The 267,447-nt window shown below is 38.1% G+C and overlaps 18 protein-coding genes across 34 annotated transcripts in view; 9 read left to right on the top strand and 9 right to left on the bottom strand.

Annotated features, from left to right (window-relative positions):
- Positions 1-4,321: 4,321 nt before the first annotated feature.
- Positions 4,322-11,848, bottom strand: tal1 (T-cell acute lymphocytic leukemia 1). Its single transcript, XM_026928780.3, has 4 exons — positions 11,771-11,848; positions 9,176-9,777; positions 7,996-8,087; positions 4,322-5,875 (listed from the first exon to the last, which is right to left on the bottom strand). Exons 2-4 carry the CDS (start codon positions 9,667-9,669, stop codon positions 5,439-5,441), a joined length of 1,023 nt encoding a protein of 340 aa, XP_026784581.3. The 5' UTR covers positions 9,670-9,777; positions 11,771-11,848; the 3' UTR covers positions 4,322-5,438.
- A 23,685-nt stretch (positions 11,849-35,533) lies between these two features.
- ier5 (immediate early response 5) lies at positions 35,534-37,385 on the bottom strand. Its single transcript, XM_026917034.3, has one exon. It carries the CDS (start codon positions 36,976-36,978, stop codon positions 36,208-36,210), a length of 771 nt encoding a protein of 256 aa, XP_026772835.1. The 5' UTR covers positions 36,979-37,385; the 3' UTR covers positions 35,534-36,207.
- A 3,921-nt stretch (positions 37,386-41,306) lies between these two features.
- stx6 (syntaxin 6) lies at positions 41,307-54,326 on the top strand. Its single transcript, XM_026918461.3, has 8 exons — positions 41,307-41,520; positions 43,199-43,368; positions 43,470-43,564; positions 43,880-43,942; positions 44,084-44,212; positions 45,039-45,145; positions 46,289-46,383; positions 49,549-54,326. The coding sequence occupies exons 1-8, from the start codon at positions 41,486-41,488 to the stop codon at positions 49,623-49,625; spliced, it is 771 nt and encodes a 256-aa protein (XP_026774262.1). The 5' UTR covers positions 41,307-41,485; the 3' UTR covers positions 49,626-54,326.
- Positions 54,327-58,355: 4,029 nt separating this feature from the next.
- Positions 58,356-86,929, bottom strand: si:dkey-121a11.3 (uncharacterized protein KIAA1614). 3 transcript variants are annotated; one of them, XM_026920060.3, is made up of 10 exons: positions 85,147-86,927; positions 80,747-81,673; positions 76,829-76,892; positions 76,021-76,161; positions 69,115-70,304; positions 66,875-67,001; positions 65,075-65,327; positions 64,514-64,638; positions 61,154-61,326; positions 58,356-60,733 (listed from the first exon to the last, which is right to left on the bottom strand). In XM_026920060.3, the coding sequence occupies exons 2-10, from the start codon at positions 81,636-81,638 to the stop codon at positions 60,540-60,542; spliced, it is 3,159 nt and encodes a 1,052-aa protein (XP_026775861.3). In that variant the 5' UTR covers positions 81,639-81,673; positions 85,147-86,927; the 3' UTR covers positions 58,356-60,539. The 3 variants fall into 3 exon arrangements, 2 of the variants coding, with proteins under 2 accessions (XP_026775861.3, XP_053093938.1); XR_008302618.1 differs by lacking the exon at positions 58,356-60,733 and adding an exon at positions 61,562-61,735 and having other exon boundaries at positions 61,219-61,326; positions 85,147-86,929; XM_053237963.1 differs by lacking the exon at positions 58,356-60,733 and having other exon boundaries at positions 61,184-61,735; positions 85,147-86,929.
- Positions 86,930-88,408: 1,479 nt separating this feature from the next.
- plekhb2 (pleckstrin homology domain containing, family B (evectins) member 2) lies at positions 88,409-93,452 on the top strand. Of its 2 annotated transcripts, none has more exons than XM_026930377.3 (8): positions 88,409-88,542; positions 88,783-88,838; positions 89,537-89,689; positions 89,802-89,904; positions 90,155-90,194; positions 90,409-90,495; positions 90,738-90,816; positions 91,359-93,452. In XM_026930377.3, exons 2-8 carry the CDS (start codon positions 88,802-88,804, stop codon positions 91,493-91,495), a joined length of 636 nt encoding a protein of 211 aa, XP_026786178.1. In that variant the 5' UTR covers positions 88,409-88,542; positions 88,783-88,801; the 3' UTR covers positions 91,496-93,452. The 2 variants fall into 2 exon arrangements, with proteins under 2 accessions (XP_026786178.1, XP_026786168.1); XM_026930367.3 differs by having other exon boundaries at positions 88,412-88,542; positions 90,738-90,858.
- Positions 93,453-95,871: 2,419 nt separating this feature from the next.
- LOC113527219 (vacuolar protein sorting-associated protein 4B) lies at positions 95,872-107,695 on the bottom strand. Its single transcript, XM_053238088.1, has 11 exons — positions 107,428-107,695; positions 106,034-106,145; positions 105,220-105,364; positions 105,076-105,134; positions 104,767-104,886; positions 100,995-101,151; positions 100,624-100,770; positions 100,423-100,506; positions 99,547-99,766; positions 98,556-98,696; positions 95,872-97,331 (listed from the first exon to the last, which is right to left on the bottom strand). The coding sequence occupies exons 1-11, from the start codon at positions 107,446-107,448 to the stop codon at positions 97,230-97,232; spliced, it is 1,308 nt and encodes a 435-aa protein (XP_053094063.1). The 5' UTR covers positions 107,449-107,695; the 3' UTR covers positions 95,872-97,229.
- A 454-nt stretch (positions 107,696-108,149) lies between these two features.
- ankrd29 (ankyrin repeat domain 29) lies at positions 108,150-118,195 on the bottom strand. 2 transcript variants are annotated; one of them, XM_026927929.3, is made up of 10 exons: positions 117,976-118,195; positions 116,067-116,177; positions 115,855-115,953; positions 114,836-114,934; positions 113,448-113,546; positions 112,807-112,905; positions 112,536-112,634; positions 111,278-111,373; positions 110,987-111,085; positions 108,150-109,032 (listed from the first exon to the last, which is right to left on the bottom strand). In XM_026927929.3, exons 1-10 carry the CDS (start codon positions 117,985-117,987, stop codon positions 108,949-108,951), a joined length of 897 nt encoding a protein of 298 aa, XP_026783730.3. In that variant the 5' UTR covers positions 117,988-118,195; the 3' UTR covers positions 108,150-108,948. The 2 variants fall into 2 exon arrangements, with proteins under 2 accessions (XP_026783730.3, XP_053094064.1); XM_053238089.1 differs by lacking the exon at positions 117,976-118,195 and having other exon boundaries at positions 116,067-116,192.
- Positions 118,196-120,341: 2,146 nt separating this feature from the next.
- On the top strand, positions 120,342-126,559 carry cts12 (cathepsin 12). The gene is made up of 8 exons (XM_026927907.3): positions 120,342-120,407; positions 121,330-121,487; positions 121,727-121,849; positions 123,072-123,236; positions 123,449-123,670; positions 124,130-124,298; positions 125,452-125,557; positions 126,379-126,559. Exons 1-8 carry the CDS (start codon positions 120,401-120,403, stop codon positions 126,476-126,478), a joined length of 1,050 nt encoding a protein of 349 aa, XP_026783708.3. The 5' UTR covers positions 120,342-120,400; the 3' UTR covers positions 126,479-126,559.
- A 1,654-nt stretch (positions 126,560-128,213) lies between these two features.
- lama3 (laminin, alpha 3) lies at positions 128,214-156,906 on the top strand. The gene is made up of 38 exons (XM_026936319.3): positions 128,214-128,571; positions 129,666-129,779; positions 130,193-130,311; positions 130,543-130,623; positions 131,578-131,672; positions 131,782-131,826; positions 132,691-132,842; positions 132,948-133,058; positions 135,561-135,672; positions 135,909-136,076; positions 136,674-136,870; positions 136,964-137,080; positions 137,259-137,413; positions 137,495-137,636; positions 137,741-137,840; positions 138,433-138,549; positions 138,637-138,807; positions 139,150-139,301; positions 139,756-139,950; positions 140,560-140,708; positions 140,829-140,991; positions 141,106-141,233; positions 141,329-141,464; positions 142,254-142,358; positions 143,865-144,007; positions 148,481-148,595; positions 149,246-149,386; positions 149,548-149,678; positions 149,802-149,936; positions 150,908-151,061; positions 151,811-151,908; positions 152,802-152,982; positions 153,793-153,948; positions 154,068-154,233; positions 154,614-154,744; positions 155,327-155,420; positions 155,945-156,064; positions 156,301-156,906. The coding sequence occupies exons 1-38, from the start codon at positions 128,392-128,394 to the stop codon at positions 156,441-156,443; spliced, it is 5,112 nt and encodes a 1,703-aa protein (XP_026792120.3). The 5' UTR covers positions 128,214-128,391; the 3' UTR covers positions 156,444-156,906.
- LOC113540185 (uncharacterized) lies at positions 144,279-146,374 on the bottom strand. 2 transcript variants are annotated; one of them, XM_034308502.2, is made up of 2 exons: positions 145,813-146,374; positions 144,279-145,245 (listed from the first exon to the last, which is right to left on the bottom strand). In XM_034308502.2, exons 1-2 carry the CDS (start codon positions 146,021-146,023, stop codon positions 144,836-144,838), a joined length of 621 nt encoding a protein of 206 aa, XP_034164393.2. In that variant the 5' UTR covers positions 146,024-146,374; the 3' UTR covers positions 144,279-144,835. The 2 variants fall into 2 exon arrangements, with proteins under 2 accessions (XP_034164393.2, XP_026792325.3); XM_026936524.3 differs by having other exon boundaries at positions 144,288-145,251; positions 145,813-146,368.
- Positions 156,907-159,161: 2,255 nt separating the features above from the next.
- ttc39c (tetratricopeptide repeat domain 39C) lies at positions 159,162-180,778 on the top strand. The gene is made up of 14 exons (XM_026941582.3): positions 159,162-159,773; positions 161,285-161,333; positions 166,199-166,327; positions 166,543-166,657; positions 168,163-168,508; positions 168,767-168,935; positions 173,887-173,980; positions 174,081-174,188; positions 175,754-175,863; positions 175,960-176,083; positions 176,975-177,072; positions 177,315-177,419; positions 177,905-177,943; positions 180,087-180,778. The coding sequence occupies exons 1-14, from the start codon at positions 159,613-159,615 to the stop codon at positions 180,174-180,176; spliced, it is 1,737 nt and encodes a 578-aa protein (XP_026797383.1). The 5' UTR covers positions 159,162-159,612; the 3' UTR covers positions 180,177-180,778.
- A 5,649-nt stretch (positions 180,779-186,427) lies between these two features.
- LOC113534236 (cyclin-dependent kinase 12) lies at positions 186,428-190,751 on the top strand. Of its 3 annotated transcripts, none has more exons than XM_026926909.3 (8): positions 186,428-186,699; positions 187,656-187,709; positions 187,855-187,968; positions 188,518-188,643; positions 189,295-189,492; positions 189,608-189,652; positions 189,746-190,090; positions 190,196-190,751. In XM_026926909.3, exons 1-8 carry the CDS (start codon positions 186,534-186,536, stop codon positions 190,558-190,560), a joined length of 1,413 nt encoding a protein of 470 aa, XP_026782710.3. In that variant the 5' UTR covers positions 186,428-186,533; the 3' UTR covers positions 190,561-190,751. The 3 variants fall into 3 exon arrangements, with proteins under 3 accessions (XP_026782710.3, XP_026782703.3, XP_026782716.3); XM_026926902.3 differs by having other exon boundaries at positions 188,515-188,643; XM_026926915.3 differs by lacking the exon at positions 187,855-187,968 and having other exon boundaries at positions 188,515-188,643.
- A 9,573-nt stretch (positions 190,752-200,324) lies between these two features.
- Positions 200,325-210,753, top strand: tnfaip8l1 (tumor necrosis factor, alpha-induced protein 8-like 1). 2 transcript variants are annotated; one of them, XM_026922917.3, is made up of 2 exons: positions 200,325-200,639; positions 208,429-210,753. In XM_026922917.3, the coding sequence occupies exon 2, from the start codon at positions 208,434-208,436 to the stop codon at positions 208,992-208,994; it is 561 nt and encodes a 186-aa protein (XP_026778718.1). In that variant the 5' UTR covers positions 200,325-200,639; positions 208,429-208,433; the 3' UTR covers positions 208,995-210,753. The 2 variants fall into 2 exon arrangements, with proteins under 2 accessions (XP_026778718.1, XP_026778710.1); XM_026922909.3 differs by lacking the exon at positions 200,325-200,639 and adding an exon at positions 200,657-203,564.
- LOC113532209 (uncharacterized) lies at positions 209,003-220,780 on the top strand. Of its 2 annotated transcripts, XR_008302714.1 has the most exons (3): positions 209,003-215,617; positions 216,197-216,754; positions 217,702-220,780. XR_008302714.1 is itself a non-coding variant. In XM_053238166.1 (2 exons), exons 1-2 carry the CDS (start codon positions 214,724-214,726, stop codon positions 216,674-216,676), a joined length of 1,374 nt encoding a protein of 457 aa, XP_053094141.1. In that variant the 5' UTR covers positions 209,003-214,723; the 3' UTR covers positions 216,677-220,780. The 2 variants fall into 2 exon arrangements, 1 of the variants encoding a protein (XP_053094141.1); XM_053238166.1 differs by having other exon boundaries at positions 216,197-220,780.
- mydgf (myeloid-derived growth factor) lies at positions 220,088-226,356 on the bottom strand. The gene is made up of 6 exons (XM_026923484.3): positions 226,113-226,356; positions 225,034-225,084; positions 224,034-224,095; positions 223,580-223,661; positions 221,654-221,726; positions 220,088-220,517 (listed from the first exon to the last, which is right to left on the bottom strand). Exons 1-6 carry the CDS (start codon positions 226,269-226,271, stop codon positions 220,438-220,440), a joined length of 507 nt encoding a protein of 168 aa, XP_026779285.1. The 5' UTR covers positions 226,272-226,356; the 3' UTR covers positions 220,088-220,437.
- Positions 226,357-230,169: 3,813 nt separating this feature from the next.
- Positions 230,170-234,577, bottom strand: mibp (muscle-specific beta 1 integrin binding protein). 2 transcript variants are annotated; one of them, XM_026930928.3, is made up of 8 exons: positions 234,416-234,577; positions 233,540-233,630; positions 233,084-233,132; positions 232,725-232,899; positions 232,298-232,369; positions 231,804-231,910; positions 231,624-231,709; positions 230,170-230,482 (listed from the first exon to the last, which is right to left on the bottom strand). In XM_026930928.3, exons 1-7 carry the CDS (start codon positions 234,439-234,441, stop codon positions 231,624-231,626), a joined length of 606 nt encoding a protein of 201 aa, XP_026786729.1. In that variant the 5' UTR covers positions 234,442-234,577; the 3' UTR covers positions 230,170-230,482. The 2 variants fall into 2 exon arrangements, with proteins under 2 accessions (XP_026786729.1, XP_053094322.1); XM_053238347.1 differs by lacking the exon at positions 233,084-233,132 and having other exon boundaries at positions 234,416-234,542.
- Positions 234,578-237,935: 3,358 nt separating this feature from the next.
- Positions 237,936-244,753, bottom strand: atcaya (ATCAY kinesin light chain interacting caytaxin a). The gene is made up of 11 exons (XM_026917247.3): positions 244,515-244,753; positions 243,724-243,782; positions 243,371-243,607; positions 243,059-243,223; positions 242,860-242,962; positions 241,867-241,998; positions 241,168-241,254; positions 240,679-240,777; positions 239,415-239,450; positions 239,252-239,311; positions 237,936-238,653 (listed from the first exon to the last, which is right to left on the bottom strand). Exons 2-11 carry the CDS (start codon positions 243,758-243,760, stop codon positions 238,602-238,604), a joined length of 1,008 nt encoding a protein of 335 aa, XP_026773048.1. The 5' UTR covers positions 243,761-243,782; positions 244,515-244,753; the 3' UTR covers positions 237,936-238,601.
- Positions 244,754-248,169: 3,416 nt separating this feature from the next.
- zfr2 (zinc finger RNA binding protein 2) overlaps positions 248,170-267,447 on the top strand; it is a 22,959-nt gene continuing 3,681 nt past the window's right edge. For 4 of the 7 annotated variants that reach the window (XM_026917229.3, XM_026917172.3, XM_026917190.3 and 1 more), the window contains exons 1-14: positions 248,170-248,325; positions 250,742-250,982; positions 252,258-252,372; positions 254,066-254,281; positions 255,036-255,370; positions 256,020-256,202; positions 256,490-256,697; positions 256,834-256,976; positions 257,610-257,729; positions 257,925-258,070; positions 259,886-260,012; positions 262,183-262,361; positions 263,328-263,499; positions 264,773-264,953. In XM_026917229.3, the coding sequence (XP_026773030.2) occupies positions 248,270-248,325; positions 250,742-250,982; positions 252,258-252,372; positions 254,066-254,281; positions 255,036-255,370; positions 256,020-256,202; positions 256,490-256,697; positions 256,834-256,976; positions 257,610-257,729; positions 257,925-258,070; positions 259,886-260,012; positions 262,183-262,361; positions 263,328-263,499; positions 264,773-264,953 (2,422 nt within the window). In that variant the 5' untranslated portion in view covers positions 248,170-248,269. The remainder of the gene's footprint in view (positions 248,326-250,741; positions 250,983-252,257; positions 252,373-254,065; positions 254,282-255,035; positions 255,371-256,019; positions 256,203-256,489; positions 256,698-256,833; positions 256,977-257,609; positions 257,730-257,924; positions 258,071-259,885; positions 260,013-262,182; positions 262,362-263,327; positions 263,500-264,772; positions 264,954-267,447) is intronic. The other 3 variants (XM_026917221.3, XM_026917238.3, XM_026917180.3) reach the window with 1 other exon arrangement.

Here is a 267,447-nt window from a genome sequence, read left to right as displayed (position 1 = left end):
TGTTGCTAAATTATAGTTTCTGTAGAAAAACTAGTGGTCATGTGCACATTCAATTCCTGTGCTGAGACACAGTGTCAAAAAGGAAAAATTAGATGCATTAGATTTTTTTTAATGGCTGAGGAGAAAGCATCACTGTGTGAGAGGCATGATTAACAGAGCAAAGTGCAGGGCATGGGGGCGGGGCTGAAGGACAGCAGGATACGCCCTCTCAGCACTCAGGGGACTCATGAGCATCCTACAATCCTGAGGAGATGAGTCTGTCTCCCCAAGGTCATCTCAGCACCAGCCAAATTAGCAGCTCTTTATGACCAACCAAACTGTTCTGCCCCCTCGTTAACACACACACACACACACACACACACACACACACTGTGAGCGTCTCCCCAGGGGAACATGCAGCGGTGATGGCTGAGCAGATAGCCATGAGAGAGCTGTGTGCTGGATCTTTCCAAAGCAGCGCTCTGAGAACCGGTGGCCTCCAGGTTTCACTGGAGCGTTCTCGGCCCCCAGTGGACTGAGGGAGGGGTCTGTTAATTGAATCCTCTCCCCCTCCCCATCTACTTATCTGCAATAGGCAATGATGTTTTTTCTATCCATCCATGAGGATGTCTTTTGTTGTCACCGGACTCCTCTGAGATCCATCAGTCTCTCCATGCTTCCGTGTTTGTGTCTCTCTGTCTCACATTGGGTTTCTTGTGGGAAAAAGAGGAGGAGTGTGTGCTGCAGTTAATTAAAAAGGGAAACACTGCTGTCAAGCTGGTCAAAGAGAGCTCATGTTGAATCCATCACGCCGGCCGCTTCGAGTGGCGAGATGCACAGACAAGATGAATAGAGGGGCTTAATAGAATTAGATTGTGCTGGAAGTGTTTGATGATGGGCATAATCTGCAGTGAGATATAAAGCAGCCACATTTGACAGGTGTTTTTAGTATTCATAACCAGTAATGATTGTCAGAGAAGATTTAAAAAATGGAGAAGGAATGCAGGGAGGGGGAGGGGGAAAAGAGAAGCTTTTGAAGGAACAACTATTTATAAATGCTATAACATAAGTCATAACAGGAAGTAACATCCATAGCATAACTGTAAAAACAGATAAAACATACAGCATGCTGTTTTTTAATACATAAAAATTGTTAGCCTTGGCAAATTGCTGTGGTATAAGAAGAATAAAACACGTTGATGTGCTGTTGTATAATCACCAACATTAGATTTGTGTCAAGCTGCATCACACCATCCTGCCATGTTTTATTCTTTACGTATTCAGCACATCATTCATGCACAACCACAGTTCTGTTACTGTGAGGAAACTTTATGTCAATCAATATATGTGTGGCTATTGTTAAAGATTAGTACAATAAATGCTGACATTTATGTGTTTAAGCACAGTGGAGAAAGCATGACAAATAGTGTGTAGATTGTCATCTCGTCAGAGTGTCTTCTGTATCCGATGCTGTGTGTTAATAAACCACTCAGTCAATAACAGGTTCTTTCTACATGAATGACTGATGGGCCAAAGTGCAGCTCACTGAGTCCACACTGCAATACTGAAGAGGTCTGACTCTGTACTACCTCTAAACACGCAATTACACTCTCCCAGGTGTGGACACTCCCTGCTAATTACTTACTTTACACATTTTAGAGAATGACATTAAGTTTTATTCATTCTGCAGACACTTCTACCTAATCCAAGCACACAGCTGAATAGTTTGGGTTTAACAGGCCTTAGATTTAGTCAAACATCATTACAGTCACTAGTGCAAAGGTTTAAACTGGAGGACATTTCTTGCCTCAGTAAAAGCATTTGTACAATTAAGAAATATAGCACAGCATGATTATGAGTGTGATATGGCTTTTATACAGTTCTATAAACAAGAAATTATAATCAAGTAACTTATTTTTCATACTCAATATGGGCAAATATTTTGTCTGTCAACAAAAATATTTCCCAAAGAAGCCACAGCTGGATAGAGCATTGCATGTTGCCATGCCAACACACAGACTGACCGACAGCCTGTAGTAAGTGCAGTAACGGTTTCAGTGAATGAACTCCTCGTAGCAATGAACTATTGCTAGAATTGGAATTTTATGTAGCAAACATGGACAAGCAGAGTGATATACACAGTGCAACTTTCTTGCTAGATGGAAAGATAGTGAACTGTCCATAATGAATGATCCCCTGATTCAGGCAGTGATTGGTATTAAAGATCTGGAAAGACAGAAATTGGACTGTAGATAGAGAGAAACCTACACGATAATTTTAGAATAATTCCATTGTGTGCTTCTTGTTTCCATTTAAAATAATAATAATAAAAACTTGGATAGTCAAAGGAATAATGATGTTTTTATTTATTTAAGTATTTTCAAATTTTAAGAGAAATCCACACTCAGAATTACTTAGTTAAGTCTCTGTTATTATTTTGTTCATGGAATTAAAAAAAAAAATTAAGAAGTCCTGTCTTTCCTCTGAAATAGCTCTCCTAGGCAATACAGTACAAATCTCCCACCTGTTGGGAGTATTATCATTATTATTATTATTATTAGTAGTAGTAGTAGTAGTAGTAGTAAATCATATGTATGGTTTCTTCATATATATTTAATCTTCCTTTACTTTTTAGCTACATTAGTCTCATAGCTCCAGTGCAAACGTAAAGAAGCAAAATATAAATTACTGATTTCATAAATTATATTGCTGTAAAGGAAAAATCAAAGGGGTAAATATAATTTAAACCTCTGAGAGATGAAACCGATATTTGGAGTTGTAGTTATAAAATTGAAATTTGAAATATTTTTACAAGCCTTTGAGACTTATGAGATTGAGGAAATGCAGCAAGGTCGTGTGTGTGTGTGTGTGTGTGTTCACTCCTAGTGGCTGGGAACTGTCCTTGGATCGCTTTTTCACATTCCCTCTCTGCAGTCTCTCGAGACCAGCTGGCCCACCAATGACTTTTTTATTGGCTTTGATGCTTATCAGCAATTTAAATCCATAAAGCCAGACCACCGCCTCAAATAATAATGACCCACTCTCACCTCCATCTCTACACTCCCACTTCAACACCCACAGTCTCTCTGCCACTCAGACGCTGATGGCGTCTTTAGTCTGTTTTAGTCTAGATTTATCGTGCAGAAGCATGTATAGTTCTTATGCTTTACTGCATGCAGTTATATTACTGTGAGTTTGATGAATCACTAAAGTATAACCATCACCTGTTCATATATACATGTATATGCTGTATGTGTTTTATACTTTAATACATTTTTCATATGTATATGCAGTGCATTTTTACTGTGAAACTCTCACATTCACAATAATAGTAATAATAAGATTACAGATTAAATCTTAAGATTACAGATAAAATCTCAGTTCTTTAGAGTAAAACAATTTTACATCACATTGATGATTTTAGATTTCTTTAATAATTAAATAATTTAAATCTATGAAATTTACTAAAAATATGAAAGGTCTCATAAAATAAAAGTCCCAATAACTATAAATATTATAATCTGCATAATACAGCTATGGAATCCAAATATTTTATTTCAGTAATTCAGTGCGATAAAATAAATAACTAAATAAATGAATCTTTCAGTGAATCTCAACAAGGTGAATAATAACAATCAGCAGTTCTGGTTTCATACTAGTGACAGGAAGGTGATAAGTTCAAATCCCAGGACTTGAGGAAAGCCCATAGCCAAGAACTGCTCTGCTTTATGTTCACATCTGGATTCAAGAGGCAGGTGAGTAATAATACAGACAGTGCAAGAATTATTGGCACCACTGGTAAAGATGGTTATGGAAAACTGCCTTTGGTTGATTAGCTTACTCATACAGGGAAAAGTCTAATTGAAATTAATCCATTTAATTTAAATATATTTACATATTTCCAATTGTTTTTATATTTTATATATATAACATTTTCTACCCAACTTTAACAATGGTAACAATGGTGTCAATAATTGTGGAGCTGACTGTATGTGCCAAATACACATGTATAGAATTAGATGTGGACCTGAAAATGTGTAATTTTCTGAGGTAATAAAATCTGCTTTAATGTTTTTCCTTTTTTTCCCTTTTTTTTTCTTTCTTTTTTTAAATACAGGAGTCAACACACACACGTTCAGCATACTGGCTGATTAACCTGAGGTGACATAATGGAGAAATGAAATGGCCTCTAGCTCATGAACAGATTCATGGTGTAAGTGGCACTTAATTAAAAACAACTATTTTATTTTATCAGTGCTTTGTATTCTTAATTAGATGGTGAAGTGCCTCATATGAGCTCTGTGTGTGTGTGTGTGTGTGTGTCTGTATGTGTGTGAGTGACAAAAATTAGTATTACACTTCACACCTGTTTGTTCATTTTTATTTCATGTTCTATAAAATTCTGTAAGATATAACATTGCATGTTTATAGATAGATTTCATCTTCACCTTACAACAAAGGTCTGTCTACTAAATATCACATTAAAATAACAGCTTTGTTGTTTTTTAATACACAAAAAAAGAATTAAAGGTACCAAGACTGGTTACTCAATAGTCTGCTGAAAAAGCAGATCAATTGGATAAAATTTAAATACAGTGATAACACACTTACTGGATTCTTTAAGAATGATTTAGGTAGGGATATGAAGGACAGAAGAAAAGAAAAGGAGGCGATATTCATTGTACCATAATCACAATGAAGATGAACAGTACGGATGTGTGGGGTTCGGCTTTAGATACACATAGATGTACAACATTATTTTGTTTATTTATGTACACTTGGAGCATCACACTTGTACCTCTGACCATCACAACCTTCTTACTTGTGTGTGTGTGTGTGTGTGTGTGTGTGAATGAACATGTAGGTTTTATCAAATAAGGTCATACTTATATGCCATTTACAAAATGGCAGCTTTTGCTCTGCATTAATTTAGCTGCTATTGTGGGTACAGTTATTAACATGAATATAATATAACCATGTTCTGTACAAAAAAAGTGTCTTGTCAACCTCCACCACCAGTAATAGTACTGTCTATTGTAGTATAGTACTGTAACATTTCCCACACTGATGGATGACTAAGAAAAAAAATCCCTGGGATATTCAATGGGATTTTCCACACACAGCATTTTAAAAATCACTCAATAGTGATATCAAGTGTACCTGACCAAATGATGGAGCTGAATTCTAGAAAGGGTACCGTTCTGAAAATTTGGCCTGCGTTTCAAATCCATGCTCTCTTATCTCATGGACCAAAATCTACCATTACGATTCCCCCGTACCAGCGTTTACCCATAGGGGGCAGCGTCCAAAATGGAGAGGAGCACAAGACATAAAGAAAAGAGGGAAAAGACAGTCATGACTGCACATAACGTGAACATCATCACAGGTCCATCAGCTTCTATGAAGCTCTGTATCCACTGCACTGGTTTGCTCAAGTCTCTTTCTCTGTTAGCACTCAGTCATCGCTGATTACTGGTGTCCACAGTCATGGCCGAGTGGTGCAGTCCTCGCCCAGACGCTCTGGACTCCACCGATGAGTCCTGCTCCTCGGTGAAGCTGTCCGGGCTTCCTTCTCCGTCCAGCAGGCTCCCACAACTGGAGTTTGGACTCAGCATGTCCTGCAGGAGGTCTTCCCTAACAAGACCCCCGTCCCGTCCGTCCCGCACCCGAGCCGCAGCCTCCCCACCCATCACGTCGTCCTGGTCGTTTAACAGTTTGGCCAGGAAGTTAATGTACTTCATAGCCAGACGCAGGATCTCATTCTTGCTCAGCTTCTTGTCAGGAGGATGAGTGGGGATGAGCTTGCGCAGCTCAGCGAAGGCGCCATTCACATTCTGCTGCCTCCAGCGCTCACGGCTGTTTGTGAAGATGCGCCGCACGATCTTTGGCTGAGAACCTGAAAATTGAGGGATAGAGTGAGCATGGTATACAAGGAACACTAGAGATATCTGATCATCCTGATATTGCCTCTAAAATCTCTTTTTAGTACAGGTGACTCCAGCTCAAGCCAGATCCTTAAGGTTTTGTGAATGTTACTTTATACCATTTATAGCAAACCAGAATCTCTTAACAGTATCTCTGAATGGCTGACCGGCTTTAACAGGACTTAGCTTGTGAATCCACCTCTGGTGCCGAGTTCCTTCTTTCCTCAGCTCACTGATAGATAAGCTCTTTATCTCAACCTATTTAGCAAAGAATTAATTAACCTTTCTATTATCTATGGCATTTTACATTCAATTATTCAAGCTCATTTCTCATCCTAGACAGCTCTTTTGGAACAGAACCAGCTCTGTCTCACATTGCAGTTAATAAACTGATGACTGAGCACATGGTAAGCTACTCAGCTTGGATACATATTATTAATCAAGCAGAATAATAGACCATTTTATTAGAAAACAGTATATTAGGCAGGTAAGCATTCAGCAGCACATTTTACACTCGAGTGAGTGTTGTGTTGTTTTATTTCCATGCAAAAGTTTTTGGAGTCTCTGTACATTTCTGCTCCTGCATCCTTCTCTCAGCTCACAAGTCAAGCACTTTGTCTCAGATTTGCATTTTTATGGCTGACAGCTCTGAAGCTCCTATCATCAGCACCAGCAAAATCTCTAGGGCTGAATTAACTCTTATACAGTGTTGAATTAAATCTTTGAGGACATATATACACACTGTGCTAATTCGGCATTCCCCAATTCGTTGACTCCTGCATACGTCACTGCTGGTTGATGAATGATGGAATGAATGAAATGCACTGATTTATTTCAAGAATATAATTAACAGAGTGTATGTGTAGAGATCAGAGCCACCTTTAATATATGGGCACTGCTTAAAATGTACTCTGAGCTGCTTTTTTGCAGTAACATTTTACATTAAGGATCCCTTAACTAACATTACTTAACACAGTAGTTAATATGAATAAACCCTGAACTTCAGCATTAATACACCATCAGTAACATTAACAAAGTTACCACCATCAGTGATAAAATTAATCTCGCAATCCTGACCACCATGAACAACACCTTAATGAACATGCTTTTTTTTTTTTTTTTTTTTTTTTAATGGCAACATTCAAAAATGAGTTTGAAAAGAAATTTTCGGTGTTGACGCCTGGAGCCCAGAGCTCAGTAATTCATCAACATTTAGAACAATATAAATGGCATTTATGTGGACTTATTTTGAGACGTGGATTCAATAAACAGTCAATGCAGGTGTAAACAACCGTCCATTAATACATGTGTTAATTTACTTTGCTAACTTGTAGTTTATTAATGCTGAAGTACGTTAACTAATGCAGTAAACAATATTATTTAAAGATAACATAATGTACACCGTGTAACCTTTTTTTTTCACGTATCATTTTTATGAGGAAATAGCGTCAGAGTTTATGAGGAAAATTCTGCCTGGGATTAGCCAGTAGCTACACCAGCTTTACCTTTAATTATAGGATGATACAAATGATTAGGAATGTAAAATAAAATGACGGGGCAGGATGAGGAGAAATTATTGAAATCGTTACAAAAATATTAAGTGACGTAAAGCCCATATTCATCATTTTGTGTATCAGTCGTGCATTGTTTATATAATGATAAAACTTATAATAGTAACATTGCATTAGGCTATATAAAAAAACCAATAAAGAATATATTATTATTATTATTATTATTATTATTATTATTATTATTATTACATTATTAGTATTATTAACTCATTCTCCAGTAAGTGGAGAGGTTCTAAATCTCTTACAATTCACTATCTGGGTAAATGATTTTATATTTTCGATAGAAATTTGCATGTAATTAATTTTATTTTGTAACCTTTTAGTTTATTTCGTTTTTCAAATGCTTAAAATGGACTATGTATAAATAGGAATTGCACATGAGCGGTGCTGAGGCGTTTCATATTTCGTCTGATGTCAGGAGAAAGAAGGATGGAAAATGAAGGGATTAAAATCAAGAGAAAGCAGAGAGTCACAGCCAAAGTGTGGTTTACCATACTTAGAAAGATCTAAAATAGTCCTACCATCGTTGATCTCGATCTCGTAGGGCGCAGCTCTGCGTTTCAGGCGGTTACTGGGGTACATGCCGTACTGCTCCGCGTCCCCAGCGAAGCCACTGCACCGGAAATGAGGTCAACCACATTAGCACAGCTGACGCAAAATTATTAGTGTAATAATGCTTACGAGCGAATGTATGCTACATAATATACCTTCAACAATAGAAAGTGTCAGTTAAAATAATGTTAGATGACAATAATGTCAAAATATAGCCATTTTTATAATGCGTTTTTTATTCTGCGCTATTGTATTTGGAGTAGGCTACTACGCAAAATAGCACGTGAATACCTTACGCTATTAATTTCCTCCATTTAAACCTTTTTTTTTTCTTTTTTTCAGAAATGAAATTGCTATGCAATGTCATTCAAAGTTGAGCAGGTTAGTGCATGGTAGGCTATGAAGTAAGCTTAGACACTGTTACTGTAAGGCACACAATAGTGTTAAAATAGTGAATGTGTTTGATTCGTTACCCCAATCCCGAATAAAATGGACTGGTCATAAAAATACATTAATATGCCTAGTGAGTTAATATTGGGCTACCACATTTTACACTGCATTTTGCATTTTTCTTAGAAAAAAAAATCTTTAAGGGTTCATTGGATAATGATGTGTTCTTGGCCTCCTAAAAAAAAGGGTTCTACTTGGATCCATTTCTGAAGTCGATCCTTAAGGGATCCCCCACACTGGCACCCGAAGAAAAGAGTACAGGCTAAGCACACACTCTCCCAGAAATGGTGACAACTGCTTCTAAACTGTCCCTGTCACTAGGCTGGTACCCTTATCCTCTGTACCTTTATTATGTATCTTTCACCTAGTCACCTGGATATAACCTTTCAAAATGGAATTAGTTTAGTAGTAATTAGTAAAGTAAAGCTTTAAAGATGCACTATATCCCTACATGCACCTTTTTAGGTAAAAGATACATTTTAAAGGTACAGAAGGTGTAGTCTGGAGGATACCACCCCAGAGACAAGGAAAGGTATAGTTTACTACCCTATTTTATTTATAAAATAATTAAATAATGACATCAGAAAAATACTTGAAATCTCAGAATAATAACATTATTCTAGGCTAACATAGCTAGTGTGTAAAGCAGAGGTCTGAGCGGAGCATCCCTGTGTAAAGGCAGTAAACCCCGGTGCTGACCTGTTGAGAGTGGCGAGCGGTTGCGCCATGTTGCTGTAGAGCATGGCGCGGGCGGGCAGAGCAGGGAAGGCGGCCGGGCTCAGCTGCACCATTCGCTTGGCTTCGTTTGGTGGCTCCCTCGGGGGCAGCGGCAGAGGAACTGGTGGTCTGCGCAACTCGGTGGTCTGCACCGTGTGTCTGCCGTCCGCCTCTAGCTCAGCGCCTTTTATATCGCCTCTCGTGGCCAGCTCGATCACTGCCACTTCCTGTTTTGGCTCGCTGCCGCCGTGCGCCGTTTCCTTGGCAACGCCGTTAAGGAGGAGGAGGTGGGCTCCTCTCCGCGCGCTCTCAGCAGACTCGGACGTCGTGCTCGTCGTGGTGGTGGTCGTGCCTTCCTGTTTCCTGTGCGCCTCGCCCTCCTCCCCAGCAGTGTCGCGTCCCGGTGAGCCGCACTCCTCCTTCTGCTCGTCCTCAGCGCCCGGGCTGGCGCGCTCACGTTTCAGTTTCTCCATCATCCTGTCTGGCTGCGGTGCAACAGAATCAAAGCAGCACTGTGCCACTCGTGTGGGGTGCTAATGGATAATCCAGTCTCCGCGCGTCGCCGTCGGTTCCCTTACAGTCACCTTAAAAAAGAGACAGTATTTTCGATCACTGGAGAATATGTTTACATTGTAAAAAATGCTACATTAAAAAAGGACGCATCACAGCGTATGCATTGCTCAGACTCAGTCTCCGCAGTCCTTCTGTGCGCGCCTGACTGCAAACACTGACAGTTGAGCAGTACAGTATCTGACAGCCTGAGGATGAGAGTGTGTTACATAGCACAGCCCATGCACATCATCACACACTGTATACTAATGTGGCTCAGGGATTTACTCTAAATATAGGCAGGGGTAAATGTAGGCCACTTGCGTACAGTGTAGTCCACCAGCGTGAGTGCATCGCTAGCCTACAAAGTAAATGCACCAATCATTTTAGACAAAATGCATAAATACATAGTCTGTATTTTTCATATAGGTTATGTACAGATTATTCTCAACAATGTACCTTGTTTGAAATGGATTTGATTTGTTATTTTAACAAGAACAAATTAAAAGCATTGCCGGCCCGTGCACATCTAAAGCTGAATCTGTTACAGAAATATTGTCCTGTGGCTTAGACTCATATAAGGAGCAAGTGTCTTCTTTTCCTTTGCCTGACCTTGTTCCATCATATCAATATTCTGGTCATGGTGTCTGTAGATAAGGGAGCCATACCAGTGTCTCAGTCGACAGGGAGCTTATCTCTCCAAAACAGTGTTTCTTGGGTACAACAGAATATAATTTTAACCCTCCCCGCTGTATAAGCCACAATGCATTTATAATCATACTGTACCATAATGTAGTGCTTTTACCATACATGAGCTTTGTTTATTGTGGATACTCAGAGTGTAATAAAAGCAGTGCTTGTTAATAATGCTCAGAATTCATAACACGCATAAGTATTTGATAATGTTATTAAGGCAGGACCATCGCATTGTTTCCTATATGTTGCACAAATTGTCTGTTTAAATGCGCGAAGCTGTCCAGTTCATTTCACAACCACTTCAGCTAGATACAGTGCAGGCATTTACAATTTCGCATGTATAATTCTGAAAATAATTTCTTTTCAACAAAAATTGGCCACAGAAAATACATTAGATAAAGCATTTGAATTGTCTAATATGCAAAATTAATTCCTTCCTGTGTGATGGATTGACAGGCTGCTTTGATTTTTATTCTAAATTGAAAATTGCCTGATGAAATAAAAAGGCTTATAGGATACACATACAGATTTAAAATTAATTGATTTCTTGAAGCCCAGAATTTTTAACAATAAATTGGCACTTAGAATTGGACTCTACGTAATAACTTGATGGTAATTAATGAATTTATGTCAAAAACATCTGTATCACCTGTCCAAACCGCACTGCTCAAACTGACTCTAACAAAAAAAATTAATTGTTCAAATTAAAATTTTCTCAAAATGAATCTTCTTAGGAAAATATATTTTTTTGATCGAATGCTTGCTGTTTTTACAGCATCTTCCTGCCATGTTCTATTGTGCTATCCCAAACACATTTAATAAATTAATAAAGAAAGAAAGAAATGCATATGGGTATTAAGGCGACCAACAAAGCTTTAGAAATTCTACAGTAAATCTAAATTAGTTTCAGAAAGTCAGGAGAAGGTCGATATGAAGCGCAGTGCTGGTCAGGATGTTGTTTAATATTAATTTTTGGCGTGACTGCTTTGTTTAGCCGGCTCATGAAGCTCAGTTTTGTTCGATCAAAAAAGGAGATATTTAAACCCATCCCAGGATCGAAGATGGCATCGAATCACCTGTTTTTTTATTCTTCATATTTTCCAACCTAAATGCATTTTGATAATTAACTGCTAACTCCACATCCGATAAAGGACTGGGCCTGTACGGGTTCTCCAGCGCAATTTAAGGAGGAAAAATAACAAAATCGAACTATAATTCAGTAAATCTAGGAAATGTCGCTACCGCGTCATTAGCAGTAATTATTAGCCTTTGTTTGAGATAAAGAGCTCTGAAATGTGGTTATGAATATGTAGCTGGATATATTGGTCTTACCGTGCTCGGGCTGTGGTCAGTGTGAGTGTGTGTGAGGAGCCATTTTGTGCTGGCTCGTCCATGGCTGAGGTTTTTTTTCCATGCACTGTGTGGAAGTGGGAGTGAAGCTCTCTATAATCGCCCCTCACACACAGCACAACAACACAGGGGCAAATGTGGCTGTGCCAGATAAGGGCCCTAAAGCCATTACTTATCAAACCATTCCTTATTATTCTGTTTGTTTGTTTTATTATTATTATTATTATTATCACTGAAGGTAAACCCGATGGGGCAGGTGGATATATAGACTTTATATTGTGAATGGATATGCATAGAAAATAGGTAACTACGAGAAGAAAATGATTTTTAACATGTATAATAGGCAGGTGTGTAAAACTCCCCCAAGGGACTAAAAATTATAAAACAAGAGAACGCATTTGAGGAAGTCAAAACGCCAGGGCGCGATGCAGACTCGAAAAGGTGGCATTGAGTGTGTTTGTGTTTTTACACATGTATTATGCTGTAATAAAATGTAATACAAAGACGGATTGGAGTTTAAAAAACTATAGCTGTAGACACTGCAAGTGTTATTATAGATCAGAGCTCGTTAGTAATTCACCTCAACGATTTATTTGTGGTCATTCTTTTTAAAATCAGAATTACACCTGTTTTGGTCAATTAAAACAATATTACCTAAAGTAGCCTCTGTATAGTCCAGTAGGTTTAATTATATAAAGCGCAATGCAACTTACAGCCACAAAATAGTAAATTCAGCATTTGTAGAAGATAATCAGATATTCAAATTTAACCAGGTTTCTGATCTCCTTTTCCATTCCCGTTTGGCTTTGGCCTAATTCTGATTTTCTTTCTAGAAAGGAACAAACTGTAATGAGTTGCCTGTCCATATGTGCTTTCGTTCCCTGTAATGATGATGATCTTGACCTTAACGATGAAACAGTCTGACTGATCAATTTGACTGATGAATTTAGTTTGATTTAAGATGATACTAAATGAAATTTCTCACTTTATCATTCATTACCATAATACACTATTTATTACCATTAGATTAATACTACAACTACACACATTAACAGAAACAATAACAATATAACCAGTCATCATTATCATCATGCTAATGATAACTCAGGTTCATGTATGTTAGAAAAGATGTTTTCAGCAAACCGCGCTGCTATAACCCAGCATTATGAACATATCTTCATGAATAAAATAAGCATAAAACAGGCTTAAATAAGTGGTGAAATCAGCTCAGTTATCGGAGAGCCTTTGATCTCTTGTCTTTTGTTAGTTCATTGCTGCGGATCTGAGTAATTTGGGAAGGATGCCCAGGGGAGATTCACTGATGTGGTGTGAATCCCGGAGCTGCAGCTTGCAGGCGGCGATAAGACCGTATCAGAGCTGCCGAGACCCCGAGCTCATCACACTGAGGATGAGAGACACACCGACAGACCAGCATTTAACATCACTGAATGGGCTGAACATGCAGGTACACCCACCAGCAGTCACCACAGAGTCACTACAGTAATGTACACCAACAGAAACATGTACATGACAATTACATAATTATAAACATGCATAAATTAGATTACATAGCCTATATCAAATAGACCTCCATGATACCACAATATAGACAAATATGTTTATCTTGACTAATGAGTCACCAGACGTGTGAGAGCTGCACAATAAATCTGCAGTGTTAATATAACACATACAGTGTTCATCTAATTCATTAAAGTTAAAAAAAAAAAAAAAAAAAAAGATTTGCTGCGTGCGAATTCTCCATATTTCAAAATCATGATTTGCTTTACAGCACACATTTACCTTCCAGGAAGGCATAATATCAAACCCACAGAGCAGTGATGTGAACATTCAGGCAGAGCTGTTTCATGCAAATGGTCGAAAATGTTGAAACGCCTTTAAAACTGCATCTGACACTCCTCCATCCTGATACTGACCTTCTTCATGTCAGTCCTGCAAAGGGATCTTTTTAATGAACCATTAAGACACCTAATACCCAAGTGCAATGCACATTGATGAATGAACACCTACCGTCTTTAACGGGCTCTGACACGCACAGGGATTCTAACGAATGAGCAAGATTTCTTATTCCACGCAAATGAAGCCTTAGGACGCGCTCGTACAATGCTGCGAGTGCTAAACCACAACCTAACCTCAGGTCGTGCAAATCTTCACAAATGAACGCGTCAAATAACTATTACAATGCTGAATGATTTACAGTTTAAAACAGATGTCTACAGTATATTACTGAAGAATTCAGTATCAAATTCATTCTTACAGCCAAATGTGTAAAGGATATTAGAACCATACAATAGCCATTATGATGAGTATAACTTGGTATTTTGCACCAGTTATATGTTAAACATGTCTATGGTTAGGTGTTTATTTTATTTATTTATTTATTTTTATTTTGTAGATCGCCAGAAAATAAAACTGGTCTAAAGAGTCCAGCAGTGATTAAGACAGACAGTCTACATATAGCCTATAGGTGAAGTCACGACTCTGTCTGCGGGAGTCTTACAGGAGGTTAATGGTCACGACCCACTTCCTGACTATGGAGCGGGGGGCTTTTTGGTCATTTCGTGAGGTGACTGCACTTCCCAACACCCTTTCCCTCTTTTTCATTCAGCAAATAACGGTTTGCCATTTAGCTCTCGAATAATTTCACTCAACTACGTCTCTAATTTCCTAATGAGGGCTCAGTCACTGACCCAGTGATGGACAGCTTCACTGGAAAACGCCAGGCTACAGAGACAGATAACATGCAGTGGATCATTCATGTTTTGTTAGTTAGTTCATTAAGCACATATATACCATAGCCGACAATATTAATGTTGTGTTTTGGATGAGTGTATTATAGCATTATATTGTCAAAATAATAAAAACAAGTCAGAGTTTTTTTTTAATTATTATTTTCATGACGCAAAACATTAGTGTGTTAGTAAGTGGCATCTGTTTCTGCAAGAACCGAATCTATTGTGGTTAAAAAGAATTAAGAAATACAAACATGAGTGAAAAATTACAGGATAAAAATGAAGTCTATTGCTATGCCGCCCCTTACTGGTGAAATCTCGCAAAAGCTCTCTCCAACACATCCTGATGTGTTTACTGCTTAGTTACACTGGTCCCCTTTAGTGAGACTGAAATCCTGACGTTTCAATTCAGTTTTATTTGTACAGTGCTTTTAACACTGGACACTGTCACAAAGCAGCTTTACAGAAATATATCGATTCAGGATATAAATTTTATATTTATAAATTTATCCCTAATGAGCAAGCCAAAGGCGACGGTGGCAAGGAAAAACTCCCTGAGACGACATGAGGAAGAAACCTTGAGAGAAACCAGACTCAAATGGGCAAGAACTGATAATGTGATTATAAATAATTCCCTTCTATAACTGTGTACTATATGGTCAAAAAGTGCAATTGTGTAACCAGGAAATTCATTATAGTTTTCACATGAAGTCTATATTGTTGAAGTTGTCAACTGTTCACTGATGGAGACTTAAGTTCAAAACTGTTCGTGGCAAATTGCAGTCCTAAAGCTATCATAGCAACTGTAGTCCTAAGCCGTCATAGCAAAACTGCTTGTATTAATTGCAGTCCAAAGCCATCTTCGTGGTTTCTAAGTGTTACCATCCACAGTAATCTCATGTATCTTTAGGTTGTCTATGTGGGCCATAGATTATAAGGTATGCTTATTGTTATGTATTGGTTAAGAACAATGTACATTGTGTGCACAGTGCAAGCCGGGACTCCAGCAATACTAGGTATGACAGCATAACTAAAAGGGAGAGCCAGAAAGTAACACAGACATGAGGGTGCCCTGGGATATAAAGTGGCCAGCCACTCCACCGTCAACAAACCTGAGTGAATGCGTTAGGGGCGACAGCACCAAACATCCCAGTTCACCACAACACTCTATGCCCGTGAACCCTCTAGATCTGCTCCTTTACCTAAGAAAAAACTATTCACAAAAGGCTTGACTAAACAAATATGTTTTCAGCATAGACTTAAACACTGAGACTGTATCTGAGCCCTGAACACTAAAAGAAATTCTGTTCCATAACTGTGGGGCTTTGTAAAAGAAAGCTCCGCCCCCTGCTGTAGGCTTCACTATTCGAGCTACCAACAAATAGCCTGCAACTTTTGATCAAAGTAGGCGTGGCAGATCATAAAAGACCAGAAGTTCGCTCAGGTACTGTGGGGCGAGACCATTCAGTGCTTTATAGGTCAATAGTAGTGTTTTATAACTGATGCAAAATTTGATTGGGTGCCAGTGCAGTGTGGATAAGATGATGTGGTCATATCTTCTGGCTCTAGTAAGGAATCTTGCTGCTGCATTCTGGACTAACTGGAGCTTGTTTAAGCATCTACTGGAATATCCAGACAGTAAGGCATTACAATAATCCAAACTAATGGTAACAGAAGCATGAACTAATTTTTCTGCATCGTGAGGTGACATTATTTTTCTTACCTTAGCAATATTTCTGAGATGAAAAAAAAGGCTATCCTAGTGATATTATCTACATGAGCCTAAATGAAAGACTGGAGTCAATAATCACACCAAGGTATTTTATTGCTGAACATGAAGAAACAGAAAGGCCATCCAGAGATAAAATGTAGTCAGAGAGCTTACTTCTAACTGCATGTGGTCCTAGTACAAGTACTCCTGTCTTGTCAGAATTAAGTAGAAGGAAGTTACTAAGCATCCAGTGTCTAATGTTCTTTAGACATTCCTCAAATTTATTAAATTGGTATCTCTCACCTGGCTTTGCTGAAACATACAGCTGTGTGTCATCAACATAACAGTGGAAGCTAATAGCATGTTTATGAATAATTTTACCCAGAGGTAGCATATATAATGAAAAATGCAGTGGGCCTAAAACAGAACCTTGTGGAACATCAAATTTTACCTTAGTGTGCGTAGTCACCATTGACATCTACAAACTGATAACGATCAGTCAAATAAGACCTGAGCCAGCAGAGAGTCATTCCCTTAACTCCAACAACATTAGTTTATCAAGGAGAATAGTATGATCAATGATGTCAAAAGCTGCACTAAGCTCAAGCAACACAAACAAGGAGACACAACCCTGACACTGTCTCTGTGCTATGATGAGGCATAAATCCTGACTGATACATTTCATGAATGTTATTCCTATGTAGGTGTGAGCATAACTGCTGTGCTACAACCTTTTTTTTTAATATCTTGGAGATAAAGGGGAGTTTTGTTATTGGTCTGTAGTTAGACAGCTGACAGGGAGTGAGGTCAGCTTTTTTAATCAGGGGTTTGATAACTGCTAGTTTATACGATTTAGGTACATAGCCAGTGCTTAAGGGAAGAATTGATTATTTTTAGAAGAGTTCTGATTGTTTCTGGTATTATCTGTTTGAAGAAACATGTAAGTAAGCGATCTAGTGCACAAGTTCATGATTTTAATGAGGAAATTAGTGAAATTAGTTCGGTCTCCCGAAGGGGAGTAAAACATTCTAATCACTGATCTGAAAATTATATTGTTTCTCTTACAGACCTAGGCCTATTTGTATTTTTAATAGATTTCTTAAGTTGAAATAAAAAAATAGAAAAAAAAAGAAAAAGAAAAAAAAAACCTGTATGACCCACTGGCCCCTAATTTTACTTTGACTCCCTGGGCGTTAAATGCCTCTCAGGAGCACAAAAACAACAAAATCATAACAAAACAACAAAATCATAAAATCTGAAGCTTTGATTCAAAGCTAAGACTCTATTTGTGTTCTTATAATCAAACAAGTAATGAGCATATTATTGTAGACAAATCAGTTTATTTAGCCAAGCCTAAACCACTTTAGACCATGCTGAGACAGGGTGACAGTTTTATATATAAAATTCTTTTAATATACATGTATAATATTTAATTGTAGGTTTGTAGCCTACTGATAGCCCACTATCTGACGGAGATAGATAGACAGATAGACAGATAGATAGATAGATAGATAGACAGATAGATAGATAGATAGATGGGTTTATATAGGCTATATATCCAGAAATCAGGTGCAGTAATATCTGTAAATGTAAAAGTAAAGCGTAGTACACAAAGTACACAAAGCAGGAGCTGAAACCGGTAGAAATAGTTGATGATGTAATTGCTGTCAAAACATGACATTCATATTCCAAGGAGCTCCAGAGGTCCGGGAGTGTAGATCAGATCTTTTTCTCTGCGTTTCCTCACTTGCAAAGAGAGACGTCATGAATGTTCGGCCCATTTCTGCTGAAGTGTCGCCGTTGGAAAGGAGAAACCATTCTGTTATGATATGAAGGTGCTAGACAAAAGGATCAGTCAATCTCCTCTTGCTTTCCCCGATCTCCAACAAGAAGGTGACGGTAAAGACGAATGCGGAAGTGACAGAACCATTCGCGTTCTAATCCCATGGAAACGGATCATTCCACTGGGCGCTGGAAGGTGACATGGATCCCACCCCTATTGGATTCCGCAATGGAATGATCTGTTTCCATGACATCGGAATGCGTCCAATACGTGAACTTAATGTTGACGACAAACAAACAAATGGGCTTTTGACACCATTATTTTTACTTTGTAGTGATTATTTACAACAATACCACTGTGTTGTTTAGAATCTGTTCATAATTATATCATGATTGGGTGAATAATTTAATCTAAGTAACACATCCTGTAATGTTTGGATATGGAAAATTCCCACTCTGCATTCTTCCGGGTTTTCATTCCGCTAGATGGCGCTCGTGACAGTCCAAAAACATACAAACCAGTAACTGGTCCAAAATGGATGTGCTCTTGTACACAAATACACAATAATGACTTAAAATGCTTCACTGACAATTTACAAAACACAGGAACATGCTATTTTAACACTGCCGCCTTCTTATAATGTGCTCTGTAATGTAGTGTATAATGTGTGTAAAGTGGGATGAAGAGGAAGTGATGTGGTCAGTAGATGGCAGTAAAGTTTTACTTTTACACATTTACATGGAAGAGCTCTCAGTCAACTTCTGTGTCCTTTCTACACAGTGAAAAAGTGAGAAATTGATTCCTACTGCCGCTGCTGCTTACTGATATGGTTAATTTCATAATAAATACATAAAAATTCATGTTCCCATGTTCAGCATGACGTTTAATATAGAATTGTAAAAGAAATATAAGCTGCCAGTACTTGTGTGGAAATCTATTATACATTTTAAGCTACAGTAGATATGTTTGAAATGTTTGAGGTAGACACAGTAATGTAAATCTGGGTAAAAATAAATAACAGGTAGTCAATAGTCTAGGTTCATAGCTAGTGAATCATTATAAAATTATTATAAATATTTAGCAATCAGTAAAGTAACTGCAGGTCTAGAGTTTCTTCTAAAGGGATATTACACTGCTGTAGAACCTTTAAGGGTTCCTCAAGAAAGGCAAAATGAAGAACTATGTGGGATAATTTAAGTTCATGTTATGTGTGAAATGTTCAGTAAATATTATATTATCTATCTATCTATCTATCTATCTAAACAAACAGGCCTAAAGAATGTCTCATTAATAAGCTGTTAATTGTATAGTACTCTATCTAAAGTGCAGCATGCACCAATTCTTTCTTCTCTGCCTAAGTTTACATTTACAAATGCATTTATACTTCTCAGAGCAAAAATACTTTCCCAGGATCAGGAATCTGTCTGTCCTGATCCCAATGACAATGGCAAAACCGATCCTGGAACAGTTCCTAAGCTCTCAGATGTCATGAGCATTACTCCTGGTCTTCCCCACAATCTCTGTCCGTATAAGGTCATGCTGTTTGTCTTTACTGGGCTGAGGGAGAGAGGTGGGGGACGTGGAGAGTTTCTGGAAAGTCATTTTCATAGGGAAGAAATTCTTTCCACTCAAACCAGGTCAGCCAACCCCTCCACTCACCCACCCACTCACTCACTGTTCATTACGCTCGCTCTCCAACCACTTGATCAAGAGCAACTAGGTCCATATGTCAGACTGCTCATTACACACGCTGTATTTTTCCCTGCGTGGAGTGAGTGCAGAAAAATCAAAACCAGAACAAGCTTCAGAAGGAGTGTGTAGCCACTCTTCATTTTTGACCTCAGCCTATAACTGAGCTACTCCAACAAAAAGTTGATTGGAATAAATTTCTAGTGCTGCATGGTGAAGTGTGTCTGTCTTGGCAGTGTTTTTGCTTAAATGAACTGTCAACAAACTGAGTCATGTGGGCACAACACACAGACACTGTACATATATACATGTACAAATACACAGTGTGTAGTACAGTAGCCACAGGGAGTGAGCTGGTTTTCAGAGCAGCTGTGAGAGGAGAAGCAGAACCAAGTCATGTGTCCTACATAAACTGTGGCAAATGGGGTCAATGTAAAGCTGTTATTTTGAAAATGAGGCATCTCACTATTGGAGGGCGTTTCAGCATGTGTCTAGTGGAAGTGGAAGTGTTGTGACCACTCCAGTACAGGGTTCAAGGCCTGCCCTCCAGGGGTGGATCAACAGGGTGCCATTTTCCACAATTGCCCACAACTCCTCCACAACCCCTATAATATGACACAGAATGTTATTGTGATCTGCCACAACCCCTGAAATTGATAGGGGAAAAAAATCATTACTCATGTGGATTCAGACAACTATTCTGAAATTATGACACACCTCTGTGTATTTATAAGTTACTTTTTCCAGCGTGGAACTCACATAACATGACGGCTGACTTAGCACTGCAGAGCTGTCGTTGGACATTAAGTGGGTGTGAATGAAAAGGTCAACCTGTAAAAAGTGAGCAGTTAATGTGTACTGGAGTGAACTCTGTAAGGATGGCATGGTGGTGTCTTGGGTAGTGTTGCCGCCTTACAGATCCGGGGATCCCAGTTTGAACCTGAGCTCAAGGTTGCTGTCTGTGTGGAGTTTTACATGTTCTGCCTGTGTCCATATGAGTTTCCTCCAGGTCCTCCGGTTTCCTCCTACCTTGTAAAAACATGCCAGACTGGTTACACTAAATTTCCCCTAGGTGTGAATATATGCCTGAATGTATGTGTGCATTGTGCCCTGCAATGGATTGGCATCTCATCAAAGGTGTATTACCACATACCCAGTGTTCCTGGGGATAGGCTTTGGATGCACCATGATGAGGATAAAGCGCTTACTGCTGACTAAATGGATAAATTCTGCAGAAGTAGTAGAACACATGCACAAGCATGTCACTATTTAGCTAGCAGATTAAATGAAAAAAAATAAAAAATACAGCTACAGTTAAAGGGGAAAAAAAATTCTGACCAACAGCAATATTCAAGGTGTACAGTATTACTGCCCATTGCTTTCCATGAGTTCTTTCACAGTGATATAAAGCCTGCCATGCTGCCAAACTTCCTTGCCACCACAATCTTCATTGCAGTGAAATATGATGGACAGCAAACAAGCTACACATACCTGTATTACAAAAAGTGTTTATTTAAGTGATTATTATTTCACAAAGCTGTCCAGTAAAATGTTCATGAGTGTAAGAATCATGTGATTCGTTACACATTCACAGCCAGCTCCATAAAGCGGCTATTCTGGGATGTGTGAGCTGTTCCAGTGGGTGGGAATGTCACTGAGTGTCTGTGTGCTGACGCCTCGGCGACTGCGTTTGCCAGAACGAGGGATGAGATAAAAAACCGCGGAGGAGTGTGTGGCAGACAGATGTGTGCGCGCTCTCTCTCATCTCTCTCTCATCTCTCATCTCTCCAGGTTAGAAGAGTGAGTCATCCTCATGTCGGCAGGCAGCTAAGTCTCCTCCTCTGCGCGCTATAAATACACAGCCCACGCTATATTTGGTGTGGAGGGGGCGCTGCAGCTCAGCGTTGTCTCTCTGCTGTAAAGCTCTCTCCTCGCTGTGTTGCTGTCTGAATCATCAGCCAGGTCACAGCGGCTTACTCACAGCCTCTGCTCTGCTGTGTCTTGTGGGAAAAGATCACTGAGGAATGTGGCGGATTCGGAAAGCGAAGGCTGGACCGGCTCCATGTGCAGGGGTGGAGTGTGTCTATCACATCGCTTTATATTCATAGATCATCTTTCATATTAGTATCCTAACACGCTGCTTGGAGGCGTGATGAAAGGGTGTGTGTGTGTGTAAGCGTATATGGGTGTGCAGCTGTGTTCTCCTGCACCTCAGGTGTTGAACTTTGACCCATGGGCTCGTGGACGTGTCGCGCTGAGCGCTGGGCTGTGGGGGAGGGGCGACTTCATGTCACACTAAAGTGTCTGAGGTGAGACGCGTCTGAAGAGATGCTGTTCTGACAAGCGTGTAGTTACCCCGCCGCAGGGCATGTTTCTGTACACGCACTCACCCCCTACCCCCACAACACACACACACACACACACACACACACAACAGGGAGATGTGTTTTTACTTGCCAGACATGCTAATGCAGTCCACGTTAGATGCCATCATTAGCACGTTAGGAACAAAAAAGGCATGAAGCAACAATAAAACTGAATTAGTGTCCTTTACATTTTTTTAATGTCATTGTAAACCATTAAATATAATTTACATAGAACAATACATTTTATTACATGAATTTGTTTTAACACCTAAGAATCTACAGAACAACAGAACATCTCTACATCTTCAGCCTCATTACAGATATCAGGATCTGTAAACATACATGACTATGCAAAATGGATATTCATGATGGCTTCAAATCCTGCCATTCCAAATGACTAGCCAGCTAGCTAACTGCTAGTAAACTAGTGTGCCATGTTAGTATTTGGTGTCTAATGTTATGTGTAATGTCTGCAATTGTCTGTTGCTTTGGCAAAACAATGTCCCTCAGAGGTCAATAAAGTACTCTTCCTACTCAATAAAGTATCTATCTATCTATCTATCTATCTATCTATCTAGCTCATAGTTCAACACAAGTGGGATTTTACCATCTGAGACTCAATTACATCATATCAAAACCACTGATCTTACTTAGGGACATCACAAACTCAGTTTACATTACGCTTCCTGTATCATTTGTTTCCCGACAAAAGTGCTTTAAAAAGTCTGAAAAATGTTACATTTCACTCAGACACCAATCTATATAACTAGATGAATCTGATTCATAATTTAAAATTTATTTTAATTAAAAAAAAAAAAAAACATTACAGATTTTAGATTTTAAAAATCACATTAAAGATAATGGGTACTTTAAAGTTACACTTCCTCAAACAACATGATTTAACCCATATTACTAAACATTTTATTAGCATCATGTGACAGTTTTGGAGAATGTCCCCTCAATGAATGTAAGCTGTTTTGTGCAGGATGTAAAAAGTCATTTCCAGTGTGGAAGCAGTTGCCCTCAGTGAGAGTGTGAGCAAGCCATAGGTGAAAACAGATTATGTACCGTATGTGTTTTATCCTGTCCTCTTAATCACTGGCTGGCTTTGAACAATGGGGCAGCTTGCCGGCAGGAGGTCGGCCCCCTTTACCCCCAGGGTGTGAGTGGGGGAGTTGGGGTGAGCAGTTGGGGGCATGAAAAGGAGGGGGAGGGCACGGGAGGAGGGGGAACATACTGTTTGTGTATTGTAATGGGGGATGGGAGGTTGCCACAGCTCCTCAAGCAGGAATGTGTTTACCTCACACACACACACACACACACACACATACACACACAAAACCCCTCCCCCTCTGACCCCCATCACAGTTCCCAGGATGGCTCCTGGTGTGGGGGGTTGGTTTTTCTAAAATGGCCCCCTTGTCTTTGGCCTTTTGTTGCTCTCGTCAATACTTGACTCCTCGATAAGTTTCATGCCGTGGAGTGTTAAAGTTTGGTGGCTCTCAGCAACTCATCACCGCTTCTGGCTCATTTCCATCTGCCATTCGTCACTCCCAATTGGAAGCTTCTGAAAACATTCATGTGTGTTTAATTGGTTCTTATTTTATGCTTTGACACTGACACGGATATGCCATTAGGTTGCAGTCAGATCAGTTATTTTTTTTCCTGCCAATTCTCTGCAGCCTCTTGGGTGAAATTAACCCATTAAATCTTTCCTCTTTTCCCTCAGAAAGGGAGCGAGAGCGTGCTCTGTGAGGAGGATAATATCCCATACGCCTTAGGGGTGTGATGGGTCCTCTGAGGTCACTGAAATAATAACACACACACACACATGCAGCCTGCAGCTCTCGATGTAATTACACTGTTTGGGTTGTTAATGCCACTTTCCTCACAAACAAATGCAAACAAACCTACAGCAAGTCATCTCGTCTGTCTTGTTTGTCACTGTTTACCCCATGGTGTTATCCTTCCCCTCAGGACAAAGCTGTTTTTTTCCCCTTTCACCCAAATAATTACTTCTAATAATCAATTCTCTCAGTGATATAGCGTGAGAGATACTCAGTTGGATGGGAATGAAATTCCTCAGCTTTAATATATAATACACTCTCTAGATTGAGTCATCAATAAGCATTCACTCAGTTTGATAAATTATTTTCTCCTTCATTATAAGTGAAAGTTGTTCAGTGGAACCCAGTTTTGAATAAACATGAATAAACATGCCCAGAATCAATACAAAGTTACTAGGGTTTTCTTCCTCATGACATGAATTGACAGCCAGCTCTCTGGGTGTTTGTGCATTTTCAGTGAAAGAGGAAGAGAAACAAGTGGTTTCACTATGGTTTGTTAAGTGAAACCTGCGATGATTCACACAACATTTAAATATGTCAGTGTGAAATGTCATCGTGGGTGTGGATGCCGGACTCTTGCTGGACGAGTTGAACCACACGAGTGAGAGATTTGTGGCTCTTAGCTCATAATGCGTCACTCTTGCTGAACCTGTTAAATACCTGAATCTCCTGAGCAACACTATTAGGATTTTTCTCATGCTACGTGTTGCCTTGACAACAAACTAGCACTTCCTTATCAGAATGTTTTATGCAAACAGGCACTTCCTTATCACACTGCTTCGTCACTGTTACAGTGGAGAAGAACTGTATTGTACAGAGCTTTACATGATAGTAAATGGAGTTTGACCTATTACATCACCAATTCATCATCATCATATGCTGCCTGTTGACTTTAGTGTAAATAATAGGATTGATAAGATTGTATCAGTGACTGAGTGATTCATGATTACTGTTTATAACACTCCTGTAATGAGTACATACAAGATACAGTATATCAGCTGTTTGGTTGTATGTGAGTGTGTGTCCTGATTTTTAGCCTGTTGTGAAAAGCAAGCTTTGCTTACAATCACAGGAATACATGAGAGTTTTGACCTTGTCCGGACATTTAGCTGGTCTTCATTAAAAAGATACTTTTTCTTTTGTTTGGTTTTGATTGTGCTTCAGCTGTTTTGGTTTTACTGGAGAGATTCACGATTTCTGTTTTTGCTCCTTGGTCCTATCTCTCTCTCTCTCTCTCTCTCACACACACACACACACACGTCATACATTTCTGACATTAAAATGTCCTTGCTTTTCCTCTTACTGTTTGGCTTTTTATTGCTACTTTGCTATGTACATAAATAGTAGCAGTCATACAGGACTAGCAGCCGAGTATACACACACACACACACACACACACAGATGAGAGCAGGATAAACATACTCAGCTGTTCATGACATTTAGAATTACAATACCTCTGACACACACACACACACACACACACTATGTGCCTGGTTATATAATTTCAGTTGTAGCTAATACAGGACACGGTGCCCTGACGGCTCGCTTTTGATCTCCATGCACTTAGATGGAGACAGAGACGGAAGGGCGAGCAAGAGAATGAACGATAATTACAGAGAAAGGTAGAGTTAAAGCAGGAGGGCATCAAAGAGGAAAAAGACGACAGCGGAGGCAGAGACAGAGAAGGATAAAGAAGAGGGATGAAGATGAAGAGGGGACAGGAAACATGACAGTGTAATCAGGAAGAGAAAGACAACAGTGCATGTGGGGTTAAAAAAAAAAAAAAAGAGGGGGGAAGGGGGGGGGGGGGGGTTGTGTGGGTGTGCGGAGGGTGAACAAGCCTGATGTGGAAAGGAGCTATGTGCTAGAGATGTGTGTGTGTGGTTGGGTGATTGTATGAATGGTGAGTAATGTTCTCAGGAAGTGAGGGATTACAGTTATAGCAGCAATACAAAGGCAGAGAGAGAGAAGGGGAAAAGTTCTGTTGTATTTCTGTCTCCTTCTCCCTCTTTCTGAACGATAACTCCATGGTTACACAGAGGTCATATGGTATCACTACTGTGCCAGTATGTCATCAGTTAAAAATGTTTAATTAATGATTAAAAAAAAAACTCACTGCACCTCAAGTTAACTGATTATTAAAACATGTTATTATGGTAGGTAAACATATACAGCTACCTAAACAAAACTCAAGGGTCCGCTAGGAAAATTTGGGGATTGTTACTGATGTTTTAAAAACCTTTGCACTTTTAATGTTGCAACTGCTGAGAACCTCTAAAAGATTTTCCACTTTTGTTTTTATTTTTAGATTATACTTAAAGGTCCAAAACAGAATTAAACATATGAAGTTGGCTAGTGTTTCACCAAGGTGATGTGAAGTATCTAAACATAATTAGCTAGATAAATATAGCTTCATGTTTTTATATATATATATATATATATATATATATATATATATATATATATATATATATATATATATATATATATATATATATATATAAAGCAGGAATTGACTAAACAGGTGTTAAACAGGTGCTTCTTCTTCTTCTTCTGAGAGAGGCATTGCAGTTAGAGTACATCAGCTACAGTAAGTCAGCTAGCAGTGTGAATAGCTAGGTACCAAGAGCACCATAAAATACCTTAAATATAGCTAGCTGGCTAACATTATACGCAGAGGGGTTGTCACATGTAACTAAACATAAGTGACAAAATAGCTAGGGAGCTGCTATAACATTATAAAATTAAGTATTAAATGAAACAAGGTACCAAATAAGGTAGGGGTAACACTGAATGGCTATCACCAAAGTGGCTAAGCATCACCTAAACAGCTAGCTAACTACCTAGGTAATGTTTAGCTACTTAGTGTCCCAAGATTAGCTAACAAAGAAGGCTACTGTCACCACATCAGGTCTTGTCACAGTACTACTATAGCGCTTTCACACTCAAAGGGACATTGTTGGTGGCATTACTTTTAATGTCTGTTCTTTGCATCCATCAAAGTTGCAGCCTTGAAACAGCATTCCAATTTACTGTTTATTAACAAAGAGTGTCACATACATCAAACGTACTGTATATAAAATCACATATAATGAGACCTATCCATTGTATGTGGAATCTTTCAGAGGGGTGAGTACAATTTTTTTGATGAAGAATTTCATTCCCATCCGTCATCTCCATTTCTGAATCCAGTTTCCGAATTTCTCTGTTCTTAGTTGACTTTAGGCTTTTCCTTGTATCACTTCACTCTGGTAATGTTTTAGTCAGCTGCCTTAAATGTTGTCAGCCCAAATGTTATCAGCTTTTGTTCACATGTGACATCCTGATATTTGCCTGGGAATTGGTTGATTGACACCAATTGATAAATCAAAATTGCATTCTACAAATAGTCTTCAAATGGTAGACTGATGTTTTATTCTTCTCAGAATTCTGATCTTATTACCAGCTCACACTTCTCTCCTTAATTAATGCCAAATTCCCATACAAAAGCCCATGTGTGAAAGGAACCTAGGGCCACATGCGTGTAAGTGTAGTGTGTTGGTATTAAATTTTCACATTGGATCTGTTTACATGTTTGTGAGTGTTCTGTGTGATGTGTGATTTTGTGAATGCTGCCACCACCACCATCACCACCATCACCACCATATCTCTATGTGGAAAAAATTATATATGACACCTAAAATCCCATCCATAGACAGGCTGCCTGAGGACATACAGGAGCAGGACAGTCCCACCCTTTCCTCTCTGCTATCTCACACACACTCTCACACACAACCACGAATGAGCACACTTCAGCCACCCTCATTCCCATCGCCTCATCTGTCTACACGTGCATGGATGCCAAACAAACAATCGCACAGTGCTTCAGTGAGATTTGCTGCTGATGTCAAACAAGGCTGCACTCCCCCTCCCCCACACGGCTGCCACAGATTCACTGAAGTCATGCTGGGAGAGCATCTGTCAACCTCCACCACCCCCTCCACCCTTCCGCAAGCTCCTGTGTCCCTCTGATCTCCCCTTCTCCTCTACTCTGGCCTTTGTTTCCTCTCTTGGCTAAGCAGCCCCCCCAAACACACACACACACACACACACACACCTACACACACAAGCTGCCTAATTCACTGACTAGTTCCCTCCTTCGCCAGTTTGTCACGTGTACAGTCTACTGTCTAGCCGGTTCTGGATGCCGTCCGTTTGCCGTGCTTGATGGATACAGCAGACGTTGTTGATTATTCAGTGAGCCCTTGTATATTTTGGGTCATGTGGCGCTGTTCTGAGATCAGTTTTCCTGCTCATCTCCTATAGAAGACATAGTGGGTGGTCCAGGGAGCCGCTAATTGTGAGCAGGTTTAAGCAGCAGTCACACTGAATTTTTGCTTTGTGAATTTCTTCAACAGGGTGGAGCAAAACTGAGTGATTATGGGCAGTCCTGGTGGTACCTGTCTCTGGAGGAAAAGTAATGGTTCAGTGAACGGCTAACGTAATCAGCTAGTTAGTTTGTTTTTTGTGAAATCGTCAGCCTAATCTTTCCAGACTGGAAGGTGCTGTTAGCGTGTTAAATAAAATATTATTAGTAGGCTCATTTGTCTAGTTTATGATACATTGTTAGCTACTGCTAACGAATTGATAAAAATACATAATCATGTAGCGATGTCCACTGCATTCCAGGAAGCATTCCCTTTACTGCTGTGTTTGTAGTCTTTCAGGTGTTTTTGTATAACAGGGTGTGCTGAAATGGTAATGATAAGCAATTGAGTTTTCTAAAAAAAAAAAAAAAAGGTGTGATTGGCTGATTTGCAGGGTTAAAGTTAATCTAGATTAAATCGATGCCAAGGAGGATGTGGATACAAAATTAACTGCTACTGGAAACAAATCCTTTAACTCCTGAGCCCAAACTTGAAGCATTCTTTCATTCGCAGTTCATTTCATTTGCCTGGCTATGATCCTGTCCTTCATACTGAAATCCACAAGTCTCCTTAAGCATCTGTTGACTTGGTGTATCATCAGGTGAGTTAGAATCCAAACCACTCCTTAGCCATCCATGGCTGGGATTCCAAGAAACCATAATTGGTAGCCAGTTGTGGGCATTTGTTAACTCATACAGTATACAGATAAGGGTAATTAACACAATCCATCTATTATGTAGCAGGAATAGCCATTTGAAAAAATGTGGTGGCAAGCTCTACATATGCGTGAGGAAGCCTCACCCCTTGCTGATTGATATTTGTTGTGAGATACAGTCAGCTAGCAGGTGGGAGTAAACTATGACTGATTTGGGAGAAAATTGGTTAACAAGCTAAATAAAAAAAAGCAGCTGTTGAGAATTGGTGTATGGGCCAAATGGGTGGTTTTACGATCAGGAAGGTGGACAGACATCATCAAGTGACTCCACTTCCCTCGACACATTAGGATAATCTGTGGGAAACCCAAACATGTGGGTTAAGCGAAGGCCTGTGTTAACATTAGTGTAAGCTTTGTACAGGACCTTCAGAAAGTACAGTTGAGCACAGACACATAAACATAAACTGACAGCATCTGTGTGCTGCCCACTGACAGTTTGGCCTGGGCAGTTAACAGGGTGGTGCAGTTCTGGGTTCTCTCTGGCAATCAATATGAAAAGGTGTGGTATAAGATTAGGACACGTGTTTCTGCTAGAAGAAAGGAGGACATACCAACAAAGACATCTTCATGAGAAGGTTATGTAACACATATATCATCTATTTACATTTATGGGTCCTTTCCCAAAAACCGGAAGATGGTAGACACAGGGGAAATTTATTTTCTTATTATAAGCCTTATAGCCACTTGTTTAGCATAGAAACACTTTTCATTATCTCAGTGAAAAAATTTTCAAAATTTTTTTTCTCGAAATATGTCAAGAATTGTTGAGAATATTCAGCAACGAAGGATTCCATGCTGAATAAATCATAAAATCTTGGTGGAAGAGCTATTTACAGCTTTCAGGGTAACTGATGTTAGCATTGATGATGAGAAGCTAAAAATGAAGTTACATGATACTGTGTATGTATTGATTCATATTTACCACATTATAGTTCACTTACATTAACTACTTTACAAAATAAAATTAGTAAAAATTTGATCACTGTTAGCATTACTTTGCTAACATTAGCTAGCTGTATTTCTAGTTAATAGAGAGTGAATTAATCACTAATCATACTCTAACTGAGTGTTTTATTCATTTATTGTCAAATGTAGTTGACAGCAAGGAGGTAGGGCTGTTTTTATTTAGCATTGTAACATAATGGGACACTGGAAAAGCTACTCTTTGATTCGGCTATTGTTGTTTTTGTAGCTGAAGTAAAGTTAAACTGAGAAGGATAATTTTGACAGCAAAAACCTGGAAGTGAAAAGGGCCCATTCATTTCGTAGACACTTTGAGCCAAAGCGACTTAGATGTGAGTCAGAACACCATCCAAGCATATGTTCAGTTGAGGGTTAAGGATCTTTTGAAGTTCTGAATTTTATCACTAATACCCACCACACATGCTGTCTCATCAGAGACAACTGTTGATCAATTTAGAAAACTACCTTCAGTTACCAAGCAATAAAATCAAACCCTTTCATCTCTATAACTTCCACCTGGCATGTGGCTCTGTAGTCCAATATAATCAAGCTGGTACAAACTCGCCTTAAAGTGTTGCTGTAGTGATACAATGTCGCCTTTGTGTTGTGGGATAGCATATGTGCCAAGTTTAAATGACTTAACTGAAATCATTACATCACATCATTTATAAACCAGGCCACTTAATATCAAATCATTTTTTAAATTATGTGATTTTATGAAGGGCGTAATTCCTTCTTCATGGAAATATGAATGGAAAAGTGTGCGTTCCGGTTACAAGACGCATAGTGGTGTGCTGAGTGCTGTCGTGTTTATTGTTGTGGCAGCTGCTGTACGTTACTAGGCCATTTATGCAGCGCAGCGCAAAGCATGTTTTGTCTCCTAGTAACATGGCAGCACGAAAACACTCGGCTCTCCTGTGTCAAACTGGCAATTCCGACCATATGAGACTCCTTTAGTCACTTAAAAATGTTTAAACAAGAGTTACATTTTAAAGTGAATAGGCATTATAGACTTAGTCCTGTTTCCTTAAATATATCTTATTGCATAAATCCACAGTAATTCCAATAGCTTGGTGGCTGGAAATTCAGTCTCTTTGATAAACAGTGACGGCAGCTCATGCTCCAAAGGTTGGATGTGTCATTGGGGTGGATTTTTCGCTTGCGTGAGACAGCATGAGTGCACACATAATAACAGTGGGTGAAGCTGTTGGCTGAAACATTCCTTTTGCGGTAGTACTTTCAGACTTTAAAGTGGACTTTGAAACAGTTTAGAGAAGTAACAGATCTGAGGTAAAGCGTTGGGGCCTGGGTACTTTTGTCCGTTGTAATCACCAGTACTTCCTTATTTTCCAGTTAAGTAGAGTTTGAGGTTTTCTAAGATACTCTATAAGCTGATTTCACATGTAATATAGATATTTAGGGCTTGCGGCAACAGGACCATTTCCTAAATGCCCATTAAGAAGCTTTGTCTTCATTTGCACTTGTCAGTTTGCTGATTAAGAATTAAACTAGAACTTCCTTCCAACTACAATAACCTGGGGCTTTTTTGTGGAATATTGTGGCCACCTGGATGGTATTAGTGGCCTGTGTGTGTGTGTGTGTGTGTGTGTGTGAGAGAGAGAGAGAGAGAGAGACAGAGAGAGAGAGAGAGAAAGACAGTGAGCAATCTGGCTGACCCCTCCTCTGGAATGTAATACTACTCCTCTCAGCAGCTCAGCATGTAGCTGGTTCCTTGTGGAGCGCCGTTTAGTCCTGTCTTAACAGAATCTGAGAAAAGTGCAGTGGCTATTTGTTCCTCAAGGACCATCTGTCTCGTCCACTGGCTCTGTGCCATACTCTCGCTAAGCATGTCAGGGCTTGTAAGAGTGTACATGCACATACAGTCTCACTCATCAGCTATGAAACCGTTGTTTAGTGATTACTAATGGCAGGTTCTAATGGTGCAAACATCTGAGTCATGGTATCTGCTCCCACCTTTTAGCCTTAAGGGGATTTTTTTTTTTTACTCATCACACAGTTTAGACTATGTGTGAATGCATGTGGGAGTTTGGTGTGAGTCTTCATATCTGTTCTTCGAGCAAGCCGCTGTCGTGTGGCCCGTTACCCCTCCACCCCTCCCCCCACACATACTCCTGTTTCAGGAAGCCTGCTACTGATCCCACGCTGGCATTTTTCCCAGGATACCCCTCCACCCTGACACCCATCCCCTTTTCTGCTCTGGCTCCCTCCACCTTCCTCTGTCCCTCTGCCCTCCCCCACCCATCTCTTCCTCCTGTCCTCTGCCAGTTCCCAAGACAAACAAAGAGTTCAGTTTGTCTGCGCTCCAGCGGAGGTCACATGAAATGAATGGAGGGGCCAAAGCAAGGGCTCGCTCTCCTTCTCTTTCTCTCAGTCTTACTCTTTTTCTTTAAAGAATCACTGCACTGTTGTCTTTGTGATTTTGTGTGTGTGTGTGTATGTGTTGGGAGCTGGATGGGGGGTGGTTAGGTATAGGCTGTATAGCTCCACTGACTACCTGTAGGTTTCAAAGTGAAGTTGTGTCTTCTTTAGTGTGTTAATCTTTTTACACCTTAAGTTATGTTTGATTTTGGTTACTTTGAAACCTAACTGACAAGCCTAAAATGTGGTAGCTAAATTGTAAAAAATATATATATATATATATATATATATATATATATATATATATATATATATATATGGTGAGCACCTTAGTTAATTGCATTAATACAGACTAAGGAGTTATGTGATGGCTTTGTGTTGAACTTTATTTTACTTCATTTTGTTAGTGTTTCCACCTAGTAAAATTTGTTCTATCATAAACTAGATTACACCTTGGGTGATGTGTGTAGTAAAGCAGGCAGTGGGATTTGGGCTGAGGAGTTGTGCTATATACAGCTTCAAGTTATATCACTCCACCATGGAGCAGGTGAAAACATAGCTACAAAGCTCTTGAGTGGCACAACAGAAAAGCATTCACCTATCAGTGGAAGATTGTAAGTTTGAATCCTGGCGATGCAACAGCCATTTGTGGTCAGGAGTCTAGCTCTCTAGGTGGGAGGGCATTACCCTGTCTTCCCTGTCAATCTGAGCAACACTAACCAATCATGGGCATCTGTGAGCTAATGATTGCAGAAGGGGGCAGATAGCACGTTCTTCCGAGTGTTAGGCTGTACTGTGACGCAGCATGAGCAGCAGTTTGAAAATATCATGTGCTATGTCCTCAGCTTCCCTGTGTTGATATCTGTTGTCTGCTAGGGGAGGACTAGCTGGTGGGTGGAAATTGGGAGATGACCAAATTGGGGGAGAAAATGGAAAACCAAAAATCTACATACCAAATGACAACTTTTGTTTTTACAAAAGTTAATAAAGAGTAGTTTATTTCTAGGGTATATATAAGGGGATGGATCTTAACTGGTCATACTTTCCACACAAAGCTGATCTGAGTGGACACTGACCCATTAAACAATCATAATGCTTTATTTGATGGTGTCACTTGTCTTTACTTTAGTATTCAGGCTGTTTACTGAAACCAAATATCTCACTGTAGACCTTTCTAATAAATAAGAATGACACTTTGTGTATTTGTGAGATGTGTAGGAAAATCACAATTATTCTCTGCTTCTTGGAAAACTTCATTTGGTTTAAGGTTGGTAACTGATTGATGAGCTAAATGATTAATTTGCTCAATTCAGAGACCAGCATTAAGATATCCATCTTGTTGAATACGTAGAGAGGAGTGGAGTTGTTTCTTTACTTTTCTTTTTTCGCAGAACAAAAGCTCTGTTAGAGAAGATCTTGTCTCTACATGTTTACAGGCGGGTGTTTGCTTTGGACTGCTCCCAGTTCCTTTTGCGGAAGGAGGGCGCAACCAGTGACCACATTAAAACAGACACACACAGAAGCTCCTAGTGTGTAATTAATAATTCATAGCACCTAAAATAGCTTGACGTTTTTGAAATGGTATCATCTTAATATGTATTTTAACCCAAAACTGAGTGACTCATTTGCTACATATTTTGGGTTGTTTTCAAAAAAGTGTTGTACAAGTATGGTTTATATCATGTGAAACTTACTCCAACATTTCTCCACTTCCACCCAACATTCCAGACACACATGTGCTCCTGCTGTGGATATCGCCAGGAAACACTTTTGCAATCACACTTTTTTTTCCCCTCTCTTCCTTCCAGGAATGAGGAATGCAGGAGTAAAAAGAGGAGGAGGGGAGAGTCTGGTGAAGGAGAGGGACAGCTGCATGTGTTTAGCCTGGCTCAGGCGTGTACTCACATGCACCTTCTTTCCAGTGTTTTAGTGTGTCTGCACTAAGCAAAGCACAGCAACTACATCACGATTAGTCATAAATTATGCATCCTAAAGTAGATGACATGAGAAGGCTATCTTGTCCGACCCGACTGACACTATGGCTGCTGGAAGCTAGCTGTTCTGGGCCTAAAGTGCTACAAGACACCGCAAAAAAATAAATAAATAACTAGTCTCTGATTAGTTTACAGGTTCCCACAGAAGCATGACGCAGTCTTACCTATATGAGCTCAGCCTCTGAGAGTGCAACACTGATGGGTTGTGGTCAGCTGACTTGGGATTTGCCTGACCCATATTTCACACAGAGCCAAAACAACAGCAACTTAATCATGCTTCTGGGTTTTTCCTCCAGGGATACGCCCATATCCATGCGAAAGAATGTGGTCATACAGGACATGAGGCCATATTTGAAAAATAGTGGTTGTAAGTATATATCCAATGGATAAAAATTATATGTTGAGAGTGATATATGATTCCAGAAGTTATGTCTATATCTATTTGAGCTGAGCTACAACAATCCAGAACAATTTTTAATTCTTAAAATTAATATCAGTAATAACTATGTTAGTACAGTAGTAACAGTTCATAAATCTAACTACTGCTGTATATAAATTCCTAAAACCTGACATACACAACGTGACATCTGAGGAACGGCCTAGTGTTATATCACACTAAACAGGCAGAGTTAAGATGTGCCTTGGAGCCTAGATTGATGTGAAATCCTGCATACCGTGCATTCTTCAGGGCACAACGGCTCATTTTACAAGCAGTAAAAATGGACTGAAGACCAAGTGTGTTTCAGTTTCAGTAAGACAGGGACTGAGCACTTAAAACAGTCTGGTTCTTATCTCACCGCTCTCTTCCTCTTCTGGCTACATCTGCTCATTTTAAAGGAAGTGGGGGAGTCCAAGTGCATGTAAGGTTGTATTTAATGGCTGGAAGTTTCAGTTTAGTACCCTACACGTGGAACATTTGAGCTTCCTGAAGACACTATAGATAAGAGGGGAAATGCTCAAGTATGTCTCATGAGTCATATTCTTATAGTCATAATGAACAAATTACATAAAGATCTAAACTTGCAGTCTGTCTGACATTAGGAAGTCGTTTAAGTTAACTAAATATATAAATCCTAATCAAGCTTTTTAATGGGTTGTTCAATTCAAATGTGTGATTTGAAATAAAGAGAGAAAAAGGGGGATCATTTCACATTTTTTAATACGTGACCATCACGTAATAGTCAGAATAGTAAATACCAAAATACATAGATTCATAATGCAACATTGAAAACAATATGTACAGGAACCATGTTACAAATGTACAAGTCTTTATAAAACAAAGACATCTGGGGGAAAACCAGTGGCCTCAGTCTTGCAGACTCTTGGTTTGTAGGCAGTTCTTACATCAGTGTAACATTTTCATTTGTACAAATGTCATTAGCATAACACTTCACACTAATAATCACAGTCCATCCTGATCTTCTGATTGCCGGTTTAACTCAACTGAGCCCACAAATGTTGAGAGAGAAAAAAAAGTTCAGTTCCGTTCAATGACGTCATTTCCTTTGACGTTGTAATTCTCTGTAGTAGCACCAACACGTTAACATTCCTCGGTTTACAACACGGGCCGTGTTCCAAATGGCTCCTTAGTCCCCTCATGAGTACACCACATAGTGTATGGCATACTGCGCAGATAGTGCACTACACAGAAGCTGATTTGGGACTGGGCCGTGGTGAAAACGCTGCAGGCCGGGCTCGTACTCGACAGCACCGCGCGCGTGGTGTGGGAAGTCCCGCAACCACGTGTTTTAGAGTAACCCAGAGCAGATACCACCACGTGTGAACACTTCTATAAAGTCTCAAACACTGTTTTTTCTTAAAACGCAACGATGGCTGTGCTCCATGGGTTCAGATTCTTTAGCATTTGGTCGCAGCAGATTTGGCCCGAGTCGCCGGCGTCCTCCTGGGTGTCCTCTTTCGCACCGTCTTTGCTCAAAAGTCCGGAAAAACTAGACCCGAAAATGGTGATGAGGTTTGACACGTTGCTCGTGTCCATCTCCTCGCTTTCCTCCTGATCTGAGGAGGTTTTTTTAGTCCGTTTTAGAGGAGAGTCGGTGGCGGCGGCTGCTTTCTCAGCGCTGCGTTTCCTGTTTGAACAGGCGGCGGGTTTCGGAGGCTCTGAATTCCCTTCCGCTCCCAAAACGGCATCCGTTTCACGGTCCAAAGAGCCCACCTGGGCTGTTTTAGATTCACACTGAGTGTCACTAGCCACAGGAGACTCTGGCGATGACGGAGAAACATCACCTGTAACGTTAAGGTCCGAGTCCAGTGAGGAATTAGCCTCTGGCTGGCTTTCAGCACACGCGGCGCTCTCGGGCTGCTCGAGCCGCTCACACTCCGCCGCTGGCGGTGGGGACTGCTGCGCCTGCGCGGCCTCCTGGAGCTCCCACTCTTTACTCTCTCCGTGCGGCGAGTTCAGACACACTCCGCCGTAGTAGTCACTCAGGTAAACCTGGCGGGCGCTTCGGAGGACCAGAGACACGAGCAGGTTTTTGTGCAGCTTGATGCCTCCACGCTGGACTCGGGAGTTGTAAATTTTCCCCAAGGAGATGCTCATGATCCGATGCGCCTCCACTTTGTACTCCATGATGAGATCGATTCAGAAAAAAAAGGCTCCAAAAATTTTGTTTCAAAGTTCAACTCAGCTCAGACTCGATCCGCTTTATTCTCGACCGACTTCGATTCTTATCTGAACATTATCCACTTCAAAATAGTTTCTAAAACCTTAACAGCGCCAAAAATAACTCCCGATAGACAGTTACAACAAAATCAACTGTTTCAGGAGTACTTATTCCTCTACTAGGCGGATTCGGATTCTTGTTGCTATCGGTTTTCACAACGTAGCGACGATAAACATATAACAATAGAAGGATCGCATCGCTAAAACCTTAATGTTGTTATTTTGGGTGATAATTTGAGATCACATTACCTCCCGTATTCTCTCACGTACCTAACAACAGCCTAGAGAGGAATGAGACCGTTTCTATTTTTAGCCCCCTTTTATACCAGAACGTAAACGCAGACGCGAGCCAATCGCGTCGCGAGATAAACGATACCAACGTTCGGATTTCCGCCCCGCCAAATCGACATGGACCAATAGGAACGCGATATGCAAATAAAATATATTTAAATACGAGCGTGGAAAATAATTTAAAGGGACAGTAATGTTTTTAGTACGAGGAACTGAAATAATTATAATATTAAATAAAAAATTACAATTAATAAACTAAAACAATAGAATGAAAAACCACCACATCCGGATGAATACTGCGTTAGCACTCAGCTGATGATTTGTAGGCCCGCATTATGGAGATTAGCCACGTTTAAAATACTAACCAATATGTTTCAAGGTTTTATGATGATTTCAGGACAGCAATGATAGTAAAACTCTAATTTATTATTTAATTATATTGTTATTGCTCACAGACAAAGTCGGTAAATATCTTTAGTTTATAAGGACGTCTTTGAAGTGAATAAATTTACAAATAACCAACAGTTAGGAAGTGTGACGTCATGTCGTCTATATTTAATGATGACACTTGAAGATTTTAGAAATTATTTTAGGTCAATTTTATCTTGTTTAAGGTAAATCGAGATTAAAATTCTCTCTTCTCCTTTAATTTTTTTCCCCCCTCTAACTTCCTGGACTGATGTAATGGTTTGTGTGTCGGCTACAGAACAGTCACGTGACCTCTATTGTGCAAACCCCGACGGTGGAAATGTGAATGGAGCCGTTAGTAGTGTAGGGGGAGGGGAGACACGGGGCTCTGTTTTTAACAGACAGTTAGCCAAATGTGACATTCACTAAACATATAAAGGCGAAACAAGATGCGCGAAGACTAGTTAAATCCAAACCAAAGCATGAGGCAAAGTTATGACTTATAATCAGAGGTTGTTTTAGCTCGGCTCAGATAAGGCTCATAAACAAAAACAGACAGAATGACGTAATAGGCTTTTAAACGCAGTGTTTACATACGTCATGGATTAAAGTCAGACTCTACAACTTTATACCCCAAGTACATGACGTACAAAGTTTCCCTTTTTCTATGTGGTAAAGTAGATTACGATAAGGCAGTGGAGCAAAACAGCCCCTATGCAGCGCACACATATAAATAGGGCCATTCATTCATGTTCAGTAATCGCTTTATCCTGGTCTGGGTGTCAGTGGATCAAAGGTCTTGGGAACATTGGGCGTAAGGCAAGAATACACCAGTTCATTGCAGGCACCATGCACAACACATTCACACACTCATTCACACCTAGGGGCAATTACAGTCTCCATTCCATCTACCAGCATTTATTTGGCGGTGGGAGGAAGCCAGAAAACTCAGAGGTAACCTATGTGGACGTGTTGAGAATGTGTGATACACCACACAGACAGTAACCTGAGCTCAGGATCGCACCGGGGACCTGGAGCTGTGAGGCACTGCATGGCCATGCTGCCAAATATATCTATGGCCTACAATAAAAAGGATAGGTCTATGACTGTCATTACATATATCAGTGATGTGTATGGCTAAGATACAGACAGGTGAAAAAGGAAAAAAAAAAAAAAAGGTTGGTGCTGTTATGTTATGGGAAGCATTGTGTTGGCGTGGTTTATGTCCACTTTTCCCCTTCAAGGGATGTCTCACTGCTAATCACTCCAAAGTTCTTCTGACTGATCTTCTTTATCTTACGATGAAGCATTTCTATCCTGATGGGCGTGGTCTCTTTCAGGATGACTCTGCACCCATATAGGCACAAGGCCTCACTGAATGGTTTGATGAGGCTGAAAATGAAGTAAATCATATGCTATGACCTTCACAGTCATTAGATCTCAACCCAACGTAACGTCTATGGGATATTTTGGAGTGATATGTTAGACAAAACACCAGCATCATCAAAACACCACTTGAGGGAAAAGCTTTTGGAAGAATGGTGTTTATTGCTCCAGTACACTTCCAGAGACTTGTAGAATCAAAGCATCGAAGCTGTCCTGGTGGCTTGTGGCAGCACAACACCTTATTAACACACATAATGCTGTGTTTTTTTCCCTTTAATTTGTCACTTATATGTATGAACAGTTAAAAAAGTAGACTATCAGCATTGCTGTACCTGCATTATAAACCTATGATCAGTATTTCTAATAAACAGTCATGCTGGTGCCAATATGGAGTAGTATGAACATGACTACAATTTCTTTGTTCATGTATTTATGCCAATGATTTCTAACTGAAACACTAAGTAAGCATTACTTCATGTTGCATCATTCATTTGAAGGTTCTTTGGGCATAACCTCTGTGCACTGCTTACCTTTTGCTTTCATTACTAATGCCAACTGCCAAAGTGTAAAAGTAGGCTTATGTAAAATACAGTGTCAGAATGCTTCAGCACTAAACTACAGGTAATACGGCTGTTAAATACCTACACGATGGAGTTAAACATTGCCGAAGGAAAAATTAATTAAGTCTGATGGACGTTTTATTTGGCTTTTCAATTAATTGAATAGGCGATATTCAAGACACAGTAATCAGTAACTGCTGCTGGGCAGTGGTGTAGGTATCGCAGTTACTGAGTGAGCATTATGAATAATTAAATTATTTTAAGCACTGCAGTTAATAATGCACCAGGACAGACGTGATGACAGTGACTTTCAGTAATGGAGTTAGATGTGTCATTTCATGACTTGAGGAGGTTGTTCAAGCTGTATGCAAGCAAATTTCCCAGTATTACTAATAATTTTTCAGTTTTACCAAAGAATTAAATGGCAAATACAGATACGGTAAATACACAGATTGATAGTGGAACAATGAAAACAATATGTATAGGAAGAATATTACAAATGTACAACAGTATAAAACCTACATCTTTATAAAACACAGATATCTGGGGAAAAACAATAGCCTCAGTCTTGCAGACTCTAGGTTTATAGGCAGTTCTTACATCAGTGTAACATTTTAATTAAAGTAATACATTTAATTAATTAATTTCATTAGCATAATACTTCATACTAATACTCACCATCCATCATAAGCTTCTAATTTGCTGGTTAAACTGAATTCAGCTCAGTAACGTTGCATGGATTCGAGCTGAAATGATGATTCATGTCCTTTATTAGACATGTCATGATTTGTTTAAACACCGGAAAACAGACAGATAGAGCTTTATGCCTGTACAAGCATGTCATAACTTGTTCTAAAACTTTTTTCAGCATACTTTGACTTTCTGTGTTCACTTTTCTTAAATAGTAATTAACTGTATCATAACTATCATAATATTGCATAATTAAAGGTTATCATAATATCACAAATATCATAATATTGCATTGTTTTTTAGGATGCTGCTGAATTGTGCTTTATTTTGACAACAGAATATCCACCAAGTGTTTTCACAAAGTGTTTCATTCCATCTTTCAGATTTTCCAAACTCGGCCAAATGCTCTGTGGATGGTTTGGTGGTATCTTAGTCTGAAAAAATAATATTTACAAAGCCTTTCTAAAATTTCTTTCCATTTCCAATTTTTCCAAACCTCCAGACAGACAGACATCAGATTTTTTTATTTATTTAATTATTTACTTACTTACTTACTTTTAGGGTTTTACTTTGACAACAGAATATCCATAAAATGTTTTCTAAATTTTCATTCAAGTTTCCAGTTTTCCAACAGGACTGACTGACTCTGACTCACATGAATGTAAGACATGTCACGACTTGTAAAAGCAGAAAAAAAACAGAGACAAGCATACAGAAAGATAGACAGGATAGTTAGAGAGACAGATAAAGATATAAACTGTATTTTTTTTAGAACATTGGTGTCTTGCTTTGACCACAGAACATCGATAAAACGTTTTTTAAATTTTCCATTTTCCAATTTTCCCAACCTGCATAGAAAGAAAGAAAGAAAAAAGAGGGACTACTTTCTGACCTCTGACCCGGATGTAGAATGTGTGTGCGTAATGGCGTTGCAGCAGAGTGGGTTTCTGTTTCTCATGTAAACAACACACTCACACAGCCACCCGCTTGTTCATGATACTGACAGGACGCACGAGAATAACAGCCGAATTTCAGGGCATGTCTTTTTCTCATAGAGGGTCTTTGATGTGAACAGCGCAATGTCGATGGAAGACCCGTTTTTTGTTGTGAAAGGGTGAGTCTTTCTTCTGAGCGAGCTAATTGTGTCAGAACAATAGCGTTAGCAGGCTGGCTGTAGCAACAGCTAATAAGACTAAATGAGTCAGTGTGGCTGGCTAGCTACCGAAACCTAAAAACCATCAAATACTCACATTAACTACATATACATTTTATATAGCTGTATCTACTACCTATTTCTCCGTGGACTATAAATGTACGGAGGTGAAATAAAACCAAACGGAGGAACATTTAGCCACACAGCTACACTAATCATCTAACAGTTGAGCTATCTAGGTGATCCTTCATGTTTCTTGTGTTATTTAAGCATTAGCTACACTTGTATGTTAACGTCCAAACTCTGTTTCTTGTTTATTTAGTCGTGAAGTTTGATTGCAAACTGACAAAAAGACGCTTAGTACATCACTAATTAACTAACAACATCCAGGATGCTGATGAGCTCTGTCTAAAGAAAATAAACAGATTCACCAAGCGGGATCTTATAGTTTGGGCAAAAAATGAAATGAACAGTTTTTCTTTAGTGATGTACTGATGCCACCTTTTCCTCTTTTCAATACTGATATTAGATCCTGACTATCAACTGATATATGATACTAACATGTAAGGAATAAAACATGACAGTGCTGTTATAGGAAAATAATCAATGATTGTGTGGGGTTCTGTGGCCAGTGCAGTGCATCAGGGTACTGTTACCACCCTAAAGTTGACTATTTTCCTATAACATCATGCCTTGAAGTGTTTTCTTCCTCTTATTAAATAACAACACATCATGCTTTCTAGCTGTTTAGTTACATTTAATGTTGTGGAATGCCCACCAAACATGTTAGTTCTTTTTATCACTTACATTATAGCAGCTATAAACAGTTGTTCCCTCACCAACCTCTCTTTTTTCTCTCTTGAAGGTTAAAAAAAAAAAGAAAAAAAGAACAAGCTTGTTATGTTACTGCGAAACCAGAAAGCGAAAAATTCTGACGTTTCATAAATGTTGAATAAATACCTCCTTACAGAAAATGTCACCATATCAATGATTTTTCTTGTGTCTGTGTTGGGTGTGACTGTAGAAACATGAATTAATATTAACCTGTGATTTGCCTTTTGATTTGTGACTTGCAGCTACACTACTGTCAGGACTGCTATTATAGAAAATTAATCAGCACTTTCGGATGATGGTATAAGATACTGATGTGCCACTGACATCCTTATAGTAACCAAGCCTCCCCTTAAACCTCTCTGAAATTCCCTCATGTTCTACCAAACATCAGATTTTGCATCCCTTATTTATATATAAGATATGTGTTATGTAATTTTCTAAAATACAGTGGATCTGATTAGAAAATATTTCACATACAAGCTGATGCCAGTCTAGTGTGTTAGGCAAGTATCGGATCAGTAGATATTTAATGGCGTGGTTGGACATCTCATAGTAAAGTAGCTTCTCTTGTCAAATTATGCAAAACATGAGAGATCTAATGGCAGAAGGATTTTTGACAACTATAGTCCCATGTTCATGTGGAAGATTCGTCATGTAATATACAGCATAAAATATGTCAGTAGGTTGGAATTGGAAATATGTAAACCCAGATGCCAGTCCCTGTTTTCTTTAGAATACATTTTTTGATTGTGGTTTCTTTTTGAACACTTCTTACCTGTACTGAATAATGTTCCCTATGCTTTAGGGAGGTCCAGAAGGCTGTGAACACTGCCCAGGGTCTGTATCAGAGATGGACTGAGCTGCTGCAGGATCCTGGTAGTGCCACTAAGGAGGAGATCGACTGGACCACCAATGAGCTGAGGAACAGCTTGAGGTCTATTGAGTGGGACCTGGAGGACTTGGATGAGACCATTAATATCCTTTCAATTCTTTTACATGTTATGTTTGTCATATTGTTAATGATCATGCTACTTTTACATGATATGTTAAAGCAGTACCTTGACAGTGACTTTCACGTATTGTGGAAGCCAATCCACGGAAGTTCAATCTTGATTCTGTGGAACTGAACAAGCGGAAAGCCTTCATCACCAGCACAAGGCAGACTGTAAAGGTGAGTTCTTCACATTGAATTTCAGATCTGTTCAGACTTCCTTGTTTGCATCATTATTTTACCTGAATATTAAAAATGGAAAGTGCATGTCTTAAAAATGATTTTATATGTAAGTAGTTAGCTCTCAAGTGGTGTTCTCTTGAGTATATCAGGTTATGATTGTAATGTGCCTATATCGTGAATATGAAGCCATTTGAGATTCAGTGTCACTGTTTGTTGGAAGATCATAAGTAAAAGCTAAAGATTAAATAGAAACTAGAGAGAATTGGGAAGCATTTGCACCCTAGTAAATGTCATATCGATTTTATTTTTCAGGAGATGAAAGATCAAATGGCAAGTCCAATGGCCATGTCCCTGTCAGAAAAGAAAAGCAGACAGGTTCGTACTGCTCTCAGTTCTAATCGAATTGTTCTCTGATTCTGTGGATTTTGGTAAACATAATAAGTTTATTCCTCATTATTGCAAGGTCTTGGTGTTGTGTGTAAATCAAACAAGTGTGATGTCTGCTTTCTGTATTAGACTCTGATGGGAGATGGAGGGTCTCGTGGACCGATCTGGCAACCAGGAGGAGATAAATACACACGTCTGGACCGAGAACTGCAATCAGCCAACTCTCAGTTTATTGAGGAGCAACAAACTCAGCAACAGGTAATAAAGTCCATGGTATGGAGAAAATATTTGTGATGTGATGGTTTGTTGGTCTATACTTTAACAACCTTTAACGCCATTAATTCTGTATTGGATAATGAAGAATTTTGGTAAAAAGTAGGTACCCTAGGAATCTATAAAGGTTATTAATTGTTTGCATATACATTAAACTTTAAACTGCATGTAGATAAACTAGAGGTTGTCAACTGGTGGATCTTGGACCAGATGTGAAACCAGCATAGTATTTCTGCTGACACAGCTGAGTACTTGAAATATGTACTGTAGCAGAGCTGAGGGAAAAAAAAAAAAAAAAAAAAAACTCGGCGACTACAGTTTCAAAAAAAAAAAATGAACCAGCTCAGCTTCTGAAGCAGGTCCTCCGCTGCGGCCAGTCACATGCATTTATGTAAATTACTGACGCCATGGACAGAGAACTAAAGATGATTGGACAGAGACGTGCCTTTATTCTCTCTCTGTCAACATCAAAACACATGAGTCTCATCAGTTTAGAGTCATCAGCACTAGTTAAAAGTGGTAATGTGAAAAACCATTGTCACATAAAACAACCACTTCAGATGGTCTTATTTATAATCTAACTAATTGAACTAATTGTTAATGGTTAATCATTAAAAGGTAACTGTTGTCACCAATCAGTTAGCCGCTTATCTGTATCTTTATAAACAAGGAATTTTATGTGGCTGGACATTCACAAATTTTAGCTGAATAACCCTGATATAAACAAATTGAGTATTGCGTAGGTAACTGTCACTTTGTTGCACAACTTCATGCTTCATATCATCATGACTTGTGTATATTGTTTATGTAGCTCATAGCGGAGCAGCAGGACGAGCAGTTGGAGCTGGTGTCAGGGACCATTGGCGTATTAAAGAACATGTCTGAACGGATTGGACAAGAGCTGGACGAACAGGCAGTGTAAGCCATACGACTAACCTCTGTTCACACTAAGTAGCAAGTTATGCTGGTTTACACTGTATAATTTTTGGGCTGATTTTTCTGTCACAAACGAATATCGCACATTGTAAATGAATTCTTTGGTCATGATTTGAGATCAGCAGTTGAGAACTCATCATCTGAATGGTTTAGTGCGTTTGGGACCAAAGACAGTCGACAAAGTCTTCAGAAATCTTTGATTAAAAGCCACCAATAGGAAGACAGCATAGGATGAAGCAAAAGTCACGGGACAGCTACAGATATGGTGAAACGAAACAAAACATGCTAATGGACAAAAATATATCCTTATTAATTCAAGCTCACTTGATCGGATCATGCTGATAGATGACTAAAGCAGATCGTAGTAATTTTCTAATCACAGGATTCCTATAATCTGCCATAGAGAACATGTTATCACACAGCGTGTTATAGAATTTGGCCATGATTTTATTGGGGTCATCTCATATAGTGTGATTAATAATAATCTTAAAAGGCTTAAATCAGTTTTAATGGTACCACTCATGGTTTATCTCTTGTGGCCGTGGTGTGTCCAGCTTTTTTGATTTCTAATAAGACATTGTACATGATACTGTTACTTTTCTTTTAAAATTTATTAAAATTTTGTAATAGATAATCATCACAGCTAGGAACTGAGAGTAGAGATTTTGGGTAACCTCGGATAATCCACTCTATATGATTGGTCCAAAGAATTGACTAGAGCCAGTCATTTTGACTTCTTTGTTTCTTTATAGCGGCATAATTATTTGCAAAAATTTCTAATAATTTGTTACTCTGTTGATGTGTCACTTGTCCCTGGTGTTGAAATTACTGAGCTGTGTTTCAAGTTTACACAGGAAATGAGTGGTCTGTCCTTGTTTTTTCTTGCTGGTGTAAACTCATCTTCTTCTTCTTTTTTTTTTTGCTGATTATATATTTTATAAAAGTATCCTAAATTGAACCAATTTGAAAAGAAAACTTGTTGTGTTTAAAAACTAAAGCACAACTAAAGGCTATTTCAAGTATAATTTATAATATCATCATAGAGTTTTATGAGGTTGTCATACTGTGTTTTTATCTGTACACAATATGCTTGCTATGTGATAAATGTCTCTCACTGATTTTCAGAATGCTGGATGATTTTGGTCATGAGATGGACAACACCCAGTCCAGGTTAGATAATGTGATGAAGAAGCTGGCTAAAGTTTCACACATGACTAGTGGTGAGTAACAGAAAAGCTCTTAGGCCTCTTCACAGCATACGCACCTCCTAAAAAGAAAATCATTAGACTTAAAAACTACATGGACTTTGGTTTAGTAAGCTAACCGTGATGCATGGGTGGACTGACAGAAAATGTCTGAGAGAATTCAGCCTTGAATTCACTTCCTGTTCAGAACCACCCCATGCTTCCTGAGGTCAATAAGGTTATAGACTTTAGCGGAAGGAAAGCCAGGGCTTGGCTATGATAGCACCCTTTAAAAGGGTTTACATGATGAGAACAGGAAGTCTGACCTTGGGGACTCTCAAAGGAAACTCAAGAATAAACGGTGAAAAATTTCATGATTCATGAGACCTGTCTCGTAATGTCAGAAAATGACAAAAAAAAAGAGAAGCTGTTTAATGTTGAAATAATGAAATACTTATAGAGCACTTTTCATGTAGTTGTGTGTGTGATATATAAGCAAGTAGTAAAATGTAATTGTGAAAGTAATGTAATAGAATACACAGGATAAAATTAAAGATTAAGTGAATATATACAGTCTCCTCCGAATGTATTGGAACGGCAAGGCCAGTTCTTTTGTTTTTGCTGTACACTGAAGAGATTTGGGTTTGAGATCAAAAGATGAATATGAGAGAATTTCAGCCTTCATTTTATGATATTTACGTCTAGATGTGCTACAGTCAGTGACATCACCAGCAACCTCCACAGGGCAGGGATGAAGGTATCACAATCCACTGTTCAAAGAAGACTTTGAGAGCAGAAATATAGAGGCCATACCACTAGATGAAAACCACTCATCAGCAGTAAGAATCAGAAGGCCAGATTGGAATTGCAAAGAAATACAGAGATGAGCCACAAAAGTTATTCAATAATTCTCTTCTTAATCTCTACCCAATTGATAGAAAGCCCAAGGTTTAGAGAAAGAATGGATCTGCCCGTGATCCAAAACATACGAGCTCATCAGTCAAGCAGGGTGGAGGTAGTGTCATGGCTTCGACTTGCATGGCTGCTTCTGAAATGGACTCACTTATCTTTATTTATGATGTAACTCATGATGGTAGCAGCAGAATGAATTCAGAAGTCTACAGAAACATTCTGTCTGCCAATTTACAGAGAAATTCATCCAATATAATCGGGAGGGACTTCATCATGCAGCAAGACAATGACCCAAAACACACTGTCAACACAACAAAGGACTTCATCAGGGGAAAAAGTGGAAGGTTTAAGACTGGCCAATACTTTTGTTCACCTAAAAATTGGGTGGTCTGCCACCAAAGGTGCCATGATCTAAGTTGGTTAATTCAATTCAATTCAATTCATTTTTATTTGTATAGCGCTTTTTTACAAAGGTCATTGTCTCAAAGCAGCTTTACACAAACAAAAGTAAAGTGAAGAAAAAGGTTAACACATCTAGATATAAATATCAGGAAATGAAAGCTGAATTTCTGTTATTTGAATTTCTGACAATAGTCTCATATTCATGTTTTGATCACAAACTCAAATGTCTTCAGTGTGTAGCAAAAACAAAAGAACTGACCTTGCTGTTCCAGTACTTTTGGAACAAAAATAAGCATAAGGAGCTAAGTACCCAAATACAGAATAAAATTAAAAAGTTTATAAAAACAGAATAAAATAAAATAAGATTTTAGACTTCAGTAATTATTTAGAGAATTTTAAAATAATGAACTAATAAAAAAAAAAAAAAGAAACTCCAAATACCAAAACAGAGAAAGTGCTTTCAATTAGATGCCAGTTTAAAAAGATACATTTTCATATGGTTTCAAATAAATAAATAAATAGATTTTGTGCTAAACCAACCAGATGTAGTCAACCAGCCATGTTTGGTGTCCGAATCTTGTTTCCAGGCTTACTGATGTGGTTTAACATGCTATAAACATGAACAAAAGCTCACCATGTAGCCGAACACTGTAATGTTGTGGACACCAGGAATGTTGACAACCGGAATCACTTTTTCCTTAATGCAGTGATGTATCATTCCAGGCAAGACCAGAGTCAAGCTTGTTTGAATTTATAACACAGAACACACAGGTGGAATTGTAGTGGAAATCTGGAAGTTAAGCGAATGATAATATGGTTCCAGTGTGAACGTAAAAAAAGATACAGACTTCACCTCAATGTCATTTAAATCAATTATTAAAAATTTTTGCATGTATTTATGAAAAAGATTTTGGGTGAGGTACAATTAAATTTAATGTACCTTAACCTTGTAGCTCCACTGTAAAACTAAAGATGCAAACGATGGACACTAATTATGTCTTGATTAATCAGGGGTAAAGTCTGTAGCCTGGGCACCTCGGACCAGCAGCTTTCGCATCTCATCTATTAGTTTTTTTAGTCATAGTTGCCTGGTGGAAAAAGAAAAAAATGACTCTTCAATGACTTTCGCAGAACAAACGTCTAGTAGCTCTGTTAAAACTTAATGCTGTACATGATGATGTGATTCACCTCTTTGCTATAATTATAGCTTTACTAACCTGGCATATTGTAGTTGCAAACTCCACCTCACACATATTTATGCACCAGAATATAGCTACATAAATATTTTGAGTTGTAATGATCACATTAATGACTGAAAATGTGGTTTAACAGTGTGACTTCTACCTTCGTTATTCAACAGCTTATAAAACAGCATTTGAAACTTGAGCGCAAATCTGTCATATAACTCGTTTACGAAAAAAAGAAAATGCTAGCCCGACTTGAATATCTTTTACGTGCAATGCAAGGACAGCCACGTCTCATAGCCATAATGTTGGCTTACGACTTGCTGACTTTTTATCTAGCGCACAAACAAAAAGGAAAAATAATCATGAACTCACTAATTTCCTTTAGTCTATGTAAATGCATTTAACTATCTCACCATACATTATTACATTGCATTAGCTACCACTATTTAACCCAGTTTGCCAGGTAACCAAAACATGGAACAAGGCATCACACTTGAGCTTTTACTTACCCGATGAGCTAGCTAATAAATTTATGATTTGTCCCCTGGTGGTTAACTACATTTGGGGTAAATGGGAAATTGTGTTTTCATTTTGAATATTGAGAATAATTCCTAAGATATCATTAATACCCATATTGGAACATGGTCTAAATGTTTATGACTGTGTTGTCATCTCATTTCTGAACTCTTTACTCTCACAGACCGGCGACAATGGTGTGCTATTGGCATTTTGTTGGCCATCCTGTTCGTTGTGATCCTCCTCCTCATTGTTCTGTGAACAGCACTCCGTTCCCGACCACTACAGCTTTCCTCATTCCAACCGAAGGATTGACTAAAACAAAGGTGCTTTAAGGAAAGGAAATCGCCTTCGTCTCCACTCATTCAGTCATACTCTTACCTGCTGAGTATTGCGCTTTCTTCTGCCACTCCAGAATGCTACCTGTGTGGTACTTGTTTAGCTGTAAATATCCGTTTTTTTGTTTTGTTTTGTTTTGTTTTTAAAATAAGTGTTTTGGTAACACCTAAGCTCAAGGGGCTTATAGTTGTGCAGTCTGCATCACTTACATTTTCTGTAAGTGTATTAGTACAAGAGGAAAGCGGAAGTCAAATGATATTTGAAATTAGTGTCCTGAGTCAGGGTAAAACTCGATCTTGTTACTTTGAACTTTTTTGTGTCATTAATGCTTCAGAGTGATTTATTGAAGTAATAGTGGGCTTATTTTTCACATGAAAATTCTAGGGCTAATATTTAATCTTTAGCTTCCTGTCCTATTTGTTAACTGGTTTATAATGTACACCTACTATATAGGTTTTGAGAATTTTCCATCACCAAAATATCATCAGCACTGACCCCTTTCTAATGATGGACAGAGAAAAGGGGGCTGACAAAGTGTACATATCAGCAATTATATACCTACAGAGTGACCTGTATGGTGGATCTACCTGATAAAATGGCCAGTAAGTGTAGGTACAGCATAGATGTATCTAATGATTAACTAATGAAGTTAAAGCTATACTGAACACTGGGGTTTCTTGATTTGGAACCAGATTTATTTTTGAAGCGGGTATTTGATTAACAGCACTAATGATAAGTTAACCACTTCCTATAATATAACTTTCCAAATTCTTATGATTTCTTTTTGTCCTGTCTCAGTTTGTAGTAGAGAATTTATTTCAGGCTAAATGAGACTGACTGAATGAGCTTGACTGTAACCTATTTATGACGTGCTTTGAGCATGTTTGCTTGTAAGGTCAGTTGTAACTAATATAGAACTGGACAATTAGCAGAAGATTAGTGGTCCTGCTGCATAAAGATCAGTTTGCTTCAAGTGATGCTGCAGAGATGTAGCTACCTTGTAAAAGCTATCTTCTTGCTTTAAAATCACACCTGCTAGTCACTTACCCCTGGACAGTTTTCATATTGCATGGATGTGCTTCAGCCAAAGGCACTTAGTCCTAACAGGAGGAACGCTGAAATTCATAAAAAATATAATAATAAAATAAATAAATAACGAGTTGAGGCAGTTCAAGACAGTTCAGGAACTATCATCACACATGAATAACTTTATGGGTTAAAACACTACTTTATGTTCATCACTTTATGTACCTCATTTTAGCATGTGCAGCAATGCAGCTCTGACAGCGTCAAACGTGAAAAAAGAGTTTGCGGTTAAAACTGAAATCAGGCGTAAGTCAGCTCAATTTTTTCTACATGGAAAGATGAACTGAATTTATTTCTATTCATCAAACTGTTCAGCTAAAAATTTTAAAAAGCAAATAGCAGTGCTCATTTCAGTTCTGTTTTTCTGACTTTATACAATGTACTCTAAAAACTGATCGATGATATAAACATCTCAAAAATATACAGGGATCACTTTTAAGGAGAAATAAGTGGCTATTCATACTACAAATAAATGACTAAAAATACACTGACACTGCGCCTTTTTCCACTGCGCCTTTTTCCACTGCAGCTACCAAACGTTTTACACCAGAAAAATGAAGCTGTGCATTTTTTAAATTTTGTTCAGTAACAAAATTTCCAGTTTTTTATTCTTTTTTGAATGTCTGCTGAGGATGGGGCTAACAGCATGTAACACCGTATACACACACAAACACAGAGTGGCCATTTTAAACAATATGCGTCTTCTAACCTGGCCAGTTTGAGTTGACCACATGACCAAAGTTAATTGAAGTATTTTTTCCATGTGAAAAAACAGCAGAAACGCACTGTGGGCTGTGATGATGTCATTCCTTTTACCATCTTCACTGTGAGAATTCCAGTTCTTTCTTAAGTTGGTGGAAAATGAACCAGCACCCAGAACGTAATTTCTCTCATAGGTCCAGGTTTAAAGTCGATCCTAAAGCATAGCGTGGTATAGAATTTCAGTTTCTTCAGACATTTTTTAAGGTACGTTTGTAAATAGTAATGCATAACCTGATCATAGATCAAACCTTTGGTACACAGGGTGGTGTATTTCACCATCACCAGCCAATCGGGAACACATTCTGACATAAAGAGAAAAAAACTACATCTATGATTGAGATGCAGTATTAACGTTTATTTCAGACAAGGTTTATCTCTTGAGCTAGTAAGTTTAAAAACAAAAAAATTCAGATAGACTGTGCTTTAGAATAAAGTGGTGACTCAAATAAGCTGTCAATCCATTTGCATTTGAATGCTCTAAATGACGAAATAAATTTATAAAGTATGTCACATTAACTGTAAATTGTTTGAAATATTTCAAAATTTAAATTTGACCTATGACATTTTGCACTAGCTGAGTAAATGTTGGTAATGCTTGTTATGCTGCTGATTTTTTTTATGGTTTATCCTGCGATTGCTTAGGTTTATATATACCGATACAGTGTATTTTAGTGAATTGGTTATGTACGGTGATCATAGACCACAAGAATACTTCCCACATAAAGAAATGATATTACTCGCAGAATAAAAAGAAAAGGCACATTATTAGTTGTAACACTTTTAACATGGTGCACTGTGAACAGAATCAAAGAGTAGTGTTGTTTATGGCAGATGTAGCCCCTACAAGGATATTGGTGTACATTACAGAAAGTTATAAATAAGGCTATGTTAAAACTGTGCTACTTGGGGCAATTTTTAGCAGTAGTGGCCATTTGCATTCACAATAGGCTGCAATAGAGCTTACAATCTACTGGTGCAACTGGCTGCAGAACCCAAAGTTCCACTGGCTCCTGGTTGGGCCAGGTCTTGTTTCCCTAAATATGCAGTGGAAAAACACGCATCGTTGTGTATTTTGGAAAGTCATTTCTCCAGTGTTTGCTGAAAATGTGAAGGCCCGTTCCTTTTCCATTCTTGAGATTGACGCCATATGATCAGTGATGCAATGAGGCTGTGCTATGACTGCGTTAAAGCTGTCAAATGAAACAGGAAAAGCTTCTTAAGGCTCCTTAAAGAAGACATATATATAATTCGTAGTATGGCCTGAATAGATAATAGTGACCTTTTTGGCATGTTTTATTTGCTAGATTTCAACTTGCACAATACCATATCAAAGTATCGACCAAAAGCCGCTGTGAAGTTCAGAACACTACATAGCTAGTGCCTTAGTATCTCATACAGAAGGGAGGGCAAAAAGGATTTGTTTTTATCTAAGCATTATCTACCATTTCAAAAGGATATTCTAATGTGGGATTCCTCCCTATACTCTAGTTTGCTGAATCTGAATCAGAGAAATTGGTTCATTTGCTATTAGGTTTGGTTTAGTTTTACACTGTACATAATTAAATGAACCAAAAGCAACAAAAACTACTTTAGCTGAGGGGTGTATACTTCTGAAAGTTAATTATCAGAAATACAGAATAAAGCAAACCTTTGCTGAGTATGTGTAGAAATCACAAAAATCACCTGAGCATGGAGAACACCATGCTAGTACTAAATAGGTCATTAGACAATTATATGAATAACTATTTCTTTAACTTCTCTTCTTTGTTCGTTGATTTAGCCAGGTCGATTCAGAGTCAAACTGCTTTCTCACTGAAATAGATCCACACTAGATCTCACTTGGAACTGCACCAAGACTACCTCCCTCAGACACTCTCGGACCGGTTGTTTTGATCTGCAACCAAGTATGATTACTGTGTTCTCACCTGCCTTAAAAAGCACACAGAGAGGGAGAACACACCAGGGTTCCATTCAAACAGACTGAAAACTGCATATGTGAATGCACCCTAGAGGAAAAAGGTCATATCTAGAATCCTTAATGGTTGTTTGGTTCTTAAAGGTTCTATATAAAGTTTTAGCAGAGTGTTTACCTATCAGAAAGGGTTCCAACCCATTTAGGATGCTTTGAACGCTAATCTCTACAAGAAACTATTTCTAACCCTTTTTCTAAGAGTGTAGGAGGGAAGTTCATCTGCTGCTGCATAAGTATATGTTAGATTCAGTATTGTCACAAAAAAGGTCTCCGCAATCCAGTTTCATATTTTATCATTTGTGTAAACAGTGATGTACAATACTTTTATCATGTTCTTAGTGAATTGTTGACTTTATGTTTATTATTTGTATTCACACTCTGACTGCTATTTTCTTGGTCTCTCCAATTTTAAGGAAATTATGATGGAATTTTGAGTAAAATAAGAAAAAGTCTTATTTCTGTAGCCCCAAACAAGACCTAGTGACCATGAAGAGCGATTATTATGCTGTTGTACAATGTACCACTAAAACAAAAACACCCACTGTAAAGTAAAAATTGCATTGCAATCATGTCACTGTGGACTGGTGACAGGGTGGAGAGAACATGGTAGTGAATGGGCTTTTATTAATCCTTATAGTTTGTCAGATTTGATTGTTAGTTTAATGTTTGTTGACTGTGTGAGAATGAAATGATATCCTGTTGTTTCCGTTTGACCATCAACTTCCCTTTAAGAAATTCTGTCCCATCATCCCTGAGTGCAACTGAGTTCCCTATGAATCTATTAAATGCAGATTACTGCTGAATGTCTTTGGTGTTGACTGATTTGTAACAGCATGTACTGATCTGGCCTAACAAAACATTTACAGATTTGATTTTTTTATTTACATTTATTCATTTGGAAGACACTTTTATACAATTGAAGCAGAATCCAGTTAAAGCGTCCAGTCAAACTGTTAAAGGAGTATATTTCGACTAAATATAATATACACTAATTCCCCTTTACCCAAAATGTAACTCAACCAAGACATATAGCTTATAGCTACCATTTTAACTTCATCATGGTTATGATATCACAGACGAAAATCACATATTGTGAAACAGTTCCTTGGTTGCGAGTTAAAAATTGTGATTTTAGTTTAATATGACATGCTCACCAGTGACTGTTTTAGTGCCTTTTTGGACAAAGATAGTTGATAGACGTTCTGAAATGCGCAGCTAGAATGTCATTGATGGCAGAATGGAGTCTCCAGTGTCAGCATTTTGTAAGAGTCAAAGGTTTTTTGCTCATGACAGAGGACTTTGTGCATTCCCATTTTTTTGTAATATAACACGATGCGTTTTTGTCCTTTAACTTGATTTCTTACATTTACGGCATTTGGCAGACTTACAATTATCTCTTTTATACAACTGAGCAGTTGAGGGTTAAGGGCCTTGCTCATGGGCCCAGCAGTAGCAGCCTGGTGGTGCTGGGATTTGAACTCTCAACCTTCCAATCAGGAGTCCAACATCTTAACCACTGAGCTACCACTCCCCACTTCTTGGCATGTTGTACCACAGCACTGTTGAATTCCCACTGTTGATTGGTCAGAAGGTGTTGATTTATTTTTTTGTAACAGCTCTGACAATAGTTTTGTCTGTGATTCAAATCACAGGTTTATATTAATGCATTCATTCTAATATGTTATGTTATATATATGTTATATATATGTTATGTTTCTATAGTAACAACTTACAGAGAGACATAGGGACTAAATTGTCGACATGATGAAAAACCACATAAGCAAGTCTAACATTACTGGGTGTGTTTTAGACATGCATGTTAGACACATTGCCAAACTGGTAGTCATTAGCATCCCTTATATGTTAGCTACGTTAGCCTTATAGATTGAGTAGCTTGTCTGGTTTAGAACATTGGATGCTGATTATCATTCCTGTAAAACCTGACTTTGGTTAGACATCACTCATGTATAAGATTGATGCAGTTTACATCTATTGATCCAGTCTGCCGGAAATTATTAAAAAGGACCGTCATGAGATTCAAGCATGCGGCCTTTCAACCCTGCTCTTCAGACAGGTGGCCCTCTCCTCCCCCCACTTCTTCGCTCTGGCTGAGAGCGGGTTCATCGTTCACACCTGAGCCCTCTCCCGTGGAATATTGTACATCAAGCCTAACATTATTAGCCAAGTAGTTATTTAAATTGTTACTATATGCACATTTTCTTTAGCAATATAATTATGTCTATGCAGTTTGCCAGTCAAATGGTGCTACTATAAATGCCACTATTTATCATTATTTATTTATATTTTTTAAGTTCAAATCTTTTCAAATTCTTGCTATGATTTTTTAACAATTTATGTTTTGACTCTTCTCCATAATGTTTGTCCGGCAGGCCTATGTTGCATGAAGGAATAATCTGGCACAATTGTGGTGACATTTGCAATCGGATGAGGACAAGTCATCATACGTAGCTGGAGGGGTGCTAATTATTGTGTGTGTGTGTGTGTGTGTGTGTGTGTGTGTGTGTGTGTGTGTGTGTGTGTGTGTGTGTGTGTGTATGGGGTGGGGGTAGCAGGTGCAGGATGCAGGTCCTCCATTCAGCTCCTTTATCCGGGGGTAAGTGGAGGGGACAGCTGAGCCCCAACTGCCCCATGGGGAGGTGGGGGATGGGGTGTGGGAGACAGTCCACAGACAGCTTGGCTCATTAGCATTGCAATACAGACTCTGGGAACACACCCACACACACACACACAGCATTAAACCGTTCCTTTGAGAATAGATACAGCTAACTATGTGCCATCGTGCTAGACTGAATTTGTCCAGCACTTCCAGAAACATATCGTCTGCTGCATTGTAAATGAATTCTGAGATCTACAGTCACTGGGGATGTGATGCACTTGATTGGAGAAATTTGTAAATTCCTACTTCAAGTAAAAATCCACAAAGCAGTACTCATGACATGCTCAAACTGCTTGATTTTATAAACATGCCTTTTTGACAATGGGTGAAAGAGGAATAGGTACAAACTGGATACACAATATCATGCAACATCGTTGCAATAGTGATAATCACTCTAACAAACCACAATTTGATTGTGTTCCTTCAGGTGTTCCTGATATGATATCTTTAAGTTGTGGCATTGCCACAAGCCAAAAAAAAAAAAACTTAGAAATAATTTATTCATTATCTTAACTGCTTTATCCTGGTCAGGGTCACTGTGAATCCAGAGCCTATCCTGGGAACACCGGGTGTGTGGTGGGAAGGCAAACAGCATCCTGGGTGGGATGCCAGTAGGAGGAAACTAGAAAACTCAAAGGAAACCCATATGGATAAGGGGAGACCATGATAAACTGTATAGACAGTAACCCGAGCACAGGGTCAAATCAGGGACCCTGGAGGTGTTTGACAGTACTGCTACTCCTACCCTACTTCATTTTGGTGAAATCACTGTAGGCTGGTCTTTAAAACTGACATATTGTGGCTTCTTGGTGAAGCTGAAATTAAAGGAATATTACAGTATTTCTAACCTGGTCTCTATCACTAATCGCTGTAGTGAGAAATAATGCAAACTGGCTCATTATAGTAGTCTAAAATTTATGACAAATTTAAGATTACAATTATTACGCACTCCTGATACAGACCTTACCAATTCTTTCCAAAAGAATGTTCGTAGAGTTTTCCAATTCTTTTCTTTCTTACAGAGTTTATCCAACTTTTCAACACTGGAGCAATACAGTAAAATTGTATTTCTGGTTCCTTAAAATATCTCAAAAGTTAAGTTAGGTTTTGCATTGGTAAGGCAGTATACTATAACAACAAATTCTTCCCTATATAGAGAATTCTCATCTCTGAAAGCCTTAATTATACAGATTTATACCCCAGCACTGTTTAATTCTTAATTCTGATTGTCCAAATGTATTGATCGATTTTCTATAACAGAAGCTCTGCAAGTAATTCTGACTGCAAGGCAAATCGTAGGTTTATTTTAATTTACTAATAAATGGATTAAAACCAGCTGTTATTTGACAAAAATCTAATCATTGATGTGCATTGATATAAGTTTTCTGTGAGGAGACGTTTATTTAGCATTTTGGAAGGAGTCTCCAGTGTCAGGGCTTCTCAGCAGTCAGACATAAAGCTGTAACTTTATGTTTTCCGTCATGGGAAAGTGTTCAGGGTGTTCTTTGCTTAACACAGGGAACTGGTGAAATTCTTATACTGATGTATAAGCTACAGGTGCAGTAGACAGAAATTCAGTTACAAAAATGTTAGAGCACTCCTTTAACTGTGACGTCACAGGTTCATGCATTTATTTATGTACTGTATATCATGATCACCTTGTGTAGCAAAATCATAAGATGCTCTTACTATACTCTTAATACATATATCTTAATACATATATGAAGAGCCTATGTGTTTGCAGTGTTCTCTGTCAGTACACCTTTTCAACAATTTTTAAAAGCAGTATGGACTATAGAAGCAAGGCATCTTGGGATAATAAAGAAAACCAGAATTTATGTGCAGTTCCTTTGTGTGCAGCTGCATCAATGAGATCCATCATTGCTTAATCTCTTGGGACAGGCGGGAATATTGATCTCTCAGCCCTCCCCCATACCTGCTGTCCGGACTGGGACACACGTCACCTTCACCAGATTCACCATTTTGTAATTTAAGAAGCTTACCATTTCCGTGGATAACACTCAAAATGATGAATATGTAACATTTACGCCAGTGACTGGGCAATACATAAAGCAGCCTATAAAAGTAAAACCTGTAACAGATCTGCATCTGAAATACACTATGTTGGCAAATTCCTGTAAACATGACACATACATTCAGTGATTTATTTTATTTCATAAGACAGTAAATATAAATACACAAAAGAAAACACAGTGAAAGTCAGCCATTAATTCATGGTGCGTGTGTCATAATACTGCTGCAACTATACAGAAAGAAGCATCTAAATAATTTACTATGCAGTCTGGAGTTAGTATTGCAGCCCTGTTTCAGCTACCTGTTTTCATATTGCATTCAGAACATTTGTGCTCTGGTTCTGAAGTTAAAGAAAGTGATATAATACTTTTTTGGTATTTCATTTTGCATTGTGTATGCATTTTGAGTACTGTGTATGTTAGCAACATGAAAAATGAGAAACTCTGCAAATGTGCACTCATAAGTTGTTCTAAGGGAACAATGGGAACCTTTGTATTTTGGTACAGGACTTGTGTACCTAGTGTGTATTTATGGCCCGGGCTGCATGACGACTAATATTTACTAGTCTGCCAGTAATTATAAAAGTAGTAGACTTTTCCATATTTAAAGCAAAAACCTTTCTAGGATATAAGTAAATAAATCTACAGCAGTGTCTGGGAGGCTTCTCTGCCATGTTAAACTCTGGCCTCTAAAAGTGAGTCTGGATCGGTCTCTTTGAACTGGCATGTGCTGCTGATCTGATTCTAAATGTGCTAAGTGAGATTGGATAGTGATGTGCAACCCGCGGCTTCAAAAGCACTTTTTCACACAGCATTGGTAACAGGAATTCACTCTTCTGGAGTGCAAGGATTTTATTTAAATGTTATTTAGCTTTAAACTACAACAAAAATAGCTGTGGGAGGATTTCCTTCGGGAACAGGCGGACTGGGAAAACAGTCAAGCGCACACACCTCCACTTCATGCAAACTGAAATCGAAGTGTGTATGGCCCTTTAAAGCAAAAGAAAATTAAAAAAAAAAGACTTCCCAGAGTAGTCTTGTGCAGTTGACTGAATTGGCTTCACTGACTCTGAAATATTTTCAGACTACATTTAACTGCTTTCATTACTGTCTACCTCACTGTTTTTGTCCAACATCGCCCAAAGTAGTTTTTTCTACCACCTACAGCAGAGAATGTTTGATCAAAGTGAATGTATTAGATGACTAGTCTATGCAACCCCTAATTTATGGTGAGTTCATTCTGGCCTTCACTGTTTTACCAATTCCTGATTTTTTGGTTCGAGGGAAAGAAGCATGCTACTATCATCAGCGAAATCCTGTGTTATGAAAGGATATAGACTGAGAATTTAAGAACATGATCTTTCAGCCCCAGAGTATGAGGCTATGAGCATAAAGAGGGATACTAAACATAGTATTTTACGGCAAACAGTTTCAACTAAGGGAAAACAACCCATCACCCTGTTGTATCTCACTGCACAAGACTCATGAGGTTTGATTTTACGTTTGAGGCTTCATGAAACATTTCAGTACAGCATTGTGTATCTAGAATAAGATCATGTTTGCCTTACTGTTTTACTGAATAACAGACAGTGAGGAATCTGATTAAGCAATTATACCTTAAGATGTTCTTTACATCTAGTCAGGCATTTGTGATTTAAATTGCATGGCCGAAATAAGAATTCTCTTGTGTAAATAGTCAATTTAAAATTCCTGGTTCCCAACTGTTTTCTTATCTTTAAGGTAATACTTCATTTTTGTAGTGTGATAGGAACTAACTTCCAAGCTAGCTTGCTATTTATGTTTATCTACTCCACATATAACCCCTTGGTGTAACAGTAGATTTGAATTGGTGCAGCCATGTCATAAATATTGAGACCGGTATACAGATCTGACTTTGTGTATTTTGGAAAAATGGTTTGTCCTTGAGGATATGATCGGGAACTCCTGAAATATGTTAAAGATCCCCCAAAAGTCCAAATCTGTGTTGGAAAGACATGAAATCTACTGAGAAAAAATTACAGTCCCAGAGACGTATACAGTAATATTGGAGGCAGATGTTTTGTGCACTTCCTCAAAATGCACTCAGAAAAGAGGAACATGGCTTTATCTGTGTTTTAGTACTGCTGAAAAAACCCCTTCCTATGTCATTTCTAATAACACAAGCCACAGCCTAGCCACAGAATTCATTCAAGCATGATGTCAGCAGTAAAGCTCCGTCTAATGGTAAATGAACAGAGTCAGAACATAGGTGTTTACGATCAAGCCCAGCAGATCAGTACCCACACCATGTAACTTTCTCTGTGGTGTTAGCGGTGAGGTGGTCGGTGTCGCAGCACACGGATGGATGCTGTACCATTCTGGACCATCAGTTGGGTGACCAAGTCCAAACTCAGCCCTGCTACCTTCTCCCCATTCACCTCCAGGATCTCGTCACCCACTCCCAGCAGTCCAGCATACAGCTTCTGAGTACTGCTGTCCCCCATGTCCTCCACATACACACCTATAGCAACACACAGTCAAACATCTTAAGACTTGACACAGTTAGATACACAAGGTATGGCGTTTACAATGGAGAAGTATACAAAAGTCTGCATAGTACAACTTAATCCTAATACATCAAATTAACACAAGTATAGTGATCAGACAAACAAGAACTACTGCTGAAGTGTATATGCACAATGTGTTCCAGGTCTAACAGAAGGATTAAATCTCTGAAGTACACTTTTTGGAAGCGGTGCAGCCATTATGTGCAATAAAAATGTCTAGTACATTATTGAGACAACAAAGTGATGTTTATATTAACTTTTCCTAGGCACAGACAGTATTTGGGACTGTGTGTTAGATTTCGGAGTGGCTTACTGTCCACAAAAGCCAGCATATGATATTTCCAAAGCTGGTGTTTGAGAGATCTAGGTGTTACCTGAGTCTGGTCTGCCTTTCCCACGGGAGATGAGGAAGCCGAAGGGCCTGTCTGGAGGCCGGTTCAGCTCTAACAGAAATGTCCCATCAGGAAACGCCTGAGCGACTCTACCCACTGAGCGCATAGCACTGGGGCTGCCCACGTCCTCTACGCTCAGTGCACGCTGGAGACCCCTACACACACACACACACACACACACACAAAGTTGTGCTCTAAATCACATTTTCACTTCTAAAAAGTGTACAGTGCCATATTTAACCAGTCAGGAATGTGGCCTTTGTGTCTGTCAGGTTTTAAAAGTAGAATGCATGCAGGAAGACATTGTTTACAGATCGTAACAGAAATATAATATCAAGTAGAACTGTGAGACTAAACACAGATCCTAAATCTGTATCAGAATGACAAGACCTCCTCAGATTTCTGTTTATTTATCTTCACCCTCCCCCTCTCTCCGTCTGTCCAACCGTCTCCCCCTCACGTCTGAGCTGTTTATAGCGGCCGCCTCTCTGACTGACTCAGGGAAGGTGATGTAACCTGCAGCCTGGCTTTGTAACTCCTTACTGGAATTTCTGCTCTGTCCTCCTTAATTGACCATTGAAACGCACACACACACACACACACACACACACATACATACACACACGCATAGACACAATCAAATCATCACTTTGGCTGCAATATCTCACACACAGCACATTTTCAGACTGTGTCAATAGCACATTACACAAAACTACTGACTAGCAATCTAGAATATTAGTACATAGAACTTACTTTCCTAAAATTGTCAGAAAAATTATGCTAAATTCAGTGCTACCTGATGTTTGCTAGTTTATAGGAATACCAGTGTTTTTTCTATTTACTTGAAATGTACATATAATGGAAGTCTAAGGGCAGCTGTTCCATCAAATTCCACCACATTTATACAAAATTTTTTTTGTAGAACACTTTCATGAATTCTTAGTCATACCCACTTCAAAAGCCGTATAATTCATCCTTTCAGAGATGGGACTTCAGAGAGAAGAATTTGTGTGAAGCTACTTAGATACAAAAGCTAGCAATAACATTAGTGGTAAAGCAATTTGTATTTGCTTTTCAAATCTGCACTAACAGTAAGAGGACTCAAACAAGTGGAATCATTTGTCACTGATTCAAAGTGGTCAACAGACTTGTTCTATGTAAGGTTGTAGCAGATTCCACTCTCAGTAACAAACACTCTGGCTTGGTGAGAGTAACCTGGCAAAGACCACATCTGCACCACCAGTCTCCGTCTGTTGCACCTTCTGCCTGCCTCGGCAGGTCACATTCCCTCCATCTTCTATTCTTCTCCGTCTGTCACAGCTTCTCATCATTATATTCACATTCAGAGAGATCAATCAAACAATTTTCTATTGCTTTCTGAATCAGCATATATTTTGTTCCAAGAAACACAGTACGCTAATGAAGAAAGCAACTGTTTAACACTGCTAGTTTAAAGTAACTCAGGGTGAAAACACTGCTGTGTTCCTTTTGCAGACAGTGTTTGCTGTGCTGTGTGTATTTATATATTTTTTTAAATGCAACGTTCATTTACACTTCCAGTTTGTAACCACAGACAGAAGCAGCAACACCAACTAGGAGGTCCTCCCTCATGTCATCTTTACAAATGGGCCCTTAAACATGGTTTTTAGCTAGCTAGGTTATGTATGTAATACCTTATTTTATTTAATCCGTAACTTTGTAGGAGCTAACTAGGCTATCCAGTCTAGGAATTTATGTTTAGCTACACTAATTATAACCATTCTGTGTAACTTTAATCATCTAGATTTATTTAATAACTTAATTTATAGAGCTATGAGACGGCTAGCTATTTCTATTTAGCTAATGTACTGCAGTGACCACTCCTCATTGTAAAAAGCTAGCTTATTCCAGTTATTCTCAAAGTTTGGTCCAGGGACACCCTGGGGTCATTAATGTTATTATATTTATTATCAAGTTCCTATAGTTATTAGCCTTTTTGACTGGTGGACTGGTTGAAATTTGGTGACTTTTTAGATTACTTTAACAAATTTATATATAAAAAATATCCTAGCCATAATTCGAGACGGTAGTGACTGTCCTGCATTCAATACGGCTCTCCAGCTTACATCACAGTACATACACTGAGTTGTTCTTGCTCCCTGTTGTTCCCAACGACCAATCACTAATCACTATTGTTCCCAATGACCAACCACTAATCAATGTTGATCTCAGTAACCACTCATCACCATTGTTCTAAATGACCAATCACTGATCACTATTGTTCCCAGTGACCAATCACTGATAATCATTGTTCCCAACAACCAATCACTGATCACCATTGTTCCCAACAACCAATCACTTCCCAATAACCAGTCACAACTGTCTTCCTGGTGATATTTACTCGAAATAAAAGTGAGTTATTCCATCTGTAACTGTTTACTTTGTGTCTATTACCCGATTCTCCCTCTTCAGTTTGTCTGCATTCTTGATAGGAATTATAGTATTCTGTAAATATGTAAATACTTATTTTGTAGTGTCTTGACCAAAGAGGACTTCTTTCTAGAAGAAATATAATCAGTGATTTTCTATTTTGATTAAACTATATTCTACATGTCTTTAGAAAATTTTCCTTTCTTCTTAGTGTGACACTTTTTGATATGCAGATAATCATGGCAATACAATGAATATCCAAAATAGTCACCTGGCGACTTCCAGTGAAGTTCTGAGCAGACATTAGCTAGTTTCCCCAGAATTGGCAGCATTGTCAGTCTATTTATACTGTACTAGTAATACTTGTTTGTATTACTTTGTGTTAACACAGTTATGGACACTCCCTGTGTATGAGTGTTTAGAGTAGTAGCCTATATAAGTATGACATCTGAGACACAGACAGTGTGTTAAATTTCACTCCTGCCTTTCTGTCTCTGGCAGGCTTACACACTTCTATATTTAACTCTGTCTCTTTAACACACATTCTCTCTCTCTCTCTGATGCAATAACTTCTGGGGTCTCAGTCAGGGAAAAGTATGCAGGCCGTTGCACAACACACCAGCTGCTTGGCAGGAATACACACGCTGCCAAAATGCCATGCTTCACGCTCACTTCATTCACAACATTGTGACATTATAAGCAGTGTTATTCGCCGATAAGGACAGCAGAAGGAGCTTTCACACATTTGCAGCATGGACAGTTTCAGGAAGAACAAACAGCCTGTGTGGAATGTTTTAAACATAGTTGTGACTCGAGCCAGACGAATGACGTAATGGGCGTGTACTAGATGTACACTACACTTAGTCTGTGTTTGTATCTGTGTGTGTGTGTGTGTGTGTGTGTGTGTGTGCGTGCGCGCATGCGTGCATGCACCTGGAGAGGGCGGGGCTACAGGGCCGTTCCCCTGGTGTATATACAGTAGAGCGCTCCGGCTTCCTCTTGGGAGACTGGAGATTCTGCACTGAGGAGGATTTCTTCAGCTGAGAGAAGGGAGACGCCTGGTGGCCAAAAATGAAACTATTATTATTATTACTATTACTATTATTATTATTATTACTATTATTGTAACATCGTTTTATATGATCAGAAATGTTTACTGAATATTAACACAATAAAATGTTATTATTAATTTTATAAACTGTATTATGTAATACAGTGCAATACCCTAACAATTATTATTATACAATATTAATTATTATTAAGAATTAAAATAAAATAATTATTATCATTATCATTACTACTACTACTACTACATTATATTAACATAAAATACTATTTCATTATATTACAAACATAGTTTCGTCTTCTTCTTCTTATTATTATTATAAGTTGTCAATCAATTTAAAGGCCTTAAGCACTCTATTAGCTATGAAAAACAATAAACTGTTAGGATGCAGGTAATGTGTTGACTAGAGTTGTGTAAAGAGGACGAACCAGACGGAGGTTCTGGAGCGAGGGTGCCTTCTTTAGTGTGTGTGGGTGGCTGGGGGTTTCTGAGGAGTTTGTTCTGGGTTTGAGTGGCGGGCCGAGCTGCTCCATGCTGCTGGAGTGACTCTTACTAATCCGTCTTCCTGCATTCAGACCCATGGCCGAAAAGAAGCGGCGCAGGGCCTGCTGAGCTTTACCCTCCCTTTGCTCAGCTTCTGGGGTCATGTTTCGATCGATCAGCCGGAGGTCAGAGGTCATACTGAAACAAGATACATTTATTGTAAGCACTATGTGTATAAGATTTAGATTAGAGTAGTTGACATTTTTATTTCAGATACTTTTATGAAGCAATACACTGGCATTCATCAGAAGCTGAATGAACATGCACTTTTTTACAGTTAAAATATTAAATAAGTGTCCACCAATATCTTAAACCTATGTATTAAAGGAATTGGCCACTTGTTAAGCAGTTAAGCCTATAGATAAAAGGCTTATAGACAGTCCCAGTGTAAACTGTAAGCCAAATATACCCCACTGTCCACTTTATTATCACCTGTACACCTGCTCATCCATGCAGTTATCTAATCAGCCAATCATGCGGCAGCAGCACAATTCATAAAATCATGCAGATACAGGTCAAGAGCTTCAGTTAATGTTCACATCAAACATCAGAATGAAGAAAAAAGTGTGATCTCTGTGACTTTAACCGTGGCATGGTTTGAGTATTTCAGAAACTGCTGATCTTCTGGAATTTTCACAAACAACAGTCTCTAGAGTTTACAGAGAATGGTGCAAAAAACAAGAAGCATCCTGTGAGTGGAGGGTCTGCAGTCTGAAACACCTTGTTGTTGATGAGAGATCAGAGGAGAATGACCAGACTGGTCTGAGCTGACAGGAAGTCTATAGTAACTCAAATAAGCACTCTTTACAACCGTGGTGAGCAGAAAAGCATCTCAGAATGCACAACACATCAAACCTTCAGGTGCTACAACAGCAGAAGACCACATCAGGTTCCACTCCCATTAGCCAAGAATAAGCATCCGTAGCTTTCATGGTCACAGACTCACCAAAATTGGAAAGTTGAAGACTGGAAAAAGGTAATTTTTTTGCTATTCTCCAACTGTCCAGTTTGGGTGAGCCTGTGCCCATGAAAGCCACAGAGTCTTATTCTTGGCTAATGGGAGTGGAAACTGATGTGGTCTTCTGCTGTTGTAGCCCACCCACCTCTATGTTCGATGTTTTGAGCATGCTGAGATGCTTTTCTGCTCACCGTGGTTGTAAAGAGTGATTATATGAGTTATTATATCCTTCCTGACAGCTCGAACTAATCTGGCCATTTTCCTCTGACCTCTTTTATCAATAAGGCGTTTCCACAAGCAGAACTGTCGCTGAATCAGTGTTTTTTGTTTTTTGCAACACTATGTGTAAACTCGACAGATTGTTGTGTGTGATATATGAGAATGAATGATACAGGTTCTAAACAATGCTCTGTGTCATCTCATCTCAATATTGGGTTTGTATAATCCTGCTTTCACCACCAGGGGGCAGTCATGTTATGATCAGAATTAAATTAAGCACCTTGCTCATTCTGACCTCTTTTTTTGACCTACTTTTCTGTCCAGTCTGGTTCAGCTCTTTGTAGGTTTGTGGTGCAGAAATGAAAAAGAGCTGAACAACCTAAAGTCTTAACCAAAAAAAGAGGATTACAAAGTACTGCAATGGGCTTTAGACCGATCCGGGACTTTCTGGAAGAGAGCTGTCTCATTCTGTAAGAATTTGTCTGTCTCTCTTTTTTTACTGACTCACGGTGAAGGGCTTGAGCTGTCCTCCCTTTGCTCCTCGGCCCTGATAGGTCCTTGAACATGTCCATTATTCACAGATGTTTTGGCAGGGCTAGCTGCTACCGCCACTCTGATTTGGTCCTGTGCCAAACCTGGGGAAAAGTTTAAAGATTAGATTGCACAGGTATTGATTGGATGAAACCTGTATGTTATTTTATGAACTGGAGTTGAACCTGAGCAACAGAAATACTATGTCTGTGTGTGTGTGTGTGTGTGTCGGGATTAAGCTAAGTTGGCATGTACGAGCAAAAGAAAGACCATGAACGAGACATATAGATAAGAGTCAGACAAACAGCAAGGCCCAGGTGCAGAAAAAAGCAGACAGAAAGAGAGAGAGAGAGAGAGAGAGAGAGAGAGGTGAACAGGGCTGAATGGATGCCATGCTGAGAGCCCCACTGTGCTCAGAGCTCAGAGAGATTAGAGGCCTGTGACTCCACCAATCTGCTGACAACAAAATCCCTGCTCTGTCTGGAGCTTGACACTAACACACATCTGCCATGCTGCCTACACACATTCTGTGAAGCAACAATCAACATTCAGTATGTTCAGTATGGCAAGCTTCACTCCTAGTATTTCCTGGAACATAGAAAAGTTTTTACTCCTGTGGAAAAAAAAGTTTTTACTCCTGTGGAAATGTACCTAAAGTTCCTAAAGAGGTTTCTGTGGTAGTGATTCACCTATAGACATTTACTCACACACCTACATTACACATGCTCTCATATAAAATCTGTAATGGTATATTTAAAGTTCTATAGTATCTTTTTCACACTGTTCTGTACAAAATATTTCTTTCTTTTAATTTTTTTAACAATACCTGTATTACACCTGATGAGATTTCTGTTTTGAAATTAAACCTCTTTGTTTAAATCAGATTATACCACAGTGCTGTTGAATTCTCAATTATGATTGGTTAGGAGACAAATTTTCTATAACAATCTACATATATATAACTGACAATAGTTTGAGCTCCAAGGTTTATATTAATGCACTCTAACTAATACATTATCTTTCTATTGTAACAGCTTACTCAGGGTCTTGTATGGCAGATGCTTGACATAAACAGATTTTAAAACAGTGTATTTAGACATGTATTTAGCTTTTATGGAAGGAGTCTCCAGGAAAGTCTTCAGGACAGAGATCTTTGCACTTTGTGGTTTCTCGGTTAAGTGACAAAACTGCATTTTGTGTCTTATTAAATTAAGAGAGTGAAACGAGAGAGGCTGGTAAGGGAATGACTGTTTATAGCTGGTATATTATAAGTGATAACAGGAACTAACTTGTTTCGTGGATGTTCCACAACATTCACTATAAATGGGTATTGGAAAATAATCAACTTTGGGGTGGTAACAGTAACTCCGCTTTGTCATTGATTATGTTCCTATAACAGCACACCCTAATGTGTTTTATTCCTTACATAGTAAACATGTAAAAATGACGTAGGCATCAGTGTATGCTTATGTGAATGATTGGTTCAGTTTGCTCTGTGTGTAGTACATAAATGCCTTCTTCATTCTTAAAATAATTTTTTTCCAATAAATAAAATTTGGCTTATTGACTATATTTCAGAGATAACATTTCAAAAGATAAACTGGGATTAAAAAAAAAAAAAAAAAAAAAAAAAAACACATCTGGTGTCCGAAGTTCATGTATTAATTTTGTGCTAATTTAACTCACAAATAATATGTCTTCTCACCCAAAATCTTCTCCGTAGATATCTGCCTTAAATCAAATCCAGTAAGGAATGTAATGCAGACTTTTCAGTGTGTTCTAGTACACAATATGACTTACTGTATTCTATAAATATGAACAAAACTTCATTGTGTCACGAAAGCTGTAATGTGGCAGACATCTTGGACAACCAGAACTCTTGTCCTTAGTGCAATTTTGTAGACAGAGTTGTACCGGACAATAAAGCTTCACTTCGAACAGAAAATTTCTGCAATTTTATATTTTTTAAATTAGAAGTTAGATTAACTGGTGTAAAAATTTTCCTTGAAGCAAGTATAGTTTTAATATTTAGGCATGTATTTACAAAAAAATATTTTGGGTGTCCATGTAGTACATTTTAGTGAAACCTTATATGTCACAGCCAATATTATAACCATATATAATTCTTCATTTGATTGCATGAAACACAATTTATATAAAAAGGAATTGTTCAATTAAATAAGGGTGTAATTATACACTGGTTTATATAGGACTGACCTGCTTGTTGGGAACCATGTTGCCCTGGTATTATGGTTCTCTGGCCATGACTGTTGCTACCTGCTAGTTCCTTCATGATGGAGTTTTTAGATATCAAAGTGGTTTGTTGAGGATCAGGGTTTCCTTGAGGAATACCCTCCAAATTTGATTGCTCCCCACCCTCTTGTACAATGTCTATGTGCATGAGATGATGGTGTTGAGAAGGCATGACTCGCTGGCCACTGGGACTGTCCAAATTCAGAGCAGATTTTTTGGGCTGAAGAGGCGGCGAAACAGGCTGAGGGAGCCCAGGAACTGATTGAGCTCCAGGCACTTCTCCTCTGGAGGCCACTGAAGGCACACAGGCTTTAAAGTTAGAAAGAGACTTACATGTTCCCTCCACCTTTATCTCTAGAGAATCTAGGGCATATGGGTTTGGGGGTAGAGCTATAGCTCCATTAGACATGGGTGTGTTCCTGGAAATGCTTGGTGATCCTGGTGTTCTGAGCCCATTGGCAGCAGTGGCCCTTATCTCGGGACTGCCATCCCTCTTACGACTTTTTCTTTTCTGCTTCTGTAGAGTCCCTCTACCACTACCCACACTGCCTGTGGCTCTACAGTGTGTGCCATCGCTCTCAACAATGACAGGGCTCATGGCACCTATGTAAGTCTCTTTAATCTGCTCTATTCGCACCAGGCGGTTAGGCAGTGTGGGTGCAACCCAGCATGGCACAGTCCTTCCCTCAGATTCTCCGTTAGCAGGTGATGGTTGCTTTTGAAAGAAGCGGGGGTCTGAAAAATCTCCATCCAATATTGTTCCACAAGAGTTGCACTGTTGACCCATGGTAGCGGGTTCATAATGACTATTAATGTCGGGTAAGTCCTCCTGACTCCTCCTGCTTTTGTATTTGTCCTCGGGTCTCTGGCTGTTGATGTACGTTGCCAAACTGGGTTTGGCTCCCAGCAGTCCCTGTGCCCTCTCTCCAACTCGTTTGCACTGCCGCTCCAAGTACCGCACTTCAGCGTCTTTCTCTGTCTCATCTTGAAAACGCACACGCGTTGGAGACTGCCCATGCGTTCGACGGCGACGAGAGCCTCCAGTCGAGTCACTGCTGGAGGAATCACTGAGATTTCCGGAGCCAACCACCACCCGTTCCGTACCCACAAGAGGAGCCTGCTGCACAGGTGCTCCGACCCAGGAAAGCAGCTCCCTGCAAAAACACACACATATACACAAAACATCACTAATCTGCTGAATACAAACACAGACACGATAGACATGTGCCAACAATTGGTTATATAATTGCAATATTCAGCATGTATAATATAGATATTGTTGATATTGCATTCTTGGTGTCTGTGTAGCCAGCATAAGGAATGCTGTTATGGGAAAGTAATCAATGACCGGGTGGTGTAATGCCGCTGACATGAAGCACATCCCAAACTGGTTTGTTTGTTTTATACCACAGTGATTTTTTTTTTCATTAAATGAATGACCATTTATCTGTTTATAGTTACATTTAATGTTGTTAAACATTGACAAAATAGCTTAATTCCTGTTATCACTTCCCTCGCCAGAGACTCTTTTTTCTCTCCTGAAGTTAACTAGACAATAATTTAGCCCTCTGTCCTGAAGACTTTCCCATGTCTGAAAACTTAAAGTTACAGCTTTACCTCTGACTGTAAAAAAGCACTGACACTGGAGACTCCTATAAATGCTAAATAAATGTCTCCTCACAGAAAACTACAATTAAAAAAAAATTTATGTAGAATGTCCACCACATGAGTTGCTGTGAAAGATAATCAACAACTTCTGGCCAATTAAATGTGAGAATTCAACAGTTCTTTGGTGTAAAGGTCTTTAGTTTGGACAATTTTGAATGCCAGCATTACATTTTCTGCTAAATCAATCCCAAAATTCTATTATCTGGAGGAGAGTTTGATGAAAGAGGTGAAATAAACACATGGCAGACAGAACCGTTCCTCCCATTGCTAACTGAGGAATTAGTTTTACTAACGTATTTAAAATACAATATGAGAGTCAGAGCAGATGACAAGGCAGCCCTGAGAACAGCGAGGGCCAAACTGTTCCGGGCCATCAGAGAGGCAAAGCGCACACACGCACAGAGAATCCACAACCACTTCAAAGCCAGCAGAGACACGCGGCGCATGTGGCAGGGCATCCAGGCCATCACCAACTACAGGACAACATCACCTGCCTGTGACAGTGATGCCTCCCTCCTAGATGCACTGAACAACTTCTACACTTGGTTCAAGGCACAGAATGGCGTGACGGCGAGGAAGACCACCCCTCCTCCCAATGACCAGGTGCTGTGCCTAACCACGGCCGATGTGAGGAAAACTCTACACAGAATCAACCCGCGGAAGGCTGCTGGACCAGACAACATTCCTGGCAGGCTGCTCAGAGGATGTGTAGGCCAGCTGGCAGATGTTTTCACGGGCATCTTCAACACCTCCCTGAGCAGCACCGTCGTTCCGACTTGCTTCAAGACACACACCCCTCTCACACACTCTTCACCCTCCTGCTGTCTGGTAAACGGTACCAAAGCATTCAGGCCCTCACGACCAGACTGTGCAATAGTTTCTTCCCCCGTGCCATCAGACTCCTCAATACTCAGAAACTGGAGTGAAGGAACACACACACATACATATATACACACACAACTGAGCATCCTCCATAGACTGCTACACTATTTCAGCTACTTATATTGTACTCTTGTACTCTTTGCACTATTCTCACTAGATTCACTTTTAAATAGAACTGTGTACTGGTCGGCGCTGCACTGGGACTTACTGTGCCCATTGTCTATCCCAGTAGTCATTGTACTGTCTTGTGCTGTCTGCACATGTTTGCACTTGTGCACTTGATGTATAAATTTATGTAGTCCTTTGTAGTTCTGTGTTGTTCTGTGTTTGTCTTATGTAGCACCCTGGTCCTGGAGAAACGTTGTTTCGTTTCACTATGTACTAACTGGCTGTATATGGTTGAAATGACAATAAACTCCACTTGACTTGACTTGACTTGATAATATTTTGTGATAATTGTGACAAAAGAACATGCAATTATGATATTAGAATTGTATAATTACACAGCACACAGTAAATAAGTACAAATTTGTTAAACCCCTGTGTATGTATAGATGGAGAACACACAGACATATGCAGAAAAACACAGACACATGCCAAAGTGGCTGGAGATTTCCAGAACTGAGACACAGATTCAAGGCTAAATTCCTCTGGAATTTCTCCCTCTGTTTTAGCTAAACGACCACAGCATTCCCTACATACTTCAAATTAATACTTCTTAATAATGGGCCCCTGCTGCGTAATAACATGCTGAGTCATAATTTCTACAATGTCTATTCACTAGAATCTGCAAATGCGATTGCAAGCCAACTTAATACTGTAATGTTATTGTGATCCACTGAAGAAGATAACACTGGGGACTGAGAGGAAATCATTTAGCAGGACCGTGATAGCAGTTTCGGGAGGCAAGGTATCCTCAGCAATACTACTACTGCTACTACTACGCATATTATTTTTGTTGTTGTTGATATTATTATTATTATTATTATTATTATTATCATTACTACTACTACTACTACTACTACTACTAATAATAATAATCATAATAACAGAATGCAAAAATGAGCTTTGAGAGCTGCTTCAGATATCATTTTTAAAAAATATGTTCTTTCTTTTTCTCCCAAATTTATTCACCTGTCAATTCCCCATCACAAGCCAGCTCTCTGCTATCATACCGAGGAGGGTGAAGGCTAACGTGTGTCCTCCATTACACGTGATGCCAGCCAACCACATCTTTCTGAACTGCTGCTCTTGCTGTGTCGCTGGGCACAGCATCTATGTTTTTCCACAAACATGAGCTCATACACACCTACAACTGGCTAGTGTCAGTATGATTGACAGGTGAGAGAGTCATGCCATCCCTCACAGCCAGAGAACATGGCAAATTATTTGCTCCCTTAGCTCCCAGCCATGGATGGTTGTGGTATCATTGGGATTTGAACTCACAATCTCCCGATAGATACCCTGTTTAAACCAGAACCACACCAACTATGTATACTCTACTGTAGTCTAGAACGTAAGGAACATTTTGTAATTAGAAGCTGAAACTAGGTTCACCCATTAAAGTAGCAATTACATGAATACAGGCAATATGCGGAATCGAAAATATATGTTTATAATAGGAGCAGTATGAGAGCATGCTTATTGCAATAACTCTTCAAAATCATTCGGAAAACAATAGCAATCTGCCTAATCTGTTTTGAATGCCACAAAAAAGGGGGTATTTTCTTACCAAACAAGGAGTAGCTGTTAGAATGGCTCACTCATCTGTGGTGTGTGTGAGTGTGTGTGTGTGTGTGTGTGTGTGTGTGAGAGAGAGAGAGAGAGAGAGCACCGAGGTATTGAATATGGCCCTGGATGATGAGAGGTGAAGATCAGAGACGCCGGCCTCGTGTAATTGTTGTATAATTCAACATGCCTTATATAACTCAGCTATCATGAACAGAAGTGAGTGTGTGATTCTCTGAAAAGGATAAGGCATTGTCTACTCTGTTTAGTAGAATGATTTAATTTACACTTATCACTACTGGGCTGCTGATCTTTATATCTAGCGTATTGGCTGCTATACACAATAATATACTGTGGGACCAAAATAAATAGTAGTGAACATGGTTGTAATGAGAATGAAAGAACATTTACAAGAATACATATTATATAAAGAACACATAGACAACATAATGGATTTACTACACACAGATGTATAACCAACACATGTATAACCAACAAACGGCTCTGCATGTTTCTTAATCACAGTAATTGCCTGATGTTTGATCATAATTTATGATATTATCATGATGTTGTAGCACAGCAATAATATCACAAATCTCTCATCCGTTATCAAGTGAACACAATTATGGGATTGCTTTGTCTGAGAATGATAAACGCAATGTGAAATTCATGACATTTGGACAAACTATGGAACCTTTTCCACCAGACAGTGCAATCTAGCACAATATGGTAACAAAACTACGATCTGCCATTTTGTCTTTTCCTATGCCAGGTGACCCGTACTGATGTTGGTTACCATAATTACCAGGGTACCAAGCATACCATAGTAAGACATGGGTGGAGCTAGAAATTGTGCAGACCATTGAGTGGTCAAATGTAGTCATCACATCACAGAGCTATTCAACCGCCATGGCGAAAAAAAACCCAAAAAGCGTTAATTAGCTAGAAACACTTAGCTGCTGGACCAAACGTCATGAGAATTAGTCATACCTGGTAACATTTCCATTGAATACAATGAAAATCCTGGAAAGTTCAATTTGCTTTGTTGCTTTATGTCTCTTCACATTTAACCAAAATGCAGAGGACAAGTTAAATCAGATATTGACGTTCTTGCTTCTGTTGTTACTACTGAGCTGTCTAGCATATATGAGCCACTTTTTGAGGATCAAAGCAGTGCTTTTTTTCTTGCAGTGTAATTTATTAAAATACTTCCATGGAAACCTCTTTTCAAAATCTGAGCTGTTTGTAATTGTGAATTCATTAGTGCCTCACTGATTTTACAATTAGTTAAATAGATTTTAAATGCACAGTAAAATTAACAATTTTGTTTGAAGTAAGAGTATGATTTCATGAAACAATTTCCATCATAGTGAGGCAAAGAAGTACAATCACTGGTCAAAATATCTCAAACTGGTTTAGAAAAATGGCAGCGAGTCTTTTGTGAGCCAAAAGAGTTGAGCTGAGCCAACTGATCTGACTCACCAGAATTCCCAGAGCCAGAATTCCCATCAATTGTTGTTACCATTAATGCCAGTTTTGAGTGGGAAATGATGTCACCACCTCACAATCTCCTACTTCACAGGTACTCAGCCAGGATTTAGATATAAAAGTGCTATTAGAAGGTAACAATCTTTATACTGTCTTATAAATGGAACAGGCTTTTACACAGTCATCGCTGGAGCACAAACACTGAACAGAAATTCTGCCTACTGAGGTAATAACAATATGGTGAAGTGTCCACATAACAATGTCATTCATGTTGATTATCACAATATGTTGTATAACATGCCTGCAATATATCACAAGCTTTATATCAAAATTCCACTATCTGGCATTTGACAAGAGGAGAGTAGGTCCTCTTTTGAGTCCTCTTTATGCTGTTTCAAGGAGTTTTTCCTTTTCACTTTTGCCTGGGGTTTGCTCAATAGGAGGTCTATTCAAATACGAATACCTTTATTGTCATTGTACAACAAGATGCAAGTGCAGTTCCCCATCAAGCTACGTATGTCATGTATATATTAAATAAGAAAAAACTATTTTATGCAGATATTAAATAGAATAGAGAAAAAAGAAAGGAATACAATGACAACAGTACAAATATATTTTGTGCAAATATATATTGTGCAATACGTGAGGTCATTTTGCCCAAATATACATTGTACAATATGCACAATATGCAGTGATACATGTGAATCTTCTTTGTGATAGTGAGTGGTTAAATGTGCTATAAAAATAAAATTGAATTGACTTGAATTATGAGAGAGAAAGAGAGAGAGAGCGGGACCTGTTGCTGCTGAAGAGGATTAGACCACTTCATCTCACACATCCCCTAGATATCAACAGCACACTCCACAGCAAATAAAACACACACAACACCCCAAAATGCACACACACACAATTTTACAACCCCTTATAATTCACACACAAAAAAATTACAATACCAATGTGGCCATGTTTTGAACCATTTCAAGGATTCCTGCCTATCAGTGCCTAAGCTTCCCCGGTTGACATCCCCCACCACTTCAGATCCCAATATTCTGCAAAGGGGAGAGCATAAGAGTTAGATATAGAGAAAAAAGAGCATGTACTTACGGCTTGTCCCTCTGGACGGGTAGGATGGTGTGGTCAGCTTTGAGCGGGTTTGAGCGGGCCTTCATGCGAGCACGCTCTAGCAGTTGTTTGGCCTGTTCATGGCGAGGACTGAGCGGCAACTCAGCGCCTGAGACAAAGGGCCTGTAGCCCAGTCAAACACACACACACACACACACAAGCAGACATCAGCTACTGTGCAGCAGGCACACACATACAGCCCAGGATTAAGTGGAGCAGCCCGTCACCACTAATTAGCCTGATGGGACTGAATGTGCATGAGCGTGTGTGTGTGTGTGTGTGTGTGTGTGTGTGTGCGTGTGTGTATAAGTGAGAGAGCTGAAGTGAAGAATTTAATCCTAATGATAAACTCATTTTTAAAAAGAAAAATGTATAATTGTTAATAAGGAGATATTTGTTTAACATTTATGGAAGGATCTGTAGTTTCCAGTGTTAGCACTTTATAACAGTCAGAGCTATATATATATATATATATATATATATATATATATATATATATATATATATATATATATATATATATATATATGTAATCAAAAACTCTAATGTGAACACAATTATCTTGCAAATCATATGAATTTTATTTAGTCGATTAACAATAGAACCATATATATAATTTAGACTCATTTTCATTTTAATTGCTATTATTGATGACAATAATGATGATGATTTTAACTTAGATGTAGATGCTGATATAGATGCTAAAACAATCTGAAAATTTCACTCAACTATAGTTAGTTCTGCTAAGCCCTTTAAACAGAAACATTAAGATCGTGTGTTTTCAGGTCACCTCTGAGTTTGTTCACTGTCATGAAGAGAAATCCCAGAATCCCAGTCACTGTCATTCAGCCCACCTGTAGACATACACACATTTTATCATTTTATTTGTGAATTTCACAATTAATGTTGTATTCCACAACATTAAATGTAACCAGGATGATTAAAGGAACAATATGATGTTCTGTAATTAATAATTCATTTAAATGTTGGCAAATTGATTTGGTATAACAGGAATAAAACAGCGATGGAGTGGTGTGATATGAAGCGGAGGGCTGTTACCACCCAGAAGTTGATTATTTTCCAATAACAGCACATCCTGATACACTATATTACCAAAAGTATTCGGTCACCCATCCAAATGATCAGAATCAGGTGTCCTAATCACTTGGCCTGGCCACAGGTGTACAAAATCAAGCACTTAGGCATGCAGACTGTTTTTACAAACATTTGTGAAAGAATGGGCCGCTCTCAGGAGCTCAGTGAATTCCAGCGTGGAACTGTCATAGGATGCCACCTGTGCAACAAATCCAGTCGTGAAATTTCCTCGCTCCTAAATATTCCACAGTCAACCGTCAGCTTTATCATAACAAAATGGAAGAGTTTGGGAACAACAGCAACTCAGCCACGAAGTGGTAGGCCACGTAAACTGACGGAGAGGGGTCAGCGGATGCTGAAGCGCATAGTGCAAAGAGGTCGTCGACTTTCTTCACAGTAAATTGCTACAGAGCTCCAAACTTCATGTGACCTTCAGATGAGCCCAAGTACAGTACGCAGAGAGCTTCATGGAATGGGTTTCCATGGCCGAGCAGCTGCATCCAAGCCACACATCACCAAGTGCAATGCAAAGCGTCGGATGCAGTGGTGTAAAGCACGCCGCCACTGGACTCTAGAGCAGTGGAGACGCGTTCTCTGGAGTGACGAATCACGCTTTTCCATCTGGCAATCTGATGGACGAGTCTGGGTTTGGAGGTTGCCAGGAGAACGGTACATTTCGGACTGCATTGTGCCGAGTGTGAAATTTGGTGGAGGAGGAATTATGGTGTGGGGTTGTTTTTCAGGAGTTGGGCTTGGCCCCTTAGTTCCAGTGAAAGGAACTTTGAATGCTTCAGGATACCAAAACATTTTGGACAATTCCATGCTCCCAACCTTGTGGGAACAGTTTGAAGCGGGCCCCTTCCTCTTCCAACATGACTGTGCACCAGTGCACAAAGCAAGGTCCATAAAGACATGGATGACAGAGTCTGGTGTGGATGAACTTGACTGGCCTGCACAGAGTCCTGACCTGAACCCGATAGAACACCTTTGGGATGAATTAGAGCGGAGACTGAGAGCCAGGCCTTCTCGACCAACATCAGTGTGTGACCTCACCAATGCGCTATTGGAAGAATGGTCAAAAATTCCTATAAACACACTCCTCAACCTTGTGCACAGCCTTCCCAGAAGAGTTGAAGCTGTAATAGCTGCAAAAGGTGGACCGACATCATATTGAACCCTATGGGTTAGGAATGGGATGGCACTTAAGTTCATATGTGAGTTAATAATGTTGCAGCAATATTGTAGAAATGGTTATATAAAAACCCTCATAGTGCATCCAGAAAACATGCTAAATTGAACATCTTTGAACTAAAGGTTCCTGGAGCTATAATATTCAGAAACCATTCTTAGAATTGGATGGTCTTCCACATGTCAGCCCTAGCTACATAACAGACAACAAGCAGACAAGATGATAGTTAGTCAGGTAGACATAATCTACAGACAGATTAACAGACACACACTCACATAATCTAATTACATATGAGTAATGAAACTTCAAATTGTACTCTCCAGTACACAATGTTTCTGCTTTCACATTTCTGAATCTCTAGCATTCTGAGATCGGATGCATATCAGTTCAACTCACAAGCTGGAATTCTCCTCATGACTGACATTCACTGGGACATTGTACAGATTATTTTCAAATGATTAACATTAATATCACTATGTGCATTAGATGTCCTGAATTTATAGAATTCATACCAGTGTTGGTACTTTAAAATGTTTCTCTACACAATATGTAGCAAAAATACAAATACAAAGATGTACATAATAGCTGTGCTTCAAAGAAATGTCACTAGCTACACTACCTGCTATATGTTAAACGCAATCTGATATATGTTAAAGGTAATCTGCTATATGTTAAAGGTAATCTTCATTCACAATTGATCTCTTCTGCTAACTCTATGAAAAGAAGTCACCTGAAAATTATTTTTCCAAATATTTCCCTTTTTTCTTCACAGAACTCACAATTTTAAAAAAGACCATTTCTTCCTAAGGACTGATAATAAATGTCACATAAAATTTTCACATAGAAATTTGTGGTAATCCATCAGATAACTCAGTGTTATTTAACGAACCACATGAGCTCACATTTTAAAGAGAAGATGGAAGAGTAAGCTCAGAGACTTTATTCCTGTAAAGAGTTTGAAGGTGTTATTATCTGGATAAGTTCAGAGAATTAACAGCTTTTACACTTTTCAGAATGTATAAGTACGAAAAACAAATTTGTGATATGTCATGTAAGCAGAAGGCCCTGTGCTCAGCTATATTAGACACTCAATAATACTATGCTTTTCTGGGACTAAAGCTCTGCACTGGAGGTTAATGGGGTTCATCATCTACCATTTACATTTATTTGAATTAAGGCACTCAGTAGTTATACAGAATCCAGAAAATCCTACTGATTCCTGATGCACTGGCTGTGTCAACTGCACTTTCATTCAACTGTCAAGAAAGAAAAATTTGATGGAATAAAATAAAATAAAATTATGAACATGAATCAGCCTTTAAAAAAAAATATTTGCAAACTACTTTCCTTTCCCCTAGCAAGGAAAATTAAACTAGCTTCCCAATAAATAGCCTTGCTTCTTGTGGTAATGTGACCACCTAAGACTGTTTATTATATGACTGTTACATTAATTAGTGACTCTCCTGAATATGTTGTTCATAAGGTCACTTTGATACCTCTGTTCTGTACATATGTTGCATTAGGTAATTGTACATTTTTTTTTTTTGGTCAAAGCTGTAATTAAAGTGTGATTATGTTTGTGTCCACAAGTAACTGGCTATTTGTGCTGGTCTGCATACTTCACCTACTCCAGTTTCTGTTCAAGCCGTTTCACATATATTGACATATATCATTATCACATTTTTTCCACAAAATATAAAGAAATATACACAAAAAAATCTCACTCTTGCATCATTGAGCCAAAAGAGAAGAAATCGGGTTAAACTTAACTCGTGCCTCTTAAAAATTAAGAGAAAAAGTGCGTTACATAAGAAGTTAATTAAATCAAAATGTCAATCGATTGAATTATCATACATACCATGTATTTTTAGTCAAGGGAACAATTAGAATTTAATGAAAGGTTCTGCAAAAAAGTTAATTTTTAACATTTCCTCCTCCTTCCTCCTCCGTGTTTTGTGTCCACAGTTTACTTCTGAAGTTTTGCACTAGAGCTACAGGGCTAATGTAACTAACAAACAGTGAGTCTATCCCATTGAAAATATTTTACATAAACACATGCCCAAATCTCTACTCACTTCAAACAACATTGCTAAACTACTTAATCCAATTTTATTTTAAATAAACATTTTCTTTTTTTGTATTATCTTTATGGCTTCCAGCTTCCAGTGAAATTCTGACCTCTGTTTTTGGGAGATCCGAGTTGTGGATCAAGGCATAGGTTTATGAAAAAGAAATTGGGTAAATAAATTCAGTTTAGTATGATAGCATTGCAACTCCAGTGTGAAATGAAAGAAACAATCATCAGATGCCAAACATATCTTGTCTTATTGCTTATATTAATTTTTTTACAGAACTATTCTTTTGAGATAATATAAAATTCCTAAGATTCTTAATATCTTTTCAGTGAAGACAGTTAGGTTCTACCTCTGCTATGTGTATTCTCCATCTTCTGATCAGTAATTGTAGCCTGTTGCCCCTCACCGCTCTTCCTTTGGGCTTTCTGAAGCATCTGTCTGAGGATGGTTCGGTTTATCTCCACTTTCTCTGCTAGGGAGAGAGAGCTTCCACTGCTGCAGATGCTTTCTAGACTCTCAGCACGCCACAGATCGCTTCCTTTTGCTACTGAGTCACTCGGCCTGCAGCTCTGAAGATGGCTCTCTGCACTGTCTGACCTTTTAATCTCTTCCTGAACACTGGGATCTGTCCTCAGAGCTGTGTGCCTGGGCATGAGCCCACTTTTAGATTCCTCTCTTTCTGAAACATCACCTCCATTTGATAGCAAAGGCTCTTGCCTGGCGATCCTCCAAAAGCCCTTGGGAGGAGTCCATGGTTTGTTGCGGCACAAGGAAAAATCTTGTTTGGCATTGCAGATGTTGTCTGTGATGTTCTCCAGAAATACTGCTTCTCCATGTCCCATGGAAGTGATGATGCTTTTATCTTCAACAGTGTGGATGGCTAAATCCTCAGCACGAGCTTCCATGTCTTCATCACTGCTGCTGAATCCCCAGGCACCTGTGTGAGAGCATGCTGACATGTAGAACCCAGGTACCGTTCTCCTGTCTTCTTTCATTTTAGAAGGCTGTTTCCAGATTGCTTTGCGCTCTGAGCGAGCCTTCATCTTGGACTGCAGGGCTGAAACTGCAGAGGCATGTTGGGGTAGCTGGGCGTGGGAGCTTAGAGAAGAGGAAATGACAGATCTGAGCACATGGGTGGGACTCAATGGAGGCTGGAATTCAGATTCCTGGTCTGATCTGTCCACCGGGTGGGAGTCAGCAGCCATAGCATTGCCCTCCTCAGGCACAACCACGTCCTCCATGGCCCACACAGAGAGTCAGGTGAGCGTTATAGACCCTATGGAAACAATAGGAAACAAGAGTCACTTGGTGGTTTCCAGTTTCCAGATAAACAGCTACTATTGTGTAAGAGTAAGCTCAGGAATTTTACTCCTGTAAAGGCTTTAAGGCATTATTGATCTGGAAAACATTCAGAGTATTAACAGCTTTTACACTAGAAGTAATATAACCTCATTGTCAGAGTGCATAAAATAAGAACAAATACAAATTTGTGACAAAAGGCCCTGTTCTCAGCTACATTAGTGATACCATGCTCTTCTGGGAATCACTAGAGGTTAATGGGATCATATCTGTCTAGTCATCTCATAATAGCATAAGGAGAGGGAATTACTCAGTTTGTGGACAAACCTCTCTGTTTACTGGCCAATCTACGTCCCTATCTTCATCTATAGTCACCTATGGTTAGTGACTGAAAGAGTGAGATCGTGAGTGCGGGTGGCAGAAATGAGGTTCCTCTGCAAGGTTGCTTGGTCTACTCTCTGTGATAGAGTAAGGAGATCGACAATCAGGGAGAGCCTCGGAGTAGAGCCGCTGCTCCTTCGAATTGAGATGAACCATGTTGAGGTTATTTGAGCACCTTACAAAGATGCCCCGTTGTTGACTCCCACTAGAGCTTTGTCAGGCACGTCCCCCACTGGACTTCCAAGGAGCTGCAATCTGTGGCTGCGGATTGGGAAGTCTGGGCTGACTTTATCAGTCTGTTGCCTGTGCAACCTCCGCCAGGAAAAACAAGGAAATTGAGTGAAAAATGAAAAATATTTTGTAATTTGTGTTTGCTGTAGACTGGTATGCAATTTGTTTGAAAATGATTTTGTGTTCTGTATTTGTTGGTTTCAAAGTACTTTGCATGGTGAAATTATGTAAACTGAAGGTCATGTGATCTGTGGGTTTTAGAGCATGCCCTCGCACCACAGCTGCTTCACAAATTCTTCTGTTTGTGAACAATTCATGAACAACACAGCAGCTTCCAAACAGGAAATGGAGAAGTAGCAATGTATTGACTGATCTGTTTCTATCTATGTTTTAAAAGGACATTACTGTAGTTACTAGATCTTTAATTTGTGTTTATTACTGTGTTTACATTTCATATGATGATTGCTAATGCCTATTATAATTACCAGCAAGCAAAGCTGCTATAATCAGGTAGGAATTTTATGCTCTTACACAATAGAAAAATATATCAACAGGTTAACATATTTAGTACAGTAATACTAAAAAAAAATTAGTTATCGTATAATTGATTTACATTTCAGAATTTTCATTACCAGTTGAAAAGCGCCACTGTGGTTTCTGAAGAATAAACTGCATATTGTTAGCATTAACTCATCCACTAACACCATTATACTAACTTTACTTTTAACAATGGAAGTTCTACTACAGACTTGTCTTATGAAACTTCTGTATTTTCAAAATATACAGCATTATATTTTGTATATCATCAATATACAGCATTTTTGATAGATTTTTGGTCTGAAGTTTTTTTTTATACATTTACATTTGGTGCATTTTGTATTATGTATTAAAATGGATTTGGACTAGCATATCAGGAATTTGATATTCAGTCTGGCATCTTGTATGTCTGTTGTGCAAGGTAAAAAGAACAAGATCAAATTGTGAAGAGTTGGAGTTGTGTATAAAAATTCATCTTTAACTAAATTCTTTCTCATTCTTTTTCATGTGGTTCCACTCAAATCAAAATTTAGACCTGAGTTTGACATTCCTCAAACCTTATTATTTTCCAAAACAGGTTCAAACAGAATTTGAAATCTCACTCTATTGCTGTGATTAAGGATAAACTTGTTGTGCTGACTATAGCTGAAGCTCTAAAGTGCTTCAACAAACCACAAATATGCAATGAATTTGGCAGATACTGAAAAACTGCTGACATTAATTTCATTGTCAAGCCAGAGGAAAGAAATTCTAACAAACTATATGAACTTTGGGCACACAATGGCCAAAGGCAGTGCTGGTTCTGGTCTCCGATGGATGGCTGATAATGAACAACTCCACATTAACTACACTTTACCATTAAATATAATAATTAAAATACTTCATTAATGCACTAATGTGTAAATCCATTTACCATTAAACAATAAATAGGAAGTAAATTATTAGAATGTCCCTAATGTCTTGCTCTTAACATGTACAATTTAGCCATGTTTTGTGAATTTTCTAATTCTTTAAAAAAAAAGACCCTGTTTTACATTTTAGAGCACAATGTAGCCATTGTCAGCAAAGATTCCTTGTGCCATGCTAGTGTAATTAGTAAAAAGAATAATACATATAAACCCATGTTCCTTTTTTGCCCTAATTGCCTTCCATCATTGAAGTAGTTTAGAAGAAAGAGAAACACACACATGCAAAGGTACACTGAGAAAAGAAGTTCATGCATGACTTTTCAAGACTAATTTGATTTAATTATTCCCCTCCTAATTAGGGCTCCCAGCATTTGCTCTAGCTTATCTCTTCCGGGACCATCCAGCATCCCGTGCTGATATATATGCACCGTACCCATGGGTGCCAGGTCATCAGACTAAAGTCAGTCTACCGTGTTTGAGATTAATTATTCTGTGTGAATACACTGAGCAAAAATCCTATGCTGGTCTCAGTAATGGCAAAATTCTGTGAGATGGACATGTGGCTTTCAAAGCCAACTCCTGTAGTGGACAGCCTCACAATTATCAGTGAAAAAGGATTAGTTCTGGGAAACCAACAAAAAGAAAAAAAGCAAGAAATTTGTGTGGGGGCGCAGACTGCTCATGTTGTCTGCTCAAATGTAAGTACGAAACTATCAGTATCTTGGAATCCATATCTCTGGAACTAATGAGGCTATTTCAAAGGAATTTGTTTCTTTTTTTCCTCTTTCCACAACCTGACAATGTCTTTTTCTTAGATTTTGACCAACAGGCATCACTTGAGTATGACAATACAGCTAACATTTTAAAACATATTACATTGTACCCAGTAAAGACATCCTTCATATGACCAGAGACACAGTTTTACTTCAGGTTTTGAAATTCAACAACACAATGCCTTTTGTTAAAAGCCTGAAAGCCCGAGTCTTATGCCAAAGGACTAATGTGTTGAGAATGACTTTGTTGAGAACTGGACCATGTATTAAGTCATTTAAGTCAACTGCAGTATTTGACGTGCATTCATTATATTTTACTTCAGCAGCAAAGTTGAAATATCAAAGATAAGTCAAATAATAGCTAAAACAATATTTTTCTTAAAACGAAGATTTTCCCATAAACTTTGGAAAGGTTTTCAAAGACTCACTGCTACTCAAAAACAATATACAACCCCTGATTTAAGCTGTCTTGTTTCCTAGTAATAAAAGTGACAAAATGCTTTCAGGTAATAGGCTTTAATTTACAATTATATTCATTTAAAATCAAGTAGACAAATTATGCAACTACTCTGAATCATGTAGTAAGTGGAAAAAAAGGATGGCGGACTTCAGCATCTTACCTCATTCTCCCCATTGACGTATGAAGCCCATTTTATGCTGACCTCCATCTGAAAGTCAGTTAACAAGCATGCCACATATTCACATCTAAACAGCCATGTCGGTCCAATTTCTGTTTTAAGTCTCTTTCATAAGTAGCTTTTCCCTTCTTGTTTTTTCTGTTTCTGTTTCTCTGCTTTTCTTGTTCAGCCCAGTTCCAGCTGTTCTGGAGGCGGCTCAAGTGTGAAGAGAGTGTTCTCTGAGTTTCTCTGAACACTCCCACTTCTTAAGAACATGACTTTAGCCTCCTGACTGTTCTCCCTTGCTAGCCCTGTCTACTTTCCTCCTCCATGAGCTACGGTGTGCGTGGGACTGAGTCTGACTGTTGAAGTTCCACATGTGTTAAGATTCCTGTGTTGCTCAGGAGACAGGCATGACCAGCACGGGAAAGCGATAGGCTGGACAACAGGTTTAATGGGAACAAAGCAAACAGGCTATTGGTGAAGCTGCCATCAAGGTCAGCCCCTTGAAGGAGGAGCGTAATTCTACCCTTCCAAAGGAGAATAAAGAAGAGGACAGAATCTTAAACGGCGAGTGGAAAGGAAGTGCAGGAATCTCCAGGCACATACTCCATCTGCCAAAGAATTTCCTTTGTTGATTATGATTTCAGACTTGACTGACTCAGTGCTCTCAATCTGCTCTGTGATTTATAGCCATATCTCAGTGAATCTTCTGTAAAATAATGGCAGAGATCCTAAGAAAATCAAATCTGACAACCTGTTCAAATCTTTGAAGTCAGTAGAAATTCTGGATTAGTAGAGTAGAATGTATAACAGATCCGTGAGCCAAGGCCTGGAGTGAAGGAAAACCAAATGTAACAGAAATCACTGGGCTGGGTCTCGAACTTTATGTGCAGCCGCTGCCAAGGATGCAAAATCCGAGACACCCTCGCCTGAAACCTGAGGCTGTACCAAGAGGCCTCACGCAAAATCACGTTTGTTCTCTCTGCTTCATTTTGAAACAGACTCAACATTCCATCAACTTTGCTCCACTTAATGTGTCAACTACCTACTTGTAACAAGAACCAGCCGTGTTCATTCTCCTGTGAAATGGCCATATAAAGAGACTCCAACTGCCATGGAATGGACTTTTTTCTTTACACATTACCTGCTAAACAGTTAAAGAAAAGTGACTTGAAGTTTCCAAAAACCCTGTGCTACTCAGAAAAAATGCACAAAGACAAGGGGCTTTCAGCATAGCAAAGCAGAAGAATAATTCTGTCCTGTTGACTAATTTTTTAAAATTACACATTATATAAATTTGCTTTTCACTCCAGTGTCAGTAGATCATCTAGGATTTATTACATTAAAAAAAAATCAAAATATTTTCTATAAGAAAGTGTTCAAATTGGCATTACCTTTTCAGTTAACGCATGACCATCTGCCATCCAAAAAGAGCCAAAGTTTTCCATAACTCCCCCTTGCTGCTGATTATACTATATCTGACCCAATGCATGCTGAGTGCTCACGTCTTTACTTTCTTTATACCACTTTTCAGTCACACAATCCCTCTGCTCGCCAACAACTGTTCTGAGTCATCTGTTCAGAAAATCAAGAGGATTAAGATAAAATTCAGTCCATCAACCATTGGCTAGACTTAGGTCCATAAACCACTTCAATCAGGAGCTCATTGGCTTAAGCTGGATGAACAAAAAATCAAATTATATCTGTCAGCACTGACATGAATTCTGCTGAGAACATGAGAGTGATCTTAATTCAGAAAGTGAAAACTAGTCTCTTAGGAACAGGTCCATATGGCACCCTGAAGGGTTCTTTGGTTGTCTCACTGGGATTGATGTTCTTAGAGTGTACACACAATCTTAAAAAAGATCCTTAAGCGTTCTTTGAATGGTTATGGGTTCTTAGTTTCTTGGAAGAGTTCTTTATGAAGCCTTTCTGATAGGGAAACACTCAGTTTTAGGGTTCTACACTGAAACATTAGTTTCCCCAGAGTGACGACTGAAGACCCTTGACCACCTTGGAATTATAATATTTTTGAAGAAAAATTGTAAAATACAAGTACATTTTCCTTGTTTTTCCAAACTCAGAAACCTACCCATAAGGGAGGGCAAACTTTTGCTCCCAGCTGTACATGCAAATTTTGCACATGCTGTTTTAGCCTATGACTAATATGCAGGTTCTTTTTGTAACTACTCATTGGTAAGTCTAAATGCTGTCTACATCTTAGCCTTATTCACATTCATTATAAGACAAATAACAAAGCAAAGTACATTAGTAAAATTGCGCTCTCACAATAAAACACACATGCATGGTGTAAGAACAAATTTGGAAGACCTTTATCCCTCCACTGCTCAGCTGTATGCTTGAACTGGCTTGAATTTCTGGCTTCAAGCTGATGTTTAAAAATATTTAAATAAGTCCTTGCATATGTGACTGAAGTAGTCTAGACAGAAAAGGAAAAGACAGAAACACCTTAGTCCAAATTCATCCAACATTTTAGTCTAGCTGTTGTAATTTAAAACATATTAAAATATAAAATTATAAAACATGTCATTTTGTTGATTTTATGTTGTTCAGCCAGTAACCGGGAGCAGGTCAGCCTTATAAACACATCAGGAATAAACAGCTCCACCGAGTGGTGAGAGGATTGACCAGGCTGGCATTTCACTTTTTTTCATGTACTTATTTCTATATCTATTTCAGGTTCAGTATATATTCATTATCTACATTATACATGCTTCACACATCCAAATATATATTTTATCATGTCACCTCATATGATCAAACATGCCGAGGTGGGAAAAGATGTTATTACAACTTGCAAATTACCGGCAGCATAATTTAAAAGTAGAGAATGGGTAGTTTACACTGTGTGTGTGTGTGTGTGTGTGTGTTTGGGGTGATTTGACATCACTCAGCAAACAGGTTAGGAACTGGTAGTTAAGAAGACTACCCCGAGTTGACTAGTTGAAATTGCAGGTTATGGGGTGTTTTTGATGGCTTTTCCTGCTTGTAGGTGGAGAATTATAACTTTGCCTTGAACACAGCATAACTGCCCTAGCAGTGTCTCCCTGTGACGTCAGTGCGGCGCACAACCTCTAACTTCTCACCTGAATAATTAACTTACAGCACTAGACAACCCATCAGCTCCAGAATCGCTGAATCACGAATATTTCATTTCAGACATATTTAATGTGTTTCAGAATGGAGGTTTACTTTAAATACACATGTTTTTTGTTATTAACTGTAGAAAGGCAGCAGTAATCGCGTTACAGGCGGAAGTGAATTCCTGAAACCTCGCGCGCCCCCAGAATCAGCTGATGGGACGGATGATAGCGATGACGTCACTCGCGTAAACGGCAGGAGTCCATTACTAGCTCGACACTTTGACACCTAACGGTAAAGTCATTTTTATTCTCTGTTTTGGTCCTAATTACATATCCTATTAAGAAATTAACAAATATAACGATTCTTTAAAGCGAAATGTGTGTTGCTCTGAGTTGCCTTCTCGTCTGAACAAACAATCCGTTAGCTTTAGCTAGCAAAACAGGCTCGCAGGATAAGGAATGTTTTCACGGTTTAACCGTGGTATAAAATAAAGGAAATTTTTAATTCCTTGTTTGTTTGTTTGTTCTACAGATCATCCGTTTCTTCAGGAATGGCGTTTGTTAAAAGCGGATGGCTTCACCGCCAGAGTAAGTATATTTTGTCCCTGTTTACTCAAGGCGGAATCCCGTTTCTCTCTGTAATCCCTATGTAGGGGAACTGCACAGGACACGGAATGATCCATTCTGAACCCTACATAGTGCACTAGAGAGGCATTTGGGATTCAGCCTAGAGTCTAGCGTTTCCTAGGCTATTTTGTTAGACTTGTTTTTGTATAGATATCTATGTTTGTGTTAATGATTTCATGTAAATAAAATGTATTTATATATTTTGTGATGTCAGGGCGTTTTTAAAAACATTTTCTATATGTCGATGGTTATCATAAATAAACAGTTTTCTCAATTAATGAATAAAAAAAGACAGAAACTTGATAGATTGGCGGACCCTTTATTTCCTTTATTTCTTAAAATGTGTACAGTAAGTATAGTCTAGTTAAAAGCCTTAGAGCTTTATTCCTGAACTTTCCACAAACAGAACCCAATGTGTTAAGCAAGCTAATAACTATATTTTAAAAAATCATTAATAAATTTTGCTATTAATAGCTTTGATAATGCTGGGTTGTGATTTCCAGCACTGTAACTAAATTCATAAAAATCAGACCCCCTGGTCCCTGGACCCCGGACCCCATTTTGAGAACCAGTGATGTATGTCGTATGATGTATAATACGGTACTCCAGACAAATATGAGCTTTAGACTTATGCACATTTTTCCAATATTTTCATGTAGGTACCATCTTGCGTCGCTGGAAGAAAAACTGGTTTGACCTTTGGTCAGATGGCCGTCTAATTTTCTATGATGACCAGCAACGGCGTGACATGGAGGATGAGATCCACATGAGGGTGGACTGTATTAATATTCGCAATGCCAATGCATGTCGAGGTAAACCTTTAATCCTGCTAATAATTTTTGGTCTGTGGATGAATGTACTATCTGTGGATGAATAATTGCTTATGGGAGTTTTAATTATTTCACACTGTATCTGTTTCCTCAGATCTAACACCTCCGGAAGGAAAAGGCAGAGAAGCCCTTCTTCAGATTGTGTGCCGTGATGGACGTGTTATCAGCCTCTGTGCAGACAGTGCAGATGATGCCCTGTAAGTCAGCTGATCTGTGTTTATTTATACTTCTAGCTGTTAGACCAAAGCAAATAAATTATGAACACTCCTTGGTAAAGAAATAACAAAGACATTATCTGTTACTCACCTGTTTTACATTGTCAGTCCTTATGCTTGTGTTTTAAGACTGAAAACATGTGCTTTTTAGTCTTTATAACCCAAAGACAAATCATGTAGTGTGTGCAGTGTGAATAACATTAATGTTTACTCTTTGCTCTCTTTCGTTCAGGGCCTGGACCGTGGCCCTTCAGGATGCCAGAATCAACACAGTGAGTCATTGCTTACTTAAAGAAGAACATTATGGGTGGAGTAGTTAACTCTTTTTGCGCCGGTCAAAACAGACAGCTCTGTTATGTTGTAGATATAAAATGTAAATGGCAATCTTTGTTATTTCCAGTCATAAATGTGCCATATTTTCCATATCTTCCATTTTCCTCTGTCTTCGTTAGCTTGTGAAATCTTGTGGTGTTACTTCTTTTGCAGGTGGTGGCACCCCCTCAGTTTGGTTTTACCCAGGAAGTTATTGCCTCCGCTCCTCCTTCTTATGCGGAATTAAACCCCACTCCTCAGGTAGGAGCCAAGTTTACGTCCCCATCCAATTATTTGTGTGTAATATTAGTAGGAAAATTACTGTAATTCCAGCAGTAATTCAGTCATTTCAGGCTGTTGTGAGTGTTTGACTCAGCGAATAAGATTCTGTGCTAGTAACTGGAAAGCTGTGAGCTCATATTCTCTGAAACCTTAGCTGTGTGCTTGTATTGTGTTCTGTCTCACCCTGGACAAACGTGCCTGATCAAAAACTCTTTTGCCAGGTATACTACCCAGACCAATATGGCGGCTATGTCCCTTATCCTCCTCCTCCCTATGCCCCTAATGCTGTGTACTCTGCAGGTGGGCACCAGTATGCATTTGCCTCCCCCTATCACCACCAAGGTAGATCAGCTGCTGTCACTGAATGTTATATATACTTGTACATTTATTATTTAATTTGTTTAATTTAGTTTATCAGCTGTGTGGGTAAAGTGCAGTGTTGACTTAACAGTAAGTTCACTGTTCAGATTATGCCACTGACAAGAATTATTATTTTTTGAGCACTGTCTGTAGTTTTTACATCTACAAGATTGGTGTCCCTTTTTATATACATATATATATATATATATATATATATATATATATATATATATATATACATATATATATATATATATGCTCACATGCCAGTTTATTAGGTACACCCAACTTGTAGCTATCTACCATATAGGTCACAGTTAATATTCAGTTACAGAATGCACCCTGTTTGCTTCTATGTACAATTTGTCAGCATCCATGTACATTTGTCAACCGGATGTTACATGAGTTGTGCAGAGTTCACCTATATAAAATGGTCAATGAATGTAAACAGCTGTTTTTTTTTTTCTACTCATGTCCCTCAGGAGCGTACCCTGCACATGAAGTCAACCATGTGATCATTGAGGAGCGTCGGCGTGATGATGCAGGGGGTATCGCTCTCGGCATGCTCACCGGTGCTGCAACAGGATTGGCTATCGGTTCCCTATTTTCTGTATTTTAATATGCATCATTCTGTCCCTCTGAGTCCCAACGTGAGATGGACTAGTCTTGTGCTACTGCTCTTATCTTTGCTGCAACCCCATGATGTATGTAATACTTAGATCTAATAGATGTTAACTGCCTAACAGATCACAAGCGCTTCCACACAGCTAATTAGTCTATATGAACCAAAGCCTCATGGTAGCATTTATAGCTTGGTCTGAGAGAGTTTGTTTCACATGTACTTTGTGAAATGAAATGAAGTGGTTGAACTGAGACAGTATTGAACGGGTGTCAGGGTGGTTGCACATGAAAATTGGGTCACCTGCTTAGATCGCATTTGTAGGCTAAATGTGGTAAAATGAAGTATGACCGGTGATTCCTTTTCATTATGGTATCTTAAAATGATTGGCATTGTATTAATTTTTCTTTCGCTGAGTCCATGGGATGTTTTCTAAGCAGACCTTAGTAGCTGATCAAACAGGACAAACATGAGGTAACATTTGCTTGAAACTTAAGACTAACAGTAGGTTTGCTGTGCATAAACATTTGATGATTCCTGAACTTAACAAGTTGTCAGTTGGTGGAAATCTGTAATACGAATAGTGCAATAATTAATGCATTTTGGAAAGATTCTGATCTTGATTTCATCACAGGTCAATGATGGCCTTATTTGGGACATGCACATACTTCCATTGTGGCCTTACATGGAGACCTAAAAATCCAAGAAGCAGACCAGATGCTATAAATAATCAAATATGTTGAGATTGAGATTGGACATGACCCAGTATATTGTGTTGAACTAGGTTGCTGGAAAAATGCAAATCTATATGTTGAGTCATCTGTTACTGCAAACATTAACTCATTAACTCACTGTTTATCACTTAAGCATTTGCCTTACTCCAAATCAAGTGATTACATAGCTGCATTTAAGATGCATATTATTTTCCTTTCTGCGCCAAAAGATCGAACTTATGAACACTGCCACCACAGTCAGAAAATACAGCCACCGACGACCCACACCAGAGCTCAGATTTAGGTATGAATATCTGCTCTGTTTGAGCTAATTCCATAGCAACAATGATGTGTAATGTATATTAGAATATCAGAGAAGCACTCCAGGTTTGCATTGGTGTGAGAGCTTGTTCTCCTTCTGGCTCTGGCTTTACTCCTACCGTGTGTCCATCACTGAACCCTCATTTACTCTACACTTCTAAAGTGTTCATTCTGAAGAACTTGAAAAGCCGCTATAATAATAGTAGAATTTATGATACTTGTTCCTCTTTTGGAAAATAATTTTTTAAAAAGCTTCTCTCCAGTTTGTGTTATTTATTTGGTTTGGGTTTGTGGAAAATGTCTTAATGCCTTGTTATGGTATTTCTGTTTCTACTTTATATGCTTTTTTGTTGTTTTCTGAAGAAGTAAAATGAAGCAGCACATTTTAACCCATTAACACAAAATGAGTGAATGAATGCTCTCTGAGTAACATCCAAGGGAATCTGACCTCCCACAGTAATGTAAGGAGAAACACATGATGTACACAGGGCATTGGATTTTCACCTTTTCTTCTGGTCAGTTTTTCATTAGATATACTGTAACATTAATTATGGTCTATGTTAGACCATATTAGTTACTAAATACATTTACTCCCTGTTTACTTGAGCATTGCACATTGTGTTTACATGAGCAACAGTGTGTTAAATTGGGTTTAAACTGAGGTAATTAGTATGTTTAATAAAATTCCCTTCAACAATTTATCACATTTTGAGTGTTACAGATATTGGTATTTGTGAACCAATAACCAAAATATGTAAATCTACTAAATACCTTCTGAAGATACTCTGTTTTAAGTTGTATTTAACTTGTACTCTCTTACTCTTGGTCCAGTTTACTTGCACATACACTATTTGTTGCTGAACCAGTTTGCATTTCCATGTTATACTATTGTGAAATTAATTAAAGTAAGTGACTAAACTGAATTGCAGTGTACATGTTCTCTATGAACCAATGTTCTTCCAACAACATCATTTTTTAAAATATTACATTTCTGAAATGTCCTAGACCTATTCCAGATTCAAGGGCCTGTATTGTGGAAAAAGCAGAAGGGAAGAACAAAGCATTTTTCATCATTAAAAGATATAGGCATGAGTTTCAGAATGGAAATTACAAATAATTTCAAATAGATTAGTTGGCAAAAAATCACTACAATCAGTAAAATCTCTTTGTTAAAAAGATGTTCAATAAAAGCACAATCTGTATGATGAGTATTACTAACACTGCACACAACTGTTCTGGGTAAATTATCTTGATTTTGTCTAAACCTTGTATCTGGAACTGAAAAATCTGGATTTTCATGAATCCTGGCATACATTATGTTTGAAATACCTTGAAATTTGAAATACCTCTTTGAGGAACTGAACCTGTGTGTGAACCGGATGTACAACAAATTGTCCCATGTGTGAATATGCAAATGGAGTAATACTGCACTAAATAGCTTGCCAATTTATGAATTGTATCAATACTGTTCATAAACACTATTTAGTGAGCATTGCATGTGGTTTGGGACAATGCCTTAAATTTTCTCTGTGTATTAACTTGCCACTCACAACAGTTGCATTATGGAATATTCTTTCACAAACACTTTTCAATGAGACAAGGCTCCCTGTACCATAAGCCCCCAAATCTTACTTGCAGCAGCTTTATGGTTAAAATCAAAAATTAAAATTAAAATAGGAAACATGTAGTTTTGGTCTTCAACATAAACTCAAATACAGATTACACAAATCAGTATTAGCTGAAGAACAATGATAATAAAAATCATATTTCATGGTTTGACAGTTGCTGTCACAAGAAAGCTCATGTCTCTTGAATGTCATATGATGAGTGAATTTCTTCTCACACTGGGAGTAGTCATATGAATTCTCTCTAGTGTGAATGTGCTGGTGTTGTTGAAGCAAACACCAGTAAGCAAAACTCTTTCCACAGTAGGAGCGCTGATGCAGTGTCTCTCCTGTGTGAATGCATTGGTGTATTTGAAGCAAACTCTTCTAAGCAAAACTTTGCACACACTGGGAGCAGTGATACAGCTTCTCTCGTGTGTGAACACACTGGTGAAGGTTGAGATGACTTTTTCGATTAAAACTTTTCCCACACTGGGGGCATTTACGTATATGAGCCTGTGTGGATGTGTTGATGTCTTTGGAGCCAACACTGGAAAGTAAAACTCAGCCCACACTCGGTACAGTGATACAGCTTGTCTCTGGTGTGAACACACTGGAAATTACCTTTTGTATTAAAACTCTTCCTACACTGGGGGCAGTAATACAGCTTATCTCCTAGGTGAATATGTTGGTGAATGTAGAGAGAACTCTAGTGATTAAAATTCATCACACACTGGGAACAGTGATATGGCTTCTCTCCTGTGTGAATACACTGGTGTCTGTGGAGACTACTGTTTGTATTAAAACTTTTCCCATACTGGGAGCAGTGATTATGGATTCTCTCCTGTGTGAATACACCTCTTGTATTAAAACTCCTCCCACACTGAGTACAATAACACGGCGTCACTCATGCTTTATATCGTGTGATTTCAGCAGTCTCACAAATTCCTCCCAATCGGATGTCCTGATATTTGAGATATACTGGACACATTTAGCAGGAGAAGACTTGCAACTGAGCCTCATTCATTCCTAAGCAGAAAAAGAAAAGAAAATAGAAACAATGTGAAATGCATTGAGATATTCCCTGAGACCAGTGTGTAGTGGCATAGCCAGTAATACAGATACCCTTCACATGTGGAGGATGTTCTCTAGTAATTTCTTTTAAAGCAAATCAGGGTATACACTGAATTTGACCCAAAGAAACAGAAGGATGTGTAACCACATTTCTATTTAATTCGATTTCAGTAGACATTTCTGGGTATCATTCTGTAGTTTTGGGATAGTTATGAAGAAAAGTCTGATTATGCTAATTATGCAAATAGCTATAAGACTAATTTCAATATGTACACATTAAAAAGAAACAGGCGCTTTAAATAGAGCTGATTTGGATGTGCATGTTAAGATGAATGTACATTATAAATTGCAGTATGTGTTAATGTGCAGTCATTTGTAGTGCAAATCAGCTGTTACAGTGCAATGAAATGAAGAGTTGTGTGCTTGCAGCTGATTAAGTGCAGTTATCGTTTTAAGTACAAACGAGTGGTTAAAGAAGTTAGTGGAGTTAATGGTGGATGTTAATGGGAAATGTCTGATTGACCTGTCAGTCAGACACAGGAGTGTGAGTGGTGGAGGGTAGGTCGAGCATGAGTGTAAAGTTGTGCTGAAAATTTTAGTATGCAATGCTTGCATGGAATGACTGCACAGAAAAAAAAAAAAAAAACACATGGGGCCATGCGAGTCCATAAGCCGATACACTGTTTTGGTATTGCACGCATAATTAAGCATACAAATATCAGTAACAGCCATTAAGTCACAGTAATTTCGTAAGCATTATGAAAGCTGCAGTCATTAATGTAAGATAACTGGGCATAAATATAAACTCATACACTTTTTGTCAAATTATTGGGAATACCTACCATGTAGCTACACCCATTGACCGTTTAAATGTAAACATATGAGATACAGGTCGCTTTGTGCACACTAAGTGAAGTGAAGTGAAGTGACTTGTGGCCAAGTATGGTGACCCATACTCGGAATTTGTGCTCTGCATTTAACCCATCCAAGTGCACACACACAGTAGTGAACACACACACCGTGAACACACACCCGGAGGGCTGCGGCGCCCGGAGGGCTGCGGCGCCCGGGGAGCAGTTGGGGGTACGGTGCCTTGCTCAAGGGTCTCACCTCAGTCATGGTATTGAGGGTGGGAGAGAGCGCTGGTCATTCACTCCCCCCACCTACAATCCCTGCCGGACCCGAGACTCGAACCCACAACCTTCAGGTTTACCTTCAGGTTCACCTTCGGGTTGCAAGTCCGACTCTCTATCCATTAGGCCACGACCGCCCCCAGATGTGTACCTTGCCAAATGTACTCATGTGGTCATAAACAAAAGCAAGCAAAAAGAAAAATGACATCTAACATAACTGTATTTTATAGGTACTGTTCACATATTTGTCTATTGGATGGCAGGTTATGGTGATCCATTTTGTCTAAAGTTGGCCTATTGTCTCCCTCACTGCTGCTCTGTACAGCACTCTACAAACAACAGTCTACAGTCAGGAGTGAAACGGGAGTGAGGAGGTGAACCCCAGACACACGCATACAGACCGACACAGACAGAGCTCACCTTAAATCAATGTGCTATTTTGGAAGTCATGTCTCATGTCACTAAAATAAACCCACAAACTTCTTCAAACTTTTACATTTATATCATTTATCATTTCAACCTGACAAAAATCTCAATTTTTTTTTTTCTCTAAATCTCTAAATAAAAAATTTTCAAACTAGGACATTATCATTAATTACCATCTCCTGGCCAAGCCTATTTACAATACTTATTCAAGTGCCAACTTACAGCTTAATATTCCCGCCAGTATAACTTCCACATACAATAAATACATGATCTCAGTTCCCGGTTCACACCATATTAGGTAGATAGGCAGTTCAACAAGCTACATTATGTAGCTTATATTCCACAAACAGTGGCCATTATTACAAAAGTATTTATAATAAACTCTCAGTAGAAAGATAAAATGGAATGTAAAAAGCATAAAACAAAGGTCCTTGTTTTTTTGTGTTTTATGGTTGCTGTGTAATTAGCCTTCTTGGCCGAAGTCCTCAGTAAACTTCATCAGCTTCTTCAGGTCTTCCTCATTCACAGTGGGCTTGGTTTTTTCCAGTGACCTGAGCATGTCCTCCTGGAGATCACAGACACCCACAAAGACACATTACACAAATGACTGCAGTAATGAGCACTGCTTAAATTTTTGAAGTAATTTTAATGGCTAAAATGGAAAATAACAATGTTGATGCTGTGTTTTTTAATGGAAATTTCTTCCAGCATTATTTATAGCCACTTCTGACCCAGTGAGTAGTTAGGATGTGCTTAGCTCAGTGCAATACTTCAAAAAAGCTGAATGAGTTTGGAAGTTGTGTGTACAAGTGTGTACATCATGATGGCATGATGATGATACATGGCATGATAACATATAGCATGATATACGGCATGTTACATCTCGATACATCATGATGGCATACCATTTTAAGGAAATCTGAAAAACATATACCATTAACTTTATGCTTTACTGGGTGAAAATAAAGTCAAAATAAAAACAAAATAAAACATTTCCAGATGTTGTGTATCTATTACAATTTAAGAGCTTAAAACATGGTAGCCTACTTTTTTAAGACTATACTAGCCAAAAATGTGAGAAAATTCTACTACTATTTTGTTGTCACAATATACGTAAAAGCTAAGTATGATCCCCTTAATAAGTTAATTTAAAATAATTTAACACTTTATCTTAACCAAATCATTTAATACAAGGGTTCCTAAAGGGGCGCAACATCATGTTAAGTCACTGTAATTACAAATAGGGTTGATTTACAGCTGATCCTGTTCCATGTATCATACATCAATATCATGGATCAATTCCATATAATTTATAATTCCATGTAAATCAACATTCAACCACTCATTCGTGAGATAGAGCGCTAACGAGAATCTCAGACGGTTGCACAGCTGGATGGAGCAGCAGACTGACAGACAAGCTGAAAATATAATGCCTTCACCACTTAGTAGCAGAGGTTTAAAAATTAAGTGTCTTAAGTTTAACTATCTCTCGCTCCTATACTTTGACTGTCATTGCTCCTAGTAGTTGTTTTCATATTGCTTCTCATTCGTATGAAGTTAAACTCTGGTCAACTTTATCACCTTATTCAGTACACCAACTTCCTGCCACATCATGGTGTTGTAAATCAGTTGTATTCACAAATTCAGATCCCAGATATGGGAAATATAAACTAGAGCTATAAATTAATATAAGCTCATGTACTGATGCTCAGGTTTGTATTGAGATATAGTATATTTAATAGTTGAACATAATATTTTTATATCATAATGTTTTGCATTTTATCCTCACCATGCTGACGATGGGCTCCAGGAGTTTATCAGCTTCCACATCTACCCACGTCATCTTTATCGCGTTTGGGTCACTTGGAGAGCAAGGGGTCAATAAGTCATCCGCTATTACATCCTGGTTGTTCCAAGTTTTTCCACGGACCTGTACATAAAAAAGAAAGTATTACAGAAATCTACAAGTAGATGAATTTAGAAATTTGCACACACATCTAGTCATATGTCATCTCAGATTTCATGAAACTGAAGCAAACTCAGATCACGCCCCAAATTCAGGCACAAAAGCAGTCCGACTACATAGTGACAGGCTGCAAATCATGAAGGAAGCAGCTAATCAGGGAGAGAAATGGGAGTCAGAGTGAGAGTCAATATAACAATATAAGGGGAAAAGAGATTCAGGAGTGATCATTTTTTCTCTGGAGAGCTCATGTTAACCAGCTAGTGACTGAGGTATTTGTGTGTTTCTCTGTATTGAGTGTCTGCTCAGCCTCTACTGCGCTGCATTTTTGTACTATCACTACACTACACTACAGCACTACATGATTCATATTATCCCTTTTTGATAAGCTGGAAAACAAAATACTCAAATTGAAAAACACAGATCGGGTAATAGAAATACACACATCAGGAGCTACTAGGGATGATGGTTTCACTCTCTGCACTTTATTTTAGATCTATCGTGTGTCCAATACAGATAGACACTAGCCTACCCAGCGGTGCACTGTTAGATTGCTAGCCCCTTGCTAGTGATCTCTACTTTGATGTGCACAATAAAGATTTCTTATTCTCATAATGCTTCTCTAGGAGGAAAACATAAGCATAATCTGGGGAAACTGGGCTCTGAACAATTAGCATGTTGATAACTTGTTTAATAATCCAATTTCTAACCATTAATGCATTTGGTTTAAAAAAAAAAAATCACACTGATCAGGCTCTAATATTCAGAAACACAACTTCAGTCTTCTCTGAACTTCATCAGGCATGTCCTCGCCCACCTTTTTGAAGTGAGTGGCCGACTGTACTTTGCGGATGGGCTGCATGAGAGCGTCCCTGACAATGATGCTGATGTCGGCGCCTGAATAGTGCTCGGTCTTCTGTCCTAGCGTGATGAAGTCATTATCGGTGAGGCTGTTGGGGGTTGTACCGAGGTTGAGCTTGAACATGAGCGATCGTGCATGCTGCTCAGGAAGTGGGATGTAAATACGCTTCTCAAACCTGAGCCATACAAACACAGTAGAGATGCACAAAGTCTGACAGTAGAATCAGTGTAGACATGCATTATTTCAGGTACAATACATCCACATGCAGTGACCTTATATCATCTAGTCTCACTCTTGCTTCAGTGGATAATCTCACCTGGGTTCTGTAGATTTATACGTAAGAACTGCGACTGTAGTCATAAAGATTGTCCTGTTTTCAAGTCTTATTCACAATCTGGTCACGCTGATCATCCTTTCAATACACTTAGTACTGTCTGCCTTTACTATTCTACACCTGTATACTGTAATGATTTATAATCCCACTGTCTGGTGTCACCCAGAAGAGGATGAGTCTGGTTCCTTTGAATGGTTTCTTCCTCATTTCATCTCAGACAGTTCCTTTCTTTCCACTGTCACCTCTAACTTGTTCATTAGGGATCTAAATCTGCATCTGGATTTCTATTAAGCCATCTATAGACAAATTACAAGTGCTATACAAATAAGTTTGTTACTGGTCAAGTAGCAGTTCTTGAAATGTGATGTCAGAACTGATATAACAATTATAAAATCCTTAATAAGATCAAGCTTTCTGATAAAACTGGAATATGGAAATGGAAAGGTCAAAGCCATAAATGAATACATATGTTTAAATACTGTATACTGATCCCTTGCCTTCTTCTGATGGCAGAATCTAAAGTCCAAGGTATATTGGTTGCTCCAAGCACCAGAATTCCCTCATTATCATTTCCAACACCTACAGTTACAGCAAAATAAATAAATAAATACATAAATAAATAAATAAATAAATAAGATTAGCCATACAATATTCTCAATCACTGAACACCAGCCCTCTCTCCACCCCTCAACTCCCCTTGCATCTGGACCAGGAACTCCGTCTTTATTCGGCGAGCTGCTTCACTCTCGTTATCACTCCTGGAGCCACACAGAGAGTCGATCTCGTCGATGAAGATGATGGAGGGTTTGTTTTGCCGAGCCAAGCTAAACAGGTTCTTCACCAATCTGGAGGAGGAAGAAGCAGAGATTATTAGGAGCTATGTTCTATGTACATACTGTATGTACCACCACAGCTGGATTTCTACTGTTTCCTCATAAGGCAGCCTGTTTATTCCTAACCGTGAGGCTCATACATAGTGGAAAAACACTGCACATAATATTTAGGTTGCAGTGTCTGCCATTACCATGCTACTCAAATGCGCTTAATCAAGTGCAGAACCAGGACTTACTTCTCACTCTCTCCCAGCCATTTAGACACCAGATCAGAGGAGGAGATGGAGAAGAAGGTTGAGTTGTTGGCCTCAGTGGCCACTGCTTTAGCCAGGTATGATTTCCCTGTACCTGGAGGGCCAAAAAGCAAGATCCCTCTCCATGGAGTTCTCTTTCCTGGGAGTGAGAGATTCCACGGTTGCAATGTCAGCACAAAACATAAAGGAGTACAAATAAACACAGGGGTTTTGAGGCATGAGTAAATGTGCAAACTAAACAGAGGCTCAAACACTATTAAAATAAGTAAATAAGTCTTGTTTTTTTCCCTGATTACTGATAAATTACCTCAAAGTTTATGCGTTAAATTGTTATTGTTTCATATAACAGGACTGCTATTTACCATTACTATTGTTCATTTTTATAGAAGTTTTATTAATATTTACATCACTGCTGTCACTTGATCAGATGCTTTGGCAGGAAAACAGTTAAGAAGGCACAATGTTGGTTATTATACCACAGCACAGTTAAAGTCTCGATTCTGATTGGTCAGATGGTGTTGTTTAATTTTATATAACACTAACTTATCATTTCTGTACTAACAGGGAGGTATATAGTAGATGCTCCACATAAACAGATTAAAATAAGTGTGTAATCAGTGATATGGTGAAATTCTCTGTAAAGACACATTTATTAAACCACTAAGCCATGAGAAGGTGTGTGTTACAGTGATTTTATGATGGATAAGGGTGTTCTTAGGCATAACACAAAGCAGACTACCTAAAACTCCCTTAGCCATGATAACATAACTGTAAAGCATGCCCTCACATGGCTTACTGCTTTTATAAAACATCCAAAAGCCATAAGTGTATCTGTTTTATCGGTTTAAAACCTGGTGCAAAATTATTGTGATGTGGTCAGAGTGTGCATATATTAAGGATCTTACAATGGCTTTGAACACAGCTGAGCAAATCAGAGTTTAGAATCAAAACTGTTTGTTTTAGAATTTGAATTTATGGAAGGAGTCAGTGTTTTGTAACAGTCAGAGCTAAAGTTGTAACCTTACTGCTTTGCAGTATAGGTTTTTTGACATGGGAACGTCTTCAGGACAATTATTTTGATCAGTAGAGATTAACATGTCTTACGGACGATGTGAAAGACTATAGTTAAACATATATAATAACTCCACCACTGTATGCAACCAGACAGTTAAAAGCCACAAATGGGGTGATGCCCCAGAGCATCTCTCATTTTTAATATCTCTCAAGAATTTGGTGAATCTCTCATGAGTTTATTTAACTTCACATCTCAAGTGAAATTTAAAATGACCATGAGGTGACTCACTGATTAAAGACTTGTGCTAATAACCACACAATTAAAAGTTCAAATCCCAGCACTGCCAGAGATCCACTGTGCGTCCCTTCAGCAAAGCTCTTTAGCTTCAACTGCTCTTATTCACGCCTGGATTGGATTCTCACTCACTTGAAGTCATTCTGGATTATAGCAAAGGTTCTTCCAGGTCAATACATGTATAGCACTGCTCATAAGTTTATGTACCCCTGGCAGAATTTGTATGTTTTTAAAAAAATATGAGTGATAATACAAAACACATTCTTTTATATTAGTAATAATGCTCAAATTAAACTATTTATCATCAAATAAATTTCTATGTATTATATATACATACACTCCCTGGACACTTTATTAGTAATACTATACTAATACTAGATAGGGCCTCCTTTGCTCTCAAACGACATCAATTGTCCATGGCATGGATTCCACAAGATGTTAGAAACATTCCTTTGAGATTCTGGTCCATGCTGACATGATTGTATCATGCAATTCCTGCAGATTTTCCAGGTGCACTTTCATGCTGTTAATCTCCCGTTCTACTACATCCCAAAGGTGCTCTGTTGGATTCAGATCCGGTGACTGGGTAGGCCACTGAAGAACACTGAGCTCATTGTCATGTTCATGAAACCAGTTTTAAACGACTTTTGTTTTGTGACATGGTGCATTATCATGCTGGAAGAAGCCATTAGAAGATGGAAAAATTGTAGCCATGCACATGGTCAGCAACAATGCAACAACAGCAATGATTAAAGTGTGCCACGAAAACATTCCCCACACCCTTACACGACCTCCACCAGCATGGACTGTTGACACAAGGCAGGTTTGGTCCATGGATTCATGCTGTTTGCGCCAAATTCTGACCCTACCATCTGTGAGCCTCAGCTTTCTTTTCTTGGCTGAAAGAAGTGGAATCCGACATGCTCTTCTGCTGTCAGCTCGAACCAGTCTGGCCATTCTGCATTGACCTGTCTCATCAACAAGGCATTTCCGTCCACAGAACTGCCACTTACTGGATGTTTTTTATTTATTGCACCATTCTGAGTAAACTCTAGAGACTGCTTTGTGTGAAAATCCCAGGAGATCAGCAGTTACAGAAATATTCAAACCAGCCAGTCTGGCACCAACAATCATGCCATGACGAAATCACTGAGATCACATTTTTTCCCCATTCTGATGGTTGATGCTGAAGCTGCTGGCCCGTATCTGCATGATTTTATGCGTTGCACTGCTGCCACACGATTGGCTGGCTAGATAACTGCAGCCATGAATGGGTAGCTGTAGAGGTGTTCCTAATAACGTGTTAGGTAAGTGTACATACTATATGTCAACTTGTGCTTTGGGTCGTTGTCATGTTGGAAAGTCCATGTGCACCCCAGACACAGCTTCTGGGTTTATGCATACCAATTTTCATCCAGGATTTTCTGATAATGTGATGCATTCATCTTACCATTAATTCTGAACAGATTTCTTGTATCATTGTAGCTCACACACCTCCCGGAACAGCAGAGATCCACCTATATGCTTCATGGTATTTCTCATCATAGGCCTTGTTGACTCCTCTCCAAACATAGCGTTTATGGTTGTGAACATACAGCTCAATTTGTCTCATCACTCTAAATTACTTTATTCCAGAGTTCTTGAGGTTCCTCTAGTTGCTGTTTGACATATTGCAAGCGGGCTGTTTTATGATGGTGGTGTAGTTTTTCTGGCAACTCTACTACAAAGCACATTTTTGTTCAAGCATCTCTTCGTGGACAGTCAGAAACAGTCACCCACTTTGTTTCAGAAAAGCCTGTATTTGAGTAGAAGTTGCTTAAAGGTTTTCTTGGTAGTTGTGTCAGAAATCTTTCTTGGCCTACCTGATCTTGGCTTAGTATCCACAGAACAACTGGTTTTCCACTTCTTTATCAGAGTTTGAAGTGTTGATTTTTAAATCTTTGGATATCTTTTTATAACTTTTCCCTAATTTATAGTGTTGAATTCCTTTTTTTTTCTTGCAGATCATTTGACAGTTATTTTGCTTTCCCCATATTTTACTATCCAGCAAATTCAGTGCAGACATAGACTGAATGCACAAGGTTTCCTTAATAACTAAAAACACACTGACGATTCATGCACATACAGTGATTACAATCAAACAAGTCATAGGTGCAGATTCTTAACCTTTACAGCAATATCAACATATTTGAGTATTAATAGGCCCCAAATATAAGGGTATGCAAATGTTTGACGAGGGTTATATGTTACTAGGTTAGTTATTAGTTACTATTATTATTAAAATAATACATGGAATTTTCCGTTGTGATAAATAGCTTTATCTGAGCACTATGACTAAATAAAATAAATGTGTTTTGTATGCTCTTTCATATTTTCTTAAAAAAAAAAAAAAGGAGCACAATCATACAAATTCTTACAGAATCTTACTATGTGGTTTTTTTGTACCTGTGAAAAGGTGAGGAAATTTAATGGGTAGAATGACTGCCTCTTTCAGCGCCTCCTTGGCTCCTTCTAAGCCAGCAACATCACTCCACTTAATGTTTGGCTTCTCCATGACAATGGCACCTGCAAAACGTAACAATGCCTAATATCTACAGACACAGCACGTTCTTTATTAATGTAACACTGTGACATTTCATAATAAAATTGACCAACATTACAAAATCAGCAATTTGTGTTTGTTTAAAGTCTCTGGCTGAAAAAAAAATAGCCACGACAAGATGTTAAAAGCATCTCAGAAGCAGTCTCACACACCTTGAAGCTGATTCTGCAATTTCTTCTTCTCTGAATTATCACCATCATCACTGTCATTCCTGTCAAAAGACATTTTGGTTAATAAAGAGCCTACTGATCTTACTGGCAGTGAATTCATCAGCTGTTTTGTGCAGAAAAACTGACCCTTTGTCATTGGACACTTTGACAGGCTTGGCAGGTGGCTGCTTTTCTGCCTTTTTCAGATATTCCTTCAGCTGCTCAGCTCTGTCCAGATACTCTGTACACTTCGCCCTGATGCTTTGCTTGGCCTTTTCACCCTGAGCATCGTCTGCAAGACAGAGCACAGTCTAATGCAGCAATCTATCTCAAATGTAACATTCCACAGATGACAGATAAAGGACTCCATTCAAATAAAGAATCAGTTTGTAATCTAGGACCTGGTTTACACCTGGCAGTTTCCTGTTTCTTGTACCTGGGTTGCATCCTGATAAGATTTTAACCACATGCATTTTCATTTGTGAAGAGATTTGATCGCTGTCTCACACAGAATATGCAAATCAGCTTATAACTAACCCTTGACAACTAACGTTATGTTTCCAGTTGTTTTATGCAAAAAAATAAATAAATAAATAAAAAAAATCACCTAATATAATTCTCTCAAAAATGCAAACTTTGGTAGTCATGAATCATGTGGGTTTGGATATAATGTATTAAGAGACATCAGTTGTGACCTGGAGCCACAGACGCATATAGACTTGTATAAAACCTATACACCTTAACGAGATTCTGTAATTGGAGATAAATCAGGTTGAGTAGGTAAAAAATTAGATAGTACACTACATACACTAGTCTGTGTTCCACTTGAGAAATACATATGATGGGGATGCAGCTATTTGTATTAGAAAATTAAAGTGACCTGAGTTTAGACATCAAGTACTTCAGGTAAATACAGTCAAGCTGATGTTAATAAGCTTAATTTACACAGAGTTTCACTTACACTTCACCACGTGTAGAAAGTATTGAATAGAATGCTCATAGAGGCGCAAAGCTTCCTTGTAGTTTTTGGCCTTGTCCTCCTCTGAAGCCTTGGTGGCCAAGTCAATGGCTTTCTATAGCAAAAAAAAAAAAAAGGAAGAACTTCAGTTCTTTTTCAGGAAGTTCATGCTTAGTATTGATTTAACTATAGTCAGTGAAGAAAAATATAGAGCAAAAATCAAGTGTCATACCACCACCATGAAGCGTTTTCTGACCTAGCTAAGTAACATTAAACACAAGTTTATACAAATGCGATAACATAAATAACATTATTTGACTGTGATAGAATTACACAACAAAAGTAGCACGATGGATGCAAAGGGTAGATTTAAATCATTAGGCTCACTTTTATTTCTTCTTTACCTCTATCAGTTTCTCGCTTGCTCATTTTCTAGTGGCAGTTGCACCTTGTTCCTTCCTTCTAACTTAGCTACGGGGTCTGACTAGAAAATGTGCTTTTTTGCCACTGTACCATCACAAAAAAGTAATCAGTAATCCATAATAATTATTTCAGGGTCTTCTCAGGGTGTTGTCAGTCGCACTGGCCCCGCCCCAGATCCACCACAGGCCCCGCCCCAGATCCACCACAAGCCCCGCCCCAAACCCACAACAGGTCCCGCCCTAAACCCACCCCTGGTTCCGCCCCAAACCCGTCCACTGGCGTAACAATTTAACAATTTGGATCGATGAATAAATTTAAAATGCCAAGACTGAAATGAATATAGGTAACAACCCAAACTCGATTACTATAGATTATAAAGAGATTATTATGGATTATAAATTTATTATACAATCAACTGGAATCGTTGCAGATTCAGTGGTATCGTCAAACATCCAACTGTTGCCTTATGAAACGAAATCGTATCGTATCAGATTCAGTGGTCAAATATCAAATCATTGCCTTATCAAAGATTGCCTAATCTTACAGCAGACAAAGTGTGTAACTGCAGGGCCTTTTCTGGTTGTGAAAAGAAAAACAACTGCAACAGGACTGGTTTGACTAGTCCGGATCCATGTCGCATACCAGAAGACATAAAAATAACTCAGGCTGGAGTTTGTTCATCTAAAATGTTTGGGTATCTCATGAAATATGCTGTAGCTGTTACTACATAGCTAACTCGCATGTTAAGGTCATCATTCAAATATGAACAATGAGACTGATTTTTTTTTTTTTATATATATATTATGGTGATTTTTTTTTTTAAAACACAAACAAACTTTCTGCTAATTTAACTTGAAATGCAATTCCACCGAAAACCTAAGTAGTTCATTATATGTTTAATGAATCGAAATGTCTTTCACACTGATTTTATTAGTAGTACACACTGTACCTAATGTTATCGTGAAGAGACTTACCTGTAAATTACTATTAGCCATCGCAGTCGTGATGTTACAGCTGAACTTCACTCTCTTCAAATACTGAAAACACGGTCTGGAGATATTATAGGTTTCCCTGCTGGCTACTACATTGTTCCACACACACTAAATACACTGCCGAAATATTTAAGTTCAGCGTTTTAAAATCTTTAGCGTCCTCTCTCAGTGAAATATTTCCCCCAAATCTGTGCAGTTTCTCTACTTCCGCATTGAATGTTTCTTCATGACGCCACACACGCCGAGCCAATAGGAGTTAAGCACCTAATCTGACGTCTTAATCAGCAATGGCTCCTTTATACAAAAACATTGTTTTAAGTCAAACATAATGCAGTACGGGTTTTTCACCTGGGGACTCCTTTGGCTGTAATTAAAATAATAATAATAATAATAATAATAATAATAATAATAATAATAATAAAAAACTTCAGGTACACATTTATAAACATTATCCAACCAGTCAGATATTAGGCTTTTTATTTAAATGTGTACAATAATATTTCGGCATTTTTTTATTCCTGAAATTTCGACTCACAGATTTTATTTTGTTTTTTTTTTTAAATTAAAATTGTCATTAAATTCAAGATTACCACTATAACAAATAAAGGTCCCCTAAGTCCCCTAACCCTTATAACAGACCCCACTTTAAGACCCATGGCTATACAGGGAGTAAGCACAAAACTTCTTTACAAACACATTTCCAATTATATTTCACTGCAGTATTTATTTCACAAATATACAGTTTGACACACTTTCACAGACACATTTTGCAAAATACTTTACAATTTTACAGCACCAATAGTTAAATCGTTAAATTTAGAATACCAAATGCAACATCTGACCAGTATGTCAGAATAAAATTAATTAAAAAAAAAAACTGCACATAAAGCATTAAGCTTACACAGCTATAAGATTCCTCCAGGCTGTTATTATGGCTAGACTGGGTTTGATATTTCTTTGTCATAAGGAACACGGTTAGCAAACTTCATTACATGATGACAGTTTTGTGATAATAAATAGAATTACTCTTTCTATCCTAATATTAAAATAAGAATAACTCAATTTAGTACAGAGAAACTTGTTGGAAGCTGCAGTGGAAGAAAGAATTCCAACCTAATCTAGAAAGACAAACCCAAAAGAAACATGGAGTTAAACACACACACACACACACACACACACACACACAATCTATGTTTGCATTTGTAAGACATAGCAGGGAACTGAACTGCACCATACTTTTTTCCTGCTACAGGTGTGTGGCCTAAATGGTAAAAAGCTAAATTAAACTGATTTACAGCTTGTAACGTTTTTCCTCAGGACAAAGAATAATCCTGTTTTTTTGTGCAATTATGAATTTCTTACAGAAGTTTTAAAGCTGCAAATACAAGCAGGCACCATTAAAAATGTTGTGGTTGCAGTTTCTCTTTTGGCTTGGTGTAGTGCATTTTTGTTAGCCACAAAAACCAAAGGCTATAAAACTCTAAGGGCCAAGAGGAACAGTCATCAACTTCCTCCATTTAAGATATGCAGCCGCAGAATCCTCAGGATGCGCTCGTTCTTTGTGAGGTCCCCTGGTAGGTCATTATTCTGTAGATAGACAGTAACTTATTATTAGAAACACTGATAACAAAATACACTGAGAGCTGTTATCCTTCTATTGTTATACTGTGTACACTGTGGCTACCTACTAGGTGGCACTAATAGTTTTTTAATAGTTTAACAGGATTTTTTTTTATATATATATAGTTTAATAGTTTTTTTTTTCAGTGCAGAGGCACTTTAGGACAGGGAAAACAATCTAGTTAATTTTCATACAGTGAAAGTGTGTGAACTACTGTGTATTGTCCACTAGATGTCACTGATAAACTGTTGTAGAGGTACCACTCTGTCCCAAACTGGAATCTAAATATTAACATTCTGAAAACTCTGATTAGAGGTGAAACCTTCGAAGTCTTTTTAGTGTCTTGAATCATTTGATTTGATTCAGTTAAAGAATTTGTTCACTAATTTATTCAGTTGCACTTCTACTTTGTCCAAATCAATGTGAAGCCTACTCATGCCTGCAACTAATGGCTTTGATAAGCATACTGATCTATTCATTCAACAAACAGGATAATGCAAAAATAATAGGAATCACAGAGGCCACACCTCCTTCACTGGGACTGATAAGAAGAGCCCAGGCCTCTATTAATGGGTCTGGCAGGCATGGAAGCCATGCTTCCCTCACTGAGAACTGACGATCACAGAGGCCATGCCTTCTTCACTGAGAACTGACAATCACAGAGGCCATGCCTCCTTCACTGAGAACTTACAATCACAGAGGCCAAATGATCCCCAAGACAACATTAAAGAAACTGGTAAAGGAGTTGGAGGCATCAGGTACCAAAGTATGTACATCCACCATTAAAAGAGCCATGGCCTGAAAAGCTGCCAGGCAAGGAAGAAATCCCTATTCTAAGAATGGCATAAAAATTAAGACTGAAGTTTACAGGTGAATACCTTTTGGAGGACTGTTCTCTTCAGATGAAACAAAATTTGAACTGTTTGGTCATAATAATCAGCGCTATGTATGAAGGAAAAACATCACGTTGTGGGGGTGTTTCACTGGAAAAGGGACTAATGCACTGCACAAATTAAATGGCATCATGAGGAAGAAAGATTATTTAGAAATGCTGAAGCAAACCCTAAAGACATCAGACAGAAAGTTAAAGCTTGGTCACAACTAGGTCTTTCAGCAGGGCAATGATCCTAAGCATAACTCCAAAGTTGTAACAAAATGGCTTAAAGACAACAAAGTGAAAGTACTGGAGTGGCTATCACAAAGCTCTGACACGAAAAAGGACTGAACTGAAAAAGTGTGTTTAAGCAAGGACTGACTGAGATACAGCAGTTCTGTCAGGAGGAATGAGCAAAAATGCCAGCAAAGTATTGCCTGCCACACACACACACACACACACACACACACTCTGCACCCTTACACACCAGGGTTCTACAGCCACCAAATTCTAATAAAATGTATGTAAACACTTGACCCACTGAAAATCTGATATGGTAAATAAAAGATGAAATAAGTCTGTCCCTTAGCTATTATTCTGGAATGACCTCTTACTAAAATAAAGTAGATACACTAGTTGACTTAACACATGAAATGTATGGTAACATGAAATGTGGGGAGTTGTGAAAAAGTGAGTTTGAATGTCTTTAGCCCTATTTGTATGTAAACCTTTGGGCTCAACTGCACACGCCACTCCTCCTTCACCGTGTCTGACAGGCACAGTGGCCACGCCGCCCTCACTGGAAATGATAGGCACTAAGAAATATTGAGGAAGCGAAGGAAATGCACAGTGCTAAAGCAATCCAATTTAAGAATGTTTTTAAATAAGAATCTAAAAATAGTCATAAATAATAAAATGAGTTGTGATCAGGCTTTATAGATGCAGGGACAATTCCATATTAACACAAAATCAATTCCCGAACTTCTGCTCCATACACTGTTTTGAATCATCATGCTGTGATAAATCTTTATACCCCTATCACACACCTTATTGCGTAAAGTTGGATCGGCATTGGCTTTCAGAAGAAGCGTCACAGTTTTCGGATCTCCACCCATGACTGCAGCATGAAGAGCTGTGGAACCATTCTAGACAGACAACCCGTTATTTAAAACAGAGAGAAAAAAATGCCTCCAGAATTCACATCTGCAAGAACAGTAATAGATATTATACATCTTGTCAGGTTATTAGGTATTAATGTAAAAAACCAAGTCAGTGCACTATTTAGTAGCTGTAGATAATCTCAAATGCATGAACAACTTCGACAAATTATCGCCTACCTTCAGAAGGCCAAGAGATGGGTTAAACTTTAGGAGCTCCTCTATGACATTGCAGTGTCCATTGTGTGCAGCTTTAAAAAGTGCAGTGGAGCCGTCCTTTCAGCAGGCAATGAGAAAAACCCCATCCATTAATTGAGACTCAAATGAGTCAATAATTAGTGAAATAATTACTGTGTTTAAGGCACTTTTCATACAGACAAATTTAAGTTCATTGTAGAACTATATTATTCCCATTTTATAGCATAATGCTGCTGAATTTGCAAATTTGACTGGTCAGAAGGTGTTGATTAATTTTCTATAATAGCAGCTCTGATAATAGCTCCATTTTAGTTTCTATAGTATCGACTTAAGGCACGTTCACACATACAGCGATTTTATCACTGCAAGTCGCCAGTCGCTGTACTATGAAGTTGCCAGTAGGCGTTCCTACTACTGGTTGCCATAGTAACATTTATCAGTGGGTGGCACAACTACCATTCCACTTTTGACAACAAACCAGTTTTCTTGCAGCTAAAATTAAACATTCTGGAGAGAGAATATTTGTATATAAAATTCACCAATGTATATATGCATCATATCATATGAGATGAAGGAGTAGCAGTGTGTGCTCTCTGTCATTGCGGCCATCTATCTAAGCACCAATTAGCTTTGCTTAGCTTACGGCCTTAGCGCGTTTAAAGCCTCGGATCACTCTACCATCTTCACTCCCATTGGTAGTTGCTGCACCAAGTCACTCCAAATTTGCATAAAGTTAAACTTTTCTCAACTTTGTCGCATCACTGGACACGCCAATATCTAGTCACCAATGGTCGCTGTCGCTCATGTTGCTGGAAATTGCCAGCTCTCATTGAAAATGAATGGTCTCCATTCGCTTTGTCGCTGCGAGTCGCTGTATATGTGAACGTACATTTACACAGGGATGGTAGATGATTCACATAAACGGATTAAAAGTGTGTGTAATTGCTGATATGATAGTTTTCTGAGTAGGGGTTTATTTAGCATTTATGGAAAGAGTCTCTAGTGTCAGCACTCTGTAACAGTTAGAGGTTAGGCTTTCGATTTTCCAACACGGGAAAGTCTTTAGGGCAGAGAACTTTGTGGTTTCTCTTTAACGTGACAAGCTGTGTTTTTTTCCAGGAAAATATACATTTTCCCATACATTAGTAAGGGAAATATGTAAATTAGATTTTTTGCCAAAACTAATTTCACCAAATTAGATTTTTTTTTATTTGCTTCATTAGTAAAATCAGTGCCATACGTTTCTCTCAGCATCTCGGTCAGCACCACGCAGTAGCAGAACTTTCACAACTTCACTGTGGCCCATCTGAGCTGCTATCCACAGTGGTGTGGTGCCATCCTGAAGCATGAAGTAAATATAGAGCAGCACATAAACCAGACATGATACTTGATTGATAGAAGAACCTACAGCGTACAAGCACACAAAAGCATGTCATACCACTGGGACAAAACAAGCACTTTAGCTGTATACATAATGTATTAAGGAGAGGATAAAAAATGCATCCCCTCACCTCACGAGGCTGGTTTACTTTGGCTCCAGATGACAACAGCTGACGGACAATGGTCACATGACCTTCCTGAGAGGCTAAGAACAGAGGAGTGGCGCCATCCTGAAATGTGATAGGAGAGAGTTACTGTGTGCTGAACAGGCAAAGTGCTTCAAAGATATGCTTGTATATATAAAACACTGAGGGAAAGCCTCCACGAACTATACTGACATATATATTAAATTATACATACATTATACTCTACGTACTGTATATGTGTGTCTATGTTTGGGGTAATGCACAAACAAAATAAATGTAAAAAGACTACACACTTTTAAAATTAAAGTAGCTATACTTTAGCTTTAATAATATAATAATTATAAACTAGCTCATAACATACTTTTGCTTCTAGCATGCTTTACAATTAAGGGTTTAGTTTAGTTTTAGTTCCACCCTGTCTCCCCAGCGGCATTTGTTTACATCTAAAGGGCTAAATTTGTTCGTGTTGATGGTTTTTAGGCTTCGGTCCAAAATTAATTCCCGACAGTGGTATGCAACTGCTGACACGGCTGCAACCTGAGAGTCACCGAGACAACTCAAGCCCTACAGGCAGTTATGAATAAGGAAAAGGCTAGGCATGCTCATATTGAAGAGAGTGCACTAACGCTAAGCTGGTCATGGATGTTGGCTCCGTTCTTGAGCAGGGTCTCTACTACTTTGGAGTGACCACTCTGGCAGGCGGCACACAGGGCCGTGCCACCGTCCTGCAGGAAACACAGCAAAAACACAAAAACAAAAAAAAAACATGACACTTTTGTGAATATGGTCCCAAAAGTCTGTATGGCCAACATAGTGTTCAAGCTTTTCTTAAATCAAATGACAAAAAGTCTTCTATTGGCTTGATTTACCACACCCCCAACACACACACACATGCCATGCAGTGATGCAATTTTCTCAGTCTACAAATTAATTACAATGCTCTGATATTTTAAATCTTGTTTGAGTTTCTCTGCAGTCAGATAGTGTGAACCTCTCTGCAACTAGCAGCAAGACAGTGCTAAGAAACCGCCTCTGAGAGTATGAGAGGAAATAATGTGCAGCAGATCCCTGAATCCAGTTCTATCATCCATCTATTTGTTTGGAAGAGCAAAATTAAAATGTAACACAATAATAATGCCTCTGTAAGAAATTATTTGGCATGTCATATGCAAATGGATGTTAGAAACAGCAAAAATAAACATGACATGATGATTCCTTACAGTGCACAGTGTAGAACTAGCTACAGTTTTTGCACTAGACCTCCAGTTCTCTTTGCAGAACAGACAATCCTTACTGCTTGCATTTCTCTGACCTATCCTTCCTTCATATTGTTTTTTCATGTTTCCAAACAAAAGAGTATAGTCATAAAGTCACATGATAGACAGCCCTCACGTTTATTTTTGTGGTGTATGAGCCTGCTCATCTGCAAACACGTCTATATCCACCAAACAGCTAATCGAGCAAGTGATTAAAGTCATGTAGCGTGAGCAGATCAGTGAGTCTGAGATTTTTAAGTTGTGTAATGTGAGGAAGAACTGCAAAGAAAGAAGCACAATGAAACAAATGAGGATAACCCCATAAAACTCTGCAGAAGTCCCTCTGTTAAGTACAAAAAAGTATCAGGAACAAACTTGACAGCTTTATCTATGATGACAAAAGTAATCTCTATAATTAATGCAAATCCATGCTGTCTAGAGCTGTACAGCCAAAGCAAGTATTAACTCACTGGTAATACTGGTCAGCAGATTTCCTGCCTCCTAATTGCTAGGGGTTGACTCTCTGACTCACTTTTTTCCCTCAATCTCTCTCTGTCTCATAAAAACAGAATATATATTTCTGCAAAGCTTTTATTCATTATCAAAATTGACTTTGCATCCCTAGACACAGGATCTTATCTGCATTAACTTACAGAGTGATGCACGCTGCTGATGACCTTAAAGACCCCAAACTTTGGGCCATAGACAGCTATGTGTCTGTAATCAAGCTGCACTTTAAACACATTGCATTTGACTACCTTGGTCTGGAATTCTGTGGAAGCTCCAAACTCAAAAAGGAGCTTGATGATGTCATCATGTCCCTGCTGTGCTGCGAAGAACAGGGCTGTAGAACCTGTCTGAAGAAACAATCACAATCACACACGCACACACACACACACAAACGCACACACACATTTGTCTTACTATACTTGTGAGGACCATCCACTGACATAATTATTAATGCGGCTAACTAATGTTACAGCTAAATCTAACTTTAACCTTAACCTCTGAAACCACTTTTTTTTTTAAAATAAAAGCAGCGATTTTTGTTATAAAAAGCCCTAATGGGGACCAGCCAAATTTTACAATTTTCATTTTTCAAATTTTTCAAACATTTGTTCCTCACACATTCAGTTATTACTGTACTTGAAGGGACCAAATTTTCCCAGGAACACAATAATGTAACACAAGCCTATCTCTGTGACACAGCTCACACAGACACACAGACAAACACACAGACATTAGAGTCTGTGCAAGGTCAGCAAAAGCTACAACACTTCCCCATCCAACATTATCATCACGCACACATCATAAATCCTTAAAATGAACTACCGGTGTTTACAATACCAGTTATTGTCCTGTTATAAACGAAAAATTAGTGCAGCAATGTTTAAAAGTAAATCAGCTACAAATGATGCTAATGAATGAATCTGAAAATACCTTAATACTGAACACTGTGATATTTTGCTAGGGCATTAAACTAATCCAAACCCATACAAGTGGCTCAACCTGAGCCTCTCTAAGACAGGGTAAATATTTCTCTTTAATTTTTATGACAAAGGCACATTTTGCACATTAATAATGCAGGTGCTGTTGACTCTTTCAGGCACTCAGAGTACTTATTCCAATCCTCATAAGAACAATCTTCAATCAGAAGGATCAGGAAAACTTTCACGTAGACTTTTACAACTTTGAGAACTCTTTTTATATCACCACAAACAGTTCTCCCAGATAGCCCTCCATCCAGCCCTACTCCTGACAGAGACACTTGTCTCACCTCCCTCTGCAGGTTGATGTCTGCCCCTTGCATGATGAGCTCCCTCACACAGTCATAATGGCCGCTGTAGGAGGCCACCATCAGAGCCGAGGTTCCATACTGGTCAAAAAACCATCAGAAACAATGAAAGTGAGTATGTTTTTAGTTTGTCTTTAATGCAATGTGTGCTGAGTTAATGGTTGTAATAATGGGTGTAGATGAAGCTGTCATACGCTGTCTTTGCAGTCGACGTCCACACGGCCGCTGTTCAGCAACAGCTGAAGGAGGGCCAGGTTCCCCTTTCTGCTTGCCCAAAATGCAGCGTTGGCTAGGGGTGTTTCCTTCTGCAAGACACACATATATGCATAAAATATGTATGTTACTAAAACATAACATATCATACAATATAAACAGAGGGATGTCACTAGGCCTGTTACAATAATTACATAATCATCTAATAATTGCAATTATTTGAGCTGAATGTGATTATTTGTGCGCTCAGAATTAACCATTAGATTACACAATCATATCTTTACATTTAAACACATTGTCAGTTTTGGATACATGAAGTTTATTATGTTTTATTACAATATAATTAGTTATTACTATCAAAATGATAATGTATTAGAATGAGTTCATTGATATAAATAAGCAATACCACATGAGCAAGAGTGCAGTTATACTGAACATAGATACAGCTGTGACTCAGCAGGTAACCACAGCCATGTCCATATTCACTATAACAGCATGACTGAGAGTGCGGTATTGCTTTTATACAACAGTTTTATAAATAAGAAATTAATATAGAGTAAGTGTTCCGCTAGCAGAAATAGATCCTGACGAGGCTGAAGAGGCAGTGTGAGCTAGCTCGCTCACATCAATTTGTGCAATCCGGTTAAATCTGCTTCCAGTGAAACTGGCGTCCCTTCTTCCTTTTCATCTTCTGACAAACTTTCATATTTTAAGTCAAAAGTTATATTCATGAAAAACGTGTCCTTTGCCATGTCCATTGATGATGTCACTAACACTACTGTAGTAACGGTTTCAGTGGGACTGCTGCATGGCGGACACAGACAAGCGGAGTGATACACACAGTGAAACGTCCCAGCACTCTTGGAATGCCGCTCATCCAATCAAATTAGTGGACTGGAACTAACTGTTGTAAAATCCTTATTTATATTACAGCCAGTACTACTGCTGGAACTGCTGTTATAGAAAATAAAATTAAATTAAAAAAAGGCTGGTGAGGGAACAACTGTTTATAGCTGTTAATATAAGTGTTAACAGGAACTAAACTTGTCTCAAGGATGTTCCACAATTATTAAACGTAAATTATTATTAATTTTAAAAAAAATATTAATGCAGCTAATTAATGCTCTGCTAAACCTAAATCTAACCTGAACCTTAACCCCAGCAACCTTTTAGCTCATTTAGCTTTTATTAGCTGAATAAAAGCTGCTTTTCATGTTTAAAAGCAACATATACAAACATGCTCCCACCCTACACACACACACACTCACACACTCACACAAACACATACACACACATACACACACACTGTCTCACACACATACACACACTCACACACACACACACACACAAACACATACACACATTCACACACACACACTCACATACACACACACACTCTCTCACACACACACACACACACTCACACACACACACACGGGCTGCGTACATCATGGCCGCGTCTGAAACCACACTGTCAAAACAATACGTGACCGGTCAAAATAGCACGTCATCACGGGTCGCCATGACGTCACATCCAAGTGTACAAAACAGTGACATAGCCCCTAGGCTACTGCGTGACATGCGTATGTACAAAAAGGCGTAGTCTTAGAGACAGAGTGAAGTAGCTGTTTCATTTTCCGGATGTTATTATTAATGTGCGGAACAGTGCGAAAATGTAATGTAGAAAATAATCAGACACATGCCTTTAAAACACCACAAAATCACACTCTGTCTCTTAAAAAACGCCTAGAAGTGCACAGAGAGGCGGCGTGAAGGCGTTTCTCCATGTCCTGTAGCCTGAGCACTGCAAAGGGCGCATCAGAGCTCACAGGAGCACATTTCCCTGCAGTCCACAGCTCGTTCTGCATGCGCCAAGACGAAGTGATTTACCTTGAAAGACATGCTGAGCTCACTGGGGTCTCATTCCGCCGAGTGTCATTCCACCTTCCCTTCAGGAGCTCAGACAATTCAGGGTTTACAGTGACTGGCTGAGGCACACACTCTCACTGCAGACTAGCAGCATGAGCTGTGTTTTATTCAGCAGCCAACTCTCTCTCTCTCTCACTCACTCCCTCTCTCTCACACACACACATTCTCTCTCTCTCTCTCTCACACACACACACACACACACACACATTCTCTCTCTCTCTCTCTCTCTCTCTCTCTCTCACACACACACACACACACACACATTCTCTCTCTCTCACACACACACACACACATTCTCTCTCTCTTTCTCACTCACTCACTCACTCACTCCCTCTCTCTCTCTCTCTCTCTCTCTCCCACTCACTCACTCACTCACTCACTCCCTATTTTCTTACTTCACTACCTCCACTATATTTTCTAAAACATGGAGGGTAAGGTAAAAATAAATTAATTTCAAATTATGCAGTTTTGTATGGTGTGCAGTGGGGTCCATAAGTGGTAGCTCTGTGGTTAAGCCATTGGGCTTCTGATGGGAAGGTTGAGAGTTCAAATCCCAGCACCACCAGGCTGCCCCTGCTGGGCCCATGAGCAAGGCCCTTAACTCTCAGCTGCTCAGTTGTATAAATGAGATAATTGTAAGTTGCTCTGGATGAGGGCGTCTGCCAAATGCCATAAATGTAAATGTCCAAAAGTCTGATACCACTAGTGCTTTTTTATTTTTTTTCTAATTTAGTACAAAATCTTTCCTTACAAATTATATTATCAGTAACAATTTGAGTGAAATGAGAATCTTAGAAATACTTCTATGAGTTTCAGAATTTCAGAGGTTTTGGTATGCCTCCATTTGCATTAATGACAGCATCCACTCAAGCTGGCAAGGACTTGATCATGTTAGAATAAATCCATCAGTGTGTTGTCAGAACACATACTTCAGTGGAAGGGATGAGTCTCAAAGAAAATGTGACCTTTTGTACACAGGAGTTAACACGGTCAATATCTCAGATTTGTGTCAATTTAAATAATGAATTAGAAATAGTGCAGAATATGGTATATTCGAGATAATGAACATTTCCTTTCTTTGTTTGTTTTTAATTTTTTTTTTTCAAAATTCTAAAACTTTTTTATTTCCAGTTTTAAATTAAATAAATAAATAAATAAGATCCAGATTTTTAATGTAGGCTGAGACGACATTAAAACCACATTGTATGTACTGTATATGTGTTGTTGTATATGTTATATGTTGTACACAAAAGGTCAAATCTAGAACTCTAGAACTTAAGGGTTCTTAGGTTGTCGCTCTGAAATCTAGACCTTAACAGACTTGACAGACTGCTTCCTGATTAGAATGGGGTAAAAACTAAAAACCTCTCGAGGAATCTAGGAAGTGTTAACTATACGAAGAACCCATTTTCTAAGAGTGTATGTTACATGATTTGCCAGGTAAAATTCCTGTGTGAACAAAGTTTCTAATTCTTAATCTCTGTCGCTTTTACACACACACACGCACACATTCAGGTAATACAGTTCATAAGAGGACCACAAACAAAACAATGTAAGAAAGCCCACTGTCTATTAAAACTGTCAGGTATTCCTGTCCTTGTGGGGGCATTTGGTCTCCACCAAGATATAAAAACATGCCCCATATGTGTACTCAATTAGCAGTCTATGTATCATCATTGTATCATTATATCACTGAATAACACAGGTCTTTATAACTTCAAAATAAACTCTTAATATCTCACAAAATGCAATCTACAGCACCTCAAAGCAGAAGAGATGAGGCACAATGCTCATCAAAGATGAATGTTCATCATAGGACAGGCTCAAGTATAATAACAGATTATTGCTGATGTCACCACCGCCCATGACATCATGTGCTGACATCTGCATTACGTCTGTATAAACATCCCTGTAGGATCGAGATATAGAAAAGTGCAGATCAGCCTGTACTATTTGGACTTCTATAAGCATGGGTTTATTTGTGAATGGACCTTATATACAACCTATCCATCTGAGTTTGGTGGAGATTTACAACACATTGAAGGATTTGGTGTAATAATGTTTGTAGCTAGTTAATGTAGGGCCAGATGAAAACAGCTGGGAGGGTCAGATAATCTGAGAACAGCATTTGACGTGCAAAGCTGTTTGAAGGAATTGGTAAATGGTGTATCATTCACTCAAGCAGGGTGTTATTGACATACACAGCTTATTATTTAAGGGCTTTCTGGGCCTAGGCCTGGCTTAGCGTGGTATGACTAAGAGGACCAGGACACACCTTCCACATAGTATATAAACATGTAGTGCAGCGTATTTTAGTGACCTCTGCATGGGTTATATCCTCTAGTTCTCATCAGAAACTCATCCACTGGACAGTACTCACAAAAACATGCCAGGTAAGTATTAAATCTGGCTCATTTTTTTATCCCTAGGTTTTGAATTTCTATCAAATTTAAATGTGTATATTGGGCAAAGAACATGTATAGGCCTTTTCCAACACCCAAAAAAATAATAGATAAAAATGATTAATGTTGGATGTTTTTTTAATGCTATGTAATTTTAGACTTGTAATGTGGACTGTTATTCTAAATGAAAATTTTGTACTTTTTCCCATAAATATTCTTTCTGCAAACACTTTTTCAAGACTATGTTGTACTATATCAGGTGCTGCAGGTGGACCAGCAATGTAAATGTGTGTAATAAAGGGACTAGTAAGAGCCTTCTGAACCTAATATACTCATAACAGCACTATGTACACTGCTAACACTTTGGGTATATGTGCAGATGGGCTATAGTCAGTAACAGTAACCTACAAAGCAACGTATATGGTAGGTTTAGCTGATGAAATTAGTGTAATTAGTGTAGCTACAAGGCAGATGTTCCTAATAAACCCGTAAAACTTTATATAACTTTGCATTTATACCACAGTGCTGTTTAATTCTTTAATCTGATTGTTCAGAAGGCGTTGATTAATTTTCTGTAACAGCAGCTCTTACAGTAGATCTGGTTGCAAGGCAAATCATAGGTTTATATTAATGCACTTGTTCTAATATGTAAACATTTCTACAATATCTGCTATTTCACAGAGACTTCTATGGGAGATGCACCAAGTAACCTATGACCTATTATTCATAATCAGTTGATATTTAAGAAAGAAAAACATATAATCATTAATATGATGTTTTCTGTAAGGAAATGTTTAGTGTTTATGGAAGGAGTCTCCAGTGTCAGTATTTTGTAGCAGTCAGAGGTAAAGCTACAACTTTAAAGTATCCTCAAGGTGAAGATGTTTAGGTATATATTGCTCTGTTTGGGCAGATATGGGTCGATTCCCTTGGATGGTTCTGGTTAGCAGGACACTCCTGGTCAGCGTCTTCGTGGCTGTACCGCTCTCAATGGCTGTGGAGTCAGAAGAGGATGCACCATCAGAGTGGAAGCTGTGGAAGAGAGCTAATGGAGTGGACTATGAAGAAGAGGTCTCTCTCTTATTTAAAACAGATAAATAGCATTTCACATATCAGATAGATCGTGCTGTTATTTATACAGTGCACTTATGCATGATAAAGTAACAGTTCATATACAGTACATGCTACAAGATATACTGTACATCACTACCTACATTCTAGGGTTAGTTTCCAATTCTGCAGCAGGAAGAACTGAAAACTACTTCATGTTGTATAACTTAAAGCATTGTCTCTGTTCTTCTCTCCTAAAGAACAATGATATTAAAAGAAGAGCCATTTGGGAGAAAAACAAGGAGCTGATTGAGGATAACAATAGAAAATTTTATATGGGCGTGTCAGAGTTTACTATGGCAATGAACAAATACGGAGACCTGGTAAGTCATTATTTTATAGATCTATCTTGCCGTGTGCCAAATGTTTTAATGAAGATCAAGGCAGAGGTATCCAAAAATTCAGGCAAAATCAAAGTCAAAACACAGGTGAGGGTCATGCGATGAGCGAACAGGACAAACTAGGCAAACCAATCACGTAAATAGAAAGACAGGCTAACAATCAAAACCGTACTGACAAACACAAGCTAAAGGCTTGGTAAAGTCAGGAGTGTAACACAAACTGAGCGTTTACTTTGGGGAGAATGTGGTGAATAAGTGTCTATTATATACACTGTTGACAACTACTTTCAACAGAAAGTAGCTAAACTTGCTTGCTCGAAAAGTCACTAGAAGACGTCATGCTCTAATTAGCATATTCACGATGTCATTGCGTAGTATTTGCACTCTGCCTAGTCAGCAGTCAGCCCTTTACATCTGTTTGCTTCTCTCCTACTCTCTGTGCTCACATGCTGTATTTTAATAGCCATCCAAATTTCAGCCAAATTCCCAATAAAGCTGATCTGATTTGCATATTTTTCTGTTTCTGTTGTCAGAAAATGGAATGAGTATGAAACGCAGCCCATTAAGACTATATGTTAACCAACAGTCACTTCCAAGCTGCTGCTCCGCCCTGCTAAAATCCCAATTTTATAACTGCAACGTTATGATGTGACATCATCCAAAAAGTCACTAGATTTAAAAAAAAAAAAAAAAAAGTTGCTAAATCTGCTTATATAGTGTGAAAACGGGTGTGTGTCTGGCAATTGAGAGCAAGTAAACTGCTGCAGTTTCTTAGAAGTGTAGTCTGGAGCGGTCATGTTTGTGGGCCGCAGTGCGTTCTGGGAAGAGTCCGTGTTCCAGACACAGTGTTATTCAGAACTTACTTCTATGCTCACACAAATTGAAGACATGAATTTTTTTTTGACAACATTAATATAGCATTCATTAACATTTGTATGTATTATTAATAAAATAACATGCTATATGAATTTCCTTTCTTTTTTTTTAAATAATGATGCTAATAGGTCAAATATAAAGAACATTGTCATTAACTAAAATTAATTCCAATATTAAGGACCCATATGAACCAATGCAAAATTCATAAGTTAATTCATTATTGACAGTTACTAGCATGCTATAAAACATGTGCTACCTTGCTTTTTTTAAACGTTATGTTAAGCCGAACATAAAATTTTCTTTTTAAAATCCACTTCAATTTTTGTAGACTCGGTTGGAGTATCATCAGTTACTGGGAGCCAAGGTAAATGGAAATGCACATAAGAAGGGAAAGACTGCTAATGCACGCAAGCTACGCTACCATGCTCGGAGACTACGGCTGACCTCGGTAGACTACAGACAGATGGGATACGTTACAGAGGTTAAAGACCAGGTGAGGTTTAACTCTTCTCAGCTACAAAGGGTTGTTAGCCTTATGTCTTTCTTTGTAAAAGCATGCAATAAGACATAAGACTTACTAAACATGAAATATGCTGAAGATGTTCATGAGAATTTCACCATTCTTAGCCTTCTTCCTCTGAATGTGTGTGTTTGTTTATACTTGTATGTATCATTAGATCACAGGTGTCTTGTTTGCTCACTCAGGGCTACTGTGGGTCGTGTTGGGCTTTCAGCACTACTGGTGCCATTGAGGGACAAATGTTCAGGAAAACAGGCCAGCTGGTGTCTCTTAGTGAGCAGAATCTGGTGGACTGCTCATGGTCCTACGGCACATACGGCTGCAGTGGGGCCTGGATGGCCAACGCTTATGATTATGTGATTAACAACGGGCTGCAAGCCTCTGAAACATACCCTTATACTTCAGTGGTGAGTGAGATTCAGAGAATTATATCTACTTCTGCTAGGTGGCAATTTCCCATTAATCAAATATATAAAAATAGCTAAAAATATTTCTCAAACATAAAGGGTTATGCGTCTGATAAAGTTTTCCTAATGAACATGAAACACCTTTTCCCTCATATTAAAAATCATATTAATATTACAGCCCTGACCTGGCAGTAACAAATTAACAAATGATTGATATCTGTGAATCAGAAATGGTGATTTTAGCAGTTTTTCCATTCCTTCCATTTGTTATTTACAATCCTCCAACCATGAGAAGTGTTTTGTGTGATTTTCCTTTACATATATCCAAAATTATTACATATATCCAAAAATGTTTACATTCCTTACTTAATATTCTAAGTAATGAACAAAACACAAGCCTTGCTTTGTTTCTTTAAATCACTTCTGAAATGTACTATTCTATTTTATCATATTTCTCAGGACACACAGCCCTGCTTCTATGATAGCAACAAAGTTGTGGCACAAATCAATGACTACAGGTTCATTCCTACTGGAGATGAACAGGCTTTGGCTGACGCTTTGGCAACTATCGGTCCGATCACTGTAGCGGTTGATGCTGACCACCCAAGCTTTCTGTTCTACAGCTCAGGTGAGAGGTTCACAATTGTACTTGAGAACTTGATGAGAACATTTTTATGGATTAAAATGCAGAACCTTGTAAAATAAGTAAGAGGTAAAACATGGCAGTGTGTGCTATTATAGGAAAAAGTAAATGATGGAGTGTGATGTGGCTCGGCCTGAAGCAGAGTTACTGTTACCACCCTTAAGTTGATTATTTATAACACATCAATGTGCATTAATAATAATAATTTTGGTGTAATTATTAATTAATACACTATTAATAAAGAAAATTACTATAATGTATTAATGAAAGATATTTCATTACTTTTAACCATTTGTAGTTATATTTAATGTTGTGGAATATCCTTGAGAAAAGATAGCTCCTGTTATCAATTATGTTATAGCAGCTATCTCTTGAACTTAATCAGATCAGAAAATGTAGTGTGTCACATTACTGAGAAACCATAAAGCACAAACTCCTCTGTCCTGAAGACTCCAGTGAAGAAAAACATAACAACTGTTACAAAGAGCTGACACTGGAGACTCTAAAATAAATGTTTCCTTACAGAACTTTTAGTTTTCAGACATGGGAAAGTTTTCAGGGCAAGGGCTTAGCCGTATCTCGGTAACATGGCAACTGCCAATTTTTGGTCTTATTAACTGTTTATAGCTGTTTATAGCTGTTTATAGCTGATAACAGGAACTAAATTGTTTAGTGGACATTCCACAACATTAAATGTAACTATAAACAGACACAAACTATGACATGTTGTTTTTAATAACTGATTAATGATTAGTGATTAATGTGATGGTTGGCTGCTGCAGTATAAGAGGAATAAAACATGGCTGTGGGACTTGCTGTTGCTGGAATATAATCAATTTTGGGGTAATAACAATAACTCCACTTCACCTTAGGCCCATCATACCACTCAATCATTGATTTTCATTTTTATTTTATTTTCATTATTATAATTTAACAGAATACCTCCAACTGTTTTATTCCTTACATAAAACACAAAGAAATAATAATTGCACAATTATATTAGCTTATGAATGAGAAAGTTGAACAATGTCCTAACTCACCAGGTATGTTTGTGTCATTTTATTTGCAAGAAATATTTGCTGCATAAATAAAAGTGGATCTTTCTTACACATTAAAGTAATTTGAAATGTTCTGTCAGGAATCTATGAGGAGCCGAGATGTAATCCGAACAACCTGAGCCATGCAGTGCTTCTGGTCGGCTACGGCTCAGAGGGCGGCAGAGACTACTGGATCATCAAAAACAGGTCAGAGCATGTCCTTCTTACTTTATTCATTAAGAACATTGCATTCAGTATATGTTTTAGAGTTGATCTGCTATAAAACACCCAGTCTAATGAAGATCTTTGTAATAATTGATTTTAGAAAGTTATGACTTAATAAGTAATTTGCCTTTTCAGATTCTCACATTGATATAATCTATATATTGCAACACATTAATGTTAGGTGAACTTAAGTGAAGAGGATGATCATTAAAGACTAAAATATTTTGCAAAGTGTAGAAAACACATTATGTGAATTATGTACAAAATGCACTCTGAACAGTGTAGTGTAATTGCATCTTTCACAGTATGGACATGATACAGGGACATTAGGCACATGCTGTGTATCCTGTACACACTATAGATACATATTTAGCATGAGTTGTATAAATTAGGGAAAACAATAACACTCTGAAAACATAATCTTACCATAATAAATATGCAACATGTTGCATTAGATTGGTTAAAGGTGCAGTTTGTAATGTTTACAATTGGGTACGGGAGAAAGAAAAGGCTTGTCAGTATTTTCATTGCAGTTTCAATTCATGTCACAGGCAGGAGACTGCTCTAAATATCCAGTGCAAGAGAACTCCAGGATTAGAAAATTCCACAGCTAAAATTCTGCATTTTATTATTTTCCTTGCTCTAACACACCCTTTGAGTCATGTATGTTAGAGTAGCATGAAGTTAAAAAAAAAAAAGACGAAGAAAACACTAATATGCCAGTGAAAGAGTCTTATAGGATTGAAAGATTGGAAGCTTAAGTCTAATTTAAGTGTTAAGTCTAATTTTCTCTCTGTCATCAGCTGGGGCACAGGTTGGGGAGAAGGAGGATATATGCGCATGATCCGAAACGGCAGCAACACCTGTGGCATCGCTAGCTATGCTCTCTACCCCATTGTATAAGATCTTTTTGTATCTCTCAATTAAAAAAGGGTTTGACTTATTAACTCAGTGTCCAAGATTGATTGTTTGTGCTGGAAATCAATAAACGACATTTCGCTCTGGTTGAAAATATACACCATAATATCTGGACTGGGCTCTCAGACTCAGACTACTTTATTCATTTGTATTCCAAGACTATCACGCCAAACACTGGGGAGTTGTAGCAGGTGCAGCAGGGTATATTGGAGTCTGGTTTCCAAAGCCTAAATATGGTAAATGTAATGAGAAAATGGCTCAAAAAATGGACAACGTTGCCAAACTTGATTTTTACAGCTTAAAGTTTTGCAAATTTAGAGAAAGCAAACTGGCAACATTACAAATGGCACTTAGTCTTTAGTGTCAATCCTGCACTTGATTCTGCATTTGGTTATTACACCACTGGGGAGCCTCTGAATGTAGAGATATTGGGGTGTTAAATCAGGCATAAATTGCTCCTGGATACTGTAGATTTGTACCTATGACCTGCTGCTATAATCATAAAGACCTCACCACAAGACTCCATCACTGAGCATCCCTTCAACACATTTAGCACTGTTTTGCCTTTACTCTTACCTTTTTCAGTCTGGTTCCTCTCAAGTTTTCTTTAAGCTTTTTTCATGGCACTTTTCTTGCTGCTAGCCATTGCTTATTAGGGATCTAAATCTAAAAACTCTATTGTTAAAAACTCAGTGGAAATAAAATTGTATTGAACTGATGAAGTCTAACAGGGTAACACTGGCTTTATTTAAGATAGCATATTATGCATACTACTCATACTAAATCCCACCCCATAGCAATATGCAGTACTTAGTATGTAAACATGAACACTCACACCAAAGGGAGCTTGAAGAAATACTGATCAGGCAAAAGAATGAAGCCAGATTGATGTTCATGGTATGTTGCATCCCATGATGCAGTGCTGTAATATCATTTTCAAAATAAAAAGAAAACTGGGTTTAAGTCAATAGCGGCAGCTTTACACATAAAAAACAAAGGTATAGTGTGGCATACTTTCACACAAAGTTTTCAGGTACTAGAAGATTGTAACCTTAGCTAATTTATTATCTATATGAGCATGCTAATGCTTCCCAATCCTATTTGTGGTAACTAAATATCTTGTTTTATTTATTTATACATTTTTGTTGTGGCTTTGTCCAGCATTAACCAATTAAGACATGTAATAGTCTTATTTTTTTCCTAAAAAGCTTTTTATTTATAGAACAGAACACATGAGAGTAAAATGCACACCCTAGACTCCATGGGAACCTTTCTCAGGAATATGGCACCTGTTCTATCTATCTGTTCTATCAGCACACACACACACACACACACACACATATATATATATATATATACACACTACATTAATGGGACTTGCATGTCCAGCACATCCCACAGGTGCTCGATTGAATAGAGGAATGTGTTATGTCTGGTTTGGGTATGTTTGGGGAAATTGAGAACATTTAACACCAAAACATTGCTTTCTTTCCCACAGTCCACCAGCTTTTCCTCATAAACAAAGTTCTGTATGTTGCACATATTAACTTATATATATCCCTTACCTGATTCCATGCCTGTAAAAACATGTAAAACTCAAAAAAGCTCAATCTCTGCCATGCCTTTATACTTTATGTTTGCTATCAGCACTAAATGAATACGCAAGATAAAAAAATGATCTTTGAACCTTGGAAAGAGCCCAGCCCTAAGCCAAGCTCAAGACTTTCTCAGTATCTGCATGCAGGAAGGAGACTATTGGATGTGTGCAGTTTGGAGAAATAACATTTTTCACATAATTGGCCTTTGGAGTAGATGTGGAAACCCAGAGATTTGGCACTTAAATTGTTTATTTTTCATTTCTTCATTCTGGAAGTGAATGTCAGAGCTTCTGCTTGGAAATGGCAGGTAGGATGAGCTATATATGGATCCTGCTGCTCTGCAGTTTGGCCGGATCAGGACTCTGTCTCGTGGACCAACCCAGTAAGGTACAGGTGGAGAACAACCAAGAACATCCAATACTTCGTTCTAGAAAATATTGTGATCCTACAAACAACAACCACACTGGAGGGGCTATAGAGGTACGGAGCTGCATGAAACATTATTAAATGAATATAGAGCAGTACAATCTTATAGGATTATAAATCTTTAAAAAAAAGTAAGAAGGACAAGAAGAAAGAAAGAAAAATGCTCTTATAAGCATGCAGCGGGGTGGCAGCTGGAACATACAACATTGGGATCACTTGTGGTGATAATGCTCCACGTACACCTCTGTTGGTGTCACTGTTATTCACTATAACTGCACCAACCATTCCTGGTGTTTCCTAACTTAGGCTATTGTCAACCATTCAATTTCTTGACCTATTATTCATCCTAAAGCATATTATTGAGCAATTACTACCAATTATTGAGTAGCTACAGTGACGCTAATTGGAAAAATATGTAACTGCAGGTGGAAGGAATGTAACTCAATACTCACTCAATACTTAGCTACAAACTTAGCTTTCCTAAAAAAAATTGTGCTGCTTTTCAAGTTGCACATGAATGTCCCTTCAAGTTTAATATAAGTGCATATGCCTTCTAGATTATTGATGGGAAGTCATTATTGATTATTGATGGAAGTCTTTGAGTAGGAAGAAGAAAGTCATAGGCATTCATGACTTGCATTTCCACAAATATTCCTAGACAGTTAGTTAGCATGAGCTAACCTGACAAAAGTTACATCCATAAATGTTTATTATCTTCACTGATAATGCCAAATGGCTAACACAATTTACATTCACTGCATTTATGAAGGATTTTAAGTAATATTCAGAAAAGTTATGCTAATAGTCATTGCTGATTCTATTTAACATAAGTAACTCTGACAGGTTTTTGCATAAGATGTGTAAATCATAATTATAAATATCAGTAATTTACACTGCTATTTAAATAGCTAACATGAGCTAACAAGACAGGATTTCTAGGAAGTCAATCATATTCATAAATGGTTAGGACCTCACTGTGAATGTGATCTAGATAACAGATATAAGCTAATTTTGACGGGACATCTCAGAAAACCTTTTTTGAGTGCAGCCAAAAAACCATGCAGAGTTTCAGAGACATGTTCATCTGCACTAGTCACTCATGAAGTGAGAGGAAACTTGACTAATCGCCAGTTCTGTAATCTCTACAGGACTGTGGCCCTGGACAGTACAGGGCGAGACGGGGACCATACAGAGGACAGTGTGTCCCCTGTAATTGCAATGGTTTCTCCCATGAGTGTGACCAAAACACAGGGAAATGCTTGGTAAGAGCCTTCTTTATCTTTCCAGTGCCTTTCCCACTTTCACTCTTATCATTCAGCTGCAAACAGGATGCAGGTAACTTTTCCGACTGTCTTCAAGTTGATATAAGACAGTGGAACTGTTTTTGTGGAAAGTGAGTCCACTGCCATGTGGCCTTTTTTAGAGTTAGGTTTTTCTTTTTAAATAAGAGTTTACTTAAGAGCACAGATAATGAACAATGACACTGACTGAATAATTTTTGTAAATACTGCAATTGCGATATGTTTTGCAAATAGGAATCTGGACTATCTGTAATCAAGTGTACACAACACATTACTGGTCTAATGTCTTTTTTCATAATGCAGATTTGTGAATTTCTGATAATGATTATCAAGCTATTTATTGTGAAGCTGTGTTTCCTCGTCTAATTGTGTAGAACTGCCAGTTGAACACAGCAGGGGATCACTGTGAGCACTGTGCTGAGGGACACTATGGCATCGCTGCTCTCAGGACCTGCCGACTGTGTCCATGTCCCTTCTCACAACCGTCTCACAGGTAGGTTCATACCACCACTCACTCACACACACACACACACACACACACACACACACACACACAGGTAGGTTCATACCACCACTCGCACACACACACACACACAAACACACACACTTCCCTAATGCACACACAGCATGGCCAACTGGTAACAGTTAACATCACAATCACACAGAAGGTTTAACAGAAAACTTACTGTTTGTTTGAAACAATTTTGTTTGTTTGTTTCTACAGTTTTGCCATTGGTTGTCTGGAGGTTGGAGGTCATGTTGAATGCCTGTGCAAGGCTGGTTATTCTGGAACCCACTGTGAAAGGTGCGAATAGATCTAAACATTTATCTAGAGATAACTTGATACCTACAGATAGTTCACTATTCAAGTAAAGAATAAAAAATATGGGGGCATTTCTTTTTCAGTGTCTTTAAGTTAGTTACACCAAAAACACAGCTTGTCATGTTTCTCAGAAAACCAGAAAGCACAAAGCCCTCTGGCCTTGATGCCTTTCCCATGGTGGAAAACTTATGGACTGTTACAAAGTGCTGACACTGGAGACTCCTTCCTTAAATGTTAAATAAACATCTCCTTACAGAAAACATCACCATATCAGCTATTATATGTATTTGTTAAATAGCATTTTTAATCAGTTTATTATTAGCCTTAGATCAGGGCTGTCCAAAGTCCAGCCACATACGACCTGTGACAGATTTTTTATGACTATATATACATACATACATACATACATACATACATACACGAAGTCTAATCCTGCCACCTTTGAAAAAAGTCAGTGTAAATGAGATGAAATGATAGTGTATTAGAATGAGCACATTCATTTAAACGCGTGATTTGAACTAGAGCCAAAGCTATTGTAAGTGAAAATGAATGACAAGAAAATGAATCAACACATTCTGACTAATCATATTCAAAAATTCATACAGCATAATTTTAGATAGAAAATGAGCATAAGCCACAGAATCAACTACAGGAAATGTCTATGTTTCATTACATTGTGTTAAAATAGATTTTTATATCGTTTTAAATCATGACTCATGGTCTCCAGTGGTCACAGACTGAGCTGAGACATCAGTGGACGTTTATAAGCATGCTTGGTCCCTAACGATTTATGTCCTGTATATGAACACAATAATCAATTTTTATGTCTCAAACAAGATTTATTTGCTCTAGACAACCTCTAGACTTCCCACTAACTTCTGCCAAAGACATCTTTTAAATATCTTCATGCTCATTGAATCATCCCTCCTTCCATAGGTGTGCCATTGGGTATTACGGTGACCCGCTAGCTGGAAGGAGTTGTCAGCTCTGTGACTGCAATCATGGATACATCTGTGACCCCATTACAGGCAGTAGGCAACACTGAACTTCTGAATGTGTTTGATATTACTCTGAGAATGAGCCTTTTAAAATTCAGCTGCATTACTGCATTGTGACTGTAAACCTGATGTGTTTCTGTAGAATGTGAATCTCCAGATGAGCCAAGTACTGATAATGACTGCCAAGGTATGTGTTCGATCTCGGTCACACACACGGACAGTGTGGAATTCAGACAAGAACTTGAATACCAGAGGGTCACAGTCCAGACTTAAGACAAATTGTTTTACTTTGTTATAGGAACACAGAACTTGCTTTTGATGCATTCTCATTGCCCTTGCCATTTTCCCAGTTTGTTTCTCTGCTATTGTTTTAAGTACCACTCAGTTACTTCATCAACTAAAGCCAAGTCCAGTAGCTGGATACTTTAAAAGCAGAACTTACTCATAAGGCATTGTGATTGCATGCTTCCTTTTCAACATGGTGAAAATTTGACAACTTAGTCTGTTTAAACAGGTAAACAGAAGCACGAGGGCGGACAAATCAGTAGCAGATTTCGTGTCCAGGCTTAGTTTTTTATTTAGTTTTTTAATTGCCTGGCAGAGAAGAAGGTTCAACAAGAAGAAAAAGAAAAAAAATTCTTTATTGACTTCTGAAAAACAAAAGTTTTCATTTGGTATGTAGCCATATTTAGATTTAATGTACTGGTTGCAGTAACTATAACCAAAAGATATGATTTATTCCAAATCCCACTGCCTGCTGAACTACACACATCGGCCATAGGCGGTTTTACTAGCTGGATTAATGAACGTGCACAGATGATCTTTTCAGAATTAAGAACATGCAAAATTAAGTGCAAAGTCAATCATATAACTCTCCTGCTATAAGTATCAACCACCTTCTGTTAAGCATTAAAAAAAAATTAAATTTCCCTTTAGCAGATGGAGCATGTAGAATGAGTGCTTTTTTATTCAAGTCTTAATAATGAATCACATTGGACCATTACAGATTGTAATATCCTCTTTTAATGTTTTCAATGTTTGCTTCTTACAGAGTGTGATAGTTGCTTTCAGACATTAATGGATGCTTTAGAGGCAATGGATGATGAGCTCGCCATCCTCAAGGCCCAACTCAAGTTTCAGAGAAACATCTCCATAAGTCTTACTGCTCTGAGAATACTAGAAGATGACATTATTGCTACAAAGGTAGCCAAAATCTGACCATCATAACATAGATTTGATTATTTTCCTGTATAGAAATGATCTGATGTCAAATCTCACATTCAGTAAGTTTATGTTTCTTCATTTCAGGAGCTAGTAAAAAATTACAGAGAATCTGTTCGAGTGCTAAAGCATGGTGTTAGCGAACTTGAGGCAGACATGGATGGTGTCAGAAAAGACGTGATGAAACTTAAGATTAAGGTATATGTACTGTTCTATTTGGACTTTTGGACACTGCAATAACAGGAAGCCAGAGGCTGAATCTCTTTATTAAAAAGTTAAAGTTACACTTCTAAAAAGGGGTAGGATAATCAGTAGACATCATCAGAATCAAATCTATAGTTACTGTTTAATTAGACAAACCAGTCAAATCTACAAAAGCACAAAATTAAGGAACAGGCACTAAGGCTAGAAACTGGGAAACTAGAAACTATGGCACACAAAACCACCTCGAATTCAGATATAATACAAACAAATATGTATATTCATAGAACAACACGACAGCAACATAAATTATTATATAACCAAATATAAGGGCAGCTTAGAGGTTCTTTGGATGGTTAAAGGTTCTTATTGCCCTCAAGGGGTCCTTGCAGAAAAGGAAACATTCCCTTGTTTTACATAGAACCTTAAAGGGTTCCAACAAAGGAACAAACTAAGACCACTATAAGGTTCCAGATTCAAGGTTTCAGATTTTTTCCCTTTAACTATATGCTGTATATTGAATATACAGTATGTAATGAGTAAACCAGGGCAGGGTGTGCTGTTAACGGAAAATAATCAACAACAGAGAGTTACTGTTACCACCCTGAAGTTGATTATTTTCCTATAACAGCACACTGATGTGTTTTATTTTTCTTATACCATAGCAATTTGGAGAACAACAACAAACAATAACAACAACAACAACAACAATAATAATAATAATAATCAAAGCTGCAAGCAGCATTTTCGGGGGCCAAGCACCCAGATTTGGTGAGCCACACATCCACAGACATGCTACAATTGTTGCCTAAACAATCACAGGAAAGCAGAGCCATAACTTTAGGCAAAGGGATTCAATAGTGATTTGTAGTTTCACTCATGATGTGTATGTTTTGACCAAGGGCAGTGGTGGTATTCTCTGACTATAGGAGGCAAGGTCTAGATGATCAAATGGGCAGCAGGGTGGCACTGCTGCAGCATTTTTCAGACAGATGTCAAGATTATGTGAGCCAAATTTGGAGAAGATTGGACAAAATGTGGAGGAAGAGTAGCAAAAATGGCAGGTAGATGTAAGCATGTTTTAGAATGTTTAGCATTTTGGCGCTGGCACAAAATTTGTTGCATATCCTCAGCTTATGGTCCTAAAGACGCCTACCAAGTTTTGTGTCAGTGTGCAAAGTCATTGCTGAGATACAACCTCAATTCCTGTTTGGTGGCTTTGCCGTCAGATTCGTTGACCCATTACGGACAAACCGTTTGGAATATTAAAAATTCTTTTTTTAATTAATAACTTTTGTGAGGCTTACTCTGAAGATGACGTTTGCCAAAATTTGGTGATAATTGGAGAAAATTTGTAGGAGGAGTAGTGGAAAAACAGTCTTTAACAAAATCCAAGATGGTTGACAGGAAGTACAATTGAATTTCAGATGTTGGTATGCGTTCACTTCTGCAGACTCCAGGGAATTATAGGAAAAATGAACTGTGAATTTATCTAACTCTTGATATAAGGAAAAAAATGAAAGTTGTTACAGTTCACAAAACCTCTTGGATACATTCAGGGCATGGTCCTGAAGATACTTATCAGGTTTCGTGATGATACGTAGATGCATTGCTGAGATAGACTGTCACATCCTGTTTTTTGCATTTGCCAGCACGTTACAGGAGAATGGGTTTGAATATCAAAATTCCTTTGATAATTTTTGTTCAGACAGGTCTCAAGATGATGTGAGCTAAATTTGGTGAAGCTTGGACAAAATTTGGAGGAGGAGTAGTAAAAATGGCAGTTAGATGTAAGCATTTTTGGCTTACATCTAACCAATAGGTGGCCAATAGGTGGCGCTATCACGAAATTTGTTGCATAGCCTCAGGACATGGTCCCAATGATGCCAACCAAGTTTCGTGTCAGTGTGCAAAGTCTTTGCTGAGATACAGCCTCACATCCTGTTTGGTGACTTTGCCATCAGATTCATTGGCCCATTACAGGGAAACCCTTTGGACTATTCAAAATTCTTTTGATAACTTTTGTTTTTGACAAAATCCAAGATGGCAGAAAATCGAATTAGGTAGAAATTGACACCATAGGGTGCATTGAACTCATCTTGATCCAACAATAAAATACAGCTTATCTATATATTCTTTAAAATGGTTACATCTTGAACCCTTAAGGGTATAAGTTGGCCCTTAAAAGTTCTATGAATTTCCCTAGTAGAACCCCATTGGTAAGCTAAGAACCCTTAAGAATAACTAGACAGCTCTTTACTATCTACCATATCTGTTGTGGGCTTTGGGTTTAGATGAACCCCCCCCCCAAAAAAAAAAAAACAACCAGAAACCCAAAAACAGAACTGTTTCTCTAGTAAAAGATATTATACTAATATAAATATAAACAGATATGTTGACTTTTACTTTATGTGTATTTATATGAATCTTACATCAGTGTACATCAGTAGAGGCTTACACTTAATGGTCTTAATGGAACATTAATATTTTGTTCATCAGGCAGATCAAACTTCTTTAACCAGTAAGGATTTATTAAGGGATTTGAACAAAACACACCAAAAGGGCCAAAACCTGCTCACTGATACTGAAGAACTTTTAAAAAGAATACAAGGTAAGACAGAAGAAGTTAAATTATTTGACTTTTACCTTTAAATAGATTTAGAAGTGCTACATTGGTATATTTTTGAGAACACTGAATGTTACTCTTTCTGATTCTCGATAAAATCCAATGTAAATACCTGTTTTCCAAACTCATATTGTGCGGTAATAAATCAAGGTGACTTTGCTGTGCTGAAGGGTTCCTTACATTTTAAAGTCTTGTTTATGACTGACCTGGTACTTGCTTAGAATTCCTGGAACAACTGAGGATTTCAAACGGTATCGACTCCACTCTGTCCGGCAAGTTGCTGTCAGGCATACTGGAGGAGGCGCAACGGATGGTGGAACAGATGCGAAAGCAAAATTGTAAGGTGCAGAGGAAGCTGGCTGAGAATGAGCTCTGGGAAGCCCAAAAACGTGAGTTTTATTCGTTTGGGTTCAGGTTCATTCTGAAGTTGTTCACGTGCATTTTGAAGTTGAGAGGTTTTGTCCTTGTTTTAGGATACTGTTGTTATTAGAAATTACTAGCCACTGTACTTTTTTTTTTTTTTTTTTGAGATTGAAATGTTCCCCAACCAAATTTACTCTCTTCATGCCAATTGCAATTATTCACACTAAACTCAGAATTTACTCCACATCTGTTTTTTTAATTTATTTTGTAACCCTTTATTTTTTATGTCCCATTGGATCTTGCCATCCCTTTAGAATTTATAGAAATACAGTCATAACACATAGAAAGGTGAGCAAATCAGTGGAACGTGGGCTTAGATCTTTCAAATTGCGAAGTTTTTTTTTTTTTTTTTTATCATTGGTCACTCAAAAAGACATAACTAATATTTCAAAGGAATTTAAAATGTATGGAGCTGTGAATGACAATTAGCATTTGTTATATGTATATCATGATGTTTTGCATCACCTGCCCCTACATACAAGCCACCACTACAATACATTCTACAACCAACCCTTTTTCAAGCTTAAAGACATTCTTATGGTGAATGTGTGCCTTTTCCACAGTCTTAGACTACATCAAGAACAATCTCACCAGTCCCTTGGATAGTGCCCAGGCTACTGCTGAACGAATTGCTCAAGACCTGATGTCCTGGAATACTGGACTTAAAGAGCTAGAGGAAGCACTGAAACAGGCAGCGAAAGCTGTAAACAAAACAATTCTCATGAATGTTGGTAATGAAGAAGTTCTGTCAGATATTATGGTACTTATATTTGTTTTTCATAAGGTTTTGAATAATGACAGTCATATACACCTATTCAGTAAGCTGCAGTTCACCATCATATCATATCCTCAGAATCATCATTTAATGTTTGAGAACAAGCAGGATGACATCTGGTCTGATCTGGCAATGATTAGAGGAACACTGAGAGACACGGAGGATCTTCAGAACATGATGAACAATCTAAAAAATGTAAGAGTCTGTTACTGTAATGCGTCATAGGACATAAGCTTGTCAGTTTTTATAATACGTATACATTAGCGTAAAATAGATCAAAGAATTTGAGTTTGGATTTCTGTGGAACATAAACTTAGCAGGTATTCATTAAATTATTTGACAGAGTTTAACTTTTTATATTTTTCTTTTTTAGGTTTATGCAAAACTTGCAGCTGAACTGGATGGAGCAAAGTCACAGCTGAACCAGAGGCTTGTTGAGCTTTCTAAAGCCACGGCCATGGACGTTATCGTCAGAAAGGCAGAGGAGCATGCACAGGAGCTCATGGATCTTGCGATGCATTTTCAAATGTAAGTTCACTTGTGTGAGTCTTGAGTGTTTTATAGATGCTGTTACAGAAACATTAGTATTACCCACACATTTTGTTATAGGTCTCTTCTAAGTTTCACCAACACTTCAGTTGTTCATAAAGCCATAGATGTGATCACTGCTTTTGAAGACATTATTAACGCTATCAAAGAAGCCGAGGCAGCAGCTAATAAAGCCAACAAAGCTGCAGATCATGCCTTAGCGGTGAGTACTGCAGTGCAAAACAATTTCTATCAGTATAATTAGTTTGTCAAATTATTTTTAATGTGGTGAAATCTTTTATTTGATTGTGTTCACTCTTTGGATAGGATGTAAAAGCACAAGACCTGACCAAAAAGGCAGAAGAACTAAAGAATTCTGCAAACAGCCTGGATGACAAAGCTAAGGAAGCAGAAAATAATCTAAAAGGTCTTCTTGTTTTAATTTGTTATTGATTACCTATATTGTTGTGTAATGTTGAATGGTGAATATAATACTTTTTTATACCACAGCACTGTGGATTTCTCATATTGGATTGTTCAGAAGGTGTTGATTAATTTTCTATAACAAAGGCAAATCACAGGTTTATATTAAATGCACTCATTCTAATACTTTATCTTTTCTACATCTTAACTGGAAACATCTTAAATAGAGACTTGTATGGGGTATGTTCCACATACACAGATTTTTCAAATGTGTTTACATAGCATTTATAATACAAAATAAATATGATATATAGCAGAAACTTAATAAACTTATTAAATGTAACTATAAATGGATAACAAGTACAATGTGTTGTTTTTTTAATAAATAAAAACTGCAATCGTGAATTGCACTGGTATAAGAGGAGTAAAACACTTTAGGGTGAGTTGTTTTTGGAAAATTATCACTTTTACGTCCCATCATGTTTTATACCTTACTTATTAACAGCAATATTCAGACCTGAGCTTTAGCATTCTCTTGTTTTTATAAGTCTATGTTTTTAAAATCTCTGCCTAATGTTTTCCATATTGGCCTTCAGAGGCTGCAGAAAAGTATGATACCATTAAAGAACGCCTGGACAAAGCAAAGGGCAAAAAAAGGGATATGCAGAAAGAGATCCAAACTCTCGAGGATGAGCTAAATGTAATCAACCGAGGTGAGATGTCTGGCCAGAAAAACTTTACCTATGAACTAAACAAATACTGCTGGTTTAACAAGATTTTGAATTCACTTTTTGATTCAGATCATATAGGTGCCCTTCTGAAACAAGCTAAGGATGCTGTGCAGGCTGCCAACAAAACAGTCAACAATGATACAGCACGTTTAAGGAACATTAGTGAGGAGTTGGACAAGATCAAAATACCCAGCGGTGAATCAAATGTGGACAACATACTCAACAGCGTCAACAAAACATGTGAGATTCTTCAGATATTCCAATGTATACAAAAAAAAGCTTACTGTAATATTATTGTAAAGTTGCTTAGGGGTGTGCATCTAATTATACTGTCTAGGACAAAGTTGCATATTCAGAACATTATTTGTTCCTTAGCAATGTACTGAATTTACAGTATTGGCTTCATACTCACTTTATATCTCCTAATAATTTTCCCAAGTTCCTAGGTTATTTTGATTTGGTCAGAATAACAATGCTGCATCGATGATTTAACTCACCCATGCAGTCACTCCTCTGGTAAAGAAAACTGAGAAAACTCTGATGAAGTGTGCATTTTGGGGTAAACCTTGTGTTTCTTGTCAGTGGATGAACTGAACAAATTCTTCCCCAACCTGACTGATACTCTGGCTGAAGTGGAGAATCAGAGCAGCCGGCTGCCCAGCAGTGCCAACATGTCTGCTAGCATTATGAGAATCAAAGACATGATTGAGAGGACCAGAGAACTGGCCAACACAGTAAGTACTGACATTGTATGCTGTAGCATATTTCACTAAAAAGGCATCAATATAAAGTTTCATTTTTAGCAAATGGCAGAGTACTTTGGATTTTTGTGGAACCAATCTTGATACTCCCACATGATACAACGGTTGTAAGAGAAATACACAGAGCGGTATGAAGAAGCAAGGCTAGGGCTGATTTCCTTCTATCCCAGAATGTAGATTCATGCAGCCTAACAGTGACAGTCAGGGGATTACACAGAGTGACATGCCCCTGGATTTGCTCACCATTTGTGCTGATATTTTTCAGCCCACGTCTCTGACACATCCATACCACATCATTAGCAGTTGAAAAGGCACATATGAAATATAGCTAGCAATGTAATCAATATGAATGAGGTGGATTATTTTTTCCCCCAAAATGAAGAGGTATTGTTGAGATTTAAACTCAACATCTTTTCTGTGTCTTCAGATTAGGGGACCCATCTTATTATCTGGTGAAAGCCACATAGAGCTGCGTCCTCCTAAAAACCTGGTTGATCTACAAGCCTTCACTGCCATGGACCTGATGCTCCGTCGGCCCAAAAAAGATGGGGAAGGCAGGCGCAGCCGACGCCAGAGTGGAGAGGAAGAAAATCTATTCGTCCTTTACTTAGGAAACAAGAATGTAATGTGGCTCTTTTTCATTTAGTGCAGAAATTGTAGATGAATAGTATTAAATTGTACACAATCAAAACAAAACTTGTTTTAACACATCTGTGTGTCTAGTTAAAGACTTTTTTATACCATGCCACCATTGAAGTCTCGATTCTGATTGGTCAGAAGGTGTTGATTAATCTTCTATAACAGCAGTTCTGACAGTAGTTCCAGCTGCAAGGCTAATCACACATTTATATTAATGCGCTCATTCTGATGTTATTGTTTCTATAGTAACAACTTGCACAGACTTATATGGCAGACATTCCACATAATATAAGTCTAATAATACGTTATTGTCTCCATATGGTCAGTGCTTTGTAACATTCAGTAATTTTTCCACCGTGGGAAAGTATAAGCTTTCCGGATTCTCAGTACCATGGCAAGCGTTTGACCAGATTTGATTTCAACTTCAAAACAAGTGTTAAACACAAAAAGGTTATTGATTAACTAAAACATTTCACATATGATATCTCAGCTTGTTGTATTATGTTGCTTGCTTGTTTATAAAAATTGATTTTGCTGACTCTTGATTGACAAGCATAACATTTGTTGTTGTTTGTAATCTTTTCCCATCCAGATGAAGAGAGACTTTATTGGAATGGTGGTCATGGATGGTGTCCTGTATTGTGTGTACAAACTGGGGGACATGACCTACAAAATAAAGACTGAAAAAATTACCCGGTCCAGCATTGACAGCTCCTTTATGGACAGAGTGGACTTCCGTAGGTAAAATCGATTCACCAGCCAAATCTGGAAATATTTGATTAATGTCCCTTCCGATTACAGTTTATAGTGGACTTGTTCAGTGCCTTCTTGCATTCTTTTTTGGTCATGTGCTCTAATTAGAATTTACCAAGATGCAGAAGTCATCTATACCCAGCATTACAGCTCAAGTGTTCCCAAGAAGCTGTCAAAAATCACAAATCAACCAAATACAACTGTAAACTTGCTGGATCTGGGCAGTGATGAGGTTGTTTTCTATGTGGGAGGCTATCCAGATGACTTCACTGTAAGTCCATTTCACCTGATACTGGATTAAGAAATTTGATTAATTGTTAGGAAGCACAAATATATTTGTGTTTTCATCTTTTCCTGATTTTGTCTTATTTGTTTCTGATATCAGCCACCACTGGAGCTCCAGTATCCCAAATTTAAGGGATGCATTGAGTTTATCACATTAAATGCACACATCCTCAGCCTATACAACTTCCAGCATGCTGTCAACATTAAAAATACAGACCAATGTCTAAGGTAACTGGAAATATTCCTGCCGCTTTACTCCAATTTAAATGTTTCAATTCTAATGTGCAATAATATTTTAAATAATACTTTCTCTTCTCTTTTAGAGGCGAGACCCGAGAGGTGACAAAATACTTTGATGGTACAGGTTATGGCAAGATCAGTGTGATCAGCAGTAGATCCGTCAGGTTCTTTGTTCTAAGTCGACAAGAGAATGCCTTGCTGCTTTTTATGGGGAATGAGGTGAGCTTGGAAATGCTAAACTTGGAATTGGAGCATTTTCATTAGGATCATGATAATCTAAAGATTATTCCTGGCTGCATGGATCAAATTTTTAGAGAATTAAATACAGCATCCAGATGGAAGGGATGACTGTTTCTATGAAAAATTACTTTAAAGCATCTACATGCCAAATGTACAAAATTTTAGGGTGTGAAATTTATGTATTTACATATTATAATAATATAAATGTATCATACCCTCAAAAGAAACATTATTATACTTCTGCTGTTGTTGCCCATCTGCCTCAAGGCTCAATGTGTTGTGCATTCTGAGATGCCTTTCTGCTCACCATGGTTGTAAAGAGTTGTTAGTTGAGCTACTGTAGCCCTCCAGTCTAGCCATTCCCCTCTGTCCTCTCTCACCAATAAGCCATTTCTGCCCATAGAGCTGCTGCTCACTGGGTGTTTTTTTTTTTTTTTGGCACCATTCTGTGTAAACACTATAGACTGTTGTGTGTAAAAATCCCAGGAGATCAGCAGTATGTGAAACAAGCCCGCCTGGCACCAACAATCATGCCTCGTTCAGAATAATAGAGATTACTTTTTTCCCCATTCTGCTGTTTAATGTGAAAATTATCTGAAGCTTTTGACCTGTATCTGGATGATTTTATGCATTGCACTCCTGCCACATGATTGGCTGATTGGATAATTCTGTGGATACACTGGTGTACAGATGTTCCTAATAAAGTGAATGTATATATCATATTAATTTAAATGAACTAGCAAATGAAAGAATTTCTGTTTTTCACAGGACTCTCACTTCACTATTACTATTGAAAGAGGCTATGTTGTTTTGCGGCACACAGAGAATGGCCAAAAGCAAATTAAGAGGAGTGACAAAAAAGTTTTTCCTGTGGTAAGCTGTTGAGTAGTTGCTTTATGACAAAAAGTTGTTGCCTTTGACTCAAGTCAAACATCACATATTATTATTATTATTATTTCATTTACTGCACGGAAATAATAGGCTATCTTTCCAATTAAAATGCCTCAATATAAATTTTTACAAGTTTATGTTTATTATGTATGGTTTGTATGGAGGTATATCACCATTTCATTTTAAAGGTGACCAATGACCTGCTACTTGAAGTCAATTCTGGTATTTGTGCTCTGCTGCTTCTGTGAGACCTCAGTCCACATTTGACACCATGATACATCATGATATACCTTATTGCATGCCTTGAGCGTATTTCTGGCCAGCAGGATAATGTGCTGAGCTGGTTTATGACCTGCCTCATTCACAGGACATTGTCAGTTAATATTGATAAATTTCATTCCTCCATTGCTACCACTGACTGTGGTGTCCCACAAGGATCGGTATTAGGTCCTGTCCTTTTTTCATTGTACATGCTCCTACTGGGACTCATTATTTGAAAGAAACAATATCTCCATTCATTGGTATGCAGATGACACCCAGCTGTATCTTCCTTTAAAACCACATGATCTCAGCGTGTGCACTGAGGATATTAAGACTTGGATGACAAACAATTTCCTTCAGTTAAATGAAAACAAATCAGAGCTCATTCTCTTAACCAATCCAAAAATACATCGATTCTGATAAATTATTTAGGAGTACTGGCACAATATGTTAGACCACAAATGAAGAAACTTGATGTTTTATTTGACTGCGACCTCAGAGTCAATCTGAAAATCAATTCTGTGGTTAAAAGCAGTTAAATTAAATTTAATTAGAGCAATGTAATATCAAAAATTAAAGATTTCCTCTCATCCCAGGATTTGAAAAAAGTTTACATGCTTTCATTTCGTCTCACTTAGAATACCGTAATTCACTGTATTTCAGTATCAAATACAGTATAAAATGCAGCTGTGAGATTACTCACCAGCACCAAGAAAAGAGAACACATCACCCCAGTTTTGGTGTCATTGCACTGAAACACACCAGTTCAAAGTTTTACTGTTTGTTTTTAAAGCTTTTCACAGTTTACCTCCAACCTACACGTCTGACCTACTGTGCCAGTATGCTTCTCCCAGGTCTCTGAGGTCTTGAGATCAGTTGCTGTTCGCTCTTCCACCATCTCGGCTGAATGCTAAGGGTGAATGTGTCTTTGCAGTGGCTGCGCCGAGGTTGTGGAACAGCCTCCCCCTGGACATCAGATGTACTCCTTCTGTTACAGTTTTTAAATTAAGACTAAAAACACACTTTTAGCAGTTGGCTTTTTAATGTGTGTTTGTCTATCCTATCAGTGTTTCATATGTTCGGTAGTTTCTCCTTTTTTTTACATACTGTTAATATTCTATGTCTTTTTTAATATCCTATTCTATATACAGCACTTGGGTCAAATTTTGGTTTTAAATGTGCTCTAAAAATAAAATGTACTTACTTTACTTATTTTTTCTTTTGCAGGCCTATTTTCGGAACATTAAAATCCTCCATTCACTCGACAAAACTGAGATAATCGTTGTAGACTATTCGGTCAATATTGTGATCAACTACAACATCTATAATCAAGCATTTATAGGAGGAATCCCAGCAGCGCTCACAGAGAGGTAATGGGTGTTTAAGTGCAAATCCTACACATAAGTGTCTAACTTGAAAAAAAAATCAAGATTTCATTTATATAATCCATCTGCCCTTAACTCATTTTCTCATTGTGAAAAACAGTACATTTGTTTGCAATCATCCTAAAAAGAACCTGAAATCCAGCAGCTCTATTTTTTGCAGGAGCAATTGTGCCCTAGTGGGAGAATACCAACGCATTGCTAATGTAGTTGGATATAAACCAGGGTTGTATTTTTTACTGTCCCCGCTCAGCTTCTATTTGTATGGCCAAAAATAAACACATCTGTGCTCACGTGGACGGAGTGCTGCAGCAGGGGGGTGTGACATTTGAAAAATTTGCTGGTGCAGTGGTATTTTTGCACCCACTGCAGACCAAAACTGCACTTAATTTACTGCCTCCTGAGGCATACAGACAGAGATGGAAGGCTATAACTGTGCTTTTTCTGACTTCCTAAAGTGAAGACTTTGAAGTGCTGGCCCATTTCTTTCACCACAGTTTTGTGTTACCCCACTTCTACATAAAATAGGCTAGTTTACACTACTGAATTAACTATCTAAATTATTTAATTAAAAAAATAGAACAAACTACTCAGTTGTGACTACTGAATGTGCATAATTATTATTACCTAAAATCTATAAGATGATCAATTATTGTCATACGAAGAGCCTGGATGGCATTAAACACTTTAAAACAGGAGACACACAACCGACTAGCTGCACATTTTCTTCCTTACTAAGTACAAGCCAAAACAAATAACTGAGGCTGCACACTAGAACCATTAAACCTTGTTTAATATGTAGCAAAGAATAAAAAATTACAACCAAATATTAATGTAATGCCCTCTCCTCCCCCTTCTCGGGGGCAAACCAAAGGAACGGCTTTGAGTAGCTGCCCGCACAGATGGGGATTCTGTGTTGCCAAAAGGGGGACAGCATCGCTCGGCAGCATCAGCTAGTCTCCTTAAGTTGACCTCAGTCGACACCAGCAGGGGGTATACTCTGCTCTCCATCCTGCAGAGACGGGTATTCACAGAGCGTCTAAGAGCCCCCAGTTCCCTCTGCAGCATGGTAAATCCACCTTGTTGGAGATCTAAAAATGCCAGGTCACTCGCTCTTTGCTGGCTGTTCTGGCTCCTTCCCCTCTGTTGCACAGGCTCATCTAATTCTGCCATCTCCTCCTTCGCTGCTTCTGATTTAGGACCCTGCGCACCGTCAGCCTGAGGAGCTGAAGCTGAAGTGTGTTTCATGATCACTAACGTATCCATTATAACCAAAAAGTGTTGTCTTGTAATTATTAGGGCATAAAAGGTTTTAAAGTGTTAATTGGTGTATAGCAACAGTAATTTTTGTAGGCAGTTTATATTGTACATTAATTCACAATTTCTACAGGTTGTAACACTGATAATTCCCAGAGCTGATGATCTCTGTTTAATATGGGCCAAAAAAAAAAAAATGCACAGAGAAGTCTGAAATGAGGAAAGTAGTGAGTTCCCCTGCACAGTAATATTGAGAATCACAGTTTTTCTATATAACTCTATAATGTTATATATAGCTAATATATAATAATATACATATTGATATTTATTATAGCCTACTATTTATTACATATTAGAGCTTGAAACACAAGTTTTAAATATTACAAATTGCACCTTTAAACATTTTGATGAAAAAAAACAAGCCATCAGAAATACTTACAGTAAGTGGAAGGTAAATAATTGTTCGGTGTATTGCAGCACTGTACGTTGTGTAAATGTGAAAAATGAGATCAAAATTAATTTTTAAATATGTATACCTGATAAGCCGATTTCAATACCCTCTAATCCTATTTTGCTGTCCTGGGAGAGTGTGGAGACAGCCATGTGCTCAGCTGCACTGAGGCTCTGGCTAACTGAAGGGCCTCCTCCTGCAGCATGCATGTGGCCCCTGGACGCTGCATGCTGTTTGGCTCGTCGCCTGACATCGTTAAAGCGTTTCCGACACTGAGCCAGTGGAAGAGGTGGCATTTAGGAGTGTAGCCACCTCCTCCCAAGCATGTCTCACATCATCAGACCTGGGAATCCTTTCTCGTGTGCCGTATATCTGGTCATGACGATGCTGCACTTCCTGCACCAGTCTGGCTGTTTCTTCTTCTGTGAATTTTCTTTGGCGGAGTGTTTCCTCCTCTACAAACGATGCCATGGCGAACATGGGACTGCGCTCTCCCGCCGGCGCACGCGCCGCTTTTAAGGGAAAGGCGAGGAGCTGATCTGATTGGATGCTTATTCTGACGTAATACAGAATCACGTCACTCTTCGCCAGTTGTAAAGCGTATCAAAAGACAGCAGTTTTTGTGATCATAACGCAAACGCAGCCTGGTGGAGGAGAGGTGGTGGAGGCAGAGTATCTTGTGCTGTTTTGTTCAGTCCTTTTTTCGACTGTTGTTGCATACTGGATTATGTTGTAAACAAGCTGTTGATGTGTATTTGCTTGGTCAATTTGTATCGTACTTCCTATCAACTGCTTTGTGAACTAAATCACTAAAATAAAGCAATTTACTGACATGACTGTTAAAACAGCACAATGGACAGTGCAAGCTGTGCAGCTATTTTTACCAACTAGCTTTCTGCATGCTAAATATCTTCCAATGTCAATAAAATCCCCATCGAACAGTAGTGTTTTAACCTGACAGTGTACGCAGATGCCCATTTGCGCAGGACACACAGCTGCTCGTGTGTGTGCACAAGACAAGGGAGAGAAGTAAGGAGATGGCGCTGCATTCATATGTGGATGCAAGAAAGTGTTCAAAATCCACGGCAAAATAAATGTTTACTTTAGACTTGCATAGTGGGCTGGCTTCGTGCTTGGCATGTTTGCCCTCCTCCAGACCAAAGACATGCGTTGTAGGCTGACTGGCATCATAAATTGTCTCCAGTGTGTAAATGGGAGTGTGTGTGCGATTGTGCCCTGTGATGGGTTGGCACCTCGTCCAGGGTGCAAAGATCAGTCAATCACTGATGCACTTTTTTCACTAAGCAAGTCTAAAATAATAAATATATTTTTGATAGACCTTTGTGGTCTGGTTTTTATTCAGGGTGTGGACAGCCTTTGCCTTATATACTGTAAGGAAGGAGATGTACAGCTACAGTCTGTCCCATCTCTCACGTGCGTCTTGGCGCTCTCCAGCTTCATCTCTGCTTCACTCCGGTGTCAATGTGCTCGGGGTGTGTGCTGTGAAGTGCACAGCATGCTTTGTTGGCCAATGAAGTGTAAGCCAAGGTTTTAGTAGTCATCCACTGCCACCTACTGTTGAAATGGCAGAATGACAGAAATGAGTCGACAGAAGTATTGTACAGGCAGATTTTAAATGTCACACACTCCCTGCAGGGGAACAACAGGGGAACATGGCTTACTGTAGAACACTGTAGATGTTCTGGCCAATATTATACATGATATAGCCCATAATACTATTCTATTATATGAGTCATATAAAGAGTAACACAGTTGGTGGTGGGCTGTTATAGGAAAATAATCAACGATGGACTGGAGTTACTGTTACCATCCCAAAGATTATTTTTCAGTAACATCACATCCTAAAGTGTTTTATTCCAATTATACCAGAGTGATTTGTGATTTTTATTTATTAATGAATGTCATCATGCTTTTTATAGTGATATTTAATGCTGTGGAATGCCCTGTTATCACTTACATGAGAGCAGCTATAGTAGCACATTTTTGCAGTAAATAAGACAAAAATGCAACACAAACTCCTCTGTCCTGAAGACTGTCCTGTGTCTGAAAACCTAGTTAGGCCTACCTCTGCTACAAAGCCTGGACACTGGAGACTCCGTGTATGAATGCTAAATATGATGCTTCGTCACAGAAAACATCATATCAGTGATTACATGCACATTAACACACAAGTTTCTATGTAAGTTGTTACTATAGAAATGCATTAATACAGTGCATTAATATAAACCTTGCAGCCATAACTACTGTCAAAGATGTTGTTATGTAAGGAATAAAACACTTGGGGGTTGCTGTTGTAGGAAATTAATCTATAACAGGGTGGTGTGAAGGTGTGATCTGTTAACTCCTCAAAGTTAAATTATTTTCCTATAACACAAATATATTATTGAGCACTAGACCAGCCAAACATTTAAGCAGTTGAATTACTTTTGGCAGTAATAAGTTATTAAGCACTGTTCAAATAAACATTTAACATCAGATTTCAATATACAGTCTGCAAATATATTATATTACATTATTTTTCTGTATTCAGATAACATTTCTGCTAAGGTCACTACTCTCAGAATTGTCATTGCAATCAAGCTACAATTCAATTAAAGCATTTTACATTGACAGCAAAGTGAAGTGCTGGGTGTGGGTTTTTTTGCACTCTAAAAAGACATCTTTTAATGAATTGAACTGAATAAATGATCATATGATCACTTCATTTATCTGCAAAATCCTTTTTATTCCAGACTAAATATTAACCACCCGGCGCTTAGAGGATGTCTTAAAGGGCTTGAGGTGGATGTTGCCATCAAATTCTCAGAGGCAATTGGAATTCATGCCGGTTGTCCGCAGGCTTTACTGGTAAGGCTAGATTAAAACAGCATTTAGTATGACTTAGAATAAACCCCATGCATTAATCCTTTCATGCTTACATTATTTAAAACCATATCCAGATTTTTAGATGGTTACATATAACAAATATAGAAATTATGCAGTTTAGTCTAGAATCTATATGATGTCGTTAAAAAAAGCATTATTTGTTAGTCTGACATCTGACTTTTTTTTTTTAATTGATTAGACCTTTTTATGTGTAGACAAAAATGACCAAGAAAGAGTTTATTACACTTTATATATTTCCCTATGTTCCCCTCTCTTTTTCTTAAAATTACTTAGTTTGTGGCCTCAAAATATTGTCTTGTGGCATCAATATATTAATTTATGACTATGCTAAATTATTTAAAAGATATCTACCATGTCACCTCCGTGGCTCTGTAGTGTACAGAGTAACCTTTTATACATTTCAAATTTTCATATTCAGAAATGTGCAAAAACCAGAGCTGTTTTACTGAATTCAAGTGCCTTGTGTCCTCTGTCCAAGACAAGAATCTTTAGTTTGGTTGAAACTGTAATGATACAGTCTGTATGAAACTTGCACACAAGTTTCAATATAGTCTGAAAGGACTAATAACTTGGACTTTCTACTGAAATCAATGATAATTGTTTTTGTTCAGGGTGTACATGAAGTTACTCTGGAGACAGGAAGCTCTCTTGCTCTTACTGCTAACAGTACATTGCCAAATTCAGCCACAATGGTTTCCCTGGGCTTCAGATCCACACAGAGCACTGGTGTCTTACTGCACACCAGGGACGCGGTGAGTGCACAGCCATCTCTAACGAGTCTCCTTCTCTGGATGAACATTGTACTTGATTAGATCTTCTGTGAATATGTGTAACACAATACATGTCAATGCATAGAATCAATACAGATCAAGCTCATACAGGGTTACTCAGTGTATTTGCCTCTGATGAACAGGACAGTGGATTTGAACTGTCTCTCGTTGATGGACATGTCGAGATGAAAGACAGTACAACCAATTTAAAGTCCAAAAACAGATACGATGAGGGAAGGTGGCACTATGTGACGGCTTATAGAAACAGCACAGGGTAATGAATGAGCTAAGCATTTTCAGAACCAGGAAAATGATTCAAAAGTATTTAGTGTATATTCATGCCAAGCATAAATTATCATTCAAAACTATTTAATATATGTTGTTGTTTTTCTTCCAGAATGGAGCTAAATGTTGACAATTTTGACAGAGGAGATGTGCAGACAATGTCCACAGGCTCTATAGTCCAAAACACTGATGTGATTTTAGGAAAAGAGACATTCAAAGGCTGCATGAGGAACTTTTACATGAGGAGGTTAACACTGTTCCTTTGCTTGGATTGCCATTTTTGTATAATAATGTATGAAGAGTGTGTTCTGTGTACATATTGAACACTGGTGGGTCTTTGAGTGAGACAGAAGGGTGTTCTTCATTTTTATACAGACACTTTTATAGGTGTCCAAGTGTAATATTTTTATGATTGCACTCAGGGATGTGCGTTCAGATTCTTGAAAGGTTACCTAATGTTAGCTAGATAGCTAGCATTAATGGTGATAATCATTAACATTTACTAATATGACTTAGGTTGTTTTCACGCTATTAGTTCCTTTGTTATATCCATATCAGAGAGAAATTGACACTGTGTATCACATTATTGTGTGTTCTCCTCGCTTTTTCAGTTGTACATGCCCCTCATTCAGAGCTTTTGCTTTTTGGTTCGTTTCATTATGTGCAATGTGAAACCAAACCAAGCCAAATAGCAAACGAACCAAAAGTATCAATTTCACTCTGATTCAGACTCGGCAAACAGAATCAGTGTGAACACTCCCTTAAAATCCTCTCTGAAATCCTGTAAGCGTAGCTCATGGTACCTAGCTAGCTAGCAAAATATGTAAAAAAAAAAAAAAATATATATATATATATATATATATTTATATATATATATATCTATATATATATATATATATATATATATATATATGTGTGTGTGTGTGTGTGTGTGTGTGTGTGTGTGTGTGTGTATAGACTGTATGAATACCAGATAGTTCTTCCTAATTGAAGACTCCCATATATGGATTCATGGGATTCAGATTCAGATGGATTCAGACATGCCCACATTGCTATCTATAATCTATAAATCATTTCCACTCAGAAATGCTCTTGTCTATATATAAACTCGGTCATAGCTGTCATAGCTTTTGTTTGTGTCTTATTAATCAAAACAAGATCATTAATGGAGTTAATATGAGAAAGTCTAACATGGTTTAATGATCCCACTGTGTCTAGAATTGAAAACAGATGCATCCCAATTGATCTGAGCAATTTCACTCAGACGGGAAACGTGTCTTTTGGGTCGTGTAACACTCAGCAGCAGCCTCTGTCCATCATGGCAAGAAGCAGTTTAAGACGAAAAGGGCATGTTAAGTCCAACATCAGAAAGGTATGCTCAGAGAGTACAAAATAATATGAGAATCACATACACATACACACACACAGCTCCAAATAAATTCTGTATCCTTGCTGTATTTCAGTAACACTTTACAATACAGTTCAATAACTCACAGGTAACTGTGCAGGGTCTAAGTAAGAATGAAAGAGTAGCACTACACAAACACCTTTTATTTAATAGGTTACTACTATTAACTACTAATGAATACTGGGTAATCACTCATTAAGTAATAATAAAGTAATGGTTGCAGTACAGTACAGGTACATTATTGTAAAGTGTTACCCATGTTTTATTTGCTCCATCTGCAATTACTCTGATATCCGGTGCTAGTTCAGGGTTGTCACATGTCCTGGAAAACCTGAAAAATGAGATTTTAGAGAATTTAAGAGCATGTTTTCTTCCCTGCTGATATCCCATAAATAAAATAACTGTATATTTAATATATATATATATATATATATATATATATATATATATATATATATATATATATATATATATATATATATATATATATATAATATATATAAATAACTATAATAATTTTTTTTTTTTTTTTTACTTATTTATGTTATGCTGATCTTATTGTCAACTGATAATTTAAGCTATCCTTCCATCCGTGTATAACTCATGGAAAATGTCCTGGATAAAGACTTAGAAAATGATGTCTTGAAAAGTGTTGGAAGCCTGTAGTTGCATGTGTTGTGATGTTTGAGTTGTCTTGTGCTTTTTACTCTCAGAAAGACTGTAGTCAGCCAGTGGGTCACATCCTGGCCTACCATCTCAGCGCACGCAGTCAGCTGCAGTACATCCTATCTCCAGAAGACCTTAATTACAGGTGAGTCACACTGGGCAAATGATTTGGAGTTGCATTTCCTTTGTTGTAGGAGTACATACTAGAAAAGTTTTCAGCAAAGTAAAAGGACAGACAAAAATGTCTTAGTAAAACCCTAGCAATCATAAGTAGAATTCTAACATTTTACCCCAAAAAGTGCGTGGAAATTACATATAAAGTTTTCTGTGGCACAGGAACATCACAGTCATTTTTACAGCCAGTATATGATTACAAACTGAACTGATTATGCATATGTCCTTTTTGCTATGGCACAATGTGATCCAACAACATGATCAAAGCATGATATTCACTATTTGTGAAAATCACATTTAGCTAGCGAGATTTTAGACAGTTTAGGCGGGCTGACTGTTTTTACCACTATATTTGTTAAACTGGCTCTTTACATATATTCTATGCAGGAAGAAAGCCATGACAAGGTTATAAAGTAAATAAAAACATTTTCACGTCATTTTGGGTTCTTTAAAGCTGAGGTGTCAAAGTATGTTATAGGCAAAAAAAATATATATACCAAATTTTGGCCAAAGCCAGAGTTTTTCTTTTTGATTCAGCAACAGAGACAACCGACAGGTTTTCCCAAATCACCACAAAAATATCATTGATGTCTGTTGGATCATGGACACCACTCTGAGAATTATGGGCTTAGATTATTGCATAGATCATAGATTTTTATCCACAATGTGAAACATACATTGCAATAATAATAATAACAACAATAGCACTAGTGATTATCTAGCATATTTCACATATTTAACACATAGTGCTCTACCAGAGTAATGAAGATAAAGCATGAACCTTAGACTACTTTAGTTTATTTCCCCCTATAATGGTCCAGTACTAATATTACCATTCATTTTAAACTATCTCATGTCTCCCAGGCCTCATATTTTCCTGGACATTCGGACAAGGTCAGCTGATGGCCTCCTGCTCCACATCACAGATAAGCAAGGCTTTGCTCGTGTCATCCTGTTCATGAGCGGCGGCAGAGTCAAACTCTTTGTCGGTGATGGAACACTGATCTACTATCAGAAGAAGATTAATAATGGCGCCTGGCACAATGTACGTCACTGACTCCATGATCTTTGGGTGCAGAATGGCATTATAGGATTGAAACATTGTGGAGTATATACGGTACTGTGCAAAAGTCTTAGGCACATGCAAAGAAATGCTGTAGAGCAAAGACGGCTTCAAAAATAATGAAACTAAATGTTTCTACATTAAAAAAATACTATAAAGAGCAGTAAACAGTAACAAATGAAACAAAGTCAATATTTGGTGTGACGATCCTTCACTTTTAGAAAAAATAGTAGTCTTAGGTACAATGTGTGCAGTTTTATAAGGAAATGAGCTGTAAGTGTTACTGAGCATCTTGCAGAAGCAGCCACAGTTCTTCTGGAGACTTAGACTGTCACACTTGCTTCTTATTTTTGCAGCAAAACCCAGCAGCCTTCATTATGTTTTTTGTCTGAAAAGTGTCTCTTATGTAATATGCTGCTTTACTGACATACAAACATGTTTCTGTAACATTTATTTTTGTGCTGGAAAGCTAATGTTTGGAAATCTAAAATGTTTTTGTACTGAATCAATAATGTAGAAGTCATCAAATAAAAATCTATAACAAAGTTTGTACTAAAAAAATAGCGTCCCTAAGACTTTTGCACAGTACTGTACATCATTTAGATTTGATGGTTCGCTCTCACACTACACTCTAGTAGTGACCTCAAGTACAAAGTTCTTTGACTGGAAAGAACAAAAAATTTGTTCAGTGCTGCGCATCTCTAGGATTTGAGTTTTGAAACTCTGCTCTGTAGCTAATTTGTACAAAGCTTGAAGCTGGCATCTGAGGCTGTTTTTGTCATTTTTTGACAGATCAGGTTCAGTGTTGAGCAGCACGTCACACACCTGGTGGTGGATGGGTTTCGGGTGCCGGATGGACAGCTGCAGAAGGATGAAGGGATCTCGATGGAGCTTCAGCCTCCTGTTTATTTTGGAGCTGGAAAGATTCAACCAATCACTGACACTCAGGCATGTTATAATACTTTGTTATTTTGCATATATTGTTACTTTGTTTGTCTTTATTCACATATTGCAACTTGGAAGGAAGCTGCATTTCTAGAAAAGTTGTCCACGTCCTTCTTTTTCAGGGCATACGTTTCCCTCAGAAGAGCGTGATAGGATGCATCCGCAACGTCAGGTTTAACAATGTTCTTATTGGAGAGCCAGCTGTCAATCATGGAGGAGCTCCCTGTTTTGATGGGGTAGTTGAGGAAGGGGCGTACTTCGCTGGTGGTGGCTCTCACATCATTTTAGGTTAGGACTTCATTTACAAAATCATATTTCATTTAAGTTCAGAGTAGATATTGAGCAGTATGACAAAATCTATCAATCACAATTTTTCATTTTTGCTTATAACTTTTAGTGCAAAAATGAAATTACTGTTATAGAAACTAATGAGTGAAAAAAATTAAAGGAAAACCAACATAAAGGACGAGGATGAAATGTTGTCACATCCAAGTTAGAGTGAAAAGGTTTTACATGTAGTACAGTATAATATTTATAATTCATTAAGCACATCTTATTTAATAAAAAATGTTGAGCAGTTCATATACGTATTTATGTAGCACTTTATGTCTATACCTGAATGACATTTTCACTCATTGTTTAATGAAACACCTTTTTTTCACCCCCAGAGAAACACTTTAGGTTGGGTGCTGAGTTCGATTTAACTTTTGAAGTTCGTCCCAGAAACATGACTGGCTTACTTTTCCACTGCAGAGGTCATCAAGATCACAGCCTCAGCGTTTTCCTGAAGAAAGGCACAGTGAGTCTCTGGTTAGAGCTTGTTGTGGGTATTATCAGTGTCTTTATGATTTAACACCCACTATATGTATCAATATTTGTTATGTTTCATTAGCAGCAGAGTTAGTTACAAATAATTATAACAGGGTATTTATGCAACTTTTACAGTTGAAACCACAGATGTCACAGTGTTTATTAATTATCCACCCCCACTGTGATTTGCAGTATTGCCCTGCATTGTCTCTGGTTGTTTTCTTAATTTCAGGTTTCTGTTTACGGTTTTCTGGCCCAGAAAAATTAACCCATTCAGAATACAGATGCTCAGACATGCCCCTTTTCTTTGAATGCATACATATTACAACACAGGGGTTGTGGATCACTTAGGGGAGGGGAAAATTTTGTCTTTATGTTGTTATAGCAATTGCCATTTTGCTTGCAGGCAACAGAAAGCAAACTGCTGCTTAAAGACCAATATCAAACTTATGCCTTCTTCTCAAAATGTGTCCTGTTATGTATTATATGTTTTTATGTGCTTGGAGTTCCTTTCTTTGAATAATGACAAGAGCATGATATTTACTGTGTTGAACTGCATGCGTGATTATAGATGGTGGTCCAGATGAACGATGGTGCGGGAGACTACAGCACCTCTCTGACTCCTCCACTGCCGCTCTGTGCAGAATCCTTCCATCGTGTGACAGGTGACATTTTTACTCCTGATCCCCGAGGACTGCTTTTTAAAAGTCTGCTGTACATTGCCAAAATTGATCTTAGCCAAGTTAGTATATAACTGAAATTAAACATTAATACTTTATCCTTTTGTATGATGCTGTATTGATACACAGTGTCAGTTTATGTTCAGTATTCATTGCTGGGGTCAGAACAGCACTGTCATGTTCACACCCTAAGCTTGGCACAACACTAGACACATTTTATTCATTTGGCAGAGGTATTTCTAACCTATAGAGTTTCAAACGAGTTGTATTTTGCACTAGAACCACACCGATTTTGCCACCTATGACTAAGAAACTTAGTAATCTAAGAACTTACTATTTTGTGGTGGAACTACACGAAGTGATCTGAGATTAGGCACTGACCCTGAAACCACCACCTTATCAGTGGAAAAGGGCACTTACAGTACCAAGAGACAGGGCTAGGAATTGGTGGAGGGAGAGTAGGAATGGGAAGACAAGAATGTCCCTTTTACACACTTTTTTGTCATCAGTGACCAAAAAAGGAAATGTTATCCAGCTAAAGATGGGACACAAGTCCACCAGTGCTGTTGGGCCTCATGTGCATTCCCCTTCCAAGACTCGTCACACACTTTACATCGGAGGCGTACCAGGTAAACTCACACAAATACATTTGTTTCTCTCTCAAGCACCTTTGAAGAGTATTAATAATAACACATCTTTAACACATAACACTTTTTTTTATCTAGATAACATTTAGAGGACAGTGTAAGAAATGTGCATGCAATGTTGTTGGTTAACCTTTGTTAAGGTTAGCACTTTATGTAGATAGTATGTAGATGTACTCTACTCTTTTGTTAATGGAGTTTGATATATATTGTCAATGCAGAGACCAAGCGGAAGAGAGTGCCGGTGTGGAGCTCCTACCTGGGATGTCTGAGAAACGTGCAAATAAACCAGGCTGCTCTTTCATTTAAGTCTGTTAGCAGTGTGTTCGGTTCCGTCAACGTTAATGAGTGTCCGGCAGAGTAGTATAAAGCCTGTTTATCCTATCCAATTTATTATAATTATTTGATTATATTCAAAGTCCAATTCAATTGCTTATGAGGAACCAGACTCAAAAGGTAGTACTAAGTGGATTGAAAATATGTGAAAGTGTGAGTATATTGTGAATAATAATCCTGGTATGAGCACAGGACAGTCTTTATGATTACAGCAGCAGCAGTTCTTAGGCACAAATCTACAGTATCCTTGGATATGGACATAAACTGATGTGGGGAAATCTTTAAGCTATCCATGTTTTTTGGTGTAATAAGTGCTCATCAGTTCCTGCCAGTGCTCAACTTGATGAAAAGATGTTTTCAACTGGTCTGTAATTAGTTTTATTTTTAAAAGAAAAAGTATGAATAAATAAAAAAGTATTCTGATGTTCTGTGAAATAAATTATTCTCGCTGAGTGTATAAGCTCTGATTTGATCTTCCGTAATTCATTAATGCAGTGTGTTCATTAATGTGTATATGTGTTCATCTCCACCCAGTATTACTGTTTCATAAGGAACTTTAAATATCATATAACAATGCCACAGCAGTACAAAAAATAATGCTTTTGTTGCAGAATATGTTTTATACTGTAGTTTTATGTATTTTAAGATTTTTTGCTTTGCTTTGAGTAGTTTATGAAATTTTATTTCATATTGATTATTTATACCAGTCCAGCATAATATTATTTGTATAACTATTGGACTTTCTTTATCTTAGTATATTGTTTTGGTATTATGCTGTAATTTTGACTTGATGGGTCTGGATTTTAGCAATCTGACCTGGCAGAATTACCAATTACCAACCATATCAAATCTCATAAATATGTGTTTTTGAATGTCCAATATATATATATATATATATACATACACACACCTACTCATTCATGCAATTATCTAATCAGCCACTCATGTGGCAGCAGTGCAATGCATAAAATCATGGATACAGGCCAACAGCTTCAGGTATGTTCACATCAAACATCAAAATGGGGAAAAAATGTGATCTCAGTGATTTTTGACATCACATGATTGTTGGTGATTGTTGGGCTGGTCTGAATATTTCTATAACTGCTGATCTCCTGGGATTTTCACACACAGCAGTCCCTAGAGTTCCCCAGAATGGTGCAATAAAGAAAAAACATCCAGTGAGTGGCAGTTCTGCTGATGGAAATGTCTTGTTGATGAGACAGGTCAATGGAGAATAGCCAGATTAGTTCGAGCTGACAGAAAGGCTACAGTAACTCAGATAACCACTCTGTACAGCTGTGGTGAGCAGAAAAGCATCTCAGAATGCATAAGGCGTCGAACCTTGAGGCGGATGGGCTACAACAGCAGAAAACCACGTCGGATTCCACTTCTGTCAGCCAAGAACAGAAAGCTGAAGCTGCAATGGGCACAGTCTCAGCTAAACTGGACGGTTAAAGATTGAAAAAAATGTAGCCCGGTCTGATGAATCTCGATTTCTGCTAAGTCACACAGATGGTGGGGTCAGAATTTGGCAGCAACAGCATGAATCCATGAACCCAACCTGCTTTGTGTCAGCTGTCCAGGCTGGTGGAGGTGATGTAAGAGTGTGGGGAATGTTTTCTTGGCACACTTTGGGCCCATTAATACCAATCAATCATTGATGAAATGCCACAGCCTATTTGAGTATTGTTGCTGACCATGTGCATCCCTTTATGGCCACAATTTCCCCATCTTCTAATGGCTACTTCCAGTATGATAATGCACCATGTCACAAAGCAAAAGTCATCTCAAACTGGTTTCATGGACATGACAATGAGTTCAATGTTCTTCAGTGGCCTGAAACTGTGTGAAATTGCATTCAGTCATGTCAATATGGACCAGAATTTCAAAGGAATGTTGCCAACATCTTGTGGAATCCATGCCACAAAGAATTGGGGCTGTTTTGAGAGCAAAGGGAGGCCCTACCCAGTATTAGTATAGTGTTACTAATAAAGTGGTCAGTGAGTGTATATACTGTACGTAAATGAAGAGCGCTGATTGGTTGGTAAGCTGACTCAAGCAAAGTGAATCAGACGCACGTCATTTGGAATCAGGGTTGCCAGATTAGTACGGAAAATTTAATTCTCGATATAATAATAAGAAGAAGAAGAAGAAGAAGAAAAAGAAGAAGAAAAATATATTATTGTTATTGATTTGATTTAATATGAAGCTTGGTAGCTGAAATATGAATATGAATTTGAACATGAATATGAAGGGAAATCTTTGCCCTATCAAGCTCAAAACAAAGAAGAAACTGCAAATTTACGAAATACAGCACAGGAAAAAAAGAATTTTGTGAGATATAGGCTATATAACTAAATTATATGAAATTCATATGCAAATGCTTTTGTCAGCTTCCAAGCTCCATAATTTACATAATCGTTATAGCATATATTATTGGATCTGGCAACCGTGGTTGAATGTACAGTGAGAAGGTGATCCAGTTCAGTGATAGGCTGTGACATGCTGACATGAGTTGCCAGATTGAGCGTAAATCTTTACTATCAATTAATTCTATTCAGCAAATTTATCTGAAAAACAGTGCAAATAATAACTATTGTTTCTTTTTGAAGTTATGAATTAATCTTTTGATTTGAACGATGTTTAGAAATCTATCCTGTGTTAATATGTGGTGAGATGTGAAGGGTTTATTAAAAGTGATTGTAAATGCAAAAAACAGCAGTCCAATCTGGCAACCCTGCTGCTCTCTGCTTTTTGGTGCGCCGCTTCGGGGAAATCCGGCAGAAATGAATGAGGAGCGAAAATATCTGCTTGTACTTAGACTTGACGCTGCTGGGAGGATTGTCACACCGTGTGAATGATCAGGATGGTAAACAATAAAAATGAGTGGATGCTCTAGTTGATTTGAAACAATATGACAGGTTTAGAGTAGATGAATGTGGCAGGGATTGCACTGTGCAGAGGACGTGTGGCCTGAACAGCAGTGTTTTTCTCACAATATTTGCGAGCTAAATCTTGGCTGAAACGCACGTCGCTAAGGTTTGGACAGGCGCACGAAAAGTATAAAAATTCCCAGCTGTGGTTTCATATCATTTTCGGCTACGTTTAGGACTGTTTTAGGATTGGCCTGTCATTTTGATGTTTTCTCTACGCTTGGTATTCGTTGTTAATCGCCCTTCTGTGTGAGCGCATGCGCAATGGCAGGCCGCGAGCAGCATCAGCATCAGCATCAGCATCAGCACCATCCGCAGGTGGAGATGAAGGCAGAGCTGGATGATGCGGAGCTGGCACTGCAGGGCATAAGTATGCTCCTCAACAATGGGTTCAAGGAAAGCGACGAGCTCTTCAGGAGATACAGGTAGGCTTTCTGCAGTGAGGGCACAGCTGAGTTCCTGACTCAACCTGTCAGTTAATGACCACGTCTAGCAGGTGTGCTTGAGCAGAGAAATCACCACACATACAGAACAGGCTAGTATACTCAAGGATGTAGCTCAGGGGTGGCCAGTACCACTGTAGGTCATCTCTGGCCACCCCGCTAAGATATTATTATTGTTCTTGTTCCTGTTACTGTTGCTGTTGTCATTGTTGTTGTTGTCAGTGCAATAACGTACGCCATATGATGTGAAACTGAACGACCTGGTACATCTTGCTCTGATAGGCTAGTGTGAATAATAACAAAACTCCCACTACAGCATCACTGTTATATCTGAAAGATCATTCAGTCATTCTTCGCCGGCGAGGAGTGTAATGTCATGCTGGAACAAGCAAGTTTAGCTAGCTTTCACAAAAGCAAACTATTCCTTGGCCCCACTAACCACATTATTTGGAGGCAGAACATTAGATTTCTTCAGTTTGGTATTAACTACTGCTAACTAATGATATTAAATTCTTAATGCTAACATATTTCATAAGATGTAGCCAAATGTTATGTTACCTATGACTCTTTTGTAGCTTGGTAAACAACAAAAAATGTCGCGTATGTGTGGGCCCATTAGGGATCCTACTCAAGCCATATACAGATGGGGGAGCCACATTGTGTCATGCGGATTATTATTTTGCCCCACCCTAGGTTTCCACACCACCCCTAACCTGGCCACATCATCCCATTGTAAAATCTCTAGGCTATGCCCCTGTTTATACGCACATCATGTCTCATCATAAACATCAACCCTTGTCTTGTACAAATATGACCCATTATAATATTTTTCCAGAAAGCTGTATTCATGGTAATCAGTGTGTTTGCATTATAAGGTGTGATTCCAGCCTTAGTTGAATCAATTCTTTACCCAGTCCTGCATCAACACAATTTGAAGCAGGAGTGTCCACTTTCAGTCCGGGATGGGGAAGTTCATCCCATTTTGGGGATTTCTTTTTATTTTAAGTAGTCCAGCACTCTGGGACTCCCCAGTTTACATGCGTGTTCTGTGGAGTGCCTGAAAGTGGAGCGCACCATACATATGCAAAATTTGTCCAATTGGCATAATGAAACTCTATTTAAAAGGAATTAATGTGGACATGCAGACACTATGTGATACTCAAAAAATTCAGTATCATGTTTTTCAAATTCAGTGGAGAAATAGCAGGTGTTTAGCATATAGAAAGAAACAACAATACTGAGACAAATTCATATAAAGGTCTTTGGCAAATAAATCTGATTCTGATTCTGATTCAGGTCATTTTTGTGCATTATGTAGCTGTTACACCCCTTCTGTGATCATTACAAGCTGTATATTCTTTTACATTTGTTAAACCATCTGGTTGTGATTTCTTTAGTCTGTCAATAACCAAGAAAAACAAGAACACAATTTCTGAAATAGCATAAAATTACAAATTATCTGATTCCTTGTTTGTAATGTTTCCTCTCTATAGGACCCAAAGTCCATTGATGAGCTTCGGAGCCAGTTTCGTGTCCTTCCTGGTCAGTGTTTCTTATGAACCTCCTTTATCATCAGTGGTGCTGGCATTTAAATACCTATCTGGGAACAGTTTAAGCAAAACTTTTTAAACAGTTTAAGCTAAACGCAGCAATTATGTTGTGTTCAAATTAACTCGCTGGGAAGTGGGAAGTCTGAACTCGGAATTATGTCATTTTTTGAGCTCAGTGTGTTCAAGCTTCAAAGTGGGGAAAACAAGGATGTCTATGTTAATGTCTGTGTTGTGTTAGCAACAAGCTAGCCATCTAACATTAGCGATCATGATTTTATGATGTATGGTCAGTGTTATAGATTTAACTAATATATTTATGTTGATTAACCTAAAGTAAATACTACTATAAAATGATTTAAAGTTGTGAAGTTATATTTTATTTACACTTGATAGTGCAGGCAGCCATGTTGACATGATGTGATATGCTAAACTCAGGGTTGAGGAGTACAGAACTGTACTGTACAGAATGAAGTAACCAACCAATCATAACCAACAGATATACAGTATATTTTCAGTCAGAACTCCTATTTAGAGAAATATTTGTTTGAGTTAGAATAAGTCATTGACGGCCTCTACTTCATACCATTCTGTGTATTTTTGCTTACAACCGTTGGTGGTGATATTTTTCTGGGTTCCATGAAAGTAATAAATAATCCACCTTAAGATTTGTTAACAGCAATTAAAATGTGATATCAGAAATAGAGCCTTATTTTTATGTAATTTTTCCTCCAAAGAGAGCAAGGGCTTAACCCTGTTAGCCGTTTACACCAGCTGGTTCTGCCAAGTTTACATTTTCAACTTGTTACACACTAAGTGCTTGGCAACCAGTTAACTTCATCTCTAAACATTTAATTTCTTGCCCATTTTGTACAAAAACCATCCACAAAAACCCACCCAGCAAATGTTTTTAAAAGAGACAAACACCACTGCTTTTTTTTTTCTAATGAAAATCTGGGCATAATGACTAAAAACAATATAGTGGATTAAATTATTATATAAATGTACTATAATAAAGTATCAAAAAATTTTATTCTGTAGTATATTTTGTATTGTATTATATATTTTGTGTGATAATGTATGCAATATAAGCAAAACTGTTTTGGAAACACTTTATCTGCCTTTATTACAAGGCAGAGTGAAACTATCTTTACTGTATACTGCACCAGGAACACAGAATTACAATTAAAACATGAAACAAAATTCATTATTCTAATTCAGCATTACTGTAAAACCAATACTGTACATCACATACAGTAAATGTTTTCCCTGTCCATCCTACGTAAATCAACATCACGCATTGTGCTGTTTCTTTTTAATCACATGAATAAGAATATCCCTGGCAATCTGTTGCTAATATGCCCAGATGCCCAGTGTGCAATGAATCAAGGAGGTCCATCTGGTCTTGTGGATGATGATCATAAACCTTCCATTTCCACAGAGAAAACAATTCTTCTGTGGAGTTCAGTGATGGAGGAGGTGGAAAATAAAAGTGATATTTCCTGTTTACTTTTCTTTTGGCCTCACTTATTCCCATCCTTCAACTGAAACCTTCCATAGTGGGCTTCCAAGAATTAAATTAGATGCAGTGTACTGTAGGGATTAGCCTTTGGATTCGTATCACAGCAATCCAGTGTATGATATTGCATAGTATATAGTGATGTTGGCATTCTGCTGACCAAGAACATTCACTGTGCTGTGTAGGGAAGGCATATAGGGAAGGCATATTTGTTACTAACATACTTGAATTGTATGTTAGGCTTTAAACTTGAGGCTGATCAATTTGGAAATAAAGCATTTGCAAAATGACCTGTGGAAAAATGTTGAAACATGTAAACTGCATTATCTGAATGCATTTTGCATCAAAGCAAAGAAAAATATTTACAGGTGGTCTGGGAAAACCCATCAGATGTTCCTGTGGCTGAATTCTGAGTTCTGGAAAATCAGGTTTTAATATACTTTGACATCTCTATATGGAGAAAGCGTTAGAAAACCTGATATTTTAGCGAAATGACTTTGGAGTGGAACTTTCTAACCTTGCTTTGGGTGCCTGTTACACAGTGAATCATGCTTTCATCAAGTTGGTTAGTTACGTGGCGAAATGGACATAAGCCTAATGAGTTCAGTTTGCAATCAGATACCAGCTGTCAAAATGTCTGCAATACTCATCATCATCATCATTAAAACAGAGACGAGTGCTTATACACTCTACAGGCCACGGCAGGCAATGTTTGAAAATGTTTAAATGATATAATAAAAAGACAGAATTAAAATGAAATTTTGTCAACAGAACAGAACTGACTGAAGATCACAACTAACAGAGATCAGTCAAGTAAAGAAATGACTATGACAAGGCTTGTGTTTAAATGTTATGAGTGACTTTTACTTCAGGTGAAGAGAGATCCTGATGTGGATGATGCTGATAATCAAAGTGAGAACTCATTTCCTTTGCAAACTCTAAAAATTAGAATTAGTGTTGTTTTTCTGTCTGTATGTTAGTTTAAAATTGTAGTGTAGGCAAGACATGTTTCAGTGGAATTGTAATGAAATCTTTAAATGTGATTTTCTCCCTTATCACATTTGGGGGTAAGCAGATTTTAAAATGATTTAAGATTTTAAAACGATGGAGATCAAAAGAAATGCAAAAGAGAAACGTATTTCAGTTCAGAAAAATCTGTAGATTTCAGAACAATATACAGTATAGTAGAAAATTTTTCCTAGGGGTGTCACACATATAGCAATGCTTTGTTGTGAAGAATTTTCTTAGTGACCTCAAAATTGGAAAATTGCAGTCATAAAAATTGTGATCACATGACTCAGTAAAGCACATTCTCTCATCTTATTAGAAACAGAAGGATAGAATACATTATAAAGAGAGAGCTAGAACAAAAGAGGAATAGAGAATGAGAAAGAGAGATTTTCCACAATTAAACAGGCCTGTATCATGCCCCCGTATGACAGAGCTGCTGCTCTATAATGCAAACGTCGATGTCATTACGTGCCCTCACAAGCGGAAGGAATAGCATTAGAAGGCTGAGGAGAGAAGCCTGTTAAATATAATCAATACAAATCAACAGGAAGGGTTCATTTGTTTACCATGCAATTATATTATGTTCAGGACATGAAGAGTATTTAAAGAAGTGAAAAAGAAAAGTGTATTAAATTGATCTGGACCATGTAGCAGTTTAATATCAGTCACTGTGTTTTCTTAATATTTGGCTATGGTGGTTTTGTACACATAGAGGCCCTGGTTCCATGATCCCAAAGAGGACCTGAAAGAAACAATGTGATCTAACCGAGCTTTCTTGTGCTAGTGGAGTAGGAAGATGGAATAAATAATATGTATTCAGTGAAGAACATGTAGAGACACTCCTGACATGTACACTGTTTTATATAGTTTTTTAACATTGATTTTGTAACTACATAAATATATCAGTCTCATTCTGCTATGTCAGGAATTCTTCCTTTCCTTTTCCTGTTTTCTCTTTCTGTCTGTTAAAAGTGTCTTTGTGTATCTTAAGAAAAGGCTCTTTGTTGGCAGTGTTGTGTTAATTTCCTCTGATTAGCACATTTCCCCCCTCGCTCTTTTCCTGGTTTTATTATGCTTGATAATATAATCTGAGTTTGCAGATGAAAATGCAAACCTGCTGTTTTGCCATCAATAGAATATTTTGTCAGCTATATACAGTAATATTCACTTCATAAGTAAGTAAATAACGAGTGTTGCACCAGATGTCAGATAGTGGTTTGGTTAGACTGTACATAGTAATGTTTAGGAAAGTTTGCTGTCTGAAGCATGCAATGCGTCAAGTTAAGCACATTTAAAATATTTCGGGTGGCCATGGATACCCAGGCTAGTATGATATAAACAAGTCATATAATGTCAGTGTTTTGATTTTTTCTTTCTTTCACCCACTTTACGATAAGGTAAAAAATATATTTTAGATTTAAAATATATATATAAATTAGTACATTTATAACAGGCAGCTACAGCAGCTGTGTACAAGGTGTTCGTTATGGTAGAATTTTGATGCCACTGCAGGGGTATGAAATATGATATTTTTTTTAACTCACTTTGGGATAAAATTGTGCTAAAGTTACACCTCTTGAGATCCCCTCTTAATGCAGTGACTCAATGTCACTATGATTTTTATTTTTTTTTACCTCAATGAACGCCTGAAATTCCATTTACAGTTTCATTTCATACATCCCGGTTTTGTGAAACCATTCACCCAAATTCAAGATAAATTCACTTCTTAACCGAACGACAAACTAAATACTAAATAATCTGTCACAAATAAGGAAAGAAGGCTACTAAATGTGAATCAGACAGGTGATGTGTCATGATATGTGAAACATAATTAACCGTATCAACACAATACCATACACCAAATTTGTTAGCATTGAACAGACAAGGAATTAGCTGATGTGTAAGTCCCATGCATCTGTCCGAATAGCACTTCAGTCCATTGTTATGCCTGAGGTCTGAATACCAATGAGCACAATTTCAGTAATAAATCCTCATTATGTGTGCTGAGCTCAACTCTGAATACAGCCCTTGTTTTTTAACGGGAATGGGAGGAGCAGAGCTGATTTGTTTGGATTACAACAGCACACCTAACCACGCCTCCTGACAAAGTATTCATTCTAACTCCACCCCTTGTATACAATTAGTCTGCTCTTAGCCACACTACAGCCTGTGCCAAGCCTGTGCCAATGGTTATGGAAAATGCTAAAAGAAAAATCTGCCTACCGCTCACACTGAATGAATGATCTTCTGCCTCATATTATGATCATGTGTTATGAGATTTAAAAACAACAACAATAACAACAACAAAACATTGTTTTCTGTGCCTGCAGAATGCCATGATGACGTTTGAGGAGGAAAAGATGCAGATGGCCTGTGATGACCTGCGTACCACAGAGAAGCTGTGTGAGAGTGACAACGCTGGTGTCATCGAGACCATCCGCAATAAAATCAAGAAAAGTGTAAGCGTGCATGTGTGTATATGTATGACTGCAAACTGTAACAGTCATTCAAATACCACCTCTTTGATTGTTTATGTTTGTGACAGTGAGAGAGAGTGAGACAGTGAGTGACAGTGAGAGACAGTGAGAAAGAGAACAAGAGAATGGGGCACCCTACATTATTCTGTCCATCTGCTCATTGGGGTTGCCAGATCCATTTTTGTTCCTCTCTCCAGATGGACTCTCAGACGTCAGGGTTGGCAACAGTGGATCGGCTCCAAAGGCAGATCATAGTGGCCGACTGTCAGGTCTACCTCGCTGTGCTCTCCTTCATCAAGCAGGAACTCTCAGGTGTGATCCTGAATTTTTTACATTGATTAGGATTGGCTGATTAAAACTGCAGCACTCAGAGATGGTTATGATGCAGTAACCTGTAATAATGACTGAATTTTTCAAGTGCAGTAATTTCAGGACCATGTCTGATGCAAGTTCTTAAACTGTTTGTTAATACCTCTCACACTTTGGGAGAAAATTCAGTAGTGATAAAGCATACGCAGGGGATTTTGAGGATGAAACAATCATGGCAGTCATTTATAGGCTTTTTCCAAAGTAGATGTTTGAAAACGCAATAAGGCCAGCCATTTTCTACTGCACATTTTTTAAAACAAGAGCCAGCCCAAACAAACATAAGCCAACAGAACTTGGGGATCTTGTTCATTTTCCATTTACAAATGAAGTGAAACAGTCACAATGATGACAGTACCATAAAAGCTTCTCTACTCATCAAATCAATCGCTGAACCACCAAGGTGCCACAGTTGAGCTCTAGAGCAAGGACCTTAACCCTCTCTGCTCCGGGGGCACTGAATCATGGGTAATATTTACACTGACTGAAACAAAATTTCTCAACAATAAACTTGTACATAAAGGGTTCTTAAATTGGCACTAACAATGGCAAGCTGAAAAAAAGGAATTTAAGTTATCAATACACTAGTATGTCATATGATCAGAAAAATAAATGTATTCCTGTTAGTTTGCTGTGTGCTGATACAAAAAAAAGTTTAAAAACAACAACACATTTTTGCTTGTGATGGCACAAACAGCACCCAGCAAACCAGACTATCCCCTCCTTTATACTATATTTTTTTTCATTCAGTGTCATTTACACACTTTCATTTAGACATGGTACTGTGTGCCTTGGTACTCCTCTCAAATACTATTATTCCCTATTGACACCAACTTTGACCAGGTACCAAAAACTACATAACTAGTACTTTTGGTACTGAATCAGTGACCAGTTAAAAAAGAACAGTTTCAAATTTCTGGTCCCAAAAGTTCTGGTACTTTTCACAGTGGAAAAATGCTCTTCATTATTTAGCTAAATATTTACACAATTCTACACGGTTATATAACTTTCGTGTTTGTAATATACTTTACGAAATCAAATATAATAAGCTGAGTGAACTGTAGCTGGTGGTACAATTTTAATGGTTATAGCTCATGAATAATTAATTCCTGTGCATTATTAGTTTGCAGTACTCATTCTTGTTTATATAAGTGTCAGCGATTGTGCGGCAGTAAATTGCAATGTAGTAAATGTTCTGAGTAATCTGAGACGGAGACGTTCTTAATGTGTAGGGTGTACTAACAATTTTATATATGTCTGTATATGTATAGTTTATGGGGGGGGAGTTGGGGGGGGATTATGTCCTGTTTTATTCACTTTAGTTTATTATTGCTTGCTTTTTATAATTTGCTATTTGAAAAATGACAGCTAATATATATAGCATGCGATCTATAGTGTGATGTGAAAAAATGCCATAATAGTACCTCCTGCTCCATTTCCATTTATTGCAGCATACATTAAAGGAGGCTGGATCCTCCGCAAGGCTTGGAAGATGTACAACAAATGCTACAGTGACATTAGCCAGCTTCAGGAGACATGTCGCAGACGTTCCTCTGATCAGACAAATCACAATACGTCGGTTGCCGAGAGCAGTGGGGGGCTGACGGAGGAGGCACTGGGGCGTCTGAAGGGCTCAGTTAGTTTTGGCTACGGCCTTTTCCATCTCTGCATCTCTATGGTTCCTCCCCACTTACTGAAGATTGTCAATCTGCTGGGATTCCCAGGAGATCGACACCAGGGCCTGGCGTCACTCATCTACGCCAGTGAGAGCAGAGACATGAAAGCACCACTGGCCACGTAAGCTTTGGTTATCAAAACAAATTCATTATTGAATTTTCTAATTATGTTATATATTTATAAACTCTAGTTATTCTGCACCTTCAGCACTGTTGAATTCTTGATTCTTTGCTAATCCAGACAGCAGCATGGAAAGCATCTATGGGCTGTAATCAGGGGAAAAGCCATTAGGGGATTCCCATGTCATTACAAACACATTCATTGTGTTATCCTTTGTGATTTTTGTGCCTCTCTCATTCCCACCTTGTCCTCCTCCAGGCTGGCTCTCTTGTGGTACCACACAGTGGTGCAGCCCTTCTTCGCTCTGGATGGCTCTGATTCCCGGGCTGGGCTGCTTGAAGCCAAAACCATCCTGCAGAAGAAAGCAGTAATTTACCCCAACTCCTCTCTCTTCATCTTCTTCAGAGGACGAGTACAGAGGTTAGAGGTGGGTATGTGCAGCCCCAAAGGGTAATATCTAGACTGCTTCATAGTTAAGTGATAAAGCACATATAAGCAAAAAATGTAAACTGAAAATTTAGAGTAATACTTGTTCTGTTCATATTTTCAACAAAACAATGATTGTCATGAACATGAATTCCTCAAGTAGGACATTTCCTTCAGCCAGCTCCTGCCTTTTCATCATTGTCATCACTATGTGTTTCATATTCCTCCCACTCCTAAGCCAGACACACCATCCCTGCAGACACATCTTTAAACACAAGCGCTTACCTTTAAGCCTGAAAAAAGGTCATGGGATAGAAAATGAAGAAGCAAATCTTGTTTTTTCGTTGCTGTCAAATGTAATGTGATGTAACATAATTTTCAAAAGACAATTCAGCAGGATAGACAGCTACAAGAGCTACAACTGTTAAAAAAAAACAGTTTCAGCTTCGATTTTTTTAAAACTGAACAATTTTATTCAGTTTTACTAAATGCAACACCATTGTTTGGGTGGAATTTTAAAAGAACTGAGTGAATGTTACACATTAAAACCATTCAGTGTTCTTGTGGTGGTTTTATGTATAATGTTCACTCAGGTTCCGGACACAAAGGCTTGCTGTGTAACTTTGTATTTTGTATTGACATTATTCAGCTGCACTCAACAAAACAACAACAACAACAACATAATAATAATAATAATAATAATAATAATAATAATAATGCATTTTATTTAATGGCACCTTTTAAAACACCCAAGGTCACCTCACAAGCAGGAAAAAATACAAATACAAATCACTACACAAGACAAAGACACACAACAAACACTCAGCATATACAAATAAAATACAGTAAAGACTCAGTAAAACATATTATAAAAAAGCCTGAATAAAAAGATATGTCTTAAGGCGCTTTTTAAAAGTCCGCATGCAATCGCTGTTACGAATATCAAGGGGAAGGGAGTTCCATAGGCGAGGGGCAGCATAGCTAAAAGATCTGGTACCCATAGTAGTTAGTCAAATCCGAGGTACCACAAGAGAAATTGAAGATGAGGATCTAAGAGCATGTGGAGGGGTGTAAACACGAAGAAGTTGAGTAAGGTATTGGGGTGCAAGATTATGAAGTGCCTTGTAAGTAAGTAACAGGATCTTATATTCAACTCGATACCTTACTGGAAGCCAATGCAACTGCTGAAGAACTGGAGAAATGTGCTCAGTAGAAGGTGTTCTAGAAAGAACACGTGCTGCAGAATTCTGAACCAACTGAAGCCTATACAGCAATTTAGATGGAACACCAGTGAGAAGGGCATTACAATAGTCTATACGTGATTATGAACGTGATTATGACTAGTGCATGAACAAGGACTGCTGTATTATTGATTGAGAGAAAAGAACGGAGACGGTTAATATTACGCAGGTGGAAATATGCAGTCGGCGTGATATTACTAATTTGAGTTTCAAAGGATAGTGTACTATCCAAGATAACACCCAAACTTTTAACCTGTGAAGAAGGACAGATTACATTATTGTCAATGTACAAGGAAAAACAAGTAGATATAGACAAAACAGATCTAGTGCCAACAAGTAGGGCCTCAGTTTTGTTGCCATTTAGCTTCAGGAAGTTAGCTGAAAGCCAATCTTTAATTTCAGCTAAACAACTGGTTTAGTTTGTATGTGTAGCTAGCTAATAACTTGACTAACCATTAAACTATCTAGCTAGCTCAGCAGAATAGATAGCTATAAAAAAAAGTTTAAATAATATTTAAAAAAAACAGACTCTATGCTACTGTTATTATTTCAGTTTTCTTCAATTATTATTATATGGAATGGAGAAAAGCACTATTTTGAGGGAATTATTAAAGAGTTGAGATTACTTTACACATAAAAACCAATCAAAATTGTTGTTTGGGCTTAATTGGTTGACTAACTAATTATTTTCAAAAAAATAAACAATTTTGCTTGATTAATTTAATCTGAACTGAAATGTAGAGATACACAATAGGATTTTGAGTCTGAGAACTATTGTGGCACAGGAGTATGAGGAATAGAAGACATACTGATGAAATCAGTTTGCATGGGTTGGTTAAAATAAGTGAATAACAAAGGAATGTTTGTCAAGAAATACGTCTGACCTGAGGAAACGACAACTGGATGTACCACAGACAATAATTACAGTAATTATATTTATAATAATTATATAATGTAGTAAATACACACACATATATACAGTACTGTGCAGAAGTTCAATTAATTTTTATTTGTATAGCGCTTTTTTACAAAGGTCATTGTCTCAAAGCAGCTTTACACAAACAAAAGTAAAGTGAAGTGTGTGTGTGTGATGTCTCTGATGAGCAAGCAGGGCGACGGTGGCAAGGAAAAACTCCCTGAGATGGTGATAGGAAGAAACCTTGAGAGGAACCAGGCTCAACACTGTACTGTAGTGCGCGTGTGTGTGTGTGTACAATGTGTGTTGGTGTAGTCCATGGAAAACAGCTGAAGCGTCTTCGTGGCAGTGTGAAGCATTGCCGGTGGACAGGTCCAGAGTGAAGGGGGGGGGGGGGGGGGGGGTCTGGATTACCAGCAGCTCAGGAGTGATGCTCATCTGGTCCAGAGCGTAGGGGGGCCTGGATCACCGGCAGCTCAGGAGTGTAGCTCGGCAGAAAGAGAAGGAAAGTGGTTAGGTACACTCACAGTCACCGTGTGGAGATAAAACTTAATGAGGAGTGCAGGGGACTCCGGCAGGACTAGCTATAACAGCATAACTAAAAGGAGAATCAGGGGGGAAACGCAGACGTGAGAGATCCCTGATATGTAAGGCATACAGTCACTCTGCCGTCACAAACCTGAGTGACTAACGAGAGTGAGGAAGACAGCATCCAAACACACCAGATCACCATAACACTCAACATCCACGAGTCCCCCAGATCTACTCCTTTGTCTAAAACAATAGTCGCTAAATGCTAGGTTAAATAAATAAGTCTTCAACCTCGACTTAAACACTGAGACCGTGTCTGCTTCACGTACATTAACTGGGAGGCTATTCCATAATTTTGGGGCTTGGTAAGAAGCTTTGGGGCTTGGTAAGAAGTCTTAGGCACATGCAAAAATAGAGCAAAGATGCCTTCAAAAATAATAAAATTCAATGTTTCTACATTAAAAAAATACTAAAAAAGAGCAGTAAAAAGTAATAAATGAAACAAAGTTAATATTTGTTGTGACAACCCTTTGCTTTAAAAAAATTAGAAGTCTCAGGTACGACTTGTGCAGTTCTATACAGAGATTAGCTGTAAGTTTTACTGAGCATCTTACTGAACCAGCCACAGTTCTTCTGGAGACTTTGACTGTCACACTCGCTTCTTATTTTTGCAGCAAAACCCAGCAGCCTTCATTATGTTTTTTGTCTGAAAAGTGTCTCTTATGTAATATGCTGCTTTCTTTACTGACATACAAATATTTTATCATTTTTTCATTTTGTCCTGTCCAAAACTATTGTTTGGAAATCTGAAATGTTTTTGTACTGAATCAATAATGTAGAAGTCATCAAATAAAAATCTATAACAAAGTTTGTACTAAAAAAATAGAGTGCCTAAGACTTTTGCACAGTACTCTATGCATGTTGTGTATTATTAATTACACTTTTATTGCAAATCCATTTTCGCTGCCCAGTTACTTACTGACTGAAACAAGTCTGAGACATGTCATGGAGACTACACTCACAGAGCACTTTATTAGGAACACCTGTACAGCCAATCTTGTAGCAACAGTGCAGTGCATAAAATCATGCAGATACAGGCAAGCAGCTTCAGGTATGTTCACATCAACCATCAGAATGGGGGAAAAATGTGATCTCAGTGATTTTGACTAAGGCATTATTGCTGGTGGCAAACAGGCTGGTTTGCATATTTCTATAACTGCTGATCTCCTTGGATTTTCATGCACAAGAGTCTTTAGAGTTTACTCAGAATGGTGCAATAAAGAAAAAACATCCAGTGAGTGGCAGTTTTCCAGATGGAATTGTCTTGTTGATGAGACAGGTCAATGGAGAATAGCCAGATTGGTTCGAGCTGACAGAAAGGCTACAGTACTTCAGATAATCACTCTGTACAGCTGTGATGAGCAGAAAAGCATCTCAGAATGCACAAGATGTCGAAACTTGAGGGCTACAACAGCAAAACACCATGTCAGGTTCCATTTCTGTCAGCCAAGAACAGAAAGCTGAGGCTCCAGTGGGCACAGGCTCACCAAAACTGGACAGTTAAAGACTGGAAAAATGTAGCCCGGTCTGATGAATCTCAAATCTAGTGGAGGTGATGTAAGGGTGTGGGGAATGTTTTCTTGGCACACTTTGGGCCCGTTAATACCAATCAATCATCGTTGAATGCCACAGCCTATTTGAGTATTGTTGCTGACCATGTGCATCCCTTTATGGCCACAATTTCCCCATCTTCTAATGGCTACTTCCAGCATGATAATGCACCATGTCACAAAGCAAAAGTCATCTCAAACTGGTTTCATGAACATGACAATGAGTTCAATGTTCTTCAGTGGCTTTCCCAGTCACCGGATCTGAATCTAATAGAACATCTTTGGGATGTGGTAGAATGGGAGATTTGCAGCATGAATGTGAACCTGAAAAAAAATGTCAACATGGACCAGAATCTCAAAGGAATGTTTCCAACATCTTGTGGAATCCATGCCATGAAGAGCTGAGGCTGTTTTGCAAGCAAAGGGAGGCCCTACCCAGTATTAGTATAGTGTTCCTAATAAAGTGCTCCATGAGTGTATGTCTCAATTCTCATCTAAATTCTACAGTCTGTTTGAGCTAAGCATAAATCATCTAATTTGTTGCTCACAACAAAACAGCAAGAATGTCCACTAGCCTTTTGCTTTACTATTAGACCTTTCATTAAAATTTAGGGATGTTGATTTAAATAAGTTGTGGGCATTTTTCTCTCTCAGTGCCAGATAAACAGTGCATTGGCATCTTTCCATGATGCCCTGGAGTTTGCTTCAGACCAAAGAGAGATCCAACATGTGTGTCTCTATGAGATCGGTATGATTCTTGTATATCCATACTGTATATAAATACTTTGAAGACTGTAATCATCACAATTTGTTGTAAACATGTTGTATACTTTGTGTGTACGTCTCAGGGTGGTGCAGTATGATTGAGATGAACTTTGAAGATGCTTATCAGGCTTTTGAAAGACTAAAAAATGAGTCCCGGTGGTCACAATGCTACTACGCTTACCTAACTGGAGGTATGTTTCATCATTTGTTCAGTCTGAAGTTTTTGTAAGGGATATGGGGGGCACTTTCGGGGAATGCTCTTATAGGAAAATAATCAATGACAGGGTTGTGTGATGCAGCAGACTTGAAGCAGAGTTTCTGTTACCTTCTCAAAGTTGATTATTTTTCCATAAGATTTTTTATTCAAGAATGACACACCATAGATTTTATTGATTTATAGTTACGTTACCTTTCTCTCTTTTGAAGTTAATAAGACAAACAAACACAGCTTGTCATGTTACTTCTTTCAGAAGTGAGAATCAGGAACCAGGAGACCAGCCAAGGGTCGGGTTGTAGAAGTATAGGAAATGTATTAAGTGTTCACAAAAATTTAAATAAACAAAAGAAAGTGATATGTAACAATGGTCTGATCATCAATGTTTTCTATGTCTCCGGAGTATGTACGGTATCTGATCTGGTCTGGTGTTTCTCTAAAACCAATACAGCTTAAATACAAACATCTTCAGGTACAAGTCCAGGGTATTATCCCCTCGTGAAAGCTAAGCATGGGAGGAGAGCTTGAAAGACGATAAGATATACCAAACACAATATGCCTTCTTAGCACTTCTTCACTCAACAAGGTCATAATACATATTCTCAGAATAACATGTTTACGTGGTTATATTGTTACGTGGAGTTACAATATTGACAGTCATCATGATCATACTGATTTGGGTAAAACTAAAATGAACATAATCAAATAAACAAGGAAAACATCCCACAACTGAGAAACCTCAAAGTATAAACTCCTCTGTCCTGAAGACTTTCCTGTAGTGGAAAACGTAAAGTTACAGTTTTACCTCTGACTATTACAAAGCGCTACCACTGGAGACTACTTCTATAAATGGTAAATAAATGTCTCGCACAGAAAACTTCACCATGTCAATAGCTACATTTACATGCACATCGCTATTCCAATATTAATCTGAATTTGGCAGTATTCTAATTAGTATTGAGTCATGTAAATGCTGCAATTTGATTGCCTGATTCAGATTAAGACAGTATTCTGATTCCCCAAATTCTGATTCCCACCCCTGGAATATGCCTGTTTTAATCGGAAATTTGTTGCATGTAAACACCTTATTCAGAAAATCCACTTTAAGGAGATATATGCACATGCTCAGTCCACATGGAATTGTGGGTGCTGACAGGTGTTTAACTATAGGCTGGGTATTTAGGAATGGCAACTCAGGCATACTTACAACAACCATGTATACAGGAATATTCCGATGAACATATATAAACATCGTATTTGGAATATGGCTGCAACCCGAATATAGACCTTAAACAGAATTTGATGTGCATGTAAAAGTAGCCAATGAATACACACAATTTAAAATCTGTTTATGTAGAGCATCCGCCATACAAGTTGTTAAAATAAACATAATAGAATATTAGAACAAGTGCAATAATATAAACCTTGCAACCAGAGCTAATGTCAAAGCTGACGACCAATCAGAATTGACAGTAATTATTGACAATGACATTATATTATAATTTAGTTGATCATTTGTGTTTATTTTTATCCCACAACAAGTATGCCAGGGTGCGTCGGATGATTTGGAGGGGGCAAACACTGTTTTCCGAGATGTGCCTAAGCTCTTCAAACGCAAGAACAATCAGATTGAGCAGTTTGCATTCAGGAGGGTGAGTTTGTTACTGCTAATAAACATCATTAGCAAATAAGTGGACTTCATGCTCTTGGTACCTCTCTTCACTTCTCTTTTTCTCTGATTTTTACAGGCAGAGCGATTGAGGAAGCTGGGTGCGACACAGGAGCTGTGTATTCTCGGAGTTGTAGAGGTGCTCTACCTGTGGAAGGCTCTTGCAAATTGCTCATCCTCCAAACTGCAGCTCATGAGCCAAGGTGAGATAAAGTGGGCCCTTTTTGGTCCCTCTGGTTTTGTGTAGAACCCTACAACAGAGTGTTTTCCTATTAAACAGGGTTCCAAGTAAAGACTTTTTAGGAGTCCAAGAGCCTTTAACTCTCAAATGAGCCCCTCAAAGAACCATATCTAAGAGTATAATGTGGATTAGAGCTCATATCAGTGCCTTGACTTTGGTTCTTAAAAAGGTTTGCAGGCAGCACTGTTGGTGATCTAAAATGATTAAGAATATTTTTCATTCAATGAAAGCAAGATTTTAGACAATCTGTCTATCTTCAGACAGACTGACTTTACCACTGCATTTGTTAAACTGGCTCTTTACCCAACATCATCTTTGCAGGAACATAGTAAATAAATAAAACCATTTCCGCAATGTTTCGTTGATGTCTTTTTGGTTGTTAGCCACAGTTGACATCTGACATGTTTTCCCAGACTGCCACACAAATACTTGAAATGTAGAACATTTTTATTGCTTTTGTTTACATTAAAGAAACATTGACAATTTCTGTTGTTTTGAAAAGGAAATTGCATCAGATCACAATGCCTTCTTGGCAAATTCGACTCCTTAAATCTATAGGTTTGTTCACTCTGTACCTGAGCTGTTTAAGAGTCATCTAATTGCAGTCATGCATAAGTGGAATTGCCCTTAAAATGGCAACAGATCTTCATTTATGATGAAATGGTGAGGGGATGTCAACAAGGGTATATTAAAAACAGTATTGAAGCACACTCAGAGGCCTACTTCAATGCCTGCAGATAGATATAACTAAGGAAGAAAGGATGGATTCAGCAGGTGTGTGATGTTGCTTTGGTTTTGCCTGGTTTTACCTTCTTTGTCTTGTACTAACATGTCAGCTTCTTTCTTCTCTCAGTGCTGCAGGGTCTGGATGATCCATCCTGCCAGGGTTTAAAACACCTGCTTCTCGGTGCTATACAGAAGTGTCTCGGAAACATTAAAGATGCTGTCCAGGTTTGTTTCCTATCAATTTTAAATCCATAGGCTTGGAAGTCTGCCATCCTGTAAAACTCCCAATCTAACACAGCTGAAACAGTATTCAGATAGTACTGAAGATCTTTATTAGTTAGATCAGGTGTGTAAGATTGGAACTAGAACAGCTTAGAGTAATGCAGAACATATGTCTGTGAAAGTGTGGCGGCTCTTTACAGTCTGATTAACGTACTCCGTGTTTATATTGTCGCTCAACCATACAGTCATACCAGATGGCAGCCAGGGATGAGCTGGGCCGACTGAACAACTCTTACGTGCAGCCGTACGCCTACTACGAGCTTGGATGTGTATTATTGGCTAAACCTGAGGTACAATATTATACCTGAAGAAAACCAGCATATAGAATTGATTCATTTTGTGAGATTCTAAATGACCTTTTATGTTTGTATCAAGACACCTGTAGCATGATGTCCTGGGAACATTAAAAAAAAAATGTTATGTAATGTCCTGAATTTGCATATAAGTACATAGATTATAAAATGTGTAAAAAGTGTATAAAAGTATACAAGCGATTCATCATGATGGAAGTCACATTGGTGATTATTGTTATAGTCCCAGTATATGCAGTAAATTTAAACAGTTTTCACATCCTTTTTATAATTGCATTTGAATAAAGTGTATATTATTTGACCCATTTATAAGACATTGCTACTCTGCCTAGACAATCTATTAATACATTTCATGCCATATAATGTTTAAATTATATATTCCATGCCACAAATATGATATAACAAATGTGCTGGTAACATTGTAAATTCCAGTAAATAATTCTCATTTTTCTGTTTGCTTGTAGACTTTGAGTAAAGGAAGGTCATTGCTGCTTCAGGCAAAGGTAGGAAATATGTACACTTGAGCTTAGCATAGTGTTTTACAGCATACACACACTAACAGTCTGTAATGTACGGGAACCAGAGGGGGTTCAGTATAAGGAGTCTTTTAACAGAGGGTTTTAGGAGTTTTCCACAAAATTATTGTGGAAGTCACAGCCAGGCATGATGCAGACAGACAGATTAATTTTTATAATCCAAAGGATTAGCACCAGGTTTATACTTCTGTATTTCTGTGGTTTCAGAATTTTTTTGTGGTTCTGTATTTTTGTGGTTTTGTAATGTTTAATGTTTTAATTGTTTATGTAATGACAGTGTTTCTGGAGCACTCACAAGTCAGTGTTGTCTTGATTCAGTCCGTGGTCCTACATAGTGCTCTATATAGAACGATCTATATAGTGAACGAGTGAGTGAGGGAGTGTTTTTGGACACAGCAAAGGTCAAGGCAGTATAAAAAAGCAGGAAGTAAACAGGAAGCAAAGCAAAAGGCAAACAGAAGGATTCTGTGATAGAATCTCTGTGAACTGAGGCTGTGACCAGGCGAGAAGCACTGTCTGCGACTGTCACTAGAGGAGGTGCTTAGACGGTTGAAGATTGATATTAATAGATCTTAGAAATCGATATTAAAAGATCAAATTATTGTTAAAGCCCATGGATGGGGTCAAAGCACAGGCAAATCAATTCTCAAAATCCAAACTGCCTGACAAAGGTCGGAACAGAAAATATCAGACACTACAACTACAACAAGAAAACGGGATTTAAGGACTAGGACATACAGATGGATTTCACAAAATGAAACAAAATGGCAGCTATATTCCAAAAGTTCCCCCAAGGACATAATGAGACTAATTCTGAATAACAGGTGTGAATAAATTAAAACAAAAATGATCAGTAGAGCTGGAATGGCATTTGGTGAAATGAGAAAGTATACAGGAAGTCTCAAACACTATTATTATACAATAAGGTACATTTAACATGTCACAACTTAAGTATAGTAAAATGATTTTCAGTTATATTCTAAAAAAAGCCATACAAGTTAATATAAGCATAGGTTTGTTATTTTTGTACACTCACTGTCCGCATTAATAGGAACACCTACTTATTTATGCAGTTATCCAATCACTCAATCATGTGGCAGCGGCACAATGCATAACATCATGCAGATACATGTCAAGCGTTTCAGCTAATGTTCACATTAAAGGTAAAAAAAAATGTGATCTCTGTGAATTTAACTGTGGCATGGTTGTTGGTATTTAAGAAACTACAGATCTCCTGGAAATTTCACACACAACAGTCTCTAGATTTTACACAGAATGGTGCAGAAAAAGTGGAGGATCTAGAGGCTGAAACACTTTGTTGATGAGAGAGATCAGAGGAGAATGATCAGACTATAATAACTCAAATAAGCATTCTTTACAATTGTGGTGAGCAGAAAAGCACAGGCTCACCAAAACTGGACAGCTGAAAACTGGAAAAAGACCAGGTGATTTTTTTTTTTGTAATCTTCAACTGTTTAATTTCTGTGAGTCTCTACCCATGATAGTCTCAGATTCCTGTTCTTGGCTGACAGGAGTGGAATCCAATGTGATCTTCTGTTTTAGTTCATCCACCTCAAGGTTCAATGTTTTGTGCAAGCTGATTTGCTTTTCTGCTCTCCATGGTAGTAAATTGAGTAAATTGACTGATTATAAAAGTTACATTAACTTTCCTTGCTTCCTCTTATCAGCAAGGCATTTCTACCCACAGAACTGTTGCTCACTCAGTGTTTTTTGTTCTTCACACCATTCTGTGTAAACTCCAGAGACTGTTGTGTGTGAAAATCCCAGGAGATCAGTAGTTTAATGAAATACTCAAACCAGCCAGTTGGCACCAACAACCATACCACGATCAAAGTCACAGAGATCACACTTTTTCCTCATTCTGATGTTTGATGTGAACATAAACCGAAGCTCTTGACCTGTATCTGCATGATTTATTACATTGCGCTGCTGCCACATGATTGGCTGACTGGATAAATGCATGTGTGAATGTGTAGGTGTACAGGTGTTCCTAATAAAGTGGACAATGAGTGTATATAGCTGTTTGCACTTCACTAAGTTCATTTCACTGTAAAGAGAGCTGAAGTAGTGAGTGTGTGTATGTTTGCAGGAGAACTGTGCAGGATATGACTTTGAGAACAGACTGCACGTGCGAATCCACACAGCCCTCGCCTCTGTGAAGGAAGTGGTTCCTCTGTGACCCCAACCGATCCAGGAAGTGCATTATACAGGGACCAGTCCTGTTTGGCACCTTTTAAAATGCGAGCCATTATAATGATTTTTTTTCCCTTTCTTTTTTTTAGTGAAAACCAAAATGATGACAAATTATTTTCTAGGTGGCTAGGTTGATCACCAGTAGTGTTTCTTGTTTTCATGTAGTAGATTATGCTTAAAGTAGAGTATATTGCCACAGTTTAGAGTTCACTTAAAGGTAGCTGACCCATTACACTGATGAATGTTTCTGTTTCTGAATGTTTTGTCTTTTCTGGCTTTCAGTATGTGTTGGGTTTTCAGAACATCTTGGAAAGGTGTCAGAAAATTTTCTGAATTTGGGTGGCTTTATCATTTTAAAATTTATGATAATTTAAGAATGAGTGTCATGAGAATGATAGTAGATTAACACTACCTACCTAACACTACCTAACACTATTACTATATTTACACACACATTAATGTCAGAGGATGGCAGTATTCTGACTAAGGCCTCTATCACATTGCAAATGTTTCTCTAATAAGCATATACCCACTGAATGAAATAGAACTGAATGAATTTACCCATTAACTTTGCATTTTTTACATTATCTGCATATGATCTATAGTAACAAATAATCACTGGAATAATAAATTGTTTAATATGTTTTAATGCCCAGATAACTACTAAAATGGCTCAAGAGCAATACTTCATCTTTACTTTATAGTTACTGGGATTTATGAATATGGATAAAGGTCTCCATGTTCATCTGCCAAGCCAAATAGTTCAGCAGCTAGTTACCTGCTAGTAAACAATCTCACATTTCTCAAAAGGGATTTCAGTGTCACAGACCCATACGTATATTCTTAATAATTTTCAGCTGGTTATCTGAGCATGCAGGTTCTGCAATTAAAAAATCCTGTTTCCTATGAAAATCGGCATGTCAGGTGCAACAGGTTTAAAGCCAGCAACTCTTACACTCAGTAAATTAGTTTTACTAGTTTAGAAGTAAATTTAAATTGGAAAGTGTAGATTTAGCATTGTGTTCACAAATTTGAACCAAAGACCAATCTGTAGTATCAAAATTGACCATCGAAGAAGAGTTAACCATTTAAAAAATCACGTATTTGAGTTTAGGGATATTCAGTGGTATTCAACTAAAATTTGTGAAGGTTCAGCTGTATAAAATTGCTTACAAAGGTGCAGATAAGTGACTAACATGACTGAATGACAACAGTTACCTTTTAATGCTTAACCGTTAATGATTAGTTTATGGATATAAATAAGGCAATTTCAAGTCATTATGTTTTCACAGTGGCGCTTCACATTACCATTTTAACTAGTGCTGTGGATTCTGAACAGATGAGAAGTATATATGTTGAAGTAAAGAATAAATGCATACTTCTCTATCCAGTCATCTTTAAACATTCTGTTTGCCTCATGAAGTCATGTAGTCACTTCTCTAATCAGACCAGAGTGGGTAAATGAAACTGGAGTCACTGAACCACGGCCAGATTTTTTATTTTTTTTTTCTTCAATCTGCTGAAACACTTTGCTGGGTCAAGCATTTGACGATTCCTGCTTTAGAGCCTTTGTGATAAGTTTACAGACATAAACCTATCAGACATTGCTAACTCAGCAACACTTCACTAATTAATGTTTCTTTGATGCACCAAGTGATACTTGTTGCATGTGTTGTCTGCATTGCAGAGATATGCATATGCAGTTAAATAGTCTAAAATCTGTAATCCTATTAATTTCCCATCACTCCATCACAAGTGTGAGGTGTGCAAAAATTAGAATTTCTATCTGAGTCAGTTTGTCACTGTCAGTACAGGAGAGGCAGACCATGATCCCGAAATCAGCCGTGATTATTCAGGGAAATTATCACACATGGATAGTGTCATTTACTCAGGCATATTAATTGTCTTGGTCTTGATCATGAGGCATACAGTAAGATACATAATAAAAATATAACCTTCTTCAGATTATTGACTGTATTTAAATGATTCAGTGCATGAAAAGAGAGATATCACTAAATCAGATTGCTATCTCACCTTTTAAAATTGTCCTTAATATTTTGATAAATCCACTGCAACTACAGCTAATATGCATTATACTGATAGAACTGATAAAACCACCTGGTTTCACTGCTGTTGGTTTTGGATTTTTAAGATTGCTCATAGAACCTGGTGAAAGTGTTTGTAACAGTTAGCTTTTGTTGTTATATCATTACTAGTGGTGACCTTAAGACATTATGTACATTTACTAAATTTCTGCACTGCTATAGAGTTCTGAAATAGGGGTGGGGTTCATGACATACAGCCAGGGGGGCAGTTATTTTATTCCTTTTTTTAATGAGGGTAAAGTGGTAGAAATCCATATAGACTATTATCAAAGATGTTATTCAGTTATGAGCCTAATTAACTGGCCACTTTTTTAAACTATGCACTTAAAATGCATAAAAACATAATGTCAACTCAAATCTAAATACTATTTTTGTCAAGCTAGAGCTGTTAATAATGGTTTGATTATTAATTGAATGATTGATTGATTGAGGTATCGAATGTGCTTAATATTTCAATGATAGATCATAAAATACCTCATTTCTGCAGTGACATTATTTTTTACACTGGAAAGACTCCCTGGCTGAAAAAGATGAGAGAACCCTTGCTCTAGAGATCTATACAGGTTTCTTGAACATTTCTGAACCTCTAAAACTCATTTAAAAGCTGCTATTACATTAAGATGATTTAATCTGGTTTGTTAGATGACGTACTATTGAAGCATTAGATAATCAGCCTGTTACTCCACTCCAGTTGCATGAGTAATAATCGCTGCATATGCTGCCTAGACTGAAACACTACAATTATTTTCATATGATTAAATATGTTCAGATAGATTTCCTCATAGTGTTGTACCTTCCAGTGAAGTTTATTTCCATTAAAACATATCATCCTCAACTTATCCAAGTTTTCTGAAGACATTTATCTGCTAGATAGAGAATTAGATCTAAACTTTACATGAAGGACAACCTCTAAACTCGCACTGGTTTTGACCACTGATACATCTACCTTGTTTATACTTTTAGAAAAAAGGTCAAATCTGGAACCCTAATGGGTTCCTTGGTCGTCCCTCTGGGGATTTTTAAAGGTTCTATGTAAATGCTACAACAGAGCATTTCCTATCAGGCTTGCAAACTAGAACGCTAAGGCTAAGAACCCTTAAATATCCAAACAACTCTTGAAGAACCATTTTTATAAGAGTGTAGGTTGGAATATATGCCTCTTTAGCTATTTCTCACTTCTTTTTCATTTCATCTATTACAAAAAAAAATTTAATTCAATTTCAAAGGTGACTGTACAGGTATATTTAAGTTTCCCAAAGTACAAATACACGCTCCCAAAGGTACAACATTGTACCTTATGTACCTTAATGAAATTCTTTTATAATTATGATCCTGTAGGTAAAGATACAAAAGACATACCTTGCAAGTGATGAGCATTTGTACCCAAAAACTGAGACTGCTTACTTTTTTACTTTGATCTTGTTACCGTGCTAATGACTTGTATTTCTTTGAGCAAGGTTTTGTTTCATTCACCATCATTTGCAATTTGAAATATGGAGGAGGAAGTGTGATTTTTTTCCTTCTTCTTCGGCAGTGCTTACCTTCAAATATGGCAAATATGTACATTTCAAATATTTTGATCGCGTGCAAAATAAGTCAGAATCTCACATCTGTACTGATAATTTGTGTGATTTACTGTTAAGTACCCAGGTATTGTGTTACTATGTTAATCTTATATGCATAACCATAACTAACATTCTGTACTGTAATGTCACTGAGACAGTGAAGTGTGTATGAGTGGCATTTCTGCCAGTTGTCTCTGAATTAAAATGTGTTCTTAATACCTTTACACATCATGGTCATCAACTTTGTAACATCTATAACTTTGATTTCTCTCAGAATCTGAGAATGTACTAGCTACTGCATGTAGGGTTCAGAACCAGTCCAGCTTTCATGCCACAGGCTCATATTTCACTAAAAAAAGGGATTAAGCAGGTGCTTGGAATATCTATACAGCAAAAAGTTTGAAATGTCACTGCTGTTGTTAAACATTCAAATTCAGCATTAAAGACTTTTATCTCTTTTACATTCCATATACAACTCCACCATATTCCCCCAGTTTTCTATATATTTACAACATATTTCTGAAAGTTCTTGTAAATGTCTATTTTGGGACTATGTCAGAGATATCCAAAATCCAGCAATAGAAATTCTGGGCCATAGATGCAGTAGAGGAATCAGATTTTGGGGCTTTGTCCATTAAGTCCTCAGAGTCTCAGGGGCTAATTATTCACATCAGAAAGAATTCAGCATTGTTACAGGAACTGTATATCTTGTCTGTGTTTTCTTCCTTAAACTGGATGAAATGTAAAAATACAACAAATAAATTAATAAGAACAAATGCATGTTATCCTGTCAATTTATTCCAACACCTGATTACTGTCATGACTTCAGCCATTCAGCCTGTGCTTTCAAATCAAGTGGCACACTGTTTTGCTTCTGGTTGGTATAATAGGAAAGACATTTTTAGTAATTAAGCAGCAGAATTGGTCAATCATTAACATGTGAGCATCATAATTATTGATAACAATGTTACTATGAGGCTACTGCACTGACAAGCAAGCAATATGCTATAAAAACATACATAGCTACAGTGATGCTGGATGTAGAACTAAACACCCTGGACAAAAAAAAATTACCCCCCAATTGTAGTGCCTTATTGTACAATTTCCATAGACTGTGCACCTAGATTAATATAATTTAGCAAAAACTGAATAAATGCACAATCACTAGCCACTTTATTAGGAACACCATATGAATATGGGGTAGGATTCTCTTTTGCTCTCAGAACAGCCTCAAATCTTGGAAAAAAAAAAAATCATGGCATGGATTGCACAAGGAGGGGCTCAGTGGCTTATTGAATCCCATCTCAGCCCTGTGTGCGCAGAGATTGCATGCTCTCCCTGTGCTTCGGGGGTTTCCTCTGGGTACTCTGGTTTCCTCCCCCAGTCCAAAGACATGCGGTGTAGGCTGACTGTCGGTAGTATGTGAATGGGTGTGTGAGTGTGTGTGTGATTGTGACCTGCGATGGATTGGCACCCTGTCCAGGGTGTCCAACGCCTTGTGTCCCAAGTTCCCTGGGATAGGCTCCAAGCTCCTCTGCGACCCTGTGTACTGTAAGCAGAACAGAAAATGGATGAATGGATGGATTGCACAACACGATAGAAACATTCCTTTACAATTCTGGTCCATGTTGACATAACTGCATCACATAATTGCTTGAGATTTGTCAGCTGTACATTTATGCTCTGACTCACCCATTGTACCACATCCCAAAGATGCTCTATTGGAGTCAGATCTGGTGACTGAGGAGGTCAATGAATTCCATTGAACTCATTGTCATGTTTATGGAACCAGTTTGAGATGACTTGTGCTTTGAAAAATGGAACATTATTATGCTGAAAGTATTAAGCCATTATAAAATTATATACAATTTTATTTATAGTGCTTTTAACAATGAATATTGTCACACTGCAGGCTTACAGAAAACTGGATATAAATTTAGATTGTGTGTGTGTGCGTGTGTGCGCGTGTGTGTTTATTCATTCATCTTCATTGACTGCTTTATCCTGATCAGGGCCGCTGTAGATCAGGAGCCAATCAATCATGGTAGCACTGGGTGCAATAATAATAATAATAATAATAATAATAATAATAATAATAATAATAATAATATTGTTGTTGTTGTGGTGGTGGTGAAGAAGAAGAAGAAGAAACTCTTTATAAATAATAATAATAATAATAATAGTTGTTGTTGTTGTTGTTGTTGTGAAGAAGAAGAAGAAGATGAAGAAGATGAAGAAGAAGAAGAATCTCTTTATAAATAATAATAATAATAATAATAATAATAATAATAATAATAGTTGTTGTTGTTGTTGTTGTTGTTGTTGTTGTTGTGAAGAAGAAGAAGAAGAAGAAGATGAAGAAGATGAAGAAGAAGAATCTCTTTATAAATAATAATAATAATAATAATAATAATAATAATAATAATAATAATAATAATGATACTTTAGAAAACGCTTTAGTGAAGAACTTGTCTGAGATAGTTTCAGTATGGGTTTTCAGGAGCTGTGCTATTGGCTGCTTTGATTGTTACTCAGTTAACTATGACGTAGCCTGTCTATTATGACGCAACAGTGTTTTCCTTTAGAACGTTATCACTTTAGTCATTTTTGGTCAAGCGTCTATTCTGTCGCTTTACTGCAGTGATTAATACAATTGTGCTTTCTGAGAAACGGATGGCTGATAAAAGTGAAGCGTGTGACCCATGGCCGACGGTGATATTGCCCTATGGCCTGAAGACGTTGCTGGAATGCCTGAGCAGGGCGCTGTTAATCGAGCGAGCGGAAAACATCCGCCGGTTCTTCGCTGATTACACGGCTGAGCTGCTCGTGTACAGAAACCGTGAGTTGTTTAACTGTTTGTTTTTCTCCTCTAGGCAGAACCTTCAGCACTTTACATGAACAGCAGCATTCGTACCGTCAGATTATGTTCAGATTGTAATGTTAGTGGGATTCGGATGGCTGGTGTGTGAAGAAAAGCTTTCTTTGTGGCTTTGTGGTAATTGCAGCATGTACGATCACAACATGTCACTGTCTTCAGTGAGAGTTAGCTAGTAGCTAGCTAGCAGCAGCTAGCAACACTGCTAATGTTGAGCTGATGTTGGAAAAGCCTCAGTCTGTACTGTAAGGCTGACTGGCTGACAGACAGCTGTGCTGACAGACAGCTGTGATACTTAACCCATAAACTACTAGTTATACTTCATAAGCCAAATATACTCCCTGGACACTTTATTAGGAACACCTGTACACCTATTCATTCATGCAGTTATCTAATCAGCCAGTCATGGGGTAGCAGTGCAATGCATAAACTCATGCTGGTACAGGTGATGTTCACATCAACCATCAGAATGGGGAAAGTGGTCTTCCCAGTCACCAGAATCCAATAGAACATCTCTGGGATGTGGTAAAACGGGAGATTCACAGCATGAAAGTGCACCTAAAAAATCTGCAGGAATTGCATGAAGCAGTCATGTCAACATGGACCAGAATCTCAAATGAATATTTCCAACATCTTGTAGAATCCATGCCAGAAGAATTGAGGCTGGTTTGAGAGCAAAAGGATGCCCTACCCAGTATTAGTATAGTGTTATTAATAAAGCGCTCTGTGAGTGTATACTCTTAAAAACAGATAAATGTCCCCTTTCAAAGATGTGTGAGTAAAAGAAATATAGACATTTTTTCCTTAAATGGCCATCCTCTATTGTAATAAATAAAAACATACAATCATTTCTGTTGTATTTGACAATCAAAAAAAAAAGTAAGTTAACATGAACAATCTCCCTGGTTTTGATTCCTCAGAAAACCCATCACTGGACCTGAAAGAAGTCATGATTAGATTTCAAACTAGGAGAGGTGAGTTTCATGACAAGCCATATTTTAAAAATGTATTCCTGATTTTTTCATATTTTTTTAAAAAAATTGGTCTTCTTAAAACCAAAGTAGAGCTTAAACAGAATAAAACAGAAATTCATTTTTAAAAAATCAACTGGATTCTCAGAAGCAATCTTAAAAAGATCATCTAAAAAGAGGAAGTGTATGAAGAGTGAAGAAGCTAGCGATATAGGAAAGGAAAGTGAGAAGTCTTCCCCAAACCTCTTCTCAACCAGTCAAGGTGAGAGCTATGATAGTACTGTTCAAGATAAACAACATACAGTTCTTTAATTTATTTATACATCAAGAAGAGTTTCAAAATCATTTAAATATTGGATATTGGTGATATTATGGTTTCAATATTATAATGGTTGTGGACCACACATCAGTCTGGGCCTATATCTATGAACCTTCTCTGTTTGTGGAACAAAGAGAAACTGCTGAATTGCTCCAGATTTTCAGAGCATATTGCTGTATTATCAAACATCAGCATGGTTAAGGATATATCCTCTCCTATCACTGCAGTTAAACATCTATCTATGCTGCCATCACTACCAAAGAGAAGATCAGCAGCAGCTTCAAAAATCAGAACACTACAGGAAGCGCCACTGGACAAACGTACATTTCACAGACAGATAGCTTTATTGAACTTAGTGGTGTTTAATTATAGTGACTAGTAGCTGTAAATAGACAATCACAGACAAAATGCCATCAGTTACCAATAGCCAACACGTGACCAAGTAAAAGAAGTAACAGGCAGTACTAGTGCTCAATGATTGTTTTTCAGAAGATGCTTTACTGAGCAATGAAGAATCATCGAATGGTGTAGACAGAACTCACTCCAGTGAAGTCAGTCTCACACCGCCTGAATACGTTCCTGATGTCAAGCTCCTACAGGAAACACTACTGGGCGAAGGTAAATTACCAAGAAGGACAGCTTGATAAAATAAGTCTAATGGCTTAGTAATATAGTTTCTGTATATTAGTAAGAGAATAATTCGTTTCATTAAGCACATCTTCATAACACTATAGTATATACTGAATAAAACTTCAATTGCATTGTATAGATAAGTTGCAGAGCAATATTTGGTTACGGATCATGTTCTATCATGCCAAGAGCACAATCAGAATTGTCACTTTCTGAATCCCAAATATTCCCCTACTGCTAATATACACCCACAGTCCACTTTATGAGGGACACCTGTACAATCAGCCAATCATGTGGCAGCAGCACAATTCATAAAATCATGCAGATACAGGTCAAGATCTCCAGTAAATGTTCACATCAAACATCAGAATGAGCAAAAAATGTGATCTCTGTGACTTTAACCGTGGCATGGTCTTTGGTGCCATGGGCTGGTTTGAGTATTTCAGAAACTGCTGATCTCCTGGGAATTTCACACACAACAGTCTCTAGAGTTTACACAGAATGGTGCGAAAAACAAAAAACATCCTGTGAGTGGAGGGTCTGCAGGCTGAAACACCTTGTTGTTGATGAGAGATCAGAGGAGAATAACCAGATTGGTCTGAGCTGACAGGAAGTCTATAGTAACTCATCTTTCTCCAGACAAGTATCTTGCCAATGAACAAACTTCAAAGAGAGGATTTACTGCAAGATGCTCAAGCTCAGAAACTCAGTCTGAAGTGCAATCTGACCAAGCGCCATCTCCAAAGAGTTCTTCTGAGGAGATTGAGACTGAAACAAGAACAACGTTGCCTTCAAAGAGACTGTCACCATCATCATCACCATCACCATCTTATCCAAGTAAGTGAAAGCTTTTCAGCATAAATGTATCCAACTGGGCAAATACACTGATGTTGAGAACATGCACTGGTTGAGTAAGAGTTATTTTCTAAGCTGCATTCCTTTCTGTATGCAGGAAGCCCTTCCTCTGTAGAGTTTCTCTCAGATGATTACAGAAAAGGTATGGGTGCTGTTGCCACAAGATGAAGATGTTTCAGTAGTTTGGCTCATTGGCAATAATTTTGCCCATTTACCATTTGTGCATTTATTATAGCAAAAGCACTGTACATGGAAAAGGAAATGAGGCAGCTGTCACAACATTCAAGCAGAATGTCTTCTAAGGCTCCGGAGAAGATTCTTCCTCCCCTGAATAAGATTTCAGCAATGTCCTCTGCACCTGGAAAGCCATGCCGTTTGCTACCCAAAAGACAGACGGCAGCAAAGGAATCATTTCTAGGAAGGGCAGAAAATGTAACTGTAACAAAATCAGGAAAGTCAAAGGAAGACGCAAAATTGCCTCCAATACCATCATCACACAGAGGAAGGCCAGACAGTCACGATCTGAGAAAACCAGGACCACTGAGGTCAACGGAGAAAATAACATTTCTTCCTCAAATAGGTAATACACAATTTTAAATATACACAGTCAATAAGCCATGTAATGTCAGATGTTTTACATCATTTATATATATGAGATTCACTGTTTCTTCCTTTGGATTTTTAGGTACTAAATCACAGAGACCAGGACCAATCCAGGCTATCAGAGTCAGCTCAACACCTTCAGAGGAGGAAGAAGACACCGAAAACGAAATCTGGACATTATACCATCTTCCACACAGGAGGGAAGAGGGAATATTATCTACCACAGTCCTCTCGCAGCCACAGTACCGAAACGGGGCGACAATCCAGACCATCAGACCTGGCTATGTTGTAGTCGCGGCATGTCCGACCGCCAGATCACCTGATCAGAAGTTTATCCACGGCCGCCGTTACCGAGTCAGTACTCTCGGTTCTGGGCAGAGGCTTACTGGAGTTGACCACGATTATATGGTGATCAGACCGCCTCCTTATCAATGTAACAATATTTAGCCCTGAGCCAAAGATATAAATACAGTGGATATAAAAAGTCTACACACTTCTCTTAAATTGGTAGGTTTTTATGAACTAAAACTATGAAACTAGGATAAATCATGTCAGATCTTTCCCCACCATTAATGTGAAATTGCAAAGTATACAAAATAAAGTGAAAAACAATCAGAAACCTTTTTAGGGAAAAAAGGAAAATAAAAAACTTACAATAACCTAATTGTGTAAGTGTGCACGTCCCTAAACTAATAATTTTTTGAAGCATCTTTTGATTTTATTACACACTGAGTCTTTTTGAGTAAGAGTCCATCAGCATGGCACATCTTGACTTGGCAATATTTTCCCACTCTTTCTCGCAAGCACATTCTAGAACCGTCATATTATGAGGGCATCTCCTGTGCACAGCCCACTTCAGGTCACTCCACAGATTCTTAGTTGGATTCAGGGCTGGGCTCTGGCTAGACCATTCAGAAACATTGATCTACTTTTAGATAAGCCATTCCTGTGTTGATTTGGATGTATGCCTTGGGTCACTGTCATACTGAAAGGTAAAATTCCTTTTCATCTTCATCTTACTAGCAGACGCCTAAATGTTTTCTACTAAAATTGACTGGTATTTGTAGCAATTAATGATTCCCTCCACCTTGATAAAAGCCCCAGTTCTGGCTGAAGAAAAGCAGTCATAAAGCACCTTGAGTATGGTGTTCTTTCAGTGATGTAATTTTTTTTCACCTTTTAGAATTATGAATTATTGTAATTGTGTCTCATCAGACCATAACACATTTTGCTGCATGGTGTGGGGTGATTTAGTTGGGCTTGGATGTTTTTTTGTGAGAAAGGGCTTCCAACAAGCCACGCTACCCCATAGCCCAGACATGTGAAGAATATGAGAGATTGTTGTCACATGCAGAGAGTAATCAGTACTTGTCAGATATTCCTGCAGCTCCTTTAATGTTGCCGTTGGTCTCTTGGCAGCCTCCCTGGTAAGTTTTTGTCTGGTCCTATAAATTTTGGAGGGACGTCCTGTTGTTGCTAATGTCACTGCAGTGCTCCATTTTCTCAACATGTTGATGATGGCCTTCATGGTGTTCCGTGGTACATCTAATGTTTTGGAAATTCTTTTATACCCCTCTCTTAATTGATACCTTTCAACAAGAAAGATACTGTACAGGCTTTGTAAGCTCTTTGCGGACCATGGCTTCAGGAGTCAGGTGAAACCAAGAATGTCAGCCAAGAAGTCAAGAAAATCCTACAGAAACAGCTGGTCTTTATTTTTACAGGGGTGTTTAGACTTTGTATATCCATTGTAGCAATATTAAATCAAATCATATTTTATTGGTCACACACAACCATACACAGTACAAAGTGTAGTGAAATGCTTTTTAATGACTGTCTGTGACATAAAAATTAAATTTACATAAACCAGAATTTACTTGTATGAAATTAGAAAACTAAAAATATAAGGGATATGAAAGATAGATGGCAGCAACAGTATGGATTATATTTGGAATAAAGTGCAGATATGTGCAGTTGTATGTGCAATACAATGCGCTGCAACATCAGGCTGAGGTAGTTGCAGTGAAATTGCTAACATAAATAATAAATAAATATTTATAAATATGGGGTAATACGAGTATATTGACAGGAATGTAGGGGGGTGTGGGTGTTGTGCAAGCAAAAAATATGTGCAAAGAACATGGATTTTGGAGATATTTATCTTACAGTGCAAGAATAATAAATACTTTAGTATTTTCCCTGTTGTGTATGGCACATGGTTCTGCTCATGTATTTAGCCCATTGTCCTGATAATTGGAGAATTTTCTAATATCAGCACATCTTATTGAATTTATCTCCGAGTTAATACAAGGATGAAGTTTTTTTTATCCATCAAAGTCACTCTGAAACCATCTGATGTGCCCTGATAGGTAGATGGCTGTGCTTTAATTTTATTCCACTTGGGTCTGCCTAGGTGTTTCTTCAGAATCTAAGCTGCACACATTTGTATCTTGTAGTAGAGCAGAAGCAAGGCCAACCTGTGTGCTGATCTCTGTTGAAAGCATTTCTCTAATCGGTCCCTCTCACTCCCCACTCAGGTATTTATACTAAGTTTTCTTTGTAACTATGCTACACCCATTTGGTATTGTATCTTGTCCAGGTCCCTTGTGTAGAAGAGGCTGCGTAAGTGTGGGTCTTTCAGATCACTTTCTATTCCATTCATAGAAACATAATCAGGAATGTCATTATGCACTGAGCACTTACACCAGTATTACCTGTCATACAGGATAGCACAATAGTCACTACTCTGAACACTTCTATGAGTGCTAGTTATGGTGATAAGGCTTTACTCAGCATACACCATTCCAGTCCATGGTCCACACTGTTACAGTGGTTTTCTGTTGTCCTCATTGTATCAGGTCTACAGCTTGTACACCATTTATTTATCGTCTTGTACTCTGATGTCCATTGTGCACTGCAACTTCCTAATTTTGCACTACATGTTGTCAAGTGAGTCACTGTTGTCACTTTCTGTAATGTTGCACTATTTTATACTATATATACTTGTATATGGCTAGTATGATAATAAAGCTCTCTACTCTAATCACTAAAGTTTCTGTTAAACTTTTTTTAATACATTTGATTTGTTATTGTGTATAGGTGATTCATTTCGCAGATGAGGATTTCATGAAACTTTTTTTTTTTTTAAATAGGTACATTGAACAAACCTGATTGACCCACACTCTACCATGATCCATAGGAATTGTTTGGGGGCTTAAAATCTATTTAACTTGTCAAGTAGCAGTGCAGTCAGCCACTTTTAATGCCATCTTGTTTGACACTCTACAAGCTACCTTGGTGTACTAATCAACGATTACACAAATATATTGATTGCCATCCATTGCCATCCATCCCTTTGAATGATTGGTTCAAATCCAAAGATCAAATGGAAATTATTTTTTAAAAAATGATACCTTGAAAACCAACTTAAATTAATTAAACTTCTGCTTAAAGATCACTCTGCTGAGCTGGCATTGTGTGGACTGTAAAATCTATTGTACCCTGTACTGTGAAATCTATTGTCCAAATAAAAAAATTTACCAATTAAAACACCCTAATAGCTGTATGGAAAATGTTCAAGGAAAACTGCATGCTGCACTACACACACCAGACAAAGTGCAATATAGCTGACAGTAGAACTTTTTTACTAGGTAGACTAATTAGCATAGACAACAGGCAATCTTTTCAGAATCAGGAAGATACATCTATGTGGAAACACTGAAGAAACCAAGCAAAATAAAGTGCATGGCAAAGCCGTCATTACTCTTCTGTGAGGTTTAACACATCACCTCACAGTTAAACATATTGAGAGAAATTAAAGACACTAACCAGACAGCTTCATATCTCATAGCTGAGACATTCACCAGTGACTTTGGTCAAGGGCGCAAACACAAAACAGAAGAAAGAGGACTGAAATTTATGCTTGTTTATTTTCCCTTTGTCTGTATTAATGTACTTAAGTAGTTTGCATATGTTATTATGTTAGCTACCACTCTTTAGCTGTCAATTAGGTTTCCAGGCATCCACAACATGAGACTGGGCAGCACACTGGAGCTTCCACTTGCCCGGTGGACTAACTATAAATTTATAATTTGTCCACCTCTGCCATGTGTTGCTTAATAGAATCTTTACAAATTTTAGTGTTAATATATTAATATAATATGAAAATGAGAAATATGGAACTTGAAATGCTATCTTCATCCCAAAAGAAAGGGTCTTCTAATGAATCAGTGAAAAAGCACTTATCTCACAGATGATTACCTATATCTTCTTTTGTGACTGAAAATGTAGAATTTCTATAAATAATACATTTTTCAATGTAAGGTTCGCTAAACAAACCTATTTATCTCATCATCTTCCTCAACAACTCAGTATCTTTGCAGTCACCTCCTTACAGAAAGAGAGAGTGAGAGGGAGAGATCAGCAAGAGGGTTGGATTATGACTGAAACAAGATCAACTTTGCCATTTAAGGGACTAGATTTCCTGTTATCAGCATCACCACCAACTAAGTGAAAGCTTTAAGCATGAAGTGGACAAACGTCCTGATGTTGCAAACACAAACTGTTTGAATAATAGTTTTGTTTTTTAAAGTTGATTTGCTTAATAGGTTCAGGAAACACATTCAAGTGCATCAAGATTTTTATCTGCAGCTTCCAGACTCCAGAGGAGATGATGTCTTTTCCTACCACTGAGAAAAACTTTTCATTAATGTCAACCTCTACATATCAAGAGCAGACCAGTAGCCAAAAAACAGTTGGCTGAGACAATGGTGAAGAAATCATATACAGTCTAACTGTGAGAAAATAAGAAATGAGAAATTGTCATCAGTTCTCTATGATTATAATGCATCATTTTTTTTTTTGTATTAAGTTAAAAATAGAAAATAGAGTTCCTGGAGAATAATTTTTACAACATTTTTATTTAACCCTTAACTTAACACACAGTTAAGCTTAATCCAAAATAGCTTTTTATTCACCCTATATACGCACTACATAGTAAAAACTGGTTTTTAATATGTTTTGTTGAATCTATGCAGTGTCATAGCTTAGAAGGCCATTTAAGATTCAGCCACATAAAAACCATTTACTCCTGTACAGCGGACATCCGTACACAAGATGGAGGTATGTACCTATAACTTACAGCAGCATTGGGAGAGATAAAGCAGCAAGGAGTAACTCTTCTACAGCATTGCTTTTCCCCGTCTATATTATGACAGGTATTTTTGCATTAATATTTTTTCATGTCACTGTTTCAGCAACTGACTCAAATGTAAATCTCTGCTGTATAGCCCTGAGTTACAGCACAGTAAAGAATTCAGCTGTGTGTCTCACTGTATCCTAGAGCTGACAAAATGAATTTCACTGCTCACTGAAGTTCACTTTTTTCATATTTAAGCATCTCCTGAGTCTCAAATGATTTTTTTATTGGACAAATAGTGCACAACTTAGACACACCATTATGCCATACCCTAGGCAGTGAATATATTTATAAACTGAAAAGAACACCTTGGGGTTTGTGTGTTGAATAGGGCTTAACAAAATAAAATACTCCTAAGTGAATAGGACAAGAATATTCTACTAATATTCAGCCAGTAAAATTAAGACAATAAACCATTACTGTAGGTTAATAATTAAAATGAACCTGAAAGAATTAAGTTGCCACACAATTTCAACCTTCTATGGTTTTTACAAAATGGAAATCTTCCCAAGCAGAATAATATTACAAATGCATTCAAATAATGTCATTATTTTTCACAATGTTGTTTCTAAAATGTACATGCATGTTAATGTTCTACATCTCTCAGGGGAAAAAATACGCTTTGAGCCTCTATCTAAAAACCATTAGAAGTACAAATCCATTAGAAGGCTCCATTTCCTGCACAAGAGCAGCTGAATTTGCTGGATGACCCTGAGTGCTGTGGCTCTGGTGAAAACAGAACCTCTACAGTCTTACTGGATAGTGATGATGAGATTTGCCTAAAGCTGTTTTCCTCTCCACATACCATCGTACTTGGCAATAAGTTCTTCCCAGACTATCTCTTTACTTAAAGTAACATCATCCTGCTTAGTGATAATAGTGAGGGGAACACTGAGGATATGTTGGCTGTTTCGAATCATGATCAAAGGCTTAAAATGTATAATAATTCTCAGTCACTGAATAATATACAGGGGGGAAAAACTATTGGGATTTGTTGCATAAGGGAGGATTACATTTCCTAACTGTGCCTTAAATTTAATATTGAAAGAAAATCCCATTAGATATTGGAATCATAATGCACTGTTTTTTATTCCCTCTCTATTTCAGGGAACAAGCTACACTTCTCACATCTCAGCATCCCAATGACTACAGCCAGCATAAATCAGGATCATCTGACCTGTGAGGTAAAGGGATCAGTTTATGGAAGCCACATATTTAAATATGGTAACTGCCAATCAAATTTTAGGGCCAATCATTAGCTTTGTTTTTTTTTTTTTTTCTGAATGAGACCCTCAATATGCTGTTAATTATGATATTAGTGATGATGGCATTGAGGAAGATGAGGTTTAGCCTAAAGAAACACACAGTGGAGAACCTCCTTTACAGCAGAAATAAGTATTGAGGCACAATCAGAATGTCAAGGATTTTATCATAGCCATGTTGATAATGAAATTACATTCACTCTTTAGTGTTTTACACTTTCCAGGAAACTTGCAACAGCTTATTAGCTTATTAAACCTGTGTGAAAAATACTAAACTCTGCAACACATAAGATATGTGACAAGAGAATCAACCACTGAGATTTTTACTGACAGCATAATTCTACCTTGAATTTAAGGAATTTAAGGAAAATGTCAAGTCTGTCTAAAGATTTTAACCTCAGGTCCACCAGCTTTGAGAGTCAGGAAGGGATGAGAGCAGATCAGGAAACTTTGAAGAAGATCTGCCCCAAGTTCCTTCTACTTCTTTTGGTCAACACAACAATGCAGTGTCAAATTTAGCCAGGTCCAAAGTTGTTTCCATCCTGCATAAAATGTTCTACTGAGAGGGGAAAAAACCCTCCAAAGGGTATGTAATAATGAGTAAAGCAATATTAAAAATCATGCATTCAAAGGAAATAAAAATTCAGTTAGAATTTCACCGAGTTAGCTCAGAGCTAGAGCACCATCTGCTGGACAAATTTACACCTGCAATATTTTCATTTTTGCATCATCATGGAGCAACCAACAAATATGTCTGTTCTCGTATCTTTCCATAGCAGAAAGGAGAAACTCTTCTTGCAGAGATCCATTAGTGCAGATGATCTGAGTTCTGAGTTCAACCGGGTGAGAAACATGCTGTAAGGCAGACACGGTAAAAAAAGGATGAGGAGCAAAATGAGCAAGAAGAAGTGGCCTGTTGAAGCTGACGGCCAAGAGTTTCAACTTCATGCTCTCATCTTCACACCCAAAGTGATAATGATGATCCTGAAGCTTCTTTTTCAAGAAAGAGCACCCATAAATCTGTTTAACACTCCTCCAGCTAATGATGATGGCAGTCCTTAGCTACAAATAGATTTTCAGGTTTTTTTATTCTCTTTTTTCCTGTATCTCTATATCCATGAGTAGGTTTTAAATCCTGTCTTACTGTTGATCGGACTCTTAAGCAAGGCCAAGTGCTCCAAGGCCACCCAAAAGGCTAACCATGTGCTCTGACCCTGAACTTCCTTTCATGTGTGTCACAGGCAGAGTTGGGATGAGAGATGAGAATAATTCCTATGTAGTATTACAATAAATAAAAATACCGCTCTTATATACTGCATTAGATACATCTATTCATCTTTTTCTAACAGTTGGTATAAACATCTATTTGGTTGTCTAAATAAGCTTATAAAGTTTTATATCTGTTAGTCTGAACTGTATTTCGCAATCTTCCCTCATTCAGCATTATCCAGGTCTAACAATCTGATTTGAACAGTGTAGCTCACAGGCTCAATGATATTGCACACAGAACCTATTGAGTGTTCATTTCTGAGAATTCATTTCTTCACCTTGTACACAATACACCACTTTGAGGGTGATGAAAAGAGGCTTATCATGGGATCTGGATATGATTGTTAAAAACTAGAATTATATGTCACCACCCTGTGGAGGCACCAACATGAGAACTCTGGTTAAGACATATTCACACACTGAATATGTTGTATGGTTCACACTTCTTACTTAAGTCATATAGGCATTGTTTAAAGTCAGTCTGTTTCCTTTGGGATGTCCATTCACAGGACGGAAAAAACAAGGGTAAGCCTTCATGCTGTCAAGGAAAACATCCGGTAATGGGGAAGTGGTTGGTTACCTGTTTGGGTGTGCGATACATATGTTGCTTGTTAATTATCACAATACATATATTTTATCTAAATAAATATGTTTTACCACAATGCTGATGAATGCTCAGTTCTGATTGGTCAGAAGTTGTTGATTAATTTTCTACAACAGCATGGCTCAGACAGCAGTGGAACTTTTCTAGTGGAAAAGTTCATATTAATACCCTAATAAATAATTATTATTTGAATTAATTGTAATACATTGTCCTTTATAGTATAGTAAACAACTTACACAGGCAATTGTATGGTGGACACTTCACATAAAAGGATTTTAAAAAACATGCGTAATTGCTGATATGATGAAGTGTTCTGTGAGGAGATGTTTATTTAGTATTTTTGGAAGGAGTTTTCAGTGTCAGCGTTTTGTACCAGTCCGAGGTAAAGCTGTTCTTTTTCAACATGGAAAGGTTTTCAGAATGGAAGGCTATGCAGTTTCTCTGTAAGAAGACAATCTGCATTTTTTTTTCTGTCTTATCAACTTCAAGAGAGAGAAAAAGATAAAGGCTGGTTAGGGAACGGTTGGAGATATAGTTAAAACCTAAGCAGTAACAGTGATAACTTGTTTAGCAGATGATCCACAACATTAACTAAACATAGAACTAAAAGCAAATAAAAAAAAGTCTCATTGTTTAATTAATAACAAATGTTATCATTGGGAAATACTGTGGTACCAGAGGAATAAAACACTTCAGGACCTGCTATTATAGGACAAGAATCATCTTCAGGGTGGTAAGAGTAACTACGCTTCATGCAGGTTGTATCACACCACCCCATTATTGATTATTTTCCTATAACAGCATGCAGTGTCATGTTTTATTCCTTACTTAGAAGATGGCAATATGTAAATGAGACTTCCTGCATTCCTATATCTCTTAATGATTTATTGTGTTCTGTGATCCTGATCAATCTCGGACGTCATTTTCAGGACATGGTAGTAGAAACTTGTTGGCTGCTACTGTAGTAGGAGTAGTGTATCAGACCACAGCATGCTGTTTGTCTGGATGTTTGTTAGTGGTGGACTGTTTCTCAACCCATTAATGACTGAGGTGTACCTGATTCACTTGTGTATCACCACCACAACTTCTAACATGCCAGTACTATGCTAGCATCACTGCTGAGCTGGGAAAGGTCCAACAGCACAATAGAGCAGACATAATACAGTAGTAGAATAATCACAGCATGGTATTTCGTCAGTATTGTGCATCCATGGTACATGTTCCTGTTTACCTACACTCGTCTGTGTTGTGTGAGTAGCTTGCAAAAGAGGGATTTATAAAAGCTCATGTAATTTCCTTCCTCCCACTCATCTAAATAGAGTCTTCATTCAATTGTTCTGCAGAAAAAAAAGTGAACAGGGTCCACAAATTCCCCTTTTTCATTGTTCTCTGTAGACCATTTCCTTTGGGAAATTCTCAGCCTTCGTGTAGAGAACAAAACACACTCTGCAGTAACAGAGAGAGAACTTCTAAAATTACGAAACGCCAAAAAAAAAAAAAAAATGAAGGGATTACAGATAGCATACAGCTAAGAAAACATATTGCGTGTTCCTTGGCTTCTTCTCAGTGCACTAAAATGTCAATTTCTAAGTGAAATAAACTTACATTTGCCTCAATTCCCAATGTTCTGGTTCTATAATTATTAAATTTACCTAAATGACAGAGAGTTGCTGCAAACGCTAGCTAACATAAATCTAAACCCCGAGCTCTGGAACGTTAACAAGTTTGCTAATCACTGAAACCTTAGAGTCGTGGGCGGGAAACAACTGGTTTCTAACCTCCTGTTCTTCTTTCTGATTGGTTGCGTGACCGCCCACTCGAACACTTTATTGGCTGAACTTGACATCAATCATCTGGTCTCCAAGAGCTTCGAGTTTGAAACTTTTCGTTAAAGGTGGAGTCATGTAACACAAACTCCTGTAACCGAGCTGAAGAGGCGGAGGACGGACGATAACTTCTTCAATTATTCACAACGACAGTAAATAGCTTTACACATCTCTCCAGCGGGGATTTTCTTGCTGCTAAGCTCTGTTAGAAGGTTTAGTTGTTGTTGTTTTTAAATCAATGGTTAGAAGAGGTCTTGTGAGATGGCTGCCGCGAGCTGTTGCTCTTAGATGGAGATTTGAGGAGAGGAGGTTGCGGAGTGGATCACGGATCTGACGACCCTGTATCCGCTTTACAAATCGGAGAGAAGGTATATTTGTTTTATTTAAATAGCCACTTTTACAGTTGAAGCGTTATGCATTAGACACGGAGTTCATGGAGTTCACAGTGGGCCGGAAAACTGAAACACTCCGAGGTCACTGTGTTTTATCTTTAACTTGATGTTTGGGCTGGTGGTGAAAAGCTCTCATTACACTCTGATTACAATTTACAGCTATTTACATCCGCCTACTTCTAATGGGTCACTTTCTCATATTAAAACCACATCATTTATACACACAGCATACTGTAATAGCTGCTGGTGTTTGGTGATCAAGCAGTATGCAAACAGAAATAACACTCACAGTTCAGGATTCAACCTGCTACCTGTCATAAGCTCTATAAAGTTATTGCTTTTAAATGAATAGGCCCAGCTCATGTAATATACAGACACCTCATTACACTCTGATAATGATGATATTATTAATAATAAATCTTCAGTCATGGCAGCCAACTTTTTTTTAACTCGCTTATTACACTTTCACGAAAAAAAAAAAAAAAAGGTAATACACTTTTATACCTTTCCTTGTCCCTTAACTTTGTACCTTTTGTGTTTCACCTGGAAATGTCGATATAGTATACCTTTAAGAATGATATAAGTTACACGGTTGGACCGTAATTACTTTTTATAGTAAAGCTTTAAAAGGTATACTGCATGCACCTTTCGAGGTAAAAGATCCATACTAAAGATACAAAAGGTGCACCTAAGAGATGAGGAAAAATACAGTTTAGTGCCATTTTCTCTAAGAGTATACATGGAATCTAGGCCTAGCGTATAATAAGCATCTAAGGCTCTTACAGCTATGGCAACCTGATGTGTTTCGAGCCTGGGTAACTTATTTACAGGGTGGAGGTGACGTGACCTGATTTACTAGCCTGCGAAGTGTATGGCACCTTCATCTGTAACCCAGGAAACACCTGTGTGTGTTGTTGAGACGTCTAAATTGGTGAAACCAAGTGTGTATTTAGTCAACATGAAGGAATAGTTTGTCCAAGAAATTAAATGTGCATGAAATCTTTGCTTGTACCCTGAATGTCAGGGTAGTCAGTCAGCGATTTTATGTAAGATTTTCCAGTCACACATTGTTAAGGAGTTCTTTGGTTGTGACTTACGATCGACAGTCTCAACTCACGACAGATTTAGTACCTTTGTGTCCAAAGACAGCTGATGAAAAAACTCTGGCAGTGTCAGAAATATTTGATTCCAATCACAAAGTGTGACCTCTGGTACGACGCTTGTTTAAAATCCACCAATAGGAGGATGGCGTAGGATGACGCAAAACTCCTGGGCCAGCTACAGATGGCAAACCATGAACTGTAAAAATCATTATTACCTCCAGCTCACTTTGAAGAATGTTTCTGTTTATGCAGCCCAATTTTCTGCATGAGCCTGAATCATGCTGATTGATGACGTAAGCAGAACGTACTAATTTTTTTTTAATTGCAGGTTTATCCTTAGAGGATCTTCATCACATAATCTGACAGGGAGTACACGTGTTGTCTTGCAATCTGTTATAATATTCAGTCAAGATTTTATTGAGATCATCTTATACAGCCTGAGAAGTTATAATCTTTAAAGACAGCTGTAATCCTACAATCTAAAATCTGCTTACTAGCTTACCAGAACCTGCCAGTTTACCTTCTCATAAGAAGAAGGAAGCTTCTTTCCGCTTGCAAAATTTAAGATATCTGCATGCAATGCAATACGAGAAAAATCTTTAGACACCAAACATGTCTTGGCTGATTGACTACATTTTTTGTTTTTGTGAGGTTTTTTTTCGGCCTGAAGTATTCCTTTAACATGATCACCATGACCCTAAATCACACTTTACAACTATGTGTGTGTGTTACAACGCCAGTTGTATGTTGTGTATTTGTACGCCAGATTTAATTGTGTGGTCACGAACTGAACGTTTCTCGTTGAGCGGCAGGATCAGTGAATCCTCCTCATCTGGCAGTTACAAAAAGGCTATTCTGTGTGTTGTTACAGAGCTCGAAAGCCCTGAGAGAAAGCTTTGTCCCGAGCCAAATTGTAGCTGTAAACCCTGCGAAATGACACTGAATAGAAAGCTCACTTTTTTTTCCCCCTCCCCAAACATACAAGTGTGTTCTGCTGCACAAAGTCACACACACACAAGAGATACTTTTGTGCAACTGCAAAGAGTACAGGAAATGCTTTTGGCTGTGGTCTCCTCCAGAACATTTAGCCCAACAAATGTGCTGTGTGCATGCTCAACCCGATTCCTCACATGAGAAACAAACATTCAGTGAAAATCACACCTCTGATGAGTGTCCCACTTTCTGGTGTCTCATTGTTATGCTGCTTCTGGTCACTATTACCTTTAACTAATTATATCCTTAGTAAGCATTTTATTTTTTCAAATTATGCAGCATGAATTATTAATCTACAGCTTGTTTTGTGGCACTCTTGAATAATTAATTATGCTGCAGGCTAGTGTAGACCTGTGTGGCCTAAATGGAAAAAAAGCCTATATATATTTTGTGCTGTTTGATAGTGAAGAGGCAGTGATGTCTGAACACACACATACTCCTGCTACTCAAACTGAGGACTTACTTACAAACTTGATTACATAAGCAGACCTGATGAAAGCAGCAAATCCTCTATTGCATGTAGTTTTATACCTGAAAGTCAAGAATAGCATACATTTACTGTGTTTAAAAAAAAAAAAAAAAAAAAAAAACACTAAGAAGGAGCATGGAGTGGGCAGGGCAAGAAGATATAGTGAAAGCAAGTATCAGGTGCATCTACTTAGTCACACCCTTTCTCACCTGAGACAATCAAGGTACACACACCAAGTTGCATGTCACGTCTGGACGCTTTCTAGCTTCACTCCTATTCCCATCACTCTGTAGATGCTCTTTAACATGGAGATGGCAGTGTTACACCTCCATGAAGGTGAGTTTTAGTTCAGCCACTGGCCTTTTGCCTTGTATCACTCTATGGTCAGTCAAACATTTAGGAAAAGCAAGAATGAGCACACCATTTGCTCAGCTTCAGCTGCATTTGTAATCAAGCCATACAAAGCTTTAGATACTGCATAAATAACTGGTAGTGTGTGTTTAATACTAGTTGCCTAGTTTGATGTTTTATGCCCATCACTGAGCTCCAAATTGCTCCTTTTCACACTGTATTATTACTGTAGCACAGAATTGAGATTTATACATATGTACAGTAAGAACAGCTGTTGTTCCTCTTGACATTACTTACAGCCATGAAATGTTTTTATTTGCACTTGTGTAAAACTAACCACAAATGACAGTGCTTGACAGTTGGTTGCTGCCCAGTAGTTCCTTGGACAAAGTTCAAAACCATATTCCTGCACCACAGTTGGCAACATTATCATGCCTTGGTAGAAGCTGGCCTCTGAATTTCAATACAGAGTGCATGCATTCTACATGGCTGCCTTAACGTCTTGAAAAATGCATTCTGCACCGGCTTAGATTACCCCCTTTTTTTTTTTTTTTTTTTTTTTTTTTTTTTTTTTTTTTAAATTAAATCATCTTAGGCTTTATCTTAGGCTCCAAACACAGTTGGGATCCTCATTACCTCATTGAGAGACACTGTTGAGGTGTAAAATGTGATAAGTGGTGTTTTATGGCAGCAGAGTAATGCATTGCGCCTTAAGTTTTGACCTGTTTGTGTTCCTTTTAAAGTTGTTGCTCTGTTCTCATCTCTCTTTTTTTTTTTTTGCATGAAATAGTCGTATCTCTTCAACCTTGCCTCACCTTGTACGTTTTCTTCAAAGGATTCCCCCTTTGATCTCAGGTGATTTTATTCAGGCTGGGTAAAGCACGGGCTTCTCTGTGTCACATCCTCATGTGTAGCTCAGTTTCTGTCTCCATTTATGACCAAAAACTGATTAGACTTATTCTTTGAGATTAATGCAAAAGAGATGGGTGCAACATGAAAATATGTTAGCCATATTTGATACCTCAGCATTGTTGGATTCTTGAATCTGATGCCTTCAGCACTGGCTTAGAAAGTGTTGATTAATTTTCTGTAACAGCTCTGTTTAGTAGTGCTGTTTGCAAGGCAAATTACTAATGCTTACTAATTCTAAGGGTTTTTTCTAATACGTTACATTTCTAAAGTAACAAATTACATGCTGATTTGTAAGGGGGAAGCTCTCTATGATCTAAATAATACATGTTATATATATATATATATATATATATATATAAATAATATTTATTGAAATAGACAAACCTAAAATAAACAAAGAAAAATGTTATCATTGATATGCTGAAGTTTTCTGTAAGGAGAGATGTTATTTAACCTTGATGGAAGGAGTCTTCAGTGTCAGTGCTTTGTAACAGTTGGTAAGTTTTCTGTCATTGCAAAGTCTTGAGGACAGAGGATTTTGTTCCTTGTGGTTTCTCAGAAACATGAGCTGCATTTTTGTCTAATTACCTTTGTTTTGTTTTTTTGTCTTATTAAAGTGTAGATGTTCAGAGTAAAGTCATGCAATAGTGTGGGTTAGTTCTTTCTCCCAGCAGGACAGAGTTTAAAATAGACTGAGTATGCTGAAGCTTTTAGGGTTATGTTTGGAGTTGCTGAAAATTGAATTAAATCCCTCCCAATGTACTTAGGTTGTATGTTTGTAAACATTGGCAAGACATTGTAGACATATTCAATCCATTTATTTCCCACTCAGAGTGTCCTTTAGTATGAAAAAAATCCATTTTTTAATTATCTGTTTGTTTTAAAGGTCTTTTGGGGCTACACTGGGCTATGAAATAAAGCCACTTCCTGTCGTTGTGCTGTTGTAATGATGGATTAGCTTTAGTGCAGATAATTGCTTCCACACTGCTCTCTGTCTCTTCCGTCTTTTACTGAATTCAGCATATGGTTTGACTGATGCAGACTCAACAATCTGATAGGTTGCAGCTTGGTGATATTCGCTTCTCCTTTGCAAAAAAGGAAGATATTCTCTCCACTCTCATCGCCTGCCTTGTGCTTTTTGACATTCTGCTTTGCATTGCATGTGTTATAAAATCTGTCTGAATAAATGTAAAATTATTTTTACACATTTGCATTCCCAAATGCAGTAAACATTCCTTCATGAATAGTATTGTAACTGCTGTGTCTGAACGTGACTTTTGTTAAAATAGAATTTGAAGTCTTCCATCCTTGTATATTTTACCTCTCTAATGCAGTGTACAATATACAGTTGTTGCAGCCATCTTAAAAACCGGATTTGCTTTCTTCGTCAGAAAGTTCACTGTTACTGAGCCAGACAGTGTTTTTCTGAGGTGAGTGTGTGATGATTTAGACATAAAGTTTACACAGTGCTAACCCAAAGAGTTGAGCTTCCGGCATTTGCTAGCTACATTGGTCTTGTTGTTTGAGTGGAAAAACTGAACGAAAAGGTCAGACACCAAATATGTCTTGTCTGATCAACTACATTTGATAACACAGGGAAATTGTGTACATTCTTTTTTTTTTTTTTTTTTTGGCTGAAATTTTTGCTCATAACCACTTCAGAATCAATTTTTGGGACACATCAATTCTTCATTTATTGTTTTGCTAGTGAGTCGTGTTTGTTCTTGAGCAAAAAATAAATATCATTATATTGTTATGGCAGTATTTTTGGCCATAATGCCAAGCTAAAGGAAATGACACGTTTCAAAAGGCATTGTTTTGGAAAGTGAAACATCTCCTATTCTGAAATTGCAGCTCAGTCAGTTTTAATTTATTTTGAAGTTGAAGAGTGGTATGTAATGACTGCAGGTCTTAAACAGTTTTCATGACCTCACTGTGATTATAACAATGTGCAGGAGCCCTCTTTCAGCTTTTGACACTGATTACATGAGGGTGGGGGCTTTTTTCCGACAAAGCCTGTGTCGGAGTCTGTGTGATTGTAATGAGAGAGAATAAATGCTCTAGATGCCAGTTTTTGTTTAAATGATTTCATATCTGTAATACTACGTGTTTGTAGGCAGCACACAAACTCAAGTATAAAGCTCTGTAAACAACAGAATGGCTTTGGAGCTTTTCAGCTTTGTTGTGCAAAGAATTGTGGGAGATCAGAGAGAGAGACACAGACAGAACTGGAATTTGCACCAGTGTGCTTCCTGTTTGGCAGGATGTCATGAGTGGGGAGCAAATCAATATCAATCCAACTCCTCAGAAAATTAAATGACACCAGTGACACAGCTCTCCAGAATGGATGTGTTCAGTCTCAGTCGTGGTAGCAAGTCTGTGTGTATGTGAGCAGTAGATGGAGTAAGAAAAGAGAGGTACAAACTTTTAAAACTATACTGATACACAGCATCTTGTCTCTTATCGTTTTTGCCTCCCATGAGTCGTTCTGTGGGTTATAGAGGGCAGGAATGCATAGTGTATGCATAATCCTTTGCAAACACTCAGGAGTTTTTCATCAGTGATGTCAGTCCCAGACAGTGAAAGAGAATTTTGGTGAGAATTTTCATACTTTTCATGCCCTTAGCATATGAGCTTCAATATGAGTCATGTAAAACACTGCAAGCTCTGATTCTGAGATAGGATGTCCTTTCAACATGCTGATCTCTTTCATTCATATATAACATATACAAAACACACATACACACACACACACACACACACACACACACACACACACACACACACACACACACTCCCCGTCCACTTTTTATTAGGAACACCTCTGCACCTGTACCTGTGTGTGGAGGGTCTGCAGGCTGAAACACCTTGTTGTTAGGAGAGATCAGAAGAGAATGACCAGACTGGTTTGAGCTGACAGGTAACTCAAATAAGCATTCTGTACAACTGTGGTGAGCAGAAAAGCACCTCAGAATGCACAACACATCAAACACTGAGGTGGATGAGCTGCAGCAGCAAAAGACCACACTGTGTTCCAGTCCTGTCAGCAAAGAACAAGAATCTGAGGCTATCATGTGCAAAAAATCACCGAAATGGGACAGTTGAAAACTAGAAAAAGATCAGGTGAATTTTTTTTTTTCTCTCTTTTCTTCTTCCTTCCTCCCTCCCCCCTAAACTTCAACTGTCCGGCTTCAATGAGCCTGTGCCCATGATGGCCTCAGATTCCTGTTCTTGGCTAACAAGCGTGGAACACAATGTGGTCTTTTGCTGTTGTAGCTCATCCACCTCAAGGTTGATGTTTTGTGCATGCTGAGATGCTTTTCTGCTCACCACAGTTGTAAAGAGTGATTATACATTATGAATTACTTTATCCTTCCTGGCAGCTCGAACTAATCTGGCCATTTTCTTCTGAGCTCTCTTATCATCAAGATGTTTCCACCCACATAACTGTCACTCAGTGTTTTTTGTTTTTCCCAACATTCTTTGTAAACTTGAGACTGTTGTGTGAAATTCCCAGGAGATCAGCAGTTTCTGAAATACTCAGACCAGCCTATCTGATACCAGCAACCATGCCACGATCAAAGTCACAGAGATCACACTTTTTCTTCATTCTTTACTCTTTGATGTGAACATTAACTGAAGCTCTTGACCTGTATCTGCATTATTTTTGCATTGCACTGCTGCCACATGATTGGCTGTATAGATAACTGCATGAATGTGCAGGTGTAAAGGTGTTCCTAATAAACTGCATGGTGAGTGTGTGTGTTTTATGATGCCATGGGGATACGTGTACTCATGTGTCCATATGCTTTCTCACACGGTGTTCTGGGTAAATATCTGCTCTAGTAATTTGGATGCATGAGTATTGTTTGGAAAAATAAGTATTACTCCAGTTCCTCCCCACCAGAAAATCATGTCTCTGTTTGTCCATTTCCAGACAACATGGACTCTTTCAGCACAAAGAACCTGGCCCTGCAGGCCCAGAAGAAGCTCATGAGCAAGATGGCTACCAAGACAGTGGCCAACCTGTTCATCGATGACACGAGCAGCGAGGTGCTGGATGAGCTGTACCGTGCTACCAAGGAGTACACACGCAACCGCAAGGAGGCACAGAAGATAATTAAGAACCTCATCAAGATGGTGGTCAAATTGGGTGTGCTGTACCGCAACGGGCAGTTCAGCAGCGAGGAGCTTCTGCTCGTCGAGCGCTTCCGCAAGAAGGTGCACACGCTGGCCATGACTGCAGTCAGCTTCCACCAGATCGACTTTACCTTCGACCGGCGTGTCATGAGCAGCCTCCTGAACGACTGCCGCGAGCTGCTGCACCAGGCCATCAACAGGCACCTCACAGCTAAATCGCATGCCCGCGTCAACCACGTCTTCAACCACTTCTCCGACTGCGATTTCCTGGCGGCTCTCTACAGCCCCTCTGAGGTCTACCGCACCCACTTGCAGAGGATCTGTGACGGAGTGAACAAAATGCTGGACGAAGGCAACCTTTGACCCTCTCACTGAGTTTTTCTCACTGAGCTCTTATATTATGTTGTGTTTTTAATGTATGTGAATATTTTCACATTTATATTTTGTGTTTTTTTTTTTTTTTTTTTTTTTTTTTTTTGTTACGCCACACCCCGCCTCAACTAAATCAAAGCTCTTTCTGACTCATTGTTCCTCCTCTGGGTGGGCTGAACAGCTGTGTGTTTTCCAAGAAAATGCAACACCTTTGGTTAAACCATTAAAAGAAGAAGCGCATAACCCAGACTTTAAACACTCACTCATATCTGTAAGGATTATTCAGGGGTGCTGGTTGAGATTTAACGTTGAAGTAGCACATGAACATGCTTTCCTGAAGTTTCTTTCTTCTTGATGAGAAGATAAGTTTTATAATGTGTAAATTCATGCACTATAATAATTAAGCCGAAGGAGATTTTGCAGTTTTTCTCTAGCGTTAGTTTGAGGTTTACGTTGTACACTTTCATGTTCTGGCTAGAAAAATAACGCGTCAGCTCCACTTGTCCTCAGAAGCCCAGTGTAAGCAATCTCTCAGTGCAAACATTTTTAGTCTTTTCATGTTTTAATACCCGCGTGAGTCACATGAGAATGCAGGAATAGAATTGAGCTTTATGTGGATGAGAAACCGGTTTAGTGAAGTCTGAAATGGTCATGTATCAGCAACTCCTTGTCACGTTTTTATTAAATTTTTCGCTGTGACAGATGACCTTTTCACCCTGATGCAGTTCCTCAGTGGGAATGAAGGCAAACTGAGCATGTTTCACTGTACTACTATTTCATAACTTTGTTTTTATATTTTTATTACTGAGGCTTTTTCCGTTTTGTGTTGTACTTTATTGTATAATTTTTTGTGTGTGTGTGGCTCTGATTAAGACACAGTAAAAATGAAGCAACTCAGCCAAAGAGATGCAAAGCAGAATATTTTTTAAGTGCAGGGAGGAACAAACCCCAGTAGGAGTGCTGATCTAGGGGTTGACGTTCCCAGCAGCAGCGCATGACACTCTAGCAGCCAGTGTTCTAATGTATTTAAAGATGTGTGACGTAAGAGTTGATTTTGAAGTTTAAACCACTTACATTTCCCTGATAACTTGAGCAGCTGTTGAATGAAGGACCTCACTAAACAGGATTATCTCTATATTTGATCTGTAGGCATGTAAATCATTTGCAGGCTGTTTGTGCGTGCAGAGATCCTGACCGATGCATCAAGGTGATACAAATGTTTGCTTTCAAAGTTCTATCAACGTCTTGCATCGCATATCTATAACCAAACATAGGTGTCAATATTACTGCTCACCATCCAAAGATAAACATGAACCATCAATGTTTTACAGCATGTATGCACTTATCAATAGTGTTGTAATATTCTTTTTTTTTTTTTTTTTTTTTTTTTTTAATTATATATGTAAAAATTGTTTTGAATGTGTCCCCACCTGACACTAAAGGTAATAATCATGATGGCAACTAGCTTGAAGCTGATGTAAAGCCAACCTAATAGTAAATACAGCATTTCTTCTCAGGATTGAAGCCTACTCAAACACACAAAAGGATTAAAGAGTCTGGAATTGCTTACCGCCGATTTCAGTGGACAATTAACAGATGTCTTCCAACTTTCTGGTTTTATCCTTTTGCTCCTTGCATCGAATTGTAGGTGTGATTTGTCTGATGTGCCTTCACCTTTCCAGACCTGTTGTATATAAGTACATATATATATATAAACAGTCTATATAAAGGAAAGCTTGTTTTTAATTGACCCATTGTTGACGTCTGTTTTTATTCCACCGAAAGGCCTAATGAGGGCTAAATAGCTCGTCAGGCCTGGATTGATCCCCCTAATCCACAAACTGTGTAACTGCTTTGTATGGCTGATTCACTCAAGCAAATCAGCTCCCTTTTCTTTACCTTATATGTTCATGCTGGTCCAAACTAGGGTGCTTTGTGATCTGAGTACCTGTTCAGCTGTGTTTAGGTTGCACTGCGGAAGTCTATAGTTCATGACTCAGAATCCTCTTGACCTTATTCTTTTTTAAGCTAACATATTTATGTGTTTAGAGAAGCTGTTGGCTTGGGAGTCAGTTCCTGAAAGACAAGCAGAAATGAAAAAGGAAATGACCCGCTGAGCCTGAAAATGAGTCAGCCTATTGACATCAATGTCTCTTGCACTGTATTTAAGAATCCAATTTAGAACAACAAGACTGCTGACAGAATACTGTTCATTTAACAGTTGATAAGGTTCAATATAGCACCATGGTACATCAGCAAAAGGACGTTTTTAGTGTGAAGAATGAACCAAGAGCTGTGCCTCTGGAAGCAGGAGGCAATGAAAATGTCTGCATGCACTCTGTCATTTATTATTCCCCTCACAGCTTGTGGATTGCCTAGGTGACATCCTCTCCATCCTGTATGCCGATGCCTCTCCCCTCGGGCTGCTGCTACTTGAGATGTGACGGTTACCTGAGACTCGGCTTCTTGAGACGGGCAAATTCTTTTTGTTTTTCTTCAACTCGAGGATTGTCCTCTGAGAATAGTCAAGACTGGCATGTTTGTCTTAAGCTGAAAGTGGTGAGAAGAAGCCAGAAGTGATGCAAAAAAGATGGATTGCACTCGCAAATATGTTAATGTTCTGTATGTGTTACTAAAAGCTATGAACGAAGGGCAAGGTCAATATGAACAAGCTGCTGGTTCTCGGTAATTGCAAGCTAAATTGCTTTTCTTTTTGGGTTCTTTTTCAAGTCTCAGATTTATTTAATTAAAACAGTTACCCAGTAGTGCTGCACAACATAAAGCAGGTCCATAAATATTTGGACATTATTATGGATATTTTAGCTGTCTACCACAATATGTTGGAGTTGAAATAAAATAAGTGTATATGAGCTCAAAATGCAGACTTTACCCTTTAATTTGTGGGTATTTACATCCAAATCAGGTGAACAGTGTGGGAATTGCAGCACTTATTTATATGTGGGCCTCCACTTTTTAAAAGACCAAAAGTGATTAATTAACAATAATAAATTAGATTATTTTTAATATGTGGTTGCAAATCCTTTGCAGTCAATGACTGCCTGAAGCTATTAACATCTTCCCTGGTGATGCTCTGCCAGGCCTTTACTGCAGATGTCTTCAGGGTCTGCTTGTTCTTGGAGCATTTTGCTTATGCTCAATTGGATTCACGTCAGCCGATTGACTTTACCATTGCAGAATATTCCACTTCTTTGCCTTAAAAAAAAGTCTTGAGTTGATTTCGAAATATGCGTCATGGTCATTGTCCATCCGCAGTGTGAAGCGTCATCCAATGAGCTTTGAAGCATCTGGCTGAATCTGAGCAAATAATATAGCCCAATACACTTCACCTGTCTGGAACCAACAGCTATGCCACGATGTCAAACTCACTGAGACCACGTTGTTTCCCATTCTGATGTCTGATGTGAACATTAACTGAAGCTCTTGACCTGAATCTGCATGATTTTATGTATTGCGCTGCTGCCACATGATTGGCTGATTTCATAATTGCAAGAATGTGCAGGTGTACAGGTGTTCCTAATAAAGTGGACAATGAGTGCATGCTTAATCACATTCTGTGAACTCTCTGACTAATTCCTGGCCTTTAGAGGTTCCTGATAAGTTTTCTGTGGGTGTTTTGATAAATTGTGACATTTAGATGAAAAAAAAAAAGTCCCCCAAATCGTAAACTGTGATGCAACACAATTTCCATCATTTAAAGCTATAGCTATATCACAATCACAATGTACTTTATAACAATATAAGTGTAAAATGCTACTTTTGTATAAAATTGCAGGCCAAGTTCCAGCGAAAGGTGCAATTCAAGGATTACTATCTTTGTTCCTCACTTGCAAAATGCATGCTGCTATCATTTACATTACCACTAACCTCATGCTACAATGACAGGCAGAAAGTGTAGAGTTACCCAACTGTAAACAGAGGATGCAGCTTTCAAACCAACACAGGCTTATGCAATCCTGTTCATCAGAACTGAAGTATTTTTTTCCCCAAGTCGATTTTGTCATCTTGTGCACAAACAAACCTTACAGATATATACCAGACCTTCAGAATCACAGTGCGAAAAAGAAAACCACACAGGAGTCCCATTAAAGTGACTACTTAAATTGTAAGTGGGACTAATATGAGACAAGCAATAAATAACTCATGTTTTATGTTAAATCATATTAATAACAATTAATTGTTGTTGCCAAAACCTGTTGGTTTATTATATAATCTGGGAATGTAGCTGTAGTGTGGCAGGCTGTTAGAAATATTTCCTTTGCAGCTAAGCATGTAACAGCACTCACTTGTCCAAACCGAATTTATGATCAAGTGCATTGCGTAGCTTTCCAGCTATTTCTGGCTCTCACATGCAGCAAGTGGGTGACGAGTTTGAAGGCTGACTGTTTACAGAAAGCAGAGCTTCATTACTCGAGTCCCACGATGGGCTCTCTGACCCCATCACTGTGAGGGGTTAGCACGACTGAAGAACATGTGCTTCTGAGAGCATCCTCAAAGGAGCAAATCAGCAACGCTCATGGAGAAGAGTTATTTTAGCTTTTGGATTTTTCGATCATTATGCCTCAAACTGTTATATTTACATGGGAAAGTGTTCCATGTTGCTTTCTTTTTATTTTTATTTTTTTACTGAATGGTATAATCAAGATTTCTACTTGACTTTGTCTCCTCTGGTTTTTACTTACGTGTAATTAGCACTAGACCATGATTGAAATGTCAAGAGGCTTAATGAATACCCTGCTTAGTGATTAAGAACATGAGAAATGGTTTTGAATTGAAATTGAAAACAATAAGCCTATAAAAGTCTGCTATTATTGCAATAAAACAGCCTATTTTTCTTAAGGTTTTAAGGAAAATGTAGTAAAATGTGGGGAAAAAACTACGGAAAGATCCAGTCTGGCAAAATGTAGGCATGTTTATTTTTTAATGCTTTGTTTTATTCCTTGTGGAGAAGCTGTGCGTGTTCTATCCCTTAGAGAAAGAGAGCAAGGAAGAGAGATCCTCCCTCCCAGAGACAATCTCCTCTCAAATCCTAGCTTTAATTGTAGCATATGAAGCAAGGGACAGACACGATCAGACATAAGAGCTGCGACACATGCAGACACAGTGCTGATGGTAGATTTAGGAGAAAACCAACCCTGACTGAAGTCGACTAGTTCCTGCCAGTGAGTAAGTGAAGGAGAGAGAGCGAGAGAGAAAGGGGAACAGCCATGAGAAGGAGTGGGAGGAAGAAAGCGCCAGAAAGGGAGTGAGTGCAATGCGTGAGGGGAAGCAAGAGAGAGCGAGCGGGAACGGGGAGGGGGAGAGCAAGCGATGGAGAGACAGGAAACATGCAACAGCCACTGAACCTGGAAGGCAGGAAGAGTGGAGGAAGCAGCGGAATACAGAGGCTCTCCGCCAAATGCAGGGGCAATGGAATACGAGCAAAGGCAGCATGTGCTTGTTCAGGAGGATGGAGGGAGGCTGTCAATGGTCCAGCAGCAGAGAACAACGTGGGGATAATATCAGAAATGGCACTGACGGGAAACAGAGGGAGAGGGTGAGGGTGTGAGCCAAGGAACATGCTGACGAAAAAGTTTCAGGCTTCAGGAGGGATAGAACTTGCATGAAAATACCATCCAACCAGGAGTGGTGGGAGACGATGCATGAGGGAAGGACAAATCTGTTCCGGAATCTCAATATGAAGCCTCTCTCCTGTCTCCATTATGTTTACTGATACCAGAGGGCTTGGACAACATACCATCCCACGTCACTTCTGGCTCCTACAGAAGAAGACCAAGATGGGACATTCAGGAAAGGCTGGAAAGGGATCTTTGTTTAGTTTTGAACCAGAGGAATACAATAAGATGGGTTCTCATGGATCTAAGCAGACCATCCATAATGGATACAGTCACCATTCTAGGGTATCTCTTAACACTCTGAAGTGGCATTCGAAGCTCTTTAGGACTGGTGAGAGCTGTCAAACTGAGTCGAGCAATATGAGGTGGCGTAAGTGTCAGGGGCAGGGATTACAACACAACAGCGCCTCTGTGAGGGACCGCTCAAGAGAATGCAGCTTTGTGGAAAACCTCCACCATACCCAGACACCCCTCCCTTTGAGGAAATGTGCTCTGGATTTGCCGACGCAGTTCATAGGTCAAAGAAACTGTGGAGTGCCTGTTTGCGTGGTGGCACAATCCGGCTCTGTCAGAGAGTCGCAGGCGCCTGGGCAAACTGAGGCCAATGAACACACCTTTGACAAACATCAGCCACCTAAAACCAGCTGCAGTAGCAATCCAGAAGACTATAGTGTGGATAGCACAAGACAGAATTTCCCTAACTCAATGGGACATGTAGCAGAAGACAGTGATGGGTCCAGGTCCATGCATGAAGTTTTCTTCTCTACAGAAGTTCCCCAAAACATCAACCACAATGAGAGCTCTCATAAAGGTGATTTGCAAAATATGTCAGACAACGGGGGGCAGTCCCTGAGTGGAGAGGCTTACATCTTCAAGTCGAAGAAAACTCAGAGGGTTCTCCAGGACCAGATCCATAAAGTGGTTGTGAATCTTGAGGAGGTTCTCCGTGGCTTGAAGGAAGTGCATTTGGAAATGAAGGAGGTAAAATTTGCAGCTGTGCTCATAGATGTTTTTGATAATGACTAGAACAGAGATGTGCCTTGTTGTAGAATTGTGGCTATTCATGATATGGGAGTCAATCATGTAGCAGTTTCTTTTCTAACTGCATTGTAAAATCCATAAATGAAAGTGAAGTATTAAATTCTGTGTTTTGAATTACAAAATTAAAAAACTTTCCAAGGTGCTATAGTTGAGAGAAAACACAGGGAGTAATGCAAAAAAACTGAACTACCTGCTCCATTTCTGAGGTGAATGCAGTGCTTGTAAAGGATGCTGTGTTGCACCTTTTTTATCATCCATTGTCAGCCGGAGCGAATAGAGTGGGGCAGCTGGAAGGCAGGGCGACTGCCTATTTTTAGTTTCATGCTGCTGCGGCCTAATCTCATTTACACAAAAGCATCCCATTGGTGTCCTTGCATGTTATCTTCATCCATGTGGCACTGATTGTTTGGCATAAAACTAGGAATGTGTTCAGGGATCTCAGACTTTTGCAAACATGGGTTGGATGGTTTGAGCAAAGCTGCCATATGGTGATGCCAAATGTCTCGCTCTGACACTCAGGTGGTCCAGCAGATTGACCAGCTGACCTCCAGCATTGACCTGGGAGAGGAGGACAGCAGAGAAGCTTCTGGACGTTGCAGCCCTAGTGAGAGTGTTTCTGCATCAGAGGAAGCAAAGCATATAGACACCAGCATCCACAATTCTGGGTACCCAAACAACCCAGGTCTTGTTGTGTCAACTGTACCAAGGGGTGCCAGAAGGCTTGAAGCATGTAGCAAAGACCATACACAGTGTGAAAGCCCCCCTAGTGTTGCGCCACCAGCATACCCAACTGCACTTTTATCTATAAACAGTTCAGGGCTGAAGTTCAATCATGGAACAACAGTGTCTCAAATTAAGGGGCCTAAATCGGAGGGCAATGCACTGTCTAGAAGCCAGAAGCCTCCTCCTTACCCCCTTAACAGCAGAACCTGGAGGGCAGATAAAGGGAAAACTCCCCCTTATGCAGGCAGAAGAAGACTGCTGTCCACTACTGTGTAATGGGGCAACTGCTTGAGGGCAGCTAGGGGAAGATTACAGTTTGAAGAAGCCGGTATCCAAGGAGACCGGCGGCATTAAGTAAGTATGTTCCGAGTGTCTCTGCATGCAGTCGACTGATTCAGCACCTCACTATTCAAACACAATTCACTCTGAGTGCATGTTAAGTATGCACCATGGTGTGTCTGCCTATGTGTGTGCAGATGTGCTGTTTTAGGCCCACTTGTAACAAAAAAGTCAGAAGGCAGCTGTAGATTAAAGAGTGCCACTCTAAAGAAACATTTTGAGAAGCATGTAATTACAGAATCACTGTTTATTTTTTAACTAGCAACAGTCTGTAATCTGTTAGTTTAATTTCTATTAGTTTTGACAGTAGGAGATTTTATAGTATAGTCAGCATTGTTTACAGATTAGATTCAAGTGGCTTTTATTGTCATTTCAACCATATACAGCTGGTACAGTACACAGTGAAATGAAACAACGTTCCTCCAGGACCATGGTGCTACATAAAACAACCCAGAACAAACTAAAGACTACACAGACCTACACAGGACTACATAAAGTGCACAAGTGCAATCGTGTGCAAACGGAGCAAGACAAGTACAGATTTCCTAAACAGGACAATAGGCACAGTAAAGGACAGTGCAGCGCTGCCTAGTACACAGTTCTAGTATGGCTAAAGTGGACAGAGTGCCATATGTAACAGGTTGTGCAAAAAGATATAACAATATAATAGTAACATACTAGATCCCAATTTTTATGATATGACTGAATCATTATAGGACTCTTTGTATTGGGAAAATCTACCACCACATGTTCCACATCACCTTTACATTACTAGTCTACTCATGCATCTTTAGAAACCTCTTTATCCTGGCCAGGGTCATAATGGATCCAAAGCCTGTCCCAGGTACACTGGGTGTGAGCCAGGAATACACCCTGAATGGGATGGTACTCCATTACAGGGCACTATTCATACATATTCATACGTAGGGGCAATTTAGCGTGACCAATCCATCTACCCACAGTTTTCGGAAGGTGGGAGGAAACCGGAGAACCAGGAGGAAACCTACATGGAGTGGGGGAGAATTCCAGACAGAGAGGCCCCCAAGCTCAGGACTGAACCAGGGACTCTAGAGCTGTGAGGTAGCAACGCTACCCACTGCACCACTATGCCACCCTTTATGAGTGTACTATTATCTATTAATGTTATCAAGAATCATGAATTTCCCATTGTACTGTGCATTTTTCTCACTCTCGTACTCTCTCGTAGGAAGCATGGCCTCTCTGGCTGACATTTCCAGTGGAGAAGGTGTGGCCTCCCACGCCTCAAAACTAACATAATGTTTAGATTAAGATAAAATCAAAATTGCACAATACTGAAGGCCTCATACCATGTTAAATCACTGAATTCACTAAATATATCTTCCTACCATTCATTAAGCCTTGTTTATTTTGTAGTATGGCAAGCACAGATACCCATCACTAATTGTGAAAAATGTTCTCCCAATTTTTGACAGGAAATCACACACGTGCGTATGAGATTATTGTTAAATCCCATGATGTGGAATACATGCAGCATTTATTGCTATGCATTTCAGGTTATAAGAGTATAAAAATATTTCAGAGGAAATTTTATGACTTCAGTGAATAACTCTGAATTAGCTTCATTACAAATCACTCAGTCATCTGAAAGCAGGCCTCTTCAGTCAAGCATTCAGAGCCCAGCTGGATATTTCAGGCTAAAATTCTGCTTCTTAAGATTAATTGATTAATGTGAACACCTGGAGGAACACCAAGATGGCAGAGCTTTGGCTCAAAACCACAGGGGAGAGGAATAATGGATGTGCTATTGTACAAAGCACAGTTATATACACAAAGTTTTTGCTGACATGAGTAGAAAAATCTCATACCAAACCAGATAAATGAAACCACAAACAAAATAACAGAGCTGTATGTGAGTGGCTCTTGCATTCAGAATGAGCTTCCATTATCAGCAAGTGTGAAGGCATTTTGAAAGTACAGTCGAGCTTAAAGTGGTAACGTGATTTAGAATGAAAGAACAGCTGTTATAGTCATCACAATTAGTTTTGCATGCAAATCATTGTTAGTTGTATGAAATAAAACACTTGGGGGGTGGGTGTACTGTTACAGGAAATAATCCAGGACAAGGTGGTGTGATGCTACCCTAAAGTGGATTATTTTCCAATAACTGCAAGTTCCAATGTATTCCTCCTACCATTGCAATTTCCCAAAGATTATTTATTAAAGAATGAAATGTATTGCTTTTTAAACATTTTTAGTTACATTTAATCTAGTGGAATGTCCACAAGGCAAGTTATGTATAAGCGCATGTTTCCTCATCTTGACATTAATGGGACAGAAAAGCTTCTCATGTTACCAAGAAACTGTAAAGTGGTTTATTCTGAAGATGTTCCTGTGGTAGAAAACTTGCGGCCTATTACAAAGCACTGACAATACAAACTCCTTCTTATCGTCTGAATTACAGATAGCACTACTTTCAGAGTGGCTGCTGGAAAAAGAAACAAAACCCTTTGACCAATCAGAATTCAACAGTACTGTGGTCTATTTATTATTGCAGTATTTTTTTTTGCTTAGAAATGTTGCTCCATTGCATGTATCTCAATCACAAGTTAAATCAGGGCTGTTTCTTGAACCTCTGGGGGCCCTTAGCACCCCCTCCACCCCAGTCATACCTCTCAAGTTGCAGACCACATGGAGGCCCCCTGCAAGCGCCTGAACCACAGTAACAACAATGAGCTCAATGTCCTATGGCATCAGCTTGCATGATGCGGAGTCCCTAAGAGACTGCTTATACTGCTTACATCTAGAAACTGCCCCGAGTAAATGTTATAGCATTTTAAAGTCTAGTTAACTCCAAAATTGGATTTATAGATGTCATTCTGACTGCAGCACAAGACAATCACTGACATTTTGACAGTCTGTATCTCATTACAAGCTGAATTAATTAAGCTTATGTCCATTTTACTAGGGCACATAGCTATCCAACAACTAAAAGTGTGAAATTCACTGTGAGGAAATCACTCTTAGCAAGCAAGGTTGTAGACATCTTTAGGCAGACGGTTTTAACCACCGCATTTCTTACACTGGCTCCTTACGCAACATGATCTTTGCAGAAGGATAGCCTAGGCAAGATTAAAAAGTAAATAAGAATAAGGGTTGTTTTATGGAACATTTCAGTTTTGCTTAAATATGTTTATGGTTTCTTAAAGTTGAGGTGTTTGAATATGGTTAAAAAAAAAAAAAAAACAATGTTGGACAAATCAGACAGATCTTCTGTCAAAAATGTATCTTGTAGTCTGGTAAACACAGTAGCAGCATGAACATTTTCACCACAGACTTCTGTTAATTAAAAAGAGGGCAAAGTCACAATCCATGATAACAGATGAACTTATTTATTAAAATCTGTTTACACTATGACCAGATAAAGATAACAGAAACTGAAAATATATTTCTATGCCAAAGTGTGGTAGAAAAGTAGAATGTCTTGTTTTTTTTAAATCCCCTTCAGGCACAAGCAGATGACAGTAATGCTTGTTTTTGAAAGTGGAGGAATCCAACAACAAGAAGAAAAAAGGACATCTTTCATCGCTTCTTCTGGCTAAATCTCTGTTGCTCAGCGATGTCAGGGAACAGTTCAGTAACAGAGTTTCCAGGACTTGAGCCACATCCCTCCATTTATTCTGCTTTTTCTAAGGGTAAGCGTCTCAGAGTTCAACCAATCAGAGCTCGTCATGACGTGTCCTACCAATGATGGTCAGTTTGGAGAGTTCAGCCCGGAATTTTCCATCTTTGTGAGTCACTGAAGGAAACAACAATCAAAAACATGAACAAACTCAGCAGGCAATGGTATCTCAGCCGTGAAGGTTCTGCACTAGTGACCAGAAGTTTATGATAAGTTTCAAATCCCAGGACTACCACTGAGTCATTGTTGGGTGCTTGAGTGAGACACTTTCATGCTCAACAGCACATCTGTATGACCTGATTGATTTCAGTTTCACTTGTGTAATTACAGTTTGTATTAAAATGTGTCTGCTGAATGAATAAATGTAAATGTGAATCTCAGGGCTCTCCGCAATTACATCCGTCACACACTATGACTCCAAGAATCAAAGTGGCTCTCCATCACAGATATTCATACTGTCAGCAGAGATAAAAATGAAAGCTGTGTTGCAGAGCAGTACAACATCCAGATTTTGCCAAGTGACAGGCACCTCTGGGACAACAAGGGATCATAAATCAAACAATAACATCATACAACATCATTAGTCTTTGTTTTCTGTTCATTACTTGTTGTCCCTGGCAAGTATGTGCATTTGCGCAATTAAGTTCCGCTAGTATTTATTTATTATACTGTTAAAATAACAGTAATTTACACTAAGCAATACAGTGAAGTTGAATAATCAATGCTGCATTCAACTTAACTCGGAAGTGGGAAATCTGAACATAGAATTACACAATTTTCAAGCTACAAAGTGGGTAAAAACGCCTCCTGTTAGTAAGAAGCTACCCAGCTAACATTAGTGATCGTGAGTTTACGATATATTTACTTTCTCAAAACTGCAAATTGTATGGTCAAAGTTATAGATTTAACCAACTAACGTGTCTATGTTGTTTAACCTAAAGTAAATACTACTATAAACTCGTTTAACATGGGGAAGTGATATTTAATTTACTGATGACAGTGTGAGCGGACATGACCTCATACACTGAACTCAGGGTTGAGGACAACTTCCCAACTTCCCATGTAGGAATTACAAGTTGAGGGGGTACTTCCTAGTCAGCGGTAGGAAATTCAGTGATAAGCTTCAGCTGAACGCAGCACAAGTTTACATTTAACAGATCACATTTAAATAAGGCTTCTCTCTCGTTGACTCAGGATCTCCTGTCACTCAGCATGATCAGGATGTGCAGTAATCAGCAGTGAAGTCAGCTCACCTGTGGAGTCACCAATTATGTACTCTTCTTCCTTCAGAGCCACATCCTTTAAGCCTCCTACAGCCGCCTGGGACTGAGAGAGGAGGGAAAGACATTTTAACAGAGAGTTAAAGTGAGAATATAGAGTTATTACTATTCCATTATTCCTATTCCTTTTGAACAGATTTTTTTTCCTTTACACCATGGAAGCCTGGAGCATGAGAAAAGAATGCTTGTAATTTGATTTCTTATCATAATGAAAATATTTTTTGGTGAGGCCATACTCTGATATAGCTCCAAAGAAAAGCCTGTTTAAGCTGGATGACGTAACGAGGGTTTAGGAGTCAAATTGATTCACAGTCGAACTGAAAAGGAAAGTTTTGTCCAAAAATGAAATTTACACAATTTTCTTCTATATATAGTCCCTTGGCCAAGACATTTTTGTATCTGTAGTTTGCTGCTTCAGTTTTATGCCGAAGCAACGAGGCTAAATTAGGTAAAAATTAAGACAAGTTTAGTAGAGTCTTAATAAGTCTCTAGGAACTGTACTGGAGGGATGAACCAAATTTAACCCTTCACTAATACAAAGGATGGGGCTCATCCTGGAAGAGATCACTCCCATCAGGATAGAAATGTTTCATCATATAATAAAGGTGATCAGCTAGAAGAAGTTCATATTGATTTGCAGTGATGCTTCAATTTAAGAGAACAAGTGGAGTCAAACCATGCCAGCAGTTTCAGAAACCACAACATATCACAGTTTGAGGTGAGAGTGTGAGGATTAGGATATAGTTTGCATGATGCTAAATGCTAATGTAAGCTTCCCTCTTACTTGTTAGCTACATTAGCCTTATACTTCCAGTGTAGAATTAACGAAGCACAAGTCTTGGCTGATTGTCCATTTTGGGTTTACAAGGTGGAAAATGGTGGAAATGGTTTATGTCTTTGCTGACGTTATGACTTAAAATGTATTCACAATGAAAAAGTGTCCACTGAATTCACTATCCATGTGTCATAACTGAATGTGTGTTCATCTGGAATGTGACAACATAATGAAGTGGTCATGATAATAATGGACCTCATTCATAAAACTAGATACACACAAATTTATTCAGAAACCCATTCTATGATCATTTACACAAGAAATGTGATTTTCAGGAAAATCCAGTTAAGTAAAACAAGAGCTTGTCCTGAGTTTGTCCGAATTTTAACATAGATAGAGTCACAAATATGAACCTTGTTTGAAAGGCTTCAAAGCACACTAATTACTCAAGTTACTCTAATTTTATATAAATTTTTTTGTCATGTTTAAATCGCTTATTTATTTCAATTGTACACATGAATTTAATGTAAATTTTGTGGATCTCAGTCGTTTCATATTAATGACTTGAAAGAAAGCGATCCAAAAGAAATCCATAAATTAAGACAAATAATACTAGTCATTTAATTAGAACAAAAGAAAAGCCGCCATATAAAAGGAGGAAGAGTTAGTGTGTGTCTATGGTAGATGACGCACTGTGATGGCTGAGCTGCACTACTGGAAGATTTAGTGCACAACATGTTTACGAGGCATTCTTCCACCGTTTAGTTATCATTTTTGTTTTCGGCTTTCTGTGAGCTTTGCCTCTTATGGAGTTTTATGGGTGTCACAAATGTAAATCAGCTGGGCCATGAACGTGCTCTGTAATTTATGACTGATCGGCATTTATTAACATACACAAAACATAAATGTTACAGAAACTTTTGTAAATCTGGCTGGAATTTTTTGTTTGGTTTGGCTTACGAAAACATTTAGACACAACTTTACTAAAAACTGATAAGCAAAGCCTATTGTCAGTGCTTAATATAACAATATGTAGTGGATCTGATTTGTTACACGCTTTCTTCTTGAGACTTTGGAGAAAATGCCGCATCTTGGGTGTTGTGCACAGGACAAGTGATACTCACATATGCACTGGCGTATTCAATCTTCGCTCCTTTAATCTCGGCTTTGAACTGTGTGAAAAACAAGTAGGATTTCCCTTGGGGCCTTTGATTAAAAACAAAACAAAGTGGGAGAAGAATCAATCATATTCCTTCATCTCACCGGATTCCGCAGGATACATGACAAGGTATGAAAACAAAACAAAGACTCAAGATGTCAACAAGCCTCTGTCTGCATCACATCATTTCACAGACAGAATCAGCACACCACCTGGTGTCTTAATGGGGCAGACCAGCTAATACTACTCTTCCTAATGGTGAATACATACAAACAGCCACTGATTACCATTATGCAAATAATGCATTGTGCATTTTCAAAATAACCCATGAATGTATATGAACACAACCCTTTCCATATACACTAAACCTTCCCTGGAGATCCCAAACCTTACACCAACATGGGATTCTTGAATCTTACCTCCATACTGAGCAAGAGAAGAGCCTGTCATCGTCACTCAAACCCACACTCATCTGCCATTGCTACAGGGAAAGCACACACACACACACACACACACTTGTCAGAAGAAGACTTTACATCTTTGATAACACAACCAAAACATTTTTTTAAAACCAAAGGATTTTTCAAACCATACAGATGAAAGCTCTAAGAGGATTTGGTGCCAGATGTAATAACACTGTATAGTGTTAATAAATATAAGTGTAATAAAATAAACTGTACATGTACATTTCTGAAATGTTGATATGTTTGTAGGATATTTCTGAGGAATGAAACTGAATGTTAAGGCCCAGCCCAGTGAGCCCAATGACTCTTACTGTGTCAGACTCTTACTGTGTCAGTTTTTTTTTTTCTTTTTGCAGTTACCACAGACAACATGTAAACAAAAACACTACAATTGTTTCACTTAGGTCTTTCTTATCCTGCCCCTGGAATTCCCCTACACTGCTGGTTAATGAATCAGATACTTCATGATCAGGGAAAGTGCAAAAATGTGCACGTCCTCCGGAGATGCACCGGACACTGCCCCAGCAAAGAATTTCAGCGGATTGAGCTGAACACTCAAAAAATCCCACAGCAGAACTGATCAGCATATGAAAAAAAAAATGGCCGCAGTTCAGTGACCCCAGTTTTTTTTTTTAAACAACCCATTGCAACCTAAAGTATGTAGCTGCTCTGATGTGGTTTATCCGATCACATGCATACATGTAAATTATTTAGCTGATTTTGTTACGGCTTATTAAAATAAGTCAATGACAAATTAGAGTGATTCTTTCCCCAAAGACAAACAGACAATGTGGGATGAATAAAGTGACCTATAACTCTAACCCCCCCAAACACACACACACACACACACACTTCCGGCCACGCCCCTAAACATACACGGTAACTCAGCGAGTTGACACAACTGTGTTTACATGCTACACATTTACATAATGCAAATGTCACACATCTGTCTTACCTCATTGGTACCTCCTTGAGAAGCATAGGTAAATGTGCATTCATACTCTTTCTGTAAAATAAACAGGTTTTTTTCCAGAATTTAAAATCCTGAACAACGTTTTTGTATTCAGTAAAACAGTTGTCACAGCAAAGCAGATAACCTTTGTAGCAGAGATATTTAATTACATGAATGACCGGGCTTTATTAAAGCAGTTTGGACCAATCAGATAACGCCGTCTCATCCGGGTATTCCAACTTCTCAAACCCGTCTTTCCCTGAAGCTGAAGATTTTTCTTATTCCTGCTAAAACGCAATAACGGCGATGCGCTTTACATTCTCTGCTTTTACGGGAGTGAGTGGAAGTTTCTGTAGACATTATCTACTACAATGCTAATTAGCTCGAATTAGCCATTCGCTAACGCTAACTGGGCTGAAGAGCGGGTGTTCATGGGAGATGTAGTTTTTAGGATGAGAACGGCAGTAAAATCGAGGGGAAAAAACCTTTATACTAATCATTTTTCTCAAACGTTTTAGAGAATACAATGATTAATAAGGAAGACAATAACAAAATATAAATCAACAGTGGAATCTTTAAAAAATAGGTGTACAAAAATGATTCAAATGGAATTGGAGTATTTACTTCCGTATGACATAATCACACTCCAAGTATTCGATTGGTACACAGTTCTGATGCCCCGCCTCCTGACCAATCAGAAGCTGACTTGTGGCATCGCGCTGACCACGTGACACGCTTTTCAAAGATATGACACGCATCCAACACTCAGCTACTATTTCAGAATGTACTTATTGTTTATTGAGTAGTTTTAATAGGACTGAATGTTAGCAAATTATCAAAATTCAGCTCAAATGATATTTATACAGAAGGACTATTGAGTGAAGCAGCATCATGAGCTCACTGGTGCAGTCGCTATACCTATGGGACATATCTGCAGTACAGAATCCTCTCTGTTTAACACAATTTAAGGTTTTAGGTTTTAATGTGCACACAAAACTGCATATTTATCAGAATGCACTACATGGTCTAGCTCAGCACTACAGTTTGTGTAGTTTCCTTGTGTACAAACGGAGCTTACTTACAATTTTCTCAGAAAATGAATGCACCACACCTCCCGGTTTAACGTTGAACTCCACTGTTTTAGCGTTCTCACTAGATGCATTAGCAGCCACCAACACAGAGAACACAATGATCGCTTTTACCCAAAACGAAAAGCCTGAGCTGCTATAACCGAGCTCCATGACTGTGTGCTGAACGTAGGGAGCTAAAACACTCACTCTATTTTAAAGTGAACCGTGTTGTTTTTTCCCCCACCCGTATTCTGGTAAACCCCGCCTCCTGCTCTAGGATTGGCTACCAGTGTCACGTGCGAGAAGTGTCACGATCTGAGACGGAAGCGTTTTGTTTTTCCAAAGTCTTCTATATTTTATACATTCTAATTTATTGCTATGTATAGGTTATTTACATACATATGTATATACATTTGTATATGGTGGGCTCCTTATTAAAAAGTAGTTCATTATTTCTGTTTTTTTAACGTGATGTAAGCGCTCTTTCGCCATCTACTGGTCACAAGTGGAAACTGCAAGATAACTTCAGCTAAATTCCATTCAGTGTCCACAGATCATAGCTGCCTTGATCCTGCTTACTTAAAGATATTAATAAACGTGCTGAAAAGGCTTACTTTAAAAAATGCTAAAGGAAATAAATGTAACTGCGCCGAAGTTTAAACCCATCCACAGCTGTTCTGTATATATTAAATAGGCAATAAAATTACTTACATAAACTGTATTTGAAAAGAAAATCAACACTATTTCAAACTGTGCTCAAACTCAAACCAAGAAAACACACTTTCTAAATCCTTAACAAAGTCTTACAGCTGATTCCAAAAAAAAAAGAAAGAAAGAAAGAAAGAAAGAAAGGAAAACTTAACTACTTAACTTACATCATCACAATATTTTAAAATGTTTTGGTTGATTACTGTCTTTTTTGATAATTACTGACTGTTGATGTTTTTTTCTTTGTCTCCTCTTTTGGTATCTTGAATTTCTGATTGTTCCATGACATTATGCAGTTAACAAAAAAGACCATCAAACTGTATTCACAAAAAGCAGCATGCACTGCCCAGATGTTTCCTGTGTTGCTGCTTTGGCTACGTGTAATTTACTTTGTCCAGTTACTGTTCGAAAATAAATAAAAGAAAAAAAAGGAAAAACAACTTTTATACATTTATACACTGGTTGCCAGCTTAGTAAATATACATTCCTTACACTCGCTGGTAACTAAACCTGCCAAAAAAACAAACAAACAAAAAAAACAGGTAACTCTGAGAAACTTTGTATACAACTGTGGACAATTACTTAGACCAATAGACCATCTGCCACTATGCACAATTTGTCAGTATTGTTGGGGATTTTGTAGACTGTTATAGACCAGTTATAGCTCATCTCTTTTTTTTCTTTCTTGATAACAAGAATAAAAATACAGTGTGGTAAAGGTCACTGTTAACTCTATATTCGATATTCGTGGCTGGTGGACTGTTTGTCAATCCAGCACTGACAAGTGGACACGAAGTGACCAGTGTGGTAGATTTACCTGATAAATGTCCAGTGATTGTAGATGGAGATGGTGAACTCATTAAGCTGGCAAGAGATGTATAAATCTATAAGAAAAACTGATTTCTTTAATTTGTGGGTTTTTAATCTTGCAGCATATTTCAAGAGATCCGTCAAATCACTGACATGTTCAGGACTCTGTGTATAATACAGGAACACGTGCGCACTATGCACCAGCTAATGAAGTGAAATGACCACTAGAGGGCGCTGAGGGAGAGAAAACCGCCGCTTCAGCGCGGACACGCAAAGAAGTCCGTTCACTGACCACTTCCGGATTGATTGACTTCTTCTTCTTTTTTTTTTAAATTCAAGGAACAATAACATACAATTTGTTATCAAGAAAACAACATTAAAAATAAGAAAAGAAAAAGAAAAAGATAGAAGGACAAATTGCAAAAATAATCAAAACAAAAATACAAGATATAGATACATACACGTGTATGTATATATAAAATCAAATAAATATATTGTAAAGTTCACAAACTTTCAAAGTTCTTACAGCTTTCTTATTCACAGAGTCTCTGATACTGTCAATGTATATACATATTTCAGTCAACAAAACCATAAAAATGGGTTTTTTATAGGTAAATTTACACTCATGAATGTGAAATTTGGTCAATAGAATAAATAAATTAATGAAGTAAAAGTACTGTTCCTCTTGGTCAGGATAGTCAGTAAAGCCAAAGAGTACATTTTCCCACAAGAGTGAAAAAGGTCTTAAACACTGAATATTTTCGCTAATAAACTTTTGGACCTTACACCACAGTGTAACGGAGTATGTACAGTGCCAAAATAAGTGCACGGCAGTTTCCTCATATTCATTACAAAAATACAATTTACATTTATTCCTTCTTTAAATTTTTGTAAATCATGATTAGCTGGAAAAAATCTATGAATGAGCTTATAAGAAACTTCTTTAATCTTATTTCTAAGATGGTATTTCTGTGGTAACAACCACACTTTTCTCCAGCAAATCAATTTTCCATTCAATAAAGAGACCCAAAGAGACAAAACATAAGGTACAGTAACAATTTCTCTTTGGAAAAGAGTGCGGATAGCTCTATTATTAGTTTTGGGATTTAATGAAAAACAAATTTTACCAACATAAGATTTAGTAACATCAAAAGACACTGAATCGGGAGAATGGTGTATATCAATAGCTTTAAATAGCCTGAGTACCTGAAGGGATTCAACCAATAACGACTGCAAATTCTTTGAGTAACTGGCGTTTACAGTAAGAAAGGAATTTATCATAAGAAAAGAGTGTTTCTTCTTTATTATATAACTGACTTATTTTAATATTAATGAACCAATTTAATATCGTTGTCAATCCAGTTCTTAAGAAAAAGCCGGATTGATTGACTTTGCTGTTGATTTAGCAATAATGGTACAACGCTAAAGTCCAATAGTATTCAATAGATTACAAATGTAATTTCTGAGGAAAAAATTAACAGTTAAAAATTAAAAACGAACAAACAAATTACCATGAGTTTTAAATAAAGTTGAAAATCCGATCTACAAAAATTTATCAGAAAAAAATTCTAGTTTTGTTGAAAGCATAAATTTGTTAATAAAGATATGTAATTATAAAGATCAGTGGATACAGATGATATGTTAAGACATTTCTGGAAAGTTTCATTTTACATATACTGTATAAAAGTCAGCTACTATTATTATTATGCTATTAAACTATATACTATTAAACTATATACGATTAAATGTATTATAATGGTGATCAGGGGTAAATAAAGGGTTGTCAAAGAGCAATAAAATATATTGGCATTAAAGAGGAATTTATTTATTAATTCTAATTTTCAAATCTAAAAAGAGAAAGAGATCAACTCAGAAATAATGCACAACAGAAAAAATAAAGGTTCTATGGATTCAGTTTAAATGGCAAGTCCAAAATGGAGATTAGTGTATAACTGAAAAATGAAATTCTTTCTGAATTTAAGTACATGTAGGCCAAATAAATGCTATCAAACATCATCAAAAAGCAGTTAATATGTAATATTTACATGCATACCAGTCAGAAGGGATTACACACTCACTTGTTAGATTATTTCTCAAGTCTAAGCATGGCAGGAACCTCAAGATAAATATACACCTTCAGTAATGTGTACATGTGTCACTCCTCCATAGCCAACACTGATCCCTGTCTGTCAGAAATCATTAACACCAAAGAGTAGAAATAGGTGATACAGGCCAATCAACACTGAAATGAGATTAGAACATGTCCTGTTTTTATTCTGTGTGATTGCAATTTGAGTCACTGAAGCAGACAGCAATGGATCCTGTTGTACAGTAGGAACATTCACTACATTAAATCAGCCCATAAGGGCACCTCATAGCTGTAAGAATAATTAGAATAGAGCAGCAGGCAATGTTAAAGCCATGCAGTTATAGAAACCAGAATAATAACAAATGTAGCTGGGCATCATGTGAAAAATATTAGAATCCATACTGCACATGTTCTATAGTTAGCATGTAAGAAGAAAAGAAATAAGGACCAAGAACACAGCAATGATGGGCGAGTAACAACCTGAAATTTATTTGTAAATCTATTACTGAATTGTCTGTGTGGAACAAGCATAGATAATGTACAGAACAGCATCCTCAAATGGAAAAAAATAACGATTTACCATAACAAAAAAAAACAAACAAAAAGTTCCTCCAAAAAGTGATAAGTTAACATTCTGTCATCATATTTACAATTACATTTGGTTTAAAACAAGGTAAAGAAAAAAGACAAGAAAAAGTAGGGGAAAAAGGACAACTTCTTCATGGCAGGCTATTTACAACTGTATACATGGGCACTGCTGGCCAGGATGCTGTTGCTGAAAGAAAAGAAAAAGGTCAAATGTTAACCAAAGGACTCTGAAGAGCTCCCATCACAAGAACAATGCCAGCCTAAATCATTCAAGTGGGGTTAAGTGGAAAGGCCCATTGGTCTTCCATAGTTAAAGAGCAATGGCCCAATCCACTCGAACCCCCACCAGCTGCCACTGAAATGCAAAGACTCCTAAAGCTATAGCTCAGTAAATCGACTAATATAGATACTTTACTACCAGTATTAGGCTCAACATTTGCTTTTCTAAGTGTACTTCACAAATATATGAATAAACATTTACAGATAACTATTAGAGGCTTTGCATGTACTGAAATTTTTCACTCTTAATTAAATATGAAATTTGAGATGTGCAATTTGTCAACCGTTGTGCTGTTGAACTCTCCGGTCTGATTGGTCAGAAGGTGTTGATTAATTTTCTATAACCGTACGGCTAAAATGGTGTGCGCTGCAGGTAAAGTTTTATGTTCTCATTCAAATAGGTTTCTATTGTATAGACATTAGGCACTTGTACAGAGGACAGCTACAATTTAATTCGAACAAAATGGATTAAAAAGTGTTAAGAACAGCAATGTATAAACCTTGGTTTGGAGAAGATTTCTTTACGTAGATATTTACTTAACATTTATTTAAAAAAATACTGCAGTCAGTGTCCATGCTTTTTGATATAAAACTGTTCCTTTAAATTTTCAAGACAGAGGATTTTGTGGTTTCACATTAATGTGACAAGCTGCATTTTATTATCTTATTAGCTTCAAGAGAAGAAGAAAAAAAAGCTTATGAGGGAAACATGTTTATAGCCATTATAACGAAAGTGATAAGTGGAACGAACTTGTTTCGCAGTTGTTACATTACATGTAACTATTAACAAATTAAAGATTGCAATCAGTGGCGAATTTCTGTAGTACAGGAGTAATAAAAGCTTTCAAGACATGTCATTATAGGAAAATTATCAACTTCAGGGTGGTAACAGTAACTCCAGTTTAAGGTACGTTTAGTATGCAAAGCAGTGAGGTTCAACATTGTGGCAGTCATATTAAATGTACTGTACTGGTTTTCCCCCGTTTAATGTCCCATTAACAGGTATTCACCCCAATGATTGTGTAATCACAACATCTGTCTGTTCTTACCTATAAATGATTCAAAAGTGTATTGTGGAGGTCTTCATACACCTGCTGGTAGATCTCATCTTTAGATTTCAAGCCATCCAGGTGTTCTAGTGCATAATGGGAAACTTCAGTTAGAATCTCAGTGATTTTACTTTAAGAAACACTTTAAATATGCTGAATTTATAGGGAAAGTATACAAACCAATTGGCAAGAGGCTTTCCTCCATCTCTGCTCTGTGTTTCAGGTACATGGGCCACACGTGACCATCAAACAAGCCTGGAGGGTCGGGGACGATGTACTCTCTTGTACTGTTGATGACAAAATAGTGTCGATTCAGACACACCCTTAGATTTAGTTCACTTGTTCAGTCATTTTATTAAGTTATAACAGAGTTGCACAATTAATTGTAATGTAACTGTGATGACAGTGTTTGTTTTTGCCAAGTAATTAAAACAATTCTTTTAGCCATTACCATGCATCCTATTTCATACAGTGCTTTAAAGACCATCTTACTCTTTTGTTCTGATCTGATCTGCTCATTTAATTCAGTACATTTACATTATTTTACTCTTATCGTGAATACTGAAAAAGGTGAATTTGTATTGAACCCAGACATGGATTATTTTATACTTGTAAAGTAATACACTTTTAAAAGTGTCTTATAGGGTCAAGCATTCATTTTGCACACCAATTACCTTCTCCTCCACTTGCACTCTTCATAAGGGATGGTGATGTAGTAGCACTTGTCAAACACTTCCATCAGAGGCCTGTTCAAAGGAAACCAGGACACAGCTCTCAATATTTATCAGTATTACACAGTTGTATAGACTATGGGAAGTTGGGTAACTAAATGGCAGATATCACTCAAAAGGAGGGTACATGTAGTTCAGAAGCACAGAACTCCCCAGACACCAGATATCACCTTATCAGTGGGTCTGCAGAGACAGGTCACATGACCTGCCCAAGACGCTACTGCACCATGCACTCTATGAACCCCACTCGCCACCGCCACCTCCCCCCCCACCAAGTTCACTGAATCACGTGACCCATGACACAGATGTCATTCCAAGAAGATAATCTTCATTAACTAAAATTCAGTATGTACAGTTACACAAAACTCACTTGTAATTGTACAGAAGAAATCCCTCCACGATGAGGGTGTGGTTTTCATCCTCTGGAGGTCCCATTTCTGTCGCCGGGGTCACCTGGACGCCGTGAGAGCGCGCAAACTTGACTGGGTTCTCCATCCAGCCTTTGATGGTGTTCACCATGGCTTCCATATCCAGTGCTGTTATCACTATAAAGAAGAGAAACAAGGCAAACGTTCAATGAAATAAAACCAATAAAGCCTGAATGATCAAATTTTTTTTAAACACTGCACACAAGTGGATGGGGAATTACATTTGGAGATGACTTTTGTTAGGGACAGTGTCTACAGTGAAAGGAGTTATTGGTCGCCTATGGCCAAAACTCATTCTTACCATCCCACTGTTTAAAGCCGTCCTCTCCGACTTCTATCTGATCCGGTGGCTGAAATAACAGTGACCAATAAAACACTGCAGAGGCCTCAAAGTGATCCGCAATCTACTAGATCTGATCATACCGTTATCACAAACATACTCTGTCCCCCAAACCCCAAAAATGACCAATTGTGTTAGCTACATTCAACAGTTCAATGTGCTTGGTTTTAAATCAGCTGTTTAAATCTGATCTAATGCTTCAACTAATATTTACAACTGTTACATGTGTGTTGAAATGCACAAGTAGGAAAAAATTACTTAATATTTTGGGAAAAAAAGGGGGGGTTAAAGCAGTTAAGGAGTAAATGTTTGCTGAAATAGCTTTGTCCTTTGGACACAAAACTGCATCTGTGCTTTGTATTTCTAAGCAAAATGCAATAATAAAAAATAAACAGAAATCTAAAACTGCTTACTCACCTTGAAGAAGTCATCTTGATGTACCACACAACAGTTAGGTAAGGCTTTGACTAACCTATTGGTCAGTGTGGTTTTTCCACCATTGGTCACACTATAGAGAGGAAAAAATGCTTAAAATGGGCGACAGACCTGGACAAAACAGGTGAATAACGATGATAAAGATATTTCATTAAACCTTGGTGCTGAAATTGTGGTTAATATTACTGAACATAACCCTGCTAGCTTGCTAGCTGGCAAGATGCACCAATTTGGCGGGATAAATCCAGCTGGCATGACAAAAGCTATAACTGGTGCCAGCTTCCCATATCCTGATATAATTACAAAACATTTCGCAATTGTCCAACATATTTACTGTAGAGACATTATTTTATCATATTATTTAGCTTTTCCTCGATCTTTTAGGCTATCAATAAGCCAACATACAACTTATGTACCGCTAATAATCTGTAAACAAACACCCAAGAGTCTTCTCTTAACTCATTTATTATACCAAGCAGTAGCTGTGATTTTTTTTTTTTTTTACAAATTTTATTTCATATACAAAAGGTTTTCCAATTTCAAACAAAATGAGTTCATTTAGGTTTCATTAAACTGTTTTCGTTAAGCAGAGTCCTCGCGCGCACTGTTTTAAATCTCCCGCTTAAAATCACTTCCTTCCCCCTGCACGCGCCACTCGTTACATCAGCTCCACTCATTCACCCACAACTGTTATTCTGAGAAAACATTAAAATACTACAGATATTGTATTATATCTCTTAAAAAAACACCTTACACTTCTCTACGAACCAAAAACTGTTTAAAATAACTGTTAAATATACATCACCAACATTACTACAGTTAATTTAAACTGAAGATTTTGAACATTTCATCACTTACCCGCCGATTCCTATAATGAATTTCATTTTTATCCTGGCTGTTTTCGCCACTAACAACGAACTAATAATTAAACAAAACCTGTATTATTATTATTAACCTAACACGAGGTCAGACAGCACCACCTCCGTCAACCACTAGCAGCATGGAGTATTTCTCCAGCACATGGCTATATGACTAGCCTGTGGTGCGTCACTCAGAGGCCTGCCCCGCTAGGATCTACCAATCCCGTGCAAGGAGGGGCGTGGTTACTGGTTGCCAGGCAACCACCAAAGGGCCACCTTACCAGCCCAGCCGGTTTCCCTGAGAAGTAAAAGGGCCTCGTTCCAAATCGCAGGTTTAGGTGATCAGGAAGGCATATCACAGGTAAATGAAGTTGAACGTAGTACACGAAATAACAGAGAAACTGAACAGTACACAAACAGTACTGCGGGGCCCTTGAGCAAGGCCTCAACTGCTCACTTATGAGATAAATGAAAGCTGCTCTGGATAAGGGCATCTGCCATATGCCATAAATGTACATCTGAGATATGTACTGTATATCCCTTGCTTAAGATATTATTCGTTTTCAGCACAGCACTGACACTGACATGGTGGTGTATATGTTACACCTAAACGGTTGACGAACAAGGTAGCTGCAATTCGTCCATAGCAACCCATGGGTTACAGTCAGTAATTGTTCTTTTACACAGTGCACCCACCTGTACCTGACTGCAGATACTGATAAAATTGCCAGTGCATGTAGCCGTAATGTTTAGCATGCATTCCCGGGGGATCTGGAGGCCTATATATAGTGATTCCCATGTTTATTTAGACGTGGAATATAGGTGAAAGGGTCCAAGGGCACCTTAACTCTGTGGCACACTTCCAAAGAGTTCTAGCTCATATGAGGGGTGAACATTCAGATAAGTGTGTTCATATAGTCATGTAGGCCTCCCATATGTAAATTTATTATCCTGCAGTTGTGTGACAGTACATATTTCAAATATTTAATTACATATTTCGATTATATTCAAAATATTTCAAAGGTTATATCCTAACGCAAAAATAACTGAAAGCTCAGCACTGGCAGTCACTAAATGGGTGATTCCACATTTGGGGTGCCATTTGTCTCCCACTAATATTACTTTTACAAATATGGATGGAAAATAAAGGTAAAAGACATGAATAAAACCTATCTACAGCATTTAACAGCATTTTGCCTGTCCTAGCCCACTCCCAAACTACACTTTGAATGCACTATGATTAACATACTTTCAGATATTGTATTATTTTTTGCATTAATGTGTGAATCTGTTTAATATCTCATGCTTGAAACATCCTTTTCCATAAGTCATCATATATAATCCATCCATTAGTCCATCCATGAGTCATCATAGATAGGATATGAAAACAGGAAATGCACATTATAGTTCCACAGCATTCACTCTACGGTGTTACTTGAAAGCATTTACCCATTTGAAATACCTGGAAAATTCCACAAGTCACATTTTCAGCAGGAAGCTGTATCATCCAAATTTCCTGAAAATAATGAGAAGAAGAAAAGTATTTTCTCTCATATTTTTATACTTTAATTATTATATTTTGATACTGATCAAAGAGGTCACTTTTAAAGAGCAACCCTGTTACCCAAATTATAGACTGAAAATAAATTATTAATTTAAAAAAATAATGAAGTATATCATTGGGAGGTCTTTAACATCCTCATGCCATTAGCATGGATACTAGTTAACCACATTTTATATATTTGTTTGTTTCTCTGCTACAAAAATTCAACTCTGTTACTCATTTAAGAGTAAAGTGGAGGTATTGTCAGCAAAGAATCAAACGAGAGATTGTTGCCTGAGATGGGTTACCAGCTTTTTTTGAAAAGTTAAATGCATGTTTTCAATTAAACATTGAAATTTTTTTTAATTTTAAATTTCAGAGGGACAAGGGTTATAAATCAAGCCATAATTCACTGGCAACAAGAGTAGTGTTCATATCACGTACTAAATATCACCTTCTCGCTATTTGTAGTGTACGAGTGCTGTATGTGACAGTAAGGGTCATTCTTTGTTTAGGTGTACATGTGCCCTGTGTGTATGTGGGTGAAAAGCAGGGAGAGTGAAATTTCTATTTATCCACAGACATGTGACATAACTTGGGTAAACGTGCTGAAGGAGCCAGCGTCAGAGCATGTGACCAAGTGTTTATGTGGTCACAGGTACATAGTAATAAGTGTTTCTCATGATTACCTTTTTCCCATTTCACGTACACACTGCCTGAGCTAGTGTTTTATACTTTCAAAAGTATCTGAAGTAGATTTACTAATGAAACATGTTTTCTACAATCTTTCAGAAACAATGTTTGATTTTTCATTGTGTAGTTAAAAAAGTTTTTTTAGAATATGGTTTGGGATTAAGAGATGATGTCTACTACTTCTCTTAACAAGAAACGTCATAGTTTATATCTAAATAAATACAAAATTTGTTTCAGATATTGTCCATGGGATTTGCTTCTATAGAAATAGTTAAAATAAATCTTTAAATGTCTAATGTATTTGAAATAGCATAGTTAAATAAAATGGTGAATAGGCCTGATTTATGCCATAAAGGAAACCTCCACCTTGAAAAAAATTTCATACATTTATATATAAATATTTGTGATGGATTTAGTGACTTTGGTGCTAATTTGTTGGTTAGTGCTGCATTTTTATTATTCCCATGAAAAGAGTGGCTGCTGTGTGCTGTATGGTCATCACGGGGGGTACTAATAATGCAGTTATAACGACATTTAAAAGGAAAAAAAAAATGTAAACATTCTCAAACATAAGGGATAGTGGTCAGGTTAAGCTGTTAGCTCCTAAAAAAAAGAGCAAGAGCTTCTTTTCTCATTGACCATTTTCAAGTCATTTAGGGTGTTTCTTTCTTTTAAGTTTGAAAATCCATGTATGGAATCCTTCATTCTGGAGACCTACCATAAATCAACACCTATATCAACACCATCCAGAGCTGATTATTATATGCCGTAATGAGGAAATATAGCCTGGTTAGGGTATAAAATAGTAGCAGACAGCTGCAAGCTAAAGGCCCAAAACCAGCAGCCAAAACTGAGTATTGAGTCATTAGCGCTATCTGTGCATCTCATACAGGCTCAGTGTGGAGAAAAGAAACCATAAGGAATTATATCATCAAATGTTCTGCAATTCAGTTTCAAATGTGATGAACCTCAGTGAACTTGAAGAATGTTGCTAGAGTGATTACAACTGGGTCATTTTACCAAAATGTTCGACCAAACAAACCTGCATCAGTGTCAGATTCAAACAGGACAGACAATTCAGAAAGTCCACACAAAGTTTGCATAGCCAGATCAAACCTGAACCCGCTATGGCCTCTCCATGGCCACATTTTTAATAATATCAAATTTACAAATGCAGACAGGAAGTTGATGGCTAAAATCTTGTATGATCTTTTCATTTCATTCAAAGAAACAACATTAACAACATTACTTTGGTAGTAGAAATGTATACAATGAGCCAATGTCATTCATATACTGTTGTTTAATTTTGAAATCTTGACATTCAGAACGTAAGGCAACATAAAATTACCACTGAACAAAATCTGTGATGATCCATATTCTCCAGCAAGTATTGATTTGCACTTCAGCAGAACTTAAAAAGATAATAATTTACCACAATACTGATGAAGGAAGAAAGCATTCAAAACATTAAAAAAAATCAAAATGAAATAGCCATACAAACAAGCAGCAGAATGGACTAACACATTCAAGCTGGGCATGTGTACACACAGATGGGAAAGGTAAACTTTGCATGCATCCCTTTAAAGAATCTCTCCTGAGCAAACACACCTATGATTTGTATAGGCAGGTGACAGCATGTTCTTTAAGATGGCACTGGCCAAAAAGTGGACATCAGGGTCTGTCATTAACCAGGAAGCTGTGGTAGCGAATAGACACTGGTCGAGGTTATACACATCCTGCTACTGAATACAGCAATATTTCTCTGGATGGAGTGCCACCTGGTGGTGGATTTTTCCAGAAACCTCTGATAAAAGAGACCCTTTTATGCTGACCTGGGACCAGTGTGTGATTTGTGTGATTACAGACCATAGCAAGACAGGAAAACAGAAAGCTGGACTTAGATCAGCAGATAAGAGTGACTTTTATGGAAAGGTCTTCCAGTCGTTTCTCACAGGACTGGTTCTTCTACTCTTGTAACGGTTGTGGTTGTTGCTGATGGTCTGAGAAAGACAAAAGAACTTGTTAATAGTTAGATTTATTTCCGCAGTCAACAGATATGATGATCTGTGACCATTCTCTAAATACTCTTGTAATAATTACACTGCCAGACCAGTCAAGATCCTATATTATATTTTATGTTAAACATAAAGCAATAGATTTATCTGTACATCTGTATAAGCTAGGGTTAAATTGTGATTTTGAGATTTAGAGTCAGGGAGCCACTTCTTTAACAATCTAGAGTTACAGTTGCAAGAAAAGGTTTGTCAGCTCTATTGAATTACCTGGCTTTTCACATAAATGTAATCTGATTTTCATCCATGTTATTAGATTAGGCAGACACATTCTGCCCAGTGTAATAACACATAGACACTACTTATAAGTATTTTATTCATAGGCTTAACTGGTTATTACTCCTTGGGCACCTGCCCTTAATAAAAGGATCTGAGATCTGCCTTTTAATAAGCCTTCAGATATATGATTTAGGTATTTGGTGCCACACTTGATTAATATCTTGCCTTGCTCTGTAGCAAAAGTAGTGATTAAACAATAATAAATTATAATAAGCTGAAGTGACAGTGGTTGGGATAAACTACATACCCATCTGTATTGGCTGACACTTGTTTTTCTTGTGGCTGATGCTCCCCCTCTTCTTCCATCCTAAACACACACAGGCATTAAGGGTAAATGTGTTTGTAGCATTCTGTGCAGTTCAAACCCACCTCAAAATACACTTCAGTTCAATCTAGCTCAGGATGATTACCGTTCTTTTCGTGCTTTGATCCTTTCTTCATCATACCTGCAACAAAGAAGCAGCAAAATGACTGACTTTAGAAAGACATTTTAAATCATAAACCTCAATACATTAGTGCCATTAAAGGAAAAATCCACCCTGAATATTAATTAACATGTAATCCTTAATGATGTCCAGGACTGAATTGACTTGGTCTATTTTCATTTTGGTTAATGGTTTCATACATTACCCACAATGCTATTCAACTGCCTTCTGAAAGTGGTGCAGTGGGATTTATGCTGCATTCAAGGCAAAGTTGCAACTTGTAATTCTCCAACTACAACTGGTAAAAATGACCAAAAATGCCCCCTCAGTGTCAGCTTCTGCAATTTCAGAAGTCAACTTGGGGTAGTCTTCTCAATTACCAGTTCTTTCACCATTTAAGGAGTAATGTCAAATCAACATGGCCACACACAATGTGAATAGTGTAACATACCCCTTCTCTACTTTTAAATTAGGTTATAGCAGTATTTGGCTTTAGATCAGTTAATATACAGGCATATTACTTGGTTAAATCTATAATATTGACCAGACTAATCACCACAAATGCAGCATTAGCCCTTGCTTCATTTCTACATAAATAGATTGATGCAGCAGTGCTTTAGTCCTTCAGTCTGTCCAGCTCTCTCACTTCCTCATCTGTACACGCTGCTTAGCTTCTAAATCTGCAACTGTCAGACTAATATTGCCAGGAATGTCATCATGCTCATCATCTCGTAGATCGCTAACCAGCTGAGCTGTGTCTCTGCTGTAACTCAGAGCGTTTGCATCATACAGCTACGTTGCATTTTGGGACACTGAGTCCAGAATTTGCACCAAAGTCTCCACTACTTCTCCTCTGGATTTTTCATTAATGTGACACTGAACATCAATGGAAAATGGTGACTAAGGAAAAAAGGTCTTGCTCTTTTGTTTTTAGGAGCTAACAGTGAAACCTGACCATTATCACTTACGTTTGAAATAACTGCATATGTTCTCCTATTAAACATAATTGTAACAGCACTAGCAATAACAGTGTTCCCCTGTGACATCAGAGCAACACACAACCACCAACTTCTCACTGAAATAAAGAAAATGCAGCACCAACCTATCAAATTAGCACCAGAATCACAAAACACATCACAAATATTTCAATATAAATATATTTAATGTGTTTCAGGGTGGAGTTTTCCTTTAATGCTAGCCATGTTAGCTAAGAGGATGAAATGATCGTTGTGTGATGTAGAACACTTACTGTATGACACACTCAGGGATGTGGATGTGCTCCATGGGGACGATCTGTTCCAGTTCCTCTAAGCTGTGCACGTAGCGGATTTTGTTCATAAACTTCACACTGCACAAAGACATAGACTAAACACTTGACATAGTTGAAAACATACACAATACACTTCTTAGCTACATTAGGCTCATAGCTTGAACATAAAAATACAGAAGTGAATGTCAGACCCCGAACATTTTGGCTTATATTTTAGGCAAATCCAACATTGTGTAAATGTCATTTTTGGTCAAATTATTGCTTAAAAATAGATTTTTTAAACTAGAATTTTCATTAAAAGTTTCACTGCCTTTCTCCTTTTATTATTATTATTATTATTATTATTATTAGTTATTCAATCATAACTGTCTGTATATCTGGTTTAAAAGAGCTATTTCTATCCTGATGGTATTAAAATTACCATGGTCAGTTAAGAATGAAGATGACGAGGATGATGACAGCTCCTACCTGATGAAGGGTCTGGAGATGGCCAGGACTGTGCGTATGAACCAGGATGGATGTGCAATGATCAAAGACTTGAGGTTCTTCCTCAGTCTATTAAAAAATATTTAAATGCTTTAAACATGATTTTGGTAGTGTTACAGTGTTGTGCTGCGCAATTAAAAAATCCAGTTAGCATTTTCTTTCTGACCACACCATTAATTGCAATGTTGCTGAGCTATACACATTTTTAGAAACAAAAAGAGCTCAAAGGCTCTTTGTATAGTTAATGGCTATTAGCTTTCTCAAGGGTTCTGCTTGTAACTGTATCTGAAAGGAATACCCAGTGTTGTAGGATTTTACACAGAATCATTAATGGTTCCTTTTTAGAGGGGCAAACTGAAGATCCCTTATAGGTGCTAGACGAAAACTTTTTTCCATGTGTGTACTGTAATAGCTTAGTTATCCATCCATCCATCTTTCCAATATGTATACAAAAGATATACAGGGTTACAAGATTGTGCAGTTTGAAAAGTCTGCTTTCTGTTGACTTAAAACAACAAAACGTTACATGAACCAGTTTTGCTCCTAATTTGACTGAATAACTTTTTGATGAATAATTATAATATGATTAAATGTCAAGCAGAGTAATTGTGATGACCATATTAGCCATTATCACACAGCCTGAAAATGTCAGAATGAACAAGCAGCTGTAGGTGTTTTTACCTTCTGTCAATCATCTGATAGCACTTTTTCAGCCAGCTGATACCAGGCATCTTGCTGCGTGGTGTTCCGCCATTCATATAGATTATCATGTAGTCCTCAGCTACCAGCATCTCCAGGCTGCTCACTACATACCTACACTCAAATGTAAGGAGGAATTTGTTGGGAGCATTAGATTACTTGAAGAAAGGAAGAGTGACAGTGAAATCTCATCTCCACATCTACGCTCAATCCCAGAGACCCCCTTGCAATGTAATTCATCTTATCTGGTAATTATTAAGGTGTAGAAAAATAATCAACAACGGGGTGGTGTGTTGCAGGCTGGTGCAAAGCGGAAGTACTTGTACCACCCTGAAGCTGACTAATTTTCAATAAAAGCATGTCCCGAATGACTCTTATACTTCAGAAATTGGCTAACAATACTATTTTTTACTTATTAAAGAACAGCATGTGACTATAAAACAAGTTAGTTCCTGTTATCATTTATGTTATAGCAGCTATAAACAGTCACCTGCCTGTATTTTTCTCTCTCATTATATCTTGTTATATTGTTAATAATTTAAAAAAGCAGCTTCTTAACAAGAAACTGCAAAATGCAGCATCCTGAAGACTTCCCCATGGCAGAAAACCTACTGATTATTACAATTAATTATTACAATCAAAGTGTTGAACCTGGAGACTTTCTCCATAAATGTTAAATAACCATCTACTTACAGAAAACATAACCGTATCCACAATTATATCAATTTTGTTAAGTAACAGCACATTTAGATTACATAGATTACATGGAGTGTTCACCATAGTTCACCAAGTCCCTGTGAATGAATTTTTATTATAGAAATATAATCTATTTAAACGAGTGCTTTAATGTAAACCCGACATTTATTTTACAGCCAGCACTACTGTCTCTACTATTTTAGATCTTAAAAAATATCCTGGGAGACACATAGAATTCACTATTTCTATGTACATAAAATATCATAATCAGCTACTCACAGAAAGAGGTTTTCCATGATATAATGGTAATCTGGACAGCTGCTGTCAGGCAAATAGCATGCTGAAAACACGATGATGGCATTCAGGCCTTCACCATAGTAACCTTTTGAGCCAAAGCAGAAGAAAGGAAGGCAGTGACATGGTGGAAAATGACAGTGTAAGCATTAGACAAGAGAAGAAGATTCACACAAGGGCTTACCTCCATGAGAGATAACACGCATGTACGGCCGAATGAGCTGCATGTCGATACGGTGCTCCTGCTCGCCTATGATGACGGTCCTCCACAAGCGACCATTTCCAACATCGCCCTCATCTTCAGCCCCTTCTACAGGCCCTGAGTTGGCTGAGGCCACTGGTGTGTCATCTGCACATAAAGAATATAAATCATTTATTTATAAATAAATGAATTAAACAATAAATGATTTATAAATCATTTATAAATCATTTATCATTTATTTATTCATTTGTTTTGTACCAGGAACAAGCTCAAAGAAATAGAAATAGAGAGCACCTTCCCATTCCAGGTCATTGCCATTGGCTGGGAACTCCAGTGAGTCTGTCTCATCAGGAGTTTCAATGTCATCAACATTAATGTCCAGATCATCAGGCGTATCCAGGAAATCGTCGGAAAGCAGGGACCCTTCGCTTTGATCCAAAGACAGGTTCATATCTGGCGCTACAAGAGTGCGGCGTTTGCGGTGACCCGGACCTCCACCAGCTCCACTGATGTGAAGTGAGCTGGGAGGAGCTGAACAACAAAAAGTGCAGAGAAAGATGGAAGGGGTAAATATTCAGTCAATACATTTCGGTGCTTCATGTTCACACACTTGATGGATCAGGCATACATACAGTATGTGCACTTACATGTTCTCTCCTCACCATGTGTGCCGGAAGGATCCATATCTCCCTCCTCTGGAAGTGGCCTTACAAACACACAGACAACATCCCAAACCCAGTTAGATCTCTGCAGTCTTGGAAAATCACATTTAGATAGACTAAAGTGGCTGAAAAGGAGAGATGGATGAATAATTTATCAAACTATCCCATCTTTGCTCTGAATGGGTCTTGTGTTGAATGGAGCAGAGACAGCGATATGATAATGAGCAGCCCGAAAGCGAGAGAGAGAAAGCGTCTTATCATGCTCTGAAGTGTTCACTGGTGTGCGGCCTGCAGCTGCTCCAGCACTAATAAAGTGCTGCTTAACTTGCACGGGGTGTCAACATCCCCCAACACACACACACACACACCTCCCACACACACTATTCAGTGAATAGAGAGGGAGAGGACAGAGAGAGATAGTGCACTGCGATCAGGATGCTCATGTTAACAAAACAAACCAGTATGAACCCAATCTGTAATATCACATCAATTTATTTCTTTAGGACCTAGAAGAAGAAGGATATCAATGTTTATATATATATATATATATATATATATATATATATATATATATATATATATATATATATATAAATTCTGACAGCTTTTCTCAATGTCATTGTAGTTGTAATCACTGTCATTGTATCATCACATTATTCAAAAATGCATTGAACAGATAAACATTCCTGAAATCAAATATACAACTTCAGCTTGATTTAAGTGCAGGCCATAACCAGAAGCCAAATATAGAAAATCAAAGCTGCTCCATCACTTACCTCTGTGTCAGGGAAATGAAGATTTTGCTGATTCTTTTCCAAATCGGCACTCCTCTACTTTCTGATTTCACAAAATATCATCTTTTCAATTGTTTCTAATGTTTAGAGCATCCTTTCTAGCCAGTGATGCTGAAACTGTGTGTGTGTGTGTGTGTGTGTATGTATGTGTGTTTGTGTGTGTTTCTCTATGCGAGCCCTGCCTCCATTTTCCTGGTGATGCTGTGTTGTTGGCTCTGGCCTGCGTCACATGACGTGGCTCATTACCATTTAAGGAGAAAGCTGCACCTGCTCCCTCTTTCTTCACGCACAGAGGCGCCATGTGATGACACACAGAAATCACACTGCTGCTGACCCAGGATCAGAGATTCACTGCCCATGCTCTTGTTACTGCCAAGTCAGTGAAGGGGAAATTCCAGCACCAGTATGTCTAGATGGATATTATACCTACACAAACCAAGTATCTCATTCTTTGACTAGTTATGAAATGTAAGTTCTGATACACACCTTAAATAAAATAATCCAGCATTGATTTTAGGACTAGAGGAGAGTGGGGTAAAATTAGCCTTTTTTTTGTACCTAATTTGACTTATAGTCAAGGGAATATGAGACAGGAATAAAAGTAAAGCATTCAACACAAGTTCAGGATGTGTTCCATCAACTGAAACCTTAGCAGTGTGCCTAACTCAAACAGACAACAAAATATGGCATCCCAAAAAAAAAGTGGTCTTGTGGCTCAACTTGCCGCATGTAAGGGGTAAGTCGAATCATCTGAGAAAACAGTTACTAACCAGATTAACCAGATTAATCTGATTAACCAGATTAAGTAGATTTTAAAGTATAACTCTAAATATAATTATTTAATAATTAAATCCCCCATTCTGCTGATATTATTGGTGTTCATGAAATAAATATTACAACTAATTTGTCTACAGTTCTGAAACCTGAAGATGGTTTGCCAAGTCTCTAGGATTAAGAAATAGACATGAAAGACTTAAATTGAATGAAACTTCTATTATTTTGAGGAATATCCACAGATTATTTGTTTTATAATTTCAGAGTAGAGTCTCAACTGTATGCTTGGCATAATAGCAACATTTTTAGCAGATAAACATAACACCAACGTCACACAATGTTCTGAGTATCTGTATAATTGCAAACTTTGTAGCCAATGACATAAACACTAACATGTCACATAATGTGTACAGAAAATGCTATTCAAAATGGCAAAAAAAAAAAAGTGATGCTTCTACATCATCCACAAGGAGGTAAACAAAAACTAGGGCTACAAGCACATGAGTATCGCAAGATTGTATGCAGGGATCTGAGTTCAACAAAAATTAGAATAATTAAATAACTGTATTATTTATGAATTTATTTATTACCTCCAATTTATTACACTCTAGTTTCTAACATTTATTCTACACAACTGGGTAGTTGAAATCAGATTGTTTTACTTATACTTTATTTAACAATAAACAAGCTTGAATCTTTAAGTAGGCTAGTTATGTGTTTTGTTCTTATACCTATCCATCACTTTGGCAAGATTGTCAGAGAATTCTCCCACGGTGGCCCTATTAAAGGCTGTAACCCTCCATATAGGCACGCATCTCTCTTTAAAAATAGTTTTGTGGTTTCCCTCACCAACTTATTCAAGTCTCACACTGGTTTCAAAAAGTTGTCGTCTTTGAAAATATGAAGATGAAAGCATACTGTGGTTGTAATGTAAACCTTGATATTCGGTTGTTCTCATATTGTGAATTTATCATAAAGTTCCACTCTACATCACACTATTTTAAATACATCCACACCTGGGGAAGTCATCATCCTGCCACTCGTCTCTCCCTCCTAATATGGCCCAGGTCTGATGTGCACATGATCTCAGTGATTATGGAGTGAAATCCTGCAAAACAGCACAGAAAATGCCTATACCTATTAGGTATAATACCTAATAACTAGGTTAAACAGTTGCACTGGTCTCGAGAATGATTGACACCCTTTATATAAAAATGTGCAAAAATGAATATACAGTATAAAAAGAATACCACATGCCACTCTGAATTATTACAATTTGTAATACAGACTATGCCTGGTATTTTTCAAAAATACTGTTTTTTTAATAGATTTAATTGAATATATAATCACTTAATGGTCACTTATTAATCATGTGATAATAAAGTTGTTTGAAACAAATACCTGAAAGGTTAAGCATGTATTTCAAGAAAAAGTTTCTGAATAAGACAGACTTCAATAATGAGTTAGCTCACATAGCCAAAATTCAAGATGCACACCAACACAGTATGCCTTTAGCAATCGATTACATTTGAAGTAAATGACAAATGTGTTAAGTTTTACTGCAATCTCACTTCTTTATCCCCTTGTAGTCTGACCTGGTTAGCAGTGTATCAGCTCAAGACATATTGAGTTTATTCTACCCTCTACTGCCCTGAAAACTTTCTTATTTTTATTTTAGGGTATAATCCTGGAATGTGCCTTCAGTATAATTGACCTGCACATGCATCCTGCATCGTGAAGTCATTTGTTGCTGCACATTGATTTTAAAAAAAGAGACAAAACATTCAAAGGATAGGCTTTTGAGACAAAAAAAAAAAACTCGACCAAGAAACCTGACAAAAACTAAATTCTGAAATTGCCACAAAATTGCAAGAAAATGCACTTGCTGTTTTTAGGCCGTATAAGAAACTATAGAGTAGCGAAGAGTAGCGAAGATGCCTTCAAAAGCATTGAAATTGAAAGTATCTAAGTATAAAAATAATGACTATAATGAGTAGTAAACAGTAAAACTATCAATAAACAAATTATACATTTAAAATGACATACATTCTCTTAGGTACACTGTTGTGCAATTTTCTAAGAAGAATGGCTTCTTGAAGAATCTGCTACAGTTCTTCCGGCTCTGCAGGTAAAATCCCAAACAGCATCAATGATGTTTTTGTCAGAAGCACGGTTTATTACCTAATACAGTCCATTACCTATGAAATTGTGAAAGTCTGTGTAATGTTTAGTTTTTCCAGAAAATTAATGCTTTAAAATTAATGCAAACACATTATTATATTCCAAGGGCTGTGTAAAAGTATGATTTAAAATTTGATTAAAAAATGGACACAGTATGGTTGAGGTCTACTGGTAGACTGTTGACACATAAATTACACCTTTCTATAAAGTGTGTTTAATGAATAGTCCAAACCAAAGCACATTTCCTTACACATACACAACCGACTGAATAATTATTTTTAGTCATAAGTTTATCTGTCTGTGTGTTTTTAAACTCCTGTCAACTGGGAAAAGTGAGGTTTTTGTGTGTGAGTCAGTGAATCGGTTCATTTACGACCCAGTCTCACATCACTTTAAGCGCCTGTGGCTGAATCAGTGAATCATTTCATTCATGAACGAGTCCCTCGTGCGAGGATTCACGAGGGACTTTATAGATTTAAAAAATGATTTAATATAGCTCATTAATGTATAATCTCAAACTGAAGAAAAGCTGGATGTTGGTTTTCTGTATATTATTTATACTCAAGCATATTATAAATAACTTTTTTTAAATGCATCGCTTCCACTTGTTGTAGCACTGAATGAAGCAGTGAATGAACTACTAGCAGTGTTGAAGTTGCTATGGTGAACGACGTCTCCATTATCCAATCGACAGACTGCTTGTTAGACCTATTAGCCAATCCTATCTCATAAGGTGGGATTTATCGGAAAACGGGTGGGAAAGGTAGTAACCCGGGGCTAAAATGGCTGCTAGTAATTATTATGGATATGCACATGGAGCCGCTGCACCGCAATACAGGTAATACGGGTGGTTTGCATTTTATTCTAGATTAAGCGGTAAATCTATTGCACAGTTTTAAGAAATCTGCAGCGTTTGCCATTAATTTCTTTTGATATACGGGCGTGGAGAGGCAGACCAGTTAGCGAAGTTATTTTGCTAAGCGAGCTAGCAAAACTACCCCTGAAAGTCCGTTGGGTTAAGTAGCCTGCTCTTGGCCACAGATGTAAATAGACTAGCTGATCTCAGGTTTTGTCATTTTGTCTCCTTAGGTTTTTTATATCATGAAATTAATAACAACTAACCAAATGTGAAGAAGTTTAACAAATTTGCGGAAACAAATAAATGTTAATATTCCCCTTCAGTGACTGGATGTTTAGTGGACAGGTGTCACAGTTAAAGGGACCTGCAGCCATTTCTTCTTCAGGTTTTAAAATCTGTATTTTATTCATTCTTTATATAATTCTTTAATTGAGTAATTATTTTTATTTAACTTTTAAGCAATAGTGAGTCTGAATGCCAGTTTATTTGTACAGGTTCAGTGCATATGTGAGGAATAACACACCACAGACTGTGCTGTTACACGGAAGTAATGCACACCTTCTGACCAATCAGATTCGAGCACTGAACCGCGCTGTAGTATAAACTCGGATGTCTCATACCCTATATAGTACACAGTGTTTTTTTTTTTTTTTCTTTTTCTTTTTTTTTTTTTTTTTTTTTTAAAGGGAGCCTTTTAAAAAAAAAAGGCTGTGTCAAGTGAAATGGAAAAAAAAGTGTTTTAATAAGGTGCTGGGCCACAGTGAGCTGCCAAAACATTCCTTGGCATCAATTCTACAGGTCTCTTGAACTGTACTGGAGAGATGAACACTGTTCTTCAAAAATATATTCCCTCAATTGGTGGAGGGTGTCACTCCAAAATCTCTCATGGATGTTCAGCTAGGTTGAAATCTGCTGACTGTGAAAGTCATAGCATACGATTTATATCATTTTCATCCTCATCAAGCTATTCAATGATCCCTCATGCCCTGGGGATGGGGGCGGAGTCATCTTGAAAGAGACCACGCCCATCAGGATAAAACTGTTTCATCAGAGGATGAAGTAGATCAGTCAGAAGAACTTTTCACTGGCAGAAAACTTCGCTTAAGGGAACAAGTGGAGCCAAACCACGCCATCAAAATAAACACATAAATGACCCCATGGCAGAACAGAGCCCATGTATCCCCACATCGTAGCATTCAAGCTTTCAGGCTTGTGCTCTTCTCTGGTATACATGCACTTGCCCACTTCTCAAGAATTATGGTGACGCATGAGTCATATGACGAGATTACCAAATCTCTGTTGACCAGTGTCTGGTTTTTACCCACTGAACTCTCTAATGTGCATTTGTCTTTTTAATGAGGATGCATGGCAACCCTACTGCAGTATTGCTGCCTGTGTGATTCTTGCTGACAGTCTGATCATGACAAGGTATTCTCAGTCACCTAAAGAGCAGTTACACTTGCGTTTCACTTTCAACCACAATTTCCAACCTTATTTTCTTTTCTACACATCTAAATGTAGATCTTGTCTTAGTCACTCTTCCTATTGAAACACAGCCAGTTGAGCGGTCTCTTGACTTAAGCCCCTGCATTAATGAACTCTCTTCCAAAGTCTCTTCGATCTTTTCCTCTTGCCATCATAATCCAAAGTCAAGGTCAACTGGTCCTGCTCAGCATTTTATACATGCCACAGAGTATGGTAGGATGTTCATTACATAGTTATATCATGCAGTATACCTGTCTGAAAGCATCTGCACCTGTTATGTTTCTTCATTCATTTATTTAGGGTTTTCTTTTAATTTGTCACCCATCTATGTATGTGCTTGAGCATAGTAATAATCTGCAGAGTACCCCAGAACATGTTATTTTAAACAATAAAATAATCTTATTCATGTGTTTTATTTCACAGTGCTGTTGAATTCACTATATAACTAAAAAGTATTTGGACACCCGACCATTACACCCATATGTGACTGCACACCAGGCCTCCTCGCCTGACATCAGTGCCCGACCTCACCTATGCTCTTGTGGCTGAATGTGCAAATCCCCATAGCCATGCTCCAAAATCTAATGGAAAGCCTTTCCAGAAGAGAGGAGGTTATTATAACAGTGAAGAGGGAACTAAATCTGGAATGGGATGTTCAAAAAGCATATATGGGTGTGATGCTCAGGTGTCCACAAACCTTTGGTCATATAGTGTATCACAATAATCACCAAAGTTCTACAGCTAAAATTTTCCATGTAGCATGTTGATCATCTCATCTCAGACATGACTGGTCCAATTTGATGTCCTCCATAACCTTTATTTTTTTCACATCAGTTCTTTTACTAGGCTTTATTTCATACATGGTCTTGGTTATTGAAATTAATTATTCCTGTCTGTGTTGCACTTTCAGCATCCAGCCACCCCCTGCATACTCGCACCAAACCACTGGCAGCTACAGTGTTCAGCCTGCACATGCAGTAGCTCACACAGCCTCATTCTCTCCAGCCACAGCACACAATCCTCAGCCAGCGGCATCTCAAACCTTCCAACCGTACCAGACACACGCAGCTCCAAATTACAGCTTTGGCCAGCAAGAAGCGGCACCTCAACAAAGCAGCGCCCCTCAGACCTATCAGATCTTCAGTGAAGGGGTCAGTCTCGCTTTTATTAGCTTATGGAGCAGCAGAAGATATACACATGTACACCATACGCCGTATATATGGCCGATTTTATGTACACCAAATTCTGTGGTGTTAAACGACAACAGATGTTGATGAGACACAATAGGTGTAACTTTTGCATCTTTTTTTTGTTTTGTTTTGTTTGTTTTTTTGTTTGTTTTTAGAGCTATGACTCTAATATAACTAATAAGTAATGACCGTTATCTCACCCAAAATCTTTTCCATACATTCATACCCAAATCTTTGTATAATTGCCCTAGATCATAAGTATTATCCTTACATCACAGTGTAGAATATTGCAGCACTGCTGCATGTACGTCATGATATTTTTCTCTCATATTTTTCTTCCTATTTTGGTCATTTGCAGTTTTTCACCCACTAGCTACTTCTGCCCAAACACACAACAGCTACCACTGGGGGTGGTGAAGGCTAGCATATGCTTTCACCAAGACACATCTTTTCAAACCGCTGCTCATTCTAGGTCAGAGAGCATCTGAACACACTCAGAGAAAAACATTAACTTCCTTCTTCTGCATATATGAGTTCACAGAAGCCCACAATTGGCCAGTGTTGCTCTAATTGACAGAGGAGAGAGTACACCATTTTTTGCCTGTTTTACATGTGGGATTGCTATCTAATATCCTGATCAGTGTTGCTACACAATGTAATTTTAAAATAAAATAATTAAAGAAATATATATTTTTTTGTAGGAAAATAGAACTATATTCAGATCCATAATCATTTTCAGCTTGCTGGTACAATTCTGCCTTCAAATGTGGAGAGACAGAATGATACCAAGCTGCTGAGGAAAAAAGTATGCCCACTGTAATGGCCTCCCCTGTAATGTTCCAGTGTTCAGATACACAGTGAAGTTTTGTTCATGTTTTTAGATTACAGTAAGTCACGTTGTGTCCTAAACAACATCAGCAGGTCTGTGATATCACTGAAGAACTGGATGGGGTTTGAGGCAGTACAATCAGATGTACACAGAAATATTTTGGGTGAGATAGACTTCCATTGCTTATTAGCTACATTAACCCAAAAAAGCAAACATTGGACCCTGATTATGTCTTGGTTTAAGTGGAAACTAACTTTTTAATGGTCTTTTTTCTAGCAGAATTTTTAGTTTCTCAGCACGTCTCAATATTTAGCTTTGCCATATGATAGAGGTTACAGTTATAATGTTGTTACACTTCTAAATGTTTTTTGATTTGTGCAAAATTTGCCTTGCTACTGAAAACACAGGGGAACTGCAGCTATGGACAGCCATCATTAGTCAGCAGCTATGAGAACAAACAGTACTATCAGACGAGTGACACAACTGCTCAGCGCAGTCCACTGGAGGCCTTCTTTCAGACAGGTGATCTCTCTTCTGTGTGGTCAAAATAATATGCATTTACACATGTACAGACCTCAGTGAGGTGTGAAGTTTGTTATACTGCATAATTAAGCAATACCACACAAGCGAGAGTGCTGAATTTCAGCGTGGCCGTGATGAGGCTGTAGGTACTCACAGCCATCCTTATACTCACTATAACAGCATGATTGCATGTATGATATTACTTAATATTAATTTCTTGTTTATAGAATTGATGTATAAAAGCAATACAGTATGGCAAAATGTTTATGGTCAAATATTTATTTCTGCCTGATAGAGCTTTGCACATTCTCTTGCAACGCACAGACTGACTGACAGCTTGTAGTAAATACAGTAACGGTTTTAGTGTAACAAACTGTTGCTACAATTGGAATTTTATGTAGCGAACACAGACAAGTGGACTGATAGAAAGAGTTAAATGTACCAGCACTGTTATACTAAATATTAGCACTCTTGGGACACTGCTTTTCCAGTCAAATTAGTGGACCAGAACTAACTGTTTTATAAATGAATATGATAAATAAAATAATTGGTCTTGTGTTGCAGTGCAGAGTATAAGCTGATTTTCTGCAACAAATCAGGCTTAGCAAACATGCATCCATGCCTGTCTCAAGTGATATGCAGGCCCCAGGGTGGTATTCTTTCTTGCATGGCCCAGGCTGAGCGAACGTGGCTTGTATGTGATGAATGACAGCATGTCAAATTAAACAGTTCTTAAATACTTAAGGACATGAATTGTCAGATGCTCAGATTTAGCAGTGAAAGCAGTGTGTACAGTAGGCACATTGCAAATTAAAAGCATGGATGCCCATCTATCATGCAGGCATAAATGGTAAATGAAATTGGGGTGTTTGCTATCCAAATGGAAATATATGCAGCTCTAGCAGAAACCTTGCTGCTTGGGTGCAAAATTACTTGCAAACTGTTTTTAATACAAAAAGTGAAATATGTGCAGGTATGAGCATGAGAGTGAATAGATGCATACAGGATAGGATTCAGTTTTCTAGACAGGACATATATTTCCTCCAGTATTTCTATTTAACAGTATGTAACAGTATGTAATTTTAAGCCCTACAATTGTCATTACAATTAAATGATTGAATAAAATAAACAAAATAGGCTTTTCATACAGTGGGGAAACCTGTCTGTGATTAGAGATCCTTGTTTTTTTTTTTTATTTTTATTGAAAAGTTCTCTATGATGAATAACACAATAATTTCTCATACGTGCCGTGACAGATCTGCCTTCTTTTTATTTCAGTTACTGCTTTCTGCCACTGCCAAAAATATTTCCCCCTCTGCATGCCTCCCTCACTGCCTGTCAGCTCTTATTTGTTGTCTGGTAGAGCGTGCTCTGAGTAACTTAATCTGTAATGACTTAAAAATAATGCTTCAAAAAAATTTGTTGTCAGAATTCTCAATACCTGTATTGCATTTTTCTTGCTGATTGCAGATTGCAGATCTCAACCTCCATTTCACACACAATCTCTTGCTATAATTTTAGCTCACGCAGCCCTGCCCCTTTTTCCCATCTTTTGGGATGATCATGCATTCATCATAATGTATATGTATGTATGCATTCACTGCTAGTAAGGAACCTGGTGTTTAGGACACATTTTTCAGTATGATATTTCTGATTTTCTTCTGCTAACTAATGAAGTTTGCCATTCCTTCAGGTGTGAAAAGTGATTACGGGCCTGTAAGTGCAGTGTACAGCCAGTCTCTGCCTCAAGGACAGGCCACAGTGCTCAAAACTCTGCCTCCTACTAGCTCTGTGTCCACCAGCTACAGTGTTTACCCTACATCCACCAGCGTACAGCAACCTCCGAGCTCCATCTCCACCTTTACCCCCAGCTCCTCCTATAACTCAACAGCTGCCACTTCATACAGTGGTGAGTTGGAGTTTCCTTCTTACACAGTACTGATTCACAATGTTGTCATTATCTGAGGAATGATTAATAGTACTAGATCACGGTTGGGAATGTGTTCCAAAATGTTATATCAGATTGCATTTTCTTAAAGAGTCTTAAAATATGTGCAATTCCAATTTATGTGTTGTAGGCTTTAATATATAGTAAAAAAGAAGCCTTTATTTGTCACATATACATTACAGTACATGAAATTCTTTTCTTCCCATATCCCAGCTTGTTAGGAGCACAGGGTCAGCCATGGTACGGCACCCCTGGAGCAGAGAGTGTTAAGAGCCTTACTCAGGGACCCAACAGTGGCAGATTGGCAATGCTGGGGCTTGAACCCCAAACCAGATTTAACAGTGAAAGCAGTATATACAGTGGGCACATTGCAAATTAAAACACACAGGAAGCATGGATACCCATCTATAATGCAAGCTTAAATGGTAAATGAAATTAGTGTGTCTGCTATCCAAATGGAAATATATGTATTAGCTTACATTTTAAACTTACATTTTCGACTTCCATGGCCCTAGATTTTGGGCTTTTTAAGCCAACCTAGTGCCATTTTTTTTTTTTTTTGAGAGTACGGATTGCTAGCTTTAGCTTACCTCCTCAGTACATTACTTTAAGCAGCCATATCTGGTCATAACAATGACATATATGGAAATTACATTTTGTGACATCAGTTTCAAATGTTTTATTTACTTAGCTTGACTTCTGTCTGTTTCTGCAGGTCACAGCTACTCCAGTTATGAGCCCCGCAGCTATATCTCCACTCCTTCATATTATCAAGCAACCCAACATCTTGGTCCTCAGTGCCACAGCCTTCCCCAGGGTCCTTCCCCTCAGCCCCAGCTTCCCCAACAGCAAGCCCCGACACCTGCAAAGCAGCTCAACAGTTTGTCCTGGAGTAGCTCAAGGCACAGTTCGAGGGTCACCGCTTCTGCTGTCAGCACGTACAGAAAACCCACATTTCATCAGAATAAAGTCCAAAAGCCTAAAGGCCCTCCCAAACAGCCTCAACTTCACTACTGCGATATCTGCAAGATAAGCTGTGCTGGCCCCCAGGTATGTTAAAGTCTGGAATACAATTTACAAATGATGAGGCGTCATGTAATTAGTAGGGACACGCGGGTTCCATTTTTCCATTGCAGTACTGATATTACAGCAAACTTATACCGAAAATGATCTAATGCTGACAATGTCTTGGTAATTGAGCCTGTTTTCTGCAAGTTTGGGAAATGTCAAACCCCACAGGTGTCAGTTCAGCGGCACACATGCTCATGGCTTAAAATAGTTGATGGGAAAATAAGTCCAGCCTTACAGGCCGATACCAGGCTGATGCTGATCCTTAGTATCGGATTGGTGCATCCCTAGCTGTTAGATTTGGGTTGGAATTTAAAGGGTTTGAATGAAAAAGAATTATTTATGGTGTCTAAGAAATGACTGTTACTTGTTGAATGCTCATGATCATCTTTTATTATGTGATCAGTTTAATCATGCCATTTATGACAATACAGCTCCATATCCTCCATAAACATATAATCAGAAATTATGCATAGGAACAGTACACATATATACAATGCACTATGTAAAGACTAAACATGGCATAAATATATGTTCTGATGACATAATCAGCAAATATGTAAAATAATGACCAATTGATGAAATATTAATAAATGAGTGCACATCCAGTGCTAATCTTCCTCTCCTGCAGACCTACCGTGAGCACCTGGAGGGTCAGAAGCACAAAAAGAAGGAGGCGCTGCAGAAGGGTAGCAGTCAGGTCAGTAATGGGCCAAACAGTGTTCCGACTCAGCTGCGCTGTGAGCTTTGTGATGTTTCCTGCACTGGTGCAGACGCCTACAAAGCACATATCCGTGGGGCCAAGCACCTAAAGGTCTGTCCTCAAATTTGAGTGCTGCACAGTTCAGTGTTGTTTTTTTTTTTTTTTTTGTGTGTGTGTGTGTGTGTGTGTGTGTGTGTGTCTTAACACCTTTCATCTGTTGAATGAAGTTTGCTCCAGCAGGTAAACCAATAAAATAGCACTGCAGAGTGTCTTGGAACATTTTGTGAGCTTTTTTAAACGGTGGCTGGTCTCAGAAGTGTTAGAATTTCTTACACATACACACACACACGCGCGCACGGAATTATCCCCTGACACTTTCCATTTTGAATTGTCACTAGGTGGTGAAGCTGCACACAAAACTTGGCAAACCTATACCCTCCCCTGAGCCTGTTTTTGTGAACTCTGCTCCTGTTCCCATGACAACAATCTCTGCAAAACCTGCCACAGCTCCTGCTTCCTCTGCAGTGCCACAGAAACCAGCCATCTTAAAGCCTCCCAAAACCGAGGCACTGAAGACACATGCACCTCCGAAAGCCATAGTTGCTGGTAAGTGTGCACTGTTTACTGTTTTATGTATTGCCTGTCACATATCTAAATGGATCTAAAGATTTGGAACTGCATCAGACGTTAACATTGCTGCTAATATTGCACTGTTCTTATGTGGTTTCTTGTCGGATTGAAGTCAAAGCTGCTGCTCCAGACCCGGTGAGGGTCGACGAGATAAAGCAGGCATTGCTGAAATCTGACCTTCAGAGTGAAGATGAGGGAAATGGAGGTGGTGCTCAGGGAAATGTCCAACCTGTTGGCCATGATTACGTAGAGGAGGTGAGAGAATTCTTCGGAGGATATTTGATTACAGACACCATGGAAGATGGAAGTTCCATGTTAGTAACATTTAGTATATATTCCAGGTAATCAAATCAAATATACATTCACCTTAACTCAAATGTCTGTTTGGTGTCTGAAGTTTGTTTCTTTAGTTTTGCACTGGAGTTAGGAGGGTAGTGTAGCATAACAATTAATGAATGCTTACAGCCACCAGCTTATAAACATCCCTTTAAACTGCCCAGTATCTGGTTTGACACTGCAGTCTGTAGCTCCATTCTGAAGCCAAATTACGCGCTTTCTTTCCCCACCCTTAGTTCATGCCAGGATTACACTCAGATAGGAGTTATGGGCCAAAGTTTGAAGGTGGAATTGTAGGTTAGATGTGATTTGGATGATAATATAATTCTCATTTAGTTTGTGTATCTTGTATATCTATTTTTTAATACAGTACAAATTCGATATTGGTTTGTATGTACAAATAGTGTCACTGAAGTAGATAATATCTTATTAGGTGAGTGAGGCTGAACTTTCACTTTATTTGGGGCTTAGAGGGAATGTAAAGATATTGCATTTTTACATTCCCTTTATTTTTTCTGTCGGTGTTTAAACCTCATGTTTGTTCCCTCTCAGATTCGCAGTGATGACGGAAAGCTGGTTCGATTCCACTGTAAGCTGTGTGAGTGCAGCTTCAATGATCCCAATGCCAAAGACATGCACTTAAAGGGCAGAAGACACCGCCTTCAGTATAAGGTGGGATTCTTCACTCACTCTTCACACCAAGTTATTACTATGGAAATCTCTCACAGTATGCTAACCTAGTCTAAATATAACATGGTTTCGCAGTATAAATTGACCATTCAACGAGCCCAAGGGGAGACAGGTGCGAAATCCAATGAAATCCAAAATTGTCATGCAGATTCTGACCACATATTTTAACCCTTTCAGAAAAAGGTGAATCCAGACCTGCTGGTGGAGATCAAGCCGAGCAACCGCGCACGGAAGCTTCTGGAAGATAAACTGAGGAAGCAGAATCAGAAAGCCATCCTGAAGAGACAGCTTGAGGACGAGCAGCACTGGCACATGGAAATGAGGTTGACATTCACTTCAGTTTAACACTGAGAGTTCCAAGCCTGCTGCTCCTTAGAAACCACTAATATTCTGTGTGTCTGTGTGTGTGTGTGTGTCTGTGTATAATATGTGTGCATGCAAGTCCCCTCTAATCTCAGGCAAGAGCCCTGCATGAAGATCCTCCTAGAAAAAACTTCATGCCATAACATTCTTTTTTTTTTAATTATTATTTATCAAATATAAAGTAAGTGTGCATTAATATTTGCAGAAAAATTATATTTTTTAAATAGTTTGCTACAGAGGTTGCGTTTACTTCAAAAAGCAACAAAATAAGTAATTTGGCCAGGGTGTGAACATTTGAATTAAACAATTGATTTAAACTTGAATTGCATTCAAATAGTTCCAACAGCACTTCCTGTGATGTGAGGTTGACACTGACACCAGAGGTGTGAATAGGTGCGAAACCACTGTGGTAAACTATGAACAGGGTTGTAACTAAGAGTTATTTATGTCTGAGACACCATACCTCACACAAACATGACTTTTATCTGTATGCTTTATTTTGATAAATTCTGACTAATGTTCCATTGTTATGTATTTTATGAAACAGTAGACCCAGACTTAGTGTTAGTGTCAGGTAGTGGTGGGAAGTTTACTGGTAGAGTATAAATGAGAAACCAGATAAAACAGTGGGGATTTTTATGTTCCATTTCTACCATGGTAGAGGAAAAACTACAAAGCCAATGACTTCTTTGTTTTAATACAAAACATTTTGCAAAGCTGCTGCACATACAGCTGTGGTTTCAGAACACCGTAAGATTTTTTTAAAATTTGTGTTTGTTTCGCTTTCATAGTTTTCTGTAGTGTGAAGAACCAGGAAGTACACTTGCATTGAGTGTTGAGTAAAATTATGAAATGGAGCTGTAATCTATTGTGCAGTTTAAGAGTTTCCCTTTGCCTATTTCTCATGGATTTATTTCACACTGGACTGATATCTTTCATTCATTGGAAATAGTTGCTTTATTTAGGTGCTTTCCCACTATGAATAAGTAAATTTATCATGTAAATTGTCTATATTTGATTGTCTGATTATTATAAACCTGCATTACTACTGTACACAATCAAATAAACTTTACAAATAGGGTGAACAACACCACTTTCTGCACTTTGGGTTTAAAATAAGCATTTATTACAGCGTGAATACAGTGTGCAGCCACTTCCTATTTCATCCAGAGCAGAAAATGTATATAATTTTTGTCGAGGGTGCAAGCACAGCAGGCTTTAGGAAGTCATGATCAGCTCATTTTCATTCCCTCATTTTGTCTGTGAAGTGAAGTGAAGTGACTTGTGGCCAAGTATGGTGACCCATACTCGGAATTTGTGCTCTGCATTTAACCCATCCAAGTGCACACACACACTGTGAACACACACCCGGAGCAGTGGGCAGCCTTTTTTTGCTGCGGCGCCCGGGGAGCAGTTTGGGGGTTCGGTGCCTTGCTCAAGGGTCTCACCTCAGTCATGGTATTGAGGGTGGGAGAGAGCGCTGGTCATTCACTCCCCCCACCTACAATCCCTGCCGGACCTGAGACTCGAACCCGCAAGTCCGACTCTCTATCCATTAGGCCACGACTGCCCCCGAAATAAGGAAAAAGGTCTGTTTAAGCTATGAAAATAACCAAAATAGAAATGGATGACTTCCCTCATCAGTGATATCAGGTCAGCCAGTGGTTGATGCTGCAGGAGATGTTTGGACATTTGGTGCCTTATTTTGTGTTTCCTAGAAAAAGAGACCATTCCTGCGCATACAGTCAAACGTTACGTTTGTTAATATTCTGCAGGAGATATGAGGAGGACATTTACTGGAGGAAAGTCGAGGAGGAGCACCTGTACTGGGAGGAACAGCAGCGCAGACTAGCGCCCCCACTGTTCACAAACCACCCCGATATGCCTGTGCACCCTCTACTGGTGAGGACAAACATTACAGCTTCTGTAAGAACATAAGCCACATTAGTGGCGACCTGAAAGTCCCCCTAAACATCACAAAAATTATGATTAAATCCTACAGTTTTTGCCATCGAATTTTCAGAAACAGGGGAGCTAAAATCTCACTTTAAGATCTGGGTAATTGTGTCTAAAAACATGTGACAGATGAGTGCTTTTGTGCAATAAAATCTAGGACCCAGTCTCAGTGTGCAAATGCAGGCTGTGCAGCAGTGGTATGTTAGGGAAAGTGGGTGGGGGAATGTAAGGCTGGGGACTTTCGCAGTAGCAGGAGCTTCTATGCCATTTTCCATTATCTAATGACATGTTTTGGTACATCTGCCATATGTTAAAGAAATAGTTAATGTAGAAAAATTACCTTCAAAACAGTTTTTTTGTAATAGATCTTTTTGCATCAGATGTTTTACTTACCTGCTTGATTATCAGTGTCCTGTGGCTGTGCAGACTTGGTCTAAAATTGTAGCGAAGACTGCACCAAGAACATACAAATTTAGGCTAGCAGTGGCAGCTGGGTTTTTTCAAGCATGCATTTCTTTATTGTTTGTACGCCACAAGCGCTAGCCGTAGGCAAAACATTGAGTAAGCGGATGCAACTGACACGACTCTGTTCTCTATGTCAGAATTTCAGCTTTCATTTCCTGATATTTAAATGTGTTAGATGAGTTCGACGTCTTTAATGCATTTTTAACACATCCTAGCTGTGTTAAACAACTCAGAACATGGCACTTTTTGTTTGAATCCACCCATTTTTCAAGTGATCAAAAATATTAGAACATGTGACTGACAGGTGTTTCTTGTTGCCCATGAATGTCTACTCTTGGTTTGTGCCCTGTGTTTCACCTGTGAAGAGTGCAGTTGTTGTTAAAGGACAAACCAACATGATGACTTGAGATCTGTCAATGAGAGAAAAGCAAGCCATTCTGAAGCTGAGAAAAGAGGGAAAATTGATCAGAGCCACTGCACAGGCATTGGGCATAGCCAGTACAATTTGGAATGTTCTGAAAAAGAATGAAACCACTGGTGTACTAACAACCAGACACTGAACAGGTCGGCCAAGGAAAACAACAGCAGCTGATGACAGAAACATTGTGAAAGCTGTGAAGAAAAACCCAAGAACAACAGGGTGAAGGTATCACAATCCACCATTTGAAGAAGACTTCGAGAGCAGAAATATAAACACCATCTCACAAGATGCAAACCACTCATCAGCAGTAAGAATCGGAAGGCATGATTGAAATTCGCAAAGAAATACAGAGATGAGCCACAAAAGTTCTGAAACCAGGATTAACCTCTACCAAAGTGATGGAAAGGCCAAAGTGAAAGTGAAAGAAAGCATCTGCTCATGATCCATCATGATCCATCATGATGCAACTCATGATGGTAGCAGCACAATGAGTTCAGAAGTCTACAGAAACATTCTGTCTGCCAATTTACAGACAAATGCAACCAATCTAATTGGGAGGAACTTCATCATGCAGCAAGACAGTGACCCAAAACACACAGTCAACACAACAAAGCACTTCATCAGGAGCTAGAAGAGACTGAAGGGAGAAACACCCCCAATAAAAAAAAATTAAAAAAAACACAACTGAAAGCTGCAGTATAAGCCTGGAAAAGCATCATAAAAAAGGATGCAGCAGTTTGGTGATATTAAACCAAATATTAAATGTTATTTACTTTAAGTTACTTTGACTATCTGTTCATATACTTTTGCTCAACTAAAAATTGGGTTTTCTGCCACCAGAGATGCCATGTTCTCAGTTGTTTAACACATCTAGATGTAAATATCAGGAAATGAAAGCTGTAATTTTGATATCTCATCTCATATTCATCTCTTGATCTCAAACAAAAATGTCTTCAGTGTATAGCCAAAAACCTTTAAAGGGGACTCTATGGCGATAAAATGATTACACCCCCAGGCTTCTTATGTCACTGGTTCTTGGTTCCAGACCAGTAGCATTTTCCTATTGGGAAAGCACAAAAGTTCTTGCAAGAGAAGAACTTTTGTAGTAAAGAAGCAAAGAATGGTTCAAGATTAGGCATAGGAGACCAGCACCTTGTCAGTAAAGAAGGGCTAATTCATAATTAAACATTAAGATACTCTGGACTCCAATTTTGTTTCTCGTCCTTGCAGCCTATTTGCAGGCCTGATTACCCAGACGACCACCACATCATGGCCAAGCACGCCAGCATCTACCCAGCAGATCAGGAGCTGGAAGCTGTGCAGCGTATTGTGTCGCACTCTGAGCGAGCTCTCAAACTGGTGTCCGACTTGCTGGTGGAGCAGGATGGCAAAGAAGCAGAGGATAAGAAGTGAGTCGCTCCACTTTGTCTATCTGGAGTATTTCCAAATCTGCCAGCCTGAAGGGGGTAGTTCCAGCCCTAATCTGAGACACCTCAAGTAAACTGTAGGTCATCTTGGCAGAGGTCTGTTCAAGTCTGCAGATAAAATACTTTCAGGGGCTGGAATAGTTCAGGCTGTGATGTCAAAATGCAAATGATCTGCATTGAGCCTGAATTTGTTTTTTTTAAAGTATTTTCTGGATTTGTTCATTTATCTAGTAGATGTTAATCACCCTCCTTATACAGAATCACAGGAATATATTAATATATTAGTTTATTTTACGTTCAAGTATCCTAGCTCAATTACTGATATAGGATCAGAATTTCTACTTGATTACCATGTACATAGATGGTAGAAATGTCCTAATAAAACGCCTAGACTTGTGCCAACATTGAGCTTTCCTGTTATAGCAGTTATGGTTTGTGAACATTAAAGCCAAAGGCTTACTGATGCTAGCATCCTACTTATAACATTAGCTGTGTTAGGTCAATTTTAGCCAAGTTAGCAGCTAGAATAACTTTTTGTTTTCACTGTTAGCCATTTCAAACTTTGTTTGTTAACAGAGTGAAAAAGTTTTAACTTCATTTTACAGAAAGGAAAAGTTTGAAAAATGATCCTTATGTTTTGAAAATTCATGACATTTTTCATTTGCCCCAATATTATCATTGCACTTTAAAGTAGCTAATTTTTATTTTAACATAAAAACATGCAGGAGTTCAGGAATCTAACACCTCTGCGCTATAAAAACATCTTACATTTAGCACATTTACCAATGTATTTGAATAGAAACCGGACACTGTATAATTATACTCAATAACATTTAACAAATGTTAGTGATTTTGTACTAAACACCATTATTTAATTGGTCTCTTGTAACCTGTTGGTTTGGAATATGTATTTTGGAGACTGGAGCTTGTTTTTCCCTGGCGATGTAGCAGGTTGGATCTTCAGGGCCGAGTGCTGAAGGGTGTGATGAGGGCAGGGATCCTGGCCAAAGGCCTGCTGCTGCACGGAGACAGGAACATTCAGCTTATCCTTCTCTGTGCCAAGAAACCCACCATCACCCTGTTGAACAGCATCGCACAACTGCTTCCCGAACAACTGAAGGTAAGTCAGCAGCTTGTTCCTGTGAGATATTAACTCCAGACAAATTCACACTAAAGGAGCTTGATTTTTAGAGCATGGTAAGAACTGTTAAACTGGAAGCAGCAATATGTGGAGTGTTGTTACAGAGGCCACAGCTCACACTGTTAAAGGCCAGAAATTATACACATTACCTATATCTGTACTCCAAACATATATGTAGGAACCATAGAAATTCCTTGTAAAAAGGGAAATTGTTTTGGAAATTCATCTCAAGTATTAAGAGGTTTGGTTGGTTTCTTTAATCAAATTTGTCAGAAGGTAATAATAATAATAATAATAATAATAATAAATGGGTTAGTGTTGCCAGATTGCTGTGATATATGAGGAATAAAACACTTCAGGTCATACTCTTATTGGAAAATGATTGATTTTGAGGTGGTAACAGTAATTCTAGTAGCAGCACCCTGTCATTGATTATTTTCCTTTAAGAGCATGCTCACAAGTGTTTTAATGTTAAATAAGGCTTACTTCCATGTGCCAGCATTGTGGAGTCATACATTATGTTAAAGTTTTTTAAATTTTAGGATATTTTGATTATGGGTGGCAGGTGGCATATTTCTGAAGCTAAATACTAATGTGGCTAAAGAGAAAACTTCTTGTTTGTGACCAGGAATTTTTTTTGAAGTTCCATTTGCACAAGAAACGCTACAGCTGAGGTTTTGTTTCTTCTGCTTTCTTGAGAACTTCAGCATGTTAGGTCCTGGGTCTGTCACTGTAAACCTTTTTTGTACTTCCTGATAAAATGTGGTTTCGACAGTTGTGTGACGCAAAGTGTTGTTGTAAACATTACGTTCAAATGCTGGGTGTAATGTTCCTTTTTCTGCAGGTTGAGGAGATTGTTGCTATTAAAGTTTTTACTTTGTGGTCTTAGTTAATTCAAGGCTACATCCAAATATATGTGAAGAAGGTGATGAAACAAATTTAAAGTGCTCTTAACTGATCTTTAGTTCCCCTGCCTGGTTCTGACACCTAAACCCTACAGAGAGAGCCCGGGTTATTTATAAATACAGCAAGCCCAAAGCACAAAAAAACGGAAGGCAAAGAACATGAGTGAAATTTCCATTCTCATATTAAGTTTGCAGACTGTGAAAACTTTGACTGTGAAATTTGTCACTTTTAATTCTGATTAATTCTCCTTGAGGGGCTACAGCCCTGATATAATTTGGGTTGTTCCATCTCACACCCGGCTGTCTCCTCTGTAGTGAGTAATGCAGCGTGTCCTTTTAACCGGCAGACCTTTTCTGAAGATCAGTATGTGGTGCAGGCTCAGCCTGAGGAAGCCAACATCATCATTATTTCCAGCAAGGAACCAAAAATGCAGGTGACCGTCTGTCTCACTTCGCCCGTGATGCGTGAGGAGCCTGAGCCTACGCCTGGCACGGAGGGAAAGGCAGGTGACAAGCTGCCTGAGAAAGGTTAGAGAACCCATGCTTCCAATCGACTGCACTGTATGTCTCCTTTTCATTTAAAAAAAAAAAAAAAAAAAAAAAGAAGACAAATTCAAGATAAATCTGGCTCTAACTGAGATGGGATGTCTCTTAGTCCCAACTCATTTTTCCGTATCACTATTTACAACATCTGTTAGTAAGTGAATTGGCCAGCCTCAGTTTATAATTTAGCTCTGATTGCGTACTCCACTAAAGCTGGATCTCTGACCTTTCTGTAATTTTTACGTGTCGTCATGCCACTGATGTGGCATTCTGTGCATTACGAGCACTATGACTCGGACACAGATGAGAAGGTGGTGTTTTACTCAGTGTATGGGAGACAGACTTCTGTAATTATTTACAAGGGAAGGGTAATGTGTCAGGGGTTGAGTAAAGAGGGAGTATGCAGTTTTCCATCCGTCTCAAATAAACATGTCTCATTAACTTTAATTGCGGCTTCTTGCTTCCTTTCCTCGCAACTTAGCTCCTCCCTCGGAGCATGCAAGGAAAGGAAACAACGTTAAAAGGAGTCGAGACAAACAATTTCCCAAATACCAATTTTAGCGAATACCAGCTTTAGTAGTTTCACTTGACACATTTCCCAGCTTTACATTATTACAATGTTCTTGCAAGTGTACATTAGGCTTGTGCCATAATGATTTGTCCCTGGTCGTGATTTACCATTTAAAAATGTGATAAAGGATTTAACCTTCCAGAACCAACAGCTTGAAAAAGAGAGGAAAACGAGCATTTCAGGTGTAAGGACAGTACAGGAGGGTGTAATAATAATAATAATCAGCTCTGTAGCCAGGAACTGTTTGCCAGCAGCAGCAATCGTGAATATTCAGCCGGATGATGGATTTGTAGGTGATTCTTCAGTAATGCACAGTATACAATAAAAAAAAAATAAAAAAAAACACAACATTTTCCATATAACCCATTATTTAATGTCCATGTGACTGACATTTTTCTGTTGATCTGCTGCTCAGTGTGTTTGAATTCATCTGAATGCTGATCAGTGGAGAAGAGCATATTTATTTTATCATTTGCTAATTATCATTACTATTATTATTTTTAAAGTGTTAGATTTGAGACTTAATTCTAGGGCTATTTAATGTTTATTATCCCTTTTTGAAGCCAAAACCCAAAAGTGGCTTTTTTTTTTTTTGGTAACCTTTTTCAGCCAAAAACTTCCTGTGGAATTCCTAATAAACAAGGCAAATGGATGTTATTTATATACTTGTCTAATAGTCAAACATACATTGATATAGTTTATTCCACATTAATGAACTCAAAACATTCTCCATTTGCCTTGACAGCAACCTACGTAACCTTATGGGGGAAGGGCGCAGGGCTTCCAGGCAGGGCTTCTGCGTAAGTTCAGTTAAGAAATTTATGGGTTAAAGGGGCAGGGCTTCCAGACAGTGGCAGCTAATATTGGAGAGTTCAAAATCATTCCAGATTCCTATGTCCATTAGAGTGTTCAAAGGTTTGTCTATAAGAAGTTTGTATACATTGAATGCAACCTTCGAGATTCTGAAGCTTGTGGCCAGAAAAGTATTAAAAAAAAAAAAAAATGTCTCCTGTTTTATTAGGGATACCTCTCTTTTGCTGTATTTTTAAGTGATAGCAAAGACACCAAATATGACTTATCTGATTGATTGTATTTGTGGTAAGGGGAAATTTTGTCTTAAACATTAGACCCATTTTGAACTATACAACTGTATTGAGTTTTATCACTCTTCTTATTTCATTTGTATGGAACATTCGAATATTTTTTTCATAAATCAGTCTCAGTCTTTACATAACCTGTTCCATTGCAACAATTTCTAGGAACCAGGAGCTGTGGTAACTCTCTATTCCAGTTATAATAGACTGATAGTATCACTCTTTAGTGCCAAATTTCCTCTTTGTATTTTATACTGAGTCATGTTTGTAGTAAATGTGTTTGCAGTTGTTTTTTTTTTTTTTTGCCTTAAAATTAGATGTGGTAAATAAAAAGCTATCAGTTACTATGCAAGTAATGTGCAAGTACAGTACTGTGCAAAAGTCTTAGGTACCCATTTTTTTTTTAAGTACAAACTTTGTTATAGATTTTTATTTGATGACTTCTACATTATTGATTCAGTACAAAAACATTTTAGATTTTAACATTAGCTTTCCAGCACAAAATTAAATGTTACAGAAAAATGTTTGTATGTCAGTAAAGAAAGCAGCATATTACATGAGGGGCCACTTTTTAGACCAAAAAAAACATAATGAAGGCTGCTAGGTTTTGCTGCAAAAATAAGAAGCAAGTGTGACAGTCAAAGTCTTCAGAAGAACTGTGGCTGCTTCTGCAAGATGCTCAGTAACACTTACAGCTCATTTCCTTATAAAACTGCACAAACTGTACCTGAGACTACTTTTTTTTTGTTGTTTTTTTTTTTAAAAGCAAAGGATCGTCACACCAAATATTGACTTTGTTTCATTTATTACTGTT

Source organism: Pangasianodon hypophthalmus, chromosome 11 (assembly GCF_027358585.1).
Source record: "Pangasianodon hypophthalmus isolate fPanHyp1 chromosome 11, fPanHyp1.pri, whole genome shotgun sequence".
Taxonomy (NCBI): Eukaryota; Metazoa; Chordata; class Actinopteri; order Siluriformes; family Pangasiidae; genus Pangasianodon; species Pangasianodon hypophthalmus.
This window is presented reverse-complemented; position numbering and strand designations above follow the sequence as displayed.

Bases quoted from the DNA above. Each gene is read 5' to 3' on its own strand.
- tal1 (XM_026928780.3), bottom strand. From the start codon at position 9,669: ATGATGGAGAAACTGAAACGTGAGCGCGCCAGCCCGGGCGCTGAGGAC. The intron at 8,088-9,175 runs GTCAGCACCGGG...TTTCCGGTGCAG, and splicing joins CCGCTCGCCACTCTCAACAG to TGGCTTCGCTGGGGACGCGG. The intron at 5,876-7,995 runs GTAGGACTATTT...CTCAATTTTCAG, and splicing joins CGAGATCGAGATCAACGATG to GTTCTCAGCCAAAGATCGTG.
- ier5 (XM_026917034.3), bottom strand. From the start codon at position 36,978: ATGGAGTACAAAGTGGAGGCGCATCGGATCATGAGCATCTCCTTGGGG.
- stx6 (XM_026918461.3), top strand. From the start codon at position 41,486: ATGTCGATGGAAGACCCGTTTTTTGTTGTGAAAGG. The intron at 44,213-45,038 runs GTAATAAAGTCC...TTGTTTATGTAG, and splicing joins AGCAACAAACTCAGCAACAG to CTCATAGCGGAGCAGCAGGA. The intron at 45,146-46,288 runs GTAAGCCATACG...ACTGATTTTCAG, and splicing joins GAGCTGGACGAACAGGCAGT to AATGCTGGATGATTTTGGTC.
- si:dkey-121a11.3 (XM_026920060.3), bottom strand. From the start codon at position 81,638: ATGGAGGACGTGGTTGTGCCTGAGGAGGGCAATGCTATGGCTGCTGAC. The intron at 76,893-80,746 runs GTAGAACCTAAC...GTATGTCTACAG, and splicing joins GGAGAATACACATAGCAGAG to GTGGGCTGAATGACAGTGAC. The intron at 70,305-76,020 runs GTAAGTACATGC...GTGTTTTTGCAG, and splicing joins CCCGTCCAGAGGGACAAGCC to GGAGCTGCTTTCCTGGGTCG.
- plekhb2 (XM_026930367.3), top strand. From the start codon at position 88,802: ATGGCGTTTGTTAAAAGCGGATGGCTTCACCGCCAGA. The intron at 88,839-89,536 runs GTAAGTATATTT...ATTTTCATGTAG, and splicing joins CGGATGGCTTCACCGCCAGA to GTACCATCTTGCGTCGCTGG. The intron at 90,496-90,737 runs GTAGGAGCCAAG...CTCTTTTGCCAG, and splicing joins AATTAAACCCCACTCCTCAG to GTATACTACCCAGACCAATA.
- LOC113527219 (XM_053238088.1), bottom strand. From the start codon at position 107,448: ATGGCTAATAGTAATTTACAG. The intron at 105,365-106,033 runs GTAAGTGAAACT...TCTGTCTTGCAG, and splicing joins CTTTCTACACGTGGTGAAGT to ACGATGCTCAGGGTGAAAAG. The intron at 101,152-104,766 runs GTACAAAAAAAC...TCTCACTCCCAG, and splicing joins ATTTCCTCACCTTTTCACAG to GAAAGAGAACTCCATGGAGA.
- ankrd29 (XM_053238089.1), bottom strand. From the start codon at position 116,192: ATGTGTGTCTTGCAGAAGGAAACACCCCTAGCCAACGCTGCATTTTGG. The intron at 115,954-116,066 runs GTATGACAGCTT...TTTTTTGACCAG, and splicing joins ACGTCGACTGCAAAGACAGC to TATGGAACCTCGGCTCTGAT. The intron at 112,906-113,447 runs GTTAGTGCACTC...ATCACATTTCAG, and splicing joins ACATCCATGACCAGCTTAGC to GATGGCGCCACTCCTCTGTT.
- cts12 (XM_026927907.3), top strand. The intron at 123,671-124,129 runs GTGAGTGAGATT...CATATTTCTCAG, and splicing joins CATACCCTTATACTTCAGTG to GACACACAGCCCTGCTTCTA. The intron at 124,299-125,451 runs GTGAGAGGTTCA...ATGTTCTGTCAG, and splicing joins CTTTCTGTTCTACAGCTCAG to GAATCTATGAGGAGCCGAGA.
- lama3 (XM_026936319.3), top strand. From the start codon at position 128,392: ATGGCAGGTAGGATGAGCTATATATGGATCCTGCTGCTCTGCAGTTTG. The intron at 142,359-143,864 runs GTAAGCTGTTGA...TTTCTTTTGCAG, and splicing joins ACAAAAAAGTTTTTCCTGTG to GCCTATTTTCGGAACATTAA. The intron at 149,679-149,801 runs GTAATGAATGAG...TTTTTCTTCCAG, and splicing joins GCTTATAGAAACAGCACAGG to AATGGAGCTAAATGTTGACA.
- LOC113540185 (XM_026936524.3), bottom strand. From the start codon at position 146,023: ATGCCACCTCTTCCACTGGCTCAGTGTCGGAAACGCTTTAACGATGTC. The intron at 145,252-145,812 runs GTATACATATTT...AACACACTTCAG, and splicing joins TATTGAAATCGGCTTATCAG to CTTCAGCTCCTCAGGCTGAC.
- ttc39c (XM_026941582.3), top strand. From the start codon at position 159,613: ATGGCAGGCCGCGAGCAGCATCAGCATCAGCATCAGCATCAGCACCAT. The intron at 173,981-174,080 runs GTATGATTCTTG...TGTACGTCTCAG, and splicing joins TGTGTGTCTCTATGAGATCG to GGTGGTGCAGTATGATTGAG. The intron at 176,084-176,974 runs GTGAGATAAAGT...TTCTTCTCTCAG, and splicing joins ACTGCAGCTCATGAGCCAAG to TGCTGCAGGGTCTGGATGAT.
- LOC113534236 (XM_026926902.3), top strand. From the start codon at position 186,534: ATGGCTGATAAAAGTGAAGCGTGTGACCCATGGCCGACGGTGATATTG. The intron at 187,969-188,514 runs GTGAGAGCTATG...ATTGTTTTTCAG, and splicing joins CCTCTTCTCAACCAGTCAAG to AAGATGCTTTACTGAGCAAT. The intron at 188,644-189,294 runs GTAAATTACCAA...ATCTTTCTCCAG, and splicing joins GGAAACACTACTGGGCGAAG to ACAAGTATCTTGCCAATGAA.
- tnfaip8l1 (XM_026922909.3), top strand. From the start codon at position 203,522: ATGCTCTTTAACATGGAGATGGCAGTGTTACACCTCCATGAAG. The intron at 203,565-208,428 runs GTGAGTTTTAGT...GTCCATTTCCAG, and splicing joins AGTGTTACACCTCCATGAAG to ACAACATGGACTCTTTCAGC.
- LOC113532209 (XM_053238166.1), top strand. From the start codon at position 214,724: ATGTTTACTGATACCAGAGGGCTTGGACAACATACCATCCCACGTCAC. The intron at 215,618-216,196 runs GTAAAATTTGCA...TCTGACACTCAG, and splicing joins TGCATTTGGAAATGAAGGAG to GTGGTCCAGCAGATTGACCA.
- mydgf (XM_026923484.3), bottom strand. From the start codon at position 226,271: ATGGAGCTCGGTTATAGCAGCTCAGGCTTTTCGTTTTGGGTAAAAGCG. The intron at 225,085-226,112 runs GTAAGTAAGCTC...TTTATTTTACAG, and splicing joins ATTCATTTTCTGAGAAAATT to AAAGAGTATGAATGCACATT. The intron at 223,662-224,033 runs GTAAGATTCAAG...TTTTAATCAAAG, and splicing joins TTCTCTTGCTCAGTATGGAG to GCCCCAAGGGAAATCCTACT.
- mibp (XM_026930928.3), bottom strand. From the start codon at position 234,441: ATGAAATTCATTATAGGAATCGGCGG. The intron at 233,133-233,539 runs GTGAGTAAGCAG...CTGTTATTTCAG, and splicing joins ATCAAGATGACTTCTTCAAG to CCACCGGATCAGATAGAAGT. The intron at 232,370-232,724 runs GTGAGTTTTGTG...TCCTTTGAACAG, and splicing joins TTTCTTCTGTACAATTACAA to GCCTCTGATGGAAGTGTTTG.
- atcaya (XM_026917247.3), bottom strand. From the start codon at position 243,760: ATGGATCCTTCCGGCACACATGGTGAGGAGAGAACAT. The intron at 241,255-241,866 runs GTAAAAACACCT...ATTTTTTAATAG, and splicing joins TATCAGATGATTGACAGAAG to ACTGAGGAAGAACCTCAAGT. The intron at 240,778-241,167 runs GTAGGAGCTGTC...GTCTTTGTGCAG, and splicing joins ATCTCCAGACCCTTCATCAG to TGTGAAGTTTATGAACAAAA.